General features: G+C 40.0%; 4 protein-coding genes and 3 long non-coding RNA genes across 22 annotated transcripts in view; 4 read left to right on the top strand and 3 right to left on the bottom strand.

Annotated features, from left to right (window-relative positions):
* Positions 1-10,432: 10,432 nt before the first annotated feature.
* On the bottom strand, positions 10,433-15,957 carry LOC134477131 (uncharacterized). Its single transcript, XR_010049041.1, has 2 exons — positions 15,822-15,957; positions 10,433-15,555 (listed from the first exon to the last, which is right to left on the bottom strand). It is a non-coding gene; the product is annotated as an uncharacterized LOC134477131 (long non-coding RNA).
* On the top strand, positions 10,611-61,963 carry LOC134477128 (uncharacterized). Of its 5 annotated transcripts, XR_010049036.1 has the most exons (8): positions 10,611-10,625; positions 10,792-11,229; positions 27,555-27,669; positions 28,168-28,240; positions 30,367-31,293; positions 35,156-35,208; positions 48,452-54,187; positions 60,656-61,963. It is a non-coding gene; the product is annotated as an uncharacterized LOC134477128 (long non-coding RNA). The 5 variants fall into 5 exon arrangements; XR_010049035.1 differs by lacking the exons at positions 35,156-35,208; positions 48,452-54,187; positions 60,656-61,963 and adding an exon at positions 38,577-47,772 and having other exon boundaries at positions 31,204-31,293; XR_010049033.1 differs by lacking the exons at positions 48,452-54,187; positions 60,656-61,963 and having other exon boundaries at positions 31,204-31,293; positions 35,156-47,772.
* Positions 61,964-86,816: 24,853 nt separating this feature from the next.
* On the bottom strand, positions 86,817-90,497 carry LOC134477130 (uncharacterized). The gene is made up of 2 exons (XR_010049040.1): positions 89,437-90,497; positions 86,817-87,147 (listed from the first exon to the last, which is right to left on the bottom strand). It is a non-coding gene; the product is annotated as an uncharacterized LOC134477130 (long non-coding RNA).
* Positions 90,498-96,631: 6,134 nt separating this feature from the next.
* On the top strand, positions 96,632-199,703 carry LOC101789221 (ankyrin repeat domain-containing protein 27-like). The gene is made up of 21 exons (XM_063254146.1): positions 96,632-97,008; positions 100,432-100,546; positions 100,709-100,882; positions 104,999-105,102; positions 126,283-126,355; positions 129,385-129,424; positions 129,786-129,841; positions 132,459-132,528; positions 137,113-137,141; positions 137,232-137,304; positions 139,841-139,933; positions 140,127-140,328; positions 143,766-143,880; positions 144,043-144,216; positions 153,338-153,441; positions 173,848-173,903; positions 174,679-174,714; positions 175,519-175,554; positions 177,214-194,405; positions 197,278-197,350; positions 199,593-199,703. The coding sequence occupies exons 1-19, from the start codon at positions 96,887-96,889 to the stop codon at positions 177,330-177,332; spliced, it is 1,791 nt and encodes a 596-aa protein (XP_063110216.1). The 5' UTR covers positions 96,632-96,886; the 3' UTR covers positions 177,333-194,405; positions 197,278-197,350; positions 199,593-199,703.
* LOC134477126 (zinc finger and SCAN domain-containing protein 23-like) lies at positions 109,023-111,393 on the bottom strand (the record flags this gene model as incomplete). Its single annotated transcript, XM_063254149.1, has 1 exon — positions 109,023-111,393. A coding segment is annotated over one exon (1,191 nt), but the record flags the coding sequence as incomplete, so codon positions are not given.
* On the top strand, positions 199,574-241,836 carry LOC111753926 (putative ankyrin repeat domain-containing protein 30B-like). Its single transcript, XM_063254148.1, has 16 exons — positions 199,574-199,703; positions 200,353-200,392; positions 200,754-200,797; positions 203,415-203,484; positions 208,070-208,098; positions 208,189-208,261; positions 210,800-210,892; positions 211,086-211,287; positions 214,709-214,823; positions 214,986-215,159; positions 225,183-225,292; positions 238,042-238,097; positions 238,874-238,909; positions 239,717-239,752; positions 240,566-240,601; positions 241,489-241,836. Exons 2-16 carry the CDS (start codon positions 200,365-200,367, stop codon positions 241,539-241,541), a joined length of 1,155 nt encoding a protein of 384 aa, XP_063110218.1. The 5' UTR covers positions 199,574-199,703; positions 200,353-200,364; the 3' UTR covers positions 241,542-241,836.
* A 7,513-nt stretch (positions 241,837-249,349) lies between these two features.
* LOC101787069 (ankyrin repeat domain-containing protein 26-like) overlaps positions 249,350-260,642 on the top strand; it is a 124,261-nt gene continuing 112,968 nt past the window's right edge. For 11 of the 12 annotated variants that reach the window (XR_010049021.1, XR_010049022.1, XM_063254120.1 and 8 more), the window contains exons 1-5: positions 249,350-249,510; positions 252,346-252,418; positions 255,632-255,758; positions 256,026-256,081; positions 258,770-258,863. Coding sequence is in view for 10 of the 12 variants with exons in the window: in XM_063254120.1 (XP_063110190.1) it covers positions 249,365-249,510; positions 252,346-252,418; positions 255,632-255,758; positions 256,026-256,081; positions 258,770-258,863 (496 nt within the window). In the remaining 2 variants the exon portion in view is untranslated. The remainder of the gene's footprint in view (positions 249,511-252,345; positions 252,419-255,631; positions 255,759-256,025; positions 256,082-258,769; positions 258,864-260,642) is intronic. The other variant, XM_063254115.1, reaches the window with a different exon arrangement.

Genomic DNA, 260,642 nt, shown 5'->3' with positions numbered 1-260,642 from the left:
CAAGGAGGCCACAGGACCCTGGAATGAGGACAGCTGATTCGAGTCCTGCGCCTGACAAAGGGCTGCCAGCTGGATGACCCCATGGGCTCCTGTCTGGGCCCTGGTTTCTCTCCGGGATAGGATGATTACCTTACAAACCACTGAGGTGCCGCGGTACCGACAGGTTCATGGATGTGCAAGGGCTTTGTCTAAACTCTGTAAACTGAGCCAGGTGCGGTGGCACACACCTGTTACCCTAGCACTCAGGAAAGCTGAGGCAGGAGGGTGGCAAATTCCAGCTCAGCCTGGGGAACTTGGTGACTTAGAAAGACTCATTCTAAAAATAGAAATAAAAAAATTAAGAAAGAGCTGGGGGTGAACTCAGTGGGAAGCCCTAGGTTTGAGCCTCATGCCCATGCCTGTATGCATGTGCACCCCAAAAACAAAACTTTGTAAACTGGAAAGTGGGCCACCGATACCACAGGCTTCCTCCACCCCAGGAACCAACCCCGCGGAGGCGTTTCCAAGCACAGTCCTGCGCCCTCTTCTCTGTGGCTTCGTTTTCCTGATACACTGAGTTTCCTTAAGATAAGCAATGAGTCCTGGCCCCCAGAGGGCCTCGAGCTGTGCGACCGACATCCAGTATCACCCCATCGCTGCTTGAAAGGGAGGCGCAGACGTGTTATTATCTTCAAAGTTCTCCGGACACCTATTATGCTAATCACAAGGCACGAGGGCTCCAGGAGTTTCTCACACGCGAGCTCCTTCCTCCCAGGCCTCCCCTCCTGCTAGGGGGGCACTGAATGCGTCCCCTCTGCCAGCCCTGCTGTGCTGCAGGCCCGCGTGGAGGCCTCCATGCCCAGGAGCTGCAGGCCAGGGCTGTGCCCTCCTGGGGAAGGAGGGAAAAGAAGGGGAGGACAGGGGAAGGAGGGAGGTGATCTGCTCCACACCTGTTCTGCATAAAGTGCTGTGCCAGGCCCATGAGCAAAGCAGGGGTCATTTTTCTCTGGTCTTTAAACCATAAAGGAAACTGAGGCTCTGGAGGAGGTCAAATCAGGTCACAAAGCCAATAAGAGACTGAGAGGGATTCTAAACCAAGTTCTGCCTGTGGCAAAGATCCTGCTCTTCCTGATAACACCAGGTTCTTCTTTCCTTTCTTTTCTTTCTTTCTTTCTTTCTTTCTTTCTTTCTTTCTTTCTTTCTTTCTTTCTTTTCTTTCTCTCTCTCTTTCTTTCTTTTCTTTTTCTCTTTCTCTCTTTCTTTCTTTCTTTCTTTCTTTCTTTCTTTCTTTCTTTCTTTCTTTCTTCTTCACTATGTAACCCAGGCTGGCCTCGAACTTCTAGCAATCTTCCTGCCTCAGCCTCCTGAGTGCTGGGATCACAGGTATGCACCACCAGGCCCAGCTAGAGTAGGTGCTCTATAACCATTTCTCCTCTCTCTCCCTTCTCTCTGTCTCTGTCTCTATCTCTGTCTCTCTCTGTCTCTCTCTGTCTCTGTCTCTCTCTCTCTCTCTCTCTCTCTCTCTCTCTCTCTCTCTCATTTTGAGACAGAACCACACTAAATCACCAAGTTACCCAGGCTGGGCTCAGGCTTCACATCCTCCTGTCTCAGACCCCCATAGTGCTGGGATTGGAGACCTTCATCACCACACCTGCTATTGGTTTCCTACTTTTTTCCCTCTGTTTAATTGATTGCACTGCTTCATTGTTTCTTTCTATTGTGGTTCTTGGAATTGTAGTCATTTTTGTATCTTTCTAGAATATATTTCATTACTCTTTGTAGGCTTGGTTTGGTAATCATGAATTTCTTCAGTTGTTCTTTGTCATGGAAGTATCTCCATTAATTTTGAAAGATAGTTTTTCAGGGTACATCAATCTGGGTTGAAAGTTGACGTTTTTTCCCAGGACTAAATACTTCACTCCAAGCTCTTCCCCCACCCCAAGTTCTCCTTGACTTGATGGTTTGTGTGAAGCAATCTGCCATTATTCTAAGGGGCTTCCCTTTATAGGTGATATGGGTTTTTTTTTTTCTCCAACAGTTTTTAGTATTCTGTTCTTGTGCTAAATTTCTGGAATTTTTTGTTTTAAATTTATGGAATCCTGATTATTACATGTCAGGGTGTAGATTTATTTTGGTTATGGCTAATTGGAGTTCTATATGACTCCATTATCTGAATGTCAAATTCTTTCCCTGTGCTTGGGAAATTTTCTATTACTTTTGTAAATAGTCTTTTTGTGTCATTTGTGTTGACTCCTGCTTTTTCTTTTTCTTCTTTTGACTCCTTTTTATTGGTCTTATATTGTTTTTCTTTGCACCATCTCGTAGCTTTGAGTTATTTCCTGGTTCCTTGTTATTTTTAAGAGATCTTTCTTTTTGTGATCACTAGCTGCAATCCTGTCTTTACGATCTGCAAGCCTAACTTCAGTTTTGTTCTAGTAATTTTGCCACTTTTCAATGGAATTTTCAATTTCCTGGCTATCTCTCTGAATTTGTTTCATGTATCTTATTCTTTCCTATATTACTCATTCAAAGTTTCCATAATTTTCCTATGCTCCTCTGTTTTTATCTGCATATTCTTTAGATACGTTCGGCAATTCTTTCATTATGGTTGTCATTTCTTTTTTTACTTGAGAGATTATTTCTGATCTAACTTCCTTAACAGCCTCATGGAACTGTTTTCTTACTTTAGTTGCTGTTATTACAGAAATTTCAGGGTGTAACTTCCAGTTTATTCTATATCAGTGTCTCCTGGACTTGTTCTGGGTGGGCGGAATGTCTGAGATTGCATTTTGCTCCTTCATCTTGACATTTTCTACTTCACACATTTTTATTTTGCTTTCTGTGATGATTCTTGTGAATTTTGGTGGTAGGTAGCACTCTAATATCAAGGTCTTGCTAGGAAAGGTGTATCCTTCAGGGCTATCCTCTGTGTGTAGGAGATTCTTGGTTTGTGTGTTTTCTAAGACCCTACCTTCCTAATTAATTGAGAGTAGAATGTTGACTTCTTCTTGGCTCAGGCCTCAGTCTTTCGGTATAGGGCTGTGGTGAGGTTGTTACTCTAGAGTTTCCTAATATTGTTACACAAGGGAGAACAACTGATTACAACAGATCTGATGAACTAGCTGCAGTCATACAATTAGCAATAATGACAGCAGGAAGCACAATTTAGAAACTGACACAATGTGCTAACTATTGACTTTGTACTTCGGACCATAGGAGCAAAGCCTATAGTTATATAACAGAACCAATTACATATTAGGGGTTTGTATGCAAAGCATTTCCCTTGTTAGAGTGGATTTACCATGGCTTTGTCTGGACAAGCTGGTTGCCAAGCCCTGGATGCTGCCCATGCTGGCTGCCTGTCCTGTGGTGGAGGAGAATGCCCTGGGTTCCTCCAGGCCAAAGTTTCCAGGATGGCGGAGGGGCAATGGGTAGGGTTTCTCCACTCCTGTATGGCTCACTGAGGTTCTCAGGTTGGTGAAGAGGCCCTCCTTGTATCATTTTGTAGCTGTTGGGTTGATTTTTCATGGTCCTTTGTTATTTTTAAGAAATCATTCTTTGGCCAGGGGTTTAACTCAGGCATGTGAGTGCCTGCTTGGCAAACACGAGGTCATGAGTTTGATCCCCAGCACCAAAAATAAATAAAAAAATTTAAAAATAAAAAAAAATCATTCTTCGCTGTGCATGCCTACAATCCCAGCAGTCAAGAGGCTGAGGCTAGAGGATTGTTGTGAGTTCAAGACCAGCCTGAGGGGCTGGGGATTTAGTTCAGTGGCATAAGCAACTGCCCAACAAAAGTGAGGTTGGGAGTTCAATCCCTGGTACCACCAAAACAAAAACAAAAACAAAAACAAAAACAAAAAAAAACAAAACAAAACCCTCAAGACCATCCTGGGCTACAAAGTGAGCATAAGCCTAGCCTGAAAAAGACAAAAAAAAAAAAAAAAAGAAATCTTTCTTTTCATGATCGTTAATCCCAATCCTGTCTTCTATATCAGATATTCTATTCTTATGTTGGCTCATTCTGTTGCATATACTTGCAATATAATTTTTTTGTACTGGGAATCGAACTCAGAACCTCGCACTTGCCAGATAGGCACTGCATCACTGAGTTGAAACAAAGTCCTCCACCTTCACTTCTTTTCAAAATTATAATGGTGATGCTATAATAAAAGTTCAAATTCTCTTACTAAGTTTTTGAAAAGTCCTGCTAAAAATTTGCACATTGTTGGGTTGAATTATTGACCAACTTCCAGGAGAGAGTGGAGAACTGATATTTTAACAATCCCGAGTCTTTCCATCCCTGAATTAGACATATATCTCACCACTTATACTCACTTTAATTTCTCTCAACAGTTTTTAGAACTGTTGTTTGACATATTTGTTAAATTTATCCTTATTTCTCAGGGGGACAGAGACAGACAGAGAGACAGACAGACAGACGGCAGACAGACAGAGATTCCTTATGTTCTAGAAGTTGAGCAAAAGAAAATTGGTTAATTAGAGATTACGGCTCCCTAAATCCCAGTGAAGTGAGATTTTACAGTAGTCGGCCCTCACATAAGACCTCTGATTATGTCACTTCCCCTGTCCTGGGGAGGTAATTATGGGATGTGGTCAAAGCCCCGAGGACCATCCACAAAGAGAAACCTCGGGAACAGCCCAGCGGCGCTGTGCTCTTTCTGCGCAGCCATAAAAATGGGGTGATGTGTGATGCAACTGGGGCTAGGCTCGAGCCTCGCGGGGCCAGGCTGGCGTCACGGCCCACTCGCCTTCTGACCACAGTGCTCTCTGGGTGTCAACGTTGGGCGTATGATTCTTTCAAAATGCTTCTTGTTTGTTCACATTTGCAACCCATAACGAATGCACTCATCCTGGGGAGTGGGCGCATGCCTGTGAGTTTGAGACTAGCTTGGGCTACAAAGTAGCTCAAGGCCAGCCTGAACTGCCCAGCAAAACCCTGTTCAAAAAGACAAAAAACAAACCCAAAAATAAAACATAATAACTTGTAAAGGCACCATGTGTGATCTGGGATTCTGAGGGTTGTATTTATGTATTTTGTTTCGTTTTGTTAAAATAGTTCAAATTCCATGTCAGACCTTGACCTATTATTAGCACCTCCTGAAAAAACTTTTGCTTTTAAAACACTGTTTCAAGCTAGCTGTGGTGGCACACACAGTGACAGCTGGGTCCTTATGGATTGGTGTGGTGACAACACACCCCAGGCACAGGTAACCCAGGCATGGGACATTCTGAAGGATGATGCTCACTGACTTCACAGAGTAACCCAGGCAGAAGGTGGCCCCTGGGAAGGGAGCCCCAAGGCTTCTGAGGGGTTGCTCTCTTCCTTCGTGGCGTAGGGAGCTGGCCCAGCCTGTGCCTGTTCCCTGTCCTTACCCCAGGGTCACGGTGGGGACAAAGGCTGCCCCTGCCTGCTCCTGTAGCAAGGACTCTGCTGCTATGTCGTGCCTGTACTGGGCTCCCCACTGCCTGCTTGGCACCTGGGATCCGTATGACACCCACAGGGACAGAAGTGGGTTCACCAGGGAGAAAACCAAGGCAAAGCCCCATGTCCATGCAGAAGAGTGTCAATGACAGCTTTTTTATTGCAAAGTCAGTATGCTCAAGGGGAAACGGGAAATAATGAAAGATTTAGTAGTCCTGCTGTTCATATTATTTCAGGGGGCTGGGATTCTGGGTCCCTGTTACCCTGAGTCTGAGCTTAGCCCTGACCTTGCCTCCCCCAACTGGGTCCTCTTGTGGGTACAGGTGTTAGGGAGTCCATCGGGTGCTGGATCTTTTTCATTTCAGGGTTTTTGTTGCTTTTGCCCTTGTTTGGGCCCCATTGTCTTCAAAGGGTGCAGAGTGATATGAGGTGTGATCGAAAATACAGTGACAGCTGTCACCAAGCGTCACCCATATGAAAGCAAGACTTGTAAAAACACGACACCAGCTCCTCGTCCACCTGATTCACCGGATTTGGTGCCATGTGACTTCTGGCCCTTCCCCAAAGTCACAATGACCAGGAAAGGGAGAGGTTTCGAATCCATTCAGGACATGGAGGTAGTCAGGACAGCGCAGCTAAAGACCCTCAGGAAAGAGCACTGCAGAGCTGCTGCAGGAAGCGGCCAGGACAAAGGGACAAGTATGTGCAAAGCTGGGGAGGATTCCGATGTGATTCACAAGAATGTGTCTTTTACTGTAATTAATTTTTAAAACTTAAACTTACATGGTTATTTTCCATCAAACCCCTTAGACCCCAGCCTCTTACTGGGGAGAGTCCCTTGGCAGGCACAGGAGTCGGTCCTGGGTGCAAAGGTTGTAATGCTGGGTGCCTGGCTCCCAGGCCAGCTCTGTCCCCTCCCTGCTGGACCGTGCTGTGGATGGACCACAGATGTGTGCTCCTGGGAAACCTGGGTGAAATATCCCAATCACTCCAGTGAAGGTAGACTCGTGGGTGATGCTGGCAAAGAGCAGTCCCTGTGCTACCTGAACTCGTATGGCACAGGTCACACAGCCCATCAGTCATCTCTATGTGGGACAGGACAACCCCAGCCTGGCCTCAATGGTATGGCTCCACAAGAGGGGAGAGAACAGGCCGAATTCAGGTACAGCAGACAAGAGCACCTCTGGTGATGGGGGCAACTTATGCAGGGCACCTCATTGTTCAGGCCTGGGAGTTTTATTTGTTTGTTTGTTTGTTTTTGAGACAAAGTCTCTCTATGTAGCCTAGGCTGGCCTCAGACACCCAGCGAATCTCCTGCCTCAGCCTCCCAGTGCTGGGATGACAGGAGTGCGCCGTCACACCAGGCACACAGACACAGTTCTGGATGACTCCAATGCAGACTTGTCACAAGCCTTGCGTGAGTGACTTCATGTCACAGAACCTCCAAATGGTCCCCTGCTCTGAGTTCCAACTGTGGCCACCTTCAAAGGCAGGGACAGACAGTGCTGAACACCAGTGTGAGCCACCACGGATCAAGGGCAGGTGTCCCAAGGAACCTGGGGCAAAGGAAGCTGGTTGGCAGCACGGCGGGTCCTTTCCTTAGAGGGACCTTTGTTGATGTCCACCACTGCTGTCAGCCACCACTCAAGTGGCAGCCAGGGCCTGCAATGTCACTGTGATTTGCCCCCAGGGATCAGGCACGACATGACCTGCAGGCACATACCCAGCTCACATGCAGCCTTACGAACCTTGCTACCTCTCTCTCAGGTTTTTAAAAGGATGGGATGGGATGGGATGTAGAGCTGGGTATGCTGTGTAGGCTGTAATCCCAACTGGCTGGGAGGCTGAGACAAGAGGGTCACAAATTCAAACGCAACCTTGGCAATTAATCGACTGAGCAAGAACTTGTTTCAAAATAAAAAATACAGAAGGGCTGGGGGTGTAGATCAGTGCAAAGGCCCCAGTACTGTACATGAAGAAGGGGCTGGGGAGACCAAACTCTGACAGGAAGACCTCAGGGGACTGCAGGTTGGAATTTAGACCTTCCTGTAGATCTTACTCCAGGCACAATACTGAGGAGTGCCATGTCTTTCAGGGTCACTGAGCCCTGGTCCTGTAAGGCCAAGGTGCCTCTTTCAGTGTGTCTCTGGTCCCCAGCTCAGAGGGGGAGTTGCCTGAGCACTGTCCCTTACCCTAAGGGCAGATCAGGGCACCACTTGGTGGCCTTGCACCTTCATCTCAGGGCTCAAGGTCCATCTCAAGGTTGGGGTGACCAGCACCTGCTCCCCCACTGCCTGTCCAGCTAAGTGAGCTCACCCCACCCTTGCCCAGAGAGGCCACTGGAGAGGGGGTGGGGTGGGGTGGTGGGGGAGAAGTTTTTAACCCTTGAAGGGGCGGTGCGGGTGCTCAGTCAACAGGCGATGGATGGGTGAGTGCGGCAGAAAAGGGTGCCCAACTGGGTGTGGGGGCTCCCACTTGTGATCCCAGCCCTCTGGAAGGCTGGGGCAGGGGGATTGAAAGTTTGGACCTAGTCTGGACAATTTAGTGAGACCTTATCTCAAAACTAAAAAAGAACAATTTTAAAAAGGGCAGGGGACATAGTTCAGTGGGAAGGTCCTGGGTTCAATTCCCAGGATCACAAAAACAAAAGAAAGGTAATATCAAAAATAAAAACACTCCCAGGCCCAGAGCTGTTAGTGCGGCCTTGGGTGGATGAGCAATCACCTGCCCGCACCCTCCCAGCAAGGAGGGTGCCCCCCTTTCCTTCAGGAGGACCTAAGCCTGAGCAAGGACTGCAAGATGGAAGGGGAGCCCGCTGTCATTAAGATGAGAGCCCCAGAAAGCAGTCTGTTTTCATGGGCCACCCTGCGGCTGAGGATGCAGGCTCAGGGAGGAGAATGGGGAGCTGTATGCAAAAAAGGAGCCCCCTTTTCCTGGCCTCCCCCTATCCAGCCTCCCACCTGCTGTAGGAAGAGGACAGATGGAGGCCTAGCGTGGGGACCTGGGGCCACCTGCAACCCCACCAGCCACTCATGGCAGAGCCTCGAAAGGTCTCAGGCCAGTGGAAGGGCCTGTGCATAGGGGAGGGGAGTGAGGGCACCACCCAGCCCAGCCAGTGCGCCCTGTGTCCCTGAGGCCCGGCAGCCTGTGGGCTGGGCTCTGAAGCCCGCGCAGAGCTTGTCAGCCTCCCTGCATTCCCGCCCAGCTGGTTAGAGGCCAGGAGTGAGGCTGCCCCTCAGGCTGGTCCAGCTAGCCCAGCTGGGCATAGATGTGTCCCCACCGCCACCTCCTGAGCAGGACACACAGAGCATCCACCTCTCCAGGGTTGGGTCTGGAGGGGACAGCCTAAGCAGTGTCCCTTCTCCAGAGCACATGGACTTTGTCAAGGGGTGAGAGCGAGGCCACCTGCTTCCTGCAGGGGACATCAGAGCTCCGAGTGGTGCTCTGACTCAGGAGCATCGGGGACTACCAATGCTGTCTTCAACCAACAGTAGCTGTTTGTATCCTCAGAGCCCAGAACTGGGAGATTCAAGACCAAGGTGCAGGCAGGGCTGGGTCCCTCAGGGACTCTGGCTCATCTTGCCTGGTATGGCCTGGGCTTCTGGCATCTTCAGTGTCCCTGGGCTTGGGGCTCAAGAAGTCAGTCTCTACCTGTTCTGCATGACCTCTCTGGGGGCTTCAGCTTTTGCATGACAGCTCTTTCTCCTCATGGTGGTGAATACCTGTCATCCTAGCACTCAGAAGGCTGAGGCAGGAGGATCACTCTGAGCTCAAGGCCAGCCTGGGCTACATAATGGGTTCAAGGGCAGGCTGAACTATATAGTGAGACCCTGCTCAAGACAAAAAGACAAAAAACCCATGATTGTACGGGATCAGGACTCACATCATGACCTCACTTAAGTGGATTATATCTGTAGAGACTCTGTTTCCAAATCAGGCCCTATTCACAAGAGGCTGAGGGGAGTTAGCCTCTTTTGGAGGGGACAAAAGTCAGCCCACAACAGGGGAGACACCGGGCTTTGGTAAGATGGGTCCAGAGCCAGAAACTCTGAGTCTCAGGTGTGAAACTTCTTTCAAGTCCTAAATCTTATTTATTTACTTATTTATCTATTTATTCTTGAGATAGGGTCAGGCTGGCCTCGAACTCACCACAATCCTCCTGCCTCAGTCTCTTGAGTGCTGGGATGGCAGGTGTGAGCTACCATCCCCAGCCATTTCTGAGTTTTATCAAAGGAATTTATACCCTGGTTTGGAAGATAGAAGCCAACGCTGGGTCCCATGAAGCCCACTGAGGCACGAGGATTTCCCCCGAGACTTATAGATGATAGTGATTGGCTGAAATCACACCCTCTGAGCTACAGGGACTGGACCTGAATTGTGTTTTCCTAGCTTGTGGATCAGGTTTGTCTACTGTAAGCAATGACATGGGAAGATGGCGGGGTGGGGGTAGTGGCACATACATCATACCTCTCACATCCCCAACTCTGAAGAAGAAAGATGGTTGTCTGCTGTGAACATCTGTTAGGTGAATTCTCAAACATAGATACAGATGGCTGGAAGATAGGGCTGTAGGATTTTCAGCCAAGTAAAAGGAAACCGACCAGGCCAAGTTCCCAGGCTGCACACCCAGTACCCAAGTCAGATATGCCAGGGAGAGGGATGGGGTGGGGTGTAGTCATGGTCCTGCCTCTGAGAATGACAAGGAAACCACTGTGGTTGCTTAGCTAGGCTTTCTCTTCTGTTGTGCAAGCATCACTGTCACAAATTAAAACAGCTTTGATGTCCCTGGGCCGTGTCATTTTAGGGGACAACTGTCATTTCCATGGTCTGACAGTGACTGTCACCAGGCGTTGCATGATCGCGTTTGTTGGTTCTGCCTGTAATTTTAGGGTTACTTTCTTTTCATTTTTCCGGGGTCTCACTATATAATGCAAGCTGACCTTGAATGCATGGTGATCCTCCTGTCTGTCTCCAAAGTGCTGGGATTATAGGCATGTGTCACCACTCTGGCTTTTGAAAGCAGCTTCATTTTATTTTTGTCTGAGACAAGGTCTCACTAATGCAGTTCCGGCTGGCCTTGAACTCACTCTGTAACCCAGGCTGGCCTTGAACACGCAGTGATCCTCCTGCCTCAGCCTTCCAAGTGCTGGAATTACGGGCGTGCAGTACCATGCCCAGAAGAGGTTATTTCAATGGTCGTGTAAGTGGCTTTTTTTTTTTTCTTTACAGAGAGTGTTTTGCAGCCCACATTATGGACATCTCCAGTGAAAGTATTAATGTTAAATAAATAGGGAGGCGGCCCATTGCCCTATCCCTCCACCGCTCCTGGTGCCAGCACTCACTGGCACCTACTCTGTCACCAGCAGATGTGTCAGTCACCACGTGGCGTCACCTCTACCCTAACAAGCTCGAGCACGGAGAGCCAACAACCGGAGCAAGAGGCATCCCAGAGCCTTAAACGAAGGATGGAGAACCAGGCTGTAGGAAGGCGCGGTAGGTGTGCGGGTAAGGTGTCTGTTCTGCGCATGTGCAGCAGAGCAGATGCCGCCCACCTGCCACGCCCACACCAAGCCACGCCCATCGCCTCGGTCTTCCGGCGACCACTTCCAGGCATCCACCTCCTTTAGGTGGGCGAAGCCGAGACTCCTGTTGCGGACGGGGAGCCTGCTTGGTGGCCGCCCTTCAAGGGATTGAATCGCGCCCGAGACTCAGGAATGTCACACCCACCGAGACGCCTCCTCTGCCGAGGGAAGGCCAGCTGGGCCCTCTGTTTTTGCTCCCTAGCCAGGCGCTGAACCAGGACTGTGAGTGCCCCCACCCCCCGCTGCCCCCCAGGATTTTCAGGAGGAGGGAGGCGACCAGGGTGACTCCGCGTTAGGTGGATGGGTGGGTCCCTCGCCTCGGGTTTCAGTTCCCCCTCGTCTCAGGGGAGGGGACATCAGTCGCAGTTCTGAGCTCCCTTGTGCAATGCTGGCCCAGGACAATGCGATCCTCCTTGTAATCACCAGGCAGGTATTGCTTGTTTTCTCTTCCAGAGAGGTTGAGTAACTTGATGCCACACAGCCTGGAAGTAGAGATGCCCCTGGGCTCTGCCTGGGAGGGCTTGGTGTCTGGGAGACCTACCACCTGGGACTGTAGACTGTGCCACTTCACCTAGTCCCGTAGTCCCTGGAAGCCCTGGGGCACTGGGGTCAGAGGTTATAGAGCAGCAGGGCACAGGGGTGTGGCCCTTAAAGAACCCCAACACATCTACAGAGCTGAGGCTAGTCAGGGAAGACAAGGTGGGCACCAGAAGGGCATCTGTGACCGGGGCCCACGGGGACCCTAGGTAGAGGAGAGGCCAGGAAGACAGCAGGGACCCATGCCCAAGGGCTCAAGATGTCACCCACTTCCCAGCGGATGTGTCTGTCACCTGGCACTTCCTTGGGGAGCTCCAAGCCGAGGGGGGCATCAGGGAGGCTCTGTATGGATCTGCCAGTTGCCAAGCAGCACAGGGTGCACTTGTCCCAGGTCCATGGAAGTCGACCCCAGACTTGGCGACCCTAAGGCCCAAGATCAAGAGCAGGACCCCAGCAGGCCTGTCTATCTGTCCGATGCAGAAAGCTGTATGTCCACATGGCTGGAGGTAGAAGGTGAGCCAGTCAGGCAATAAAGAAGCCTCTTTTCAAACATTTTTTTTCTGTAATAGAGATTGAATGTGGAGTCTTTGCACTCAGCTACAGCCCCAGCCCTTTTCCTTTTCTTTCTTTGACACAGATTCTTGTTGAATCACTAAATCGCCCAGGCGAGGCTGGAACTTGCAATCCTCCTGCTTCAGCCTTCCAGAGAGCTGGGATCACGGGGGTGCACCATCACATTCTTCTATACAGGCCTTCATCCCATCAGTAACAGAGGAGGCCTCTTAGCCTGATTCCCTTTAAAGGGCTCCCTCTTAACAGCACCCAAGCAGCACCCTCCCCCCCAAATTCAGAGGGGCCCCATTTGAATCCCAACAGGGCTGCTGGAGTTGGCAGGTGAACCCCAAATCCCTGTGCTGGGAACTGAATTTCCTACGTGAGGGTACCGAGGGTTGAAGAAGTGATTGGAGCTGGGGTTCTGCCCTTAAGAGGGATCGATGCTAGCACTGGGGGGTGGGGGGGCTTCCTTGCAGAACTGGCTGCTGATAACGGACAAGTTCGGCCCCTTTCTCTTGCACTTGCACATTCTGCTGCCCTCGCACACGGGACAGTGGAGCTGGAAGCCCTCACCAGAGGTGGACACCTCAATCTCAGGCTCCCAGCCTTAGGAATCAAGCCACCTCTACCCTTTTATCACTTGCACAGGGTCAGGTATCTGGTTAGAGGACCATAGGTGCGCTAAGACAGTGGTCCATCCCATTTTGTCTTTATTTATTTTTGAGAGAGGGTCTTGCTGTGTAGTGTAGGCTGGCCTTCAACTCAGTGTGTAGCCCAGGCTGGCCTCAGACTCCCAAGTGCTGGGATTACAGGCCCCACCATGCCTGGTTTAATTCACTATTGTATCCCAGGCTGGGTTCAAATTCACAGTGATTCTCTTGCCTCAGCCTCCCAAGTGCTAGGATGACAGGCAGGCTTGGTCTGCTTAGTCTTCATCTGTTTAGGCTGCTTTAACGAGATACCATAAATGGGGTGTCCGTAAACATTAGCAGCTTTTTCTTGGAGTGCAGGCGGGTCAAGGTGGCAACACTTTTGGTGTCAGCTGTGGCCTCTCTTCTTGGTTCTAAAGACCTCACCTTCATTGCATCAAGGATTATGGTTTAACATGATCGGATCAAGGATTAGGGTTCAACATAAGAACTTGGGGCACACTGGGGGCTGAGCTCAGAGGGTGGGGTATGGCCAGCTGAGGCCATTTTGGGGTGTTGGGGTGAGTATCCCAAGATCTGGCCAACACATGCAACTTTCCAGCAGTGGGGACCCCGCTACTGGCCCCCTTGTCCTGCCCTTCTCTATCCCAATTCCGTAAGGAGCCTGTCCCTTAGCCTAGAAGGCAATTGCAGGGGTCTCGGGGAGCTGCTTCACAGTACCCCCCTCCAGACCAGACCCTAGGGACCAAGGTTGCTCTGATTCTGCAGCTTGGGGTGCAGTTAGGATGAGGAAGTGTAGTGCAGGGAGATGATGTCTCTAGCCTGGCCCTCGGGTGACCATCACATTTCCTCTGGAAGTTCAGAAGGTGGCCTAGTAACCCGATTCCCAGGGTTTTCACAGCTGGACACTGAGTGTGTGGGTGTCGGAGTGGCTGCCTGGGTCCAGCACAAGTCAGCTGTCCCTGCCAGGTACTGTATGAGCCCTGGGCCTGGGTCAGCCCACTCTTACAGCCAGGTGTGTGCCCAGGACTTCCGGCTGGGTGTCTACACTGACGGCACAGCTGTGCATCACCATACCTGGTGTAAACGCTCCTTCCTCCATGAGAAATTAAGGCCACATCATTTCCTGGCTTCAAAGGACCTCAGAGAGACGTGTGCCTAAGTCCCCTGGCTAGGGGGAACCAGCAGCAGCATCTTGGGGACAGAGAGTCCTTCCCCTGATGGCCAGCACCCTGCACTCTCCAGGCCCCATCTTGTTCTTAGTGGGGAACACCCAGCTGTCTGAACCGCTGTCCCTTGGTGCCCTGGCTCAGCCCCAAGTCCCACCTGGAGTGGGTGTCAGATGGGTACGGGCTGCTGCATGTCGCCAAGAGCTCTCTGGGATGCGTGGCTGCATGATCAGCTGGCCTGGATACACTGGAAGGACAAGGAGGTCCAGTTAGCCCAGGAAAACAGGAGAGAAGGACCCTGAGACTGGACAGGGAGCCCCAGGAACCCCTATTGCTCTGAGTCCTGAGTAGCAACCTGCAAGAGTCAGAAGCAATGGACCTCACACACAGTGCACCCCTCGTGCAGGGGTCTTGGGGAGCTGCTTCACAGGGGTCCTGAGCACCGTCCTTGGGTCTGCCCTTCCCAGCACTGAAAGGGGACACAGGAACCACACTGGATCCCCAGGATGGCCTCTTGGCACCAGGTAGCCAGTACAGCACTGGGCTCTGGCCCCACCCTGCCCTGAGGTGGAAGCTGGGTCACTGTGCAGGGCTGTTTGGGCTCCAAAGAGCCATGCTGTGCCCTGCCTTGGAGGTGTTGACGGTGTGGCTGAGAAATCTAGGTCAGCAGTGGGCAAGGCCCTGCAGGTGGCAGCTGTGCCAGCAGAGCTGGGGATAGAGAAGCCACCTGATGACACATCCCACTTCCGGGCCCTCCCAGAGCCCTAGGCCCCAAGGCAGCTTGTGGGGGAGTCAGAGCTTAGGAGTCCTGGGCTGTGGCTGTGTGACTCTGGGTTGTCACCTGCTCCTCAGCTCCTCCACCTTTGACTTCAGGCAAGGTGGGGGGATCCAGACATCAGCTTCTTGGTCAAAGCTGCCCGCTCCCGCTTCCCACAGCCTCCCATGCCTTGAGCCCTCTGAGGGCCTCTATCTTCGGTGGGAACCCCCCAAAAGCCATAATGTGTACATTTAGCAGGGCTCAGCAAAGGAGGGGATGGGGCTGTGTTTGCTGAGTTCAGGAATAAACGAAAGAGGATGCCCTTGCCCATTTCCCTCACCTTTGCTAGATTAGACCCAGATCCTTTGGGACCACTGCCAGGGGCAAGGCTGACAGCCAGGTGTGGTGACGCACATCTGTCATCTCAGCAACACTCAGGAGGCTGAGGCAGGAGGAGTGCCTTGAGTTCAAAGCCAGCGTGGCCTACACAGTGAGTTCAAGGTTAGGCTGAACTAACTACATACCGAGACCCTGTCCCAAGAAAGAAAAAAAGAAAGTGCCAGGGATTTAGCTCAGTGGCTCATGTGCTTGCCTGGTAAATGTGAGGTCCCTGGTACAAAAAAACAAACCGAGACTGAAGGGGCATCCCACCCTCAGCTGATGCTACCTGCACCCCAGCTCTGGGAGTCTCGCATTTGCTGCAGTTCCCTGGGCGACCGAGCTGGGCGTCCTGCCTGCAGCCTCATCTTGCCTGGTCACTGCGGGCCCTAAGACCCTGGGCCGGAAGTCAGCGACCACCCAGAGCCACGGAGCTGCACCCGGACGCCGTCGGCCAGGCCAAGGGACCTGATTTTGCCCAGGCTGCAAGGCCAGCTCCTCCCTGGGAACAGAAAGGGGAGAGCGAGAGGGTCACCAGGCCGGGTGTCGTCATCTCATTTCAAAGAGGGGATGACCGCAGGTCAGAGGGCAGCCCTTCCATAGCCTCGCCGTCAGGACAGAACCCAGGTCCCACCCGGAGCGCAGAGAGCACTGGAGGCCGCCGGAGCAGCGTAGAGACTGCCCCCAAAGCCCTGCCCCTGCCCCTACCCGTCACCCTCCGCACCTGGCCCCTCCCTGCCCGGAAGCCAGGGACCAGCTGGGACCCACCTGGGCCGGCTTCCCGCGGCCGCCGCTCCCGCTGCTGTGTTCGCCTGTCCTCTGCCGGCAAGGTGTGGAAGCGCAGGGCAATCTCCGCCCACTGCTCTCCTCGCTGCTTGAAAGCTGGGCACGGGCGCGCGGACTGGTAACTAAAACATGTCCCGGCCTCTTACTTCGGTAAGTTCACCCTTCTAACGCCTGGAAGGCCGGGTTCAAGTGCAGAAGTCAGCTCCTGCACCGCAATTGGTAAGGCGGGGGAGCCTGTCTGCGCCCCCTCCCCGCACCATGCGTGAGGACGCAGGCAGGCGTGGACACGGGTGTGTGCACACGCCACACTGCATGCATACGCTAGTGCACACGCGTGTCCAAAATACTCCGCTGCACACATACACCTGTTCATACATGTGTGCCGTCCTGTACCCTCACAGTGGCCTAGGGACACGCACGCTGGGAAGAGCAGTGGGGGACCCGGAAGTGGGGTCGGCGCGTGCCGGTAATTCCAGCACTGGGGAGGCTGAGGCAGGAAGACTGCCAAGAGTTTGAGACCCACTCGGGCTGCACAGTGAGTTCGAGACAGCCTGCACTACATAGTGATACCTTGTATCAAAAAAAAAAAAAAAAAAAAAAAAAGAAAAAGAAAAAGAAAAAGACGCATTCTGCTTTCAGCGACGCTGAGGTGAGCGGCTTCTATCGCTGTCAGGGCTCAGATTGCGAGGCTCTGGCGGGTCCGCTGCACTCAGCCTCAGTGGCTGCAGGCCTCAGTCTCCACAGTGTGAAATCTTCCAGCCTGGAGTGGCGAGGACGGCTTTCCTGGGCTTAGATCTTTCATTCCTTTCCACGGGGACCTGCAGCTTCCCGCACTAAGGTCTCGCCCTTCTTTCCTGAGCGCTTTTGTATCTGTCCTCTCCTTTGGGTATCAAAGGCCCCATGAAAGTGGCCTGCGCCACTACGAACCATGTCCGCAGAGCCAAAGCTCTGGGGTTCATCGGGGTTTGAAACCTCAGCCCCTAAGTGGCAGTGCTGGGAGCTGAACCCTCGCCCCTCCCCAAGCCCCACCTTGGCCCCGAACTCCTTCCCTCTGCTGGGCTCTGTCTCGGAAGCTCAGGCCCTCAGCAGACACCGTGGAGGGTGAGGGTGACCGTGACGCCTGTGTGGCAGGCGCTGCAGAAAGTTCACCTGCCCCCCTACCCTCAGAGCCCCCCAGAGGAGCCTTGTTGACCCTACAAAAGCACACGCTGGGTCTGGGGGCCCTGCCCAGCTGGGAGAGAGGAGGCGAGGTCCATGGTGGAGGCAGAGTGGAGAAGAGCAAGTCCAGTGTCATGACCATCAAGTGTCATGACCACTTGTGATCAGGGTCACAGTGATGCTGCTGCTGGGCACCGTCCCACAGAAAGGCACTTCAATGACACTGTGTCCTCAACTGCCTCAGTCACGGATCTGACACCATGCAACTTCTGGCTCTTCCCGAAAGTCACAGTGACCAGGAAAGGGAGACATTTTGAATCCATTCAGGACATGGAGGCAGCCAGGACAGCACAGCAAAAGACGCTCAGGAAAGAGGACTCCGGACAGTGGGATGAGTATCTGCAAAGCCGGGGAGGATTTTGGGGGATTCCTGGCACTGTGTCTTTACTGGGATATATTTTAATTTAAATGCTGACTGTGAATTGTGACTGCACCTCATAGAGCACAGCATAGGTGGACGGGTCACCTGTCCAGGGAGCAGTGGCAGTGCCTTGACGTGCCCGCCTTTCCCAGTGGGCTCCCATCTCCCAAGCCCCATGCCCAGGGCTCCTGTCCATGTCTCGAGTGTCCAACACTCACATGCCAGCTACAGTGAAGCAGGTGGGTAACACAAGGTTAGAGGGCAACCGAGTAAAAGAGGGACTCAGGCTCAGCCTCCCATTGTTTCCCTGGCCAGGAAGGAGGAATGGAAACTCTCTGGGGCAAGAGATTTGGCCAGACTGTCTGGGTGAACTCACCCGGCTCTGCCCCTCCCTTGACCCTTAGTACTGAGGAAAAAAGATTAAATAAGGAAAGAAGTGACCACTGTGCCCTTGGACTGCCAGGGAGGTCAGGGCTTCTGGGATGTCCCCGGCCCAGCTGCTGGGGGCAGGTTAACTAACCCCTCTGGGCTCGCAGCTAGGGCTGACAGGACCAGCAGGGCCTTGGGTCCCCTTGTCATGCTCGGGGCCACCCATGCAGGTTATTTTAGCTGGGAGTTTGTTTGGTCCCCAGTGGCTACACCGGGCAGGGGTTGTTGAGAAAAAAGCAGGTCCCACCCAGGGGGCTCAGAAAGTCTCTCTCGCACCTGGTCCCCCAAGCCAGGTAGGCCGGCAAGATGGGGCAGGATTTTCCACCCCTCACCCCCAAGGCTGCCCACCCTGAACCCTGGTTGTATCAGCCAGCTGCACCCCATGATGCTGCAGAAGTACCGTCCTCCTCAGCAAGCCAAGGGTCCTGGCACTCCCCTTTATTTCTTTCTTTTTTTTTTTATTTAAAGAAAGAAAAAAATATAAAATGGGCAGAAATAGTACATACTTTCAAAGAAAAGAAATAAACAGTAATAAATCACTAGTTGATGTATACATATTATCCCCCCACAAATAGTTGTTCAAGATGCACAAGTGGAACATATAAATGGGAATTCAACCAGGGAGACTGCAAACAGTTCTGTTTAACTATCCCACAAAAACTAAGTATTATGGCTAACATACACTTAGACATGTATGCATTTATCCATATCTTCATTTATGATGAGACCTAACTAAACTTACTAGATTAACATCCTTCTGAACAAAGATTAATAATATTGCCGAATTTCACATCATAACACTCTGGAATCAGCACTGGGTACTGCAGTGCCCCTTTCTTTCCTTCAAAGTATTTGTTTATTTCATCATGTGTTATCAGATCAGTACTCATAAACTGTTTATAGGTTTTACATAAGCATGAATCTTAACATGTATTTCTATCCTTTCTGTATTAGAGGGAGAAACAGAACAAAGCAGGACAGAACTAAACATACTTCTATAGACACATAAAACTAAAGACATATGAATCTGCTGTATAAGGAGTTCTACCAGGGTCACTGTGCGGTTTCTTGTTATCAACAGAATTGGCTATATCATCAGATAAAGTATAATTGAACATATCAGTACATAACAGGATAACAGAAATACAACTTTGTAGATAGTGTAGAGCTACAAAAACAGGTAATAATCAAATCAGAATGGATATTTTAGTGAATCATTGTCATTTTCAGTATAGTGTCTATACTCCTCAACTTGATACCACCAACCTTACAGTTTTGAATAAAATCTGTCAATGATAAGCAGCAATCAAACAAGTCAGATTTAACTAAGATCAGTCATGATACAACAAGTATAAGTCATACAGGGATCCTGATTGAGTTAAAGGAAATTAAAATGACCACTGTGCTATGTCCTGATATCTTTGGGACAGCTGTCTGTGCCCCTCAGATCCAGTGCTTGTATACAAACTAGGATGGAACAAGTTCCAACCAAGCAGAGTGGTGTGAGTAATAGAGATTTTAATTCCTGATACACTATTAGCTATATCTTCTGCTGTTTTTTTGTTGAGGACTATTCCTCCCCATTACTCCCCCAGAATGAACTGTGTATTTTTGAGTCTCCCCAACACTCACAGTTTTGTATTGGGGGGGCAACCTGCTATTTACCTAAGTGTTTCTGAACTTTCTCACTCCTGGGCTGGATTTCTAGTTATATTTCTTCATTTATTAAAGCCTGTCTGTTCAACCTATCCATAAGTACTGGTCTAGTTACCCCTATTACTCTCTGGTTCCCTATCACATCGAGTTCCATTTTCTCATGTTTGATTTTGGTCCATATAACCTTCTTCAGGCTAATTATATTTCCTATAAAGAGCCTCTGGGGGACCCTATCTCTTGATCCACTCTGCCTGCAGTTCTCTCTTTCCCCCCTTAAGTTAGTGTATCTAGGCCATCTATATTAGAAATTATATCCAACCTGGGCTGGGGATTTAGCTCAGTGGCATAAGCGCCTGCCTTGCAAGCATGTGGTCGTGAGTTTGATCCCCTGTCCCAATTAAAAAAAAAAAAAGAAATTATATCCAACTTTCTTTGCCTCATTTCTGTTGAGCTCTTTTTCTGTCATTAGTTGTCGGCTTGTTTTCTTCATTTCACTTTCTGCTCCATTCATTGTGGCCTCTCTGCCACTGTTTTTGGAATCCTGGTACTTGTCTCTTTTAGAATGTCCTGCAGTATTCTCTGTAGAGTTGGATTGGTGGTTGCAAATTCCCCCAGTTACTCTTTACCGTAGAGGCACCTTGTTTCTCCATTAATTTCTAGGGAAAGTTGTGCAGGATATATCAATCTTGGTTGGAGGTTATTGTCTTTCAAAGCTTGAATTATTTTGCCCCACTCTCTTTGAGATTTGATGGTTTGTGTCGAGAAGTCTGCTGTAATTCTGATGGGAATTCCCTTGTAAGTGATCTGTTTCTTGTCTTTGATGGCTTTTAGTATTCTGTTCTTATATTGGATTTCTGGAATTTTGATTATTATATGCCTGCATGTAGTTCTGTTTGGATTGTAGGTGGCTGGGGTCCTGTATGCCTCATACATCTGAGTATCTTTACCTTTTCCTATGTTTGGGAAGTTCTCCTTGATTATTTCTGTGAATAGCCTTTGCAGTGCATTTGTTTGTATTCCTGCTTCTTCCTTTACATTCTTAATTCTTAAGTTATAGATCTTCTTATCATCTTTTAGCCTTTGTATTGTTACAGCTTATTTCCTTGTTATTTTTAAGAAGTTTTTCCTTTCATGCTCCCACGTTACAAACCTGCCCTCTAGTTCAGATAATCTATCCTTAGTTTCTTTCAAGCTATTATGCCAGCTTTCAATAGAGTTTTTAGTTTCCTGGTAATCTCTTTGAACCTGCTTCATGTATTCTATGTTTTCTCTATTTTCTCCATCAAACAATTCTCCCCCTTTTTTTTGTTCTTCCATTCTACCATCTGTTTTTTCTTGGGGGGTGCTTAGCATTTCTTTAACTATTCTACTTATGTCTTGCTTTACTTGGTTAAATACTTCACTTTTGAACTCGTCTATGAGGTCCCTCAGATATTGCTTTATGTCTATTAGTGCCGTGTCTGATATTGCATGTTTTCTGTCCTCATTCTCCTTTGCATTTACCTTTCCTGGATCAATGTTCTCAAGATTGGGGACCGAGGGCCCTTTCTTGCTGCCTCCTCTTCTCATATTTTTGTTCCTTTCATAAAGGCATATATAGAAGGCCCAGTTTCTTTCTTTGTTGGTTTCAGTTTGTCTGCGGAATGCTGACTAGGTTCCCACCCACTGAAGTGTACTAGGAGGTACAGATCCCACAGCCTATCCTGGGCCTGCCCCTCCAGGTCAACCTACAGAAGGCTTCACTGCAATAGGTTGCACTGCCAGGCACAGGAACTTGGTTTGGGCTAGCCTACTGGGCCTCAGTCTGTGGCGTCACCCAGGTCAAGCACTCCCCACCAGTCCCACTTGAGAGCGGAATATGTGACTGAAGTCACTGCAGTGCCCTGTTCTGGCCAGTCTGCCTGGTCTCAGAATGTCCTCTGTTGGAGTCTCTTTGTCTATGGGAGGGTGCCCATTCCTCTCACCCACCGCAGGTGGATGCAGGGCTCCCCTCCAGCTCTGCTCCCAATTCGATTCACCGATTCCTGCTCTCAGAGTGTTTGCATCTCTGGTGAGTTGCAACCAGCAGGCTATCCCAGCTGTGCCAATTCAGGTGTGGCAGCGGCAGGGTATTCAAGCCGTGAGTTTTTTAGGTGTTCCAATCGTAGCACTGGGATTGTATTTCCAATTGGTTTCTCTCAGCTTAGTTCGTTCCTGGGTCAGCAGGGTATATGTCCCTCTGCTTAGGACTCCCCACACTGCACCATTACTGGAATTTAAGCTGGCTACCTCAGAGAGCCTCTGTAGCTGCTGTTATCTATCTGCCATCTTTTCTCTCTTCCCCCTTTATTTATTTAAACATCCCCCGCCCCCCAGTACTGAGGATGAAACCCACAGCCTTCACAGTGAGCTGCACTCCCATTCTTTTCTTTTGAGGCAGGCTCTCACTAGGTGGCTAAATGACTTAGGATGGGCATGAATTTGCAATTCTTGTACTTCAGCCTCCAAATTCTGGGATTAAGGGTCTGTGCCACCTCATCCAGGGGGAGATGGATTTTTGTGGAGAAAATAGATTCAAATGAAACTAAAATGGATCAGCACTCTGCTCCTCCTCCTCCTAGGAAGGGACAGAGACAGGGGGCTAAGTGGGTGGCCCTATCCTGCCTGCAGCAGAAACCAGGCTCTGTCACATCTTGGGCTCTCCACCACCTTCAGCCCCTGGTTCTCTCCCCTGCAGGCCTGGTCCCCTAAACCTCAGAACCTGTGGGCTGCTCTCTGGTGCTCCCCAAGACCCCAGGGCCATGGGGGGGCCTCCCTGTTATGGGGGAATGACAGCAGGGAGCTCTGGGCCTGGGCCAGCATGGGAGAGCTAGGAAAATAAAAAAATGAAAAAATAATAAAAAAAAATAGAAATCCTGAGATCAGGTTTGATAGATCTCCTGTGTCTTTAAATCTATTTCACACTTGCCAGTGGGATCTCATTACTTTATCCTGTTTCTTGTCCCTTTCTGAAAAGTGGAATTTGGATCAAACTTGTAATTAAATTTTGCTCAAAATCCCTGTTTTAGGTACTTATCCTGTATATATTTCTTATCTAAAAGACCTGTACCCACCTTCCCTTCAGATCTTGGTGTAAGAGATGTGACCTGTATAAATCCATCTCTCTAATTTTTTTCTTTGAAAGTATGTATTATTTCTACTCATTTTCTGTTTTGTTTAGTCTTTATTTAAATAAAATTTAAAAAAGAAAGTTGCAACCACTCCTTGGTACACAGGTTGAACAAATACCATAATATTCAATGGCAAACACAACACTGGGACATTGGGATGGTGTCATCCATGAATTGGGGTGACTTGGTGCAGTGTCAAGCAGTGAAAGAACATTGAACAGGATATCTTTCTGCAAACAATATTTCTCTCCGAGACATGGTGGTGGAAACACCAATCCTGGAAAAATTGCCTGTGTAACCCAGGCCTTAGAGTTACTGCTCCACACAACAGGCAGAGCGCCTTTGCGTACAATTTTGAGGGCTCTTGTGTTCTGTTTGGAAGCACCAGAATCATTGCCACCAAGAAACAAAGTCTGTCTTTTGCTTCTTTGAAGCCTCACATCATCTATTTCTCTTTACTGACGTAGCTTCTTTCTGGCCTCCTTCCAGCACAGTCCTGTCAGCGTCAATAGACACCTTCATCTGAGTGTCACAGTGAACTCTCATGAGTCTATGGCACCTATGCGTACAGCCTCACCACTTTCCTTTTCCATTGCGAAGCTTTGCTGGAGCCTTTAATCTGTGAAGCCACCTGTGGCTGGCAGTGAATGACGCATTCTGTTCACTCTTATTTTCAAGTTTTCAGACAGGTTTTTAGCTTCTTCTCAAATAAGCATTAAGCTGAGTTAGACTCAATGCTGATGCTAATCTTGCATTTATTCAGGGAGAATTTTCTCCATGTCTCACTGTACCGTGCTTTTGTGTTTTGAATATTTTTGTTGATTTCACTGGTGCAGCAGACTTCAAATGTTCACAGTGTCATTCTTTAGAACTGTGTTGGTGGTTGAGCAATTCATGTTTTAGAATGAGCAACATTTACCATGTTTTGCCTCAGTCAAATCTCCATTATGTTCCCTTTGGTTTTTGTAGTTATTGCTTTGCACTTCCAAGAAGTTCCCTCCACATCAGCACTGCTTTTCCTTTTTCTTCTGGATGGGCTGAACTCTGAGCGCTATATTACTGTGCACGACCACACTGTATAGTAAACACACAGCAGCACAACCATGACAATGTCTGGCAGGCATGGAGCTACTTCCACAATTTGTTTTGTGAATGTTCATAATGCAGATTCATTTGTATCTGCAGAAGTGTGCAGCTCAAGTCCTTTCAGATGGGGAGTGCACACAAACAACTTGGAAAGTTCCAGGTAGTAACTACATCAGCAGATGTTAGAGGGATTAAAAGTACAGGTATCAGAAATTTTCAAGAACATTTTTCTCACTTCTGGAAAATGTACATCTTATTATATCGTGCCCATTCTGTCATCATTTTTCTTGATTGTGTAATCTGGCAGGGGCCCTGGAATTTCTTGTTAATGTGTTGAACATCTCTTATGCAACCATGACTATAGAGCCAAACAACAAGTGTGCTTTGTGTTTCAGGATCTGGATAACGGCTTTCTCTAAAATATTGATTATATTTCATGGATAATGATCAGCAAAAACACAGGAGTCCTGTGAGTGTACTGATGCAGGCTCTGAATTTAATATTTTAATAATCAAGAACAAGAAGTAGCAGTAGTGAGGAATTCAGGGTGGTGCAGATGGCTAGCAAGGTGTGACCATTTGATCTGAGTAAGTACCTTTCCAGATTCCTGCATGAACAAGTTTGTGTCTCTTCCCAGGAAGCTCGGTATTAATAGCTGAGGACAAGGAAAGCCCTAGATAGAATTCCATTCCATGGTCTTACACTGAAGAGTCAATTCCTGGCCATGGGATTGGGAAATCCATCCTCAGAGGTCATACCCAGATGGTGGCCTCTAGAAAGATAATTTTCCCTACCAGGTCTTCAGCTGAGCCAGGTTCTAGCCAGCCTGGTTTTTCCAGTGTTGTGCCCAGCTCGATTATGTTCCATAGGCATCATTTAATCTGCAAGCTGGGGTCTTCTGTTAACCTGCATGATTTAATGTGGCCATGTCTGAGTGAACTCAGCTTCCAGCCTGAAAGACTGGTTTAGAGGGCTGGACTTAAATGTTCTAGCCTGACTGCCTACTGGTTAATTCTGCAAGTCCAGCTCTCAGACACCTGGCCTTGTCTTTCCCAGATGGTACCTTTTCATGGTCTCCTGAAAACCTTCCCTTTGTATTTTGACTCATTCAGAGTGGGCACAGTTTGGTAACTTCCCCTCTATACACCTGTGGCATTTCTAGGTTTCTCATGGATATCACTGAATCCAAGGCCACAACTATGAAGCCTTGGTGTGTCTCCTCTGACTCGGGCTCACAAGCAATGCAGACATAACCATATCTGTTCTGTCCCTCATAACTCTCTACTTTGATTTTTAAAACCACATACCAATTTAAGACCCAAAGTGAGACCTGTCTGTGAATGTCTCTAGGGGTATATCACAGAGCAACGTCTAGTTCATAAGTGAGTGGGATTCCTCTGTCTCCTGATTCCTGGCTCATCGTTCACTTCCTGAAAACAGTGCTCTGCTCCTTAGGGGTTGTAGAAGAGAAGTGAACAAGTAAGAGCTCTGCTGCAGTGCTTGGAGTGGATGTTCTCATGGAGCTCAGGTCACTACCACCCATTGTCCTGTTCTGGAAGATGTCAGTTTCTTGTGGCCCTGTGTGCCCCGGATGACCACAGAGCATCACTTCAAATGAGCAAGTGAGCAGGAGCTGTGTGAGAGTTAGAACCATCCTTCCCTGGATTCTGATTGGAGGGGAGGAGCCCTGGTCAAATCAAAATGTAGGCAAGCTCTTAAAAATGAGTCAATCAGGGCTGGTGATATAGGTCAGTGGTACGGTATCTGCCTGGCAAGCACAAAATGCTGAGTTCGATTCCCGTATCAAAAGAAAAAGTAAAAGCAGTTGGGTGATGATTGCTGCATCTCTAACTTCCTTAGGCCAAGCATGTAAATCACCACCACTGCTTCTCAGCTCAAGTGGACAAAAGCAATGAGTCTGACCAAATAGCATGTCTGTCTGAAACTAGCAGGTGCTGGTATAGGTAGCTGAGTTTTAGCTTTATTCTAGCTTTACAGAGGAAGGGTACTCTGCTGAGAATGGCTGGGGTGAAACAGGAATTTCCTTGTCTCTTGTATCTCTGTTTTCCTTTCTTTCTCTTTCTCACAATAAAAAAGTTCTCATACCACCCACTTATGATCTTGCATCCCTATCTTCTTCAGAGTTTAATCTTTAAATCCTTTTCTTTGCACCAGAAAATTCACTCTGCTGTGATTTTTAGAGCCATAATGGGAACTCACCCCTGGGGACCCTGGGAAACATACTGAGTGCTGGAAGGTGGTGGTGGGGGGGAGGACTCACCCAACATTTCACCGGATTGGGGATCCCTAGCAGCTCTGTGGTTGTTTGGAATGGAGATTCTAAAGGACGCATATTGACTTTTGTCCTGACTATGAGGTTTGGTTATTAGAAGGCCCCAAGCTTAGTTATCACCCCTGGACCATCATGTGACTTTTTTGTCTCATCAGAAGAGACTGAGATACAAAATAATTGGGGCCAGGATAATAGAATGGTTTATTTTACTTGGAAGACACAGCACCTCCTGTTTCAGGCCTTATCTTAGAGAAAGTTTTTGTTGTCTAGAAAAATTCTAGTGTAATAACATTGAGAATGTAAGCACTATGTGACCCACGACTCAATAGAGCCCAGAATACTTTTCAGGTTACAACTGTAAACTTCATACATCATTTCTGAATATATAACATGAACCCTGTTTAGACATTTAAACCTCCTACTCATCAAAGGAATTACAGTGTTTCCAGCAATTCAGATCACATCTTCATGGCTTGGAGTGAGAATAGTTGGAAAAGCAGTATTATCTTGTACAAGAATAAAAGTAGAGCTTGGGCCTGCACCAATCTTTACCAAAGGTTGAGCAGTACACCCAGCCTTGCAGCGAATATCACCTTGGGTGGGAACATTTTTCCTGTGCCAGACTAGTGAACCTTACTTTGTTTGCAGCGGTATATGTGTCCTGTTGTGTCTGGCCAGCTACACTGTCACCACAGACACTGGGACAGGGCCCTTCTGTTGTGACACCAAAGGGACGCATGTTGTTAACTGACCCAAGCTGGCTGCTAGGAGCACACTGCTAGCCATGGGAGACAAATGCCCAAAACTAAACCTGATCTTTGGGTGTCTGCAAGAGCTGCTCCATCCCATCCACTCTGTCTGTTTCATAAAATGCAGCATAAGTAGCTCTATCAACAAGAGTAGCAGAGACCATACAGACACCTACACACATGTCTGTGTCATGTTGGGGCTAAGTTGGGCTCAGGGCTCTGCTCCCTGGGACCTAGAACTGGTCCATGGTGTTTGGTGCTTGTTTCTCTGGGTATGCTTCCGCTTTGAGATGCCATAACTACATTTATTCCCCTATTTCCCAAACTTCTGACTGATCTATTTGTCATTCTGTATGCAAAGGAGTGATTGGATGAATAAAACAAATAGCTTACAATAAAGTCAAAGTGTCCCTGAGAGAGTTTCTGAGCATTCTTGAAACACAAATAGCTTCTTGTTTTTCCTTTTCTTCCCATTGCTCTTCTAACTTCATTTTTCCATTCTCTCTATCATTTCTGCTTTGCTTCCATCACCACTATGATTCTTGTTTGATGAATGTCAAGGTGATCCCAAAGCATAGCTGACTGGTGATTTATAAAAAAACAAGAAGATGGAGAGGCACGTGAATAATTAGACTTTTTCATGTGTCTTTTCATCTCATGCATGTGGCCCATGTCTTGTGTCATTAGCCAAAAGTGTTTAGTACCAAAATGAGGATTTCTGCAAAGTTCAAACTATTCATGTAAATCCACCTTTGGTATCTCCTCTTGTTGTAGACTTACATCAGGACAATCTGGTTGCTGGATATAAATGGCAAGACACAGGGATGTGTGTATGTGATCTTCTGGTCTATTCCATCTCTCCTACTGAAGAAATTGCTAACACTGCCTTGTGAGTACTTTGGCTTCTCCCTTTCCCCAACTCCTGTGCTCCGTGGAAAAGCCATGCCACCTGGAAGCTCAGGGGAGGCACAGCATGTTGTGAGCTTTCTTGACTTTTCCCACCACATCTCCTCAATTGGGCTGCATAGGACAGCCATGCTAGGCCTCCGTATGCTTTACCAGACTCATCAAGTTTGTGGCATGTTGGGAGGAAGCATGAAGATGGGTGAATCTTTATGGTTATAAGAGTTAGAAATGAATTTTCCAGTTACTAGCAATCATTTTCATTCATTGCCTTAATTTTTTCTAACAAAATTGGGACCAAAATACAGCCCTGTCCACAGAGCAGAGCCTGAGGAGGAGCTGCACTTGGCTCTGGGGAGCTGAGGGCTGTAAGGGCAAAGTCTGAGCTTTAGATGCTGAAAACAAAAATTGAACCTCAGTATAGAGGGAGAAGCGGGATCAATACACCCTGCCTCCTGAGGCTCTCTGTCTTATTTTTCTGCAGAATCCTGAGCTGTGCTCTCAAGTGAGAGATGATGTGGCCACCAGGACATGAATGTGGGAGACCTGAGGGCAAGGTACTCACTGGGCTTGCTTTGGGTGGCCCTCTGAGGGCTGATGCTCCTGGGGGGGGTTTCTCCTCCTCTGCATCCATGGAGTCCACCTGTGTGTATACCTCCTCGCTGTGCAAAGCAGCCCCAGATACTGTGGCTGACATCTTGGGTCACAGCCTTGTGTATCTGTGGAGACAGGGGCTGGGCTATTCATATGGGGGGATCCCAATGCTAGAACTTGATGTAGTGACTTCCAAGTTGCCAGCGGGAAGTAATTGTCCTTTCTTAGGCAGCTTAACCCTTTCTGCCCCATCTGAGAAGACAGTGAGACCAACAATGTAGGAACAGTCTGAGTTGCTCCAGTGTGGTGCTTGCACATCAAGCTTGGTCCAAAATGATAGCTATATTGTCCCCATGGGATTCACACCATAAGACTATAGAGATGTTTCCAGAATTAAAATTCAGGCTTAGTTTGAGAATTTTTTCCCATCAATGTGGAGAAATTCAAATGTGCCTGTAGCCTGTGTTTTAGCCAAGGTAATAACAAAGAATCCTCTGTCCTAAATAGGGACCCCTCATTCCTCTGAAGCTGTGTGTGAAGAACAGGGAGACATAATGAGACTCTTGTGCAAAATTTTTCAGGGAGGTTTAGGATAAACCAAAGAGCATCACATGAGTATTTGTACCAAGAACTGAGTACTGTGGGTACAGTAATCCTGCACCCCAAGAGGAAATGTGGAAAGCTGAGTCTTAAAGGATTCCTGTTTCCACGTGTTATTCTATGAGGTTCAGGAAAGGTGACACTGTTGGCTTATGCTGAAGCCTCATGCCACCATAAGCTCTCAATTCTATGGTATTTATGGACTACTCATTAATCCTAGTGCGAACACAACTGTCTTTTAGGAATCCAGTTATGAGATATATGGTGAAATGTCAAAATAACTTCCCTCCTCTCTGAGGATGTAAAATTACAGTGGAATGGAAGTTATCTGAAGGAGCACTGATAAGTCCTGCAGATCCTAGAGAGCTATAAAAAGGGCAGTGATGCCTCATAAGTCTCTTTGCTGCTGTTCCATGACAAGGAAGTACATGTCTTCAGATTGGTTTTGAAGACATACAGCCCCTACATGCCCAAAGGGAACCAGGCATTTGCCAGGCAGGCAGAGTGCAATGCTCAGGGCTTATGAGCAGGAAGGTGGGGCCCAGGTTACTCCTTCTCCAGTCCTGACATCTAAGAGGTTGCTGGAGAATGGGGCTTGGGCTGCATCACCAACGTTGCTGTGGGTCTGTGTATGCAGAGCAGTCCAGGGCTTTATAGACCTGTGGGAGCCGGTGGGATTTCAGACTCACACTACCTGAACAGAAGTGGAGAGCAGGCCAGGAGCACCTGTCTGCAGGGGGGTGCTGCACCTGGGGCCTCTCCGTGCTCTTTCACACTTGCTGTTGTACAAGGCATTGAATAGCCCAAGATTTGTGACAGGTTGCACCAACACCTGTTTATCATCATTGAGGTCTGAGTTTTCCTCCTGAGAGTCAGACTTTCAATTTGTAGCCATGCTCTGTGGTTGACTGACTCTGGGTATGAAAAGGAAAGATCTTTGGCTTCCAACTCTGTGAAAAACACCACAATATTCAGAAGACAGGGTCCCTGAGGGGTCTAAATATCTGGCCCCATGGGGTAGGACTTAGTGTCCAGGTAGCTTGGGCCTGCCTCTCCATCTGCACTGTGGGTGTGGGAGGCTAAGGTTCTACTGTTGGTGTCTCAGGCTGACACTGACTCTGCACTGGTATCCTAAAGAGAGGCCGAGGTCTACCTGGGCCTAGAGCTTTTTGCAGCAGTGGTCTAACTTCTTCAGTCTCCTCATTGTAATAGCCTAAGTATGATTCATGGATAGACAAATCTGAACAGCACTGTGAGAGGTATTTATGTCCTAGGTAATAATATACAGTCAGTGACTTGGGACTGTACCAATTCACTGGGCAAGCATATCTGGATCTTTCTTGTTCTGTCACCTCAAATAATCACAAGAATTCAGCTTCCTTCTCTTTGGGGGCCTGTGAGTATTTGTTCATGTACCTAATGCATGTAACTGAAGGTTTCTGAGTCAGTGGTGATTCTGACTCAGCCACTTGGATTCAATTACATATAGTATGAAAATTCCACTGCAATGTTCTGGTGTGGTGACTGGGTGGATCTGCAAGGCGAGAGCTACTGCTGACACTTGGAAAGAGACTCTGATAGGACAAGAGTGCTGACTGAAGAATCACTAGATCATCCAGAACATAGCTGACCTTAAGCAGTTCTGTTTTTCTAAGACTTTATTTACTTTGTTCGCCATGTATCCAGGATATTCCTATTGTTTTAGTGTGTGGGAGTGGGAGAGTGATATTGCTATAGAAATAAGAATCTGTTTTGAATGTTCATTAATGTAGTCACATTTCCCTAGTCAAATACAAAATCTTTAACAGGATGAAGGACACTTGTAACTAGAAGTCTTTCTGTAAATTATTATGTCTGAAGTTATCTGACAGGCCCCCAACTGACAGTGGATGTCTGATTTAGAGAAAGTGCTAGGTTAGCCTTCAGGTAAGCACTGGGAGTTGGGAGGGAGGAGGAAGCTGTTACCTCCCTGCCTCTTCCAGGAAGGGTACAGAAATTTCTCTAGCTTGTGTCTCACAAAGTTGAATAAAAGCACTGAAGACACATTCATTTGCTAATTTCCACTCACATATTATCTAACAGGATAACATGAAAAAAAGACTGAAATAACATGGACAATGCCAGAATCATGAACAAGCTGTTCATTCTGATGTAGATGCTCCTGTGTTGGTCTGTAGCCCATGTGTAGGATTAAATAGGACTTTGCTTCTCAGTTCCAAATGCTATGGATTTATTTTCTAAAGAGGCCCTGGGCAGTAAGAATCAGAATGATGGTGATGACCCAAAATGTGATATTTCCCAACGTTTTTTTCCCCCCTTGGGATAGGAAACCCACAATATTATCACATGTTCAGTGCAAAATGAAAAACAGGAAGTCTCATGGAATGCTTGGAATCGAGATCTCCATGGGAATAGGGTAAGCACAGCCAAGCTCATTTACAAGTGCCGATTTCTGCTCTTTGTCAGTGCTTATGACCATAAGCTTGTGAGCCTGGGTGTACCGTGGATGGAACTGGGCTTGAGGGGTTCATCTCCTGAGCTTCCATGTTCTTTAGCAGAAATGTAGGTCTGTGGCTTAGGATCTGCACAATTATCACATCACATACATGGAGGAATCAAGCTCAACATATGGCTTCATTAGTATCCATGTTCTCTTTTTTTAAAAAATTTTTTTGTATTTAAGGAGAAAAAGAAAAAAAAACAGAAAAAGGGTACAAGTTATACAGAATTTCAGAAAAAATAAAGAGTAAGAAACCACTAGTTAATAGATAACATATTGTTATCTTAGAAATAGTTGTTCAAGTTACAAAATTAAAGCATATAAAGTGGACTTTCAAACAGTGAGACTGGAAACAGTTTTGTTCAATGATCCAACAAAACCCAGTAATATGGTTATCTATCTTATACAATTAAATATATATGTAGTTATATTCTTTAGAGCACTTTCTTTTCCTTTCTTTTGTACAATGACAATTACACATTTTGGGTTTTATTGCTTCCACAGTTCTTATTACTTTTTTTTTTGAAGAGAGTAAAACCAAATGTGACATAACAGAACAGAGTCAGTCAACTCAAAAGGATGGACATAATAGATAATGTAAAAACAAAATACTAGGTGATCAACAATGGTTACCATACTGCCTCTTGCTATCGTAAAAAGAATTGCCTATATCATCAGTTATGATAAGATTGAACAAAACAATAAAGAATAAAACCAAAACATTGGAGACATTACAGGACTTTAAAAGAAGATAATAGTCAACTGGAATGGGCATCATAATGAATCTTATTGTCTTTACAGTTATGCCTATACTTTTGAACTTGGTACTATCAAGCAAAACAGAATAGAGGAAAATCAGTCAAAACAAGATGGTGAGAGCAATACAGGGTTTCAAATCAAGTTAATAGGAAATCAAAGTGGGTTACTATAATGTATCCTGCTTTTTTTATTTTTCCCTTAGTTAAAAAGAAAAATAAAAAAGTAAATAATTTAAAAAAAGGAGACTTAGATAAAAGAGGGCATAACAACAAAACAGTGCAGGTCAAAACATAACCATTTAAGCAAAATAGTGTTTTACCACAAGATATCCTGACATAAAAGTAGTGACCATAGTGTCTCTTTCCTTGAAATCTTTGAGTATAACTTCATATACTGTAGCACCAAACATATCAAGACAATGTAAAACCATTTAAGAGAATGACAGTATTACAGGGTATTTAGAACCACCTATCAGAAAATGAACAATAGTTTCTGTATAATCTCCTTGTCTATAAAAGTTTTTGCTTATATTATCACATATAATAAAATCCAATAAGATACAACCTGCTAAGACCAGTGGAGACAGAAGAATAAAAGCTTGATGGGACTTCAAAGCAAGATGATACTAAATCAGTACTAGCTATTATGATGTCTTGTTTTCTCCAAAATAGCTGTTCCAACCATCCAATCTTCTCTGCCTCATTTCTGTTGAGCTCTTTTTCTGTTGTTTGTTGTCAGTTTGTCTTCTTCATTTCACTTTCTGCTCCATTCATTGTGGCCTCTCTGCCACTGTTTCTGAAATCTTGGTATTTTCCTTTTTTAGAATATCCTGCAGTATTTTCTGTAGAGTTGAATTGCTGGTTGCAAATTTCCCTAGTTTCTCTTTATCCTGGAAGCAACTTGTTTTTCCGTCAATTTCTAGGGACAGTTGTGCAGGATATATCAATCTTGGCTGGAGGTTATTATCTTTCAAAGCTTGAATTATTTCCCCCCACGCTCTTTGTGATTTGATGGTTTGTGCTGAGAAGTCTGCTGTAATTCTGATGGGTGTTCCCTTGTAAGTGATCTGTTTCTTGTCTCTGACTGCTTTTAGTATTCTGTTCTTATATTGGATTTCTGGAATTTTGATTATTATATACCTGGGTGTAGCTCTGTTTGTGTTGTAGGTGGCTGGGGTCCTGTATGCCTCATACATCTGAGTATCTTTATCTTTTCCTAAATTAGGGATATTCTGTTGGATTGTTTCTGTGAATAGCTTTTGTAGTCCATTTATTTGAGTCCCTACTTCTTCTTTTATGTTCTTAATTCTTAAGTTATAGATCCTCTTATCATCTTCTAGCCTTTGTAATATTGCTGTTTGTTTTTTTGTTATTTTTAAGAAGTTTTTCATTTCATGCTCCCAAATTACAAATCTGCCCTCCAATTCAGATAATCTATCCTTAGTTTCTTTCAAGCTGTTATGCCAGCTTTCGATAGAGTTTTTAGTTTCCTGGCAATCTCTTTCAACCTGCTTCACATATTCTATGTTTTCTCTATTTTCTCCATCAAACAATTCTCCCCTTTTTTCTGTTCTTCCATTCCACTGTCTGTTTTTTTCTTGGGTGGTGCTTAGCATTTCTCTAACTATTCTACTTGTATCTTGCTTCAGGTCGTTAATAACTTCATTCCTGAACTTGTCTATGAGGCTCTGGAGATAGCGCTTTATGTCTATTGGTGCCATGTCTGATATTGCATGTTTCTCAGGATTGAGGGCCGAGGACCCTTTCTTGTTGCTTCCTCTTCCCATACTTTTTGTTCCTTCCATACAAGCAAATGTAGGAGGCCCAATTTTTTTCTCTTTTTTGGTTACAGTTTGTTTGAATTGCGCTGGCTAGGTGTTCCCACCCACTGCAGTGTACTAGGGAGACAGAGACCTCTGCAGCTTATGCTGGGCCCGCCCCTCCAGGTCAACCTACCAAATTCTTCACTGCTAGGGTGCACCTCCAGGAGCTGGGACCTGGTTTGGGCTAGCCTACTGGGTCTTAGTCAGCGGCCGTCACCCAGGCCAGGCACTCCCCACCAATCCCGCTTGAGAGGGGAATATGCTACTAATGTCACTGCAGCGCCCTGTTCTGGCAAGTCTGCCCATCCCAGTATATTCTTTGCTGGAGCCTCCTACTCTATGAAAGGGTCCCCATTCTGCTTACTCACTGCAAGTCGATGTAGGGCTTCCTGTTAGTCCCATTCTCAACTCTGTTCACAGATTCCTGCTCTCAGAGCTTTTGCGTGTCTCTCTCCCTGCCCTGCAGATTTGGACACAGCAACGGCAGCAGGAAATTCAAATTGTGGCTTCCAGTGGCATGCGTTCTAGCTTCTGCACTGAGATTTTATCTGTTCCTGTTATAGCACCAGGATTGGATTTCCAGTTGGTTTCTCTTAGCTTAGTTCATTCCTGGGTCAGCAGGGTGTATCTCCCCTTGCTTAGGACTCCTCATATCGCACCATCCCTGGATTTTAAGCGGGGTATCTCAGAGAGCCTCCGTAGCTGCTGCTATCTATCCGCCATGTTCTTCTGGAAGTCTCTATCCATGTTCTCTTGACTGGCGTGATCCATTGCTTAAAGGACATCAGGAAGCTAAGAATCAGCATTCTGCATATTAAACTCTGCCAGCAGGGACTGTGGATCTACTCCTGCTTCAACCCCTGCAGAAACTAAAGTGGTCAACATTTGAGAAATGGTATTTAAGTTGTGTGACATGGCATAGTCAGAGGGCTGAAATGGGTGTAGCTTAGAAAGAACCTCTGATCCTTTCCCAGCCATCTGCAGGGAATGCTCACTCACTCTGAACCAGATGCACCCCTGAATTACAGACTGACACTTTGTGTAACTGCAGAAATCCAAGTGGTAGGGCAGCTTACACTTGGCATCCAACCTCTCTATTTCCTAACAGTTCAGAGTTAACTGGATGTGATGGAAAAGAAATGATGGAACTAAAAATGTTGAGGATCATTGAAAGGTTTCCTATCTCTTCTGTTCCAGCTTTTTATTTGATCAGTACTTCCAACGAAGGATGCAGACAAAGGAATGGAATGGTGAGAAGATGTTTCACAAAGGAAGCAGTGCCAGGACATGAGTGGTGGTGCTGATTATGTTAAAAGCTACACTGTGCCATTCTTTGTCTTTGAGTCAGTAGATTTTTGATCTCCATCTTCTCCATAAGAGTTACTGTACTGAGCTGAGTAAAATAATAAGTCCTGCTTTTCTCTATTGGGCTGTTAAGTGTCTGACATGGCAATAGATTCAGTTTCTTTAGCTTGACTCTCTAGGGCATGAGGCTTGTTTAGTGACCTTTTCCTCATAGCTTTCTAACGCTTTATTTTTTTTTTGTCTTTTTCTTTTTTATCAGTACCAGGGATCGAACTCACACCTGCCTGCTTGCAAGGCAGGTGCTTATGCTGCTGAGCTAAAACCCCAACCCATAATGCTTTATTTTTATTTAAAGAGAAAAAAAAAGATAAAAAGGGTACAAATAAAAAGAATTTCAGAAAAATAAACAGTAAGAAATCCCTAGTGATAAATTACATATTTTTATCTTAGAAATAGTTGTTCAAGTTACAAAATTAAAGCATACGAAGTGACATTCAAATAATGACACTGCAAACAGTTCTGCTCAATGATCCAACAAAAACTTAGTAATATGGTTATCAGTCCTACACACTTGTTTTTTATCTTAAAGAGGATAAGATTAAATATGTCAAAACAGAACAAAACAGTTCATAAGGAAACAATTTAAAGAAACACAGATTTCTAAGCAAGTCCACTGGAGATCTTCACTATCTATATTATTGTCTCTAGTTTTCTTCCAAATAGTTGTCCCCATCTTCACACACATTGAATATATACTGAACATTATAGAACTTATCAAATTATTACAAGATCATGAAGGCTTTTTAAGTCTTCAAGATCTGATTTTGGGAAGTCAATAATGGCTACCATAATGTCTCTCATTCTCTTCAAAATAGCTGTGTTAATCTTTATGTATGCTGAAATTGAACATAAGAGACTAGACTAATATCACTCTGAGCAGTGAATAATTGTATTGCTAGATTTTATATTATAATGCTACAGAATTAGCATTGGGTTTCTTAATGTCTCCTCTTCTTCAGAGTATCTGTTCATTACATCGTGTATTGTATAATCTGTTCCCATAAACAGTTTAGAAATTTTTTGCATGTGTGAATCTCTACACGTATAGCTATCCTTTCTGTATTTTAGGGAAAAATGGATCAAAATAAGACAACAAAACAAATTCCTAGAAAACCATGAAATGACAAAGAATATAAGACCACAATATTAGGTAATCTATAGTAGTTACTATGCTTTTTCTTGTTATTTTCAATAGAATTGTCCACATCATCAGGCATTATATAGTTAAGCATAGCATTACATAGCTATTTTTATAAAAACACATCTTGGAGACATTGTAGGACTTGAAAGCAGTTAATAATCAAAACTGGAATGGATATCTTTTACATCTTGTCATCTTCAGAGTAGTTGTCTGTACTCTTAGACTTGATACTATCAAGCATACCAAATTCAAATAAAATCAGTCAAGGCAAAATAGTGGTCTAGCAAACCAGCTTCAAATAAGATCAGTCATAGTAAGACAATGTAAGTAATACAGGGTTTCAGTTTAAGTTAATAGGAAATTAAGGATAGTTACTGTGGTATAACTTGTTATTTTTGGGTTAGCTGTCTGTGTCCTCAAATCCCATATGAGTAGACAGACCGGAACAAAATATAATCAAACTAAGCAGAGCTATGAGACTACGGTGGCTTTTAAATTCTGATACACTTATAACAATGTACTCTGCTTTCCTTTTTTAGGCAATTCCTCACCTTTCCCCTTCTCAGGATGCTTTGTATATTTTGGGTCCCACTAGCTCCTATAGTTTTTAGACTAGGGGATCAATCTGTTATCTATCTAAGTGTTGCTGAACCATTTTACCCCTGAGCTTGATCTTGAGCTGTACTCCTTTACTCACTAAAGCCACAAAGGTTTTCCTTCCTTCCAGCTGTATAGTTCTACACTGCACATAAGTGTCATAGCTTTCCAACCTATCTGCAGCTGCTGGACAAGTTGTCCCTATTTCTCTCTGGTTTCCTGTTACATATAGCTTTGCTTTTTCATCTTTGACTTTCAGTTTATTAACCCTCTTTCAGGTTGAGTGTATTTCCTATTCAGAGCCTCTCTGTGGATCCTGCCTCCTAATCTACTCTGCCTGTGTTTCTTTTTTGTTAGTGTATCAAGGCGATCTATATTAAAAATTATAGCTTACCATCTCTGCCTCATCTCTGCTATTCTGTTCTTCTGCTATTATTTGTCCACTTTACTCCTTCATTCCACTGTTTGCCCTGTTCATTGAGGCCTCTCTGCCACTGTTGCTGGAATCTTGGTATTTTTTTCCTCTCTCTCTCTCTGGAATGTCCTTCAGTATTTTTTTTAGGGTTGGGTTGGTGGCCATGAACTCCCATAGTTCCTCCTTGTCTTGGAAATATCTTGTTTCTCCATTAATTTTGAGAGTTTTTCTGGGTACATCAGCCTTGGTTGGAAGTTTTTCTTTCAAGGCTTGGATTATTTCCCCCCAGGCTCTTCTCTATTTGAGAGTTTGTGTTGATAAATCTGTCGTTATTTTGATGATTTGTCCTTTGTAGGTGATCTGCTTCTTTTCTCTGACCACTTTTAATATTCTGTTCTTGTGGTGGATTTCTGGAACCTTGATTATTATATGTCTGGGTGTAGATCTGTTTTGGTCATAGGTGGCTGAAGTTCTGTATGCCTCATTTATCTGGATACCATTTCTTTTTCCTATGCTTGGGAAGTTTTCCTTAATTATATCTGTGAACATTCTTTGTAGTTCATTTGTGATTACTCCTGCTTCTTTGTTTATATTTTTTATTCTTACGTTATAAGTCCTCTTGTCATCTTCTAGCCTTTGAATTGTTTCTTCTTGGTTCCTTGTTATTTTTAAGAGATCTTTTCTTTCACAGTCATACATCATAAATCTCTCTTCAAGTTTTGAAAGGCTAACTTTAGTTTCTGTCAAGGCATTTTTCCAACTTTCAATGGAGTTTTTAGCTTCCTGGTAACCTCTTTGGTTGCATGTATTCTAGATTTGGTTTATATTCTTCATAAAAGGTTTCTCTTCCTTTTTGGAGTTCCTCCGTTCTTCCATCTGTGTTCTCTTGGGAGGGGCTTATCATTCCTTTAATTAATCTTTTTATATCTTGCCTCACTTGGATCAGGAGTACAATTTTAAATTCGTCTATGAGGTCACAAAGGTATTTCTTTATGTCCGCTGATGCTGTGTCTAATATTGCATAATTACTGCACTGGTTCTCTTCTGTACTCAGTACTCACTGAGAGCCAATAACGCCTTCCCCCTTTGCTCCACTTTAGACTGTGCCGCGTCTTCCCATCAAGGGCCCAGGACTCATTGACTCCCGTTATCTGCAGCTGTGGCTTCAGCAGGACTTTGGATTGTCTGACTACAGGGCACACCCAGCACAGCCCAGAATGGGTCACGGAATGGGTCTCAGTGAGCGTATTGGGCTACAGCCCTCCACCCGCGCTTTTCCTTCCTCTTCCTACTTTTATTTTTCCCTTCGGTTTCCTCCTGGCTTAATAAAAATCATCCTCCAATCATCTGGCCCTCTTCATGCTGTCAAATTCTAGCATCTGACCTGCCTTCCCCACAGAGGCTCTTGATCCAGCTCTCTATCAAGCCACCATTTTCTCCTCTCCCAGTTTTCTAATTCTTCATGTGCTAGATGTGTTAGACTCATCCCACATCCCCTGAGAGAGCCTTGGCTGGTATAACTGAGTCTAAAAAGCTCCCATTTCTGAACAGGGCTCTCCAGAGGTGGTGCAGAGGACATGGAGGAAATGTAGGACACATCACAGTGCTATGGACATAGATAGTTTGTCTCATGGAGGTTCAAGTGAACCTAGCATCCTTATCTTTTTTTTTTTCAAAATCCATTTTGTTCAAGGACTAAAAGGAAAAACTACAACAAAATGTCAAGACACATCAATCAGGGGCAACAATGGTACATACATTGCACATTGTCATCCCCACATGAATCACCCAGAGCATAAGACACCTGAATTTATTTGTCCTGATGTGCCCTCACTTCTGAGGATCAACAGTGAAATTGTCACTTGGTTGAATGAGCTGCTCAGCTGGGGAGCAGAAATCTTCAGTCTTGAATAAACAAATTATAGTGTGGCTGAGTGAATCAAGAATCAGTTCAAGACAGCCGATACCTTTCAGGCATATCTGGAAGCCACATGGCACAGTATATTCAGGCCGGTTTGGTACTCATGAGAGTGCTCATTAACCAGAGTGGAAATCTGGGTGGATTCTAAGGAAATGAAATCTTTGAGATAATTGTGGAACAAGAATGAACTTGTGTCTAAACATTTTCCACATCTTGACAATATGAAATCCTGAGGAGAAATTACCTGAAGGAAGTCTGAGTTCTTCTAGAAATAAATGAATTTAAAAATACCACTCCAAGTAGAAGGTGGATAGAGGGAAATAACCCTGCTTAGTATTTCTTTAGATGGTTTTAATGTTTTAGTTGGCAGAGATGTCCCTGTCTTCCAAACCCAAGACTCAGTGGACCTAGCCAGAAAGATAGGGGTTTTCATTCACTGAGCACCAGGTCTCATGCCATGTCAGGAAGGGCCTCAGGTCCTCCTTTCCTGGTGGTCACTTCTGAGGGGCTGTGGGAGATGGGTCTGGGTTGGATCCACATTCACCCTTTGGGTCTGTGTGGCCTTTGTCTAGGACTTTCAGGAGCTGACAGTGGACTGCACATTCATTGTCTGCAGGTTAAGGGTTTAGAAACAACTGTTTGAAGGAGGGGCTTCCATGTGAGGCCTCTCCATGCTCTTAAACCACTCGCTCCTCTACAAGGCCCTGAATAAGGAGGTCAAGATTTGTGATAGGTGCTAAGATCCCATGTGTGTTGGGGATCAACACCTGTGAAAATCATGAGGGGGCAGATTGGGAAGACAGGGTTGTCTGGCCATATAATTGTCTGCTGGAGCCTTGGCCTCCCCCTCGGTGAGTTTTGAGGCTTTAGTGTCCCCATCAGGCTCATATACTTGGAGCATTATGCTCCAACGTTACAGTCAGCCCACACATTATTCTGTTTAGGATCCATGACTTTCTGTGTTCCATGCCTGGTCTGTGTCTATAAGAGAAAATGCATTGTTAGGTGGCTGAATTGTAACCTCTGAATACTTCAACTTCTGAATACAGCTAGACTTGGACAAGACCTACAGAATCCCTCAGGAAAAGTGAAGCTGAATGTGATCACAGGTGACACAGAAACAGTCATGGCACTAGGGATGGTTTCTTTCTGCAGAAATTTCATTTCCCTTGGTTGTCATTTAGCTGTTGGAACACTGGTCATGAGGGAGAGAGTCTTCCAGTGAAAGACACCTTAGTGGTGGTCACACACAGTGTTGTCCTGCTGGGCCCACTGTAATCCAGTGGTGAGGTTTCTTACCATTTTTGCCTTTGGTGAAGGTGAAGTTGTCCATTGAGTCCTGCAGGCAGGATCATGATGAAATATGGCATTTGTGTCAAGTTCTCAGGTTTTGAGCTATCGTTGCATGGATTTCTAGTGTGTAAGCACAGTGAGACATCTTTGTAAAATGCAGTTTAGCTTCCTGATCATAGACTAGAAGGATCATGGTCCATTCATCTTCTGGTAACACTCATGGGAATGAGGGATTCCCAGTTTATTCCTTGTGGAGACTTATTCATACCTCCTGTGCTCTGTATTCTGAAGAGGTAAATAGTGCAAAGTGTGGCTCACCCTGCTGGACATAGGAATGACCTGTTATGCCAATATATGTGGAAGGTGACTCATATGGATGCTCCCCTATGAAGCCTAGAGGTAGGGACAAAGATAGCAGTCATGCTGTGTATACCTCAGGCTACCCGAGAAGGAATTTGCACATTTGCCTCAGACACCACACAGTGACAGTCAGATGCTGATTAGCCACCTGTCTCATTCACTATTTCAAGCAGTCATCACCAGGGAGCAATCAAGCCAGTTTTGGGAGACACCCCCCACCTGCCTCATGGAACAGCATCTTGTGCAAAATTCTGGGAATTCTTGCTGCATATGTTTCTCTGCATCCCATGGAGTTGGAACAGGACAAAGTATCTGACATTTAAGTACAGCATTAGATTCAGTTACCCACAGGCATTTCTAGGACACACCTGCAGTGCGTGACCCTAGAGCATCTGTACTAGCCCCACCAGTGGTGTGCTTTCATGAATGGCTCCTTCTGCATCTAGGGAGTCCAGAAAGCAAATGATCTGGCCATGCACAATTTAATGTCCCACAGGAGCTTGGCACAGTTGGAAGAGAGCTCCTTATCTGTGATGACACTGATTTCTAGCAAGAACCACTGAAGGAATAAGTTTGGGTGCCTCTAACTATGCACAGTTCCCTGACCCAAAACTAGTCCCTGATCTGCCTGGACATCTCCTGCAACCTACTCTAACATCTGCTGGAGTCCAGACAAGTGCAGAATAGAACCCAAGTGTCTTGAGTTCAGTTATAGTGGTCCTCCCTGACACAGCCTTCCAGAGTCAGGAGAATAAGGGTTGATCAGGAAAAAGATCCACAGGAGTCCTGGAATTCCATCTGGAGAAGATGTACCTGATCATCACTTTTTGTCTGAAGGCAGGAGGAACAAGCCAGGAAGTGTCAGCAGCACATGGAAGGCTGGAAGCCAGGACAGATGTCCAGCAGCTGGGTTTCTTTTATAGCAGAGTATGGAGCACAGATCCAGAAGCAAGGAGAGTGTCATTGTCAGTCCAGGGAGATTTCTCACAGGGTTTCACAGTGTGTTGGGTAGAGATGCTCTTTTATGTACATGATGGTGACCAGAAGCCAGGGGCCCTGGCAGTGTTCCATTATAGCAGAGGTCAGAGTGACAATTCGAAAAGCATGATCCCCATTCTTCAAGGGCTGCAGGCAAGAAATGGAGATAAAGGAGCAGACAATTCTCATAGTCACCACAGAGGTGACTATAAGGAGTAGAGATGCAGCTTGAGGTCCAGCCCCTGGAAGACTTTCCTTAAATCAGGATGGGCCATCTCGGATGGTCAGTTAAGACCTTACTGCTCTAGGCACAGCACTACCCTGCAGGGGAAATGGAATGTTGCCTGCAGAAAGGAAAACCATAGTGCTTCCCACTTCCCTCACAATCCCTGTTTGTCCAAAGGGAACCAAGGTGTTGTTGATCCAAGTGTGTTTCTCTAGGGAGAGCTCTCCTGCGGCCCACATGCCACCCCCTGTCACTACAGGATGCTGCAGTGGCACTTCCCCTGCCTTTCTCTGGCCCTTGGTGCAATTCTAGCCAAGGAAGTCGAGAGCCCCCAGGGCAGGAACTGCTGCCCACTATCTGAGCAACTGATATGGAGAAGCAGAAGGTTCCAGGGCAGGAACCTCCCTTCCTATGTGGGGAGCCCAGAGTAGGCTTAGAGCACACACAGTCTCAGCCTGCTAGGGGGCATCTCCTCCTTGTGTACTACGATTTTGTTTGTAAGGAAGCCTTGAAGCCCTTTGCAAAGGCAAGACTAAATATTAGTTGAAGTCCAGCCAGGGTCCTTTATAGGTACCTTCGGCCTCCCTGACACACCTGGGCTTACCTCCTGTCCATTGCTCTGAGCATGCATAGACAAATCTAGTGACCACAACAAACTGGTCTCCTGGGCATTTGGACTCAGTACAGTGGTCCTTTACCTTGAAACAGTTTTTCCCAGATCTCTGTGCCTGGTTTTTCCCTGAATTCTTGGCAAATCGCCCACTGTCCTTGCACATGACCACTGATGCTTGTTGGCATTTAAGACAAGTGTCTTCCCCGAACAACTGTCAAGGGACCTGCCTTGTCATTCACACTCTTCAACCTCAAAATGAGATGAAGTTTTTTTCCAGGCTGACTTAATGCTTAGTGTTTTCCATTCCCTAATTTCCTAATGGGAATATGCATTGACTGATGTGACCCACCTCCCAGAAAAGGGTGGATTTCATCTGGTATTTTAATGTTGTCTTGAGTCAAATGTATTTTTCTTGCATCTTTCAGGAAATGCTTCTCCCAAATCTTCAGGTATGTTGTAGGTTTATTTCTGCATGAAGGCACAAAGTGAGGTGAGGATAATACCAGCACGTGATGGCCGGGTCCTTCCCTGAATTGTAGGAACCTGTAATGGGCCTAGGCTCCTGCTGACATTCTCAGGATGAGTTTAGCTCATCTTGTAGTTTTCTCTCAGTTATAAAAGTTAAGATGCCATTCAAAGAAAAAGATGCTACCTCACAGTAGTGGCCCTTGCTGGTCGAGTGCCTCTGGACTAGAACTGTGATCCAATATTGAGCCCTGTGTATAGCCTGGAGTTGTCTCCAGGTTGTATCAAATGTCAGCAGGGTTAATTTTCTGTCCCAGGTCCATTGTTGCCTAAAATGCGGAACTGGACCTGTAGCTCTAGCTAACATTCTGTGGGGAGTGTCACTGATAATGTGCAACCTGACAGGGATACTTAGCCTGGTTCTGCAAGATCCTGTGACCACAGACTCTGCATCTAGTGTCTGGATTCAGTCTTGGGCTCTGTAAGTACATGGGTTCCAGACAGTGGGAATTTGAGCAGGAGCAGACTATGAATGCATAAGACCCCTTGGATCATTCTTTTGTGAGTCAGTTCACAGCGGCATTTCTTAAATATGTTGAATGTACTGTCCTGCTCCATTGGGCCACATCAGTTATGGTTGTGTCACTTTCTACTCCCCCCATTGTAGTTGTAAATCTTCACAGGTTTTATTAGGGGCCCTGTGCAGCAGGGATAGAGGACACAATCCCATGTGTGACTGGCATAGATCACACTATGTCCTTAGTGCTGGGAATTTATATTAGAAGCTTCTGAGACAAAGTAAGCAAAGAATATTTTGAGTAAATTTTTAATGGACAGAAATAGCAGTTTGTGTACTAGCTAATATCAAGGATTTTGAGGAAAGTCATAGGAATCTCTGTCTTGAATCGAATTTGATATTTTCAAATTGGGCAGGAAGTTTCTCCAGCATCCAGAGTCTCCCATCTCTGATCCTGGTTGCTATTCACACATTCACAATCTAAATGATGTAACAGCCTCTAAATATGCCTAAATGTACATTGAGCTAATTAATTACAAATCTGTGGCTAAAATTGTCAATAGGAGGTGCTAATGGGCTGCAAATCTCTTGCAAGTTACTGTTGACATGTAGCTGCCTTCCTTGAGGCCAAGACATTTTTCTCAAAACTCATAGTCATCCAGCAAATATCTGGATCAATGTCTCTAAAGATGCTATTTCAATACATTGTCTGCAAAGACAAGCTGAAAGTCCTTAAGGCTAGCAGAAACTTCATCCTATCCAAGTTTATGGCCTCATGTGTTGCTGTAGCAATTCGGGTGACTGGGCGGTATATAACATAGGCCATACTAAGAAGACAAATATTGTATGGTGACTTTCTCAGACAAAATAAAAAGGAGAATGACTCCTAGATGCTGAAATAATCCAGAATTTTGAGCTGAGTTCATCAGGAACATAGTGGAATGAGGAGCATGCTGCTGAAGCCATTATTAAAAGTTTGTGCTAAATGATATCCTGCCCATGGTGGCAATGGTTTTGATTTCCACCACTGGTTCTCATTTCCCCACTCAGTCAGGTCAGATTATGAATCCAGTGAGGGTGCCAGCAAGTCTGCAGGTAGAATAGAGTGATCAAAAACCATCATGAATTTTTTTTTTAAAAGGACAGGTTGACTTTGCAGGATCAGAAGCCTCAAGATATAGGTGGTGTATGATTAAGATTGCTGAAGACAGCCAATACTATTTTTTTATGAGCCTGCCTTTCCACTGCATGACCATGCAGATCCCCTGGCTCCATGGAGAAGCCATGCATTCTCAGAGGAATCAGCTTGTGAGCCTTCCTGTTTTTCTGACTGTCTTCTTGGCAGACAAGGAGCAGATGTGGAGATCCAAATCCCTGAAGTTATGTCTGCAAACTTTAGTCCCAAAGCAGCCCCATGACTTTTTTGGAATCACAAGTGCAAGTACCATGTCCTGCATGTCCTATAAGCCCTCACTTGGTGTTTATACCAGCAGACACTACCCCACAGTGCCCAAGATTGTTGGTCATCTTGATTCTGAGATCTTCCTAGTCATGAAGAAGCAAGGCATGGCAAGGTTGTACACCATCAAGATCCTAAATTGTGACCTGAATGCAGTGACTTGCTTCTTGCTGTTACCCTGTAGATCTGATTCCTCTCACCCACTATTGTCAATCATGAGAAATGAGTCAAATGACACATTCAAATGACACATTCCCATATCAGCTCTCGAATGTAGTTATAGATGCCTTCACTGTTTCCAGCTGTCATTTTGGGGAATATGAAACATCCCCAATTCCTTTGTTTTCCATGAGCCAAATATTTTGTCTATGAAATTGTCAAAAAAATGTTTGCACTGTAGAGCAGACAACTTCCCAGAGCAGTGCACATTGAGATGAATGGTCTTTGTTGGCACTGAACTTCCCATCACTAACTTGTGTGGTTGTGTGACTCCTCAAATCACATAGATCCTGTAGAAATGGTGATTTGCCATTAGTTTAGACTATAACCGTTCTAAGTTGGAGAGAAGAGGGCTGCAGTTGTCAGGTCAAAGCACTCCAAAGAGATAAACAAGACCTTGGGGAGAACATGGCAGATAGATAACAGCAGCTATGGAGGCTCTCTGAGATAGCCAGCTTAGAATCCAGGAATGGTGCCGTGTGAGGACTCCTAAGCAAGGGGAGATATACCCTGCTGACCCAGGAACAAACTAAGCTGAGAGAAACCAAATGGAAATGCAATCCTGGTGCTATAACCAGAACAGATAAAATCTCAGTGCCAAAGCTGGAAGCTGCACCTCTGGAAACCGTGATTTGAATTTCTTGCTGCTGCTGTTTCAACTGAATCGGCACAATAGGGACAGAGATGCGAAAACTCGAAGAGTGGGAATTGGCGAACAGAGTTGAGAGCGGGACTGGTGAGTGCTCGACCTGTGGTGAGTGAGAGGAACGGAGACCCTTCCATAGACTAGGAGGCTCCAACAGAGGACATTCTGGGATGGGGCAGAATAGCCGAAACAGGGCGCTGCAGTGACTTCAGTCACATATTCCCCTCTCAAGCAGGATTGGTGGAGAGTGCTTGGCCTGGGTGACGCCGCATACTACGACCCCGTAGGCTAGCCCAAACCAGGTCCCAGCACCTAGTGGTGCACCCTAGCAGTGAAACCTTCAGTAGGTTGACCTGAAGGGGTGGGCCCAGCATATGCTGTGGAGGGCTGTGTCTCCCTAGTACACTGCAGTGGGCAGGAACACCTAACTGGTGGATTCAAACAAACTGTAACCCACAAAGAAAGAAACTGGGCCTTCTATATATGCCTGTATGGAAGGAACAAAAAATATGAGAAGAGGAGGAAACAAGAAAGGGTCTTCGGCCCCCAATCCTGAGAACACTGATCTAGGAAAGGTAAATGCAAAGGAGAATGAGGACAGAAAACATGCAATATCAGACCCGGCACCAATAGACATAAAGTGATATCTCTGGAGCCTCATAGACGAGTTCAAAAGTGAAGTATTTAACAAAGTAAAGCAAGATATAAGTAGAATAGTTATAGAAATCCTAAGCACCGCCCAAGAAAAACCAGATGGTGGAATGGAGGAACAGAAAAAAAGGAGAGAATCGTTTGATGGAGAAAACAGAGAAAAAAGAATACGCGAAGCAGGTTCAAAGAGATTACCAGAAAACTAAAAAGTCTATTGAAAGTTGGCCCAACAGCTTGAAAGAAACTAAGGATAGATTATCTGAATTGGAGGACAGATTTGTAATTTGGGAGCATGAAATGAAAAATTTCTTAAAAATAACAAGAAAACAAATAGCAATAATCCAAAGGCTTGAAGATGATAAGAGGATCTATAACTTAAGAATTAAGAACGTAAAAGAAGAAGTAGGGACACAAGTAAATGAACTACAAAAGCTATTCACAGAAATAATCCAGGAGAATTTCCCTAATTTAGTAAAAGGTAAAGATACTCAGATGTATGAGGCATACAGGACCCCAGCCACCTACAACCCAAACAGAGCTACACCCAGGCATATAATAATCAAAATTCCAGAAATCCAATATAAGAACAGAATATTAAAAGCCATCAGAGACAAGAAACAGATCACTTACAAGGGAACACCCATCAGAATTACAGCAGATTTCTCAGCACAAACCATCAAATCACAAAGAGCATGGGGGGAAATAATTCAAGCTTTGAAAGATAATAATCTCCAGCCAAGATTGATATATCCTGCAAAACTACCCCTAGAAATTGATGGAAAAACAAGGTGCTTCCAGGATAAAGAGGAACTAGGGGAATTTGCCACCACCAATTCAACTCTACAGAGAATACTGCAGAATACATTCTAAAACCAAAATACCAAGAAAAATACCAAGATTCCAGAAACAGTGGCAGAGAGGCCACAATGAATGGAGCAGAAAGCAAAATGAAGAAGACAAACTGACAACTAATGACAGAAAAAGAGCTCAACAGAAATGAGGCAGAGAAGGTTGGATGGTAGAAACAGCTATTTTGGAGAAAACAAGACATCATAACAGCTAGTTATGATTTAATATCATCTTGTTTTGAAGTCCCATCAAAGTTTTGTTCTTCTGTCTCCATTGGTCTTAACACGTTGTATCGTATTGGATTTGATTATATGTGACAATATAAACAAAAGCTTTTATAGACAAGGAGAATATACAGAAACCATTGTTCATTTTCTATTAGTTGATTCTAAATACCCTGTAATACTGTAATTTTCTTGAATGGTTTTACATTGTCTTGATATGTTTGATGCTACAGTATACGAAGTTATACTCAAAGATTTCAAGGAAAGAGACACTGTGGTAACTACTTTTATGTTGGGATATCTGTAGGTGAAACACTATTTTGCTTAAATGGTTATGTTTTGACCTGTGCTGTTTTGTTGTTACGTCCTTTTTTAATCTCAATCTCCTTTTTTATTATTTACTTTATCTTTTTAATTAAGGGAAAAATAAATAAAAAATAGCAGAATGTATTATAGTAACCCACTTTGATTTTCTATTAACTTGATTTGAAACCCTGTATTGCTGTCACCATCTTGTTTTGACTGATTTTCCTCTATTCTGTTTTGCTTGATAGTACCAAGTTTGAGAATATCGGCAACAACTGTGAAGACAATAAGATTCACTATGACGCCCATTCTGATTTGACTATTATCTTCTTTTGAAGTCCTGTAATGTCTCCAATGTTTTGGTTGTATTGGTTTTGTTTTGTTCAATTTTATTATAACTGATGATCTAGGCAATTCTTTTTAAGATACCAAGAGGCAGAATGGTAACCATTGTTGATCACCTTGTGTTTTGTTTTTACAGTATGTATTAGGTCTATCCTTTTGATTTGACTGACTCTGTTTTGTTATGTCACATTTGGTTTTATTCTCTTCAAAAAAAGTAATAAGAACTGTGGAAGTAATAAAACCCAAAATGTGTAATTGTCATTGTACAAAAGAGAGGAAAAGAAAGTGCTCTAAAGGATATAACTGCATGTATATTTAAATGTATAAGATAGATAACCATATTACTGAGTTTTGTTGGATCATTGAACAGAACTGTTTGCAGTCTCACTCTTTGAATGTCCACTTATATGATTTAATTATGTATACATGGGCACACACTAATGCAGTGAAGGCCCCTGAAAGTTGACTGACCTGGAGGGGAGAAGCCAACATAAGCTGCCCCTGCTTGCACCTCAATGATCAATAGCAAACTGGAGAGGGCAGAAATACCTAGGCAGTGCACTTCAGAAGAACCATAAGCAACAAGGAAAGGGCCTGGGACCTCCTCTATACACCTGTATGGAAGAAATAATTCAAGCAAAACATGACAAGAGAAAGAAATATGAAAAAGTATCCAGTCCCCAATCCTGAGAATATTGATCCAAGAGAGTTAAATACAAAAAGACTGAAGGCAGCAAACATGCATTATCATGCATGGCATCAGTGGACATGAAGAGTATCTTCAGGACCTCATAGACAAGCTCAAAAGTGAAATATTTAATCAAGTAAAGCAAGATATAAGTTTATTAATTTTTTTCTTTTTTACTTTGAAGGTAGTAAAATACAACAGAACAAGACAGAATAAAGCCAATTTAGACAGTGTACTGAAATTGGTATAGAACTTCACAGCAGATTATGGGATAACAGTAACAGGTACCACAGTATTCTTGTTATCTTCACAACAATTGTTCTTTCAATCATGCATAGCAAAATGAAATGAAATACAGAACATTATAGAACTTATCAAAACAGAATATTGAATAGAGCAATACCATTAATCAGAATAAAGCAAAACAGTGGTAAAAATATTTGCCTTCAAAGAGATGGCAGAAGGAAATCCCCCTTATTTGCTATATTGCACATGGTCAACCTCCTAAGAGATGCCCAGATCTCTGGCTCCCATTTGCTAATGGAGTGGGAGGAGAAGTGGGATGTTTGATTCAGCCCGTGTGCCAGTAGGTTCACTACCACTTAGAAAGAGGTGAGCTGGTTGCTTGGTTTCCCAGTGCTCTAAGATCCAATATGGCATGGATCTCAGGAGACGCTGTTGGTTCTCACCCTGGGGTGGCTACAGCCTGCCACACCACAGCCCCTTACCAGGGAGGTAAGCTGATTGCTTGGTTTCCCAGGGCCCTAAGTTCCAACATGGCGTGGATCTCAGGAGACACTGGTGGTTCTCCTTTTGGGGTGGCCACAACCATATAAGTGGATTAATAAAAGAAATGTTAACCACCTCTCAAGAAGACATAATAGACATAACAATGGAGGAACACAAAAGAGGAAAGAAATGTTTGATGAAGAATATAAAGAAAACCTAGAATACATGAAGCAGATTCAAAGAGATTACCAGGAAATTAAAAACTTCATTGAAACCTGGCAAAACTACTTGAAAGAAACTAATGATAGACTCTCAAAACTTGGCAGGTTTGCAATGTTAACCATGAAATGAAATATCTCTTAAAAATAACAAGGAAACAGGCAGTAGCCATACAAAGGCAAGAAGACCACAAGAGGATCTATAACTTAAGAATTAAAAATGTCAATGAAGAAACAGGGGTACATACAAAGGAAATACAAAGGCTATTCACAGAAATAACTAAGGAAAACTTCCCAAGCATAGGAAAAGGAAATGATAGTCATATGTATGAGGCATACAGAACTCCAGCCACCTACAACCAAAACAGAGCTACACCCAGACATATAATAATCAAGATCCCAGAAATTCAATAAAGAACAGAATACTAAAAGCCATCAGAGAAAAGAAGCAGATAATCTATAAAGGAAAATTCATCAAAATCACAGCAGACTTCTCAACACAGACCATCAAATCAAAAAGAGCTTGGAGTGAAGTATTCCAAACCCTGAAAGAAAATAACCTTTAGCCCAGATTGATGTTTCCTGAAAAACTGTCTCTAGAAATTAATGGATAAACAAGATGCTTCCAAGAGAAGAGGAAGTAGGGGAATTTGTGACCACCAATCCAACCCTACAGAGAATACTGATGGACATTCTAGAAAGAGAAAAAAGTACCAGGATTTCAGGAACAATGGCAGAGAGGTCTCAATAAATGGAGCAGAAAGTGGAATGAAAGAGAAAAGCAGACAACTAATGGCAGAAAAATAGAAAGAAATGAGGCAGAGAAGGTTGCTATAATCTCTTATATAGATGGCCTTGATGCACTAAAAAAAAAGAAAAGAAAAAAGAAACACAGGCATAGTAGATCAGGAGACAGGGTCCACCAAGGTGCTGTATATATATAATTAACCTGAAAAAGGGTTTACAGACCAAAAATCAAATATGAGAAAACAATGCTCTATGTGACAGGGAACCAGGGAGTAATAGGGGCAACTCAACCAGCACCTGCAGATAGGTTGGAAAGACAGGTTTTGTAGGTAAAGGAATACAACTTGAGATTAAGTCCAGGAAGGAGAATGTTCAGAAGCACTTTGGTAAATAGCAGGTTGCCCCCTCACTCTAAAAACTGAGGGATTTGGTGGGACCCCAAAATGCACAGTGCATCCTGTGGGAGTTAAAGGGGAGTAGTAATCTAAAAAAAAAGAAGGCAGAGGATATTGTTAATAGTGTATCAGGATTTAAAACCCACATTACTCACACCACTCTGTTTAGATAGATTATATTCTGTCCCAGTTTGCCTATTTGCGCTAGATCTGAGGGCCCCAGACAGCTATCCCCAAAATAGCAGAATATAGCACAGTAATCATCCTTAACTCACTATTAACTTAATCTGAAGCCCTGTGTAACTTATACTGTTTTACCATGACTGATCTTAGTTGAATCTGGTTTGTTAGATTGCTGTTTGGTATTGACGGATTTTATTCAAAACTGTTTTGATGATAGTATCAAGTCTGAGAGTATAGACAACTAGACTGAATATGACAAGATTCACTACGATACCATTCTGGTTTGATTATTACCTGCTTTTGAAGTTTTACACACTGTACAACGTTTTGTTTTTATTAACATTGTTATGTACTGCTATATTCAATTATACTATGCTTGATGATATAGACAATTCTATTGAAGATAACAATAGACAACACAGTTGGTAAAACACCTTGTACTGTAGTTTTATATGACTTTTTCATTCCATGTATTTGTAGGAATATGTTTTGTTTGTCTTGCTTTGTTTTGTTTCTCCCTCTAATACAGACAGGATAGAAATACATGTAGAGACTCATGCATGCGTAGAATCTATATGAGAACTGATTTTATAATGCATGAAGAAATGAACTACATTGAAGAAAAAGAGACACTACAGTACCCAGTGCTTATCCTGAAGTGTCATGATGTGAAATCCAGCAATACTATTATTCTTTGCTCAGAGTGATTTTAGCCTGCCTTGGTTTGTTTAATCTTAACATACATGAAGATATGGACAACTGCATGTATGTTTAAGTGTATAAGATTGTTAACCATATTAGTAAGTTTTTGTTTTATAGTTGAAGAGAACTGTTTGCAGCCTCACTGTTTGAATGTCTACTTTGTATGCTTCACTTTCATAACTTGAACAACTATTTGTAAGAGGACAATATGTAATTATCAACTAGTGATTTCTATTTATTTTTTCTTTGAAATTATGTATTATTTCTACCCTTTTTCTGTTTTATTCTTCCTTTAAATAAAATTAAAATTAAAATTAAAAAATTGTAGAAAAAAATTTATGTCTGTTACATTGCTTTCTTATGTTCTGTTTTGTTGTGTTTAATTTTATCTTCTTTAAAATAAAATAAAATCAGAAATTTTGTTCCTAAAAATCATTGAACTCATTATTACTGGCATAAAATCCCACTGCCAGATGAAAAGGCATACTTATTAGCATAGTAAATATTTATTATGCATATTAGAAATTCAAATTACAATCATGGAATTTATTAAATATGTATCAATCTTTCTTCACAAAATGCTCACTTATGTCTGATAGAACAAAAGAAGTTAGTAAATATTTGAACTAAGAAATCAATGTTCCACACTAAACCCCACCATCCAGAGAAAACCACCATGAAGATTAAATCAAACACCCACAAAATTTGAAACTCTTGGCTCAGAACACACGTAGCTTTAATCTATTCCTGCAACGTTTCATGGTCAAATCAGCCAAAATAATAGTTCTCTGAATTCTCTATGAGCAATGTGCTCAGATTATGAAGCAGACTACCTCTGACTTCTAAGCGAGTCACTTTTTCACAGACCAATCATGCTCTAATTTCTCCATCATTCATTCATTGAATGAACTCATTGGTACTCTAATAAGATGAGTGGTCCCTACCTGAAAAGAAGCAGCTGGAGATGGCCACTTTCTCCAAAGACTTGACATCAGAGTAGCCTTCAAGACTCTACTCCAGGCCTCCCAACCCAGCACAGAAACAACCTTGAGAGGATGACTAGTTTTGGTGGTCTTCAGAAAACACATCTAACACAGCTACACTGCACAGTCTTTAAAAAACCCAACCTGTAGGACTGACTGGGCATACACAGCTATAGGATTTTGTTACAGGGCTTCTATGGATGAGTGATACATGAATGTTGCATAGATGGTTCAAATAGTTTAAGAATGAATTTTTAAAAATGAACTTAACAAAATATTTGATCCATTATAATATCTCAAAATGTAAAAGGAGAAGGGAAAGTCAGACTTTTTGTTGCTGTTGCTCCTTGCTGCCATGAACTGTTTCTCTTCTGTGATGCTCCATTGCCATGCTTCCCTGCCTTGGAACTAGCTGCCTGAAACTTTTCAAACTGTGAGCTGAAATAAACCTTCCTTCCTTTAACTTGTGGGAGTTTTGTGTTGTGCCTCAGTAACAGGGAGAATGTTGTCACATTCCTTGTGTCATTTCACCCAAATACAATAAGTATCTTTCTCTCGGTTTGTACGTATTACCTGAACACTCTTATTAATTTTGAAACTCTTTCATGATTAGTCATCATTAGGTTTTAGGAACTCTCACAGCAAGTGAAAATCTTACAGAAAAGTCCAGATCCAAAATCTCCTCTAAGATTTAAGGCAAATCTTTAGCTATGATTCTCTATAAAAATGTAAAGAAAGGTAAGTATATCTAACATAAAAATGACACAAGATAAACATTTCCATTCCACAAGGTACTAATAAGGGGATAGAAAGAAATAGGGCCCAAGAAAGACCAAAATCCAGCAGAGCAAACATTAAGTTTCATATTTCTATTATAGGGTAACTCATCTAAAAGTGCCTTGCCAATTGAACATTACTGGATTCTAGGTTACTCACCTCCCATTCTGGAGTTAGATTTGAGAGTCTTCTCATCTCAAACAAAGAATTGAATGAGGTAAGCAAAAACCAGGGGTAAGGTTTATTTTTAAAAAGTAAAAGTGAAGAGTATGGGAGAAACTGGTTCTGCAGAACAAGCTTGATCTGAGTGAAAGAAGAAAAATTACGATAAAATAACACTCTGGAGAAAGCAGAGTGCGATCTCACGGGGAAAGCACAATAGCACATTTTTCTTGGCATCTGAGACATTTTATAGTGTTAAAATATCAAGTAAATCCGTGAACACTTCTACATATGGATCCTGAGAGGCAATACTAAGATCCCACATCCATGACTGATGCCAGGTCTAGGCTATCCTATTCAAAATCTGTGCAAATTCTTACAACAAGTTCAGGTGAGGGATTTGGGAACAGTGTGTGCATGTGCTCCAGGACTTTGTAATTAACAGGTCACACCCACTTCTGTAGCCAACTTTGCCACATTCTAATCTCCCATATCAGTTCCATATTCAGTATTGGGGTAATTTGTGGTAAGATGTGTGTGTTTCTAAATAGCCAACAAATACATGCTCACAGAGCATGTTCTAATACATTGTACATGCTAAACACAAATGCTAAAAACTTCTCTGAGACTTTTGGACAGTAATGATAGTTTTTAATATAATACATAAGGAAGAGATTTTTTTTCAAGTGTTAAGCAAATTTTTATCTAACCAAGCAGTATAAAAGTTAATACTCAAAAATCAATACCATTTCTGTGTACAAGTAACACATTCAATGAGAGAGAAATCAACAAACACCTTTCACAATAACATAAAGAAAAATAAAATATTTAGGAATCACTTTAATAGAGGACATAAAAGACTTTTACATTGAAAACTGTAGCACTCTGACAAAGGAGATTAATGAATTTAGGAGATTAATTTTTTCTGTTCATGAACAAACAGAAAAAATATAAGGAAAAAGTCATACTTCTATGACTGTTATCTGTTATAAAATTTAATGAATCCCAATAAAATACCAATAGCATACCTCACAGAGTGAGAGAAAATCATTCTAAACTTATTTGGAACCAGGAGAGACACAGAATATCAAAAGCAATTCTAGTAAACAAGGACAGGACAGGGAGCAACACAATTCCCAATCTGAAGTTATGCCACAAAGTTACCACCATAAAACAAACAAAACACTGCATAGTACTGGCAAACAAACAGACCCAGGAATAATGGAACAGAATAGAAGACACAGAAAACAACTCCAAATACACTCAGCCACCTTATCTTTGACAAAGAGACTGAATTGGAAAAAGCTTCTTTTTAACAAATGATGCTGAGAAAACTGGCTTCCCACTTGTCAGAGACTGAACCTCCATATATATCTCACCATGCTCCAAACTAAAATCAAAATGGATCAATGATCTACATATAAAAACAGAAACATTTAACCTGCTGAAACACAGAATAGGTAAAACTCTTGAAGACAAAGGTATAGGCAAAAACTTTATGACAAAACCCTGATCATGCTTAGAAAAGATGGCAGATAGATAACAGCAGCTACAGAAGCTCTCTGAGATAGCCAACTTAGATTCCAAAAATCATACAGTATGGGGAGTCCCAAAACAGAGGGAGAAACACCCTGCCAACCCAGGAATGAACTAAGCTGAGAGAAACCAATTAAAAATACAGTCCTGGTGCTATGATTGGAACAACTAAAGTCTCGGTGCCACCGCTTGAACTCGCAGCTTGAATATCCTGTCACCGATGCACCTGAAATGGCATAGCTGGGATAGCCCACTAGTTTCAACTCACTAGAGATGGGAACACTCTGAGAGCAGGAATTGGTGCACCAAATTGAGAGCAGAGCTGGCAGGGAACCCTGCATCGACCTGCAGTGAGTGAGGGGAATAAAAACCCTTCGATAGACAAAGAGACCCCAACAGAGGACATTCTGGGACCAGGCAGACTGGCCAGAACAAGGCACTGCAGTGACTTCAGCCAGATATGGAATATGTTCTCAAGCAGGATTGGTGGGGAGCACTTGACCTGCGTGATGCCATGCACTGAAGCCCAATAGGCTAGCCCTAACCAAGTCCTTATGCCAGACAGTGCACCCAAACGCAGTGAAGCTTTTAGTAGATTGACATAGAGGGGTGGGCCCAACATAGGCTGCCAAGTCTGTACCTCCTAGTACACTGCAGTGAGCAGGACTACCTAGTCAGTGTGCTTCAGACAAACTGAAACCAACAAAGAAAGAAACTGGGCCTCCTATATATGCCTGTATGGAAGGAAAAAAAATATGAGAAGAGGAGGCAACAAGAAAGAGTCCTCAGTCCCCAATCCTGAGAACACTGATCCAGGAAAGGTAAATGTAGTGGAGAATGAGGACAGAATACATGCAATACCAGTCATGGCACTAATAGACATAAAGCGATATCGTTGGGACCTCATAGACAAGTTCAAAAGTGAAGTATTTGACCAAGTAAAGCAAGATATAAATAGAATAAATAAAGAAATGCTAGGCACCTCCCAAGAAAAAACAGATGGAAGAATGGAAGAACAGAAAAAAAGGAGAACTGTTTGATGGAGAAAATAGAGAAAACATAGAATACATGAAGCAGGTTCAAAGAGATTACCAGAAAACTAAAAACTCTATTGAAAGCTGGCATAATAGTGTGAAAGAAACTAAGGATAGATTATCTGAACTGGAGGGCAGGTTTGTAAGTGGGAACATCAAAGGAAAAACTTCTTGAAAATAACAAGGAAACAAGCAGTAACATACAAAGGCTAGAAGATGACAAGAGGATCTATAACTTAAAAATAAAGAATGGAATGAAGAAGCAGGGGTACAAACAAAGAAACTGCAAAGGCTATTCACAGAAATAATTAAGGGAAACTTCCCAAACATAGGAAAAGGAAAGGAGCTCAGATGTATGAGGCATACAGAACTCCAGCCACCCACAATCGAAACAGAACTAAACCCAGACATAGAATAATCAAGATTCCAGAAATCCAATATAAGAAAAGAATATTAAAAGCTGTCAGAGATAAGAAACAGATCACTTACAAGGGAAAACCCATCAGAATTACAACAAACTTCTCGGCACAAACCATCAAGTCTAGAAGAATGTGGGATGAAATAATCCAAGCCTTGAAAGACAATAATGTCCAGTCAAGATTGATATCTCCTGCAAAATTGTCCCTAAAAATTAATGGAAAATTAATGGTCCTTCCAAGTTAAAGAGGAACTGGGGGAATTTGCAACCACCAATCCAACTCCAGAGAGAAAACTACAGGACATTCTAAAGAGAGAGAAAAAGCACAAGAATTTCTGGAACAATGGCAGAGAAGCCCCAACAAATGGAACAAAAAGTGAAATGAAGAAGACAGACAGACAACTAATGACAGAAAAAGAGCACAACAGAAATGCGACAGAAAAGGTAGGATATAATTTATAATATAGATGGCCTAGATACACTAACATAAGGGAAAAAAGAGAGAATCACAGACAGAGTGGATCAAGAGGTAGGGTCCACTGAGAGGCTCTTTAATAGGAAATATAATTAGCCTGAAGAAGGTTATATGGACCAAAATCAAATACGAGACAATGGAACTTGATATGATGGGGAACCAGAGAATAATAGGGGTAACCTGACCAGTATTTATGGATAGGTTGAACAAACAGGCTTTAATAAATGAAGAAATATAACTAGAAATCCAGTCCAGCAGTGAGAAAGTTCAAACACAGAGGTGAATAGCAGGTTGCCCCCCAATAAAAACCGTGAGTGTTGGGAGACCCAAAAATACACAGTTCATCCTGGGGAATTTAAAGAGGAAGCACAGTCTTTTAAAAAAGCAGCAGAAGATATAGCTAATAGTGTATCATGAATTAAAACCCTTATTACTCGCACCAATCTGCTTGGTTGGAACTTTTTCGTCCTAGTTTGTATACAAGCACTGGGTCTGAGGGCACAGACTGCTGTCCCAAAGGTATCAGGACATAGCACAGTGGTCATCTTTAATTTCCTATTAACTAAATCAGGATTCATGTATGGCTTATACTGTTATATCATGACTGATCTTAGTTAAATCTGACTTGTTTCATTGCTGCTTATTATTGACAAGATTTTATTCAAAACTGTTAGGTTGCTGGCATCAAGTTCAGTATAGACAACTATACTGAAAATGACAATGATTCACTGTGATATCCATTCTGATTTGATTACTACCTGATTTTGTAGCTCTACATTATAAACAAAGTTGTATTTCTATTAATTATGCTATGTACTGATATATTCAATTATACTTTATCTGATGATATAGCCAGTTCTGTTGATAACAAGAAACAGCACAGTGACCATGGTAGAACTCTTTATACAGCAGTTTTATATGTCTTTTTAGTTTTATGTGTTTATAGGAATATGTTTAGTTCTGTCCTGCTTTGCTCTGTTTCTCCCTCTAACATAGAAAGGACAGAAATACATGCTCAGACTCATGGTTGCATAAAACCTATAAACAGTTTATGAGAACTGTTCTTATGACACATGATGAAATGAACAAATATTCTGAAGAAAAGAAAGGGGCACTGCAGTACCCAGTGCTGATTGTGGAGTGTTACGATGTGAAATCCAGCAATATTATTAATCTTTGTTCAGAAGGACTTTAATCTAATAAATTTAGTTAGGTCTCAACACAAATGAAGTTATGGATAAATGCATACATGTCTAAGTGTATAGGATTGATAGCCATATTATTTAGTTTTTGTTGGATAGTTGAACAGAACTGTTTGCAGTCTCCCTGGTTGAATTCCCATTTATGTGTTCCACTTTTGTATCCTGAACAACTGTTTGTGGGGGTACAATATGTATACACCAACTAGTGATTTATTACTGTTTATTTCTTTTCTTTGAAAGTATGTACCCTACTATTTCTGCCCATTTTCTACTTGGTTTTGTCTTTCTCTAAATAATAATTTTAAAAAACCCTGATCATACAGGAAATGCTACAAAGAACCAACAACCCATATCACCTCTAATTATAAAACACTTGCACAAAAAAGAAAGCACCAACAGAATGAAGAGACAATCCACAGGATGGGAAAAATATTTTAACATATATTCCTCATACAATAGACTAATATCTAGAATAAAGAACTTTAAAAAATCAGATCCCCCCAAATTTAAAGATCCAATTCACAAATGGCAATCTGAAATGAACAGACATTTCTCAAATGAAGAAATGCAAGCAGCAAATAAATATATGAAAAAATATTCAACATCAGTGGTCCTTTGAGAAATTCATATTAAAACAACACTTAGATTTAATTTCACTCCAGAAAAAATAACTATCATCAACAAATGAACCAATGACAAATTCTGGTGGGACTGTGGGGGCAACGGAACATATTTCCATCACTGGCAGAAGTATAAATTGATATAACCACTATGGAAATCAGTATGGAACTTCCTCAAAACACAAAAACTAGAGATTCCATTTGACCCAGCTGTGTCCCTTCTAGGTATCCTTCTGGAAGAATTGGAAGCATCGGACCACAGTGATACATGATAGCAGTACAATTTGTATCAGCTAAATCTTGAAAACAGTCCATATGCACATCAATATATGCATAGATAAAGAAAATTTGGTATTTATATACAATGGAGTACTACTCTTCCATAAAGAAGGGTAAACAAGTCATTTTTAGGCAACTGGATGTACCTCAAGACCAAAATGTCAAGTGTAATAAATCAGATACACTTTTGAAATGTCACATTGCTTCTCTTGTGTAATAGATCTGAAGGATAACTGAGGAACAAAATATAGGGGAGATATCAAGAGGCAGGAAGAACAAGAATGGGAAGTGGAGAAAGAGAGGGGGAGGGAAGAAAGAGAAAAGTTTTTAAAAATGAATAGAAGGGAAAACCAGAAACACATATTTTGTAATTGGAGAAGGGAAGAAGGGTTGAAAAAGGGGGAGGAGAATGGAAAAAGAATTAAAATATATGAATAGGTAAAAATTTCCTATGATGAATGTGATCATTGTATATGGCCAAAATGTACTAATAAAAGTGAATAAATAAGCAAAAAATTAGAACATAGATAATAACAATACATTATTCTACATTAAGTTAATTTTCAATAATGGCATATGTCATTTCTGTTTAAAATAAAAACATTCCAACTTTCAAATAGTGCACTTTTCCCTTTCAGTTTTAAACATAAACTCAAAACAAATTACATGGATATGTATTCTTAATTTTAACACATTATTAAAATAAGTACTCTTTTATGCTTATTTTAAATGGTAAACTATTTTAGTTAACAAAAGTCAGTGGATTTTCTCTAGGTAGGAAAATCACTGAATATCATTCCTTAGTACTGAGAATTGAACCCAGGGCTTTTTGTTTCTGATCGATTGCATTGGTTTTTCTGTGTAAGTGATCATGCTGTCTGTAAAATAAAGCAGGCTTGCTTTTTTCCTTTCCATTTGGGATGCATCTTTCTTTTCTTGAGTCTTACTATCTCTTCCAGGCCAGACTTGAACTCACTATGGAGCCCAGCAGTCCTCCTGCCTCAGCCTCCCCAGTGCTGGATTGACAGGTGTGTGTCACCATGCCCGGCCAGCGGGAAATCAGATTTGCACTCAGCTTCCCGACTTAAAAGCCTGAGTCTTCCAGTGATGAACCGACTCCCCCTTCTGCCCTTGCAGGCTCAGTGCCCCATCCCAGGCTCTGGGGAGGAGCAGATTTCACTGCAGACTCCATGGCAGTCCTCAGCTCATGAGCCCAGCTCTTCATTAATCTCATGTGCTCGGTGTAATTAAAGCAACTGTTAATTGGTGCATTACTGAGGTGCCGTGGTGTGTATGACAAGCCCTAATTAGCTCGTGGTCTGGCGCTCTGCGCTCTGGGATCACAGGCACAACTCCGAGGGCCAGCACAGGCAGTGAATTCTGAGAGGCGGGGAGGAGAGAAACCATGCAGCTCTGCCCACAGGAGGAGCTCTGCGTGTCCCAGACCAGACGGGACAGGACCTAGGGACCCGGCTGCCGACATCCAGGACGAGCACAGCTCTCTCTAGCCTCAGGCTGCGATGTCCACCAGCACTGCCCGGGTGGATGGGCATGGAGGTGCAGTCTCTCATCCTAGCACTTGGGAGGCTAAGGCAGGAGGATCACTGCAGGTTTGAGGCCAATGTGGGCTACACAGCAAGACCCAAAACAGTGACAACTACAGCAATGAATGTGTGTTCCTGGTACATAATGCATACATCCACCATGGATGTGGTGCAGCTCACATTACATATCTGTCGCTTTAACAGCTCAGACCCCTCGGTATTCCCCAGTCCCCTGGGATCTCCACTGACCCTCCCAAGCACAGTGTGAAGGTCTGAGCCCCACAAGGCTCTAGGCTAAAAAAGATGCAGGAGCAGCACACAAAGCACAAGGCCCAGAGCTGCCAGGCTGTAACCCAGCCCAGCACTGATCCCACTGGAAGCCCCGAGGGCACCTCACACCCAGAGCTCCACCTTGTCACCAGCTGTGTGGGCCAGACAGGGCATTTACCAGGCCCTGCATGGGATGGGCATGTTGCACCAGATGCATCTCACATTTATGATGTATGTTACCATAGTTATTTTTGAGTTTTTGAGAAAGGTCTCATTATGTAGTCAAGTTTGGCCTTGAACTCCAGGGGATCCACCTGCCTTAGCCTCCTGAGTGCAGAGATGATGGGCATGCACCACCACACCCGGCTTGTTATTTAAAGTGAGCATATTTTGCATGTGTTCGTGAATGGATACATACATTTAATAAACTTAGCAAAACTGTGCATAAAGCAATCTATAGACTGAGCCGTGTTTTCAAGTAGTGGAGCCACCAGGACAGAGCCCAGCACTTCAGAGCCACGGTCAGAGGTTTGCTGGGTGGTGCTCAGATTAACACCAGTCGAGGGGCATGGAGGAACAAGCTTCTGGGGTAGCTACAGCTCGGGTTTCTTGGGTTTTGGTGTTGCTTTTAATTTTCTGAGACAGACTCTCACTGTGTGAACCCAGGCTGGTCTCAAACTTGCAGTGATCCTCCTGCCTCAGTCTCTTGAGTGCTGTGATGATGGGCGTGCACCACCACACCCAACTTACTCTGTGAAATCCTCCTTGGTTTCTTCCCCTGGCCAAACTCTGCTGAACTCGTAAATGAAGAGATTTTATGGAGCCTGCTTCCCATTTTGTCCAATAGTGTCAGAGAAAAAAGCATAGCGCTTGATCAAAGGGTTAAAGCCGAGTCTCCCAGTAATCTGCAGTGCTGCAAACCCAGACGAGAGAGTTCTCTAAATATAGCTCGCTGTGCAGCCTCCTGGCTCGCACAGCCTTCCTGCAATGAATGCCGTTATTGAGGGCTGTGACTGTCAGCTGCGTGCACGGAGAAAGGCGGCTCATTCACGGTGGGGCTCGGAGTGGGAATCATCTCGGCTTCTTTACTGAAGCTCAACAGGCTACAAAAAAACCACTGAACACAATAGTTCTCCGCAGGGACTCTCTACAGGGCCAGGGTTTTCTGAAATAATTCCTAATTCTGTAGGAATCTAGGGCTCCTGGGCATGGTGGTGCGTATGTGTTAAGCCAGCAGTCAGGATGCTGAGGCAGGAAGAGCTCCATGAGTTCAAGGCCACTCTGAATTATGTAGTGTGGGGAACCACCCAGGAGACTCTCCTTGATTCTTCTATCTCCATTTTGGATAAACGTGTCTCTATCGCCAAGTATTGATATGCACAGAGCCGGCTGGGCTATTCCCTTGCCACTTCAAGTTGGCTCTAAGCAATGTAAATTGCGTTAGCTGAGGGGCTGATTTGTCATCTCTGAAGCAAAGGGACAGGTCAGTGTTTCCCTGCCCAGTGACCCCCAAATACGTGGTTGAGCTGGGCAGGATGGAGAACTGTGCTCCAGAGGCTGCAACTTCTCAAGGCAAAAATGATTTTACATCAGAACTCAAGCACAGACCCCAAATGATTAGCTGTTACCTCAGCTGTGTTATGCAGATTTCTCTCTCTGCGTTTCTTGTGTTTTGCTTTTTGTATTGGGGATCCAACCTGGCACTTGCCAGGCAGGTGCTTGCCGCTGAGCTCAATCCCCAGCTGTCTCTGCGTTTTTTGTCCTCTGCTTATCGCAGAGATGATCTCAGGCCTGCTACCTAACTCCGCTCCCGGTGTGCATTCCTGCCGCTCTCACTGTCACCCACCCCCGAGCCACTCCCCTCATGGAGAATTAGGAAAACCTGTGGGCAAGGCCTTTGTTCCGGTGAACACCGTCTAGGCTGGACTTAGGACCCCTTAGCTCCCCACTACTGTGTCTCTGTCTCAGTGTCTTTATTCTCCTGTGGGTCGCACCGGAAGTGTAGGTGGGAATCAGCTTACTAGAATTCCAGTGACTTCTCCATGGGATTACAAATATAAACCTTCCTGGATCGAGATGAGGACAGCAAAGGATTCTCTATAACATGGCAGCAAAGGATTCCCTATAACATAGTGAGATCCTCTCTCAAACAACAAAAGGAAAAACAACAATGAAAAAGATGCATCACGATGCTTCGTAAGCCCCATAGCTCCATTAGGTGAGATGACGACACAGCGTGCCCGGCCCTGGGCGGGCAGGTGGCTGTAGGGGGCCTCACCTGCTCTCTGCACTGTTTTTACCTGTCTCCTCAACAGGTCTGTGTCCCTGTGGCCGGTGAGGGGGGATGAGCACCCCTTTCTGCCCTGCATAACGGTCAGTTATCTCCTGGGTGAAATGGCAGGTTCCACCTGTGACCATGCAGCTTGTCAGGGCCCCTCGGCATCCAGCACCTTGCCACGCTCAGAGGAGCCTTGCCGGGCCTGCTGGTGCACACTTGTTGTCCTGGCAGTCTGGGAGGCTGAGACAGGGAAGGTTGGTCAGGTCAAGCCCAGCCTGGGCTATTTAGTGACTGGGTTAAAAAATTTAAAAGGCTGTGGATGCAGCTTGGTGTGAAGCCCTGGATTTGATCCCACACCAGTGGAAGCAGGAGCCTGAGTGCTCTGAGCAGGCAGATGGCTTCAGCCCCCCGCCTCATCCTCGGCTCCTGGACACTGCCCTCAGCACACAGTCCATCAGCTCCTCGTGGCTGCTTCTGGCTATCCCTGTCCAAGCCATGTTTCCCATGCCCAGGCCTGACAGCCGGCAGCAGTGGTGAGCAGCTGTCAGCCAGGTGTTAGCTGGACCCTGAGGCAGGAGGACAGGACAGCTGGTGAGGCCATGGAGTAGGCTAGACAGGCATACGGACAGATGGACACACACACTTCCACGCATGCACTTGATGGACAGACCCGCACATGGGAAGCGCAGCAGTCCTGGCTTTCTAACTGGGTAGTCCTAGCGCTCCAGCAGGCCGAGGCAGGAGGGTCTCTGAGTTCAAAGTCAGCATGGGCTCAAGGCAGCCTGAACTAGTGAGACCCTGTCTCAAAAACAAAAAATAAAAATACTCATCAGCTGGAATACCACATATTCACACAGAGGCACTTAGAACCTCATTTTCCCTCCAGCCCTGAACTGGGGCTGAACCCAAGCCTTTGCACTGAGTTACCTTCCCAGCCCTTCCAATTTTTATTTTGAAACGGGATGCTTAGCAAGGATCCTCCATCCTCCTACCTCAGCTTCCCAGCATGCTGGGATGACAGATGTGCCCCACTGCACCCAGATGCATCTCAGCCCACAGACACGTGGCTTAGCCAGAGGTCGCCACATTTTTGTAGAGACCTCTACTGTGATAGAGAAGTTAAAACCGTTTGAAAAAGGATCCTGAAGCAGTCCAAAAATCCTTATCTGAATTTCAGGAATTCCAGAGCCATTGCTCACAGAAATTACAGAAGAAAATTACACAGAGGTCCTCTGGATGCCCACTGTTAATGCATGGAAAGAATCTAGGGTTGTAATATTTAATAATGGTAGATAAAAAGAAAACATCATAGAAACACTCCTACCTCACCCTGGGAAAAAACAAAACACAACACAAAAAACAGGGACCCAGGGCTTTACAGTCAGGAAAGTCAGGTGTGGCCGGGCACTTGGGAAGGCTGAGGCAGGACAGCCACACATTCAAGCCCCGCCTGGACAATGTAGTGACTTAGTGAGACTCTGCTTCAAAATTAAAAAATACAGAAAGAAGTGGGGGGTGGCGGGGTGGAGCTCCCCGGGCAGCTCTTGAGTTCCACCCATGGCTTGGTTTCCACCCATAAAATAAATAAATAAATATGAAATTCAATTCAGAGGGAAAATATTTTCCAAATAGATAGCTAAGCCCAGCCAAATTGTTAATCAAATGTAAATTAAGGGAAAAAAAACCCAGTTTGAAAGAGCTCAAGAACATTTTCTGCCTCAACCCTTTCGTCAGGGCGGCTCTGCAGAATGAATCCACCAGAGGAAGAGGAGTGGGGTGGGGGCTGGCTCGGTATTCAAGGCCCTGAGCCTGTCCCCAACTAGGAGAAGGAAGAGAGAAGTAAAAGACTTGAGATATGACAAAACTGACGCCCAGCGTGTGATGCACACCTGTGATTCCAGCACTTGGGAGGCTGAGGCAGGAGGATGACTGCAGTTCACATAGTGAAACGTTGTATCAAAAAACCAAAAGAATAAATGTGTAAATGTAGACAGCACAGGGGCTGGGGATTTAGCTCAGCAGCATAAGCGCCTGCCTTGCAAGCAGGCGGTCGTGAGTTCGATCCCTGATACCGATAAAAACGAAAAAAAAAGACCAAAAAAAAAAAAAAAATGTAGACAGCACAGCAGGGGCAGACTCACCTCCCGTTTGAAACCCCGATGGATGGATGACACAGTGGCTGCAGACACCAGCCCCTGGGAGAGCGCTCCGGGCCCCAGCACCAGGATGAGTAGTGCGTGGAGCAGGTGATGCCGTGTGGGGCTCTGAGGGCTCCGAGAAGTGAGATGTCCAGGCGCTGGTGACAGAGCCAGTCGGCTTTTTCGGGAGGGCGAATAGGATTGAGACCCGACTGACATGAAACTTTTCTTCTTGTTTTTGTCTTTTGTTGAACAGGGTCTCACTCTGTAGCCCGAGCTGGCCCCAAAATTCAAGGCAATCCTCCTGCCTCAGCCTCCTGAGTGCTGGGATGTCAGGTGTGAGTCACTACCCTCTGCTTGGTGATCAGACTTCTCATGCTCAGCAAGAAAAGTAGATTGGGCAGGATTCACAGGATTTCCTGTTTCTGCTGCTACCTGAAGGGATGGACCATCTATGTGGTTTGGGTTCCCAAAAGGCTCTGACATTGAAATTGTACCTGGTGAGGGCTTTTTGTTGTATTACTGTGCAGTAGAAAAAAAAAAAATCACAGGTCAAGACATTAACCAGGTGTGGTGGTATTCCCCCGTGATTCCAGCACTCCGGAAGCTGAAGCAAGATGATTGCCACAAGTTCAAGCCCAGCCTAGGCTCCATCGTGAAACCCTGTCTCAAAATTAAAACAAAACAAAACAAAAAAACCAGAGGAGGCGGGCACTCAGTGCAAAGACCCTGACTTCAAACCCTAGTTTGAAACAAACCAAACCAAATCAAACCAAACCAAACCAAACCTAACCAAACCAAACCAAACCAAACCAAACCAAACCAAACCCAAACCAAACCAAACCACAAGCTCCCAGGCCTGGCCAGTGAGCACTGTCCCCGAAGTGTCCTCCCCTCACCCCCTGCACCAGTGTTGCTGCCCTCTGGTGATGCCATGGGATGTGGCAGACATGATCTCAGCCAGGGCAGCACTGGACTCTGAGCCTTCGAGGGAGGAAGGCTCCTCCACACAGGGCCTTGTGTCTCCACTGGGCCCACAGTGAGCGGGCGGCCTGGGGAGGGCTGGGGCTGGATAGGGGCACAGGGTCCGGAACCAGGGCAGGGCCGGATGCGGCTAATCATGGGCATGAGGCTCACAGCTGTGCTGTCTGCAGCCCCAGCACATCTTATTTAGCATGAGCATAGCTGTGATGGGCAGGCCAGGGAGTCCTGGGTGACTCCCACCTCCCACAGCCACCCCTGTGGTCCCAGGGCTAAGGGCAGGCGGCCAGGCTTCTCTGAAGCTGACCTGTCTGCCCTCCTGCTCAGCATGGAATTGGAAAGGGAAGGTGGAGTGAGCTTGGGTGGGAAGTTTTCGTTTACTTGGTTCTTGAGAGAGAGTCCTGCTGCTCGGGCTGGCCAAGAACTCTTGGAGACCCTCCTGCCTCGGGTTCTAGAGCTCGGGGTGACAAGCATGTGCCACCAGGCCCAGCTTAGAACTTCGGTTTTAAAATTCAGGGGCTCTGCGTCTGTGTCTCCTGCTGGCCATGGCATAGTCTGGAAAGGGGCAACTCCCAGCATGGGCCCTCCTCTGCCCCTGGTTCCCTCCCGAGGGCTAGGATGGGCTCTGCAGGGGCCTGGGCCAGTGATAGCCAGAGCCCCTGCCCTCTTCACTCATGTCTGAGGTCTCAGTCTTTGCGCTTTGTCAGAAGACTTTCAGCCGGGTGTGAGGGCACACACTCAAGAGGCTGAGGCAAGAGTGTCCCCGTGAATTCGAGGCCAATCTGGGCTACATAGAAGACTTAAAAGATAAAACAGGCCTGGAGATGCAGGAGACTCAAGACGACTTGAGTCCAACCCCTCACCCAAAGGGACCCGTAACCCTTACACCTGGATATAGCACCAAGCCCGGAGGCTGCCCCTTTCTGCTTGAAATAAACCTTTATCTGTTTTCTCAAGCCAAAGATGTGCTCTCAAACAGGGAGTGCTGGTACATGTATGTAGTTCAGGCACTCAGGAGGCTGAGGCAGGAGGATCACCAGCATAAGAGGGCATCGTGAACTCCACAGTGAGACTCTGTCTCAAAAACAACTTTACACTTCTCAGGAGCCCTGAAGACCAGACTAAAGGAGGCGGTCAGGAACACAGCAGCCTCCTTGGGGCCCAGACTGGCTGGAGACACTGAGGTGGCTGGGGCAGCTCTCTGCTTGGGACTGCCTGCGGGTCCTGCGGCCGCTTGGGCCGGCTGGGGCTTGCCTGCCTGCGCCCTGGAGCGCGGGGAGATGCACAGAAGAGAAATCGCCTTCTCCAAGCCCTGCAGCCAGTCGGGGCTTCTGTGTGCCTGCTTCTCTGGGTGAATCATGGAAAAGGACAGAAAGGAGCTCTGCTGATGGCTATCGCTCCTCGCATTGCTCAAATACTTGAGGCGCTCATTGTGGCGCCATCCAAGGTGCATTACACCCTCTGCGGATCTGTCCCAGGCTCTCCGGCAAAATTAATCAGGATCCACCGTGACTGGGGGCCCGGGGCCCAGCCAGGCCAGTGTCCGAGCCCAGGCCCTGATGAACAGATTTGCCTGCACAGGGCCTATCAGCCAGGGCCACCGTGAGTCACAGCACAATAAACAAAAACACAGAGTGCAGGCCGAGGAGCAGAATTTCTTGCTAATTCCAACCTCCTATGGAGACAGATCTCTTGCCACAGCTGGCTGCGTCTCCCTAGTCTCTCTTTCCTTTCCTGCTCCTTCCCTGTGGTAGTGGCTTGACTTTGCACTGAGTTACATCCCTGGCCCTTTTGATTTTGAGACAGGCTCTTTGCTAAATCATCCAGGCTGGACTGGAACTTGTGATTCTCCCGCCTCAGTCTCTCAAGTGCTGGGATTACAGGCATGTGCCTCCATGCCCGGCTCTACTCTGGAGATTCTTTGGAGAAATGAATCCCTGAGGCTCAGAAAGTGAACTCCTGCACTGGACATAGTGCCAGGTGCCCGGGGTCACTATGGGAAGAGACGCGGGGCAATGGTGTAGCTGGCTCAGGTTTGCAGTGGGGCTGGGAGTCCACAACCTCGCAGGTGTTTGGGAACCTGGTCCCACAGGAGCTCCAGCTGCTTGGCCACACTTCGGTGTAACCCCATCAGAGTGTGATGGTGAGCACTTGTCAGCCCAGCACCCAGGCTGAGTGCACTTCTGGGGCCGACGCAGGAGCATCGTGAGTTCCAGTCCAGCCTGGATAACTGAGTGACCACAGCATAAGAGGTCAAGCGACAGAGCCAGCATGAGGCGCTGGGTTCAACCCCCAGGACCACACATACACACTCACACTCAGAGGTGTACATGTGAATCCTAATATTTTTTGTGTGTGTCTTTTTGTTTTTTATCAGTACCGGGGATCGAACTCATGACCACACACTTGCAAGACAGGCATTTATGCTGCTGAGCTAAATCCCCAGCCCCGAGTCCTAATATTTTATGTTAAAGTCAGATTGCATGTACAAATATGCATTGCTTTAAAAAATGAACTTTATGTTCATGAGATTCCATGCCGCCCTTAAGACAGTGCCAGGAACCTGAGCAGAGCACTCTTGAAAGTCAGGGCCCTGTGGGTTGGAATTCTAGCTGGGTCATTTGTCAGTTGTGTGGTTTGGGGCTGTGGTTTCCCAGGATGAAAAAGTGGCTGGGGTGCAGAAATTTCCTTTTAGTTCTACCCCACGGCTCACCCCCATGCCACAGCCCTAAGAACCAGGCCTGCAGTGCTTTGGTCTTTGGGGGCATTCAACACTCAGACTGTCGAATTTTGCCTCTAGTCCCCAGGTTGCATGTCTGAGAGTGGCCAAAGTCCCCACTGCCCTGGCGTTTGCCACAGGTCCCAGTCCACAGTCTCCTTTGAGACTCGAGGCACATTCCACTGGAAGGCTCCGTCACAGTCGACAGAAAGCCTGCGTGGCTGCCTCTGCAGGAGGACCCAGCAGCCATGGTCCAAGGAGGCCCCACAGAGCTCACACTCAGGTGGACCTTGGCATTACCTGCCCAGGGCAGGCAGGTTTCACAGGCCACCACTCTCCCATCAGAGATACAGATGTGCAAATTTGTTTCAAGGGATTTTCAGGACAGAATCTTTTCAAGGGAGAGCCCTAGGTCAGAGACTATGACTGCCACTTACCACCCGGCCTCCCAGATTTTGCTTGAAATCTCAGAGGAGCCCACTCTGTCTCTGATGGGAGGGTGGTGGCCTTGCTGATTTTTGGGATACTTTTGAGTATCTTTTCTGTTGTCCTAGCGCAAAGCACCTGGCTCCTCTTTATCAGCATGAGCCTCTGTCATGGTTTAGGCCCCACGTGTGTGAAAGGTGACAGGACTGTGGGAGTATCACAGCTTGTGTCTCGGTGTCCCCACAAAGCCTCATGTGCTCATAGGCAGGTTTTTGGGAGGTGGCTGGATCTAGAATGTGAATGTAGATTGAAGGCAAGCAATAACTACATGGGTTTAAGCACCTCATGGGGGCGTGGAGAATGGAAGCCCCACCCTGGGAGTTGGTGGCACCAACCAATAGGCTTGCAGGCTGGGTGGGATGAAAGGGAAAGGGAGGTCTGCTTGCTTCTGCTAGCTTCCTCCCACCCACCCTGCCACGGACTGCACATATATGCCCATCTGCCACAGTGCCTGGCTTTGGAGCCAGCTATGGGGTTAAACTCTGCAAACTCTGAGGTGAAATAAACCTTTACTCCTTTAACTTGTGAGTGTCCAGTATTTTGTCTCAGCAACGAGAAAAGTCACAAAGACAGGGCTCCAGGCTCATCAGCAGATCATGGGTGTCATGGGTGAGTTCAGGGCTGACTGTGCTGTTGGAAGCAGGGCCCAAGGAGGAGGTCACTGGAGTGTGACCTGGAAGAGTGCATTCTTGTCCCTGGTTCTTCCCTTGTCTCTCTGCCTCATGGCTGCCATGCTGTGAACAGCTGTCCTCTGCCGGACGCTTCAGCAATGATGTCACTGCCTAGGAGCAGCCAGCCATGGACTGAACCCTCTGAAACTGTGAGCCTCATGACTCTCTCTCTCTCTCTCTCTCTCTCTCTCTCTCTCTCTCTCTCTCTCTCTTCCTTTGCATTTCAGTGTCAGAGTTGTGTCATAGGGAAGTGACCAAGACAGCTTCTTGGGGCTCTTACTTATACTCGGCCTCCTATTCTGGCCAAGCCCCAAACATTTCACATCTTCTTGCCCTGCTCTGCACCCTGAGTCTCCTGCAACACAGACTGAAAGCAGCCAGCGATATCGGGGCACTGCCTGGGTGCCTGCCCTGCCCTGCCTCCCCCATGGGCTGTGCCAACTCCATCCCACTCCATTGCTACTCTTGGTAGCTGATTGTCCCTGCCTTGGCCTGTGGGCTTTGCCTGGGGATCTGTTAGTGCTGAGGTGGAGAGGTAATGCTTAGATATATATAGTCCTCTACAGTGGTTTGTTGATGGACTGAATGAATGCAAGTATTTAGGCTGTGTCTTGAAGCCTACTTATGGCCCAGTGGTCACTTCTGGGTGAAAAGCAATGTTCTGTTGCTATGTGGGTGACGGGGCCCAGTTAACAGTGTCCTCTGATGACCAAGGTGAGGTCTGAAAGCTTGGATTTAGAAGGTCAGCAGAGGGATGGGGTAGTTTCTTCAGCACTTGGTGAGCACTGCTGAAGCAAAAAGAAGCCTTCCTGGCTAAGCATGGTGGTACAGCCCTGTGATCCCAGCACTCTGGAGGCTGAGGCAGGAAGATCGCAAGTTCCAGCCCAGCCTGGGCAGCTCAGTGGCTTAGTGAGATCCTGACTCAACATAAAAAATAAAAAGGGCAGGGGCTGCCGCTCATGCAGAGCCCTGGTTCAATCCCCAGTGCTGGGGAAGATAGAGAAAAAAGCCGGCTTCCTGTGTGCTGCTCGCCCACACTGAAACAATTTGTTCGCATTCGCGAGTCTGCGTTTGTGTTTTCACTTCTAATTGGTTTTCTCCTTTGTGCTAGCAATGCCATCTGTGCCGGTGACAGTTTTTGGATCTGACGCCATTCACCAGGAAACTTGAGCAGCCCGGGTGTTGAGGGAGGAGGCAGCAGCCTTGCTGTGGCCCTGGCTAGTGATGCCCATGGGCCCGTGCCACCCGGGAGGGGGTACCACAAAACGGCATTCACGTACCTGTGTGTGTGTGTGTGTGTGTGTGTGTGTGTGTGTGTGTGCATGAGGACCCCGAGGATTTACCTAAGACTGTATGGAAGGGATTGCTTCAGGAGGCTGAGGCAGGAGCATCACACTCTGTAGCTCTACCTGGGCCAGTTAGTGAAATTAAGCCTCAAAATTTACAAGTAGAAAGATCTGGGGCTGCTGCTCAGTGTGAGGAGCTGGGTTCAGTCCCTGGTACTGGGGAAAGAAATGCAGAGTACCCTGTCGTCTTAACTTCCGAATGGAAGCCTACTGCTGTGACGCCGTTGTACCCTTGTAGAATGAAATCGAGGAGGGCTTGTTATTCCCATTAGGGATCAGGAAACTGAGGCAGAGACAACAGATGGACAGGCCAAGTCTCACTGACAAAAGACACAGTTCTCGGCCTCAAGAACGCAGGGCCAAGCTGCTGTGGTCTCCTTATGTTTTACTCTGAGAGAGGATCTCCGTCACTAAGTTCTCAGGCTGGGCTAGACTTGTGATCCTCCTGCCTCAGTCTCTCTGATTACTGGGAGGACAGATATGTGCTACTGGCTGACTGGTCTCCAATTTTACGATCTTGGTCTCCTTTACAGTCACTTTTGTAGGTCTGAGGGTGCTTGGTCAGGGCCCAGCTGGGGGCACTGCTTTGGGAAGGGACACCTGCTCACCCTTCCGTTTATTTTTTTGTTTTTGTTTCCTGAGGCAGAGTCTTACCAGGTGGTCTGGGCTGGCCTTGAGTACCTATAATTCCAGCCCCCGGGAAGCTGAGGCAGGAAGATCACCAGAAATCTGAGGCCAGTTTGGGCCACATAGTGAGACCCGGTCTCAAAATAAAAATTAGAAAAAGAAACAGACAGCACAGATGGCTGGGCAGAAGCCCCGGCCTCCATCCCAGTCACAGTGGAACTCGGGCCCTCATGGAGCGCGGGCAGATTCTCTTTTTCCTCCCAGATTTTGTGGTAACCCTGAAGAAGCCCATGGTTCTGTCCTGCCTCAGCCACTGGAACCTTTGTGTGCTGACCCAAAAAATTCCAACCAGCCCAGGGAGGGAGGAGAGTCTGAAGGTGACCTAGGGCCCCAAAGGTTCTCCCCGCTTCCCTGGTTAACTCTAGGAAATGGCAGCAGTTTAGACACCATCCAAAGGTGAAGTTCACTGGCAGTCCTCGCAGGTGGAATGAGGCACACCTGTGATTCGGGCTCTTAGGAGGCTGAGGCAGTAGGATCCTCAGGTCCTGGACAGCCTGGGCTCCTCACCAAATTACAAGCTGCCTGGGCTACACAGTGGGACCTTCACAGAATAAATCAATAAAAATGCATAAACAAATGAGTTTCAAGATCCTGCCATACTCCCATCTGATTCTATTGTGACTGATAGGATTATTTCCAAAAGATGAGAAGTATAAAACAAAAGAGGCCTTTATTCTGAGAACACGCAGAGAGAGCACCCCCCACTGCTGGAGTCCGGGCGACCTCTCCCGCAGCGTGGAGTGAGGCACATAAGTAGCCTTGGTTTGGGGTGGAACCTAAGGAGGGCATTAGAGATGCACAGGTAGCCCATTGGTCCTAGGTTTGGCGCCATAGGTAAATTTCCAGGGGCAGGAAGATGGCGTCACAGGTAAATTCCTAGGGGCGCGGGGGGGGGGGGGGGGAGATAGGGGCTTCCTGCTTCCGGTTGAGGCTTTCCTGGCTACAGTGTCCTGTCTGGGCCAAAACCCTTTCAGTGACCACTGAGAACAACTCATGTTCCACTGTCTGTGACACCAGGGTCTAACCGGGTGACCCAAGTGTATCTGAAATGCCAGATGCACTGGCCTCAACTTGTACTGTCCTTCATAATTTGCAAGCCTGCATCCACATGGCTGGCTCATTATTTTTCATGGCTTTATATTATTCACAGCTTGGGTACACTAGACAAGCTCTTGGGCTGTATAACCACAGGACTGTGTAGCAACAAACCCATAGGATGTTGAAAATATCAAAATTGAGCTGGGTATACTGGTACATGCCTATAATCTCAGCACTCGGGAGGTTGAGGCAGGAGAATTATTTTGAATTTGAGACCAGCCTGGGTTACAAAGTGAGCTCAAGGTCAGCCTGAACTGCATAGTGAGACCCTGCTTCAAATGACAAAAACAAAACAAAACAAAACAGGATAATATCAAGATAATATCAAGGTAAAAGATAATATCAAGGTCGAGCTAGGCATGGTGGCTCACACCTGTGATCCCAGCATTCTTGAGGCTGAGGCAGGAGGATCGCCATGAGTTCCAGGCCAGCTGGGCTACATATTGAGCTTAAGAGCAGCCTGCACTACACAGTAAAACCCTCCTGGGCAGCTCTCTTTACTCTGTGGCTGCCTAAGTATAAGCACAGAATGAAGTACAAATTTCCCCTTCAGTCCTTGTGCCTTTAGAGCTGTGTGGCCCAGGTTGACCTGGAACTCAAAGCGATTTTCTTGCCTCAGCCTCCTGAATGCTGGGATGACGGGCCTGCATCATTAGGCCTCTCTTTGAAGTTATCTAGGAAAACTGAGCTGGGTTCGGTAGTGTACACCTGTTACCCCAGCAATCAGGAGGCTGAGGCAGGAGGGTGGCAAGTGAATGCCCAGCCTGAGCAACTTGGTGGCTTAGCGAGGGCCTGTATCAAAATGAAAAATACAAAAGGACTGGGGTGTGGATCTGTGCTGAGGTGCCAAGGTGCACATCCCCTGAGGTGGGCACAAAACTCCTAGGAGCCGCCCTGGCCCCAGGTCTGGATATGCACTTTCTGATCTGTGCTCGGACATTGTGGCATCAGCTTTGTTTTTTCCAGACTTCATGAGGGGCCCAAGCCCCAGTCATGCCCTGTTTTCTAAATTTTGAAACAGGGCCTCCCTGGTTCACTGCATTACCCAGTGGCTCTTCAGTATGCAATCCTCCTGCCTCAGCCTCCCAGTGAGGCTAGAACCGTGCCTGGCTTCTTGCTACTTTTTGACCTCCATTGGCAAAGCAGGAATTAGCAGACTGAAACATTTTCTCCTAGGGCCATCTCCCCTTATTTATAAGCTTAAGGGTTACTAACCCTGCGGCTAGCCCCCACTGAGGGTTCCACTTCATCCTTAGTCCGAAGGGGATCTGGGAGGCTGTGTCTTCATGCCCTGCACTCTGAATCCACTTTGGGGCTCAGGATGGGACCTTGGCTTTGAAGCTGCCTAGATTTGTTCTGTCAGACTCTGGAAGGCTGTGGCAGGAAGATCTCAAATTCTAGCTTAGTCTGGGAAATTCAGCCACCTAGAGACTCTGTCCCTATTAAAAAAAAAAAATACATGGTGGTACATGCCTGTAATCCCAGCTTGTGGCTAGCACTTGGAAGGCTGAGGCAGAACGATCATTGCAAATTCGAGACCAACCTGGGCTACAAAGTGAGCATAAGGTCAACCTGAACTGCATAGGGAGACGTTGTCTCAAAAAGACAAAAACAAAAACAAAAGCCCCCAAAAGGGCTGGGGATGTGACTCATGTGCAGGCCCTAGTTTCAACCACAGTGTTGAATAAAACAGACTGCAGTGTGTGGTATACAGCTTTCTTGGTAAGCAGACCTGGATGCCAATCTTTCTACCTGCAAATCAGGTACCAAAGAGTATCAGTGGAGGTTTATCAGCAGAGACCTCCCCATTCACTCCAGCAGTTAGGGCTGCAGGAAGAGCAGAGAGGAGGCAGACCCACCCTCATCCTGGAAGGGGAAAGTGGCCCTTTGTCCCCTAACCAAGGACAAGCTGCTTGAAAGGCAGAAGCCTCCTGAGCCAGAGGGCTTTGCCTGGGCTACACTGTGAGTTCCAGGCAAGCCTGCACCACAAAGTGAGACCTTGTCTCAAAAAACAAACGAATGAATGAATGAACAAACGAAGAAAAAAGGAAAACCAACAAAATAAACAAGAATAATAAATTGTCCAGGTTGGGCTGGAATTTGTGATCCTCCTGCCTCAGCCATGGTTTAAAGGCGTGTGCAACCACGCTCACTCACAGGTGGGTGGGCCCTACCTAGTAGGTAAGGGAAGCCCCCTCCCACGATCTGCAGTTCAAGCGAAGCGCTGGGGCACCCAGGCTGAGATTTGCCAGTGTGAAGCCTCACTGCTCGGAAGTCTGTTGGGGCTGGCCCCAGGCAGGTCGCTTGGCCAGCCCCTAGGGCGATCCCCCGACCCACCCCTCTGGGTATTCTGATGCGCTGGAGCAATCCTTTCCTCCCTGGTATTGAAGACTGAATCCAGGGCTTTCCCCCTGAGCAACATTCCAAGCTTTTAAAATTTCATTTACTTTTTTTTTTTTTTTGTACTATGAATAGAACCCAGGACCTTGTGCTTGCCAGGCAGGCGCTCGCTGTGTGCTGCCGAGCTATATCATTGATTCTGAGTCTAAACTGCCCAGGTTGGGTTTGAAGTTGAGATCCTCTTGCCTCAACCTCGCAGAATAGTGAAATTACAGGCATGCGCCATCACATCAATCTCTGGGGGGAAATAATCTTTATTTCACCTCATTATTCCTCAAGACGGCCAAGAAAATCTGATGGAAGTGAAGATTTGGTGGCGGGCCTAGCGGGAGGCGCGATTGCAAGCCTGCAGGGGCGGGGGTGTACATTTCCCTGAAGATCCTCCCCCGCTCTGGTGCTGAATGACGATAGCTGACCTTTATCCTAATAGCGTGCTGGGCCTCTGTGATGCTTTAGGACAGCCCAACGAGGCAGCGCCTTTGCCATCGAGGAAACTGAGGCACGAGGCTTTCCTTCATGCAGGGCTCCCAACACCTCAGCGTCCAGGTGTTGCCTCCCCGCCCACACCAGCTTCCGGAGTTTCGGGTCCCTGGGAGCTGGGACAGCCGCGGCGGCGCGGGCTCCGGGACGAGGCTCCGCCGTGCGTCCGAGGTGGCCGCCCAACTCCGGCTCCGCTTTCTGCTCCGTCTCCGCGAGGTGTCGCCTTCGGCCGACGAAACCCGCGGCCGGCGCCACCCGTGTGGCCCGTACGTCTTCATGTTCAAGCGGGGACGCCCTTTCCCTGGCCGGCGAGCCCTGATCCCGTCTGGGGGTTTGGGCCTCATGAGCACGCCCTCTGCACCCCTTCTCCCCTGTCCCTTTCCTCGCGAACCCCAGCGCTCCTGGAGCGATGTGCGGCGTTTTATTCTTGCAGCGCCCAGCGGTCGCCAGGGCCGGGGAGCGCTGCCGCGTGCACTGCTTGGCGCGCAACTGGTTAGCAGCGCGCACCGGCTGCAAACCCGGGGCTCCAAAAGGGCGGGAGGAGCTCACCCGGCTCGCCAGCGTCGCAGCCTCTGCTAAGAAGAAAAGCAAGTGGCTTTTGGCGCCAAAGCCTTGGCGCCTCCCCTGATTTTTATGGAAATCGAGAGGGCGGGGTGGAGCCGCTCGCCGCCGCCTCGCCCCCTCCCCCTGGCCTGCGCCACAGCCCCCTTCTCTCCCCGCCTCCCGGGTGCGTCAGAGTTTTCAGTTAATAATATCCCCCAAGCTTCAAAGCGCAGTCAGTGACAGTCATCTGTCTGTGCGGGGGCTCCGGGGACCGCTTTGGAGTCCAGAGGGCGCAGGGCGCGCGCAGCGCAGCTCACAGATCGCGGCCCCCGAGACCCCGCGCGCGGCCTGGGAGGTAAGGATCGAAGGCGCGTGCTGCCCCCGAAGCAAAACCTTTCGGGCTCCAGGGTAGCCAGCCCGGCTCCGCGGGCACCTGGGGGAACAGACCCGCCCTAATCCTTCCCCAGCTTTGCCGGGGAGAATGCCGTGGCTCTGGCGGAAAGCGATGCGCCCGAGACCGTCCGGTTTGGAGCCGGCGGGGACTCCATGCGTTCCCATCCGAGCCGGGGCTCAAGCCCAAATGGTGGCATCGAGGAAGGGAGGGAAAAGTGGCGAGGCGAGGCGGCGCAATCTGGGTCACGCCTTGCAGGGTTCGTGGCTGTCCCCGCGCGGTTCCCAGGTCGGGGATGCGCCTCGCTCGCGCGCTCCCGGGAAGGGGTCATTGCTGGGGACCTGGGGGAGAAGGTAATGGAGTTGGAGGGATGCAAAATAAGCTGCTGGCCGGATTATCCGTGCAGGGTGGTTGCCGGAGGGCGGCCGCGTACGCAGAGTGTGTGTTTGGGGTGGGTTTGGGGGTGCCCGTTGGAAAGCTCAGTCTCTAGAGCTTCTTTGCCTTTGCAAAGTTTGCTACCCCCTTCCTGGCGTTTGCACTTTGGAGGTTGCATTTTTACAAAAGGGCAGTTATTGCAAAGTGCTTAGGTTTTAGTTTAGAAATAATAGCTCCTACAGCTTGTAGCAGCATAGAAAAGAGGGTTCTGCATGTTCACTGTGCCATGTATGTCATCTGTTTGCCACCATGGTTTTAGTCTGGAAAAGATAACAACTTTGCCCATGTTTCTAAGCTTCAGTAAATCAGTTTACTCAGCCCCTGGAGCACACCTGTGAAGTCAGGGCACTGGTTCTGTCTAGTTCTATAGTTTATAATTGACTGACAATTAGTAAGGCTGATAGATAGGTAATAGATTAGCATGTTAACAGTAAGGCCATAATTCCCATGTTTCACCACCAGGCTGCTCTGAACCACTGGTGGTACCGTGTGTGACTGTCTCATTGGGTGGCAAGGGACAGTACCAGTGGCTGGTACCAGCTGCCTGATAGGAGAGTCAAGTGGGAACCACTCGTAGTTCAAGTTGGTGGGAGTGTATTAAATGCTGTACGATTATGTTAGGAAAATATCAAGGATTAGGTAAGTTCTCGTGTATTTTGAATCTATTTGTAGTGTGAATTGAATGTTACTGAGGATGCTTTAAAAGCCATAGCTAGATTGGCGCTGGAACGGAAAACAGGTGCCCGAGGCCTTCGGTCCATTATGGTAAGTTGGCATTTTTCTGAAAACTACTGGATTATTTCTTGATCTCAGTTTTGACAATATTAAAGGGCTGTGTTTTTCTTTGGGAAATTTATTTAGAGAATCAGTGTGTGTGTGTGTGTGTGTGTGTGTGTGTTTGGTGAATGTGTGTGGTGGGCAGGAAGAGGAACAGTGGATTTTGTTTTGTTTCACAAAGATGCTTTTTGTTTGGGGTGCAGCTCAGTGGCTAAGCATATGCTATGTGCCTGTGAGGACAAGGGTTCATTTCCTAGTACCAAAAAACACAGACACAGAAGAGATTTAGCTCTGAGCTGAGTGTGTATCTGGCATGTACAATGCCTTGGTTTAATCCCTAGTACTACCTAAAAAGGGAAAAGGGAACCAGAATGTATTTGCATCAGAAGACATTCGTGCCTTCTGACAGAAAATCAGAATCACAGGAAGAATCTGAGGAGATTCTACATGGGCTTTTATTTATTGCAGTACTAGGAGTTGAACTTAGGGCATCATATGTGCTAGACAAGCTTCTGCTACAGAGATACACCCAGAACCCTTTAAAATTTTTATTTTGACATGAGTCTTGGTAAATTACCCAGGGTGGCCTTGAAGTTGCAGTCTTTTCTCAGCCTTTTCCATAGCTGGGGTTGTAAGTGGGTGCTGCCATGCTTGGGTTCTACATAGAATTCTGACTGAGCCCGAGCCCTGTCTTAAACCTGTAGAAATCCTCATTTTTATTTGTTTGAAAGTAGATTATAGATACCATGGCATTTTATCCTTGTTCTCAGTATAATATAAAGTCACTTTTTAATTTTGCTGCAGATCTTAGGAACACAGGCTTATTTTCCTGCCACTGCCCACTCTCTTTAAGTCCTCTATTTCCCAGTCTGGTTGTACAGTGAAGTACTATCTATTTACCGGCTCCTAAAGCAACCCCATGTTTTTGTTCTCTTGTAAGAATTTCACTACTGTCATTTTGTTCATCTCAGTAGGCTTCTGATCGGAACTACATGAGATTATACTCTCTCATGAGAGCCTAGAATGTATAAACATGTAAACTATATTTATTTATTTTTTTGTCTTTTTCGTTTTTACCGGTACCGGGGATTGAACTCATGACTGCCTGCTTGCAAGGCAGGCGCTTATGCCGCTGAGCTAAATCCCCAGCCCCTGTAAACTATATTTATAAGCATGCAAACTAGAAGAATGAGTAATAATAGGTGACATTTAAGTTAAATTCGATATAATCATTTTTCTTTAGAGAGAGTATAACTCGTTAAACTAAGGAATGGCAGTTGAACAGTCGCTTAGTCATAGAGTAATTCAAAAGTGCCACTAAGTAGCATCTGAGTCTCAACCTATAGTCTTTTTTTTTTTTTAAGATAGGGCCTTGCTATGTAGCCCAGATTGTCCTAAAACTGGCCGTATACTCCTGCCTCAGTCTCTCAGTTTTGGGATTACAGGTATGCATCACCAGTGTAGGCTTTTGTATATGCATATTGGCTGAAATAAGTAGAATCCAAACTGATAGTTTGTTTATAAAATAACTTCGCTGAATTTAGTTAGAAACTGTTGAAATACAAAGACTATGAAGAATTTTCATCTATTTCAATTTTCAGTTATAGAGAATTTATATTCCTTGAGTGAATGGATTTACTTGGCCGATAGAATAGAAGTATTAGGGTTAGGGATTTAGCTCAGTGGCATAAGTGCCTGCCTGGCAAGTGTGAGGTCATGAGTTCAATCTCCTGTACCAAAAAAAAGAAAAGAAAAAACCTAATCATAGGACAAAAGTATTTGGTGCCTGGGGCAGTAGTGCACACCTAAAATCCCAAATACTCAGGAGGCTGAGGCAGAAAGATAGTGATATCTAGGCAAGTCTGTGTAACTTAGCAAGCTCGTCTCAAAATAAAAAATAAAGGCGTGAGTGTTACTTAGTGATAGAGCCTCTGTTATTTAAAAAAATATTAAAATCTCTTTTCCATGTAATTCATTACTTTTTAAAATCTCTTTAGGAAAAGCTGTTATTGGAACCGAGGTTCGAAGTCCCTAACTCTGATATTATATGTGTGGAGGTTGACAAAGAAGTAGTAGAAGGAAAAAAAGAACCAGGATACATTCGGTAATGTATTTTCCACCCAGAACAGATCTAAAATTTAAGATCGTTGTTGTTTAAGTAGGCTCCTAAAAATTGCATAGTAAAATAAATGTTTTTTAAAATTGCATGGTAACCCTTATATTTGTAAAAGAAGTAAAAATTGCATGAGTTTTCTATGGAAAAATCTAATTTGGTTCATAGAATAATATTTTATGATTTGTGAAAACTTATCTTCAGAACTAGTCTCCAGCTTTTTTCCTCTAAGGAAAAAGTATCCAAAGTGACATAAAAGTAGTAAAAGTTAAGACACTAAAATTAATCTCATGAGTTTTTCTCAGTGTCTTTCATAAATACAAAATGTTGTTTCCATAGTTACTCAATAGTTTTATACCAGTCTACAGGTTCAGCACACCTACTGCTTTGCTTACCTTGTCCGGAATCAGCCTCTTTTCTCCTAAAGAGCTAATTACTTAGGCCTGGGATTTAGCTCAGTGGCCTAAGCGCCTGCCTGGCAAGCACAAGGTCATGAGTTTGATGCCTGATACCAAAAAAACCAAGAAGAGCTAATTACTTTAGGGCCAGCTACTCCAGTGCAGCTACTCAAAACTTTCTGTATAGTGCAAAAAGCAGCTATGGACAATGTGTAAATGAACAAATATGTCTTTATTCCAGGAGGTCTTTATTTACAAAAATAGATAGTAGGCTGGGTTTGGCCTGTAAGTTGTGTTCATGCCCTAACAAATCTGTTAGGGAAAATGCTGAGAAATCTGCCTGCAACTCTGTTGGGAGGTTTGTTTTCCAGATTTCACCACTAATACTTTTATTGTTAAATGTGCTCTCAGTATTTTTCTATTGTTTTGAGTCTAGAAATATGTTAACCTCCAATTTTTATTTAAAAAATGAACACTGGCTTCTCTTATTTAGGGCTCCAGCAAAAGAATCCTCTGAAGAGGAATATGACTCTGGGGTGGAGGAAGAAGGGTGGCCTCGCCAAGCAGACGCTGCAAACAGCTAAGCACTCCGATGCCTGTCTTGTATATAAAGCTCCTCCCGCTCTTGTTTAGGATCATAACTGCTTCTACAGTCTGACATTAAAGGCATTGAGTCGATCTGGAATATCTGTACATGGTCAGAAGCCGTTAGGATATGAATCAGATCATGTATACTGTTGTAACATCACACTGATTTATACAGAGGACATTATGTGGACTTTAATGACATGATGTTTAGAGATAAAATGTACATTATTTTGGTTCCGTTTTTTAAAAAATATGCTTTAACAAAATTCTTAGGAGTTCTTATAAGCAACGCAAGTGTTATAATAACTGGATTTTACAATAACGTTACTCTACAAATGGGAAAATAAAGTCTTTTCAATTGAACATTGGGATACCATTCTTTTTGGCAGGGGCAGGGTTTCACTATGCAGAGTATACTGGCCTTGAGCTCACTATAGCGTAGGTTGGCCTCAAACTGAAGTTGTTGCCTAGGCTCTTGAGTGCTGGGATTGTAGGTGTGCACCACCACACCTGGCCTAGCATGCCATTCTGTACCTATTTTCTACCCACATTCATTTCCCTAAAGTATTAGACTTTTATTTATCTTAAAAATTGGACCACGTTGTTTCCAAATAGTTTAAAATGTCATGGGAAAGTTCCATAAAGTTCTTTTGAAGATTTTTGGCACTTTGTAAAAGTACAGAGCTTGGTTTTTTGTTTTGTTGTTCAGTGCTAGACATCTAATTCTTTGACTTTATAGAACAAAGAAAATCTGCTGCTCTCAGCCAAAGGGAATATGCTCCCACTCACTTATAACTTACTAATCCTTGTTATATAGCAATATTAAAGATTGGGGGATTGACTTATCAAGTGAACATCCTATCATTTGATTCCATAAATATTAAACTATTTGGGTATTTTAAGCATTTTTGCCTTTCGTTCCATAATAATACAAATTTCTGTATTGTTCATTTCAGACTCATTTGAAATTTTTTTTTTTTTGTCTTTTTTGTTTTTATCGGTACTGGGGATCGAACTCATGACTGCCTGCTTGCAAGGCAGGCGCTTATGCCGCTGAGCTAAATCCCCAGCCCCAGACTCATTTGAAATTTTTAAAGTCAGAGTATCTTTAAGTATGTTTCCAGTTTTTCAGCTTCTAAGTCTTGATTTGTTTTACCCAGTTTTTCTTGGGAAGCAAATCTTAAACTATTAACAAATTCTAAATCCTGTTAGAAGTTGGACTATGCTAGTTATAATGAATGAGATGAAAATTACCTATTTATAGCTGGAGTAGAACCACAATTGCATTTTTAATCTTGGAACAGATACAGACTTTATGGTCCCTAGTAATGGCTCATGTTGTCCTCTTGAAGCCTTTTCATGTTACAACTTTATTCATTATCTTTCTCTGACAGCATCATTTTCCTTTTTGTAGAGTGAAAATTGGAGTACTTTTAGTATACTAAAGGAAAAATTCCAGAGACAGACTGCAAGACATTTTAGTCACGGCAACTTACGTTGGTTTTGGAAGTTGTTAACAAAGCATAATTAATGTTTCTAAATCAAACACAACTGAGTATAAGTACCATTTGTATCTTGGAACTTAAGTGTTGCCATTTGAATAAAACAGAAGGACTAAGTGAAAGCCATAGTGGTGTGTTGTGTCCATACTGCAGCAGCACAGGTGCCTGACACTGCCTAAAAGATCAGGGACGTAGAGCTGTGGGTTTTGTAGAGAGCACAGTTGTCATTTGCGCTGTGTAACCCAGGGATTAATCCACTGCACTTCCAGGTCTCTAAGTAATTTTAGTTCTGGAGATTCCACACAGTTCTGTTATAGTTTATGTTGAACAGTGTTGAAAACCCTTCCTTAAATGTTCTTCATGGAATTGGAGACCTCGAAGAAGAGGCAGCCGAACCTGCCGGCCAGGGCTGCTCCCTCGGCCTTGGTCACCTGCCTGTGGGAGGGAGGGAGGGGCAGGCAAGGTGGCCAGTCAGAGGGGCCGCAGCTCCTCACCTTTCTCCAGCTCATTTTCACACCAGCATCATGGGATTGTGACATCAGCCTCTTGGAGTTGTCAGAACTAAGAAACACGAGTGGCACTGAGTGCTTAGCGCAGTACCTGTTTCAGGCCAGGGCTCAATATGTTGTAGATGACACACTGAGGAAGGAGGCGGAACCCCGGATAGACCTGCTTGTGGCTGGAGGTACCCCATCCCAGCCTCCTTGCTCCATCACAGCACTGGCCCCTCAGGCAGGAATGAGCCCCTGTGGTGGTCCTGGCCTGAGGAAGGCAGCTGAAGGGACCACACAGGTGACTCAGGAAGCCTGCGGCAGGCAGAGCTTTTGGGACTCAAAGGGACAGCTGTCTTCCTGCCCAGGGGACAGCCAGGGAGAGCAGGGGTGATGACATTTCACATGAGCTGGGGACACAAAGAGAAGGGGCAACATCTCTTCCTGCCTGGTCCTGGCCCACTTCTTATGATGACCGGAAGGAACATCTGAGGTTGGGAAGGTTCTAGAAGCTTCTGGCCCGAATGCCATGGAATGGAAGTAGGGGAAAGAGCACATGGGCTCTTGAGAGGGAAGAAGTCTGGAGGCCAAAGCCAAAGCTGCTGGGCTGCCCCACCCACCATTCCCAGGGACAATGGCCCAGCCCAGGAGATGACAGAAGACCCCAGGGTGGGCCTTGATGGGTGCAGGCCCTGCTCCCCAGTGACAGGAGCAACAGAGGGAGGAGGTGACGGGGATCCAAGAGGCAGGGGCAGAGCATCTAACCCCCTGCCGCAGAGACACACCCCAGGGCTGTGCACGGGCAGTTTGCACCTGCCGCTGCTGCCCGAGGAAGCCACCCAGTGCGGGAACTCTGCCTTTGTCACGAGCTTCACCCTGAACTCTGTCCTTTATCCTGCTCTGCTGTAGCCTGGTGAGCTTCTCAGGGCGCGGGCATCGCTGCTCTAACACCATTCCCACCTTGTAGCTTGCAAGACACTCATGGGGCGGGTGTGGGGAAGGACGCTGACTTCAGGGCAGCTAAAACATCCAGTGCGAGTCCTGAGTCACGAAGACTGGGACAAGACCCAAGAGAGAGGGGGAAGCGTCCTGACTCATCCCTGGGGACCCAATGACACTGCCTCACTCCAGCCTTATATTCTCAGTCAGTTGCTCCCAAACCATTCTGAGACCACCCCTTTGGCAGTGAACAGGGACCTGTTGGTTATGTCTCCCTGCTGAAAACAGGCCTATTTGAAGCCTGGTATTCCAACGCCCTCTCACAGGCCCTGGGATTCCTCAGACCCTGCAGTCACTTTAATGCCACACACTCTTTCCTTGCCTCAAGATGTCATTCTCCTGGGCCCTGACTGTGGCCTGCTTTGGGAAACCACGACTCCCTTCTCCCACTGCCCACCCAGCCTGTCCTAGACCAAAGGTCCCCTCTTCTGCTAACACCAGTCACTGGAGCTTCAGAGCCTAGGAAAGCAGGGGCAAGGGGCCTGAAAGGGATGGCAGGGGGACAGGACATGGCTTCCAGGGAGAGTCCAGGAGGATTACTCATCCATCGAATGTGGCATCACAGTCTCAGCTGCCTCAGGGCCAGGAGAAGTTGGAGGGAAACCTCGGGGAACAGCAAGGCTGTGGTCAGCCAGGCTGTGGTCACAGGAAGGAGTGGGCCCTACCCCAAAACATTCCAGTTCCTGTCTTGGGCAGCTTAGCAAGACCTCATCTCAGAATAAGAACTAAAATAAAACTGATGTAGCTCACAGCAAAGGCCGTAGGTTAAATGCTTAGTATTCTCTGTCTCATGTCCAGCTGGAAGGCCTGTGTTCCTTGTCCCGACCATACTGGGCCTGGCCTAGGGGCGGTCATCCTATGATGGACACCGACTCTGTCTCTGAACTCACAGCTCTGCTGCAGCCTCCCCTCACTGGCCACGCGTGTGGGTGCCCACCCTCCAGCCGTCCATCCTCTCGGTTGTTTTTCCTCATGATGCTCTGGCTTTCCTGGAAGGTGCAGGGCTGCCTGAGGAGTGAGGCAAAGCTGCCCTCTGCTTTTCTTTTTTCATTCCCCGTAGTGGTGGTGGAACTCTGGCCCTTCCCACTGAGCTATGCCCAACCATTTTTATTTTTTGAGACATGTCTCTCTAAGTTGCTCAGGCTGGGCTCAAATTTGTGGTCCTCTCTGAAGGCGACCACCACGGCTGTCAGCGCAAGGATGGAGTAATTCCAAGCAGCCGCTGAAGAGGGACACACGGGGCAGGCTGTTGAGGACAGGACTGGCACCCCTCTAGCCCCCCAAGAATCAGCCAAGACTGGGTTCAGATCCAGCCCACGGCAGGGGCTGTACCCTGCCGAGCAGAGGAGCTCTGAGCTCTGGCTCTGGGGACTTTTGAGAAGGGAGATGCGGTCTGCTTTGGGGGAGGCAGCGCTGTAGCTGGATAACAGGGTGAGAGGGCTAGGGGCCGAGATGACTTTTGCAGTCTTCAGTTTGATCCTGTGCAGCGCAAGGAAGAGGAAGAAGGGAGGGCGGGGAAGCAGGGGTGACAGACGGGATCCAGGAGCTGTGAGCAGCTAAATTAAGAAAAAGAGGCTGATTGGACTGTAGGGTCCCCACGAGGCAGGCTGCAGCCTCTGGGCTTTGCAGTGGCTCCTCCCTTTGCTGGGAATGTTCTCCCCACATCTGCAAGACTGAGTCTTTATTAGAAGGTCCCCTTCTCAGTGGGCCCTCCCATGACTTCTCCTGCTGCACTCTGACTGGTTTCTTCTCTGTGTGATCTTACAGCATGTCATCTCTGCTCTGTGCATGTTCATCATTTACTTTATTTTCTGTCCCACCAGAACAGCACCCCTCAAGGAGATGATGTTTGTATTTTTCCCACTGTTGTAACCATCAAGTGCTGGAACAACACACAGTAGGAGCTTGCTCAGTGCAATCAGATGACTGGGTGACCCGGTGAGTGGCCACTGCCCATACCAGGGGGTGGGGTGGGGTAGGGGGTACAGTACAGCTCAGGCCCGAGGTGTGGCAAATGTGCCATTTGACTGGGGTCTGGAGACCCCACCTGGGTTTCAGCCAAATCAAGTCATTCGATGGGTAAGCATATGAAGGAACGCTCCAACTCGTTGATGACCTGAAGAATGAAAAGGGAACCAGAAGGAACTGGCACTTGGCATCTCTTAGAGGTGGGCATAGTGTGAAAGTTGGATGATGTCACCAATAGGGTGTCTGTAGCTTGGACCAATCAAGGGGGTGGGGGTGGGGCAGGCACCTAAGGAGCAAATGGTTCCAACCAGGGGTACACATTCTGTGACACAGCAGTCCTTTCCTGAGAACATGTAGTAAAGAAAGTTTCCTAAGGGGCAGACCTTATTACTGTGAAAAGTCAAAACGTGCGCACCAAAACAGCAGTGTGTGTTTTACAAGAAGACATTTCGATTGATTTGGTTAATTATTGATCATGAACCCAGGAATTGAACCCAGAGCCTTTTCCCTCAGCTGCATCCCAGCCCCTTTATTTTTTAATTTTTTATTTCAAGACAGGGTCTTGCTAAGTCACTAAGTTGCCCAGGTGGGGCTGAACCTGGTGACCCTCTTTCCTCAGGCTCTGGCACCCACAGCCCCGTTTAAGAATACCTTGTTAAAAGGACATACATTGAATGTATTAGGATAGTTGTCTGTAGGAGAAGAGGTGAAGGCAAACAGGAGATGTTTGTTGCTAAAAGTAAGGAAATAAAACAACACCAGGTAGGCTGGTACACACCTGTATCTCTAGCCCTCTTGGAGGCTGGGGCAGGAAGATTCAAAGTTTGAGCCCAAACTGAGCAACTTAGTGAGACCCTGTCTCAAGTAAATAAATAAAAATTTAAAAAGGGTTGAGGATGTACCTCTATATGAAGGCCCTGGGCTCGCTCTCCAGTATTGAAAAAAAGCAGAAAGAAAACAAAAGAAAAGAAATAAAACAGACCAGCAAGTATAAGACTCTGGGTTGAGTTTCTAACACAGCAAAAAAGTAAACCAGTAAAAGAGTGTGGAGTTGACCCAGAGTGAAAACACTCACAGGGCACTAATTAGAAAGGTCAGCAGTGAGGCGATCCCAGATTCCAGGGCCCAGCAATCTCAGCCTTTGGATACTCATGGTTTAGTGGACTACTAAACCATTAAACCTAAACTGAGAAAAAGGAGCCATGGGAGACAGAAACCAACATTAGAGCTCTCCCCAGTGCTGGATTATCACCAGTCAAAAAACAGTGATGGATTTTAGGGAACATACTTTGGCCTGAATATACCTGGGTGGGGTTTTTATACTGGAACAAGCATTCACGTGTCAGAGTGGAGATGGAAGTCTGGGGGAAAGAAAGACCTTTGTTTTAGACTTTCAAGGCCTTGGTGTCTCCTATGTATTCCCTCATTTGTAGGATATCATGGGATATCATAAGAGATGGGTTCTTTGTTCCTACTCTGGCTGACTGTCTGTTGTCATAAGCAGCTGTGATAGTCTGTCCAATTGTGATTCCTGGATTAATTAGTAACACATTATAGAAATGCTCTCTGAGGTATAACCTAATGCCTGGATTAATTAGTAACAGCCATGGGCCCCATCCCAGTGTATGCCGTCAGCCTGTGCATCTAGGGAGGAGAAAGAGGCAGTCAAGGTACCAAGCCCCGTAGCCCTGGCACACCTGATATCCCTTCCTGTGTTGTACAGGTTTCTTGTGGATCCACACGGCATGCATACAAGCAGCTGTTTTCCCATTAGCGTGGTGCTGGGGATTCAAACCCCTGGCCTTACACACTCTAGGCAAGTGCTCTACCACTGCATCTCAGCCCATCCAATTTTCATGCATTAATATTTTCTCCATGTGTATGCATTTTCAACAGGTGCATATATTGTGTACCTTTTGAGACAACAACCCAAATTTTAGACATTTTGTGAACAGAATTGGAAAAGTGTACAGAGATGCATAGCTCAGTGGTCTAGGACTTGCCATGCGTGGGGTCCTGGCTTGATCCCCAGCTGTGGGATATGCACTTTAAATATGTCTAATAATGTTATAACAAGCGCCAATCAACAACTACAAAACAAAATCACAGGGTGGCTGCAAACCCGAGCCCTTCCCAACTGATAGACACCACAGGTAATGAGGGCTTTTGTCTGACCACTTAGCCAGTTTGCTTCTAGAGGACATTACTTTATCATCTTTTTAGTATGAAACTAATCTCTGCACTTTTTTTAGATTTCATTAGTTTTCCCATTAATGTACTTTCCCTGCTCCAGAATCCTCTCCAGGCCAGGTCTGATGGTGTTCAGCCACCCTAACTTCTCCAGGTGATCCCTGCATTTGAGACATGGCTACTGGCTGTGGCCCCTGCCCAGCCCAGCGCAGGCCACCATCCCCGGGGGCAGGTGGGGACTGCTCACCTGATGCTGCACTCTGGGCCTTCTCAAGCTGCTCTTGGATACAGTGTTGATTTCTGTTGTTCTCTTTGCTGATTTCTGTTGCCTTCTTCCTGGTCCTCACCGGAGCACAAGATGACGGTCTTTGTTCCCAAGCTCTCCCCAGGAAAGTGCAGCTGAGCCCACAGAGTAGTAGCTCTGCCCTTGGCACCTCATCCCGGCCTGCCACCCTCTCTGCCACTGCAGGTGACTGACCTCTTTAGTGGGTGGCCTTTGGTGGCAGAGCAGCTCTGCCTGACCTCCAGGATCTGAAGTCACCATCGTTGTCGAGTGCCCACCCTGTGCCTCTATTTCCTAATTATCATCAATATTTAACCACAGAGCAGCGAGTCAAGGCGAATTTTATAACTGGTGCTTTTGATTAGGGAAGATTGTGGCGTCATGTGAATTCCTCAAAGGGCTATAAAATGAGACCTTTGGAGGGCAGGGCTGAGAGAGGCTGGGAAAACCGGTGAACCCCAGAGGAGGAAGCAGTCCAGGTCCACCTGGAAGGTGTACCTTCCAGGAAGCAGGAGTGGGGTGCTCCCATCTATGGTCTGTGCACCCCAAGTTCCATGACCCCTGGCTCTACATTGCCAGTGATCATTGTTACTGGGTGAGCAAGGAGGGACTCGTGTTCTTCAGATGTGGAGACAGAGGCTGAGTCAGGCTCAGATTCCTAGCCGGGTGTGGTAGCACATGCCTGAAATTCCAGCACCCAGAAGACTGAGACAGGAGGTTCCCTGAGTTCAAGGCCAGCCTTGGCTAGTCTCAGCTTTGTACAAGACAGCATTGTCCAGAAGAAAAAGAACTCAAAAGGGACCCGGCATGGAATTCTGGTTCCTCTCCATTTCATAACACTTTCATTCATTCATTCAGTAAATGTTGCTTGAGCACGTGCTGTGTGGATCCTGAAAGGATCTTGCCCTAGTATAAATTGCAGTACAGTTATGGCGGTGGTCTACTCTGGTGGAAGGCCAAAGTGGAAATGCTTATCATTTCCTGCTTCTTCAGCCCTAATTACAACTCTCCTTCCTGTTTGCATGCACGTGTACACACACACACACACACACACACACACACACACACACACAGACACAGAATTTCAATCGGTTCCTCACACATCACCAGTATCTACCCCATATGCCACTCCTGATCAGAGGTCATTTAACCCTCTGCCTCTCTGTGTCCAGTGGAAGGAGACAGCCCAACCGCCATGGGTTGTGTGCTCCTTTCTACGTCCTCAACTCAATAAACCTGTTCATTTTGTACTTTTGCTTCTCTATTGCACCAGAATACTCTATCATTATGGTGCCCATGACTTGGATGGCAGAGTGCGTTAGCTCCTGGGAGTCACTCCCAGTTCGAGCTCCCTGCCTATGAACCATCTTTTATTTATTTATTTATTTATTTAAAGATAAAAAAGAAAGCAGTAAAAGGGTACAAGTAATACAGAATTTGAAGAAAAAAATTCCTGTGTGGGCTGGAAATATTTCTTATTCTTCATTTTTCATCTTTTTAATGTATATTAGGGTATTAATATTATTACTATTTTTGGTTCTGGGGATTGAACCCAGAGCCTTCACACTACACTATATCCCGAGCTCTTTTTATTTTTTGTTTTGAGACAGGCTCTCACTAAGTCATTAAGTCACCAAGGTTGGTCTCAAACTCATGATCCTCTTGCCTCAGCCTCCCAGGCTGGACCACCAAATACTTTTATCCTGCTCCACACTGCCAAAAACCTTACCTGACAATTGTGCTGACCCTACAAACCATATCCATTCTACTCTCATATCCCCCCACCATATCCACAAAGCTCTCCTTGCTCGCCTGTGCCACCATCTTCTCCTCCGCCTCCTACCTCCCTCACTACTCCTTCATTACCATCTTCTCCTCTCCTCACCTCACCACTCCTCCCCAACTCCACTGTCATCAGTTTCTCCACCACCACACCATAGCAGATCTCACTCCTCTCTCACCACCGTCTTGCAGCTGCTTGCACTCACTGCCATCTGATGACCCTTCCTACACATTGTCTTCATTATCCCCACCCCAGCCATCTTTGACATGATGCTCACCTCACCCTCTCCCCTTTACAAAGTGAGAGGTACCAAATGCTTAATCCACATTCATGTCCCTTTTTCCCTCTCCAGTCTCTCAAATATCTTCCAGCATGTAACATCCTTTGCTGCTGACCCGTACAATGATATCATAAAAAGCTCAAATTCATCCTTCAATCCTATCTACAAGGATCTTGATGCTATTCTTGCTTCCACTCTTTGCCCTCAACAAAAGATTAAACTTCTATTTTATTTGCCAAGCAGCACCAAACATTCAGACTAAATTCAAAAAGTCAGACCTTGGTCTTCAATCCCCCTAGAGATACCTCTTAGGTATGGCTTTCCATGCCTTCAACAGTGGAGAAAACAACAAAAACAGGATGACCTTAAAAAGGATGCATTTTAGGCTAAACTCAAATGCCAATTTCTGGCCTCAGTAGCTTCAGCTACAGTGGAACTCAGGGCTCAAGATAAAACACAGGTAGAAAAAATGACTAAAAACCTGAGCCCCTCTCCACCATTCTTCAAGTGCAGCAGATAAAGGACACTGGATACAAGCCTGCCCTGACCTGTGGCCATGAATGGGAACTTGTCCCATCTACAACCAAGAGGGCCACTGGAAGTGCAACTGCCCTGTGAGAACGAGTACGTCATCACCTTCCCTACCCTCACAGGCTAAGACATTGCTGCCTTGGACTCATCACCAGCTGATCTGCCCAGCATCACCACTGAAGAGGATAGACAAGGCTTGGGGCCTGCAGGCTCCACCAAATTATCTCTCCAAGAGCCCCATGTCTCACTGGATGTCTCAAGTAAAACTGTCTCTTTTCTTGTTGACAGAGGCCACCTATGGTATTCTTCCTGAGTTTTCAGGGCAGTGTTTCTGCTCTGCAGGCTCTCTTATGGGAATTGACAGCCAGCTTACATGATCTCCCCAGACAGGACCTACTTCCTGCAGATTCCAAAACTTTTCCATTACACACAACTTCTCAGTATCCCAAACTATCCTGTACCTCTTTTTGATAATCTGCTCCAAAAACTCAGTTTCTCTTATACTCTCTGCCCATGGGGGTCAGACTCCCAAGCCAACTGTCATGTGCTGCTGAATCAGCCTCTCCCCTTCCCTCCTCCACTGTCAACCCTACAGTCTGAGACATCTCCAATCCTATTCATGCCAACACATTACTTGTAATTCACCTCAAACACCCCTCACTTTCCCCATATCCAATAGCCCCTAAACATCAACAGGGGCTCAAACCTATAATCTGCTGCTTATTATCTAATGGGTCTCCAAAAGTCACTCACTCACCCTTCAACTCCACTATTGTCCCTATCCTCACATCCAATGGCTTCTATCACGAGTCCAAGATCCTGGAGATACTAAAAATGCAATTGATAGTGTCAGTTCATCTGGTGGTGCCAAATGCTTACGCTATACTCTCATTTTTCTTTGTGTACCTTTCACTTTTCTGTATTATACCTTAATGATACATTTTTAACTATTTCCTGACACCTCAATTGCCAAGATTTCTTTGCCTTTCCATGGACAAATCCAGACACTGCAATCTACACAACTTATTTAGAGTCCTACCTCAAGGCTTCATGGACACTCCACACTTCAGCTGAGCCCCTGCTGCTGATCTCGTGGCTCTCAACCTTTTTTTTTTTGTGGCTCTCAATCTTAAACCTGACTTTCTTCTCCAATATACAGATGAGCTTCTCCTCTATTCTCCAGTCTATCCTCTAACTACATAACATCCAGCTACCTTTCTCAACTATCTCTCAAGTTTCAAACATAGGGTGTTCCCTACTAAAGCCCAAATAGCTTCACCAAAGATTAAATACCTGAGTCTCACTCTCATCCCCACCTATAACCTCAGACCACAGAGCCCATCTCCATGATCTCCAGGTGCTAACTTCAAAACAAGTTTTATCTTTTCTAGATTTAAAAACTTCTTTTATCTCTGGATCCCTTACTTTGCTACACTAGCCCAACCTTTATAAAAGCATCCACAGGTTCTTTATCAGAAGCCTCACATCCACTACTCCTATTTCTCATTTTCTAAATTAAAAGAGGCTGTTTCAAAGGCCCAAGCTCTCATTCTCCTTAGGCCAACCCAAGATTTCTACCACTCAAGATCATAATGCTGTAGGAGTTTTAGTACACACACACACACACACACACACACACACACACACCCTTCTTTCCAAGCAGTAGCCTATCTCTCAAAACAGACAACATGATACAAAGCTGACCTCCTGCCTTTCTCCACTTGCTTCAGCAGCCTCACTAAGACAAGGGGCCAAAGAGTTCACTTTAAAACAGTCAATTATTGTCCACCTACCCCATTGCTCCAGTGACCTTATTTTACACAAGATATTTCCTGCCTTAATGACGTCTCACCTACAAGTTGACTTAATTCTTATACAGGATCCTACAATCACCATCTCTGTTAATATCTCCCTGAACCAAGCCACCTTACTTCCCACCTCTGACGAGACCCCTTACACAATTATAGTGAGGTCCTGCAGATGACTCCTACTCCCTTCCCTCACATTAACAGTATTCATCTCCCTACAGCTTCTGATACACAGTTCATAGATGACAATACAGCCAACACAAACCCTCAAAAGAGGACAAAATATTCTATAATCAAAGGCTTCAAGTCATAGAGGCAAGCTCACTGCCACTCAAAACATCTTCCCAGAAAAGAAAACTAATTGCCCTCACATGGGACCTCACACTAATTACAAAATCATAAATATCTATACTGACTCCAAATATACATTCAACATACTTTACTCTCATACTATGTAACAAATATGAGATCTAAGTAATCACAAGGGACCCCTAATCACTAATACACCTCTCATTCTTAATTTGTTAGAGACAACACAACTTCCAAAACAAGTAACAATCATTCACTATAAGGGACACCAAACATCATCAGGTCTATCTGTCAGGATAGTACCTGTGTGAACACACAGGCTAAATTAACTACACAACAACAATATGTCTCTCGTCTTTCCCCCCTTATCCCAAACACATTGACTTCACTTCAATATTCATCTATACAGTGACAGTTAATTCACAAACCCACAAGTTCTTCCTCCCAGATCAATGTTTTAGACCTCATCACTAACATACATAACTGCTTTCATCTAGACAGTCAAGCCCTATATAAACTACTAAGTCTACTCACTACTCATTCCTCTCTAAAAATATTCATCAGGTCACTCACAGCTGTTTTGTGCCAAAACCTCTCCTCAGAGACATTTATCTGCTTTCCCAACCTATCAACTTTGTGAACACACTCCAAATAAAGACTAATAGATTTTACACATGTGCCTCATCATAAGACCTACACACCTCCACCTCACCCGTTCATAGCCCAGTGTTCTGTTACTCTCTTTACTTCCTTGGCATTTTTTACTGCTGGTCCTCATACTGCTGCTGTCATACTTCAATCTCTCCCTACAACACCAAAACTTTTATTGTTCACTAAAATTTTAGATTCAAACACCTTACACTGCCTAAAACAAAGCCTTCGGTCTTACTTCCTCTTCCACTACTCCTATTCATTCTCCTTCTAGGACACACGGCCTTACTGACAGTCTACTGCACAGTTTTCAACCTCACTATTCCTTTCTCCCACATAAATCCCAGCCTAAAATCTCAAGTTCAAATAAAAATTCTCCAATATTACAACACACAACAAATAACCCCAGCTCAAACCCAGCATCTCCCTACCTTTTCCATAATGCCCACATCTTCACCCCAACATCTCCAAATCTGAAAACAAAACCTGTATGATGATTAACTACCTGGCCATCCCCAGGCTAGCACAAACCCATGGGCCAGCATACTAGGAAGACCTGGTGAGCATGCGCAGAACCTACAGAGACATGCATTGCAGAGAAGGTTAGGTTCCTTGCTCGGGGGCCGTGCACGTGCAGAAGCGGTTAGGCTGCTTGCCCGGGGGCCCGTGCACGTGCAGAAGCGGTTAGGCTGCTTGCCCGGGGGCCCGTGCACGTGCAGAAGCGGTTAGGCTGCTTGCCCGGGGGCCCGTGCACGTGCAGAAGCGGTTAGGCTGCTTGCCCGGGGGCCCGTGCACGTGCAGAAGCGGTTAGGCTGCTTGCCCGGGGGCCCGTGCACGTGCAGAAGCGGTTAGGCTGCTTGCCCGGGGGCCCGTGCACGTGCAGAAGCGGTTAGGCTGCTTGCCCGGGGGCCCGTGCACGTGCAGAAGCGGTTAGGCTGCTTGCCCGGGGGCCCGTGCACGTGCAGAAGCGGTTAGGCTGCTTGCCCGGGGGCCCGTGCACGTGCAGAAGCGGTTAGGCTGCTTGCCCGGGGGCCCGTGCACGTGCAGAAGCGGTTAGGCTGCTTGCCCGGGGGCCCGTGCACGTGCAGAAGCGGTTAGGCTGCTTGCCCGGGGGCCCGTGCACGTGCAGAAGCGGTTAGGCTGCTTGCCCGGGGGCCCGTGCACGTGCAGAAGCGGTTAGGCTGCTTGCCCGGGGGCCCGTGCACGTGCAGAAGCGGTTAGGCTGCTTGCCCGGGGGCCCGTGCACGTGCAGAAGCGGTTAGGCTGCTTGCCCGGGGGCCCGTGCACGTGCAGAAGCGGTTAGGCTGCTTGCCCGGGGGCCCGTGCACGTGCAGAAGCGGTTAGGCTGCTTGCCCGGGGGCCCGTGCACGTGCAGAAGCGGTTAGGCTGCTTGCCCGGGGGCCCGTGCACGTGCAGAAGCGGTTAGGCTGCTTGCCCGGGGGCCCGTGCACGTGCAGAAGCGGTTAGGCTGCTTGCCCGGGGGCCCGTGCACGTGCAGAAGCGGTTAGGCTGCTTGCCCGGGGGCCCGTGCACGTGCAGAAGCGGTTAGGCTGCTTGCCCGGGGGCCCGTGCACGTGCAGAAGCGGTTAGGCTGCTTGCCCGGGGGCCCGTGCACGTGCAGAAGCGGTTAGGCTGCTTGCCCGGGGGCCCGTGCACGTGCAGAAGCGGTTAGGCTGCTTGCCGGGGGCCCGTGCACGTGCAGAAGCGGTTAGGCTGCTTGCCCGGGGGCCCGTGCACGTGCAGAAGCGGTTAGGCTGCTTGCCCGGGGGCCCGTGCACGTGCAGAAGCGGTTAGGCTGCTTGCCCGGGGGCCGTGCACGGGCCGTGCACGTGCAGAAGCGGTTAGGCTTCTTACTCAGAAGCGGAGCGGGTGAGGTGGTTGCGATTCTTGCTCAGGACTTGTGCAAATGCGCATGTACAGGGCCATTAGAGCCTAGACATTGGATAAAAGAGGTTGCTTGGCGTTCATTGAAAGTCAGAGAGGTCAAAGGGGCCTGAGATTCTGCCCGGTGAGGACCGGAAACCGGACGGTCGGAGGAGTCACAGGGCTGCCATGCCAGGCATCTTTGGCAGCTCAGTGCCCAAGCTCCACAAGGCTGCCCGCAAGGGCGACAAGGCCAAGGTGGAGCGTCTCCTCCAGAAATGGAACACGGTTTACAGAGACAGCAAGCAAAGGTAATGGGGCTGCAGGCCCAGGGGCTGTGAGTGGGGCCAGGATGATGCGGGAGAGGAAGAAGTGGGTGAAGCGGGGGCAGGGGGATTCCCACCACCCTGGGAGGCAAAGCTGGCCAGAGAGTCGATCCTCAGGTGGTGTCCATAAGCTGCAAAATAAAAACCAAACATTCACTGGTTTTTAGTGGACTTATACTTCCTGTGTAGACTACATTATTGACTGCAGAAAAGCTATTTAAACATGGTAACACGTGTATAGAGTTTTATTCTTAGTATCACATTAAGAGATGTACTGTTGTACATATTATTTAAAAAGGGAACTATGACATGTTTCCTGTAATCTACAAACTTAGGGTGGAAACTTAACCTGATGAAAATCTAGTGTCCATTTACTATCAGTGTACACCTGTGCATGTATGTTCTTTACTAAGGAACCTTATAAGAAAACTGAGATGGGAAGGTGACGGCATGTTCTTGACTAGAAAGTTCTGTTAGTCTCAAAATGTGAGCTTTCTGTGTATCAGCTTTATAGAAGCTAAATAAAAAAATCGCATAAGACTTGAGTGTCCGTAGCCTCTTTCGCTATGGGGTCACTAAGAAAATGTAGTGAAAGCCCACCTTCGTAGGTATCACGGTAAGTCATTTTCACAAATTAATTGTTTTCCAACAGCCCAAAAGATAAATAAATGAATGTAACTTAGTAGAAAACCTGGAAACATTCAAATATCTGTCAGATTTTAGAAGTTGAAAAATTGGAATGACTCATGAATGAAATGCCTGTAAAGTGTTTCCAAAAAACCTGGATTTTTATGTCACAAAAGTTTCTGGTGGTGTATTGATTAAAAATTTTATATCATACAAAATGAGAAAAGTGGCAAAGGAAAACACATAGCCTATTTGAGCCTTCCTAAGAATGACACCAACAATGAACATTCATTTTTTTGTGTTGGGGGTTGCTCCTAGAACATGGTGCATGCGAAACACACTACCACTCAGCCATCCCCTTCCCCACCTGCATTCTGAAGGTTGACTACCAAAAGAAAAATTAAATTCTCATTTATATTGGAAAATCATTAACAAAATGAAAAACATACTTGTGAGACATTTATAACAAGGGCCTGGGATATTAACTCAGTGGCACAGTGCCCACATGAAAATGTGAGGTCAGGAGTTAGATTTGCAGTGCCAAAAAAATAAAATAAAATAATAAAATAAAATAAAATAAAGGAGAGATAAATAGATACATCATAAAATACATCATACATCAGATGAAACAAAATCATACATACATACAGCAGATAAAAAAATGTATCTTAAACTTACAGGGTAATTTTTTAAAAATCATCAAAGAAAAATATTGAATACTAATTTACTTCCATGCTAGATAGCAACACTGTGAGCCTCATATCCTGGGCTGTACTGCTGAGCTATATTTAACTCTAAATTATGTGGTTGGTTTGACAAGTGACCTGTAAACATAAAAAGAAATGTTTAATGTCCCTGATAAGGGGAATTTAATTTTACAAAGGAATCAAATGTTTTCCAGTTACAGAGTGTGAGAATGAAGAAAAGTTTATTCTGCTGCTTAAAACTGGAGATGGCTTATGACTTTTTCAAATAGGAAATTTGATATAAGTACTATACCACAGTTTAGGAAAGCATGTCTCCACCAATCAGCTCTCTTCTAGAATATCTTTAGGACATACAGAGACGCATTTAATGTGCATTTCTTCAGTATTGCTTAAAATAGTGATGGATTCACAGAAGAGATTGTATCAGTTGCAGTGCATTCATAGGATGGAGTGATATATAATCACTGAAATTGGCATCACATCAATATATTCTTAACAGGGAAAGATGTACTTTCATATATCCACTGAGCAAAGAGTCAGTTTAATTTTGCATACACACAGATAGGCTGCAGTCTTGTTTTAGACAGAAAATGTATACAAATTGTGGCAAAATTTGTTATTTTCAGGCATTTGACATTTTCTGTTCTTTTTTATTATCGAGAAGTTCATTCTAGTTGTAATATTTAGGAGTTTATTAAATTTTTTCATTCTAACAGTTTCATTGGCCCAGAAACAATGCTGAGTATTCTATATTTTGACATTTTTGTGCCTTGCATTTTGCATGTTATGATTAGTATTGGCAACGGTACTGTGTGCTCTTCTTTCCTTTCTCTTATCCTTGATTTCTATAATAGATATGAAACTCTAGTGAAAGTTGATTATTAATAAAATAATCCTTGAGAAAAACAGAAATATTAGTTAAGCACAGATAATTTTCATTTTTATGTGTGTGTATTGGTATTTCTGATAACTTTTTACTTCTTCTGAAATAAAGAAATTATCTGTATGTATAGATTTTACTATGAATCATGTGATGATGCCTTACGAAGAAACCTTTTTAAAAGCCACTGCTGTGGGATTTTCACATGGAGAGGCAGGGCACTCCAGCTGCCCAAGTAGGCAGCTTCATTGGTGCTGACACTAACTCAGCAGATTCATGATTAACATGGTATAGTTGCCCCCTTTTATACAATTTTTGTCTTTTCATCTCCCTTATATGGGCACATGCAAGGATTTTCCAGTCTGGCCGGTATACCTTAACATTCTATAGGCTGGTTTATGTTATAGTGTTATATCAGTAGCATACACAGAGGCTGATGTTAAAAAAAAGCCCCCCATACTCCAAAGGTCAGGAGGGGCCCTCCCACACCACCAGTTATAGTTACACAAGACCTGTTGTCTTCTGAGCTGTATGTGGCTTTCCAATGACAGAGGTGTTAAAATATGAGAAAAAGTGTCTGGAGGCTTATTGAAATAATTCTAACCCCACAAGGTAGGTCCATTTGAATTATTTTATTTTACTTAATTGAAATATTGCCTTTGTTAAGTAGTAATAGGAGACATTATAGTATCAGACAATTATTGAGCTGTTACTTGTTTGAGAAGTTATTCGAAAAATTTTGTGTGGATTCTTACTTAACCATCACAGTGGTGTCTTGTGAGAGAACTGCTTTCAGTCCTCATTTTGTAGGTAACAATCCCGAGGCACAGAAAGGCTAAGGGATGGCTAGAAAGTAAGAACTTAGAGTAGGAATTAAATTCCAATTGAGCTAAATCCAAGGCCTGCTCTTTCTATTCCAGTGGGTTGCACTAGGCTGGGAGGTAGCGCAGTGCAGGGATCTTGTTTAGTATGTGCAAGACAGCAGCTTCCATCCCCCGCACCACACACAAACGCAGCATCACCCACTTGCTCTTCCATTCACAGGTGAGTAATAAGAGATGCTAAGCATTCTATGTTTTCAAAGATAATTAAATACTTATTGTGAAAGGTATTTAATGTTCACAATTCCATGAATAATTATGAATTTTGAAATGGAGTGCTGTAATTTCCTAATAATCTTTCTGACTGTCCCAGGACTGCTCTGCATTATGCCAGTGCCTATGGCCATCCAGAAGTGGTGAGACTCCTGATACAGAAAAAGTTTGACCTTAATGCCTGGGACAGTGACCATGACACCGCTCTGATTAAGGTAAATAGCAGCCAACAATTTCAGCATGGGAGGGATTGTATTTAAATGCTGAAAATCAAAGTCAGTTGATGTAATTTGAATATAACTCCTTGGCCAGGCATGTGGAAAGTGTGTTTGGAGTTTCTTGAGTTGATGGTGTCTCCTCTGTTACAATACCCACAGGCTGTAAAATGCTACGAGGAAGACTGTGTTAGTATTCTCTTGGAACATGGTGCAAATCCAAATATTGCCAATACCAAGGGCGACACTGCTCTGCATTATGCAGTTTACAGTTCAAAGTCTTCACTAACAGCAAAACTGCTTTCGCATGGTGCCGATGCTGAGGCAAAAAACAAGGTATAGAGCACTGAATTTTCTTTCCAAAGTTTCTGAAATACTTTCCTGTTCACAGTGACATATTGGTTGGTCAGTTCTCCATATTTAGAAGGTCAAGTGTTTCATGGATGGAAATACACTGTTTTAAATAACTTAATAGTTAATGTTTTCACTTTCAATGTTGATAGTTTTAATGAAATGCTAGAGGATGTGAGTTTCTATTATGCACTTACAGCAAGCATTTGTGAAGACACTGAAATTTAAAAAGTAAATCATTTTTCTGTTATTTTTTCCAAATGGTTATATTTTCTTTCTTTTTTTTTTTTGCACTAGTGTAAAACAACACAGGACAGCAAAATTAGCCTCAGAAATAGGTATTATTTTAAAACTTAAACAGAACAACAGTATTTTACAATAAGTGGTAATTTTGTTGCTGTTGACAGCTCATAAAAATGATCCATTTTTGATTTGACTTAAATGGGAAAAATGAGAAGGAAAAATAATTAGAAATAATGCAGGCCCATAGAGTTTGCTTTGTTGGTTGGCTGTTTTTGAAAAAATATTTTTTCTGGTTCATGTGCATAGATAAGATCAATTTTTAGGAAAAATACTTTTTTTTCTATTCAGTACTGGAAATTGAACACAGAATATTCATACTGAGCTGCATCTCCTGCTCTTTTGTGTTATGTTTTACTTTGAGGTAGAGTTTCAAATTAGTTGCCTAATTTGAATTTAAACTTGCAATCTGCCTACCTCAGCATTCCATAGTGCAGATAATCTGGTTGTACTCAATTTGGGAATAAAAATTCTTTATTTTTTTCTTTTCTTTTTTCTTTCTTTTTTTCAATACTAGGAATCAAACTCTGGACCTTGCACTTACCAGGCAGGCATGGTGCTGCTGAGCTATATTCCTGTCCTCTTAAAAATTTTTAAATAGTAAAGAGAATGATATAAACCTGAAATTTTAGGAGAACTGGATCAATCCAGTTTTTCACTGGATGCATGGTGATTAAGTGGGAAACAAGGGAAATGAATGAATAATAAAGAGAAGTCCTCTCCTTTTCAGTCAGAAACCGCAACTAAGATAAGAATCTGAATTGTCCTTTCAAACATATGATGTCTTGCTGGGAGCTGGGAGTTAAGGAGCTTGTATGATGAGATCAGTTGTATTTTGAATGTACTAGTCCCTGTTCTGCCCTGTGCCAAGAGGATTAAATGGAGCTTCCATGGAGTACCTGTCTCTCACCTTCCCTCCTTTTGTCTAAATTCTCAACTAGTAAAAAGTAGTGGCTGTGTAGATGAGAGATGAGACTGATGTCATCTTCTAGGTTCTCTAGTCCTCATCTAGACTTGTGCGTTTCTGTGGTCAGGAGAAAGGTTTGAAACAGTTGAGGCTCTGTCCTGGAGATTTGGGTTCAGTAAATGTCTTAAGCCCTGACATGGATATTTCAAAACATTTCCTCAAGATTCTGACGTAGCTCAGAAGCATTTAATGGACAGGCATGTTTAATGGTGAATTCCTAATTCTCAGAAACTGAAGAAATCTCTAGATGAGTTGGATTAAATACCACTTCCTTCTAATCTCTCCTTTCCAATAAAATCAGGCCAACTTTCATTTGTCTTTCTCTACCTCTGTCCATGGGAAGTGAAAAGGAGTATCATCAGTGAAACCTCTTATTTTGCAGAATCCCACCACTTTCCCTCCCATCTGCAGTCATTCACTGCCACTGTGAAGCTCTGTAGAAATTCTCTGATGGTTGAGATTGAATCTTGAAGAATGTCACATCTCTTTATCATCATTAGTGCCTCTCTTTATTATCATTAATGGCCCAGTGTTGACAAATGGTGATTTGCAGGAGTTTGAACAATATCCATCTTGAGCCTGTATTTAGTTGAAGGCATGTGATAGACTATTTCAATGTATTAAGTGACCCCCCTGGTGAAAATCCTTGAAATTGTAAGAACATAGGTGGGAATGTTTTATACATTTTTATTGCTTATTTTTATTTTGTGTGTGTGTGTGTGTGTGTTACTAATGATTGATCCTAGGACTTTTCCATTGAGCTGCATCCCCAGCACTCATCACTCATCACTTTTAAAAATTTGAGACAGTGTCTCACTAAGTTGCAGAGACAGAAATCAAATCTGAACTTGGATCCCTCTTCTTAGCCTCCCAGAATGATAAGATTACAGATGTTCCTGTCCCCTGTCCCGCTGGGAATAGTTTTGATAATTTCCTTTTGGCACTCCTTTTTACCTGCTTAACAGTCAGGGAGAACTGCATACACATGGAGGAAAAGTATGCGTGCTGGAAAAATTATTAAAATAGGTATAATCTTTTTTATTTCATAGCAGGACCTCTCTTTTTGGTAAAACATGATGTTAAGGGAAGAATTTTACATTGTACACAACCATTTGGAAGCACATGCACAGCAAAGATATAAGCAGAACACTATGGACTAAATGTGCCTTTTAGCTCTATGCAATTTGCTTCCATCAACTGAATTCACAATGAAATTTCAGAAAACATCTCCATAATTTGAAGTTGGAGATGCTCACAAAGAAGAGGCTGTGCTGTCTTCAGAGCCCCTGTGACTGTGAGGGTGTGCCCCCTGTACAGGAAGCTCCCATGGCTTATCCAGTTTGCTATTGGCTCAATTCTGTACTTCTTCCTGCCCACTACTGTGCTTCTGTGAGAGTTTCCAGTTCTTAAATGATGGTATATTTTAATGTAGTCAGGAATTTCAGAATATCTTATATTCATTTATAAGGATGTAATCTAGATTTTAGAATGAATATTTTAAAATGGAATGAAGTTTAGAGATTCTTTAAAAAAGGTTTCCCATATACTATAAGTAACCATGTTCCTATTAGAATGCCTGAAGGTATTATTAATTATAATCACAACTGGATAGTTTGTGCATGTTACCAAGAATTTTGTATCTTCTTTTTCAGCCTTATCCCTTAAAAATATAAGCGACTTAGTGAGTTTCATTATGATACAATTTTCATATTGAGAAAATTCATATTGAGAAAATTCTGAGAAAATTTTCATATTATGCAGTGTTAGAATTTGTTCATTATGAGAAAATCCATCTTGAGCAGTATTAGAATTTATTTATTATGGGAAAATGCAAATTAAGCAGTATTAGAATCTTTATTGATGAACTATATTTTACCTCTGATTTCTATAACATTAGTAATTAAAATGGAAACAGAATATAACTTATTAAAAACAATAGCTATGCTGCGTGGGGATCTTAGCATTATCAGCATAAATGACAATTGAAATTTTGTACTGATCTTTTCCACTTTCATCTAGTAATAGGACAGAACCCCATGGATTGTGTAGTAATAAGGGATCCATGTTCACTTGGATCATGTCCTCAGGGACTCCTTGAAAGCTGGAATGGTTAAGAATTGTATTTGGATCCTTACACTAGGTGGAGAATCCAACAAGTTTCTTGCCTAACTCAGAAAAAATTTCCATAGTACTAGAAAGCTCTCAGCTCTGTATCCCTGAAACTGTTAATTCCTCATGTTGATATTTGTCAGAAGAAAAGTAATGTTAAATAGGAGTAAAGCAAAGGTAAAGAGATTTTAATACTGAGGAAATAATGCAGTTTTATAATTTCTCAAACATGATTATCAAATCTGTTGAGACATAGAAGTCATGGAAAATTATTCTTTGGAAGATAGGCTGAGAATTCCTGCCCTAGGGATGATGATTTAACTCATTAATTTAATCCAAATCCTTCAATCATTTTTGACTGTGCATTATGGTTGGAGCTACTGAGAAAAAAGATACAGCCCCTGCCCTGAAGGTGCATTTGATTGAAGCAGGAGATGTTACATAACTCTGAGTACCATGATAAAGGCTGTGATGGAAAGACCCTTGGAACCAGTGACTGGAGCGAGTTGTGACCCTGGGGTTTCTGTAGCCACTGTGGGCAGAGAGCATGCACTGCAGAGGGTATGGCAGGGCAGCACGTGTGGAAGCACTGGGAGTGAGAAGGAAGAGACTGCTGTGTGTTGTTATCTATATCAGGTTAACAGTCAGGGTCCTTCACAAGCTGTTCAGTTCAGCTGAGAAGCAGGCAGTTGTGTGGGTTTTAAATTGTTTCTGCTTCTCCACAGGAAGGCCTCACACCACTTATGCTTGCTCTAAGGGAAAACAGAATGGAAGCGGCAGCATTGTTAAAAAAGACAGAAACAAAGAATGTGGTGAATGAGCCGGAAAGGTATGGTTGTTCTTTTTTTAAACAAGAGTTCAGCAGTGTTGTGGAGTGGTAATAAGTCAAATAAGTCAGTAGCTGAAAGACTACCTTAGTGACTGGTGTATAATGAAAAAGATCAACACAAACCATCAGATAGAAAAATTATTTGGATTGGGCAACATAAGGAATACTGTGCAGTACAAGTCATGTGCTATTATTGAGTAATTTTGACTGATGTCTGCTTTTTAATGAGAAGAATAACTTTTGTAGTAAAACAATAAGGAAAAACACTGTGTATTGCTATGTTCATGGAACTTCCTCAGAGTACAAAACATAAGCCTAAATGCTTCATATAAAAAGGAAAAAGTGTAAATGTTTCTTTTCAGTGATTGAAAATGAGCTAGTAATATAAACAAGTTGGCACATAAAATATTTAGAGAAGCAAAATATGCAATTTGGAGAAGTATGCTCATATAAGAGAAACCAGAAAATATTTGAACTTGTGTTTCAGACTTATTTCAAAGAACTTTATATCCTCAAGTTGCATTCATTTATCTATGAGTTCCTCAAGGTTATCTTTCTTTTTCATAGTGCAGTATTCCATTGTGTATAATTGCCATTTTCCTTGTACATTATTCTCTTAATGGATGTACACACTATTTTAGAGATGTAGCTGTTAGAAATTGTGCTGCTGTAAACATAGATATATATATATATCCCTGTATGTATGATTTTAACTATTTTGGAAGATTTCTGCAAGGGGACGTAGCTGTCTCAAGTGGATTTCTATTTTCAGTTTTTTGCGGAAACACCACACTCTTTCCTGTAGTGTTCATACTGGTTTATATTCGCACCACCGTTGTAGAAAAATCCTTCATTCTCATCACCATTTATCATTAGATTTTTTTCATGGAAATCTTTCTAAGATAAAATGCTATCTTTGTGTATTTTTAATTTGCATTTATGTAATTTCCAGAAGCAATGATGAGTTTTCCATGTTTTTATTGGCCATTTGTACTTCTAACAAGTATCATTTCATTTCATTTGTCTGTTCTTTTGAGTTTTCTTTGGTAGGTCTATACTTTGATGCTTGTCCTCTGCCTGTGGAGTGGCTAATGAAAGTATTTTTTTTTTCCAATCTGAAGATTGTCTCCTCATTCTGTTGGTTGTTTCCTTTGCAATGGAGAAGCTTTTTAATTTCATGAGACTCCATTTGTTGCTTGTCTATATTGTATTTTGTGCCATTAGGGTTTTGTTCAGAAAGTCCTTGCATGCCTGTGTCTTTGAGTACTGCCCATTTTGTCTTCCAGAAGATTGCTTCTGTTTTAACATTTAGTTCTTTGGCCCATTTTGGTTATAGTTTAGTACATGGTGAGATATGTGGATCTAGTCTCAATCTGTTGCACGTAGGTATCCAATTTTCCCAGCACCATCCCTGAAAGAATATCTTTACTCTGGTATGTTTTTGACTCCTTTGTCAAAGATCACCCAGCGCTCTGGCTCTGTGTGCTTTGAGTTGTCTCTGTTGTGCTCTCTTCAACTGATGCACATGCCTGTTTCTATGTCAGTACCATGTGGGTTTCATCACTGTAACTTTATAGTGTAGCTCTGAGCTTGGGATTATGATGCCACCTGCTTTGCTTTTGTTACTCAGGATTGCTTTTGGTAGTCTGAGTCTCTTCTAATTTCCCCCAATTTTAGGATTGTTCCATTAGCTCTGTGATAATTGACTTTGGTATTTAGCTTGGGGTTGCACCAAGTATGTTTACCAATATTGAAAGTCAGGCCATTTTGACAGTATCGATTCTGTCTATCCAGAAATGAGGACTATTTTTTCATTTTGTGATATTTTCAGGTGCCTAGTTTTGAGTGGTGTAATTTTCACTATACAATGCTTTGCTTTCTTAAGCTAACACCTATCTATTTAAGTTTTTTTAAATGTTGTCATCAATGATATTATTTTTCTAATTGCTTTTTCAGTGGGTTCTTCAATTTTTTTAATTAAAGAGAAAAAAGAAAGGAAATAAAATAAACAAAGCAGTAAAAGGGTACAAATAATACAGAATTTCAAGAATAAAATACAGTAAGATATCACTAGTTAATAGGTTATATATTGTCATCTTTGAAATAGTTGTCCAAATTATAAAATTAAAGCATGTACAGTGAACATTTATAGAATGAGTTTGCAGAATGTGCCGATCAATGATTGAACAAAAGTTCAGTAATATGGATTTCCATCCTATACACTCAAACATACATGCAGCTATATCCCTTAGACCACCTTCCTTTCCTCTCTTTTTAATAACAATTACACTTTTTGGGTTTTTTTACTCCCACAATTCTTATTATTTTTTTGAAGAGAATAAAACCTAACGTGGCTAAACAAAGCAGAGTCGGTTAGAACAAAAGGTTGGGCATAGTACATGATGTAAAAATAAAATATCAGGTGATGTAAAATGCTTACCATTGTGCCTCTGCTATGTTTTTAAAAAGTTGCCTATATCATCAGATATAATAGAATTGATCAAAACAGTACAGAACAAGACTAATAAAACCTACACTGGAGACCTCAGAGGATTTCAAAAGAAGATAATAATCAAACCATAATGGGCATCTTAGTGAATCTTATTGCCTTGAAATTGGTTGCCTATACCCTCAAACTTGATACTATCAACAAAATAGAATATAGTAAAATCTGACAGAACAAGATGGGGAGAGCAATACTGGGCATCATATCAGGTTAATAAGAAAACAAAAATGTTACTGTAATATATACCTCTATTGGGTTCTTCAATATTGTATAACAATGCTATTGATTTTATCTGTGTGTGTGTGTGTTGTATCCTGGTATCCTGATAATGTTGGTTAACAGTTCTAGAATTGTGTGATGGAGGGTTTTGTGTCTTGGAAGTAGAGGATCATGTTATCTGCACATAAAGGTCTTCTGACTCCGTTCTTCCCTACATGTATCCCTTTTATTTCTTACTCTTAAATAATTGTTCAGGCTATTACGTGAATGACCACATTGAACAGCAATGGTGATAAAAACAACTTCTTTGTCTTGTTCCTGATTTTAGAGAGAAGGCTTTCAATGTTTGCCCATGGCATGTGTATTAGCAGTAGATTGGTCATAAATGGCTTTTATCATGTTGAGATGAAGACCTTCTGAACTTACTTTCTTCAGGGTTTTAATCAAGAATGAGTGTTGCATTTTATCACAGGCTTTTTCTGAACCTATTTAAATGATCATGTGGCTTTGGGCCTTGATTCTATGAAGATGAGGAATTTTGTGTTTGTGTTTATTGAGCCATCTTTGTATTCAGGGGCTGAAACCTGTTTGGTAGGGTGCATGATCTTTTTGATAATTTGTTGTATTTGGTTTACTAGTGTCTTAAAGATTTTTGCATCTATGTTCATTAAACAAATTGTCCTTTAATTGTCTTTTATGGTTGTATTCTTTTCTTCTTTGGTGGTGAGGATAATGATAGCTTCCCAGAATGATTTTTGAAGTCCTACCTTTATTTTTATTGCAGAGTTTGCAGAGTATTATTATTAGATGTTCACTGATGTTCTTAAAGAATTTCATTTTGAGCCCGTCAGGTTCTGGTTTTTCTTTTTAAATTTTTTTATTTAAAGAGAAAACAAGAAAAAACAAAACTGAAGGAGGGAAGAAATAATGATTAAAACATAATTTAAAATTAAAAATTAAGAAATCACTAGTTGATAAATCACATATTGTCCTCTTAGAAATAGTTGTTCAAATTACAGAAGTAAATCATACAAAGTAGACATTCAAACAGTGAGACTGCAAACAATTGTGTTCAGTGATCCAACAAAACTTAGTAATATGGTAATTAATCTTACATACTTACCCATGCATGCATTTATATCCGTTAGAGCATCTTCTTTTCTCCTCTTTTTCTTTTTCTTTTTCTTTTTTTTTTTTTTTTTTTTAAAGGCAAGGGAAAGAAACTTTAATTTTGTATGTATGACCTTGCTGGTAATCAACAACAAAGAGTTCCAAGAAATGTGGATGTTAAGGAGGCTAGCAACGTAGCTCTGTGGTAGAGTAGTTCATCTAGCACTGGGTTCACCCCCAGCACTGCAGACAGAAGCAATCAACATGCACGATGGACCACACTTTTCTCTCTACTCTTGGAAAGCTGAGACTTTTGAAACAAAAGATTGAACAGTGGCTGGAGATACTGCCTTGTGGTACAATATCTGCCTACCATGCACCAGGCCCTGAGTTCATCCCTATAACCACTGCCAAAAAAGAAAGGAAAGAAAAAAGCTGGTGCTGGAGATTTAGCTCTGCAGCACAAGTGCCTGCCTTGCAAGTGCGTGGTCGTGAGTTCGATCCCTGGTACCGGTTAAAAAAAAAAAAAAAAAGAAAAAGAAAAAAGAAAGCAAAAGGCAAAAACTAACCATTTTTATTATGTTACAGGAAAAATGCAAGGAAACTAAAGTTTTTAAAATAACGATCTGAAATAGCCTATTTTTAGTGAAGTATCCTGGTCGCTGTGCAGATCTGTCTTCCCATCACTGCTGCCTGGGAGCAGTCACTGAGCTGCCAGTAATGAGGCTGCTCCATGTCCTCGTTCCTGACCGAAGGCTGAGTAGAAATCAACAAGGAGAGGTTTTATACATTTGCATGGGAGGCACCATGTGCCTCCTTCTGTAGGTTAAAATGCAAATCATATGTACATGGAAAAAAAGTCAGCTCACGTAAATTTTACTGTGATTTTAAAATTAATTTGTAATACTCAGTAAATTACCTTTGATATAATTTTGAACTCGGGTTGCATATGTTTTTAAACTTTTTTAAAAAAAATTAGAAAGATGTAGTGTTCCTGAATCCAGAAACTTCTTGCACATGTACGTAGATCGAAGCATGTATTATGATGAAGAACTAAGATTTGCCATTGCAAAGCTGTGGCTGTCATTGACATGGAGACCTTGACAGATGCACTTAATTACGCTTTCTTTTAGCCTAAAATTAAAGGAATTTCTCCTGGTATTCCCTGTACTTTTCTATTCAGCCTCACTACCTGAAATTATGATTGTTCTCTCAGGGGCCAAGCAAGGAACCGTGCCCTTGCGACCTTGCCTTGGGGTCTGGGCTCAGAGATTTTGCCCTGCCTGCTCCAAGGAGCCCACGGGCTCAGCTCCAGTGTGGATTTTCTGATGCTGGACAAGGTTGCAGTGGTAAAAGAAGCTCTTGCCACATTCTCCACATTGATAAGGTCTCTCTCCAGTGTGAATTCTCTGATGCTTCACAAGGACAGAGCGGCGGCTAAAACTCTTCCTGCACTGGCTGCACTGGAAAGGTTTCTCTCCAGTGTGGACGCGGAGGTGGTGGAACAGCCCGGCGTTCTGGCTGAAGGCTTTGCCGCACACGCGGCACTGGTAGTGCTTCTCCCCAGTATGCAGCCTCTGGTGCTGGAAGAGGCCGGAGCGCTGGCTGAAGGCGCGCCCGCAGACACCGCACACATAGGGCCTCTCACCCGTGTGCCGCCTCTGGTGCTCCACGAGAATGGAGTTCTGTGTGAAGCTTTTCCCACACTCCCTGCAGACGTGAGGCCTCTCCGCCACTGAGGAGCTTACCCGGTTCCTGCCCAGTCTGCCCTCTGGGCCACAAGCATCTCCGCATTCAGGCACCTGAGTGGTACCACTGCTGAGAGTTCCAGGTCCTTCCACAGGAAATTTTATTTCTTTAGAGCCCTCCTCCACTGGTGCGAACTCAACATTCCGAGTCCCAGCCTCGCTACCGCTCTCCTGCACTGGGCGCGCCTCTGGCATGTGACACTGCAGCTGCTCTTCTGAGCACGGGAACTGGCTGCATGGGGATACCTGGGCTGTTCCTTGAGTTGCCTTCTGCCTCACGACCTCTTCTTGCTCGTAAGTAGGACTTGGGACCTGCTCTCCTGGCTCGTCCAGCTCCCTCTCCAAGTCCTCCAGCACAGTCACCACCTCATCCCCGCTCTCTGGATGCTGTGCGTGCACCCAGGCCTGCAGCTCTGCAGGCAGGATGGCCAGGAACTGCTCCAGCACCAGCAGCTCCAGGATCTGCTCCTTGCTGTGGGTCTCGGGCCGCAGCCACTGGTGGCAGAGCTCTCGGAGCCGGTGCAGCGCCTCCCGGGGTCCCGGGGTCTCCTGATAGCAGAACTCCCTGAAGTGTTTTCGGAAGATCTCCCTGCTTTCAAAGGTCTTCCTTGACCTGTCAGATTCTTGACCACAGGCATGGTTCTTCTCCTCTTTCACGCTCACTTCCAAAAGTCCTCGTGGAGCCCCTGTAGCCTGCAGGGCCAAGGCTCATGACTAGATGAGCCACTTTGGCACCATGATGGCTTCCTCAACAGTCGCTGCTTTCCCTTATCCCCACGTCTGTAATCTCTTCCGGTATCAAGACAGAGCACCGGACTCAAATAGAAGCAACTTCCCGGGTCGGGCTGTGAAGCTCATCCTGAGACGGCGCGGGACGCTTGCAGCGGTTTTCAGAGAGCGACCCCTGGGGCAGACTGTGGGATGCGAACCCTGGAAACGCGGGTGCATTTTCTTCTTGGCTGTCACAAAAAACGGCAGAGGCGGGGTTGGGGTGGCGTCTACATGACAGCGCTGATCGCCTGAACTTGTGAGAAGCAACCTTTGAGAAGCGCTTGGAACAGAGCTCCCGGGCGCGCTGGGCCGCGGAAACGTTCGTCCAAGAACAGCGCCGGGAGCCAGCAGGAGCAGGCCGGACGGCCGCAGCACAGGCCCCACGCGGATGCCGCCCGCCGCGCCTCCCCGGGGCTCCGGCGCAGCTCACCGAGGCGCCGGCCCCCGGAGGCGCAGCCGGCCAGACGCGTTACCTCGGACTTTTTCTCCTCTTTTTCACAACAGCAATTACACATTTAGGGTTATGTTACTCCTACATTTCTTATTACTTTTTACACTAGAGAGACAATGTCATATTTATAAATATGATTCTTATTTATTTCACTAGTGAGGACAGTCTCAAGTTGTCTCCATTTACCTATGAAGGCCTCAAGATCATCCTGTTTTATAGCTGAGTAATGTTACATTGTATAAAAACCCACATCTTTTTCATCCACTCTGCAGTTGATGTGCATCTTGGTTGTTTCCAAGATTTAGCTATTACAAATTGTGTTGGTATGAACTTGAGTGCACATACATGACTTTGGCATGACCTTTTCAGGTTTTCTGGGAAAATATTCAGGAAGGAAATAGCTGAATTGAATCGAACTTCCAATCCTAGTTTTCTGAGAAATCTCCATACTGATTTCCATAGTGGTTGCACCATTCTACACTCCCACCAACAGTGGAGCAGTGTTCCTTTTTCCCAACAGCCTCACCAGCATTTGTTATCAGTTGATTTCTTGATGGCCACTATTCTTTTCAGAGTGAGATGAAATCTCGATGCTGTTTAAATTTGCATTTCTCGAATGACCAGTGATGGTGAACATTTCTTTATGTAATTATTTGCCATTTGTGTATCTTCATCTGAGAAATGTGTGTTCATCTCAGATGTCCATTTTTGGAGAGGGTCTTTGAATTTGGGGGCTTGATGTTTTTCCGTTCTTTACATGTTCTGGATATAAGCCCTTTGAGGAGTTGTTGGCTAAAATTGTTTCCCATTCTGTGGGTTTTCTTTTCACTCTGTTGGTGATTTCTCTTGATGTGCAGAAACTTTTGAATAACATGAGATCCCAGTTGTTGATTCTTTGACGTGTTTCCCATGCAGTTTGCATTTTGTTCATGAATTCTCTGCCTACCCCTATGTCTCCAAGTCTTCTGCCTACCTGGTCTTCCAGTAGATTTAAGGTTTCTGTATTAATATTTAGGTCTTTGGTCCATTTAGACTTTAATTTTGTGCATAGTGATAGGCATGGATCTAGCTTCAGTCTTCAGCATGTGGAGAGCCAATTTCTCCAGCCCCATTTATTAAAGAGTGAACATGTTTAGCCCCATTTTCAAATATCAGGTGGTTGATTGTCTTTGTAGTTGTGCTTGCATCTTGTAATCTGTTCCACTGATCCTCAGGTCTATTTCTTTGCCAGTACCATGCTGATTTTATCACTGTGCCTTCGTAGTATAGTTTCAGGCCAGGAATTGAGATGCCTCCTACGTTGCCTTGCTTGCTCAGAATTGCCTTTGCTATTGTAGGTTTCTTCTTTTTCCACGTGAGTTTCAGGAGTGTTTTCTCTAGATCCGTGAGGCATGTTATTGGTATTCTGATTGGGGTTGCATGAAATGTGTAGAACAGTTTTGGGTGTATGGCCGTTTTCATAATGTTGGTTCTTCCTAACGAAGAATAAGGAATTTCCTTTGATTTTCTAATATCCTCTTTAATCTCCTTTTTTAGCATAGCATAATTTTCAGCATATAGGTCTTTTACATTCTTAGTTAGGTTGATTCCTAAATATTTCATTTTTTAGATGCAGTTGTGAAAGGCTATCTTTCCATAATTTCTCTCTCAGTGAGTTTTTGTTTGTGTACAGGAATGCTATTGAGTTTTGAGCATTGACTTTGTATCCAGCTACACTGTTGAATTTGTTTATTACTTCCAGTAATCTTTTCATGGTGTTTTTGGGTCTTCCAAATAGAGTATCATGTTATCTGCAAATAATGATAATTTAACTTCTTCCTTTCCTATCTTTATTCATTTTATTTCTCTCTCTTGTCTGAATACCCTAGCTAGTGTTTCCAGAACTATGTTGAATAGAAGTGGTGATTGTAGACATCCTTGTCTTATTCCTGATTTTAAAGTGAAAGCTTTCAGTATAGTATTGCCATTTAGTATAATGTTGGCTATAGGTTTGTCATAGATGGCCTTTATAAGATTGATGCAGACACTGCGTAGTCTGAGTTTTTGAAGGGTTTTTAATCATGAACACGTGTTGGACTTTATCAGAAGTTCTGCATCTATTGAAATGACCATGTGGTTTTTGTTTCTGATCTGTTGATGGGATGTATTACATTTATTGATTTGCATATGTTAACCATTCCTGCATTCCTAGAATGAATCCCACTAGGTCATGATGTATAATCTTATTGATGATTTGCTGCATTCTCTTTGCCGGTATTTTATTGAGAATCTTTGCATCAATATTCATTAGAGAGATTGGGCTATAGTTCTCCTTTTTGGTTGGGTCTTTCTCTGGTTTTGGTATGAGAGTTATACTTGCCTCCAGGAATGATTTAGGGAGGATTGCTTCCTTTTCATTTTTTTTGAAGAATTTAAGGAGTATTTGCATGAAATCTTCTCTAAATTTGTTATAGAATTCTGCCACGAATCCCTCAGAACTTGGCCTTTTCTTTTTGGTAAATTTTAAATTATAGTTTCAATTTCAATAGCTGATACTGGGTTATTTTAAAATGCTACATCTTCTTGGTTGAGTTTGGTCGTTCATATGTTTCTAGAAATCTGTCCATTTCCTCTGTGTTTTCCACTCTATATGACTAGAGACCTGTAAAGTAGGTATTCATGATGTTTTCAATTTCCATGGAATCTGTAGTTATTTCCCCCTTCTCAGACCTTATTGCATGAATTTGAGTTTGTCTTTCTTTTTCTTTATGAGGTTAGCTAGAGGCTTGTCCGTTTTGTTTATTCTCTCAAAAACACAAGCTTTTTGATTCATTCTTTGCATTTTTTTGTTTCAATTGCATTGATTTCTGCTCTAATCTTTAGAATTTTCTCTCCTATGAGTTTTGGGTTTAACTTGCTCTTTTTTTTCTAGAAGCTTGAGATGAAGGATTATATTGTTTATTTGAGCTTGTTCTGTTTTCTTGATATGACAATTTATTGCTATATATTTCTCTCTTTAGACTGCTTTCATTTGATCCCACAGATTACAGTATGTTGTTTCTGCATTTTCATTGATGTGTAGGTACTGCTTTATTTCTTCTGTAATTTCATCTGTAACCCACTGGTTGTTCAAAAAGTTGTTATTTAATTTCCATGTATTTATGCAGGTTTTGCAATTTTTTGCCATTAATTTGCGATTTCAGTGTGCTACAGTTAGATAGTAGGCATGGGATAATTTCAGTACCTTTGAAGTTACTTTAAGAATATTTTATGGGATACTATATGGTCTATTCCGGAGACTGTCCCATGCACAGCTGAGAAGAATCTGTATTCTGACATGCTTGGGTGGAACACTGCAAACATCTACCAAGTCCAGTTGCTCACAGGTATATTTCAGTTCTATTATTTCTTTTTTTATTTTTTATTTTAAAGAGATAAAGACCAAAAAGGACAGAACAAAGAACATCAGAACAGAACAATGTAAGCAACACAGTACTTCACCACAAGACAACCCAATATTAATAGTAGCTACCTTAATGTCTCTTTCTTTGAAATAGTTGAGTGTATTAACGTACAATAGTATCAAACATAACAAAATAGTATAACACCATACAAGAGAATGAAAGTATTATAGGGTCCTCAGAACCAAATAACAGAAAACAAATAATGGCTACTATATTGTCTCCTTTTCCATAAAAAATTTGTGTATACTATCACACATATTAAAATCCAATAAGATACAACATGATAGAATCAACGGAAACAGAAGAACAAAAGCATAGTAGGACTTCAAAGCAAGATCAAATTAAATCAGCAATGGCTGCCAAAATGTCTTTTTTTCTTCAAAATAGCTGTTCATATCATCACACATAATGAAATCAAGCAAATCATTAAAACTATCCCAATTAATGAATGAAAACATCATAAGACTTCAAAGCAATGTAATGGGCAATCATGATTACCATAAAATTTTATGTACACTTATCGTTTCTTACACCAGGGAGACTATACAGTATTCATACATGTGAGTTTGATTTGTTTCACTTATGAGTATGGCCTCAAGTTGCATCCACTTATTTATAAATATCCCAATGTGATCATTCTTTATAGCTGAGTAGTACTCCATTGTATAACACTATCACAACCCTTTTATCCATTCCTCAGTTGATGGACACTTAGGTTGTTTCCAAGATCTGGCTATTGCAATTTGTGCTGCTATAAACATGGGTCCACATATATCATTGTGGTATGATGTTTTTAGTTCTTCTGGAAATATGCTAGGTCAAATGGGACTTCCAATCCCAGGTTTTGAGGAATCTCCAGACTAACCTTCACAGTGGTTGCCCCAATCTATTCTCCTACCAACAGTGTACAAGAGTTTGTTTTTTCCTACAGCCTCTCTAGCATTTGTTGTTGGTAGTTTTCTTGATTTTGGCCATTCTTTCTGGAGTGAGATGGAATCTCAGTGTTGATTTAATTTGCATTTCTTTAATGACTAATGATGATGAACATTTTTTTCGTGTATGTATTTGCCATTTTTATCTCTTCATCTGAGAACTGTGTAATCATCTTGGATGCCCATTTTTGGATTGCATGTTTGAATTTCAGGGCTGTGATTTTAAAAATTCTTTGTATGTTTTAAAGAGAAGTCCTTTGTCTGAGAGACAGTTCACTAAGATTTTTTTTCCCAGCTTGTCGGTTTTCTACTCACTACGTTGGTGATTTTCTTTTGACATGCAGAAACTTTTTAATATGTCGTGATCCCAGTTATTGATTCTGGGAAGTATTTTCTGTGCATTTTGACTCCTGTTCATAAATTCTCTACATACCACTATGTCTTCAAGATTTTTACCTAATTTATCTTCCAGCAGATTTAGTGTTTCTGCTTTAATATTCAGATCCTTGATCCATTATATCTTAGTTTAGTACATGGTAATAGGCATGGGTCTAGTTTTAGTTTTTGGCATGTGGAGAGCTATTTTTCTAGCACCATTTATTAAAGAGACTGTTGTTCTTTCAGTGAATATATTTGGCCCCTTTATCAAAGATAAGGTGGTTGAGTGTGTTTGTAGTTGTGGTTATATCTTCTAATCTATTCCATTGATCTTCAGATCTGTTTTTATTCCAGGACCATGTTGATTTTATTATAATAGCTTTGTAGTATAACTTCAAACCAGAGATTGTTACGCTTCCTGCCTTGCCTTTGCTGATTAGAATTGCCTTTGTTATTCTAGGTCTCTTCTGGTTCCAGATGAATTTTAGGAGTCATTTCTCTAGATCTGGAAGTCGGTTGATGGTATTTTCATGAGGTTGCAGTGAATCTGTATAACAGTTTTGGGAGAAGGACCATTTGGAAAATATTTATTCTTCATATCCCCGAATAAAGGATGTCTTTCCATTTTCTGAGATCCTCTTCAATTTATTTTTCAGGGTATTATAATTTTCCCTGTATAGATCATTTACTTGTTTTGTGAGATCAATTCCTAAGTAGTTCTTTTGGATGCTACTGTGAAGGGTGTGGCTTCTCTTATTTCTCTCTCAGTGATTTTGTTTTTAGTATATAGGAATGCAATTGAGTTTGAGTATTGATTTTGTATCCAGCTACATTGCTGAATTTATTTATTATATCTAGGAGTCTTTCAATGGAGTTTTGGGGGTCTTCTATGTAGAGTATCATGTCATCTGCATATACTATTTTAACTTCTTCTTTTCTTAACTTTAGCCCTTCATTTCTCTCTGTTGTCTAATTGCTCTGGCTAGTGTTTCCAGTACTATGTTGAATAGGAGTGGTGATAATGGCATCCTTGTCTTGTGCTTGATTTTAAGGTAAAGGCCTTGAGTTTCTGGCCATTCAATATGATCCTGTCTGTGGGTTTGTCATAGATGTCCTTTATCGTACTGAGGTAAAGACCATCTACTCCCATTTTCTGTAAGTTTCTTATCATGAATGAATGTTGGACCTTACCAAAAGCTTTTTTCTGCATCTATAGAAATGATCATGTGATTCTTACTTTTGGCTCTATTGATATGGTGGATTACACTGATGGATTTACGTATGTTGAACCATTCCTGCATGGCTGGTATGATTCCCCTTGGTGTGGCGTATAATCTTCATGATGATTTGCTGCATCCTGTTTGCCAATATTTTGTTGAGAATTTTTGCATCTGTGTTCATTAGGGAGATTGGTCCATAGTTGTCTTTTTAGTTGGGTCTTTCTCAGGTTTTGGTATTAGTCTAATATTTCCTTCCAGAAATGACTTGGGAAGAGATACTTCCCTATTGATTTCATTGAAGAGTTTGAGGAGTGTCAGCATTAAGTCTTTTTTAAAATTGTATTTAAGGAGAAAAACAAAAAAAACCAGAAATTGGGAAGTTTTTTTATTTCTTGTAGAATTCCACAGTGAATCCGTGTGGGCCTGGGTTCTTGTTTGTAGGTAAGAACTTAATTATATTTTCAATTTCACTAATAGAAATTGGGTTATTCAGCAGTTTCACAAAAGACCCAGCTTTTGTAGGTCATATGTTTCTAGGAATCGGTCCCCTTCTTCAGTGTTATGAACCCTATGAGACTACAGGTTTTTGAAACAGGTATCGATGATTTTCTGTATTTCCACAGAGTCTATAGTGATTTCACCGTTTTCATTCCTTATTGCATGAATTTGAGCTCTAACTTTTATTTGTTTTCTTTCTTTCTTTATTCATTTATTCTTTCAAAGAACCAACTCTTTCACTCATTGATTCTTTGTAATGTTTTCTTAGTCTCTATTGCGTTAATTCGTGCTCTGATTTTTACAATTTCCTCCCTTCTTATGCCTTTGGGCTTGACTTACTCTTCTTTTTCTAGATATTTGAGGTATAGCATCAGGTTGTTTATTTGTGTTCATTCTGTTTTCCTGATGTGGGAACTCAGTGTAATAAATTTTTCTCTGAGGGCCACTTTCATTGCATCCCACAGATCCTGGTAACTTGTATTTGTATTTTCATTTGCTTGAAGGCATTGTTTAATTTCTTCTTATTTTCCTCTGTGACCCACTGATTGCTCAAGAGTGTATTATTCAACTTCCATGTGTTCGTGGAGTTTTTGCAGTGCCTTTTATCATTAGTTTCTGATTTTATAGTGTTATGATCTGATAACATGCATGGGATAATTTTCCTTGTTTTGCATTTACTTAAATATGTTCTTTGGGCTAGTATATGGTCTATTTTAGAGAATGTCCCATGTGCTGCTGAGAAGAATGTATATTCTGATGTTTTTGGATGGAACACTCTGTATATCAAGTCCATGTGTTCGCAGGTGTAATTCAGTCCTGTTATTTCTTTGCTGATTTTCTGTCTGGTTGATCCGTCCCTTAGTGCCAATGGTGTGTTAAGGTCTCCAATTATAATTGTGTTGTTGCTTATTTGATTTTTCATTTCTATTAATACTTGCTTTGTATAGCTGGGTGCTCTGGAATTTGGTGCATATATATTTAAGATTGTTATCTCTTCCTCTTGAAGTTTCCCCCTAAATAGTATGTAGTTTATGTAGTATGTAGTTCTTTATCTCTTCGTATCATTCTTCATTGCAGTTCACACTGTGTGTGAACAGAATGGCTACCCCCACTTTTTTTTTGTTTTGTTGCATGAAGTATTGTTTTCCACCCTTTGAGTTTCCATCTATGAGTTTCCTTTTGGGTTAGATGTATTTCTGGTAGACAGCATATGGTTAAATATCATCTCTTGATCTATTCTGCCAGTTTCTTGCTTTTAATTGGTGAATTGAGACCATTTACATTAATGGGTATAAGTGTTATACTTTGGCTTATTGTTGACATGTTATCTTTCTGCTGTTACATTTTTACCTTTCCATTCTGTTTGTCTGCCTTGCTTCGAGGATTTTTGGATGTGTATCTAGAATGTCTTTTTATTCTTTGTAGGGTTGGTTTGGTGGTCATGAAGTTCTTCATCTCTTCTTTGTCATGGAAGTGTCTTATTTCTGCATCCATTTTGAAAGGACAGTTTTGCATGGTGCATCAGTTTAGATTGGAAGTCGTTTTCCTTTAGGATCTGAAATACTTCACTTCATGGTCTTCTTGACGTCATTGTTTGTGTTGAGAAGTCTCTTGTGATTTGGATTGGTTTTCCTTTATAGGTGATCTGTCTTTCTCTCTAACACCTTTTAATATTCTATTATGTTGGATTTCTCAGATGGTGATTATTATTTGTTTGGGTGTAGTTTTATTTTAGTTATGGCTATTTGGAGCTCAATATACTTCAATAATGCATATGTCAGTTTTCATTCTCGTGTTTGGGAAATTTTCAGCTATTACTTCTTGATATCATTTGTGTTGTAACCCCTTCTTCATTTATCCCTGTGAATCTTATGTTGTTTTTCTTTGAATCATGTTGCAGTGGTTGAATTGTTATTTCCTGATTCCTTATTATTTTTAAAAGATCTCTCCTTTCCTATTCACTAGCTGGAATCTTGTGTTCAAGGTCTGAAAATCTATCTTCACTTTTATTGAGGCAGTTTTGACAACTTTCAATGGAATTTTTTGATTTCCCGTTATCCCTTTGAATCTTCATGTATTCTGTTTGTTTCTTACATTGTTCTTCTAGGGATTCTATGTTTTTGCATTGTTCCCTTAATTTTCTAACTGTGTCTTCTTTAGATGTGTTCAGCATTTCTTTCATTTCTTTTTTCATTTCTTCTTTTACCTGAGAGATTATTTGTAATTTGAATTCTTTTAAGGCTTCCTGGAGTTGCTTTTTTATTTCAGGTATTTCAGGTGTATGGCTTATATTTCTTGGTATATACATGGCTCCTAAGCTTTCTTGGGATGGGCTAAAGGTTTGAAATTGCATTTTGGTGTTTTGTCTTGTCATTATCCTCTATTTCCGTGTTTCAAGTGAGGTTCCAAAGCTTCTTTTGGCTGTGTTGGAAATCACCTCCAATGCTCAGCTCTTGGGTCTGAATGGAAGTTGCTGAGCATCATCCAGTCAGGCCCCCAGGACCTCCCGTGCTAACTCCAGTGTTCTGAGAAGCCTGGTGGGCTCCTAACCACTGCTGGTGATGGTCCACAGGTCTCCCTGGGCAAGCACATATGCACTGGAAATCACTTCACATGCCCTCAGCTCTCCTGATTGAATAAGGTTGCTGGGTGTGGTCCAATGCAGCCTGGGAAGCCTCCCAAGGCTAATCTAGTTTGGATGAAAGCTGGGTGGGCACTTAACTTCTGGGAACAAGATCTTAAACCCTCCCCAGGCCAGTGCTGCTGTGCTGGAACTCACCTCAGGCAGCCCCAGTTCCCAGGATTTAAAGAATGTCGCTCGGTGTGGCCTAGCCAGTCTGTGAAACCTGCAGAGCACAGTCTAATGTGGCTGGAAGCTGGGTGGGCACTTAACCACTGGGAGCAATGATCTTAAACTCTCCCTGTGCAGGTGCTAGTGTGAGTTTTGTATTATTATGGTTTTACTGACTTTTTGTCTAGTTGATCTATCTCTTTGTGGCAATGGGCTATTAAAGTCCCCTCTTAGAATTGTGTTCTTGGGTATTTGGTTTTTCATGTCCATTAATATCTGTCTTATATAGTTGGATGCTCCTGAATTTGGTGCATATATATTTTCAATTGTTAGTTCTTACTCTTGAAATTTTCCAGTAATGAGTATGTAGTGATGTTCTGTATCTCTTTTAATCTTTTTAGGTTTGAAGTTCACATGGTCTGCAAATAGAACTGTTACCCCTGCTTTTTTCTGACTTCCTGTTTCATGGAATACTGTTTTCCATCCTTTGACTTTTAATCTATGAGTTTCCTTTAAGGTCAGATGTGTTTCTTGTATACAGCATATTGTGGGGTCATGTTTCTTGATCCATTCTGTCAACCTACTTCTTTTGATATGTGAATTCAAGCTGTTTACATTTATGGATATCACTGATATATACTGGCTTGACTTTGCCATGTTATGTTCCAATTTTTTGATTTCTGCTTTTCCCTCTTGTTTAATTGCATGTCCTACCTAGTGGTTTCTTTCTGTTGTTATTCTGGGGATTGTGTTAATTTTAATCTCTTATCTAGTATGTCTTCAACATTCCATCTAGGGTTGACTTGGTGGACACCAATTTCTTCAGTTTTGCTTTGTCATTGAAGTATCTTGTTTCTCCATTATTTTTGAATGAAAGTTTTGCTAGGTACATCAGTCTGGATAGAAAGTTGTTTACTTTCAGGCTTAAAATACCTCATTCCAAGCTTTTCTTGACTTGAGATTTTGTGCTGAAAAGTCTGCTGTGATTCTTTTTTTAAATTTTATTTGAAGAAAGACTAAACAAAACAGAAAATGGGTAGAAATAATACATACATTCAGAGAAAAACAAAGTAAGAACTCACTAGTTAATGTTTACATACTGTACTTTTACAAATAGTTGTTCAAGATACAAAAGTGGAACAGGGGCTGGGGATTTAGCTCAGCGGCATAAGCACCTGCCTTGCAAGCAGGCGGTTGTGAGTTCGATCCCTGGTACCGATAAAAACGAAAAAGACAAAAAAAAAAAAAAAAAAAAAAACCAAAAAAAAAAAAAAAAAACAAAAGTGGAACATATAAAATGGGAATTCACACAGCGAGATTGCAAACAGTTCTGTTCAACTACCCAACAAAAAGTTAGTAATATGGTTATCAATCCTGTACACTTAAAGATACATGCAGTTATCCATATCTTCAGTTAGGCTGAGATTAAACAAAGTAAAGCAGGCTAAATCATTCTGAACAAAGCATAATAGTATTGCTGGATTTCACATCATGACACTCTGGGATCAGCACTGGGTACTGTAGTGTCTTCTTTAAAAATTTTATGTAAAGAAAGACTAAACAAAACAAAACAGGTAGAAATAATACATACTTTCAAAGAAAAAATACAGTAAGAAATCACTAGTTGATGATTACATATTTTCCTCTTACAAATAGTTGTTCAAGATACTAAAGTGGAGCATATAAAGTGGGGATTCAAACAGTGAGGCTGTAACCAGTTCTGTTCAGCTATCCAACAAAAACTTAGAAATATGGTTATCCTATACATTTACACATACATGTAGTTATCCATATCTTCAATTATTTTGAGATTGAGCAAACCCAAGCAGGCTAATATCACTCTGAACAAAGATTAGTACTATTGCTGAGTGTCACATTATGACAGTCCAGGATCAGCACTGGGTACTTGAGTGACTCTTTTTCTTCAAAGTATTTGTTCATTTCATCATGTGTCATAAGATCAGTTCTCGTAAACTGTTTATAGATTCTACACATGCATGAATCTTAACATGTACTTCTATCCTTTCTGTATTAGAGGGAGAAACAAAACAAAGCAAGACAAAACAAAACATATTCCTATAAACACATGAAACAAAAAAGACATATAAGGCTGTTTTACAAGGAGTTCTACCATAGTTCCTGTTTTGTCTCTTGTTATCTTCAATAGAATTAGCTATGTCATCAGACATAGTATAATTGAATGTATCTGTACATAACAGTATTAATAAAGACACAACTTTGTATATAGTATAAAACTTCAAAAGCAGGCAGTTATCAAACCAGAATGTGTATTGTAGAGTCTTGTCATCTTCAGTGTAGTTGCCTATACTCTCAGACTTGATACTATCAATCGTATCAGTTTTGAATAAAATGTGTTGATACCAAACAGCAATGAAACAGACCAGATACAACTAAGATGAGTCATGATAAAACAGTGGAAGTCATACAGGGCTCCAGATTAAGATAATAGGAAATTAAAGATGATTACTGTGCTATATCCTGATGTTTTTGGGATAGCTGTCTGTGCCCTCAAATCTAATGCAAGTAGACAAACTGGGACAGAATAAAATCTATCAAAAAAAATAAAAAGAATAAAATGTATCTTAAGCAGAGTGGTGCGAGTAATGTGGGTTTTAAATCCTGATACACTATTAACAGTATCTTCTGCCATCTTTAAGACTCTCCCTCCTTTTTCACTTCTCCAGGGTACACTGTGCATTTTTGGGTCTGACCAAGATCCTTGGTTTTAAATTGGGGGTGGGGGCAACCTGCTATTTACCTAAGTGGTTCCGAACCTTCGGTCCCCTGGACTTGATCTCTAATTGTATTCCTTTGCCTATTAAAGCCTGTCTTTCCAGCCTATCCACAAATACTGATCTAGTTGCCCCTATTACTCTCTGGTTCTCTTTCACGTAGAGCATTGTTTCCTCATACTTGATTTTCAGTCTATGTACTCTTTTTTTCATGTTAATTATATTTCCTATAAATAGCATCTCGGTGGACCCTGCCTCCTGATCTACTCCACCTATGGTTCTTTTTTTAAAATTTAGTGTATCAAGGCCATCTATATTAGAGATTATAGCCAACCTTCTCTGCCTCATTTCTGTTATGCTCTTTTTTGCCATCAATTGTCTGCTTATCTTCTTCATTCTGTTTCTGCTCCATTCTTTGAAGCTTGTCTGCCAGTGTTTCTGAAACCCTAGTGCTTTTCTCTCTCTCCCTAGAATGCCCTGCAATATTCTCTGTAGAGTTGGATTGGTGGTTGCGAACTTCCCAATTTCCTCTTTGTCTTGGAAGCATCTTGTTTCTCCATTAATTTCTAGAGAGAGTTTAGCAGGGTATATCAATCTGGGTTGAAGGTTATTTTCTTTCAGGGGTTGTAATATTTCGCTCCAGGCCTTCTTGACTTGATGGTTTGTGTTGAGAAGTCTGCCGTTATTCTGATGGGCCTTCCTTTATAAGTGATCTGTTTCTTGTCTCTAATAGGATTTAATATTCTGTTCTTATATTGAATTTCTGGGATCTTGATTATTATATGCCTGGATGTAGCTCTGTTTTGGTTGCAGGTGGCTGGAGTTCTGTATGCCTCATACATCTGAATATCCTTTTCCTTTGTTTGGAAAGTTTTCCTTAATTGTTTCTGTGAATAGCCTTTGTAGTTCCTTTGTAGGCCTGCTTCTTCATTCACATTCCTTATTCTCAAGTTGTTGATCCTCTTGTCATCTTCTAGGCTTGTATTTGTTATTGGTTGTTTCTTTGTTATTTTAAAAATGTTTTCCCTTTCATAATCCCACATTGCAAACCTGTCCTCCAGTTTGGATAATCTATCCATAGTTTCTTTCAAGCAGTTTTGCCGTCTTTCCATAGAGGTTTTAATTTCCTGGTAATCTCTTTGAATCTGCTTCATGTATTCTATATTTGCTTTATATTCTTCATCAAGTGTTTCTCTCCTTTGTTCGAGTTCCTCCCTGCTTCTGTCTGTGTCTGCTTGAGGGGTGCTTAGCCTCTCTATTATTAATCTTCTTATATTTTGCTTTACTTGGCTAAATATTTCACTTTTCAACTCATCTATGAGGTCCCGGAGACATCTCTTTATGTCCACTGGTGCTGTGTCTGATATTGCATGTTTGCTGTCCTCATTCTTCTTTGTATGTACCTGTCCTGGGTCATTGTTCTCAGGGTTGGGACCTGGGAACCCTGGAGGCGTTTTCTTGTTGCTTCGTGTTCCCATCTTTTTTGTTTCTTCCAGGAGGCCCCAGTTTCTTTCTTTCTTGGTTACAATCCTTCTGAAGCACACTGGCTAGGTGATCCACTGCAGTGTGCTAGTGAGTTGCAAACAGGGGCAGGGTATGCTGGCCCCTCCCCTCAAATCAGTCAAGCTGCTGAGTCCTCCACTGTATTACTGTGTGCTACCTCCCTGCTGGGTCAGTGAAACTTCTGACTTCACTGCGTTACCGTGCGCTGCCACCACAGTTAATTGATTTTGGATAACCTATTGGTTCTCAGCCCGGTCATGTGACCCAAGCCAAGCTCACTCCACTAATCCCGTTGGGGAAGGGAACAACTGGTTGAAGTCACTGCTGCCCTTTGTACTTGCCAGTCCTGCCCGGTCCCAGAATGTTGTCCACTGGAGCCCCCTTTTCTGTGGAATGGCTCCACTCCTGTCACTCACCACAGGTTAATGCAGGCTCCCTTCCAGCTTAGCTCGCCATTCGGTTTGCCGACCCTCAACCACAGTGTGACTGCGCCTCCTGTGAGTTGATGCAGTGGGACCTGGGACTGCTCAGCAAATAGCTGCCGTGTGGTTGGGCACTGCCGGGAGCACTGAACCTATAGCTGTTCCAATAGTAACACTGGACTGTATGTTTGATTGGTTCTTCTCATCTTAGTTGCTTCTTAGGGTGAGAGAATTCATCTCCCTCTGTTTGGGACTCCCCACATTCTATTATGTTGAATTTTAAATTGAGTATCTCAGGGAGACTCTGTAGTCAGCTGTTATCTATCTGCCATTTTTGATCTCTTCCAACTGTCATTTGATATACAGATAGCCAAGCTTTCACCAGGTTTTAAGGACAAAATTGATCCACTGTTGTTGTGTGTTTTTGCTCCCCAGCTCTTGCAGCAAACCCAGTCCTGTTAATTACCAGGCTACATCAGGTGACACTGCTTTCCCTCTGGATAACAAGGTAAGTCTCTTTTGTAAAGTTAATTTTGTTTTTCTTAGTTTTGCATTGTATTGCACTTAGTCTTCAAATTTAACAGTGGTGTAGCTACCATAAATTTATATGGAACATTGATCAGGGAAGATCACTTTGGAGAACTATGCCTAGTTAAAAAGAATTTCCACCCCTTTGGTAAATAACTGGTACATATTTTGAAGTATTTGAGACTGAAAATAATAATGGGTTAGAAAACACACAGTGACAGGAAAATTGTATCTGTCAAACCTTTGCCATGATGACGGAAATACAAAATTTGGTCAAGGATCATTTGGATAAGTGGATCTTGCCATGGCTTGAAAATCTTACTACCAAGACCTTCATAGCACTCATACCTATATAAATCTTTTATGGATCTTATTAGTCCTACAATAATCAGGGAAGTTTGGTGCCTTCATTTGAACAACTTACCGTGTATAAAACAATTTTTCCTTTAAGTAATCTTTATTTTGCTATCATCAGTTTTTATGAGAGCTCTTCTGTTTCTGTTATTGGTTCTGTTGTTAGACTAGAATAATACCGGAAACTGTGACAACTTAGAAATTTAAAATGTGTTTCATCAGGGATGTATGACTACGGAATTACAGGATCTTCATTGTTATTGTTTTGTTTTTTTGTTTCTGGAAGGTGATCACAGGGCCTGTGCAGGAAGCTGTATCCCTTGCCCTCTTTTTTTAGTTAATTGAATTTGTTTTTGAGTCCGGTCTGGAATTTGGGATGTTTAGCCTCACCTCCAGTGCTGGATTGAATGTATACTACACCTTCCTGCACTGTGTTTTCTATGTGATTCCTCCATAAAGGGGATACCACTTTTAAAACATTTTATCTTATAGAAGACTACCTGTTTTCAAAATAATAAGCAGTAGTAGAACTAGATGGTCTACAAAAGCAAGTGGTAATGATGTAAGTAATTGTAAGCTTTATAGCTTTAAAAATATACAGTGGTAGTCTCTGTATCTGATTCTGACATTTCAAGTTTCACAAGTTTTTGTACTTCCAAAAATTCATTTAAAACTCCGCAGTACAATGAGATTCTGGAGATTAGAAAGATTTTTGTGTGAATTCTGAAGACCTGCAGTGAGGTGTTTGGTATTAAGAAGCATTTTAATACCAGTTGAATGCCAATAAATGGATTTCTACCTAGTAGAATTTTTCAAGTAATGTGTGCATAATTTATGTAATAAATAAGTGCATTCAGTTTCTAAAAATATGCCATAAAATGTATACTGTGCTTAAGATATATATTTTCAGGTGACTTATGTTTAATGTCATGTCAAGTAAGAAAACAAATCTGAGGAATGAATAGGTATGAAAGACACAGTACATTCTAGTATCCTTTAACTCTGAACATAGGTTAAAATGTCATCTTAAAATTTCTTATGCTTTTGTTTTAGTCAGCTCCATGTTTATTCGGTGCACCTTTTCAAAGTGTAATTTTTCTGTAGAATCCTAATTAGCAGTCATTTCTCTGAATGGAAAATTGGGAAATTATTGTGTTTCCTTTCTCTCTACCGGAAATGCTTCAGTTCTCAGGTAGTGGTAAATAGCACACAACTTTTCTTCCATTTGTAACTGTCATTGCATGTAGAAAACTAGAAGTATTGGCATATGCCATTTATTGGGGGAATAGGAATTTTCAAATAAGGCCTTACATTTCTCCCTCACGTTGTAGTAGCATTTAAAAATACCTCTTTCGGTAAATCATCACCATTTCTCTTCTACAATTTATAATATGTTTCCCTTTATGAGAATGGACCTGGTTATATTCACCAGTTGGATTTCTGACTCCTGGCTTCAGGGACCATCCCGCCTGAGCTGCCCTATAAGCACAGACCACAGGTGCACATCAGCAGGCCTGGATTTCATTAAATCCTGGAAGATTTTTCTTTGAACAGGAATTTTTTTCAAAATCTTCAATGGGTATCTTGGTATTAAATCTTATGATTAAATTTTAAAATTCACATTTGCGTACTGTCTCAGAAGTTAGTATTTGCATATATCAGTTAAAGTTTGTTTATAGCTTCAACACAAATGTTAATGTATATAATTGAAAAATGGCATCTCCTGTAATTCCCCCCTCATGATTTCATCTGATGAATTTCAGAACTGTGCATAGATTAGCATTACTGCCTCCGTTTTCTGTATTCTACAAAAAGTTACTTACCTTTTGAGCCAATATCATTTCCTGAGTGAGGTCATCATCTCCCCTCCTCCAAATGTGTCTCCTCCATCCCAGGCCTCCAGTTAGATGTATTTCCTGCAGGCCTTGACTGTGGTCTTTCTGTGATGATATTGGATGGCACCAGATCTCTGAAGCTGAGAATTCCTGGCCCCAGCTACCCTTCTGGTGACTATCAAATTTGCTTACTTCCTACATTCTGAGAACTATTTTTCATTTCTGGACTCATTTTCTCACTCATCATTTAAAAACAATATTCTTTGATGCTGTGCTTCCCATTATTCTCTGGCATCGATCTTACAATATCAGAGAATGTACAGATTTGCATTTCACAAGGGAAGTTCCCATTCCAGCCTGAAATTAGTGTGATGCTCCTGTTCACCTGTCTGTGCCCTTCCAGGAACTGTATTCCAGCTGTGTCACATCCCTTGGGCAGCCCTCTTTTGTGTATTGTTTCATGCCCCATCCTTTTGTTTCTGGTGTCCTTTCTTGAATGCCCTTGACACCCTTCCTTGGTGCTTTCTCACCTGTTCACAAGAAATGGCTTTTCCTGAGCTTTCCAGATAGAACTGATCGTATTTGCTTTAGAAGCCTGTCTTTGGACCCCATTTGTAGAATGAATGAAATGCATTTCACTGTTTTCATGTATCTGCGTCTGCTTCCATGCAAGCAGAATGTGCTTTCAGCTTTTTGCAGAGTAATCCGTGTGATTTGATAGATTTTTTCGGTGATTGTTTCCATTGTGTTTCCATTACACTGAGTGGGTGGCTGGGCAATTGCCTGCTTTGTAATACTGTTTTTTTCTTTTCTTCAATAGAAACAAGCAGAAATGTCAAAAGTTACAGCGCGGAAAAAGGGTAAGCCTTTTGTTGTAAAAGCACTGGATGAGAAATCAGTTAACAATGTGACTAATGTGGATGAGGAGAAGAAAACTCATCAAACTGGTAAATTAGTGACTGTGAAAGTTGTTTTTGATTATATGCTATTATTTTCAAATGTGTGTAGATCTAAAAAATGATATTCATTTCTTTTAAAATTTTACTTGTCTTAATTTCCTTCTACCAACAGGTTTTGGAAACTGATTCAAACTTCTGAAATTCTTTTCACATTGACTCATATCTCATTGAAATCTTCATGAATGTAGATATATTTGTATCTATAAGCAAATTTTACAGCAGTGAATATTCTCACTAATGTGTCTCTGACTACATTTTATAGATACGGTGTTTGCACCAGGAGTACAGAAAGCTGGTGAATTGCCTTGGGATTCTGAGGTACTGCCTATCATTTGTAATTATGTTTGAAATAAGTATTGGTTGAGGTTTTAATATAAATGGGACAATTTGTCTGTACTTTCTCATGTCTTCATATACCTGTAAGAAATCATTTGCTTAGTTTTCAACCACAGTTCCTAATTTTGTGACCAGCTTAGCTGATTAATAAGAATCTGTCTCAAAAAGTTAAAAACACAGGGTTCCTAGCTCAATACAAATACCTTGTGTTGAATCCCTTGTACTGCAGGTGAAGGAATAAATGGATGGAGTGCTAAGCACACCTTTGCTACCTGTGTAAGATTCATTCAAGGAAGCCAGTGCAGTCAAAAACTAGGAGCTAGATTTCATAAGCAATCGGCTTAGATTCTGGAATTAAGTTGAACAAAAACTGAAGAATTTTCCCTGCTCAGCCTCTGGCCAATGGCTGAAAATTCTGCTGAGATTCAGACAAAATGTTTGGATATAATTTTTAGAGGTTTTAACTTGACAAAATAATGAGTGAGAATCACAATTGTTAATCTATTTTGGTTGCTTAGTGTCAATCTGCATGACATAATTCAAAAGAAGAAAGGACTCAAGATATAAATACAGGGCTTTATAATCACAGATCCATTTTACATTATTTCAAAAAACAGAACCCAAAGTTGAATGTGGATGCATTGAGTGTCTCTATGGCAGTCATGCTTGTAGTGATAAAGATGTAAATATTGACAAATTGTTTTAGAGTGAGCACTTAGGAAAAGGCCTAATGTGTTCGGTCCAAGCAGCTCCTGCATTGTGGTACCAGGGTAGTGGTGGAAGCACAAAACCAGTTAGTATTCTGGTTTTGTCAGTTAGTGACTGCTGGTTTTGGAAAAATCATTTAATGTATTTGGATTTTGTGACTTATTATACCATGAAGATAACACATGATCTGCTTTTTAGCTATATATATGGACAAATGTGATAAAAATTGTAAAAATACTTTGAAAATTATACAAAGTTCTAGTTGGTTTGCAGTACCTAAATAAATATTGAAGATTTTTTCCTAAACCTGAGAACAACAAAACAATAGTGTGAAGAAGACAATAAGAAAGTTGAGAGGGGCATATAGATTGCTACTTTGTAAATGGTAACACTGTTGGTAAACTGTTGATGGAATCAGCATATAGGAAGAGAGTAGCTTGGTGCTTGAGGTTTCCCTGAGGAGGCTTTAAATGTGAACTTGAATAAATCTCTGTTATTCTGTACCCACTGTGCACTAGGTAGTGGGACACTGAATACATCAGATGAGGACTTGTGCTATCATGATAGAGTATTCAGACAAACAAGAGCACTGTTTGTTTCATTACTTTGAATCCATCCTGTGGCCTTCACCTGGCACTAGCTCGCCAGGCCTTTTAATACTTGAGATAAGGGTCTTTCTAAGTCACCACATTCTCCAGACTGGGCTTGAACTAGTGCTTCTGATGTCTCAAACCTCCAGAAGTTTGGAATTACAGGTGTGCACTGCCAGGCCTGCATAGGTTAGAGAATTCCAAGGGAGTTTGAGGTAAGGATGGGAATGAGCGTGAAGTGCTGCTAATTTAAGAGTGAGAAAGAGCCAACCCAGTAAAGTCTCGAGGACACTGTGGGCAGAGAGCAGGGAGCCATGAGCCATGTCTGGCTATCATTGTAGCACCCTACAGTGACCTGAAAGCAGGAAGTGCATCAACTTTCATCACAGTTATTTACAGTTTTGCAACAGACAGAAAAGAAAACATGCAAATCAGTATGAGCAAGTTTTGGGCACTTAATAAATTAAAAAAGGTTTTATGCTGCAGCTCTTTTTATACTTTTAAAAAGTTCTCCCTTAATTGGGAAATAGTTGTATATAGTGTCCAATATTTGTGTGCTCTTACTTGAATATAACATGAAGTTATTAGTATATTTTAAGTTTCAAACATCTTTTCAAGCAGTAAAAGTTTTACTCATAATTGTTTTTCTTCTAAGCCCTTGTTTACACAAGTGGAGCAGTGCCTGCGATGTTCTTTGTACTCAGCGTGGCTCTCTGAAGCTTCTTAGCTGGCCAATTATTTTAACAGTGACGTGGCTTTTGTGATTAGAAATGCTTAGTGGTGAATGGTAACAAGTATATTTATAAGAATTTGTTTATTCAGGGAAGGGAAAGTGATGTTAGGGTGTAAAGGGAACCAAGGCAATGAAGAAATGATAACGAATGTAGCAGTTCCCCAAAACAAATGTAATTGTTGTATATCACAAACATACTCTCATAAAAACTTCTTCATTTAAATCTGTGTGTTTCAATGTTCCATTCGTTGGAGAGTGCAGAGCACTTTGTCTCCTCCGACGTTAGGATGAAATATGTTTATCAGCTGGAATTTTGTCTCTGAATCCCTCCTGTGGCTTTCCATGCCTGCTTTACAAAGTCAGCACCCATGTGGAGACCGAAGCTGGGCTTCTCATAAGGCTCTCATTGGAGACATTTTGGTCCTCAGTACGTGATTCCCATTATTAAACCTGCGTGCCTTAAGATGGTAAAACTCAGATAAGTTCTTGGGAAATGAGTAGGTAATGGTTGTGCAACTCATTACTGCTATATGAATTTTCTCAGAGTATCTCTGTGAATTTTCCACAGAAGCCTGTCGATCCTTTTTCTGGGAAAGCAGATGATGGAGGAAAACAGGCAGGAAATAGAAAAAGAAAAGGTAAGAAATATGTATAAATGTGTGATATTTTAAGAAAGTCATTTGACAGCATGTTTATTTCACAGTGGAGCATGGCTGAGTTCTGAATCCCCCAAAACTACTTATTAATGACAAAGTAAGAAAAAAGAGAAGTAACACAGCAATAAGTTTCATGTACCCTGACATATCAGCCACAGGCAAATTTGAGAGTCACTGAAGGAGCTACCTTCTTAGCTCCGTTTCAAGGCATTCTAATGTCTGAGGGATGTTAGAAAATTAAGAGGAGAGGAGGGAGTGAGGGAAAAGAGAGAGCCACAATACAGGGAGTAGGCAAAGGCAAGAGAAAGTATGGGTGTGGGAAAATGACGTAATCATTTAGAAAAAGGAAGAGCCATTAGGAAGAATTATAGGAATTATATCAATTGAGCACCGAGTAACAAAACTTGCAGAGAGGTTGGGCAGAAGTTTTCGTCTTTCCCCGTCTTCTCACGATTGGAAAGGTATTGAGGATTGAAGTAGTGAATTACACAGAGCTCTACTTCATTTACTACAGATCAAAGTAAACGAGCATTGTTCGCTGTACGTGTAGTTTCACTGGTACCTTGGTTCACGCTCTTACTTCTTCCCGCGATGCTGGTTGCAGAGTTCCATTTAAAAGTTTACCACTTAAAAACGTTGCTATTTCAGCAAGTAGTACATCCAGAATGCGACAGTCAAAAACTAGAAAGAAAGGAATGATTAGTCATTGAGTTCAGGAAAGCCATAGTCTCAGTTAAAAGTCCATTAGAACGGGGATGGCCTGTTATGCATTTTCAATTTAGTTGACAGGATGAGGAGGAAGTTGGTGCTAGATTCCAAAAATGGAAGGAAGGGAAGGGAAGTGGATTTGGAAGCGATTAGGTTTGTGGCCTGGAGCTTTAGTTATGAAATGAAGCCCCTGTGGGGGAACATGTTACACCACACATCTGAGTCAGCAGGACTAAGGTGGTGTGTTTCTAAGAAGGTCTCCAGGGATGCTCATGTCACTCATCCTCAGACCACTGAAGATGGGCCAGTATCAAGTTCCCTGTAGAGAAATCTGGACGAGAGTCATTGGATAAGAACTAGTTCAAGACATAACAAGGTCAAGGGAGAACCATTTCGTGCCTGTTTTCCTGTTTGTATTTCTGAAAATAGTTCTAGTCACAGGGGAGAGAGTAAAGCAATGAACAGAGAAGAAATAGAAGTTGTAATTCTAAGATATTACTGCCATTTCTGCCAACTAAAGAAAGTAGTGGTAGGAATAATCCGCAAAAAGCCGTAAATGGAAACACTCAAGACCATAGAACTAGGTCAGTTTGGAAGGGAACAGGGACTTATTAGGGGAGGAGGATAGGGAAGAACAAAGCTAGACAGTAACTTTGGAATGAATGATGCAAACTGAGAGGACTGCCTCCCCACAGCTTTCGAGTATGTGTTTGCAAGTGACAGAGTAGACTGTGGCTGTTCAGGGATGATTCAGAGCAGGGAGGAGTGCTAGCCTTGGCTTACACTGCAGGTACTTCCCTCCTTTCCCGCCTAGTCATCAGGCATCAGAGCTTTCTGTGAAATTGATCATTGTTCACGTGAGATTAGCTTGCACATAGAAGCACTGACCCTTTTAAGATAAGTAAGTTTTGATAAAATAGCTTTTCCACACAAATCCTTTAAAAATGAACCAAGAGACATTGTTCAGTTCATTCCTTGAAGGCCAAAATTGTTACCTGTTAGTAAATATTGTGCTGATTTTAAATGTAAAAGTTTCCTAGTATCTAACAATTCCCTGACTATTCAGCTTTTTGCATTTTGATAACTATTTCAATGTTGAAAACTGATGTAGCATTATGTCTCAGATATGGTTTATGTTCCATTCATGAGGGATTCAACAAATTTCAAGATGTGGCCAAACTAGTTTTGAGGATACAAGAAATGTAGGCATAGCCATGGCCCACAAGGACATAGAAAACATGACTGGGTTTATTAATTATTATGCTGAACATGTATGGCTAACTGTTTTGTGAGAATACAAAGTTTAAATTCCTCTTGATGATGACCAAACTTATGTACCAGTTGCAGTGCAGGAGAAATGCAAAACCACAGATACTTGGAGTGCAATGGTGTACAAATGGGTGATGTACTATGTTCGATTTATATGCTATTCCCCTCTCCTGTCAGCTCTGACACTCAGCCTCTCAGGGTCATGACTTGCTAAGATTACTTTTTCTCAGCAGTCAGCATGTAAAGCTCACTTCCTGTTTTAGTTATGGTCCTTGCAAGTATAATGTCACATTGGAAATCATGGTTGATGTATATTCTAGTTTTTCTGTCATATTGTTCTAACCAATGGCGAACGTTGTGTGTGTTTATAGTAAAACAGAAAATTTAAATTTATTGCATCAAATTCATTGTATTGGTACATTTTAGATACCCATAAGGATCCCCTTCATTAGAGGGAGATTCTGCCTCTATATGATACTTCTTGATTCTTTTTTCTCCAATCTCTTCTCCCTTAAAGGTCTCCCCTTACCCTGTTTATTTACAAAAGCTTTTTTTCTATTTTGTTCTCTCTGTTGTTTTTTTCTTTTCCTTTTCCTTTACTTCTTCTCCCTCTTACCCTCCCACCCTGTTCCCATTCCTATTGGAATATTTTCCAGTGTCTTTGTACAGTTTTGTTCTCATTTACACTTTTCAGTTTCTCTCACTAGAAAAACAGTACGATGTTGAAATGTGTGTGTTAGATTCATTTTATTTAAGAAATGCAGTCTTTCCCCCCTTTCTTTCCATTGGCTTTGCCCCTTCTTTAGTTCCCCTCTCCTTTAAACAATTTTGCCCTGCTTCACAATACCTTTTTCACTATTTGCTCTTTATTTACACATTTGATATCTAATAACAATGAAATAAAATTCACAGTCCTAAAGACTTAACAATCGATAGTCCTGGAAATTAAAGGTAAATCGGGATAATACTATTAAGTTAAAACAGAAGAATGAGAGATGATGGTGCGAATGAAAGTCAGCTGAGTGAGTGGCCAGCACAGATGCTATGGAGCACAGTAAGGCTGAGGCATTATTGTACTGTGGGGCAGAGAAACACAGGAGACTGCTTCTGAGGAATGGATTTGTACAATCGATATCTGCGTAGTATCGTTGTATCCTCATAAATCAAACTTTATATTTAGATTCCCACTTGAGTTTGCATCAGACTAATAAGACTTTTGAGAGATCATAGAATTTGAAGTTTGTTGATATATGTCCCCTTGCAACACCCTCAGTGATGCAGATTCTATCCCTCTTCCTGGAATCTAGTGAGTCAACCACAATGGGTAAATACTGATGAGTATTGGAGCTGTGTTTCTGTTGGGCAGTCGTACTCACCTTGTTGCATGATTCATGCCAACCAGAAAACAGCATAAGGGAAGTAATAAAGTAGCAGAGTTAATTCAACTTGTAGCACCTGTGCGTGGTTTTCTACTATAGTAATTATGCTTTTTCAGAAATCTTTTGGTGGTAGAATCTGCTCTGTGTTGTACACCTCCAATGCAGCTGCCAACCAAACAGTGTCTATCCACAAGGCAGTCATGGTCTTTGTCTTACCAAAGCATGGTAAAAATTATGAAGAAGATCAGAAGGAAGACTAATTTTATTTAGGCGAGTGTTTAGCATACATTTGAGAGAGAGTGTCAATAGACTTAGAGCTTCTGGGTGGAAAGAAAGACTAGGGAGAGATCTACAGATTGCTACTCAGATGCAACTTCTTTCTTTTAGTGCTAATTGCTCTGAATTCACAAGAATTATGTGTTTGTCACTATGTGCAGGACATATCCCCAAAGATGCTTCCAAAACCACATATTAATGATTTCTTACAATTTCTTTCAGTTTGTATGGATTGATTCTCACTGGATCAGTGGAAATCACTGAGAATTTACTGGGCAGCTTCTCCTTAGACATGTCCCCAACTTTCACACAAAATGGTTGTGTACAGAGTACTGATATTTAAAAGAAATACATGAAAATGTTGCCAGGTGTTGTGCATATCCTTTGAGTTCAAGCTATTTGAAAACTTGAGGCAGAGGGATCGTTCATGTCCAGAAATTGAAGGGCACCATGGATAGCGGAGCACAATCTCACCTTTTAAAATAACAATATTAGGAACACACCATTTGTGCACTCTGCCGTGGTGGACATCTCGAGAGCACCTACATGTATGCAACGGTGTACCAATGGATGATGTGCTTTGTTCAGTTTATATGCTGTTCCCTTCTCCTGTCAGCTTTGATAGTCAGCCCCTCAGGATCATGACATCCCAAGATCACTGTTTTGCAGCAGTTCACATGTACAGATTGGAATATGCTCACTTCCTATTTTAGTTATGATCTTTGGCAGTATGGTGGCACATTGGAAATCATGTTTGACCTGTGTTCTAATTTTTCTGTCATATTGTTCTCACCAGTCGGAAAGGAGCTGAAACCTGAGGTAATCATTTCCCAAGCATAGCATGAAGATTCGGCTGTGTCCTAAGTCTTCATGAATGTATGCTTGGTTTTCTCATATTGCTGTCTAAAGTTTATTTTCCCTTTTTCCTCTTTAGAATCACCTGACACACATCTTCCCTTGAAGGTAAGGACTGTATATTTGTATTTTGAACGAACTGCCTATTTTAGGAGGTATGCAGTGTGTAGTAATCACTTTACTTTAAATCCCATTCAGCCTGCTGTGGAAACAAAAGATTCTGATGGGAAGAAAGCAGTAAGAGTGAAGGATGCACTGCCACCTCAACCAGGTACATGTCACAATACAGATTCCTCTGTAATGAAGTACAGTACCCTAAATTGTTTGATATGCCTGCAGTCATCTCCATTTTGTCTCCAAATGTTGGCAAGGCTTTGCCATAAATACTGCCGGTGTAATTATTGGTGTGCATATTTGCAAATAAGGTGCTAATAAGCTCAAGAGAAAATAATATTTAATGAATTGTTTACGTATGTTTTAATATCCAATGTTTTCAGCTTGGATCCTTATACTTCACAGGGATCCACAAAACTTACTATAAAATTCCACGATCTTTTCAAAGTGTGTGGGTGCTTCCCAGAGAGCTGGCTCCTCTGGGCATCCCAGAGTCCCGGTTACTCAGGCGATAGTGGCAAGTGGCTCACTGATACCCATGATTTAGTTCACTACCGCTAGCAAATATGCTTACAGTGATTCTGATGTTTGTCTAGAGTAAAGCTCTCCTTAGTAATATGCCCACTGTGTGTCCACTTTATTTCATCTCAGCCTTGGTATATTCATGATTGCAAGCAGATAGATTTTCTCGAAAGCAGACTGTGTGAGTGTGTATATATGGTGTCTCATACATTTGATTATTAAGTGTGCAGACGTAATCATTCTTAGTGACTGTTCGATACAATTCTTCACAACAAAGATTCTCAAACTTTAGCTGGAATTCCTTTTAGAGTCGTAAAAGATCTTACATAATCTACAGAGGTTTCTTATTAAAGTATGTTGAATCTATTGACACTCTAGTAGAGACTAAATCTGAAAGATGGAGAATAGTGGGGCGGGAGATTTAACTCAGCAACAGAAGTGTCGGCCTGGCTAATGCAGCTCGTGAGTTTGATCCCCAGTACTAAAACAAAGAAACAAACAACAAGAACAAAAAGCTGTAAGATACCAGCATGCAGTCACATATGCCAATATCCATTAGAGCTGTGATTCGTGAATCATTGGAACTATGACAGATGAGACGTTACATTTCTGAAAACTCCAGTCAGTCTGCTAGGCCCCATCAAGATAGGGAATGAGTGTGGAATTGCACTTAACCTTTGGAATTATTTGTCCTCTTAGAACCTTGAGCTTCAGGGATTCTAATTCACTGTTAAACCACCATTTCAACAATAAGTATTGTCCATGAACGCCAAGTGACAAAGAGCTTCTTCACAGCGAACTGCCATTTAAACTCTCTATCTCCTGTTTTCTTTCAGTTGTCTTTAATTTTATAAGTGTGACAATTTTGTTTATAAAGAAAAACGGCATTGTGTCATTGTGCTTTCCTTTCTTGTCTCCAGCCATTCGCTGGGACTAATGTGTGTCTTGGTTGGAGACAGTGAGCCTTCTAGGGCTTTCAGTGATAGCAAAGAGCCCACTGTGGAGCATGTGCCAAAGGTTCACTACGAGTGACCTGGACTAAACTAGTTCGTACATGGGCACAATAAGGTCCCGGAGAGCCGGCACTTTTCTTATGAATTTGTGATGTTATCAAAATTTATAAAGTGAATTCTATGTAACAGCAATGGCACATGGAAGTATGTATGTCATTGTAGTTTTCAGAATTTAAAGTAATATATTGATTAACATCCATGTCTTTGAGTCTTGGAAACAATATTGTGTGTGTTTATAGTACAATAGACAATTTTCATTTTTGTTTTTCCATTTGATTATACTGGTGCATTTTAGATATCCATAAGGATAACATTCATTAGAGTAAGCTTCTACTGTATAAGATATTTCTTGATTGCTTTATCCCCAGTCCCTCCCTCTCCCTTCAAGTGATCACCTTAACCTGCTTATTTACAAAAGCCTTGTCTCTATTTTCTCCTGTCCGTTTTTTTGGGGGAGTGCGGGCACCAGGGATTGAACTCATGGCCTTACATTTGCAGAGCAGGCACTTTTGCTGTTGAGCTAAATCCCCAGCACTGTCTGTTCTTTTCCTTTTTCTTTATTTCCTCTCCCTCTCACGCAGCACCCTGTTCCCCTTCCTATTTGAATATTTTCCAGTATCCTTGCACAGTTTAGTGCTGATTTACAATTTTGAGTTTCTCCCTCTAGAAAAACAATATGATATTGATACGTGTATGTCTGATTCATTTCTTTTAAGAAATGGATCCCTTTTCTCTTTCCATTGGCCCGCCCCTTCCCTAGTTCCACTGTCCTTGAAACAGTTTCTCCCTAATTCACACTCTGTTTTATGCAATTTGCTCATTATTTACACATTTGACATCTCATAGCAGTGAAATGAAATTTGTTTCCCTAAAGAATTAAATCAACTGTCCTAGAAATTAATGTATGTAAAAGAGATTGCTGGGTAAATCATAATACTTCAAGTAAGTGAAAACAGAAGAATGAGAAATGGTGGTGATAATGAAACTCCGCTGAGTGATTGGCAAGCACAGAAGCTGTGTAGCACAGTAAGCCTGAGGCATTATTGTACTGTGGAGCAGAGAAACACGGGAGACTGCTTCTGAGGAATGGGTTTGTACATTAGTTATGGTTGTAGTACTATTACATTCCAAAATATCAAACTTTCTATTTTGATTCAGATTGGTGTTTGGCCTCATGTTATGAGACTGCTGAGAAATCAGAGAATTTGAAATCTGATGATAAACAACCACTTGCAACATTACCAGAATCTGGTGAGTTCACATTAATGGGGATAGTTAGGCTTTTTGCTCAGCACCTGTGCACGATAGGCTGCTTGCTCCAGAGCTGTGGAGATGTGCATGTGCAGAGGCCATTAGAGCCTAGGGGTTGAATGAGGGGTTGCTTGGCTTTCACTGAAAGGCAGTGAGAGGTCCAGGGTCCCTGAGGTGCTTGCACTCTCTATAGATTGTGCCCAGAAGAACTTGTCCAGTGGGGACCCGGGACCATCAAGGCCTGTGGGCCTTCTGAAAAACTGCAAGGTTGCATTGCAAAGCATCTTTGGTGAGCCAATGCCCAAGATTCACAAGGCTGCCCGTAAGGGCAACAAGGACCGGGTGCAGTTTCTCATCACAGCAGGCCATGTCCATGACAGAGACAGGGAACGCAGGTAATGGGGCTGCATGACCAGGGGCGGCGAGTGGGGCTGGGATGATGCAGGAGAGCGAGGGTCTCAGGCTCAGGAGGGAGGAGTGGGTGAGGAGGGTGCAGGGGGATTCCCAACACCCAGGGAAGCAAAGCTGGCCAGAGGGTCAATCCTCAGGCAGTGCTCATAAGCTGCAACATAAAAACAAACCTCCCACTGGTTTATAATGGACTTGTACTTCCTGTTGTAGGCCACTTCATTGACTACTGAAAAGCTATTTAACATTGGTATGATGTGTGTGTAGTGTTTTGTTCTTAGTATCACATTAAGAGAATTGTACATATTATAAAAAAGGGAACTGTGGCATGTTTCTTGTAATCTACAAATTTAGGGCTGAAACTTAAGCTTCTAAAAACCTAGTGTCCATTTACTATCAGTGTCCATCTGTGCATGTATGTTCTGTACTAAGGACCTTTATAAGGAAACTGAATTGGGAAGGCAGCTCTATGTTCTGCCTTGGCTAACATCTTGGCTAGAAAGTTCCATTAGTCCCCAAATGTGAGCTTTTTGTGTATCTGCTTATGCAATGAAAAAAATGTGCAACACTTGAGTTTCCCTTTGTTGTTTTGCCATTGGGGTCACTAAGAAAATATAGTGGAAGACCCACCTTCGTAGATATCAAGGTAAGTTATTTTCACAAATTAATTATTTTCTAACAGCCCAAAAGATAGACAAATGAATGTAACTTAATAGAAAATCTGGAAACATTCAAATATCTGTCAGAATTTAGAAATTGATCCTCACATATTTTAGTTGAAAAACTGGAATGATACATGAATGAAATGTAAACCATTTCAAAAAATGTAGATTTTATGTCACAAAAGTTTCCAGTGGCATAGAAATAAAAATTTTAGATCATACAAAATGAGAAAATTAGCAAAAACAAACACATTTGCATATTCCTAGAAGTGACCGTCACAATGAGCATTTTTTTTTTGTGTTGGGGGTTGCTGCTAGGTCCTGGTGCATGTGAAACACACTACCACTCAGCCATCCCCTTCCTGACCTGCATTATGAAGATTAACTCTCAAAAGAAAAATTAAATGTTCCTTTATATTAGGAAAACATTGACCAAATGAAATACAACATATTTGTAAGACATTTACAACAATGACCTGGGATATAGGTCAGTGGCACTGTGCCTGTCTGAAAAGTGTGAGGTCCTGAGTCAGATTTCTAGTACCAAAAACTAAACTAAAATAAAATAAAATAGAGACAGATATATCATAAACCATATATCAGATGAAATATACATCATAGATACATCAGATGAAAACTGTATCTTTATCTTTCAAGGTGATTGTTTGAAAATCATCAAAAAATTGAATACTAATTTACTTTAAAGGTAGATAGCACACACTGTGAGCGTCAAATCCTACTGTACCACTGAGCTATATCAAACTCTAAATTAGGTGGTTGGTTTGACAAATGACCTGTAAACATAAAAAGAAATGTTTAGTGTTCCTGATAAGGAGAATTTAATTTTACAATGGAGTGAAATATTTTTCAGCTACAGAGTTTGTGAGGATGAAGAGCAGTTTATCCTGCTGCTTAAAATTGGAGATGGCTTATGACCTTTTCAAATAGGAAATTTGATTCAAGTACTGTACCACAGTTTAGGAAAGCGTATGTCCACTCATCAGTTCCTTTCTAGAATACCTTCAGAACATACAGACACGTTAAATGTGCTTTTCTTCATTGTTGCTTAACATAGTGATGGATCCACAGAAAGATTGTATCAGTTGCAGTGCATTGCAGGATGGAGTGATATATAATCACTGAAATTGGCATCACATGAATGTATTTTTAACAGGGAAAGATGCACTTTGATATATCCACTGAGACGAGAGTCAGTTTACTTTTGCCTACACACAAATAGGCTGCAGTCTTGTGTTAGTCAGAAAATGTATACAAGTTGTGGCAAAATTTGTTATTTTTAGGCATTTGAACGAGAGGTGAAATTTTCTGTTCTTTTTTATTATCTAGAAAGTCATTCTACTCATAATATTTAAGAGTTTCTCATTAATTTTTTCACTCTAACAGAGTTTCATTGGCACCAGAAACAATGTTGAATATTCTGTATTTTTACATTTTTGTGCCTTTCATTTTGTACTATCTCATGATTAGTAATGGCAATAATGGTTCTGTGTGCCCTTCTTTCCTTTCTCTCATCCTTGATTTCTACAATAAATAAATATAAAATTCTAGTGAAAGTTGTCTATTAATAAAATAATTCTTGGGAAAAACACAAACATTAGTTAAGCACAGATAGTTTTCATTTTTTCTGTGTGTGTATTGGTATTTCTGACAACTTTTTGCTTCTTCAAAAATAAAGATATAAAGAAATTGTCTGTACTTAGAGATTTTACTATGAATCATGTGATGATGCCATATGAAGAAAACTTTTTAAAGCCACTGCAGGATACTGAAGCCTTTTGCCCAGGAAGCAGCTTCATTGCTGCTCAGACTAACTCAGCAGATTCATGCCTAGTATCGCATGTTAGCCCCTTTTTATTCAATTTTTGTCTTTTCATCACCCTTATATGGGCACATGCAAGGATTTTCCAGTCTGGTCGGTATACCTTAACATTTTACAGGCTGGTTTTTGTTACAGAGTCACATCAGTAGCATACACAGTGTTTGATCCTACGCAGTAAAAAGCCCCCATACTCCAAAGGTCAGGAGGGGACCTTCCACACTACCAGGTATAGTTACACAAGAGCTTTTGTCTTCTGAGCTTTGTGTGCCTTTCCAATGACAGAGGTGTTAAAATATGAGAAAAAGTGTCTGGAGGCTTATTGAAATAATCCTAACCCCACAAAGAATGTCCATCTTAATTATTTTATTTTACTTAATTGAAATATTGTCTTTGTTAAGTAGTAATAGTAGACATTATAGTATCTGACAATTATTGAGCTGTTATTTGTTCTACAAGTTGTTCTAAATATTTTGTGTGGATTCTTATTTAACCATCTCAGTGGTGTCTTCTGAGAGAACTGAGAACTTCAGTTCTCATTTAGTAGGTGAGAATCCCGAGGCACAGAAGGGCCAAAGGATGGCTAGAAAGTAAGAACTTAGGGTAGAAATTAAATTCCAATTGAGCTGAATCTGAGGCCTGTTCTTACTAATTCCAGTGGGTTGCACTAGGCTGGGAGGTAGCGCAGTGCAGGGACCTTGTTTAGTTATGTGCAAGACAGCAGCTTCCATCCCCCACACTAAGCGTTACCCACTTGCACTTCCATTCACAGGTGAGCAGTAAGAGCTGTGAAGCATTCTATGTTTTCAAAGACAATTAAATACTTCTTGTTAAAGATATTTAATTTTCATAATAATTCCATAAATAATTTTGCATTTTGAAATGGAGCGCTGTAATTTCCTAATAATCTTCTTGACTGTCCCAGGACTGCTCTGCATTATGCCAGTGCCTATGGCCATCCAGAAGTGGTGACTCTCTTGGTAAAGAGCAAGTGTGATATTAATGCCTGTGACAGTGACTATGACACCGCTCTGATTAAGGTAAATAGCAGCCAACAATTTCAGCATGGGAGGGATTGTATTTAAATGCTGAAAATCAAAGTCAGTCAGTGTAATTTGAATATAACTCCTTGGCCAGGCATGTGGAAAGTGTGTTTGGAGTTTCTTGAGCTGATGGTGTCTCCTTTATTACAATACCCACAGGCTGTAAAATGCTACGAGGAAGGCTGTGCTAGTATTCTCTTGGAGCATGGTGCAAATCTAAATATTGCCAATGCCAAGGGCGACACTGCTCTGCATCTTTCGGTATTTCATCCAAAGTCTTCACTAACAGCAAAACTGCTTTCGCATGGTGCCGATGCTGAGGCAAAAAACAAGGTATAGAGCACTGAATTTTCTTTCCAAAGTTTCTGAAATACTTTCCTGTTCACAGTGACATATTGGTTGGTCAGTTTTCCACATGTAGAAACTCAAGTGTTTCATGAATACACTGTTTGAAATAACTTAATAGTTAATGTTTTCACTTTCAATGTTGATAGTTTTAATGAAATGCTAGAGGATGTGAGTTTCTTTTATGCACTTACAGTATTTGTGAACACACTGAATTTTAAAATGTAAAATTTTTGTTTCAAAAGGTTTCTTTCTTTCTTTTTTGCAGTAGTGTAAAACAGCACAAGATAGCAAAATTAACCTCAGAATTTGGTTTTATTTTAAAACTTAAGCAGAGCAATAGTGTTTTTTTATTTAAAAGAAACAACAGGAAAATGGTAGAAATAGCACATAATTTCAAAAATAATTAACAGTAAGAAATCACTAGTTGATAAATCACATACTGTTCTTTTAGATATAGTTCAAGTTACAAAAGTAAAGCACACAAAGTGGCTGGTCAAACGGCAATACTGCAAACTGTTCTTTTCAGCTCTCCAAGAAAAATTTACTAATAGGGTTATCAAATCTACTGTCACACATACGTGCAGTTGTAGCCTTTAGATCAGTTTTTTGTCCTCTCTTTTTCACAACAGCAATTACACATTTTGTGTTTGACTACTCCTACATTTCTTATTACATTTCACACTAGAGACACACTGTGATATTTATAAATATGATTATTTATTTCATTAGTGAGAAGAGCCTCAAATTGTCTCCATTTGTCTATGAAAGCCTCAACAGCAACCTTTTTATAGCTGAGTAATATTCTATTGTATAAAAATATCACATCTTTTTCATCCACTCTGCAGTTCATGGGCATCTTGGTTTTTTTCAAGTTTTAGCTATTACAAATTGTGCTGCTATGAACATGGCTGCACATATCTCACAGGTATATGACATTTTCCATTTTTCTAGGAAAATACCAATGAGGGAACTCACTGGACCGAATGGAACTTCCAATCCTAGTCTTCTGCAAATTTTCCATACTGATTTCCATAGTGCCTGTGTCAGTCTACCCTGCCAGCAATCGTGGAGCATTGTTCCCCCCCACCCCCGACAGCCTCGCCAGCATTTGTTATCAGTTGATTTCTTGATTGCAGCTATTCTTTTCGGAGTGAGAATCTTGATGATGTTTAAATTTGCATTTCTCGAATGACCAATGATGGTGAACATTTCTTTCACCATCATTGTAATTATTTGCCATTTGTATATCTTCATCTGAGAAATGTGTGTTCATCTCAGATGTTCATTTTTGGAGAGGGTCTCTGAATTTGGGCTTGATGTTTTTCAATACTTTACACGTTCTGGATATAAGTCCTTTGTCTGAGGAGTTGTTGGCTAAAATTGTTTCCCATTCTGTGGGTTTTCTTTTCACTCTGTTAGTGATTTCTCTTGAAGTGCAGAAACTTTTGAATAATATGAGATCCCAGGTGTTGATTCTTTGACGTGTTTCCCATGCAGTTTACATTTTGTTCATGAAATCTCTGCCTACCTCTGTCTCCAAGTCTTCTGCCTACCTGGTCTTCCAGTAGATTTAAGGTTTCTGTATTAATGTTTAGGTCTTTGGTTCATTTAGACTTATAGTTTTGTGCTTGGTGTGATAGGCATGGGTCTATGTTCAGTCTTCAGCATGCAGAGAGCCAGTTTTTCCAGCCCCATTTATTAAAGAGTGAACATGGTTAGCCCCATTGTCAAATATCAGGTGGTTGATTGTTTTTGTAGTTGTGCTTGCATCTTCTAATCTGTTCCATTGTTCCCCAGGTGTATTTCTTTGCCAATACCCTGCTCATTTTATCATTGTGCCTTTGTAATAGAGTTTCAGGTCAGGAATTGAGATGCTTCCTCCCTTACCTTGGTTTCTCAGAATTGCCTTTGCTATTCTAGGTTTCTTCTGTTTCCAAATGAATTTCAGGAGTGTCTTCTCTAGCTCTGTGAGGCACGTTAATGGTATTCTGATTGCAATTGCATGAAATCTGTAGAACAGTTTTGGGAGTATGGCCATTTTCACAATATTGAGTCTTCCTAGCCAAGAACAAGGAATACTCTTCCATTTTGTAATATCCTCTTCAATCTCCCTCTGTAGTGTAGCATAATTTTCAGCAAATAGGTCTTTTACATTCTTAGTTAGCTTGGTTCCTAAGTATTTCATTATTTTAGATGCTATTGTGAAAGGTGATATTTCCATAAATTCTCTCTCGGTGAGTTTTTTTTGGTTGAGTACAGGAATGCTATTTGTTTTTGAGTTTTGACTTTGGATCCAGTTACACTACTCAATTTTTTAATTATTTCTAACAGTCTTCTAATGGAAATTTTTGGGTCTTCTACATAGAGTATCATGTCACTTGTAAATAGTGATAATTTAACTTCTTCCTTTCCTATATTTATTCATTTTATTTCTCTCTCTTGTGTGATTACCCTGGCTGGTGTTTCCAGAACGTATTTGAATAGGAATGGTGAAAGTGGACATCCTTGTCTTGTTTCTGATTTTAAAGTAAAAGCTTTCAGCTTTTGTCCATTTAGTATAATGTTGGCTATTGATTTGTCATAGATTGGCTTCATAAGATTGAGGTAGACACCACGTGTTCTGAGTATCTGAAAGGTTTTTATCATGAACATGTGTTGGGCTTTATCAAAAGCTTTTTGTGCATCTGTGAAGACGACCATGCGGTTTTTGTTTTTGGCTCTGTTGATGGATTGTATTACATTTATTGATTTGCATATGTTAAAGTATTCCTGCCTTCCTGGAGTGAACCCCACTTGGTCATTATGTATAATCTCTTGATTCTTTGCTGCATTCTATTCTTGCCAGTATTTTATTGGGAATCTTTGCATGACTGTTGATTAGTGAGATTGGCCTATAGTTCTCCTTTTTGGTTGGGTCTTTCTCTGGTTTTGGTATGAGAGTTATACTTGCCTCCAGGAATGATTTAGGGAGGATTGCTTCCTTTTCATTTTCATTGAAGTGTTTAAGCAGTTTAAGGAGAAGTTCTCTAAATTTTTTGTAGAATTTAGCCATGAATCCGCAGGATGTGGGCTTTTCTTTGTTGGTAAGTTTTTAATTATAATTTTAATTGCAATAGTTGATACCGGATTATTTAAATTTGCTGTATCTTCTTGGTTGAGCTTTGATAGTTCATATGGTTCTGGAAATCTGTCCATTTCCTCTGTATTTCCCACGCTATGTGAGTAGAGATTTTCAAAGTAGGTATTCATGATGTTTTGAATTTGCATGGGATCTGTAGTAATTTCCCCCTTTTTGGTCTTTATTGCCTGAATTTAGGCTTTTTCTTAATAAGGTTAGCTAGAAGCTTGTCAATTTTGTTTAGTCTCTCAAAAAACCAGTTTTTTGTTCCATTAATTCTTTGTACTGTTTTTTAAATTTCCATTGCATTGATTTCTGCTCTAATCTTTACAGTTTCCTCTCTTGTATGAGCTTTGGGTTTAACTTACTCTTCTTTTTCTAGAAGCTTGTGATGAAGCATTAGGTTGTTTATTTGTTGTCGTTCTTTTTTTTTGATATAACAATTTATTGATATATATTTCCTTCTTAAGTCTGCTTTCATTGCGTCCCATAGATTACAGTATGTTGTGTCTGCATTTCATTGATTTGTAGCTATTGCTTTATTTCTTCTTTATCTGTGGCCCACTGGTTCTTCAAAGGGTTGTGATTTAATTTCCATGTAATTATACAGGTTTCACAATTATTCTGCCATTAATTTCTAATTTCAGTGTGGTCAGATGTGTTTCTTGTATACAGCATACTGTGGGATCATGTTTCTTGATCCATTCTTTCAACCTATTTCTTTTGATATGTGAATTGAGACCGTTTACATTTATGCATATCAGTGGTATGTACTGGCTTGACTTTGCCATGTTGTGTTCCAGTTCTTTGATTTCTGCTTGTCCTACCAGGTGGTTTTTTTTCTGTTGTAGAACAACAGTATTTTAGAATAAGTGGAAATGTTGTTGCTGTTGACAGTTCATAAAAATGATCCATTTTTGGTGACTTGACTTAAATGGGAAAAATGACAAGGAAAAATGATTAGAAATAATGCAAGCCAATAGTGTTTGGTTGTTGATTAGTTGCTACTGAAGGAATATAGTTTCTGGTTCATGTGCATAGATAAGATGCTCTTCAATTTTAGGAATAAAATTTGTTTTTTTCTACTTATTACTGGAAATTGAACACAGACCCTTCACACAGAGCTGTGTCTCTTGTTCAACTGTGCTATGTTTTATTTTTGGTAGGATATGAAGTTGTCTTATTTGAGATTGAACATGCGATGTGCCTGCCTCATATTCCCATAGTGCAGTGATTACTGGCTGTACCTAGCTTGAGAATAAAAACTCTTTATTCTGTTTTTTTTTTTTTTATTTTTCTTTTTACATGCTTTTTTCAATAGTGGCAGTCAAACTCTGAATCTTGCACCTACCAGCCAGGCACTGTGTGATGCTGAGCTACATTTCCATCCTCTTAAAAATTCTTAGTAGAAAAGAAAACCATATAATTGTTTTTTTTAAATTTTATTTAAAAGGAAAAAGAGAAAAACCAAAACAAAACAAAGCAGTTTAAGAGTACAAGTAATAAAGAACTACAAAAAAAAAAAACACTAAGAAATCACCAGTTAATAGATTACACATTATCATCCTAGAGATATCTGCTCAAGTCAGAGTATCAAAGCATACAAAGTGAACATTCAAACAGAGAGACTGCAAACAGTTGTGTTCAATGATCCAACCAAAAACATTAATATGGTCAGCTATTTAACACCCCTAAACACACTTGCAGTTATATCCTGTAGAGCACTTTTTTTCCCTCTCTTTTTTACAACAAAATTATATATTTTGGGTTTTATTACTCCTTAGTTCTTATTACTGTTTTTTTGGGAAGAGAATAAAGTCAAATATGGGAAAACAAAGCTGTCAGTCAAAACCAAGGATAGACACAGTACATGATGTAATAACAGAGTACAAGGTTATCAACAATGGTTACCATAATGCCTCTTGCTTCCTTAAAAAGAATTGTCTATCTCATTAGGTATTATAAAGTTGAACAAAACAGTAGAGAACAAGACCAATAAAACCTAAACATTGTAAACATTACAGCACTTCCAAAGGAGATAATAGTCAAACCAGAATGGGCATCTTAGTGAATCTTATTGCCTTCAAAGTAGTTGCCTATACTCTTGATACTATCATACAGAACGGAACAGAGTCTAATCAGTTAAAACAAGATCGTGGGAGTATTACAGGGCTTCAAAACAAGTTAACAGGAAATCAAAAAAAGTTACTATAATATATCCTGCTAATTTTTAAAAATTTTCCCCTTAATTAAAAAAACCATAAAAAATAACTAAATAATCTTTTTAATGAATAAGGGAGAGATTGAGATAAAAGAGGACATAACAACATAACAATACAGGTCAAAGCATGACAATTTCAGCAACCTAGTGCTTCACCACCAAATAACCCGACTTACTTGCAGTTAACATAGTGTCTGTCTTTTTCCTTGAAATATTTGAATATAACTTCATATACTATAGCTTCAAATATTTCCATATCAAGAAGCCCAGAATAAAGCCTTTCCAAGTTAATAAGTGAAAACTTTATAAGGCTTCAAGGCCACATAATGGGGAAATCATGATTACCACATACTTTTATATATTTGAATCGTTACTTACATTAGGGAAACTATTCGGTATTCACACATGCGAGATAGATTTATTTCACTTATGAGTATGGTCTCAAGCTGCGCCCATTTATTGAGAATCATATATTGTAAACCTGAAATTTTAGGAGAACTCCAGCAATCCAGTTTGGCATGCATGAATGGTAATTAATTAAGAAACAAGGGAAATGAAAGAATAATTAAGAAAGATCCTCTCCTTTTCAGTCAGAAACCGCAACTAAGATAAGAATCTGAATTGTCCTTTCAAACATATGATGTCTTGCTGGGAGCTGGGAGTTAAGGAGCTTGTATGATGAGATCAGTTGTATTTTGAATGTACTAGTCCCTGTTCTGCCCTGAGCCAAGAGGATTAAATGGAGCTTCCATGGAGTACCTGTCTCTCACCTTCCCTCCTTTTGTCTAAATTCTCAACTAGTAAAAAGTAGTGGCTGTGTAGATGAGAGATGAGACTGATGTCATCTTCTAGGTTCTCTAGTCCTCATCTAGACTTGTGCGTTTCTGTGGTCAGGAGAAAGGTTTGAAACAGTTGAGGCTCTGCCCTGGAGATTTGGGTTCAGTAAATGTCTTAAGCCCTGACATGGATATTTCAAAATATTTCCTCAAGATTCTGACGTAGCTCAGAAGCATTTAATGGACAGGCATGTTTAATGGTGAATTCCTAATTCTCAGAAACTGAAGAAATCTCTAGATGAGTTGGATTAAATACCACTTCCTTCTAATCTCTCCTTTCCAACAAAATCAGGCCAAGTTCCTTTTGTCTTTCTCTACAACTGTCAATGGGAAGTGAAAAGGAGTATCATCAGTGTAACCTATTGTTGTGCAGAATCCACCACTTTCCTTCCCCCCTGTGGTCATTCAGTGCCACTGGTAAGCTCTGTATTAATTCACTAATGGTTAAGGCTTAATCTTGATGAATTCCACATCTCTTTGTTATCATTACTGGCTCTCATTATAATCACTAGTGGCACAAAGCTGACAAATGTAGATTTTCAGGAATTTGAACAATGTCCACCTTGAATCTGTATTTAGTTGAGGCATGTGACAGACTATGTCACTGTATTCAGTTAAGAAAGCCCTGGCAGAAATCAATGAAATTGTAAGAACAGAGATGGGAATGCTTTTTAAATTCGTATTGCTTATTTCTTAGTGTGTGTGTGTGTTGGGGGGGTAATGGAGGATTGCACCTAGGACCTTCTCACTGAGCTGCATCCCCACCATTCATCACTGCTCACCCCCTGTTAAATTTGAGACAGTGTTTCACTAAGTTTCAGAGGCAGAAATCAGACATGAACTTGGATCCCTCTTCCTAGCCTCACAGAGTGATAAGCTTATGGGGTTGTACCACCCTATGCAGCTGGGAATTGTTGTGGTAATTTCTTTTCAGCGCTCCTTTGAAACTGTTTAACAGCAGGGAGACCTGCATACAAATGGAGGATAAGTATAAGTGTTGAAAAATTATTGAAATAGTTATAATGCTTTTTATTTCATGGTAGGACCTCACTTTTTTGGTAAAACATGATGTTAATGCAAGAATTTTACACAGAAATGCTTGCTTTGTACACAACCATTTGGCAGCCCATGCATACCATAGGTAAAAGCAAAACTCTGTGACTTAAACGTGGCTCTTAGCTCTATGCAGTTTTCCTTCATCAATTGAACTCACAAGGAGGTTTCAGAACCCTGCTCCAAATTTGAAGTTGAAGATGCTCAGAGAGAAGGGACTGTCCTGTCTTCAGAGCCTGTGTGACCATGCAAGTGCCCTTTTACAGACCCACCTCTGTGTTTCCCTGTGCACACTACTGATTGTGCCTCTGTGAGAGTTTGCAGCTCTTAAAAGATGGTATATTTTAATAAAGATTCTGGAATTTCAGAATATCTTTTATTCATTTATAAGAATGTAATCTAAGTGCTGGGGTTTTATCTCAGCGGCATAAGCGCCTGCCTTGCAAGTGAGTGCTCATGAGGTTGATCCCTGGTACTGATAAAAAAGGAAAAAGACAAAAAAAAATGTAATCTATATTTAAGAATAAATATTTAGAAATGGAATGGAATTTAGAAATTGTTTAAAATTGTTCCCATATGCTATAAATAATCATGTTCCTATCAGAATGCCTGTAGACATTAATAATTATAATCACAACTGAATAATTTATGCTTGTTACCACGAATTTTGTATCTTTCATTTCAGTCTTGCCCCTTAAAAATATGTGTCTTACTGAGTTTCATTGTGATACAATTTTCATATTTAGTGGTATGAAAATTTTCATATTATGCAGTATTAGAATTTATTCATTATGAGAAAATCCATCCTGAGCAGTGTTATAATTTATTTATTATGTTAAAATCCAAATTGAGCAGTATTAGAATCTTTATTGATGAACCATATTTTACATTTGATTTGTATAACATTGGTAATTGAAATGGAACCAGAATAAAACTTATTAAAAGCAATAGTTATGCATGGGGATCCCAGGATTGCTGTTATATATGAGAAGTGAAGTTTTGTACTCATCTTTCTAACAGCTGAGATAATATTTTCATCTAATAATAGGACAGAAAGCCGTAACTGGTTTAATAAGAAGTGATCCAAGTTCACTTGGGGCTGATCTCACAATTGAGTGACCATGTAATGGGGGTACTCCTTGAAAGCTGGAATGGTTAAGAATTATAGTTGGATCCTGTCACCAGGTGGAGAATTCAGCAAGTTTCCTGCCTAACTGCTTTGCATGGTACCCAAACTGTTAAGTCCCTGTTAATTCCCTGAAACTGTTAATTCCTCAGGTGTTGATATTTGGCAGAAGACAAGTAGTGTTGAATACGAGTAAAGCAAAGGTAAAGAGATTTTAATACTGAAGAAATAATACAGTTTTATAATTTCTCAAACAGATGATTATCAAATCTGTTGAGACATAGAAGTCATGGAAAATGATTCTTTGGAAGATAGGCTGAGAATTTCTGCCTAGGGATGATAATTTAACTCATTAATTTAATCCAAATCCTTCAATCATTTTTGACTGTGCATTATGGTTGAAGTTACTGAGAAAAAAGATACAGCCCCTGCCCTCAAGGTGCATTTGATTGAAGCGAGAGATGTTACATAACTCTGAGTACCATGATAAAGGCTGTGATGGAAAGACCCTTGGAACCAGTGACTGGAGCGAGTTGTGACCCTGGGGTTTCTGTAGCCACTGTGGGCAGAGAGCATGCACTGCAGAGGGTATGGCAGGGCAGCACGTGTGGAAGCACTGGGAGTGAGAAGGAAGAGACTGCTGTGTGTTGTTATCTATATCAGGTTAACAGTCAGGGTCCTTCACAAGCTGTTCAGTTCAGCTGAGAAGCAGGCAGTTGTGTGGGTTTTAAATTGTTTCTGCTTCTCCACAGGAAGGCCTCACACCACTTATGCTTGCTCTAAGGGAAAACAGAATGGAAGCAGCAGCATTGTTAAAAAAGACAGAAACAAAGAATGTGGTGAATGAGCCGGAAAGGTATGGTTGTTCTTTTTTTAAACAAGAGTTCAGCAGTGTTGTGGAGTGGTAATAAGTCAAATAAGTCAGTAGCTGAAAGACTACCTTAGTGACTGGTGTATAATGAAAAAGATCAACACAAACCATCAGATAGAAAAATTATTTGGATTGGGCAACATAAGGAATACTGTGCAGTACAAGTCATGCGCTATTATTGAGTAATTTTGACTGATGTCTGCTTTTTAATGAGAAGAATAACTTTTGTAGTAAAACAATAAGGAAAAACACTGTGTATTGCTATGTTCATGGAACTTCCTCAGAGTACAAAACATAAGCCTAAATGCTTCATATAAAAAGGAAAAAGTGTAAATGTTTCTTTTCAGTGATTGAAAATGAGCTAGTAACATAAATGAAATAAATTGGCATATAAAATATTTGGAAAAGCAAAGTATGCAATTTGGAGAAGTATGCTCATATAAGAGAAACCAGAAAATATTTGAACTTGTGTTTCAGACTTATTTCAAAGAACTTTATATCCTCAAGTTGCATTCATTTATCTATGAGTTCCTCAAGGTTAGCTGTCTTTATCACAGTGCAGTGTTCCATTGTGTATGGATACTATTTTCCTTATACATTCTTCTGCTGATGTATGTATACACTATTTTACAGATGTGGCTGTTCAAATTGTGCTGCTGTAAACATAGGTACCTATGTATTCGTGTAGCATGATTTTAATTATTTTGGAAGATTTCTACAAGGGTCATAGCTCAGGTGGATTTGTATTTTTAGTTTTTTAGGAATCACCACTCCGATTACCATAGTGTTCATAACGGTTTACATTACCTTTATCAGTGTAGAAAAATCTCTCCACCTTTTTCATTACCATTTATAATTAGGGTTTTTTTGGTAACCATTCTTTCTAAGATAAAATGCTATCTGGGTTTAGTATTAATTTGTATTTATCTGATTTTCAGAAGCAATGATGAGTTCCATGCTTTTATTGGCCATTTGTACTTATAAGAAGTATCATTTCATTTCAGTTGCCAGTTCATTGAGTGAGTTTTCTTGGGTAGGTCTGTACTCTTGATGCTTGTCCTCTGCCTGTGGAGTGGCTGAGCATGTTTGGCTTGCATTTTAAAGGTTGTCTCTTCATTGTTTTCTTAAAATTTATTTTATATTACTTTAAAGAGATTAAGAGAAAACAGTACAGTACAAAGAACATCAGAACAGAACAATGTAAGCAACACAGCAGATCAGTAGCAGACAACTGGATATTAGCAGTAGCAACCATAATGTCTCTTACTTTGAAATAGTTAATCATACTTTCACATATAATAGTATCAAGCACAACCAAATAGTCTAAAACTATTGACGAGAAGGAAAGTATTATAAGGCATTCAGAACCAAATAACAGAAAATGAACAGTGGCTACTGTATTATCTCATTTTCCATAAAAATTTGTTTATACTATCACACATATCAAAATGCAATAGAACACAACATGATAGAACCAATGGAAACCGAAGAACAAAAGCATCGTAGGGCTTCAAAACAAGATATTACATCAGCAATGGCTACCATAATGTCTTGTTTTCTTCAAAATAACTGTTCATCCCATCATACATAATAAAATCTAACAAAACAGAATAAAACCATACCAACTAATGAATGAAAACATTACAAGGCTTCAAAGCCATATAATGGGGAATCATGACTACTATAAAATCTTATATACACTTACCATTTCTTACTCTAGGGAGACTACACAGGATTTATAGATGTGAGTTTGATTTATTTCACTTATGAGTATGGTCTCAAGTTGCATCCATTTATTTATAAATATCTCAATGTGATCATTCTTTATAGCTGAGTACTATTCCATTGTATAAAAATACCACATCTTTTTTATCCATTCCTTAGTTGACAGACACTTAGGTTATTTCCAAGATCTGGCTATTACAAACTGTGCTGCTATACACATGGGTACACACATATCACTGTGTTATGATGTTTTAGTTCTGGGAATATGCTTAGAAGTGGTACAGCTGGGTCAAATGGGAGTTAAAATTCCAGCCTTTTGAGAAATCTCCAGACTGACCTCCTCAGTGGTTGCCCCAATCTATACTCCCATCAACAGTGCAGATGAGTGCCTTTTTCCCCACAGCCTCTCCAGCATTTGTTGTTGGTAGTTTTCTTGATCGTGACCATTCTTTCTGGAGTGAGATGGAATCTCAGTGTGTTTTTAATTTGCATTTCTTTAATGACTAATGATGATAAACATTTTTTCATGTGTTTATTTCCCATTTTTATTTCTTCATCTGAGAACTGTGTAATCATCTTGGATGCCCATTTTTGGATTGGATGTTTGAATTTTGGGCGTCTGATTTTTAAAAATTCTTTAAATGTTTTAGACAGAAGTCCTTTGCCTGAGGGACAGTTCACTAAGAACCCCAAGTTTGTGGGTTTTCTTTTCACTATGCTGGAGATTTCTTTTGACATGCAGGAACTTTTAAAATCAGACATGATATTCATTATTATTCATTCTAGGAATATTTCCTGTGAGGTTTGATTCCTGTTCATGAATTCTCTACCTACCCCTATGTCTTGGAGATTTTTAACCAATTTGTCTTCCAACAGATTTAGTGTTTCTGTTTTAGTATTCAGATCTCTGATCCATTTAGATTTTAGTTTAGGAAGTGGTGATATGCACGGTTCTAGTTTTAGTTTTTGCCACATGGAGAGCCAATTTTTTCCAGCACCATGTATTAAAGCGACTGATGTTCTTTCAGTGAACATATTTGGCCCCTTTATCTAAAGTAAGGTGGTTGAGTGTGTTGGTAGCTGTGGTTGTATTTTCTAATCTATTCCATTAATCTTCAGATCTGTTTTTATTCTAGCACCATGTTGATTTTATTACAGTAGCTTTATACTATAACTTCAAGTGAGGGATTTTGATGCCCCCTGCCTTGCCTTGGCTGTTTAGAATTGCCTTTCCTGTTTAGAATTGCTTTTGCTATTCTAGGTCACTTCTGGTTCCAGATGAATTTTAGGAGTGATTTCTTTAGATCTATGAGGTTTTTTCATGGTATTTTCATTGGGATTACACTGAATCTGTATAACAGTTTTGGGAGAATGGTGACTTTCACAATATTTATTCTCCTATCTATGAAAAAGAGATGTCTTTCCATTTTCTTAGATCCTTTTTGATTTCTTTTTTCAGCATATTATAATTTTCCCTGTATAGATGTTTTACTTCTTTTGTGATATTAATTCCAAAGTATTTCATTTTTTGGATGCTAGTGTGAAGGACGTGGCTTCTCTTATTTCTCTCTAAGTGATTTTGTTGTTAGTGTATAGGAATGCTATTGATTTTTGAGTATTGACTTTGTATATAGCTACATTGCTCAATTTATTATATCTAGGAGTCTTTCAATGGAGTTTTGGGGGTCTTCTGTATAGAGTATCATATCGTCTGCAAATAATGATAATTTAACTTCCTCTTTTCCTATCTTACTCCTTTTATTTCTTTCTATTATCTAATTGTTGTGGCTACTATTTCCATTACTAAGTTGAATAGGAGCAGTTATAAGGGTCATCCTTGTCTTGTGTGCCTGATTTTCAGAAAGGCTTTCAGTTTTTGGCCATGTAGTATGATGTTGACTGTTGGTTTTTCATAGATGTCCTTTATCATATTGAAGTAAAAACCATCTATTCCAATTTTCTGTAAGGTTCTTATCATGAATGAGGGTTGGACTTTATCAAAAGCACTTTTTGCATCTATATAAATCATCATGTGATTCTTAGGTTTGGATCTATTGATATGGTGGATTACAATTATTGATTTGTGTACATTGAACAATCCCTGCGTGCCTTGGATCAATTGGTTGTGGTGTTTATTCTTCTTGACGATTTGCTGCATCCTGTTTGCCAATATTTTATTGAGAATTTTTGCATGTACATTCATTAGGGAGATTGACCTGTAGTTCTCTGTTTTAGTTGGGTCTTTCTCAGGTTTTGGTACTAGAGTAATATTTGCTTCCAGGAACTACTTAGGAAGAATTACATCCCTTTTGATTTCATTGAAGAGTTTGAGGAGTATGGGCATTAAGTCGTCTCCGTATTTCTTGTAGAATTTCAAAATGAATCCATCTGGGCCTGGGCTCTTCTTTGTAGGTAACGCCTTAATTATATTTTCAGTTCCATTAATAGAAATTGGGTTATTAAGCATATTTATAGCTTCTTGATCCAGCTTTGGTAGTTCATATGTTTCTTGGAATCTGTGCATTTCTTCTGTGTTATAGAACCTATGAGAGTAGAGGTTTTTGAAATAGGTGTTGATGATCTTCTGTATTTCTACAGAGTCTGTAGTGATTTCACATTTTTCACTCCTTGTTGCATGAATTTCAGCTTGTTTCCTTTTTAAAATAAGATTGGCTAAGGGCTTATCAGTTTTATTTATTCTTTCAAAGGACCAACTCTTTCATTCATTTATTCTTTGTATTGTTTTCTTACTCTATTGCATTGATTTCTGCTCTGATTTTATAATTTTCTCCCTCCTTTGGCTTTGGGCTTGACTTGCTTTTCTTTTTCTAGATGTTTGAGGTGTAACATCAGGTTATTTATTTGTATTCATTCTGTTTTTCTGATGTGGGAACTCAGTGCAATAAATTTTCTTCTGAGGATGGCTTTCATTGCATCCCACAGATTCTAGTAAGTTGCATTTGTATTTTCATTTACTTGTAGGTATTGTTTAATTTCTTCTTTAATTTCCTCTGTGACCCACTGATTGCTCAAGAGTGTATTATTCAATTTCCATATGTTTGTAGAGTTTTTGGAGTTTCTTTTATCATTAGTTTCTAGTTTCAAGGCTCTAAGATCCGATAACATGTGTGGGATAATTTCAATTCTTTTACATTTACTTAAATATTTTCTGTGGGCTACTATATGGTCTTTTTTAGAGTGTGTACCATGTACTGCTTAGAATAATGTATATTATGATGTTGTTGGATGGAACACAGTGTATATGGTTATGAAGTCCATTTGTTCCCAGTTTTGATTCAGTTCTGTTATCTCATTGCTGATTTTCTGTCTGGTTGATCTGTCCCTTGGTGTCAATGGTGTGTTAAAGTCTCCCATTATAATTGTATTACTGCTAATTTGATTTTTCACTTTTGTTAATACTTGTTTATATAGCAGGGTGCTCTGGAATTTGGTGCATATATATTTAAGATTGTTATCTCTTCCTCTTGAAGTTTTACCCTAATATGTAGTGACCTTCTTTATCTTTGCATCATTCTTGATTTGCAGTTCACATTGTCTGCAAACAGAATAACTACCTCCACTATTTTTTTTGGACCTGTTGCATAAAATATTGTTCTCCAATCATTGACTTTCAGTCTATGAATTTCCTTTTGGGTTAGATGGGTTTCTTGTAGACAGCATACAGTTGGATTTGTTTCCTTATCCATTCTGCCAGTCTGTTTCTTTTAATTGGTATGTTGAGACCATTTACATTAATATAAATTAATGTAAATTAACTGTTATATATTGGTTTATTGTTGACATTATCTTTCTGCTGTTGCCTCTTTACCTTTCCATTCTGTTTAAGTGTCTTCCTTGCTTAGTGGTTTTTTCCTATAATGTCTTTCAGTATTCTTTGCAGGCTTGATTTGGTGATCATGATGTTCTTCAGCTATTCTTTGTCATGGAGGATCTTATTTCTCCATCCATTTTGAAGGACAGTTTGGCAAGGTACATCAGTTTGGGTTTGAAGCCATTTCCTTTAGGATCTGAAATACTTCGTCTCACGCTCTTCTTTACTCCATTGTTTGTGTTGAAAAGTTTCCTGTGATTTTGGTTGGTTTTCCTTTAAATGTCTTTTCTAACAGCTTTTAATATTCTGTTATTACTTTGGGCTCAACTTTGACACTTCTTTGTCAATATAATTTTGTTTAGTTGAAGAGTTTGTGATAATGGTTTATGGAGATTCCCAACTAAAAATTGTATTGATGTTTATTTACATTTTGTCATTAGTTTTTTTTTACATAGTTGAGTCACTGTGGCTTGGTGTGTTATCTCTTTCTATTGACTAAACACATTAACTAATGTAACATTTGTTTTTCTTCTTTCTTTCTGTTTTTGTGTGTGCATGTCTCCTTTGAGTAGCTTTGCCTTGAAAATAGGATTACCCGTCCTGCTTGTTTTGCATGGAATATGGTTTTGCACACCTTGAGTTTTAATCCATGGAATTGTTGTATGAATGTCTTTGTTTGTTGGTTTGTTTATTTGTTGTTGCAGAGTCTCACTATGTATCACAGGCTGCCCTTAAACTTGTTTATGTAGCTCAGGAAGGTCTTGAACTCACAGTGATCTTCCTGTCTCAATGTGGCTTTACAGGCACGTGTATTTCTTGCATACAGCATACTTTTGAATTTTATTTCTTAGTCCACACTACTAATCCAGGACTTTTGATTGATTAGTCTAGTTACATGACAGTTATGACTGATAGGTATTGATCTATTCTTGTCCTTGTAGTAATTTCATGTTGCTTCCTTTTCATTCTACTTAATTGTTACCCTACATGGTGTATTTTTTTTTTTTAAATTCTATTTAAAAGGAAAAAGAGAAAAACTGAAAACAAAACAAAGCAGTGTAAGGGTACATGTAATACAGAACTACAAAAAACAAAAAAAGTAAGAAATCACCTGTTAATAGATTACATGTTATCATCTTAGAAATAGTTGCTCAAATCACAGTATCAAAGAATACAAAGTGGACATTCAAACAGAGAGACTGCAAACAGCTGTGTTCAATGATCCAAAAACATTAATATAGTCAGCTATTTAACACCCCTAAACACACTTGCTGTTATATCTGTTAGAGCTCTTTAATTTCCCCTCTCTTTTTTACAACAAAATTTACACATTTTGGATTTTATTACTCCTTAGTTCTTATTACTTTTTTGGGGGGGAGAGAATAAAGTCAAATTTGGCAAAACAAAGCTGTCAGTCAAAACCAAGGATAGACATAGCACATGATGTAAAACAGAGTACAAGGTTATCAACAGTGGTTATCAACGATGTCTCTTGTTTCCTTAAAAAGAATTGTCTATCTCATTAGATATTATAAAGTTGGACAAAACAGTAGAGAACAAGACCAATAAAACTTAGGCATTGTAAACATTACAGGACTTCCAAAGGAGATAATAGTCAAACCAGAATGGGCATCTTAGTGAATCTTATTGCCTTCAAAGTAGTTGCCTATACCCTCAAACTTGATACTATCATACAGAATGGAACAGAGTCTAATCAGTCAAAACAAGATCATTACAGGACTTCAAAACAAGTTAATAGGAAATCAAAAAGAGTTACTATTATATATCCTGCTAATTTTTTATAAATTTTCCCCTTAATTAAAACAAACATAAGAAACAACTAAATAATTTTTTTAAAGAATAAGGGAGAGATTGAGATAAAACAGGACATAACAATATAACAATAGAGGTCAAAGCATGACTGTTTCAGCAACCTAGTGCTTTACCACCAAATAACCCGACTTAATAGTAGTTACCATAGTGTCTTTTTCCTTGAAATATTTGTATAAAACTTCATATACTATAGCTTCAAATATTTCCATATCAAGAAGCCCAGAATAAAGCCATTCCAATTAATAAGTGAAAACTATATAACGCCTCAAGGACATATAATGGGGAATCATGATTAACCACATATTTTCATATATTTGAATCATTACTTACATTAGGGAAACTATTCAGTATTCACACATGCGAGATTGATTTATTTCACTTATGAGTATGGTCTCAAGCTGCGCCCATTTATTGATAAATATCTCAATGTGATCCTTCTTTATAGCTGAATAATACTCCATTGTATAGAAATACCACAACTTTTTTATCCATTCCTCAGTTGATGGACACTTGGGTTGTTTCCAAGATCTGGCGATTACAAATTGTGCTGCTATAAAAAAAGGTGCACATATATCACTGTGGTATGTTGCTTTCAGTTCTTCTGGGAATATGCCTAGAAGTGGAATAGCTGGAACAAATGGGACTTCCAATCCCAACTTTTTGAGAAATCTCCAGACAGACCTCCACAAAGGCTGTACCAGTCTACACTCCCACCAACAGTGCAGGAGAGTTCGTTTTTCCCCACAGCCTCTCCAGCATTTGTTGTTGTTGGTTTTCTTGATCCTGGCCATTCTTTCAGGAGTGAGATGGTATCTCAGTGTGGTTTTAATTTGCATTTCTCTAATGACCAATGATGATGAATATTTTTTCATGTATTTATTTGCCATTTACATTTCTTCATCTGAGAATTGCGTATTCATCTCGGATGCCCATTTTTGGATTGGATCTTTGAATTTTGGAGGTCTGAGTTTTTTTAATTCTTTATATGTTTTAGACAAGAGTCCCTTGTCTGAGAGAGAGTTCACTAAAATCTTTTCCCAGTTTGTGGGTTTTCTTTTCACTATGCTGGAGATTTCTTTTGACATGCAGAAACTTTTTAATAAGAAGTGGTCCCAGTTATTGATTCTGGGAAGTATTTCCCGTGCGGTTTGAGTCCTGTTCATGAATTCTTTACCTACTCCTATGTCTCCAAGGTTTCTACCCAATTTGTCTTCCAATAGATTTAGTGTTTCTGTTTTAATATTCAGATCTTTGACCTATTTAGATTTTAATTTAGTACATGGTGATAGACATGGGTCTAGCTTTAGTTTTCGGCAAATGGAGAGCCAGTTTTTCCAGCACCATTTATTAAAGAGACTGTCATTCTTCCAATGAAACTGCTTGGCTCCTTTATCAAAGATAAGGTGGTTGAGTGTGTTTGTAGTTGTGGTTGTATCTTCTAATCTATTCCATTGATCTTCGGCTCTGTTTTGATTCCAATACCATGTTGATTTTACTACCATTGCTTTGTAGTATACCTTCAAGTCAGGGATTGTGATGCCTCCTGCTTTGTCTTTGCTGCTTAGAATTGCTTTCGTGATTCTAGGTCTCTTCTGGTTCCAGATGAAATTTAGGAGTGATTTCTCTAGATCTATAAGGTATGTTGATGGTATTTCTATTGGGATTGCATTGAATCTGTATAACAGTTTTGGGAGAATGGCCATCTTCACAATGCTTGTTCTTCCTATCCAAGAGCAAGGGATGTCTTTCCATTTTCTGAGATCATCTTCAATTTCCTTTTTCAGTGTATTATAATTTTCACTGTATAAGTCTTTCACTTCTTTCGTAAGAGTAATTCCTAAATATTTCATTTTTGCTTGCTAATGTGAGTAGTCCAGTTTCTCTTATTTCCCTCTCTGTGATTTTGTTGTTCGTGTATAGGAATGCTATTGATTTCTGAGTATTGATTTTGTATCCAGCTACATTACTGAATTTATTTATTGTATCTAAGAATCTTTCAATGGAGTTTAGGGGGTCTTCTATGTAGAGTATCATGTCATCTAAACAATGATAATTTAACTTCTTCTTTTCTTATCTTTACCCCTTTTATTTCTCTTTCTTGCCTAATTGCTCTTCCAGTACTATATTAAATAGGAGTGGTGATAAAGAACATCTTTGTCTTGTGCCTGATTTTAAAGTAAAGGCTTTCAATTTTTGGCCACTTAGTATGATGCTGGCTGTTAGTTTGTCATAAATGGCCTTTATTATATTGAGGTAAAGACCATCTATTCCAATTTTCTGTAAAGTTCTTATCATGAATAAATGTTGGACCTTATTGAAGGCTTTTTCTGCATCTATAGAAATGATCATGTGATTCTTATTTTTGGCTTTATTGATATGGTGGATTACATTTATTGATTTGCATATGTTGAACCATCCTTGCATTCCTGGGATGAATCCCACTTGGTCATGGTGTATAATCTTCTTGATGATTTGCTGAATCCTATTTGCCAATATTTTATTGAGGATTTTGCATCTGTGTTCATTAGGGAGATCGGTCTATAGTTCTCTTTTTTAGTTGGGTCTTTCTCAGGTTTTGGTACTAGAGTAATATTTGCTTCTAGGAATGACTTAGGAAGGATTGCTTCCCTTTCAATTTCATTGAATAGTTTGAGGAGTGTCGGCATTAGGTCTTCTTTGTATTTCTTGTAGAATTCTGCAGTGAATCCATCTGGGCCTGGGCTCTTCTTGGTGGGTAAGGACTTAATTACATTTTCCATTTCATTAACAGAGATTGGGTTATTCAACAGTTTTACCTCCTCTTGATCTAGCTTTGGTACTTCATATGCTTCTAAGAATCTGTCTATTTCTTCTGTGTTATCAAACTTTTGAGAGTAGAGGTTTCGAAATAGGTGTTGATCTTTTGTATTTCTATTGGGTCTGTAGTGATTTCACCTTTTTCTTTTCTTATTGCATGAATTTGAGCTTTTTCTTCCTTTTTAAAATAAGGTTGGCTAGGGGCTTATCGATTTTATTTATTCTTTCAAAGAACCAACTCTTTGATTCGTTTATTCTTTGGATTGTTTTCTTAGTCTCTATTGCATTGATTTCTGCTCTGATTTTTATAATTTCCTCTCTTCTTTTGGCTTTGGGCTTGACTTGCTCTTCTTTTTCTAGCTGTTTGAGGTGTAGCATCAAGTTATTTATTTGTCTTCGTTCTGTTTTCCTGATGTGGGAACTCAGTGCAATAAATTTTCCTCTCAGGACGGCTTTCATTGCATCCCACAGATTCCGGTAAGTTGTATCTGCATTTTCATTTTCTTTTAGGTATTGTTTAATTTCTTCTTTAATTTCTTCTGTGACCCCCTGATTACTCAAGAGTGTGTTATTCAGTTTCCATGTGTTTGCGGGATTTTTGCAGTATCTTTTATCATTAATTTCTAATTTTAGAGCGCTATGATCTGATAACATGCAAGGGATGATTTCAACTCTTTTGCATTTGTTTAAATATGTTCTGTGAGCTAATATATGGTCTATTTTAGAGAATGATCCATGTACTGCTGAGAAGAATGTGTATTCTGATGTTGTTGGGTGGAACATTCTGTATATGTCTATCAAACCCATTTGTTCACAGGTGTGATTCAGTTCTGTTATTTCTTTGCTCATTTTCTGTCTGGTTGATCTGTCCCTTGGTGTCAATGGCGTATTAAGGTCTCCTGTTACAATTGTGTTACTGATAATTTGAGTTTTCATTTCTGTTAATAATTGTTTTATATAACTGGGTGCTCTGGAGTTTGGTGCGTATATATTTGAGATAGTTATCTCTTCCTCTTGGAGTTTTCCCCTTATGAGTATGTAGTGACCTTCTTTGTCCTTTAATGTCATTGTTGGTTTAAAGTTCACATTGTCTGCAAACAGAATGGCTACTCCTGCCTCTTTTTGGATTCCTGCTGCATGAAGAATTGTTTTCCATCCTTTGACTTTCAGTCTGTGAGTATCCTTCAGGGTTAGATGGGTTTCCTGTAAACAGCATATGGTTGGATTTTGTTTCTTGATCCATTCTGCTAGTCTGTTTCTTTTGATTGGTGCATTGAGACCATTTACATTAATGGTTATTACTGTCAAATGCTGGTTTATTGTAGGAATGTTATCTCTCTGCTGTTGCATCTTTATCTTTCTGTTCTGTTTAATTATTTGCTTTGCTTAGTGGTTTTTTCCTTTGTGTATCTAAACTGTCTTTCAATATTTTTTGCAGGGTTGGTTTGGTGTTCATGAAGTTCTTCAGCTGTTCTTTGTCATGGAAGTATCGTATTTCACCATCTATTCTGAATGATAGTTTTGCAGCATATATCAGTCTAGGTTGGAAATCATTTTGCTTTAGGATCTGGAATACTTCACTCCATGCTCTTCTTGACTTTATTGTTTGTGATGAGAAGTCTGCTGTGATTCTGATAGGTTTTCCTTTATAAGTGATCTGTCTTTTCTCTCTGACAGCTTTTAATAATCTATTCTTCTGTTGGATTTCTGGGATGGTGATTATTATATGTCTGGGTGTAGTTTTATTTTGGTTATGACTATTTGGAGTTCTATATGCTTCACTGATCCTGATGTCAGTTTCTGATCTCATGCTTGGGAAATTTTCAGCTACTACTTCTCTAAATATCCTCTTGACATCCTTTATGTTGTCTCCTTCTTTTTCATTAATCCCTATCATTCTTATGTTATTCTTTGCATCGTCTTGCAGTTGTTGAATTGTTGTTTCCTGATTCCTTGTTATTTTTAAAAGATCTTTCCTTTCCTGTTCACTAGCTGCAATCCTGTCTTCAAGGTCTGAAATTCTATCTTCACTTTCATTAAGGCAGTTTTTACAACTTGCAGTGGAGTTTTTTATTTCCTGTATATCTCTGTGCATCTGCATTATGTATTCTGTTTGTTTCTTATATTGCTCGTCTAGGGATTCTATCTTTTTGTTTAGTTCCTCCAATTTTTTATCTGTGTTTTCTTTAGATATATTTAGAATCTCTTTCATCTTTTCTTCTTTTATCTGGGAGATTATTTCGAGTTTGAATTTCTTTAAAGCTTCCTGGAGTTGCTTGTTAATTTCAGTAGCTATTGTGTCCAATATTTGAGGCGCATGGCATATATTTTCTTCTATATATATTGCTCCTAGGTTTTCTTGAGATGGGCTGGAGGTTTGAGGTTGTAATTTGGTCTTTCATTTTGTCATTTTCCTATATTTCTGTGTTTCAAGTGTTATTTGAAAGCTTCCTCAGGATCTGTTGAAAATCCCCTTGTATGTTGGCAGCTACTGAGACTCTGGCACCACGCTACCCCAAGCCACTGGGCCTGCAGAACCAATGGCCCTCCTCTGCCTGCTCAGAACTCTGCAGTTCCAGACAAGCTGGGCCTCAGGGACACTGTGCACCCACCTGCCCCTTGGAAGCTCCACAGCTCTCCAATCGCAGCCGGGTTAGGGTACTCACCACAGGCCACGGTGCCTCAGGAACCTTCAATCCCTCCCTGCTTGCAGAGATATCCACAGTCCTCCAGACACACGGAGAGGCTGATGCAGGTGCCCCAGATCTGCCCAGCCCCTCCTCTGCACACTGATGGCTAGGCATGGCAGGCTGGGCTCGGGGGATAGTGTGGGCCCGCCCACCCATCGGAAGCTCAGCAGTTCTCCAAGTGCAGCCGGGATGGGGAGGCAGATGTAGAGGCCTCAAACCCACTACTCCACTTCACTGCACCCGGAACCCTGGAGGGTCCGGAACAGTCTGAGATTTGGGCAGAGTGTGCTGAGCACTCACCACAGGCCGCGGTGCCTCAGGAACTTGCGATCCCTCCCTGCTCGCAGAGATATCCACAGTCCTCCAAACACACGGAGAAGACGATGCAGGCACCCCAGATCCGCCCAGCCCCTCCTCTGCCTGTATATTGTTTTTTTATGAAAAGGAAACAAAAGAATACATGGAGATTAAAAGAGGGTAGAAATAATACAAACTTACAGAAAAACAAATGGTAAGAAATTGCTGGTTGATAAGTTACACATTGTCATTTTAGAAATAGCTGTTCATGTTATAGAATTAAAGTATTTAGAATGACATTCATAAAGTGACCCTACAAACCCTTCTGCTCTATGATCGAACAAGAGCTCAGTAATATGGTTGTCAGTCCTACACATTTGTTTTACATCTCAAAGAGGGTAAGATTAAACATCTCAAAACAGAACAAAGCAGTTAAAAAAACAATTTAAAGAAATACAGATTTCACAGCAAGCTCACTGCAGATCTTCATTGTCTATCTAATTGTCTCTAGTTTCTTACAAATAGTTGTTCCCATCTTCACCCACCTTATATACTTATTGTATATTATAGAAATAATCAAATCATTGGAGGCTTTTTAGGTCCTCAAGTTCCAAATTAGGGAAGATAATAGTAACCACCATCTCATCTCTCATTCTCTTTGTGATAGCTGTCCCCATCTCTACATATGCTGAAATTGAACTCAAGAAACCAGTCCAATGTCATTCTAATCAGTGAACAATAGTATTGCTAGTATTTCTATCATAATGCTACAAAATTAGCCTCGGGTTTCTTAGTGTCTCTTCCTCAGAGTATCTGTTCATTACATCTTGCATTATATAATCTGTTCCCATAAATAATTAAAAAGAAGAAAAAAAACCCATGTGTGAATTTCTACATATATATCTATCCTCTCTGTATTATAGGGAATACCAAGTCATAGCAAGACAGCAAAACAGTTTCCCAGCAAAACATGCAATGGATAAGACATATAAGACCACAATATAGATGATCTTCCATAGTTACTATGTTTTCTCTTGTTATTTTCAATAGATTTGACTACCACACTGGCTTATTATAGTTAAATATAGTATCACCTATTTTTATAAAAACTTAACTTTGACAGCATTGTAGGATTTGAGAGCTGTTACTAATTAATACCAGTATGGATATCCTTTACATCTTGTCATCCTCAGAGTAGTTGCCTCTACTTTTAGTGTTGATACTAACAAGCATACCAATTTCAAATAAAATCAGCCATGGCCAACCCATAGTCTTATGATTCAGATTCAATTAAGATCAGTCACAGTAAGACAATGTAAGTATTGTAGGATTTCAGTTTAAGTTAATAGGAAAGTAAGGATAGTTACCATGGTATAACCTGCTATTTTTGGGTCAAGATGTCTGTGCCCTCAAATTTGACATGAGTGGACAGACCAGTATATATTAAATTCAAACTAAATATGTCAATAAGACTACTATGTCTTTTAAATCCTTATACACCATTAACAATGACCTCTGCCTTTTTCTTTTTTTAAATAGAGTTTCAGAGCTGTCTATACTAAAGACGATAGCTTACCGTCTCTGCCTCATGTCTGCTACTCCACTTTTCTGCTATAATTTGTCCACCTTATTCCCTCATTCCACTGTCTGCCCTGTTCATTGAGGCCTCTCTGCCACTGTTGCTGGAATCCTGGTATCTCTTCCTCTCTTTCTCTGTAATGTCCTTCAGCACCCTCTGTAGGGTTGGATTGGTGGCCATGAACTCCCACAGTTCCTCCTTGTCTTGAAAATATCTTATTTCTCCATTAATTTTGAGAGAGAGTTTTGACGGGTATATGAGCTTCGGTTGCATATCATTTTCTTTCAGGACTTGGAATATTTCTCTCCACTCCCTTCTTGACTTAAGAGTTTGTGTTGATAGGTCTGCTGTTATTTTGATAGTTTTCCCATTGTAGGTAATCTGCATCTTTTCTTTGGCTGCTTTTAATATTCTGTTCTTTTGGTGGATTTCTGGAATCTTTATTATTATATGTCTAGGCGTAGATCTGTTTTGGTTGTAGGTAGCTGGTGTTCTGTATGCCTCTTTTATCTGTATATCATTTCTTTTTGCTAAATATGGGAAATTTTGCTTTAATATATCTGTGAATATTCTTTGTATTTCATTATTGGTTGCTCCTGCTTCCTCACTCACATTCTTTATTCTTAAGTTATATATCTTTTTGTCATCTTCTAGTTTTTGAATTGCTTCTTTCTGGTTCCTTGTTATTTTTAAGAGGCTTTTTCTTTCACAATCATATGCCATAAATCTCTCTTCAAGTTTCAGAAGGCTGTCTTTAGTTTCTGTCAAGGTATTTTGCCAGTGTTCAATGGAGTTTTTAGTTTCCTGGTATTATTCTCTTTGAATCTGTTTCATGCATTCTAAGTTATGTTTAAATTCTTCTTCAGAAGTTTCTCTTTCTTTTCTGATTTCCTCAGTTCTTCCATCTGTGTTCTCTTGGGCGGGGCTTGTCATTTCTTTAATTAATCTCTTTATATCTTGTCTCACTTGAATCAGGAGTACACTTTAAATTCTTCTATGAGATCATGAAGGTACTTTTTAATTTCGGCTGATGCTGTGTCGAGCAATGGATGGTTACTGTGCTTGTTCTCTTCGGTGTTTACTTCTCCTGGGCTTATTTTCTCATGTTGGGCAGCTGGAGATTTTTTTAAATTTTTATCTCTTGTCATGTTTCTGGTTTCTTTCAGAATGTCCTGGGGTTCTATGGCCCTCTCCGAATTGCTTAGGGCCTTTCAGAAGCGTGCTGACTTGAGTTTTTGCTGTCCTCCCCAATTTGCTGTTATCTGGGGTAGGCTGGGGTGCAGGGGTGGTACAGGCTAGTCTCCAGCCTCTGCACCATAAATTAGGCTGTACTTTCTGGATGTCACTGAGTTGTGACTATTTTGTATCTGCTTGTTGAGCCCCAAGCAGAGGCTTGGTTTAGCCCCAGTAGCTCCTGCTGGTTCTCTTTGTACCAGAAGCAGCTGACTAATGTCACTATGGCACAGGGTCCTGCCCAAATCCCAGCTGTTCTCTTCCAGACCTCTCTGTGACAGGAGCACCAGAACAGCAGAACTGCCCAAATTCAAGATGTCTCCCACTAGTTCTCTGTATGACACTGAAGCCAACACGTACTCAGGCTCTGCCCAATTTCAAGATGCCTTCCACCAGCCCTCCCTACAGGGGGACTCAGTGATGCCACCGAGCTGTAGGTTCTGCCCAACTGTAAGATGGCTGCCACCAGACTCTGTGATATTGATGTCCTTGTGGTGGCGGGCACTGCCCAGTTCCAAGACATTCTCTGGTCAACCCCAGCAGCCGCGGGGCCCCCAGTACTCACCAGGGTCCATGCCGCCCACCTTTCCCACACTCCCAGCATAGTGCGGAGTGGTCAGGAATCCACGCTGCGTGCACTCCCGGCATGGCGCGGAACGGTCAGGAATTTCTTTATTATGGAAGTATCTTATTCATCAATTTTGAGAGATAATTTTAGTCAAGGTTAGAAGTTGTTTCCCTTTAGAGCTTGAAACACTGACTTCCATGCTGTCCTTGCCTTTAAGTTTTGTGCTGAGAAATCTATTATAATTCCCGGCCACTGATGTGTTACATTGGCTGTTGTAATAAATTCAACAACAACAACGGAATCAAATTTCAAGTGGATACTCACAAATCCTAGAAACCACTCATGATCAGCCCTTCACCAAAACAAGGAAGACTATCTTTTAAGTGAGTTATACTTACTGTAGTAGTTCATGCCACTAAGTTTTGATGGATATAAGTGGCATAGTGCATACATGCACTATGTATGCCCTCTTTAGAAGTGGCCCTCTAACTGTTACTTCCACCAAACCTGGTCTCCCACAAGAGAATGCTGCCTCCATGATCTTCCTGTTTAAAACCCATACCTCCCAGTTGACCCCAGGAGATCTGTATTTAGCTCTCACCCTATCTATCCTGTCTCCAAAGGATCTTGCCTGTTCTCTGAGGTAGACTGTCAGTTCAGTGTTGGACTGAAACTTTCTGGGCATTACTCTCTTCCTAGTGCAGGTGGATCTGTTGGTTTTCACCTTTGTGGCCCTGTGCTGTGGGGAACCCAGGACTGGGGGATGGTGTGCTCAGGTCTGGGATCTCCTTACCCAGTGTGGGTCCCAGGCAGGCATCTATGTCAGCTGGGGATACAATGCTGAATTCCTGGGTTATCATCAAACTCTGCTTTGGGACAGGGGCATTGGCTTTGTCTGGGAGTGGGGCTCTCAGACTGAGGTTTGCTATTTGTGCTCTGGTTTTGCTGGTCGTTTGATCTTCCACTAGCTAAAGAAGTTTAACATAGGTTCATAAAGCACAAAAGCAGGGATTTAACTGAGAGCTTCACACATGTGAGGCATGTGTCATAGCACTGAGATACACCCCAGACTCTTGGGAATTGAGGATCATTATCCTTAGCGATCCCATGTAATTGCTAATACAATTCTCCATGGTGTACAAGTAGTGTCACATTTTTGATTTTTCTAATTAACCACTTGGGTCCTGACATGTCTAAGTTAGCAGAAAATCTTGTTACTTTCCTGTGGGAGCTCCTAAACCCTCCTCCATGAATTTTCCAAAAATCCAAGAGATTGCTTAAAACTGAGGAATTCAGTTCTCTTTCACAAGTCAAATGTGCTTTCGTGATTTGTGTTGCTATTAAATATCTCTCAGTGTAGTGGTGATTAAGCTTTGGTCCTAGGTTGTCATTACTGATTCAGATCTCTGAGCCTTCATGGAAATACACACTTAATTGCAGCCTATTTTACTTACTGATTTAGTATTTGTGCTTTTATATTCAGTTTCTATCCCTGAACTAGCAGCACTTTACTTTGGTGGCTGAACCTCATAGATTTGCCCCAAGCATAGGAAGCAAAATGACTATACCTACTCCTTCAGAATCCTACATGGATCCTGCATGTTGGTGGAGACCTTCACCGTGGCTCATGCTTTGAGACCTTCATTAGTCTTCTGCCAGAAAATAAGAGTTGGGATCATTGTAAAGTCTTGGAGGGCTCAAGTAATGTTTAAGAAAGAGATCAAAGTTCCTTTTTTCTTTGTTACCAGATCTTTACCCAGAAGTCTCTTTATACAGAGTAGCACCTTTAAATAAGTTCTGAAAGGTCCTGAAATAAGCCTTGAATTGGCAACAACTTCTGATTGGCTTCTGAAACTGTTTAGTACTGAAAATTTACTTTTGTTTTGGAACCAAGACTCTAGAATATTTACAGATTTTGTCTCATACAGAAGCCATTAAATGACACTCTCTGAATTCATAGTAGATTAGTTGCATTTAAAGAGAACTAAGCCCCAGCATGACACAATATGTCCCACATATAAGAGTGTTTTGCCTTTCATTTCAGTTGGAGACAGACAGAAATTGAACCAGAAGATCTTTATTAGAATCACACTCAGAGTTTTGTTGTGTAGAGGAAGAATATTAGTCCATTCCAGGTCATTAAAAGAACTAACTTTTAACTTCATTAGTTCTCTGTATTATCTTCTTAGTGTCAGTTGCATTAATTTCTGCACTGATCTTTTTTTTTTTCAATTTTATTTAAGGGGAAAAAGAAAAAAAGCAGAAAAAGGGTACACGTTTTTCAGAAAAAAAATAAACAGTAGGAAATCACTAGTTAGTGGATTACATATTGTCATCTTAGAAATATTTGTTCAAATTACAAAATTAAAGCTTATGTATTGGACATTCAAACAGTGAGACCAAACAGTTCTGTTCAATGATCCAACAAAACTCAGTAATATCACTGTCTATCTTATACACTGATCTTTATAACTTCCTCCTTTATATGGGTTTTAGTCTTCCCTTTCTCCTCTTTACCTAGAAACTTGAGATGCAACATTAAGTTGTTGCTCCTTCTGTTTTTCTGATGTGAGACTTCACTATTACAAATTTCCCATAGGACTACTTTCATTGCATTCCAAAGGTTTCAGGAAGTTGTATCTGCATTTTCATTTAATTGTAGACATTGTTTAATTTCTTTTTAAATTTCATCTGTGACCCATTGGTTGTTCAGGAGTATGTTATTTATTTCCATGTGTTTATGGAATTTTTGCGGTTTCTTTTGGTGTTAATTTCCAGTTTCACTGGGATGTCATCAGGAAATATGCCTGGGATAAGTTCAGTTCCTTAGTACTTACTTAAGCATATTCTGTGGGCCAGTATATGGTCTAGAGAATGTCCCATTTGCAGCTGAGAAGAACATGTATCCTAATGTTGTTCGGTGGAATGTTGTAAACACTTACCAAGTCCACTTGTTCACAGGTTTTATTCAGTTCTGATATTTGTTTGCTGATTTTTGTCTACTTGGTTTATGTCTTTGTGACAATGGGGAATTAAACAGCTCCATCACAATTGTATTAATTCTTATTTGATTTTCCCTGTCTGGTCGTGTTTGTCTGATACAGTTATGTGTTCTGCTTGAAGTTTTATTCCAGGTCCTGATATCTGTTACTTTTCTGCCATTGGCATAACTAGTTCAGTAGTAGAGGACAAATATGTTGTCCAATTTAATGAGATATTTATAAATAGACTTAGTTATAAATTATTTAAAAGTTGATATACCATGAATTATAAGCCACAGAGAAGAGAAGAGCTCATAGTCCAAATTAAGACCCATTATTTTCTGGTAACTACAGCACTTGAATACTACAATCTGAAAATACACACGTTGGGTTGTAGTTGGAATTCCAAATTAGGTGAGCATTTAGGAACTACTCACCCCTTACTTTATTATTTCTGAGAGCAGGTTTCTATGTTACCTCATCAAACCTTCATGGGATTCTGGTAAACTAAATTAGCCAAGTCCTTACAGTTTATAAGACTTTGAGTCTAAGGGAAATGACTTATGCAAAAAGAAACAGCTGTTGGTTTTCAAGCCGGAGCTTGTGATTTCAAGACAGTTTCTCTTAAATTGTGCTAATCCAGCTAATGCTTGGAGCTGTCTTGCCTTTCTTGATTGATGCCTGCCTCACTTTACTTACTGTTTTTTCTTCCTTAATTACAGGTGTAATAAAGTTTTGTAGACACGACAGATTTGAAGTATTGGAGTAAAGTTTTCATATTAGATCTAACATTGTCTGAAATATGCTTAGTAATTTAATATGTTTTATATCAATTTTAAATCACTTTTTTTGCATAGAAAAAATTCTCAATGTGAAAAAAAGGAATCTTCAAATTCTGACAATAGCCCTGCAGGTAAGACTTCTCATAGTGAATTACACTTGGTGGCCCTGTCTTGATTTTCAAAGACAAAAGGATGAGTGTGAAGGCACAAACCTGTAACCCCAGCACTGGCGAGGCTGAGGCAGGAGTACCTTCTTGTGTTGAAGGCAATCCTGCACTACATAGTGAGACCCTGTCTCAAAGAACAAAAAACAAAAGACAAAAACAACAAAAAAGGAAAAGAGTAAGAAAAAATTTTGAACACAGAGGAGTTAAAACATTCACTGTGTCAATTAAATTTATATTTCCTTAATTTTTTTAATAATTCAGAACTCAGAATTATTTAAGAAATGAATTACAAGAAAGACCTAATCTAAAACATTCCATTTATTTAATTTTTACTTCTAAAATTCTAAACACAAAAAAGAATTTTAAACCAGTGTGGCTACTTTCTGTGCACTAACATTAGAGTAAACTTTTAATTTTTAAGTAATGGATTAGACTTAGTAAAGGAATATTACTCCATGATTTTATTACTGAAAAGTGATTTTTGTGACTAAAAATAGCATGCTAAGTCACTTTTATCCGTTATTTTCCATCCTAAGTATGTCATTTATATGGATCTGTATAATTTGTTACTCCTCAGTTCAGGAGATAATATCTATCACTGCTACTTTGATCTTGGAATTATTTCCAATTGTATACCGAGTTTCTGTAACATGGTAATGGTAGATTCAGTAACTATGTTCAATTAATAGTGTTTTCTCTTTGTTTCTTTTCTTTATCTCTTCTGTTCTCTTATTTGTAGTGGTTGCAAGTGAATCTGAGACTTCTTTAACACCAGGCAAGTACCCCTCCACTCAGGTGTATCTTTTGCTCCAAGAAGTTTGTTTTTTATATCAGGTTTTAGTTCACAGCAAAATTAAGAGGATATCCAAAAATTTCTGGTTTATTATGTGCCTCTCACACATGGGTTGCTTTCCTCAGGGGCCAGAGGCCTCCACTACATTAGAATGCTTGTTATAGACTATGATTTACAGGGGTCCATCATTACCATCCGAAGTGTCACTTTTAGTGTTCTGTATCAGATGGCTGTTTTAAAATGTGTAGCATATTTACTGTTGCATCTATGTTTATTCTTTATTTTTTCTTAACACTGCAGAATTCAGAAGTATTTAAGAAATTAAGTATAGGAAATTTAGAATCTAAAATACTCCATTTATTTAATTTTTACTTCAGAAATCCCATACACGAAAAAGAGTTCTAAATCAGTATGGCTAATTTATACACACTAACACTAAAGTTTTAATTTAAGTAAATTTGTTAGACTTAGTGAAAGAATATTATAATATGGTTATATCACTAAAAAGTGAGTTTTTGACTAGAACTATTACATTAAGTCACTTTTCTCAATTATTTTCACTTAGATGTGCAGTTTATATTTTTCTGGATATTTTCCTGTTCTTCACTTAAGAGATTATACCTATACTGTGGTGCTTTGATCTTGAAATTATGTGAATTTGTATACTGAGTTTCTGTAACATGATACTAGTAGATTTAGTAACTATTTTCATTTAATAGCTTTTACCCTATGTTTCTTTCTTTTCTCCTGTATGCTTTTCTTTCCTTTTGTCTTCTTTTTTTGCAGAGGTTGCAATTAAAATGGAGGCTCCATCCATGCCAGGTAAGTGCTCTATCAGTGAGCTGTACCCTTTGCACTAAGACTTTTTTAAAATCAGGATTAATTTTGCAGCAAAGTTGAGAGCAAGATCCAGAGATTTTTGGTTGATCACATGCCTCTTGCACATGAGTTGCCTCCATCCACAGCCAGTGGCCTCCTCTAAAGTAGTACAGTTGGTGTAGACAATGACTTTACACTGGCCCATTATTACCAAGCAAAGTCGGCAGTCAGTGTTAGGATTCACTGTTAGAGTTCCCCATCTCATGGGTCTATTGTAATGTGAAGTGTATTTACAGTTCAATTTATATTTGTGTTTAATTTTTGTTAATACTCCATATTTAGAAGAATTTAGAAAGTGAATTACAAGAAATTTATAACCTAAAATACTTCATTCATTTAATTTTCCTTGAATTTGTATACATGAAAAAGTTTTAAATCACTATGGCTACCTTGTATGAATTAAGATTAAACATTTAATGTTTTAAATAAACATGTTGGACTTAGTAAAAGAATATTACTACAAGAGTGTATTACTGAAAAGTGATTTTTGTGACTAAAATTAAAATGTTGTCACTCTTATGAATTATTTTCCCACTTAAGTATTTAATTTATATGGCTTTGTATAATATTCCTGGATATTTTCTGGATACTGGATATTTTCTGATACTAATAGTGTGCTACTTTGATCTTGGAATTATCTCCTATTGTACATTGAGTTTCTATAACATGGTAATAGTTTCAGTACCTGTCTTTAATTAATAGCTTTTCTTCTTTGTTTCTTCTCTTCTGTTTTCTTTTCGGTTCCATTCTTTTCTTTTTTGCAGTGGTTGCCAAAAAACCTGAGATTCCATTCGTATCCGGCAAGTGCTGTACCATGGAGTTGTACCCTTTGCACTATAAACTGTTTTTTTAAATTTCAGGCTTAAGTTCACAGCAAAATTGAAAGGAAGATCCAGAGATTTGCAGTTGATCATGTACCTCTCACACATAAGTTGCCTCCCTCTATGGCCAGTGCCCTCCCTTAGACTAGAACACTTGTTATGGAGAGTGACTTAAACCGGTCCATTATTATAATCCAAATCTGCAGTTAATATTAGTTTCACTGTTAGTGTTCTCCATCTGATGGGTCTATTCAAATGTGTAGTGTATTTGCTGTTGCATTTATATTTGTTCTTAATTTTGTGTTAAATTCCAGAATTCATAAGTATTTAAGACATGAAGTATAGGAAATTATGATTTAAAATATTCCTTTTATTTAATTTTCAATTTTGTAATCTTGTACATGATAAAGTATTTTAAATCAGTAGGTCTAGTATCTGTGCACTAACATTATAGTGAAGTTTTAATATTTTAATAAATGCATTAGACCTAGTAAAACCATTTTACTACATGATTGTATCACTAAGAAGTGATTGTTGTGAATAAAAATAAAATGTTAAGTCACCTATCAATTATTTTCTTGCCTAGGTATGTGACTTATATTGTTCTATATATTTTCCTATTGTTTGGTTTAGGAGATGATACCTATTCTGTGCTACTTTGATCTTGTAATTATCTCCAGGTATATACTGAGTTTCTGTAACATGGTAGTAGTAGTTTCGGTAACTACATTTAATTAACAGCTTTTTCCTGTGTTGTTTTCTTTTGTCTTCCCTTTTGCAGAGCCTCAACCTATTCTTGTGGCTCCATTCAGGCCAGGCAAGTGCGCTATCACTGAGGTGTATCCTTTACACTACGAAGTTTGCTTTTTTATATCAGGTTTAAGTTCACTGCAAAATTGAAAGGAAGCTCCAGAGATTTGCAGTTGATCATGTGCCTCTCACACATAAGTTGCCTCCTTCCATGGCCAGTGCTCTCCCCTAGAGTAGTACACTTGTGATAGATGATGACTTACCATGAGTCTACCCTTATCCTTAAAATCTGAATCTGCGGTTAATGTTAGGGTTCACTGTTAGTGTTCTCCATCTGATGGGTCTAACAAATGTGTAGGGTATTTACTGTTGCATTTATGTTTGTTCTTAATTGTTTGTTAATACTCCATATTCAGAAGAATTTAGGAGATGATTATAGGAAATTTTTAATCCAAATGTTACACTTCTTTAATTTCTACTTCTGAAATCCTATACATGAAAAATAGTTTTAAATTAGTATGGTTACTTTGTGTGTACTAACATTAGAGTAAACTTTTAATTTTTTAAGTAAATGTGTTAGACTTAGTAAAAGAATATTACTACATGGTTGTATTACTGAAAAGTGATTTTTGTGACTAAAAATAAAATTTTAAGTCACTTAACAATTATTATCTTCCCACTAAAGTATGTAATTTGTATTGTTCTGTATAATGTCCTACTCTGGTTTAGGAGGTGATATCTACACACTGTTACTGTGTTTTTGAATTATCTCCAATTGTATACTAAATTTCTGTATCATGGTATTAGTAGATTCATTAACTTTCTTTAAATAATACCTTTTTCTTTGTTTCTTTGTTTATTCTCTTTTTTTTTCTGTTTCATTGTCTTCCTTTTTGCAGTGGTTGCCACTCAACCCGAGACTCCACTCAAGTCAGGCAAGTGCTCTACCACAGAGGTGCACCCTTTTCACTAAGAACTTTGTTTTTTATGTCTGGCTTAGGTTCACAGCAAAGTTGAAAGGAGGATCCAGAGGGCTTTGATTGATCATGTCCCTCTCACACAAAGTGTTTTGCTTCCCTCCATGGCCAGTGCCCGCCCCTAGAGGAGTACCCTTGTTACAGATGATGACTTACAGTGGTCCATCGTTATCATCTAATGTTGGCAGTTAACATTAGGGCAAACTGTTGGCGTTCTCCATCTGATGGGTCTACTCAAATGTGTAGTATATTTACTGCTGCATTTATATTTGTTCTTGTTTTTTTCTTAATACCGCAGAATTCAGAAGTATTTAAGAAATTAACTGTAGGAAAATTTTATTCCAAAACACTCCATTTATTAATTTTTACTTCTGAAATCCTATACATGAAAAGAGTTTTAAATCACTATGTTTAGTGTCTGTGTAATAACATATAGTGAAGGTTTAATATGTTAATAAATGCATTAGACTTAGTAAAAACCATATTACTGTATGATTGTATCACTGAGAAGAGTTTTTTGTGACTAAAAATAAAATGTTAAGTCACTTATACATTATTTTCCCCCCCAAGATTTTAACTTACGTTGTTCTCCATATTTTCCTATTCTTCAGTTTAGGAGATGATATCTAGTCTGTGCTACTTTGATCTTGTAATTATCTCCAGGGGTATACTGAGTTTCTGTATCTTCTGCAGTAGTGGGTTCAGTAACTATCTTTAATTAACAGCTGTGTTTCTTCTCTTTTATTTTTTATGTGTTCTCTTTTCCAGGGATTGGTAGACCTGGCACTCCACTCATGCAAGGCAAGTGCCCCTCCACTGAACTGTACCCTTTGCACTATGAACATTTATAAACATCAGGATTAAGTTCACGGCAAAATTGAAAGGAAGATCCAGAGATTTCCAGTAGACTGTGTGCCTCTCACACATGAGTTGCCTCCCTCCACAGGCAGTGCCCTCCTCTAAAGTAGTACACTTAGTGTAGACAATGACTTACACTGGCCCATCATTACCAAGCGAAGTCTGCAGTCAGTGTTAGGATTCACTGTTTGTGTTCCCCTTCTCATGGTTCTATTGTAATGTGAAGTGTATTTACAGTTCAATTTATATTTGTGTTTAATTTTTTGTTAATACTCCATATTTAGAAGAATTTAGGAAATGAATTATAGGAAATTTATAACCTAAAATACTTCATTCATTTAATTTTCCTTGAATTCCTGTACATGAAAATGTTTTAAATCACTATGGCTACTTTGTGTGAATTAAGATTAAACTTTTAACATTTTAAACAAATGTGTTTGACTTAAAATGTTGCCCCTCTTATGAATTATTTTCCCACTTAAGTATTTAATTTATATGGCTTTGTATAATATTCCACTCTTTGGTTTAGGAGATGATAGTAATAGTGTGCTACTTTGATCTTGGAATTACCTCCTATTGTACATTGAGTTTCTATAACATGGTAATAGTTTCAGTACCTGTCTTTAATTAATAGCTTTTCTTCTTTGTTTCTTCTCTTCTGTTTTCTTTTCGGTTCCATTCTTTTCTTTTTTGCAGTGGTTGCCAAAAAACCTGAGATTCCATTCGTATCCGGCAAGTGCTGTACCATGGAGTTGTACCCTTTGCACTATAAACTGTTTTTTTAAATTTCAGGCTTAAGTTCACAGCAAAATTGAAAGGAAGATCCAGAGATTTGCAGTTGATCATGTACCTCTCACACATAAGTTGCCTCCCTCTATGGCCAGTGCCCTCCCTTAGACTAGAACACTTGTTATGGAGAGTGACTTAAACCGGTCCATTATTATAATCCAAATCTGCAGTTAATATTAGTTTCACTGTTAGTGTTCTCCATCTGATGGGTCTATTCAAATGTGTAGTGTATTTGCTGTTGCATTTATATTTGTTCTTAATTTTGTGTTAAATTCCAGAATTCATAAGTATTTAAGACATGAAGTATAGGAAATTATGATTTAAAATATTCCTTTTATTTAATTTTCAATTTTGTAATCTTGTACATGATAAAGTATTTTAAATCAGTAGGTCTAGTATCTGTGCACTAACATTATAGTGAAGTTTTAATATTTTAATAAATGCATTAGACCTAGTAAAACCATTTTACTACATGATTGTATCACTAAGAAGTGATTGTTGTGAATAAAAATAAAATGTTAAGTCACCTATCAATTATTTTCTTGCCTAAGTATGTGACTTATATTGTTCTATATATTTTCCTATTCTTTGGTTTAGGAGATGATACCTATTCTGTACTACTTTGATCTTGTAATTATCTCCAGGTATATACTGAGTTTCTGTAACATGGTAGTAGTAGTTTCGGTAACTACATTTAATTAACAGCTTTTTCCTGTGTTGTTTTCTTTTGTCTTCCCTTTTGCAGAGCCTCAACCTATTCTTGTGGCTCCATTCAGGCCAGGCAAGTGCGCTATCACTGAGGTGTATCCTTTACACTACGAAGTTTGCTTTTTTATATCAGGTTTAAGTTCACTGCAAAATTGAAAGGAAGCTCCAGAGATTTGCAGTTGATCATGTGCCTCTCACACATAAGTTGCCTCCTTCCATGGCCAGTGCTCTCCCCTAGAGTAGTACACTTGTGATAGATGATGACTTACCATGAGTCTACCCTTATCCTTAAAATCTGAATCTGCGGTTAATGTTAGGGTTCACTGTTAGTGTTCTCCATCTGATGGGTCTAACAAATGTGTAGGGTATTTACTGTTGCATTTATGTTTGTTCTTAATTGTTTGTTAATACTCCATATTCAGAAGAATTTAGGAGATGATTATAGGAAATTTTTAATCCAAATGTTACACTTCTTTAATTTCTACTTCTGAAATCCTATACATGAAAAATAGTTTTAAATTAGTATGGTTACTTTGTGTGTACTAACATTAGAGTAAACTTTTAATTTTTTAAGTAAATGTGTTAGACTTAGTAAAAGAATATTACTACATGGTTGTATTACTGAAAAGTGATTTTTGTGACTAAAAATAAAATTTTAAGTCACTTAACAATTATTATCTTCCCACTAAAGTATGTAATTTGTATTGTTCTGTATAATGTCCTACTCTGGTTTAGGAGGTGATATCTACACACTGTTACTGTGTTTTTGAATTATCTCCAATTGTATACTAAATTTCTGTATCATGGTATTAGTAGATTCATTAACTTTCTTTAAATAATACCTTTTTCTTTGTTTCTTTGTTTATTCTCTTTTTTTTTCTGTTTCATTGTCTTCCTTTTTGCAGTGGTTGCCACTCAACCCGAGACTCCACTCAAGTCAGGCAAGTGCTCTACCACAGAGGTGCACCCTTTTCACTAAGAACTTTGTTTTTTATGTCTGGCTTAGGTTCACAGCAAAGTTGAAAGGAGGATCCAGAGGGCTTTGATTGATCATGTCCCTCTCACACAAAGTGTTTTGCTTCCCTCCATGGCCAGTGCCCGCCCCTAGAGGAGTACCCTTGTTACAGATGATGACTTACAGTGGTCCTTTGTTACGTTATCATCTAACGTTGGCAGTTAACATTAGGGCAAACTGTTGGTGTTCTAGATCTGATGGGTCTACTCAAATGTGTAGTATATTTACTGCTGCATTTATATTTGTTCTTGTTTTTTTCTTAATACCTCAGGATTCAGAAGTATTTAAGAAATTAACTGTAGGAAAATTTTATTCCAAAACACTCCATTTATTAATTTTTACTTCTGAAATCCTATACATGAAAAGAGTTTTAAATCACTATGTTTAGTGTCTGTGTAATAACATATAGTGAAGGTTTAATATGTTAATAAATGCATTAGACTTAGTAAAAACCATATTACTGTATGATTGTATCACTGAGAAGAGTTTTTTGTGACTAAAAATAAAATGTTAAGTCACTTATACATTATTTTCCCCCCCAAGATTTTAACTTACGTTGTTCTCCATATTTTCCTATTCTTCAGTTTAGGAGATGATATCTAGTCTGTGCTACTTTGATCTTGTAATTATCTCCAGGGGTATACTGAGTTTCTGTATCTTCTGCAGTAGTGGGTTCAGTAACTATCTTTAATTAACAGCTGTGTTTCTTCTCTTTTATTTTTTATGTGTTCTCTTTTCCAGGGATTGGTAGACCTGGCACTCCACTCACGCAAGGCAAGTGCCCCTCCACTGAACTGTACCCTTTGCACTATGAACATTTATAAACATCAGGATTAAGTTCACGGCAAAATTGAAAGGAAGATCCAGAGATTTCCAGTAGACTGTGTGCCTCTCACACATGAGTTGCCTCCCTCCACAGGCAGTGCCCTCCTCTAAAGTAGTACACTTAGTGTAGACAATGACTTACACTGGCCCATCATTACCAAGCGAAGTCTGCAGTCAGTGTTAGGATTCACTGTTTGTGTTCCCCTTCTCATGGTTCTATTGTAATGTGAAGTGTATTTACAGTTCAATTTATATTTGTGTTTAATTTTTTGTTAATACTCCATATTTAGAAGAATTTAGGAAATGAATTATAGGAAATTTATAACCTAAAATACTTCATTCATTTAATTTTCCTTGAATTCCTGTACATGAAAATGTTTTAAATCACTATGGCTACTTTGTGTGAATTAAGATTAAACTTTTAACATTTTAAACAAATGTGTTTGACTTAAAATGTTGCCCCTCTTATGAATTATTTTCCCACTTAAGTATTTAATTTATATGGCTTTGTATAATATTCCACTCTTTGGTTTAGGAGATGATAGTAATAGTGTGCTACTTTGATCTTGGAATTACCTCCTATTGTACATTGAGTTTCTATAACATGGTAATAGTTTCAGTACCTGTCTTTAATTAATAGCTTTTCTTCTTTGTTTCTTCTCTTCTGTTTTCTTTTCGGTTCCATTCTTTTCTTTTTTGCAGTGGTTGCCAAAAAACCTGAGATTCCATTCGTATCCGGCAAGTGCTGTACCATGGAGTTGTACCCTTTGCACTATAAACTGTTTTTTTAAATTTCAGGCTTAAGTTCACAGCAAAATTGAAAGGAAGATCCAGAGATTTGCAGTTGATCATGTACCTCTCACACATAAGTTGCCTCCCTCTATGGCCAGTGCCCTCCCTTAGACTAGAACACTTGCTATGGAGAGTGACTTAAACCGGTCCATTATTATAATCCAAATCTGCAGTTAATATTAGTTTCACTGTTAGTGTTCTCCATCTGATGGGTCTATTCAAATGTGTAGTGTATTTGCTGTTGCATTTATATTTGTTCTTAATTTTGTGTTAAATTCCAGAATTCATAAGTATTTAAGACATGAAGTATAGGAAATTATGATTTAAAATATTCCTTTTATTTAATTTTCAATTTTGTAATTTTGTACATGATAAAGTATTTTAAATCAGTAGGTCTAGTATCTGTGCACTAACATTATAGTGAAGTTTTAATATTTTAATAAATGCATTAGACCTAGTAAAACCATTTTACTACATGATTGTATCACTAAGAAGTGATTGTTGTGAATAAAAATAAAATGTTAAGTCACCTATCAATTATTTTCTTGCCTAAGTATGTGACTTATATTGTTCTATATATTTTCCTATTCTTTGGTTTAGGAGATGATACCTATTCTGTACTACTTTGATCTTGTAATTATCTCCAGGTATATACTGAGTTTCTGTAACATGGTAGTAGTAGTTTCGGTAACTACATTTAATTAACAGCTTTTTCCTGTGTTGTTTTCTTTTGTCTTCCCTTTTGCAGAGCCTCAACCTATTCTTGTGGCTCCATTCAGGCCAGGCAAGTGCGCTATCACTGAGGTGTATCCTTTACACTACGAAGTTTGCTTTTTTATATCAGGTTTAAGTTCACTGCAAAATTGAAAGGAAGCTCCAGAGATTTGCAGTTGATCATGTGCCTCTCACACATAAGTTGCCTCCTTCCATGGCCAGTGCTCTCCCCTAGAGTAGTACACTTGTGATAGATGATGACTTACCATGAGTCTACCCTTATCCTTAAAATCTGAATCTGCGGTTAATGTTAGGGTTCACTGTTAGTGTTCTCCATCTGATGGGTCTAACAAATGTGTAGGGTATTTACTGTTGCATTTATGTTTGTTCTTAATTGTTTGTTAATACTCCATATTCAGAAGAATTTAGGAGATGATTATAGGAAATTTTTAATCCAAATGTTACACTTCTTTAATTTCTACTTCTGAAATCCTATACATGAAAAATAGTTTTAAATTAGTATGGTTACTTTGTGTGTACTAACATTAGAGTAAACTTTTAATTTTTTAAGTAAATGTGTTAGACTTAGTAAAAGAATATTACTACATGGTTGTATTACTGAAAAGTGATTTTTGTGACTAAAAATAAAATTTTAAGTCACTTAACAATTATTATCTTCCCACTAAAGTATGTAATTTGTATTGTTCTGTATAATGTCCTACTCTGGTTTAGGAGGTGATATCTATACACTGTTACTGAGTTTTTGAATTATCTCCAATTGTATACTAAATTTCTGTATCATGGTATTAGTAGATTCATTAACTTTCTTTAAATAATACCTTTTTCTTTGTTTCTTTGTTTATTCTCTTTTTTTTCTGTTTCATTGTCTTCCTTTTTGCAGTGGTTGCCACTCAACCCGAGACTCCACTCAAGTCAGGCAAGTGCTCTACCACAGAGCTGCACCCTTTTCACTAAGAACTTTGTTTTTTATGTCTGGCTTAGGTTCACAGCAAAGTTGAAAGGAGGATCCAGAGGGCTTTGATTGATCATGTCCCTCTCACACAAAGTGTTTTGCTTCCCTCCATGGCCAGTGCCCGCCCCTAGAGGAGTACCCTTGTTACAGATGATGACTTACAGTGGTCCATCGTTATCATCTAATGTTGGCAGTTAACATTAGGGCAAACTGTTGGCGTTCTCCATCTGATGGGTCTACTCAAATGTGTAGTATATTTACTGCTGCATTTATATTTGTTCTTGTTTTTTTCTTAATACCGCAGAATTCAGAAGTATTTAAGAAATTAACTGTAGGAAAATTTTATTCCAAAACACTCCATTTATTAATTTTTACTTCTGAAATCCTATACATGAAAAGAGTTTTAAATCACTATGTTTAGTGTCTGTGTAATAACATATAGTGAAGGTTTAATATGTTAATAAATGCATTAGACTTAGTAAAAACCATATTACTGTATGATTGTATCACTGAGAAGAGTTTTTTGTGACTAAAAATAAAATGTTAAGTCACTTATACATTATTTTCCCCCCCAAGATTTTAACTTACGTTGTTCTCCATATTTTCCTATTCTTCAGTTTAGGAGATGATATCTAGTCTGTGCTACTTTGATCTTGTAATTATCTCCAGGGGTATACTGAGTTTCTGTATCTTCTGCAGTAGTGGGTTCAGTAACTATCTTTAATTAACAGCTGTGTTTCTTCTCTTTTATTTTTTATGTGTTCTCTTTTCCAGGGATTGGTAGACCTGGCACTCCACTCACGCAAGGCAAGTGCCCCTCCACTGAACTGTACCCTTTGCACTATGAACATTTATAAACATCAGGATTAAGTTCACGGCAAAATTGAAAGGAAGATCCAGAGATTTCCAGTAGACTGTGTGCCTCTCACACATGAGTTGCCTCCCTCCACAGGCAGTGCCCTCCTCTAAAGTAGTACACTTAGTGTAGACAATGACTTACACTGGCCCATCATTACCAAGCGAAGTCTGCAGTCAGTGTTAGGATTCACTGTTTGTGTTCCCCTTCTCATGGTTCTATTGTAATGTGAAGTGTATTTACAGTTCAATTTATATTTGTGTTTAATTTTTTGTTAATACTCCATATTTAGAAGAATTTAGGAAATGAATTATAGGAAATTTATAACCTAAAATACTTCATTCATTTAATTTTCCTTGAATTCCTGTACATGAAAATGTTTTAAATCACTATGGCTACTTTGTGTGAATTAAGATTAAACTTTTAACATTTTAAACAAATGTGTTTGACTTAAAATGTTGCCCCTCTTATGAATTATTTTCCCACTTAAGTATTTAATTTATATGGCTTTGTATAATATTCCACTCTTTGGTTTAGGAGATGATAGTAATAGTGTGCTACTTTGATCTTGGAATTACCTCCTATTGTACATTGAGTTTCTATAACATGGTAATAGTTTCAGTACCTGTCTTTAATTAATAGCTTTTCTTCTTTGTTTCTTCTCTTCTGTTTTCTTTTCGGTTCCATTCTTTTCTTTTTTGCAGTGGTTGCCAAAAAACCTGAGATTCCATTCGTATCCGGCAAGTGCTGTACCATGGAGTTGTACCCTTTGCACTATAAACTGTTTTTTTAAATTTCAGGCTTAAGTTCACAGCAAAATTGAAAGGAAGATCCAGAGATTTGCAGTTGATCATGTACCTCTCACACATAAGTTGCCTCCCTCTATGGCCAGTGCCCTCCCTTAGACTAGAACACTTGCTATGGAGAGTGACTTAAACCGGTCCATTATTATAATCCAAATCTGCAGTTAATATTAGTTTCACTGTTAGTGTTCTCCATCTGATGGGTCTATTCAAATGTGTAGTGTATTTGCTGTTGCATTTATATTTGTTCTTAATTTTGTGTTAAATTCCAGAATTCATAAGTATTTAAGACATGAAGTATAGGAAATTATGATTTAAAATATTCCTTTTATTTAATTTTCAATTTTGTAATTTTGTACATGATAAAGTATTTTAAATCAGTAGGTCTAGTATCTGTGCACTAACATTATAGTGAAGTTTTAATATTTTAATAAATGCATTAGACCTAGTAAAACCATTTTACTACATGATTGTATCACTAAGAAGTGATTGTTGTGAATAAAAATAAAATGTTAAGTCACCTATCAATTATTTTCTTGCCTAAGTATGTGACTTATATTGTTCTATATATTTTCCTATTCTTTGGTTTAGGAGATGATACCTATTCTGTACTACTTTGATCTTGTAATTATCTCCAGGTATATACTGAGTTTCTGTAACATGGTAGTAGTAGTTTCGGTAACTACATTTAATTAACAGCTTTTTCCTGTGTTGTTTTCTTTTGTCTTCCCTTTTGCAGAGCCTCAACCTATTCTTGTGGCTCCATTCAGGCCAGGCAAGTGCGCTATCACTGAGGTGTATCCTTTACACTACGAAGTTTGCTTTTTTATATCAGGTTTAAGTTCACTGCAAAATTGAAAGGAAGCTCCAGAGATTTGCAGTTGATCATGTGCCTCTCACACATAAGTTGCCTCCTTCCATGGCCAGTGCTCTCCCCTAGAGTAGTACACTTGTGATAGATGATGACTTACCATGAGTCTACCCTTATCCTTAAAATCTGAATCTGCGGTTAATGTTAGGGTTCACTGTTAGTGTTCTCCATCTGATGGGTCTAACAAATGTGTAGGGTATTTACTGTTGCATTTATGTTTGTTCTTAATTGTTTGTTAATACTCCATATTCAGAAGAATTTAGGAGATGATTATAGGAAATTTTTAATCCAAATGTTACACTTCTTTAATTTCTACTTCTGAAATCCTATACATGAAAAATAGTTTTAAATTAGTATGGTTACTTTGTGTGTACTAACATTAGAGTAAACTTTTAATTTTTTAAGTAAATGTGTTAGACTTAGTAAAAGAATATTACTACATGGTTGTATTACTGAAAAGTGATTTTTGTGACTAAAAATAAAATTTTAAGTCACTTAACAATTATTATCTTCCCACTAAAGTATGTAATTTGTATTGTTCTGTATAATGTCCTACTCTGGTTTAGGAGGTGATATCTATACACTGTTACTGAGTTTTTGAATTATCTCCAATTGTATACTAAATTTCTGTATCATGGTATTAGTAGATTCATTAACTTTCTTTAAATAATACCTTTTTCTTTGTTTCTTTGTTTATTCTCTTTTTTTTCTGTTTCATTGTCTTCCTTTTTGCAGTGGTTGCCACTCAACCCGAGACTCCACTCAAGTCAGGCAAGTGCTCTACCACAGAGCTGCACCCTTTTCACTAAGAACTTTGTTTTTTATGTCTGGCTTAGGTTCACAGCAAAGTTGAAAGGAGGATCCAGAGGGCTTTGATTGATCATGTCCCTCTCACACAAAGTGTTTTGCTTCCCTCCATGGCCAGTGCCCGCCCCTAGAGGAGTACCCTTGTTACAGATGATGACTTACAGTGGTCCATCGTTATCATCTAATGTTGGCAGTTAACATTAGGGCAAACTGTTGGCGTTCTCCATCTGATGGGTCTACTCAAATGTGTAGTATATTTACTGCTGCATTTATATTTGTTCTTGTTTTTTTCTTAATACCGCAGAATTCAGAAGTATTTAAGAAATTAACTGTAGGAAAATTTTATTCCAAAACACTCCATTTATTAATTTTTACTTCTGAAATCCTATACATGAAAAGAGTTTTAAATCACTATGTTTAGTGTCTGTGTAATAACATATAGTGAAGGTTTAATATGTTAATAAATGCATTAGACTTAGTAAAAACCATATTACTGTATGATTGTATCACTGAGAAGAGTTTTTTGTGACTAAAAATAAAATGTTAAGTCACTTATACATTATTTTCCCCCCCAAGATTTTAACTTACGTTGTTCTCCATATTTTCCTATTCTTCAGTTTAGGAGATGATATCTAGTCTGTGCTACTTTGATCTTGTAATTATCTCCAGGGGTATACTGAGTTTCTGTATCTTCTGCAGTAGTGGGTTCAGTAACTATCTTTAATTAACAGCTGTGTTTCTTCTCTTTTATTTTTTATGTGTTCTCTTTTCCAGGGATTGGTAGACCTGGCACTCCACTCACGCAAGGCAAGTGCCCCTCCACTGAACTGTACCCTTTGCACTATGAACATTTATAAACATCAGGATTAAGTTCACGGCAAAATTGAAAGGAAGATCCAGAGATTTCCAGTAGACTGTGTGCCTCTCACACATGAGTTGCCTCCCTCCACAGGCAGTGCCCTCCTCTAAAGTAGTACACTTAGTGTAGACAATGACTTACACTGGCCCATCATTACCAAGCGAAGTCTGCAGTCAGTGTTAGGATTCACTGTTTGTGTTCCCCTTCTCATGGTTCTATTGTAATGTGAAGTGTATTTACAGTTCAATTTATATTTGTGTTTAATTTTTTGTTAATACTCCATATTTAGAAGAATTTAGGAAATGAATTATAGGAAATTTATAACCTAAAATACTTCATTCATTTAATTTTCCTTGAATTCCTGTACATGAAAATGTTTTAAATCACTATGGCTACTTTGTGTGAATTAAGATTAAACTTTTAACATTTTAAACAAATGTGTTTGACTTAAAATGTTGCCCCTCTTATGAATTATTTTCCCACTTAAGTATTTAATTTATATGGCTTTGTATAATATTCCACTCTTTGGTTTAGGAGATGATAGTAATAGTGTGCTACTTTGATCTTGGAATTACCTCCTATTGTACATTGAGTTTCTATAACATGGTAATAGTTTCAGTACCTGTCTTTAATTAATAGCTTTTCTTCTTTGTTTCTTCTCTTCTGTTTTCTTTTCGGTTCCATTCTTTTCTTTTTTGCAGTGGTTGCCAAAAAACCTGAGATTCCATTCGTATCCGGCAAGTGCTGTACCATGGAGTTGTACCCTTTGCACTATAAACTGTTTTTTTAAATTTCAGGCTTAAGTTCACAGCAAAATTGAAAGGAAGATCCAGAGATTTGCAGTTGATCATGTACCTCTCACACATAAGTTGCCTCCCTCTATGGCCAGTGCCCTCCCTTAGACTAGAACACTTGCTATGGAGAGTGACTTAAACCGGTCCATTATTATAATCCAAATCTGCAGTTAATATTAGTTTCACTGTTAGTGTTCTCCATCTGATGGGTCTATTCAAATGTGTAGTGTATTTGCTGTTGCATTTATATTTGTTCTTAATTTTGTGTTAAATTCCAGAATTCATAAGTATTTAAGACATGAAGTATAGGAAATTATGATTTAAAATATTCCTTTTATTTAATTTTCAATTTTGTAATCTTGTACATGATAAAGTATTTTAAATCAGTAGGTCTAGTATCTGTGCACTAACATTATAGTGAAGTTTTAATATTTTAATAAATGCATTAGACCTAGTAAAACCATTTTACTACATGATTGTATCACTAAGAAGTGATTGTTGTGAATAAAAATAAAATGTTAAGTCACCTATCAATTATTTTCTTGCCTAAGTATGTGACTTATATTGTTCTATATATTTTCCTATTCTTTGGTTTAGGAGATGATACCTATTCTGTACTACTTTGATCTTGTAATTATCTCCAGGTATATACTGAGTTTCTGTAACATGGTAGTAGTAGTTTCGGTAACTACATTTAATTAACAGCTTTTTCCTGTGTTGTTTTCTTTTGTCTTCCCTTTTGCAGAGCCTCAACCTATTCTTGTGGCTCCATTCAGGCCAGGCAAGTGCGCTATCACTGAGGTGTATCCTTTACACTACGAAGTTTGCTTTTTTATATCAGGTTTAAGTTCACTGCAAAATTGAAAGGAAGCTCCAGAGATTTGCAGTTGATCATGTGCCTCTCACACATAAGTTGCCTCCTTCCATGGCCAGTGCTCTCCCCTAGAGTAGTACACTTGTGATAGATGATGACTTACCATGAGTCTACCCTTATCCTTAAAATCTGAATCTGCGGTTAATGTTAGGGTTCACTGTTAGTGTTCTCCATCTGATGGGTCTAACAAATGTGTAGGGTATTTACTGTTGCATTTATGTTTGTTCTTAATTGTTTGTTAATACTCCATATTCAGAAGAATTTAGGAGATGATTATAGGAAATTTTTAATCCAAATGTTACACTTCTTTAATTTCTACTTCTGAAATCCTATACATGAAAAATAGTTTTAAATTAGTATGGTTACTTTGTGTGTACTAACATTAGAGTAAACTTTTAATTTTTTAAGTAAATGTGTTAGACTTAGTAAAAGAATATTACTACATGGTTGTATTACTGAAAAGTGATTTTTGTGACTAAAAATAAAATTTTAAGTCACTTAACAATTATTATCTTCCCACTAAAGTATGTAATTTGTATTGTTCTGTATAATGTCCTACTCTGGTTTAGGAGGTGATATCTATACACTGTTACTGAGTTTTTGAATTATCTCCAATTGTATACTAAATTTCTGTATCATGGTATTAGTAGATTCATTAACTTTCTTTAAATAATACCTTTTTCTTTGTTTCTTTGTTTATTCTCTTTTTTTTCTGTTTCATTGTCTTCCTTTTTGCAGTGGTTGCCACTCAACCCGAGACTCCACTCAAGTCAGGCAAGTGCTCTACCACAGAGCTGCACCCTTTTCACTAAGAACTTTGTTTTTTATGTCTGGCTTAGGTTCACAGCAAAGTTGAAAGGAGGATCCAGAGGGCTTTGATTGATCATGTCCCTCTCACACAAAGTGTTTTGCTTCCCTCCATGGCCAGTGCCCGCCCCTAGAGGAGTACCCTTGTTACAGATGATGACTTACAGTGGTCCATCGTTACGTTGTCATCTAACGTTGGCAGTTAACATTAGGGCAAACTGTTGGTGTTCTCCATCTGATGGGTCTATTCAGATGTGTAGTATATTTACTGCTGCATTTATATTTGTTCTTGTTTTTTTCTTAATACTGCAGAATTCAGAAGTATTTAAGAAATTAAGTATAGGAAAATTTTTATTTCAAAATACTCCATTTATTAATTTTTACTTCTGAAATCCTATACATGAAAAGAGTTTTAAAGCACTATGTTTACTGTCTGTGTAATAACATATAATAAAGTTTTAATATGTCAATAAATGCATTAGACTTAGTAAATAACATATTACTACATGACCTTGTCACTGAGAAGTGATTTTTGTGACTAAAAATAAAATTTTAAGTCACTTATACATTATTTTCCCACCCAAGTTTGTAACTTATGTTGTTCTCCGTATTTTCCTATTCTTTAGTTTAGGCGATGATATCTAGTCTGTGCTACTTTGATCTTGTAATTATCTCCAGGGGTATACTGACTTTCCGTATCTTCTGCAGTACTGGGTTTAGTAACTATCTTTAATGAATAGCTTTGTTTCTTCTCTTTTATTTTCTATGCGTTCTTTTTTGCAGTGATTGGTAGACCTCGGACTCCATTCATGCAAGGCAAGTGCCCCTCCACTGAACTGTACCCTTTGCACTATGAACATTTTAAAATATCAGGCTTAAGTTCACAGCAAAATTGAAAGAAAGCTCCAGAGATTTCCAGTAGACTGTGTGCCTCTCACACGAGTTGCCTCCCTCCATGGCCAGTGCTGTCCTCTAGAGTAGTACACTTGTTATAGACGATGACTTACACTGGTCCTTGGTTCCCATCCAAAGTCTGCATTTAACACTAAGTTTCACTGTTAGCATTCTTCATGTGATGGTGGATTGGAATTTGTTGTGTGTTTCCTTTAGCAGTGTCATGCCTCAGACAGCTCCTTTGTGCTATTTGTTCATTGCCTCCCTGGCCCTGCACCACCCCACCAATACTGCAACCACTGAACTTTTCATTTTCCTGGCAGTGATCATTTTAGCAGATCTGCTCCTTCATTGAAATGATACAGTGGATAATTTTTGAAGATTAAAAGCAGTAACTGTTCAAGCTAACTGAATGTAGCCAATAAAGCTGTTACTTGAACTGCCTTTTTTCCTCTTATTGGGGATGTTGCTAGGGACCGAAGCCAGTGCTTTGGCCATTCCAGGTCAATGATTTACCATGGAGCTATACCTCCAGCCTTAGTTTTTGTGTTTTTCATGCTTGTATGAATATGCGCTGATGGCATGTGCTCCACATGCTGAGCTGGCCTGCTTTCTATGTGGATTCCTCATCATGAGGAGGGTTGCCAAAAGTGACATCATGCTGAACTTCAGAGCACGAACTGCACCACCTTGTTCTGTTGGGTCCAGACAGAACCTTTGAGAATGGAGGCAGACACTGGCGAGTGCTGTGCTTCTCAAAGTGCCTCAGGGCTTTCATTCTTACCTGGAGATGGGAAGTAAGATGAGGGAGTAATGAAAGCTATAGGTGAGTCAAAATGCTCCTCTTCCTTTGAGTGCAAGTCATGTTAAGTTAGTAAAACATGACCGATTTTATCATTATTATTATTGGTCCTCACTCCTTCAGTACTAGGGACTCAGTGGTCTTGTGCGTGCTGTGTACACATGTTTACCACTGAGTCCAACCCCAGCCCTGACTTTGTATGAATAGGTTCTCTGTCACGGGAAATCAGAGGCTTTTGGTTCTTTGTGTTGTTTTGTTTTTTTCCCAAAGTTTACATGACGTAAAATTTTGTCTTTCACTTGTCACATTCTGAGAGGCTCAGTGAGTTAGTGGTTTCATTTGTATGTTTTCATTATTCCATGTAAGATAGTGCTCCCTGGCAGCTGGTTGCAACCTCCCCGGTGCTGGCTTTTAAGCTTTTCAGACTGGACCAGCTTGTAAGGGCTTGAGCTCTGAAGTGGTTCTTTCCATGGGAAGTAAGATAGCAGATGAACTTGAGCCCTGTTTGCATCACACATATGACAGAGAAACCAGGGAGAACTAAGGGAGCTCCTTAGCATCTTCCCTAGGAGAGGAATAGCAAGAGTAAGTGCACAGACTTCTCCTGAGCTCTTCTCCACTGAGAGCTGGAAATCATTGCAATGGTGCTTGTTTCAGGTGTGCTTCCCATATTTTGCCATGCTGCAAATTAGAATGCCCTTTACAGCTTCCTTGAGCTAAAGTATTTCCTCTTCAAACTCTACAGTTCCAACTGAATGCTACAGCAGCTGCCTTGTGTCTTAAGAAAATAAGTGTATCTTTTATGATCGTTCCTAGTGCCACTACTCTAGGAAAGTCATGCTCTTTGTTTGCCATGTCAGCTTATGCCAGCGATACTGCTAATGGTACCATTTCTGTCAATATAATACCTTCAGGTAGGATGTGATTGTGCACAGCACTATTGCTCATTTAGCTATCAAATGTAGATAAATTCTCTTCTTCCCTGCATTTCTTAAAAATAGGAAGTGAGATTTCTTAATGCATTGCATATCAATAGCATAATTAATACTGATTATAGAATGGGCTACAGATGTAGCCCAAAAGACTATTTTGTGTCAAAACATCAGAGTTATACTTTTAATAGTTTATATTTTTGTTAATTCAAAATGTATTTTACCTTTTTCTTGAATAGTGTGTGATATTTCTGATGATGACTCTCTAATCAGGTAAGAATATATAGATTTTTAAATATCGTACAGTGACTAATTAGTGAATGCAGAAAAGAAACCAATTGTTTTAGTGTTCTGTTCCAGGCCAGACAAAGTACCTGTGCTGTTTTAATCCAGTTTTATTAATTTGGCTGCTTTTATGAATGGAGGTTATTTAAATGGTCCATGGTCTCATAATTAAGAAGTAACTGACCCATGTGTTGACTGTTAGCCTGCCTGGCTCCCAGATGCCTTCCATTGCCCTCTGCAGTGCTGGGATCCAAATGCAGGTCATTTAAGATCAATGTAGAAAGTCACCATAAGGGACATGTCAAGTCTGCTTAGTTTTCCTGAGAAGTTGGTGAGTTTATTCTAAAGATAATGATTGAATTGATAGCCAGTTTCTTGTTTTTACCACTATAGAACTTAGGGGAGATGTGGTAGTTAAGACTATCTTTATGTAAATCATCTTATATTATTTATGTTGAGGGTTTATTGCAATGACATTTTTAATGCATGTGTCTATTCACCAATTTCCCAGTTTGGTTTTCCTTTCAGGCTATTACTACTGCCTAGTTCTATGATTTTTTTCCTCTTAAGTAAAATATTTTCTTGACTTTTAAAAAAATTTTTCTTCTACTTGGTATTTTTTTTTTTATTTCTGCTGCCTTAGTGGTTTTTTTTTAGTACCAGAAATCAAATCTCACGACTGCATTCTTGCAAGGCAAGTGCTTATGCTGCTTAGTATTTCTTATTGTTGTTTAGACAGAGTCAAAAACAAGTAAACTTTCAGGTTCTAAGAAATCTAAGAGACCAATAAAAATATCCTCTAGTGCTCAACCTGTTTAACATTCTAGCCATATGGTTGAATCCTAGAGAATTTGACATACAATGATATTAAAGTGACTTATCTGAATATAGTTCATGACAAAATGAGGTTGTATTCAGGTTTTATATTTGCTGTGTCTGGTACTCTTTGTCATGTCTCCTTCTGTGAGAGTTTCCATAATAGAAGAGAGGAGGAAGTCCAGCATGTCCAGTGGGAGATCATGAGAGTGGAATTCACAGGGGAAGGGCATGTTGGAAGGACAACATTGGGTGGGGCAAGACTGAGGTCTTACAAATCAGAATATTGAGGTTTGTCACAAGTCTGATAAAGATAATACAGAAAATGAAGCCCCAGAATACTGAGAATTATCCTGACAAATGTATTAAAAGTGTGGATTCAAAGGAGTTCTGAAGAGATTTTTGCTTTTTTGTTCAGTCGGAGGAACAGCGAAACTTAAAAATTGGTATTAGATTAGTTAGGGTAATCTGAGCCACCTGGAAGTCTCTAGAGCATGAAGGAATATCCCATGCCCTCCTTCCTACTCAGTTCATGGAGGGTGGCTTAGGCCTCTCACTCCACTGGGGACCAGAAGCAGCTGAACTTCATGGGCCTGTTACCCAGGACAGGTGTCCCTCATTTCCACCTCTTATGTAAGGTAGGCCTGCAAGGCAGATGTGTCCTCTTGATAGGTGGTACCTTGCTTCTGCTGAGGGCAGGTGATTGTGACACAAATACTTCTTTTCAGGAGCAGCTGCTCTTGGTTATTTGAGCACATCCTTTTTTTTAGGAATCTGTGCCTTCTTAGGCTGAAGATTTAAGTGAACACTGATGTGGAGCCCCACCATGAGAAACCCAGAAGGAAGAGCACTTACAAAACGACATTAGACTAGATTTATAATAACAGAGGAGCAGCTACCAGGGTTGATTTTCCAGCCAGCTCCTACTTGAATGTCAGAGTGTCTGTGAAAGTTTCACCACTTTATGTGTAGGTGAAAAAAGCAAAGGCATACAAGAAAAACAATTGGGTTTTATCATTTTAATAGTTTAATTTCCCAGGGAAGAAATTGACCAACACACACACACACACACACACACACACACACACACACACACCACACACACCCACCCACATTTTTCTTTGATTTTTGTACTTTTAACCTTCAAATATTTTACAGTTGCAGAGGACTCTGTGTTGATTTATGCTAAATGATACTAACAGAGTTGTCTCAGTGTAAGGGGCTTCCATACAGAAAACAAAGACTGCCATTCCTGACTTACTCGGCATCTTACTGACTTTCAGTAACTTTGGCATTAATGGGGCAAAATGCTCAACCCTAACAATTTAAAGGAGGAAAGATTCATTCTGACTCAGGTAAGAGGCTCCAAGGCAGAAACCACTTGGCAGGGAGACAAGGTGGAGGAAAGCTCCTTAACACACAGGCAGGGAGCAGTGAGAGGGCTGAAGAACCAGGGGTGAGAATTTACCCTTGCAGGTCAGAACCCAGTGGCCTTCCTCAGAGCAGACCTCCCACCTAAGAGCACAGTGAGCTACTGAACTTGCAGATGGATGAGGACATGCTGAAGATAGGGTTCCCATGGTCCAAACACCTTCCACACACAGGATAATGAAAGGGGACACTAGATTAGAACCATCACATCCAGCTTAGTCATTGAACCAGAGACAGAGCAGGGAAAGGGGACGGTGTATTTTTCCACCTTGAGGTTACCAGGCTTGTTTGAGTCCAGGTAACAACTTTTGTTTGCTATTATTGCATTTTTCACTTCAGCCTTCAGAGCAGGCAATTTGTAAAGAGAAATGATTTTTAGACTGTGCTGGTCTCTTGGCTGTCATGCTTTGGGAGTGAAAGTGAGACTATGCTGAGTGTTTCCGAGATTGGAAGAAGTGAAGACAGAAGGAAGCATCTAAAATATTTCAAAACTGGAAGTCAACTTTTAATTGTGTCAACCACGAACCATCATTTGATACACAGATAGCCAAGCTTTCACCAGTTTTTAAAGAATGAAACTCACCCACTGCTATTGTGTGTTTTTGCTCCCCAGCTCTTCCAGCAAACACAGTCTTGTTAATTTCTGGCCTAAATCAGATGACACTGACTTTCTTCTGGATAACAAGGTAAGTGTCTTTCGTAATGTTAATTTTCTTCCTCTTAGTTTTGCATTGTATTGCCCTTAGTCTTCAAATTTAACAGTGGTGTAGCTACCATAAATTTATATGGAACATTGATCAGGGAAGATCACTTTGGAGAACTATGCCTAGTTAAAAAGAATTTCCACCCCTTTGGTAAATAACTGGTACATATTTTGAAGTATTTGAGACTGAAAATAATAATGGGTTAGAAAACACAGTGACAGGAAAATTGTATCTGTCAAACCTTTGCCATGATGGCGGAAATACAAAATTTGGTCAAGGATCATTTGGATAAGTGGACCTTGCCATGGCTTGAAAATCTTACTACCAAGACCTTCATAGCACTCATACCTATATAAATCTTTTATGGATCTTATTAGTCCTACAATAATCAGGGAAGTTTGGTGCCTTCATTTGAACAACTTACCGTGTATAAAACAATTTTTCCTTTAAGTAATCTTTATTTTGCTATCATCAGTTTTTATGAGAGCTCCTCTGCTTCTGTTATTGGTTCTGTTGTTAGACTAGAATAATACCGGAAACTGTGACAACTTAGAAATTTAAAATGTGTTTCATCAGGGATGTATGACTACGGAATTACAGGATCTTCATTGTTATTGTTTTGTTTTTTTGTTTCTGGAAGGTGATCACAGGGCCTGTGCAGGAAGCTGTATCCCTTGCCCTCTTTTTTTAGTTAATTGAATTTGTTTTTGAGTCCGGTCTGGAATTTGGGATGTTTAGCCTCACCTCCAGTGCTGGATTGAATGTATACTACACCTTCCTGCACTGTGTTTTCTATGTGATTCCTCCATAAAGGGGATACCACTTTTAAAACATTTTATCTTATAGAAGACTACCTGTTTTCAAAATAATAAGCAGTGGTAGAACTAGATGGTCTACAAAGCAAGTGGTAATTGTAAGCTTTATAGCTTTAAAAATATACAGTGGTACTCTCTGTATCACATTCTGACATTTCAAGTTTCACAAGTTTTTGTACTTCCAAAAATTCATTTAAAACTCCGCAGTACAATGAGATTCTGGAGATTAGAAAGATTTTTGTGTGAATTCTGAAGACTTTCAGTGAGGTGTTTGGTATTAAGAAGCATTTTAATACCAGTTGAATGCCAATAAATGGATTTCTACCTAGTAGAATTTTTCAAGTAATGTGTGCATAATTTATGTAATAAATAAGTGCATTCAGTTTGCCCTAAAATGTATACTGTGCTTAGGATATATACTTTCAGGTGACTTATGTTTAATGTTATGTCAAATAAGAAAACAAATCAGAGGAATGAAAGACACAGTACATTCTAGTATCCTTTAACTTTGAACATAGGTTAGAATGTCATCTTAAAATCTCTTAAGCTTTTCTTTTAGTCAGCTCCATGTTTATTAGGTGCATCTTTTCAAAGTGTAATTTTTCTGTAGAATCGTGATTAGCAGTTTCACTGAATGCAAAATTGTGGAAATTATTGTGTTTCCTTTCTCTCTACCGGAAATGCTTCAGTTCTCAGGTAGTGGTAAATAGCCCACAACCTTTCTTCCATTTGTAACTGTCATTGCATATGGCAATAAATAGAAAACTAGAAGTATTGGCATATACCATTTATTGGGGGAATAGGAATTTTCAAATAAGGCCTTCCATTTCTCCCTCACATTGTAGTAGCATTTAAAAATACTACTTTCTGTAAATCATCACCATTTCTCTTCTACAATTTACAATATGTTTCCCTTTATGAGAATGGACCTGGTTATATTCACCAGTTGGATTTCTGACTCCTGGCTTCAGGGACCATCCCGCCTGAGCTGCCCTATAAGCACAGACCACAGGTGCACATCAGCAGGCCTGGATTTCATTAAATCCTGGAAGATTTTTCTTTGAACAGGAATCTTTTTCAAAATCTTCAATGGGTATCTTAGTATTAAATCTTATGATTAAATTTTAAAATTCACATTTGCGTACTGTCTCAGAAGTTAGTATTTGCATATATCAGTTAAAGTTTGTTTATAGCTTCAACACAAATGTTAATGTATATAATTGAAAAATGGCATCTCCTGTAATTCCCCCCTCATGATTTCATCTGATGAATTTCAGAACTGTGCATAGATTAGCATTACTGCCTCCGTTTTCTGTATTCTACAAAAAGTTACTTACCTTTTGAGCCAATATCATTTCCTGAGTGAGGTCATCATCTCCCCTCCTCCAAATGTGTCTCCTCCATCCCAGGCCTCCAGTTAGATGTATTTCCTGCAGGCCTTGACTGTGGTCTTTCTGTGATGATATTGGATGGCACCAGATCTCTGAAGCTGAGAATTCCTGGCCCCAGCTACCCTTCTGGTGACTATCAAATTTGCTTACTTCCTACATTCTGAGAACTATTTTTCATTTCTGGACTCATTTTCTCACTCATCATTTAAAAACAATATTCTTTGATGCTGTGCTTCCCATTATTCTCTGGCATCGATCTTACAATATCAGAGAATGTACAGATTTGCATTTCACAAGGGAAGTTCCCATTCCAGCCTGAAATTAGTGTGATGCTCCTGTTCACCTGTCTGTGCCCTTCCAGGAACTGTATTCCAGCTGTGTCACATCCCTTGGGCAGCCCTCTTTTGCTGTATTGTTTCATGCCCATCCTTTTGTTTCTGGTGTCCTTTCTTGAATGCCCTTGACACCCTTCCTTGGTGCTTTCTCACCTGTTCACAAGAAATGGCTTTTCCTGAGCTTTCCAGATAGAACTGATCGTATTTGCTTTAGAAGCCTGTCTTTGGACCCCATTTGTAGAATGAATGAAATGCATTTCACTGTTTTCATGTATCTGCGTCTGCTTCCATGCAAGCAGAATGTGCTTTCAGCTTTTTGCAGAGTAATCCGTGTGATTTGATAGATTTTTTCGGTGATTGTTTCCATTGTGTTTCCATTACACTGAGTGGGTGGCTGGGCAATTGCCTGCTTTGTAATACTGTTTTTTTCTTTTCTTCAATAGAAACAAGCAGAAATGTCAAAAGTTACAGCGTGGAAAAAGGGTAAGCCTTTTGTTGTAAAAGCACTGGATGAGATATCAGTTAACAATATGACTAATGTGGATGAGGAGAAGAAAACTCATCAAACTGGTAAATTAGTGACTGTGAAAGTTGTTTTTAATTATATGCTATTATTTTCAAATGTGTGTAGATCTAAAAAATGATATTCATTTCTTTTAAAATTTTACTTGTCTTAATTTCCTTCTACCAACAGGTTTTGGAAACTGATTCAAACTTCTGAAATTCTTTTAACATTGACTCATATCTCATTGAAATCTTCATGAATGTAGATATATTTATATCTATAAGCAAATTTTACAGCAGTGAATATTCTCACTAATGTGTCTCTGACTACATTTTATAGATACGGTGTTTGCACCAGGAGTACGGATGGCTTGGGATTCTGAGGTACTGCCTATCATTTGTAATTATGTTTGAAATAAGTATTGGTTGAGATTTTAATATAAATGGGACAATTTGTCTGTACTTTCTCATGTCTTCATATACCTGTAAGAAATCATTTGCTTAGTTTTCAACCACAGTTCCTAATTTTGTGACCAGCTTAGCTGATTAATAAGAATCTGTCTCAAAAAGTTAAAAACACAGGGTTCCTAGCTCAATACAAATACCTTGTGTTGAATCCCTTGTACTGCAGGTGAAGGAATAAATGGATGGAGTGCTAAGCACACCTTTGCTACCTGTGTAAAATTCATTCAAGCAAGCCAGTGCAGTCAAAAACTAGGAGCTAGATTTCATAAGCAATCGGCTTAGATTCTGGAATTAAGTTGAACAAAAACTGAAGAATTTTCCCTGCTCAGCCTCTGGCCACTGGCTGAAAATTCTGCTGAGATTCAGACAAAATGTTTGGATATAATTTTTAGAGGTTTTAACTTGACAAAATAATGAGTGAGAATCACAATTGTTAATCTATTTTGGTTGCTTAGTGTCAATCTGCATGACATAATTCAAAAGAAGAAAGGACTCAAGATATAAATACAGGGCTTTATAATCACAGATCCATTTTACATTATTTCAAAAAACAGAACCCAAAGTTGAATGTGGATGCATTGAGTGTCTCTATGGCAGTCATGCTTGTAGTGATAAAGATGTAAATATTGACAAATTGTTTTAGAGTGAGCACTTAGGAAAAGGCCTAATGTGTTCGGTCCAAGCAGCTCCTGCATTGTGGTACCAGGGTAGTGGTGGAAGCACAAAACCAGTTAGTATTCTGGTTTTGTCAGTTAGTGACTGCTGGTTTTGGAAAAATCATTTAATGTATTTGGATTTTGTGACTTATTATACCATGAAGATAACACATGATCTGCTTTTTAGCTATATATATGGACAAATGTGATAAAAATTGTAAAAATACTTTGAAAATTATACAAAGTTCTAGTTGGTTTGCAGTACCTGAATAAATATTGAAGATTTTTTCCTAAACCTGAGAACAACAAAACAATAGTGTGAAGAAGACAATAAGAAAGTTGAGAGGGGCATATAGATTGCTACTTTGTAAATGGTAACACTGTTGGTAAACTGTTGATGGAGTCAGCATATAGGAAGAGAGTAGCTTGGTGCTTGAGGTTTCCCTGAGGAGGCTTTAAATGTGAACTTGAATAAATCTCTGTTATTCTGTACCCACTGTGCACTAGGTAGTGGGACACTGAATACATCAGATGAGGACTTGTGCTATCATGATAGAGTATTCAGACAAACAAGAGCACTGTTTGTTTCATTACTTTGAATCCATCCTGTGGCCTTCACCTGGCACTAGCTCGCCAGGCCTTTTAATACTTGAGATAAGGGTCTTTCTAAGTCACCACATTCTCCAGACTGGGCTTGAACTAGTGCTTCTGATGTCTCAAACCTCCAGAAGTTTGGAATTACAGGTGTGCACTGCCAGGCCTGCATAGGTTAGAGAATTCCAAGGGAGTTTGAGGTAAGGATGGGAATGAGTGTGAAGTGCTGCTAATTTAAGAGTGAGAAAGAGCCAGCCCAGTCAAGTCTCGAGGACACTGTGGGCAGAGAGCAGGGAGCCATGAGCCATGTCTGGCTATCATTGTAGCACCCTACAGTGACCTGAAAGCAGGAAGTGCATCAACTTTCATCACAGTTATTTACAGTTTTGCGACAGACAGAAAAGAAAACATGCAAATCAGTATGAGCAAGTTTTGGGCACTTAATAAATTAAAAAAGGTTTTATGCTGCAGCTCTTTTTATACTTTTAAAAAGTTCTCCCTTAATTGGGAAATAGTTGTATATAGTGTCCAATATTTGTGTGCTCTTACTTGAATATAACATGAAGTTATTAGTATATTTTAAGTTTCAAACATCTTTTCAAGCAGTAAAAGTTTTACTCATAATTGTTTTTCTTCTAAGCCCTTGTTTACACAAGTGGAGCAGTGCCTGCGATGTTCTTTGTACTCAGCATGGCTCTCTGAAGCTTCTTAGCTGGCCAATTATTTTAACAGTGACGTGGCTTTTGTGATTAGAAATGCTTAGTGGTGAATGGTAACAAGTATATTTATAAGAATTTGTTTATTCAGGGAAGGGAAAGTGATGTTAGGGTGTAAAGGGAACCAAGGCAATGAAGAAATGATAACGAATGTAGCAGTTCCCCAAAACAAATGTAATTGTTGTATATCACAAACATACTCTCATAAAAACTTCTTCATTTAAATCTGTGTGTTTCAATGTTCCATTCATTGGAGAGTGCAGAGTACTTTGTCTCCTCCGACGTTAGGATGAAATATGTTTATCAGCTGGAATTTTGTCTCTGAATCCCTCCTGTGGCTTTCCATGCCTGCTTTACAAAGTCAGCACCCATGTGGAGACCGAAGCTGGGCTTCTCATAAGGCTCTCATTGGAGACATTTTGGTCCTCAGTACGTGATTCCCATTATTAAACCTGCCTGCCTTAAGATGGTAAAAATCAGATAACTTCTTGGGAAATGAGTAGGTAATGGTTGTGCAACTCATTACTGCTATATGAATTTTCTCAGAGTATCTCTGTGAATTTTCCACAGAAGCCTGTCGATCCTTTTTCTGGGAAAGCAGATGATGGAGGAAAACAGGCAGGAAATAGAAAAAGAAAAGGTAAGAAATATGTATAAATGTGTGATATTTTAAGAAAGTCATTTGACAGCATGTTTATTTCACAGTGGAGCATGGCTGAGTTCTGAATCCCCCAAAACTACTTATTAATGACAAAGTAAGAAAAAAGAGAAGTAACACAGCAATAAGTTTCATGTACCCTGACGTATCAGCCACAGGCAAATTTGAGAGTCACTGAAGGAGCTACCTTCTTAGCTCCGTTTCAAGGCATTCTAATGTCTGAGGGATGTTAGAAAATTAAGAGGAGAGGAGGGAGTGAGGGAAAAGAGAGAGCCACAATACAGGGAGTAGGCAAAGGCAAGAGAAAGTATGGGTGTGGGAAAATGACGTAATCATTTAGAAAAAGGAAGAGCCATTAGGAAGAATTATAGGAATTATATCAATTGAGCACCGAGTAACAAAACTTGCAGAGAGGTTGGGCAGAAGTTTTCGTCTTTCCCCGTCTTCTCACGATTGGAAAGGTATTGAGGATTGAAGTAGTGAATTACACAGAGCTCTACTTCATTTACTACAGATCAAAGTAAACGAGCATTGTTCGCTGTACGTGTAGTTTCACTGGTACCTTGGTTCACGCTCTTACTTCTTCCCGCAATGCTGGTTGCAGAGTTCCATTTAAAAGTTTACCACTTAAAAACGTTGCTATTTCAGCAAGTAGTACATCCAGAATGCGACAGTCAAAAACTAGAAAGAAAGGAATGATTAGTCATTGAGTTCAGGAAAGCCATAGTCTCAGTTAAAAGTCCATTAGAACGGGGATGGCCTGTTATGCATTTTCAATTTAGTTGACAGGATGAGGAGGAAGTTGGTGCTAGATTCCAAAAATGGAAGGAAGGGAAGGGAAGTGGATTTGGAAGCGATTAGGTTTGTGGCCTGGAGCTTTAGTTATGAAATGAAGCCCCTGTGGGGGAACATGTTACACCACACATCTGAGTCAGCAGGACTAAGGTGGTGTGTTTCTAAGAAGGTCTCCAGGGATGCTCATGTCACTCATCCTCAGACCACTGAAGATGGGCCAGTATCAAGTTCCCTGTAGAGAAATCTGGACGAGAGTCATTGGATAAGAACTAGTTCAAGACATAACAAGGTCAAGAGAGAACCATTTCGTGCCTGTTTTCCTGTTTGTATTTCTGAAAATAGTTCTAGTCACAGGGGAGAGAGTAAAGCAATGAACAGAGAAGAAATAGAAGTTGTAATTCTAAGATATTACTGCCATTTCTGCCAACTAAAGAAAGTGGTGGTAGGAATAATCCGCAAAAAGCCGTAAATGGAAACACTCAAGACCATAGAACTAGGTCAGTTTGGAAGGGAACAGGGACTTATTAGGGGAGGAGGATAGGGAAGAACAAAGCTAGACAGTAACTTTGGAATGAATGATGCAAACTGAGAGGACTCCCTCCCCACAGCTTTCGAGTATGTGTTTGCAAGTGACAGAGTAGACTGTGGCTGTTCAGGGATGATTCAGAGCAGGGAGGAGTGCTAGCCTTGGCTTACACTGCAGGTAGTTTCCTCCTTTCCCGCCTAGTCATCAGGCATCAGAGCTTTCTGTGAAATTGATCATTGTTCACGTGAGATTAGCTTGCACATAGAAGCACTGACTCCTTTTAAGATAAGTAAGTTTTGATAAAATAGCTTTTCCACACAAATCCTTTAAAAATGAACCAAGAGACATTGTTCAGTTCATTCCTTGAAGGCCAAAATTGTTACCTGTTAGTAAATATTGTGCTGATTTTAAATGTAAAAGTTTCCTAGTATCTAACAATTCCCTGACTATTCAGCTTTTTGCATTTTGATAACTATTTCAATGTTGAAAACTGATGTAGCATTATGTCTCAGATATGGTTTATGTTCCATTCATGAGGGATTCAACAAATTTCAAGATGTGGCCAAACTAGTTTTGAGGATACAAGAAATGTAGGCATAGCCATGGCCCACAAGGACATAGAAAACATGACTGGGTTTATTAATTATTATGCTGAACATGTATGGCTAACTGTTTTGTGAGAACACAAAGTTTAAATTCCTCTTGATGATGACCAAACTTATGTACCAGTTGCAGTGCAGGAGAAATGCAAAACCACAGATACTTGGAGTGCAATGGTGTACAAATGGGTGATGTACTATGTTCGATTTATATGCTATTCCCCTCTCCTGTCAGCTCTGACACTCAGCCTCTCAGGGTCATGACTTGCTAAGATTACTTTTTCTCAGCAGTCAGCATGTAAAGCTCACTTCCTGTTTTAGTTATGGTCCTTGCAAGTATAATGTCACATTGGAAATCATGGTTGATGTATATTCTAGTTTTTCTGTCATATTGTTCTAACCAATGGCGAACGTTGTGTGTGTTTATAGTAAAACAGAAAATTTAAATTTATTGCATCAAATTCATTGTATTGGTACATTTTAGATACCCATAAGGATCCCCTTCATTAGAGGGAGATTCTGCCTCTATATGATACTTCTTGATTCTTTTTTCTCCAATCTCTTCTCCCTTAAAGGTCTCCCCTTACCCTGTTTATTTACAAAAGCTTTTTTTCTATTTTGTTCTCTCTGTTGTTTTTTTCTTTTCCTTTTCCTTTACTTCTTCTCCCTCTTACCCTCCCACCCTGTTCCCATTCCTATTGGAATATTTTCCAGTGTCTTTGTACAGTTTTGTTCTCATTTACACTTTTCAGTTTCTCTCACTAGAAAAACAGTACGATGTTGAAATGTGTGTGTTAGATTCATTTTATTTAAGAAATGCAGTCTTTCCCCCCTTTCTTTCCATTGGCTTTGCCCCTTCTTTAGTTCCCCTCTCCTTTAAACAATTTTGCCCTGCTTCACAATACCTTTTTCACTATTTGCTCTTTATTTACACATTTGATATCTAATAACAATGAAATAAAATTCACAGTCCTAAAGACTTAACAATCGATAGTCCTGGAAATTAAAGGTAAATCGGGATAATACTATTAAGTTAAAACAGAAGAATGAGAGATGATGGTGCGAATGAAAGTCAGCTGAGTGAGTGGCCAGCACAGATGCTATGGAGCACAGTAAGGCTGAGGCATTATTGTACTGTGGGGCAGAGAAACACAGGAGACTGCTTCTGAGGAATGGATTTGTACAATCGATATCTGCGTAGTATCGTTGTATCCTCATAAATCAAACTTTATATTTAGATTCCCACTTGAGTTTGCATCAGACTAATAAGACTTTTGAGAGATCATAGAATTTGAAGTTTGTTGATATATGTCCCCTTGCAACACCCTCAGTGATGCAGATTCTATCCCTCTTCCTGGAATCTAGTGAGTCAACCACAATGGGTAAATACTGATGAGTATTGGAGCTGTGTTTCTGTTGGGCAGTCGTACTCACCTTGTTGCATGATTCATGCCAACCAGAAAACAGCATAAGGGAAGTAATAAAGTAGCAGAGTTAATTCAACTTGTAGCACCTGTGCGTGGTTTTCTACTATAGTAATTATGCTTTTTCAGAAATCTTTTGGTGGTAGAATCTGCTCTGTGTTGTACACCTCCAATGCAGCTGCCAACCAAACAGTGTCTATCCACAAGGCAGTCATGGTCTTTGTCTTACCAAAGCATGGTAAAAATTATGAAGAAGATCAGAAGGAAGACTAATTTTATTTAGGCGAGTGTTTAGCATACATTTGAGAGAGAGTGTCAATAGACTTAGAGCTTCTGGGTGGAAAGAAAGACTAGGGAGAGATCTACAGATTGCTACTCAGATGCAACTTCTTTCTTTTAGTGCTAATTGCTCTGAATTCACAAGAATTATGTGTTTGTCATTATGTGCAGGACATATCCCCAAAGATGCTTCCAAAACCACATATTAATGATTTCTTACAATTTCTTTCAGTTTGTATGGATTGATTCTCACTGGATCAGTGGAAATCACTGAGAATTTACTGGGCAGCTTCTCCTTAGACATGTCCCCAACTTTCACACAAAATGGTTGTGTACAGAGTACTGATATTTAAAAGAAATACATGAAAATGTTGCCAGGTGTTGTGCATATCCTTTGAGTTCAAGCTATTTGAAAACTTGAGGCAGAGGGATCGTTCATGTCCAGAAATTGAAGGGCACCATGGATAGCGGAGCACAATCTCACCTTTTAAAATAACAATATTAGGAACACACCATTTGTGCGCTCTGCCGTGGTGGACATCTCGAGAGCACCTACATGTATGCAACGGTGTACCAATGGATGATGTGCTTTGTTCAGTTTATATGCTGTTCCCTTCTCCTGTCAGCTTTGATAGTCAGCCCCTCAGGATCATGACATCCCAAGATCACTGTTTTGCAGCAGTTCACATGTACAGATTGGAATATGCTCACTTCCTATTTTAGTTATGATCTTTGGCAGTATGGTGGCACATTGGAAATCATGTTTGACCTGTGTTCTAATTTTTCTGTCATATTGTTCTCACCAGTCGGAAAGGAGCTGAAACCTGAGGTAATCATTTCCCAAGCATAGCATGAAGATTCGGCTGTGTCCTAAGTCTTCATGAATGTATGCTTGGTTTTCTCATATTGCTGTCTAAAGTTTATTTTCCCTTTTTCCTCTTTAGAATCACCTGACACACATCTTCCCTTGAAGGTAAGGACTGTATATTTGTATTTTGAACGAACTGCCTATTTTAGGAGGTATGCAGTGTGTAGTAATCACTTTACTTTAAATCCCATTCAGCCTGCTGTGGAAACAAAAGATTCTGATGGGAAGAAAGCAGTAAGAGTGAAGGATGCACTGCCACCTCAACCAGGTACATGTCACAATACAGATTCCTCTGTAATGAAGTACAGTACCCTAAATTGTTTGATATGCCTGCAGTCATCTCCATTTTGTCTCCAAATGTTGGCAAGGCTTTGCCATAAATACTGCCGGTGTAATTATTGGTGTGCATATTTGCAAATAAGGTGCTAATAAGCTCAAGAGAAAATAATATTTAATGAATTGTTTACGTATGTTTTAATATCCAATGTTTTCAGCTTGGATCCTTATACTTCACAGGGATCCACAAAACTTACTATAAAATTCCACGATCTTTTCAAAGTGTGTGGGTGCTTCCCAGAGAGCTGGCTCCTCTGGGCATCCCAGAGTCCCGGTTACTCAGGCGATAGTGGCAAGTGGCTCACTGATACCCATGATTTAGTTCACTACCGCTAGCAAATATGCTTACAGTGATTCTGATGTTTGTCTAGAGTAAAGCTCTCCTTAGTAATATGCCCACTGTGTGTCCACTTTATTTCATCTCAGCCTTGGTATATTCATGATTGCAAGCAGATAGATTTTCTCGAAAGCAGACTGTGTGAGTGTGTATATATGGTGTCTCATACGTTTGATTATTAAGTGTGCAGACGTAATCATTCTTAGTGACTGTTTGATACAATTCTTCACAACAAAGATTCTCAAACTTTAGCTGGAATTCCTTTTAGAGTCGTAAAAGATCTTACATAATCTACAGAGGTTTCTTATTAAAGTATGTTGAATCTATTGACACTCTAGTAGAGACTAAATCTGAAAGATGGAGAATAGTGGGGCGGGAGATTTAACTCAGCAACAGAAGTGTCGGCCTGGCTAATGCAGCTCATGAGTTTGATCCCCAGTACTAAAACAAAGAAACAAACAACAAGAACAAAAAGCTGTAAGATACCAGCATGCAGTCACATATGCCAATATCCATTAGAGCTGTGATTCGTGAATCATTGGAACTATGACAGATGAGACGTTACATTTCTGAAAACTTCAGTCTGCTAGGCCCCATCAAGATAGGGAATGAGTGTGGAATTGCACTTAACCTTTGGAATTATTTGTCCTCTTAGAACCTTGAGCTTCAGGGATTCTAATTCACTGTTAAACCACCATTTCAACAATAAGTATTGTCCATGAACGCCAAATGACAAAGAGCTTCTTCACAGCGAACTGCTATTTAAACTCTCTATCTCCTGTTTTCTTTCAGTTGTCTTTAATTTTATAAGTCTGACAATTTTGTTTATAAAGAAAAACGGCATTGTGTCATTGTGCTTTCCTTTCTTGTCTCCAGCCATTCGCTGGGACTAATGTGTGTCTTGGTTGGAGACAGTGAGCCTTCTAGGGCTTTCAGTGATAGCAAAGAGCCCACTGTGGAGCATGTGCCAAAGGTTCACTACGAGTGACCTGGACTAAACTAGTTCGTACATGGGCACAATAAGGTCCCGGAGAGCCGGCACTTTTCTTATGAATTTGTGATGTTATCAAAATTTATAAAGTGAATTCTATGTAACAGCAATGGCACATGGAAGTATGTATGTCATTGTAGTTTTCAGAATTTAAAGTAATATATTGATTAACATCCATGTCTTTGAGTCTTGGAAACAATATTGTGTGTGTTTATAGTACAATAGACAATTTTCATTTTTGTTTTTCCATTTGATTATACTGGTGCATTTTAGATATCCATAAGGATAACATTCATTAGAGTAAGCTTCTACTGTATAAGATATTTCTTGATTGCTTTATCCCCAGTCCCTCCCTCTCCCTTCAAGTGATCACCTTAACCTGCTTATTTACAAAAGCCTTGTCTCTATTTTCTCCTGTCCGTTGTTTTGGGGGAGTGCGGGCACCAGGGATTGAACTCATGGCCTTACATTTGCAGAGCAGGCACTTTTGCTGTTGAGCTAAATCCCCAGCACTGTCTGTTCTTTTCCTTTTTCTTTATTTCCTCTCCCTCTCACGCAGCACCCTGTTCCCCTTCCTATTTGAATATTTTCCAGTATCCTTGCACAGTTTAGTGCTGATTTACAATTTTGAGTTTCTCCCTCTAGAAAAACAATATGATATTGATATGTGTATGTCTGATTCATTTCTTTTAAGAAATGGATCCTTTTTCTCTTTCTTTCCATTGGCCCCCCCCCCTTCCCTAGTTCCACTGTCCTCGAAACAGCTTCTTCCTAATTCACACTCTGTTTTATGCAATTTGCTCATTATTTACACATTTGACATCTCATAGCAGTGAAATGAAATTTGTTTCCCTAAAGAATTAAATCAACTGTCCTAGAAATTAATGTATGTAAAAGAGATTGCTGGGTAAATCATAATACTTCAAGTAAGTGAAAACAGAAGAATGAGAAATGGTGGTGATAATGAAACTCCGCTGAGTGATTGGCAAGCACAGAAGCTGTGTAGCACAGTAAGCCTGAGGCATTATTGTACTGTGGAGCAGAGAAACACGGGAGACTGCTTCTGAGGAATGGGTTTGTACATTAGTTATGGTTGTAGTACTATTACATTCCAAAATATCAAACTTTCTATTTTGATTCAGATTGGTGTTTGGCCTCCTGTTATGAGACTGCTGAGAAATCAGAGAATTTGAAATCTGATGATAAACAATCACTTGCAACATTACTAGAATCTGGTGAGTCCACATTAATGGGGATAGTTAGGCTTTTTGCTCAGCACCTGTGCACGATAGGCTGCTTGCTCCAGAGCTGTGGAGATGTGCATGTGCAGAGGCCATTAGAGCCTAGGGGTTGAATGAGGGGTTGCTTGGCTTTCACTGAAAGGCAGTGAGAGGTCCAGGGTCCCTGAGGTGCTTGCACTCTCTATAGACTGTGCCCAGAAGAACTTGTCCAGTGGGGACCCGGGACCATCGAGGCCTGTGGGCCTTCTGAAAAACTGCAAGGTTGCATTGCAAAGCATCTTTGGTGAGCCAATGCCCAAGATTCACAAGGCTGCCCGTAAGGGCAACAAGGACCAGGTGCAGTTTCTCATCACAGCAGGCCATGTCCATGACAGAGACAGAGAACGCAGGTAATGGGGCTGCATGACCAGGGGCGGCGAGTGGGGCTGGGATGATGCAGGAGAGCGAGGGTCTCAGGCTCAGGAGGGAGGAGTGGGTGAGGAGGGTGCAGGGGGATTCCCAACACCCAGGGAAGCAAAGCTGGCCAGAGGGTCGATCCTCAGGCAGTGCTCATAAGCTGCAACATAAAAACAAACCTCCCACTGGTTTATAATGGACTTGTACTTCCTGTTGTAGGCCACTTCATTGACTACTGAAAAGCTATTTAACATTGGTATGATGTGTGTGTAGTGTTTTGTTCTTAGTATCACATTAAGAGAATTGTACATATTATAAAAAAGGGAACTGTGGCATGTTTCTTATAATCTACAAATTTAGGGCCGAAACTTAAGCTTATAAAAACCTAGTGTCCATTTACTATCAGTGTCCATCTGTGCATGTATGTTCTGTACTAAGGACCTTTATAAGGAAACTGAATTGGGAAGGCAGCTCTATGTTCTTGGCTAGAAAGTTCCATTAGTCCCCAAATGTGAGCTTTTTGTGTATCTGCTTATGCAACGAAAAAAATGTGCAACACTTGAGTTTCCCTTTGTTGTTTTGCCATTGGGGTCACTAAGAAAATATAGTGAAGACCCACCTTCGTAGATATCAAGGTAAGTTATTTTCACAAATTAATTATTTTCTAACAGCCCAAAAGATAGACAAATGAATGTAACTTAATAGAAAATCTGGAAACATTCAAATATCTGTCAGAATTTAGAAATTGATCCTCACATATTTTAGTTGAAAAACTGGAATGATACATGAATGAAATGTAAACCATTTCAAAAAATGTAGATTTTATGTCACAAAAGTTTCCAGTGGCATAGAAATAAAAATTTTAGATCATACAAAATGAGAAAATTAGCAAAAGCAAACACATTTGCATATTCCTAGAAGTGACCGTCACAATGAGCATTCGTTTTTTTGTGTTGGGGGTTGCTGCTAGGTCCTGGTGCATGTGAAACACACTACCACTCAGCCATCCCCTTCCTGACCTGCATTATGAAGATTAACTCTCAAAAGAAAAATTAAATGTTCCTTTATATTAGGAAAACATTGACCAAATGAAATACAACATATTTGTAAGACATTTACAACAATGACCTGGGATATAGGTCAGTGGCACTGTGCCTGTCTGAAAAGTGTGAGGTCCTGAGTCAGATTTCTAGTACCAAAAACTAAACTAAACTAAAATAAAATAGAGACAGATATATCATAAACCATATATCAGATGAAATATACATCATAGATACATCAGATGAAAACTGTATCTTTATCTTTCAAGGTGATTGTTTGAAAATCATCAAAAAATTGAATACTAATTTACTTTAAAGGTAGATAGCACACACTGTGAGCGTCAAATCCTACTGTACCACTGAGCTATATCAAACTCTAAATTAGGTGGTTGGTTTGACAAATGACCTGTAAACATAAAAAGAAATGTTTAGTGTTCCTGATAAGGAGAATTTAATTTTACAATGGAGTGAAATATTTTTCAGCTACAGAGTTTGTGAGGATGAAGAGCAGTTTATCCTGCTGCTTAAAATTGGAGATGGCTTATGACTTTTTCAAATAGGAAATTTGATTCAAGTACTGTACCACAGTTTAGGAAAGCGTATGTCCACTCATCAGTTCCTTTCTAGAATACCTTCAGAACATACAGACACGTTAAATGTGCTTTTCTTCATTGTTGCTTAACATAGTGATGGATCCACAGAAAGATTGTATCAGTTGCAGTGCATTGCAGGATGGAGTGATATATAATCACTGAAATTGGCATCACATGAATGTATTTTTAACAGGGAAAGATGCACTTTGATATATCCACTGAGACGAGAGTCAGTTTACTTTTGCCTACACACAAATAGGCTGCAGTCTTGTGTTAGTCAGAAAATGTATACAAGTTGTGGCAAAATTTGTTATTTTTAGGCATTTGAACGAGAGGTGAAATTTTCTGTTCTTTTTTATTATCTAGAAAGTCATTCTACTCATAATATTTAAGAGTTTCTCATTAATTTTTTCACTCTAACAGAGTTTCATTGGCACCAGAAACAATGTTGAATATTCTGTATTTTTACATTTTTGTGCCTTTCATTTTGTACTATCTCATGATTAGTAATGGCAATAATGGTTCTGTGTGCCCTTCTTTCCTTTCTCTCATCCTTGATTTCTACAATAAATAAATATAAAATTCTAGTGAAAGTTGTCTATTAATAAAATAATTCTTGGGAAAAACACAAACATTAGTTAAGCACAGATAGTTTTCATTTTTTCTGTGTGTGTATTGGTATTTCTGACAACTTTTTGCTTCTTCAAAAATAAAGATATAAAGAAATTATCTGTACTTAGAGATTTTACTATGAATCATGTGATGATGCCATATGAAGAAAACTTTTTAAAGCCACTGCAGGATACTGAAGCCTTTTGCCCAGGAAGCAGCTTCATTGCTGCTCAGACTAACTCAGCAGATTCATGCCTAGTATCGCATGTTAGCCCCTTTTTATTCAATTTTTGTCTTTTCATCACCCTTATATGGGCACATGCAAGGATTTTCCAGTCTGGTCGGTATACCTTAACATTTTACAGGCTGGTTTTTGTTACAGAGTCACATCAGTAGCATACACAGTGTTTGATCCTACGCAGTAAAAAGCCCCCATACTCCAAAGGTCAGGAGGGGACCTTCCACACTACCAGGTATAGTTACACAAGAGCTTTTGTCTTCTGAGCTTTGTGTGCCTTTCCAATGACAGAGGTGTTAAAATATGAGAAAAAGTGTCTGGAGGCTTATTGAAATAATCCTAACCCCACAAAGAATGTCCATCTTAATTATTTTATTTTACTTAATTGAAATATTGTCTTTGTTAAGTAGTAATAGTAGACATTATAGTATCTGACAATTATTGAGCTGTTATTTGTTCTACAAGTTGTTCTAAATATTTTGTGTGGATTCTTATTTAACCATCTCAGTGGTGTCTTCTGAGAGAACTGAGAACTTCAGTTCTCATTTAGTAGGTGAGAATCCCGAGGCACAGAAGGGCCAAAGGATGGCTAGAAAGTAAGAACTTAGGGTAGAAATTAAATTCCAATTGAGCTGAATCTGAGGCCTGTTCTTACTAATTCCAGTGGGTTGCACTAGGCTGGGAGGTAGCGCAGTGCAGGGACCTTGTTTAGTTATGTGCAAGACAGCAGCTTCCATCCCCCACACTAAGCGTTACCCACTTGCACTTCCATTCACAGGTGAGCAGTAAGAGCTGTGAAGCATTCTATGTTTTCAAAGACAATTAAATACTTCTTGTTAAAGATATTTAATTTTCATAATAATTCCATAAATAATTTTGCATTTTGAAATGGAGCGCTGTAATTTCCTAATAATCTTCTTGACTGTCCCAGGACTGCTCTGCATTATGCCAGTGCCTATGGCCATCCAGAAGTGGTGACTCTCTTGGTAAAGAGCAAGTGTGATATTAATGCCTGTGACAGTGACTATGACACCGCTCTGATTAAGGTAAATAGCAGCCAACAATTTCAGCATGGGAGGGATTGTATTTAAATGCTGAAAATCAAAGTCAGTCAGTGTAATTTGAATATAACTCCTTGGCCAGGCATGTGGAAAGTGTGTTTGGAGTTTCTTGAGCTGATGGTGTCTCCTTTATTACAATACCCACAGGCTGTAAAATGCTACGAGGAAGGCTGTGCTAGGATTCTCTTGGAGCATGGTGCAAATCTAAATATTGCCAATGCCAAGGGCGACACTGCTCTGCATCTTTCGGTATTTCATCCAAGGTCTTCACTAACAGCAAAACTGCTTTCGCATGGTGCCGATGCTGAGGCAAAAAACAAGGTATAGAGCACTGAATTTTCTTTCCAAAGTTTCTGAAATACTTTCCTGTTCACAGTGACATATTGGTTGGTCAGTTTTCCACATGTAGAAACTCAAGTGTTTCATGAATACACTGTTTGAAATAACTTAATAGTTAATGTTTTCACTTTCAATGTTGATAGTTTTAATGAAATGCTAGAGGATGTGAGTTTCTTTTATGCACTTACAGTATTTGTGAACACACTGAATTTTAAAATGTAAAATTTTTGTTTCAAAAGGTTTCTTTCTTTCTTTTTTGCAGTAGTGTAAAACAGCACAAGATAGCAAAATTAACCTCAGAATTTGGTTTTATTTTAAAACTTAAGCAGAGCAATAGTGTTTTTTTATTTAAAAGAAACAACAGGAAAATGGTAGAAATAGCACATAATTTCAAAAATAATTAACAGTAAGAAATCACTAGTTGATAAATCACATACTGTTCTTTTAGATATAGTTCAAGTTACAAAAGTAAAGCACACAAAGTGGCTGGTCAAACAGCAATACTGCAAACTGTTCTTTTCAGCTCTCCAAGAAAAATTTACTAATAGGGTTATCAAATGTACTGTCACACATACGTGCAGTTGTAGCCTTTAGATCAGTTTTTTGTCCTCTCTTTTTCACAACAGCAATTACACATTTTGTGTTTGACTACTCCTACATTTCTTATTACATTTCACACTAGAGACACACTGTGATATTTATAAATATGATTATTTATTTATTTCATTAGTGAGAAGAGCCTCAAATTGTCTCCATTTGTCTATGAAAGCCTCAACAGCAACCTTTTTATAGCTGAGTAATATTCTATTGTATAAAAATATCACATCTTTTTCATCCACTCTGCAGTTCATGGGCATCTTGGTTTTTTTCAAGTTTTAGCTATTACAAATTGTGCTGCTATGAACATGGCTGCACATATCTCACAGGTATATGACATTTTCCATTTTTCTAGGAAAATACCAATGAGGGAACTCACTGGACCGAATGGAACTTCCAATCCTAGTCTTCTGCAAATTTTCCATACTGATTTCCATAGTGCCTGTGTCAGTCTACCCTGCCAGCAATCGTGGAGCATTGTTCCTCCCCCCCCCCGCCCCCCCCCCCCCGACAGCCTCGCCAGCATTTGTTATCAGTTGATTTCTTGATTGCAGCTATTCTTTTCGGAGTGAGAATCTCGATGATGTTTAAATTTGCATTTCTCGAATGACCAATGATGGTGAACATTTCTTTCACCATCATTGTAATTATTTGCCATTTGTATATCTTCATCTGAGAAATGTGTGTTCATCTCAGATGTTCATTTTTGGAGAGGGTCTCTGAATTTGGGCTTGATGTTTTTCAATACTTTACACGTTCTGGATATAAGTCCTTTGTCTGAGGAGTTGTTGGCTAAAATTGTTTCCCATTCTGTGGGTTTTCTTTTCACTCTGTTAGTGATTTCTCTTGAAGTGCAGAAACTTTTGAATAATATGAGATCCCAGGTGTTGATTCTTTGACGTGTTTCCCATGCAGTTTACATTTTGTTCATGAAATCTCTGCCTACCTCTGTCTCCAAGTCTTCTGCCTACCTGGTCTTCCAGTAGATTTAAGGTTTCTGTATTAATGTTTAGGTCTTTGGTTCATTTAGACTTATAGTTTTGTGCTTGGTGATAGGCATGGGTCTATGTTCAGTCTTCAGCATGCAGAGAGCCAGTTTTTCCAGCCCCATTTATTAAAGAGTGAACATGGTTAGCCCCATTGTCAAATATCAGGTGGTTGATTGTTTTTGTAGTTGTGCTTGCATCTTCTAATCTGTTCCATTGTTCCCCCAGGTGTATTTCTTTGCCAATACCCTGCTCATTTTATCATTGTGCCTTTGTAATAGAGTTTCAGGTCAGGAATTGAGATGCTTCCTCCCTTACCTTGGTTTCTCAGAATTGCCTTTGCTATTCTAGGTTTCTTCTGTTTCCAAATGAATTTCAGGAGTGTCTTCTCTAGCTCTGTGAGGCACGTTAATGGTATTCTGATTGCAATTGCATGAAATCTGTAGAACAGTTTTGGGAGTATGGCCATTTTCACAATATTGAGTCTTCCTAGCCAAGAACAAGGAATACTCTTCCATTTTGTAATATCCTCTTCAATCTCCCTCTGTAGTGTAGCATAATTTTCAGCAAATAGGTCTTTTACATTCTTAGTTAGCTTGGTTCCTAAGTATTTCATTATTTTAGATGCTATTGTGAAAGGTGATATTTCCATAAATTCTCTCTCGGTGAGTTTTTTTTGGTTGAGTACAGGAATGCTATTTGTTTTTGAGTTTTGACTTTGGATCCAGTTACACTACTCAATTTTTTTATTATTTCTAACAGTCTTCTAATGGAAATTTTTGGGTCTTCTACATAGAGTATCATGTCACTTGTAAATAGTGATAATTTAACTTCTTCCTTTCCTATATTTATTCATTTTATTTCTCTCTCTTGTGTGATTACCCTGGCTGGTGTTTCCAGAACGTATTTGAATAGGAATGGTGAAAGTGGACATCCTTGTCTTGTTTCTGATTTTAAAGTAAAAGCTTTCAGCTTTTGTCCATTTAGTATAATGTTGGCTATTGATTTGTCATAGATTGGCTTCATAAGATTGAGGTAGACACCATGTGTTCTGAGTATCTGAAAGGTTTTTATCATGAACATGTGTTGGGCTTTATCAAAAGCTTTTTGTGCATCTGTGAAGACGACCATGCGGTTTTTGTTTTTGGCTCTGTTGATGGATTGTATTACATTTATTGATTTGCATATGTTAAAGTATTCCTGCCTTCCTGGAGTGAACCCCACTTGGTCATTATGTATAATCTCTTGATTCTTTGCTGCATTCTATTCTTGCCAGTATTTTATTGGGAATCTTTGCATGACTGTTGATTAGTGAGATTGGCCTATAGTTCTCCTTTTTGGTTGGGTCTTTCTCTGGTTTTGGTATGAGAGTTATACTTGCCTCCAGGAATGATTTAGGGAGGATTGCTTCCTTTTCATTTTCATTGAAGTGTTTAAGCAGTTTAAGGAGAAGTTCTCTAAATTTTTTGTAGAATTTAGCCATGAATCCACAGGATGTGGGCTTTTCTTTGTTGGTAAGTTTTTAATTATAATTTTAATTGCAATAGTTGATACCGGATTATTTAAATTTGCTGTATCTTCTTGGTTGAGCTTTGATAGTTCATATGGTTCTGGAAATCTGTCCATTTCCTCTGTATTTCCCATGCTATGTGAGTAGAGATTTTCAAAGTAGGTATTCATGATGTTTTGAATTTGCATGGGATCTGTAGTAATTTCCCCCTTTTTGGTCTTTATTGCCTGAATTTAGGCTTTTTCTTAATAAGGTTAGCTAGAAGCTTGTCAATTTTGTTTAGTCTCTCAAAAAACCAGTTTTTTGTTCCATTAATTCTTTGTACTGTTTTTTAAATTTCCATTGCATTGATTTCTGCTTTAATCTTTACAGTTTCCTCTCTTGTATGAGCTTTGGGTTTAACTTACTCTTCTTTTTCTAGAAGCTTGTGATGAAGCATTAGGTTGTTTATTTGTTGTCGTTCTTTTTTTTTGATATAACAATTTATTGATATATATTTCCTTCTTAAGTCTGCTTTCATTGCGTCCCATAGATTACAGTATGTTGTGTCTGCATTTCATTGATTTGTAGCTATTGCTTTATTTCTTCTTTATCTGTGGCCCACTGGTTCTTCAAAGGGTTGTGATTTAATTTCCATGTAATTATACAGGTTTCACAATTATTCTGCCATTAATTTCTAATTTCAGTGTGGTCAGATGTGTTTCTTGTATACAGCATACTGTGGGATCATGTTTCTTGATCCATTCTTTCAACCTATTTCTTTTGATATGTGAATTGAGACCGTTTACATTTATGCATATCAGTGGTATGTACTGGCTTGACTTTGCCATGTTGTGTTCCAGTTCTTTGATTTCTGCTTGTCCTACCAGGTGGTTTTTTTTTCTGTTGTAGAACAACAGTATTTTAGAATAAGTGGAAATGTTGTTGCTGTTGACAGTTCATAAAAATGATCCATTTTTGGTGACTTGACTTAAATGGGAAAAATGACAAGGAAAAATGATTAGAAATAATGCAAGCCAATAGTGTTTGGTTGTTGATTAGTTGCTACTGAAGGAATATAGTTTCTGGTTCATGTGCATAGATAAGATGCTCTTCAATTTTAGGAATAAAATTTGTTTTTTTCTACTTATTACTGGAAATTGAACACAGACCCTTCACACAGAGCTGTGTCTCCTGTTCAACTGTGCTATGTTTTATTTTTGGTAGGATATGAAGTTGTCTTATTTGAGATTGAACATGTGATATGCCTGCCTCATATTCCCATAGTGCAGTGATTACTGGCTGTACCTAGCTTGAGAATAAAAACTCTTTATTCTGTTTTTTTTTTATTTTTCTTTTTACATGCTTTTTTCAATAGTGGCACTCAAACTCTGAATCTTGCACCTACCAGCCAGGCACTGTGTGATGCTGAGCTACATTTCCATCCTCTTAAAAATTCTTAGTAGAAAAGAAAACCATATAATTGTTTTTTTTAAATTTTATTTAAAAGGAAAAAGAGAAAAACCAAAACAAAACAAAGCAGTTTAAGAGTACAAGTAATAAAGAACTACAAAAAAAAAAAAAAAAAAAAACACTAAGAAATCACCAGTTAATAGATTACACATTATCATCCTAGAGATAGTTGCTCAAGTCAGAGTATCAAAGCATACAAAGTGAACATTCAAACAGAGAGACTGCACACAGTTGTGTTCAATGATCCAACCAAAAACATTAATATGGTCAGCTATTTAACACCCCTAAACACACTTGCAGTTATATCCTGTAGAGCACTTTTTTTCCCTCTCTTTTTTACAACAAAATTATATATTTTGGGTTTTATTACTCCTTAGTTCTTATTACTGTTTTTTTGGGAAGAGAATAAAGTCAAATATGGGAAAACAAAGCTGTCAGTCAAAACCAAGGATAGACACAGTACATGATGTAATAACAGAGTACAAGGTTATCAACAATGGTTACCATAATGCCTCTTGCTTCCTTAAAAAGAATTGTCTATCTCATTAGGTATTATAAAGTTGAACAAAACAGTAGAGAACAAGACCAATAAAACCTAAACATTGTAAACATTACAGCACTTCCAAAGGAGATAATAGTCAAACCAGAATGGGCATCTTAGTGAATCTTATTGCCTTCAAAGTAGTTGCCTATACTCTTGATACTATCATACAGAACGGAACAGAGTCTAATCAGTTAAAACAAGATCGTGGGAGTATTACAGGGCTTCAAAACAAGTTAACAGGAAATCAAAAAAAGTTACTATAATATATCCTGCTAATTTTTAAAATTTTTCCCCTTAATTAAAAAAACCATAAAAAATAACTAAATAATCTTTTTAATGAATAAGGGAGAGATTGAGATAAAAGAGGACATAACAACATAACAATACAGGTCAAAGCATGACAATTTCAGCAACCTAGTGCTTCACCACCAAATAACCCGACTTACTTGCAGTTAACATAGTGTCTGTCTTTTTCCTTGAAATATTTGAATATAACTTCATATACTATAGCTTCAAATATTTCCATATCAAGAAGCCCAGAATAAAGCCTTTCCAAGTTAATAAGTGAAAACTTTATAAGGCTTCAAGGCCACATAATGGGGAAATCATGATTACCACATACTTTTATATATTTGAATCGTTACTTACATTAGGGAAACTATTCGGTATTCACACATGCGAGATAGATTTATTTCACTTATGAGTATGGTCTCAAGCTGCGCCCATTTATTGAGAATCATATATTGTAAACCTAAAATTTTAGGAGAACTCCAGCAATCCAGTTTGGCATGCATGAATGGTAATTAATTAAGAAACAAGGGAAATGAAAGAATAATTAAGAAAGATCCTCTCCTTTTCAGTCAGAAACCGCAACTAAGATAAGAATCTGAATTGTCCTTTCAAACATATGATGTCTTGCTGGGAGCTGGGAGTTAAGGAGCTTGTATGATGAGATCAGTTGTATTTTGAATGTACTAGTCCCTGTTCTGCCCTGAGCCAAGAGGATTAAATGGAGCTTCCATGGAGTACCTGTCTCTCACCTTCCCTCCTTTTGTCTAAATTCTCAACTAGTAAAAAGTAGTGGCTGTGTAGATGAGAGATGAGACTGATGTCATCTTCTAGGTTCTCTAGTCCTCATCTAGACTTGTGCGTTTCTGTGGTCAGGAGAAAGGTTTGAAACAGTTGAGGCTCTGCCCTGGAGATTTGGGTTCAGTAAATGTCTTAAGCCCTGACATGGATATTTCAAAACATTTCCTCAAGATTCTGACGTAGCTCAGAAGCATTTAATGGACAGGCATGTTTAATGGTGAATTCCTAATTCTCAGAAACTGAAGAAATCTCTAGATGAGTTGGATTAAATACCACTTCCTTCTAATCTCTCCTTTCCAACAAAATCAGGCCAAGTTCCATTTGTCTTTCTCTACAACTGTCAATAGGAAGTGAAAAGGAGTATCATCAGTGTAACCTATTGTTGTGCAGAATCCACCACTTTCCTTCCCCCCTGTGGTCATTCAGTGCCACTGGTAAGCTCTGTATTAATTCACTAATGGTTAAGGCTTAATCTTGATGAATTCCACATCTCTTTGTTATCATTACTGGCTCTCATTATAATCACTAGTGGCACAAAGCTGACAAATGTAGATTTTCAGGAATTTGAACAATGTCCACCTTGAATCTGTATTTAGTTGAGGCATGTGACAGACTATGTCACTGTATTCAGTTAAGAAAGCCCTGGCAGAAATCAATGAAATTGTAAGAACAGAGATGGGAATGCTTTTTAAATTCGTATTGCTTATTTCTTAGTGTGTGTGTGTGTTGGGGGGGTAATGGAGGATTGCACCTAGGACCTTCTCACTGAGCTGCATCCCCACCATTCATCACTGCTCACCCCCTGTTAAATTTGAGACAGTGTTTCACTAAGTTTCAGAGGCAGAAATCAGACATGAACTTGGATCCCTCTTCCTAGCCTCACAGAGTGATAAGCTTACAGGGTTGTACCACCCTATGCAGCTGGGAATTGTTGTGGTAATTTCTTTTCAGCGCTCCTTTTGAAACCGTTTAACAGCAGGGAGACCTGCATACAAATGGAGGATAAGTATAAGTGTTGAAAAATTATTGAAATAGTTATAATGCTTTTCATTTCATGGTAGGACCTCACTTTTTTGGTAAAACATGATGTTAAGGGAAGAGTTTTACACAGAAATGCTTGCTTTGTACACAACCATTTGGCAGCCCATGCATACCAAAGGTAAAAGCAAAACTCTGTGACTTAAACGTGGCTCTTAGCTCTATGCAGTTTTCCTGCATCAATTGAACTCACAAGGAGGTTTCAGAACCCTGCTCCAAATTTGAAGTTGAAGATGCTCAGAGAGAAGGGACTGTCCTGTCTTCAGAGCCTGTGTGACCATGCAAGTGCCCTTTTACAGACCCACCTCTGTGTTTCCCTGTGCACACTACTGATTGTGCCTCTGTGAGAGTTTGCAGCTCTTAAAAGATGGTATATTTTAATAAAGATTCTGGAATTTCAGAATATCTTTTATTCATTTATAAGAATGTAATCTAAGTGCTGGGGTTTTATCTCAGCAGCATAAGCGCCTGCCTTGCAAGTGTGTGCTCATGAGGTTGATCCCTGGTACTGATAAAAAAGGAAAAAGACAAAAAAAATAAAATAAAATGTCATCTAGATTTAAGAATAAATATTTAGAAATGGAATGGAATTTAGAAATTGTTTAAAATTGTTCCCATATGCTATAAATAATCATGTTCCTATCAGAATGCCTGTAGACATTAATAATTATAATCACAACTGAATAATTTATGCTTGTTACCAAGAATTTTGTATCTTTCATTTCAGCCTTGCCCCTTAAAAATATGTGTCTTACTGAGTTTCATTGTGATACAATTTTCATATTTAGTGGTATGAAAATTTTCATATTATGCAGTATTAGAATTTGTTCATTATGAGAAAATCCATCCTGAGCAGTGTTATAATTTATTTATTATGTTAAAATCCAAATTGAGCAGTATTAGAATCTTTATTGATGAACCATATTTTACATTTGATTTGTATAACATTGGTAATTGAAATGGAACCAGAATAAAACTTATTAAAAGCAATAGTTATGCATGGGGATCCCAGGATTGCTGTTATATATGAGAAGTGAAGTTTTGTACTCATCTTTCTAACAGCTGAGATAATATTTTCATCTAATAATAGGACATAAAGAGCCATAACTGGTTTAATAAGAAGTGATCCAAGTTCACTTGGGGCTGATCTCACAATTGAGTGACCATGTAATGGGGGTACTCCTTAAAAGCTGGAATGGTTAAGAATTGTAGTTGGATCCTGTCACCAGGTGGAGAATTCAGCAAGTTTCCTGCCTAACTGCTTTGCATGGTACCGAAACTGTTAATTCCCTGAAACTGTTAATTCCTCAGGTGTTGATATTTGGCAGAAGACAAGTAGTGTTGAATATGAGTAAAGCAAAGGTAAAGAGATTTTAATACTGAGGAAATAATGCAGTTTTATAATTTCTCAAACATGATTATCAAATCTGTTGAGACATAGAAGTCATGGAAAATTATTCTTTGGAAGATAGGCTGAGAATTCCTGCCCTAGGGATGATGATTTAACTCATTAATTTAATCCAAATCCTTCAATCATTTTTGACTGTGCATTATGGTTGGAGCTACTGAGAAAAAAGATACAGCCCCTGCCCTGAAGGTGCATTTGATTGAAGCGGGAGATGTTACATAACTCTGAGTACCATGATAAAGGTTGTGATGGAAATTTATCCATTGCATGTTTTTCTAGGAAATTGTTTTGCTGGCTTGCTATGACTTGGTATTCCCTATAACACAGAGAGGATAGATATATATGTAGAAATTCACACATGGGTTCTTTTTTTCTTTTTAATTATTTATGGGAACAGATTATATAATGTAAGATGTAATGAACAGATACTCTGAGGAAGAGACACTAGGAAACTCGAGGCTAATTTAGTAGCATTATGATAGAAATTCTAGCAATACTAATGTTTGCTGATTAGAATGACATTGGACTGGTTTCTTGAGTTCAATTTCAGCATATGTAGAGATGGGGACAGCTATCACAAAGAGAAGGAGAGATGAGTTGGTAGTTACTATTGTCTTCCCTAATTTGGTACTTGAGGACCTAAAAAGTCTTCAATGATTTGATTGTTCTATAATATACACTAAGTATACAAGGTGGATGAAGAAGGGGACAACTATTTGTAAAAAACTAGAGACAGTTAGATAGACAATCAAGATCTCCAGTGGGCTTCCTATGAAATCTGTATTTCTTTAAATTGTTTTTTAAACTGCTATGTTCTGTTTTGATATGTTTAATCTTACCCTCTTTGAGAAGTAAAACAAATGTGTAGGAGTGATAACCACGTTACTGAGCTCTTGTTCGATCATAGAGCAGAAGGGTTTGTAGTGTCACTTTATGAATGTCATTCTAAATGCTTTAATTCCATAACATGAACAGCTACTTCTAAGATGACAATGTGTAACTTATCAACCAGCAATTTCTTACCGTTTTTCTGTAAGTTTGTATCATTTCTACCCTTTTTTAAAATCTCCATGTATTCTTTTGTTTCCTTTTCTTTAAATAAAAAATTAAAAAAAAAAAAAAAAAAAAAAGAAAGACCCTTGGAACCAGTGACTGGAGCGAGTTGTGACCCTGGGGTTTCTGTAGCCACTGTGGGCAGAGAGCATGCACTGCAGAGGGTATGGCAGGGCAGCACGTGTGGAAGCACTGGGAGTGAGAAGGAAGAGACTGCTGTGTGTTGTTATCTATATCAGGTTAACAGTCAGGGTCCTTCACAAGCTGTTCAGTTCAGCTGAGAAGCAGGCAGTTGTGTGGGTTTTAAATTGTTTCTGCTTCTCCACAGGAAGGCCTCACACCACTTATGCTTGCTCTAAGGGAAAACAGAATGGACGCGGCAGCAGCATTGTTAAAATTTAAGACAGAAACAAAGTATGTGGTGAATGAGCCAGAAAGGTATGGTTGTTCTTTTTTTAAACAAGAGTTCAGTAGTGTTGTGGAGTGGTAATAAGTCAAATAAGTCAGTAGCTGAAAGACTACCTTAGTGATTGGTGTATAATGAAAAAGATCAACACAAACCATCAGATAGAAAAATTATTTGGATTGGGCAACATAAGGAATACTGTGCAGTACAAGTCATGCTCTATTATTGAGTAATTTTGACTGATGTCTGCTTTTTAATGAGAAGAATAACTTTTGTAGTAAAACAATAAGGAAGAACACTGTATTGCTATGTTCATGGAACTTCCTCAGAGTACAAAACATAAACCTAAATGCTTCATAGAAAAAGGAAAAAGTGTAAATGTTTCTTTTCAGTGATTGAAAATGAGCTAGTAATATAAACAAGTTGGCATATAAAAATATTTGGAGAAGCAAAATATGCAATTTGGAAAAGTATGCTCATATAAGAGAAACCAGAAAATATTTGAATTTCTGTGTCAGACTTATTTAAAAGAACTTTATATCCTCAAGTTGCATTCATTTATCTATGAGTTCCTCAAGGTTATCTTTCTTTTTCATAGTGCAGTATTCCATTGTGTATAGTTGCCATTTTCCTTGTACATTATTCTCTTAATGGATGTACACACTATCTTAGAGATGTAGCTGTTAGAAATTGTGCTGCTGTAAACATAGATATCTATATATCCCTGTATGTATGATTTTAACTATTTTGGAAGATTTCTGCAAGGGGACATAGCTGTGTCAAGTGGATTTCTATTTTTAGTTTTTTGTGGAATCACCACACTGTTTGCTGTAGTGTTCATACTGGTTTACATTTGCACCACTGGTGTAGAAAAACTCATCAGCATTTATCATTAGACTTTTTTTCATGGAAATCTTTGTAAGATAAAATGCTATCTTGGTGTATATTTAATTTGCATTTATGTAATTTCCAGAAGCAATGATGAGTTTTCCATGTTTTTATTGGCCATTTGTACTTATAACAAGTATCATTTCATTTTATTTTTCTGTTCTTTGAGCTTTCTTTACTAGGTCTATACTTTGATGCTTGTCCTCTGCCTGTGGAGTGACTAATAAGGGTTTTTTTTTTTTTTTTTTTTTTTTGTATTCTGAAGGTTGTCTCTTTCTGTTGGTTGTTTCCTTTGCAATAGAGAATCTTTTTAATTTCACGAGACTCCATTTGTTGATTCTCTATATTGTATTTTGTGCCATTAGGGTTTTGTTCAGAAAGTCCTTGCCTATGCCTGTGTCTTTGAGTACTGCCTATTTTGTCTTCCAGAAGATTGCTTCTGTTTTAACATTTAGTTCTTTGGCCCATTTTGGTTATAGTTTAGTACATGGTGAGATATGTGGATCTAGACTCAATCTGTTGCACGTAGGTATCCAATTTTCCCAGCACCATCCCTTGAAAGAATATCTTTACTCCGGTGTATGTTTTTGACTCCTTTGTCAAAGATCACACAGCGCTCTGGCTCTGTGTGCTTTGAGTTGTCTCTGTTTGTTGTGCTCTCTTCAACTGATGCACATGCCTGTTTCTATGTCAGTACCATGTGGGTTTCATCACTGTAACTTTATAGTGTAGCTCTGAGCTTGGGATTATGATTCTGATGCCACCTGCGTTGCTTTTGTCACTTTTGAGTCTCTTCTAATTCCACCAAATTTTAGGATAATGTTTCTTTAGCTCTGTGAGAATTGACTTTGGTATTTAACTTGGGGTTGCATGAAGTCTGTTTACCAATATTGAAAGTCAGGCCATTTTGACAGTATCAGTTTTGCCTATCCAGAAATGAGGAATATCTTTTCATTTTCTGATATTTTAGTTGCCTTTTTCTGATTTGTGTAATTTCCACTGTACAACTCTTTGCTTTCTTAGGTTAACATCTACCCATTTAAGTTTTTTTGATGCAATCGTGAATGATACTGTTTTCCTAATTGCTTTTTCAGTGAGTTCTTCAATATTGTAAAACATTGCTATTGATTTTCATCTCTGTATGTGTGTGTGTGTGTTTTATCCTTGTATCTTATTAACCTTGGCTAACAGTTCTAGAATTGTGTGATGGACAGTTTAGCATTTTGTAAGCAGAGGGTCATGTCATGTGCAAATAAAGGCCTTGAATGACTATATTGATCAGGAATGGTGATAAGAAGCCTCCTTGTCTTGTTCCTGTTTTTAGAGAGAAGGCTTTTAGTGTTTCCCCGTTGCATGTGATGTAAGCACGAGGATGGTCATAAATGACTTTTATCATGTTGAGATGAAAACATTCGGTACTTATTTTCTTCAGGATTTTGAGAATGAGTGTTGCATTTTATCACAGCCATTTTGCATTTTATCATAGCCGTTTTCTCAGCCTGTTTAGATGATCGTGTGGTTTTGGGTCTTGCTTCTTTGTAGATGAGGAATTAGAATTATCATTTGTGTTTATTGAGCCTCTTTGTATTCAGGGGCCTGAAACCTGTTTGGTACAGTGCATGATGGTTTTGATAATTTATTGCTTTTGGTTTACCAGTATCTTATTAAGGATTTTTACATCCATGTTCATTAAACAAATTGTTCTCTAATTGCCTTTCGTGGTTGTATTATTTTCTAGTTTTGTGATGAGGATAATGATAGCTTCCAAGAATGACTTTTGAAGTCCTACTTTTATTTTTACTGCAGAGTTTTTTGTGTTAGATATTCACAGAAGTTGTTATAGAGTTTCATTGTGAACCCATCAGGTTCTGGGCTTTCTTAGCTGGTATTTTTTTTTTTTTTAAGTTCTCAAATTTCCTTGCCTGATGCTAGAAGATTCAGGATTTTCATATCTTTTTGTTCTTTTTTGGTAATCCATATATATCTAAGAATCTCTCCATCTTTTCTGAACAAAGGCTTAGCATATACTTTCATGAAATAGTTGCTAATAACTTCTTGAAGTTTGACAATGTCTATTGTGATTCCACTTTTTTATTTCTAATTGTAGTATTTTATATGTTTTGGCTTTCGATAAAATTGGCTTATGTTTGATTTACTTTGTTTATTTTTTCAAAAGCTCTTCAATTCAGTGGTTCTTTTTTTCCCTCTAGTTTCTATTCATTGATTTCTGTAATGAGGTTGATAGTGTTTTTATTTTTACTAGCTGTGTGCTTGAATTGTTCTTATTTTTCAGTGACCTTGCGATGCATCATTATGTTTTTGAGCTCATCCTATTTTGTAAAAATGAAAATATTCACTTCTCTATACTTCCTATATTGAACTAGTTTCATTGTATCTCATAAATATTGGTGCACAACTAACTCTAGGAACTGTCTTATTTCTTCCTTAATTTTCTCTATGACTCAGTGATTGTCTTTAATATCCATCTGTTTGCACAATTTCTGTAGTTTCTTTTGCTATTGATATCTACTTGCATCGCACTGTAATCTGATAGTATGCATAGTAAAATTTTTATTCTTTTGCATTTACTTAGTTGTGCTTTATTAACCAGAATATGGTCTGTCTCCAAGAAAGTACTATATGAGACTAAAGAATGTATCTTCTGTTGTCTTTTGGAACACTGTATACAGTACATCTCCAAGTGACAAACATTCAAGTTGCAAAGTTTCAGAGATGCAAATGGGACCTCACATTACAAAAAATTGTAGATGCAAAGAAATCAGAAAGGTTGCTTGTGTGTCTACCAGACACTGCTACAGTTGTGCTATTGTGTGCTTACAGTATGTACAGCTTTACAGAGCTACATCAGAACCTGGGATGTCTGGAAGCAAGCAGAAAAGCAGCAGTGATATGGATGTTGCTGCTAAGAAGTGCAAAGCAATAACCATGGAAACAAAAGTGAAAATAATTAATTGCATTGTGTCTTAGTTACTTTTCTTTCTTTGCTGACACAAAATACCCAACACTGAAAATTAAGGAAGGAAAGATTTCTTTAGCTTACAGTTTGTGGAAGTTTCTTTCCATAATCAGGTGGCTCCAGGGCAGGATGGCATGGCACCAGGGCAACACATTGACAGCAGCAGCTTGCAAAAGCATCCAGAGCAATAAGGAGGAAGAGAAAGCCTCTTTCCCACCCTTATACTCTACACAGCTCAATCCAGAGCAGGTGTAACACTCCCCAAATGTCTGTCCTCCTCTTTCACAGTATGAGAAAATTTACAAAGAAGGATCCTGGATCCCTGTTGAGTCTCTCGTAAAAGGTGTAAAGTTCTCAAGTTGACACAGTGTATCAACCACAACAGATAGAGGTAAAAAAAAATAGTACACATGGCTGGTTTTTATAACATGAATCATGCAACCATGTCCACAGTTATGAAGAAAAGGAACAATATATTGAAATGTGTGTGGTCCACTGTGCCAATGAAGCCATTTTGCTGGACTTACAGAGAAATCTGACTTCCAAAATTCTCCCTGAATAGAACTCATTAATAAGTCAGGGAAATTACTGTATATATAGTAAGTCCATTTGTTTAATGTTTGGTTCAACTTTTACATTTCTTTGTTAATGTAATTTTGTTTAGTTGAAGAATTTTTGATAATGGTGTGTGTAGATCTTTTACTAAAATTGTATTGATATTTATTATATAATTTTCATTAGGTTTTTTGGGTCAAGGTTAGTCACTGTTGCTTGGCATGTTTATAAGTATTATCTCTTTCTATTGAATAAACACATTAATGTAACATTTGTTTTGCTTTCTTTTCTTTCTTTCTCTCTCTCTCTCTCTCTCTCTCTCTCTCTCTCTCTCTCTTTCTTTCTGTTTTTTTTGTGTGTGCATGTCTCCTTTGAATAGTTTTGCCTTGAAAACAGGATTACCCCTCCTGCTTGTTTTGGGTTCTCTTCGTGTTGAATATGGTTTTGCAAACTTTGATTTTTTAATCCATGGAATTTTTATTGTATGAATATCTTTGTTTGTTTGTTGCTGCAGGGTCTCACTATGTATTACAGGCTGTCCTTGAACTTGTTTATATAGCTCAGGAAGGCCTTGAACTCACAGTGATCTCCTTATCTCAGTGTGGCTTTACAGGCATGTGTATTTCTTGCATAGAGCATACTTTTGGATTATGTTTCTTGGTCCATTCTACTAACGCAGGCCTTTTGATTAATGAGTCCATTTACATGGCAGTTATGACTGGTAAGTACTGATCTGTTCCTGTATAGTAATTTCATGTTGTTTTCTTTTCATTCTACTTGTTACCCTACATGATGTATTTGTTTGATTACATCTTTGACATTTTTAGCTTCATTTTGTCCTAAGATATACTTGAAAAGTTTTTGGAATATTTGTTAGGTGGACATAAGTATCTTTAGGATTTATTATGGAAGTATCTTATTCATCAATTTTGAGAGATAATTTTAGTCAAGGTTGGAAGTTGCTTTCCTTAAGAGCTTGAAACACTGACTTCCATGCTGCCCTTATCTTTAAGTTTTGTGCTGAGACATCCATTATAATTCTGCTGGCTTTTCCTTAATAGGCAATTCATTGCTTTGCATCAGTAACTTTTAAGATTTTGTACTTGTGCTACATGTCATTTTTAAGTATGTGGCATGGAGTAGTTTTTTCTGATCAAGGCTACTGTGATCATACTTTACCTGCTTGTATGATTTCTGCTACTTGCCTCAACAGGCTTTCTATGTCCATTCTGCTGTCTTCTGATTTTCCACTAATTACCATTCTTCTTGTATTAGTGCTCTTTGAATTTTCTAGGAGATGTCAGGTCCATTTTTCTTATCCCTCTGTACCTCTAAGGTACCTCTCAGTAAGTGATCATTGACCTCAGCCTGTCTTCTAGATTTTCAGTGTTTACATTAAATATTTTTTGAATTCCAATTGTTTTCTATTCTAGATATTCATATTTTGTAATTCTTTATATAGTTCTAAAAGCTATTTCTTATATTTTCTTTAATCTTGTTGATCATCTGTTTCAGGAGGGTCAATATTTGATTAGTTGTATGTTGTGAAATTTGCCAGTTGCCTGTGGAAGTGTTTTATCTGGATACCCTTTCAGAAATGTCTGCTGTGTGGTTTATGATTTCCTCCCTAGGGCCCTCCAAACTGGTTGCAGGGGGGTGGGGCGGTATTGGGAGGTTGTGAAGGCATTTTGTTGCCTTATCTTTTCATGTTTCACTTTCTCTGTTTGTTTTTCATGATTGAGTTTACAAATTTTATGGACTGGCGTCCTGTTTTGGGGGGAGTGAATCAGTATTGTTTTTGACATCCCCACCCCAAGGTGTGTACCTGGTGGCATAGAGAGAAATCTAATGTAACTCTGATATGTTACACTGGCTGTTGTAATAAATTCAACAACAATGGAATCACATTGCAAGTGAATATTCACAAATCCTAGACACGAGTCATGAACAGCCCTTAACCAAAACAAGGAGGACTATCACTTAAGTGAGTTATACTACCCTGTAGTAGTTCAGGCCACTAAATTCTGCTGGATGTAAGTGGTACAGTGCAAACATACAGCTACAGTATATGCCTTCTTTAGAAGTGGCCCTCTAACTATTACTTCCACCAAACTTGGCCTTCCAGAAGAGAATACGGGCCCCATGATCTTCCTGTTCACAGCCCATACTTCCCAGGTGACCACAGGAGATCCATATTTAGCTCTCACCATGTGTAGCCTATCTCCCAAAGTTCTCACTTATTCTCTGAGGAAGGCTATCAGTTCAGTGTTGTACTGAAACTCTCTCTGGGCATTGGTCACTTCCTGGCACAGGTCGTTCTGTTGGTTTTTACCTTTGTGGCCCTGTGCTGAGGGGAACCCAGTGCTGGAGGATAGTGTGTTCAGGTCTGGGTACTCCTTACCCTCTTTAGATGTCAGGCAGGCATCTATGTCAGCTCGGAATGCAATGCTTACTTACTGGGTTGTCCTCCAACTCTGCTTTGGGACAGGGGGCATTGGCTTTATCTGAGGGTGGGGCACTCAGCCTGAGGTTTGCTGTGTGTGCTCTGATTTTGCTGGTCATTTGACCATCCGTTAACTAGAGAAGTTTGACATCTTTTCATAAAGCACAGAAGTTGGGACTGAATTGAGAGCTTCACAGATGTGAAGCATCTGTCATAGCACTGAAATACAACCCCAGACCCTATCTTGGGACTTGAGAATCATTACCCATAGGGATCCCATGTAATTGCTAGTACAGTTCTCTATGGTGTACAAGTAGTGTCACAGTTTTGATTTTTCTAATTAACCACTTGGGTCTTGACATGTCTAGTTTAGCATAAAATCTTTGTTACTTTGCTGTGGGAGCTCTCTCCTACACCCTCGTCCCTGAATTTTCCAAAAATCCAAGACATTGCTTAAGACTGAAGAATTCAGTCCTCTTTCATGAGTCAAGTGTACTTTTGTGGTTTGTGTTATTATTAAGTATCTCTCAGTGTAGTGGTGATTAACTTTTAGTCCCAGGTTGTCATTACTGACCCAGATCCCTGAGCCTTCATGGTAATACACACTTACACTTAAATTGCAGCTTGTTTTATTGTTTTTTTTTTTTTTTTTTTTTTTTTTTTTTTTTTTTTTTAGTATGTGTGCTTTTTTGCTCAGTTTTTGTCCCTGAACTGGAAGCACTTTACTTTGGTGGCTGAACCTCGTAGATTCGCCCCATGCATGGTAAACAAAATGACTCTTCCCACCTCCTCAGAATCCTACACGGATCCTACACATTGGTGGAGACCTTCACGGTGGCTCATGCTCTGAGACCTTCATTAGTCTTCTGCCAGAAAATAAGAGCAAGGATCATTGTAAAGTACTGAAAAGACCCAAATAATGTTTCCAAAAGAGATCAATGTTTGTTTTTTCTTTGTCACCAGGTCTTTACCGAGAAGTCTCTTTATACCAAGTAGCACCATTACATAAGTTGTAAAAGGTCCCGAATTAAGCCTTAAATTGGCAGCAACTTCTGTTTGGCCTCTGAAATTGTTTACTACTGAAAATCTATTTTTGTCTTGGAATCAGGACTCTAGAATATTTACAGATTTTTGTCTCATACAGAAGCAATTAAATGAAACTCTCTGAATTCATAGTAAAGAAAACTAAGCCCCAGCATGATGCAATATGTCCTGCACACAAGAGGGTTTTGCCTTCCATGTCAGTTGGAGACAGACAGAAATTGAACCAGCCAATCTTTGTTAGAATCACACTCAGAGTTTTGTTGTGTAGAGGAAGAATATTAGTCCATTCCAGGTCTTTAAAAGAACTAACTCTTCACTTCATTAGTTCTCCGTATTATCTTCTTAGTGTCAGTTGCATTAATTTCTGCTCTGATCTTTATAACTTCCTCCTTTATATGGGTTTTAGTCTTGCCTTCCGCCTCTTTACCTATAAACTTGAGATGCAACATACAGTTTTTGCTCTTTCTTTTTTTTTCTTTTAAATTTTATTTAAGGAGAAAAAAAAAGAGAAAGGGTATAAGTTATACAGATTTACAGAAAAAAAATAAACAGTAGGACATCACTAGTTAATGGATTACATATTGTCATCTTAGAGATAATTGTTCAAGTGACAAAATTAAAGCTTGTAAAGTGGACATTCCAACAATGATACTGCAAACAGTTCTGTTCAATGATCCAATAAAACTCAGTGATATCATTTTCTATCTTATACACTTAAATATACATGCAGTTATATTATTCAGAGCACTTTCTTTTCCTCTCTTTTGTACAATGACTATTACACATTTTGGGTTTTATTGCTCCCATGGATCTCATTACTTTTTTGGAAGAGAGTGAAACCAAATGTGACATAACAGAGCAGAGTCGGTCAAATCAAAAGGGTGGACAAAATAGATAATGTAAAAGCATAATACAAGGTGATCAACAATGGTTACCATAATGCCTCCCGCTATCTCTAATAGAATTGCCTATATCATCAGTTATAATAAAATTGAACAAAACAGTAAGGAATAAAACCGACAAAACCAAAACATTGGAGACATTGTAGGTCTTCAAAAGTAGATAAAAATCATCGAGAATGGGCGTCATAATGAATCTCACTATCTTCACAGCTGTTGCCTAAACTTTCGAACCTGGTACTATCCAGCAAAACACAATAGGGGGACATCAGTCAAAAACAAGATGGTGAGAGTAATACAGGGCTTTAAATCAAGATAATGGAAAGTCAAAGTGGGTTACTATAATATATCCTGCTATTTTTATTTATGTTTTCCTTAATTAAAAGGATAAAAATTAAAAAGTAAATAATGGAGTGGAGATTGAGATAAAAGAGGGCATAACAGCAAAACAGCACAGATCAAAACATAACCATTTAAGCAGAATATTGTTTCACCACCAGATAATCCTGACATAAAAGTAGTTACCATATTGTCTCTTTCCTTGAAATCCTTGAGTACAACTTCGTATACTGTAGCATTAAATATATCAAAACAATGTAAAACCATTTAAGAGAATGACAGCATTACAGGGTATTTAGAATCAACTAACAGAAAATGAACAATGGTTTCTGTATAATCTCCTTGTCTTTAAAAGTTTTTACTTATACTATCGTACATAATAAAATCCAACAAGATCCAACCTGTTTAGACCAATGGAGACAGAAGAACAAAAGCTTGATGAGACTTCAAAACAAGATGATACTAAATCAGTATTACCTATTAAGACATCATTTTCTCCAAAATAGCTGTTCCTATCATCCAATCTTCTCTGCCTCATTTCTGTTGAGTTCTTTTTCTGTCATTAGTTGTCAGTTTGTCTTCTTCATTTTGTTTTCTGCTCCATTCATTGTGGCCTCTCTGCCGCTACTTCTGGATTTTTTGTATTTTTCTTTTTTAGAATATCTTGCAGTATTCTCTGTAGAGTTGAATTGGTGGTTGCAATTTCCCCCAGTTCCTCTTTATCCTGGAAGCACCTTGTTTTTCCATCAATTTCCAGGGACAGTTGTGCAGGATATCTCAATCTTGGCTGAAGATTATTATCTTTCAAAGCTTCAATTATTTCCCCCCACGCTCTTCGTGACTTGATGGTTTATACAGAGAAATCTGCTGTAATTCTGATGGGTGTTCCCTTGTAAGTGGTCTGTTTCTTGTCTCTGACAGTTTTTAATATTCTGTTCTTGTATTGAATTTCTGGAATTTTTATTATTATATGCCTGGGTGTTGTTCTGTTTGGGTTGTAGGTGGCTGGGGTCCTGTACATCTGAGTATCTTTACCTTTTGCTAAATTAGGAAAATTCTCCTGGATTATTTCTGTGAGTAGCTTTTGTAGTTCATTTGTTTGTGTCCCTACTTCTTCTTTTATGTTCTTAATTCTTAAGTTATGGATCATCTTATCATCTTCTAGTCTTTGTATTATTGCTGTTTGTTTCTTTGTTACTTTTAAGAAGTTTTTCATTTCATTCTCCCATATTACAAATCTGCCCTCCAGTTCAGATAGTCTGTCCTTAGTTTCTTTCAAGCTGTTATGCCAGTTTTCGATAGACTTTTTAGTTTCCTGGTAGTCCCTTTGAACCTGCTTCACGTATTCTATGCTTTCTCTATTTTCTCCATCAAACAATTCTCCCCTCTTTTTCTGTTCTTGCATTCCACCATCCGTTTTTTCTTGGGTGGTGCTTAGCATTTCTCTAACTATTCTGCTTACTTCTAGCTTCAGGTCATTAATAACTTCATTCCTGAACTGATCTATGAGGCTCTCTAGATGGCGCTTTATGTCTATTGGTGCGGTGTCCGCTCTTGCCTGTTTCTCAGGATTAGGGGCTCCCTCTTCCCATATTCTTTGTTCCTTATATATGCAAGCTTATATAGGAGGCCCAGCTTCCCCCCCTATCAGCCACAACCTGATCGAATTGCGCCGGCTAGGTGTTCCCACCCGCCACAGCACACCAGGAAGTTGCAGACCAGGCAGCCTACACGGGGCCCACCCCTCCAGGCCACCCTCAGGCTCTGGGATCTGGGTTGTGCTAGCCTACTGGGTCTCGGCCAGCAGCGTCACATAGGCTAGGCACTTCTCACCAATCCCGCCTGAGAGGGGCATATGTGGCTGAAGTCGCCACAGCGCCCTGCTCCCGCAAATCTGCCCAGTCCCAGAATGCTTTCCACTGGAGTCAAACTGTGGTAGAGTGTCAGTTTCTCTTACTCACCTCACCACAAGTCAGTGCATGGCTCCCGTCCATCCTGTTTTCAACTCCGTTCACCAATTCCCGTTCTCAGAACTTCTGCACATCTCTCTCCCTGCCGAGCCGATGCAGATGCAGTCACTGCATGGTGGAAAACCCAAATCGCGGCTTCCAATGGCGCGGGGTCCAGCCTCCAGGCTGAGGCTTTTCTGTTCCTGTTCTAGCACCAGGACTGCATTCCAAGTTGGTTTCTCTCAGCCCAGTTCGTTCCTGGGTCAGTAGAGCATATCTCCACTGGTTTATTTCTCCTTACTCCACACCATTCCTGACTTCTGAGCCAAGTCTTAGAAGCAGCCTCCATAGCTGCTGTTATCTGTCCGCTATGTTCTCCTGGAAGTCCCAGTTTTTGCTCTTTCTGTTTTTCTGGTGTGAGACTTCACTATTACAAATTTCCCATAGGACTACTTTCATTGCATTCCAAAGGTTTCAGGAAGTTGTATCTGCATTTTCATTTAATTGTAGACATTGTTTAATTTCTTTTTTAATTTCATCTGTGACCCATTGGTTGTTCAAGAGTATGTTATTTATTTCCATGTGTTTATGGAATTTTTGCGGTTTCTTTTGGTGTTAATTTCCAGTTTCACTGGGATGTCATCAGGAAATATGCCTGGGATAAGTTCAGTTCCTTAGTACTTACTTAAGCATATTCTGTGGGCCAGTATATGGTCTAGAGAATGTCCCATTTGCAGCTGAGAAGAACATGTATCCTAATGTTGTTCGGTGGAATGTTGTAAACACTTACCAAGTCCACTTGTTCACAGGTTTTATTCAGTTCTGATATTTGTTTGCTGATTTTTGTCTACTTGGTTTATGTCTTTGTGACAATGGGGAATTAAACAGCTCCATCACAATTGTATTAATTCTTATTTGATTTTCCCTGTCCGGTCATGTTTGTCTGATACAGTTTATGTGTTCTGCTTGAAGTTTTATTCCAGGTCTTGATATCTGTTACTTTTCTGCCATTGGCATAACTAGTTCAGTAGTAGAAGACAAATGTATTGTCCAATTTAATGAGATATTTATAAATAGACTTAGTTATAAATTATTTAAAAGTTGATATGCCATGAATTACAAACCACAGAGAAGAGAAGAGCTCATAGTCCAAATTAAGACCCATTATTTTCTGGTAACTACAGCACTTGAATACTACAATCTGAAAATACACACGTTGGGTTGTAGTTGGAATTCCAAATTAGGTGAGCATTTAGGAACTACTCACCCCTTACTTTATTATTTCTGAGAGCAGGTTTCTATGTTACCTCATCAAACCTTCATGGGATTCTGGTAAACTAAATTAGCCAAGTCCTTACAGTTTATAAGACTTTGAGTCTAAGGGAAATGACTTATGCAAAAAGAAACAGCTGTTGGTTTTCGAGCCGGAGCTTGTGATTTCAAGACAGTTTCTCTTAAATTGTGCTAATCCAGCTAATGCTTGGAGCTGTCTTGCCTTTCTTGATTGATGCCTGCCTCACTTTACTTACTGTTTTTTCTTCCTTAATTACAGGTGTAATAAAGTTTTGTAGACATGACAGATTTAAAGTATTGGAGTAAAGTTTTCATATTAGATCTGACATTGTCTGAAATACGCTTAGTAATTTAATATGTTTTATATCAATTTTAAATCACTTTTTTTGCATAGAAAAAATTCTCAATGTGAAAAAAAGGAATCTTCAAATTCTGACAATAGCCCTGCAGGTAAGACTTCTCATAGTGAATTACACTTGGTGGCCCTGTCTTGATTTTCAAAGACAAAAGGATGAGTGTGAAGGCACAAACCTGTAACCCCAGCACTGGCGAGGCTGAGGCAGGAGTACCTTCTTGTGTTGAAGGCAATCCTGCACTACATAGTGAGACCCTGTCTCAAAGAACAAAAAACAAAAGACAAAAACAACAAAAAAGGAAAAGAGTAAGAAAAAACTTTGAACACAGAGGAGTTAAAACATTCACTGTGTCAATTAAATTTATATTTCCTTAATTTTTTTAATAATTCAGAACTCAGAATTATTTAAGAAATGAATTACAAGAAAGACCTAATCTAAAACATTCCATTTATTTAATTTTTACTTCTAAAATTCTAAACACAAAAAAGAATTTTAAACCAGTGTGGCTACTTTCTGTGCACTAACATTAGAGTAAACTTTTAATATTTTAAGTAATGGATTAGACTTAGTAAAGGAATATTACTCCATGATTTTATTACTGAAAAGTGATTTTTGTGACTAAAAATAGCATGCTAAGTCACTTTTATCAGTTATTTTCCATCCTAAGTATGTCATTTATATGGATCTGTATAATTTGTTACTCCTCAGTTCAGGAGATAATATCTATCACTGCTACTTTGATCTTGGAATTATCTCCAATTGTATACCGAGTTTCTGTAACATGGTAATGGTAGATTCAGTAACTATGTTCAATTAATAGTGTTTTCTCTTTGTTTCTTTTCTTTATCTCTTCTGTTCTCTTATTTGTAGTGGTTGCAAGTGAATCTGAGACTTTTTTAACACCAGGCAAGTACCCCTCCACTCAGGTGTATCTTTTGCTCCAAGAAGTTTGTTTTTTATATCAGGTTTTAGTTCACAGCAAAATTAAGAGGATATCCAAAAATTTCTGGTTTATTATGTGCCTCTCACACATGGGTTGCTTTCCTCAGGGGCCAGAGGCCTCCACTACATTAGAATGCTTGTTATAGACTATGATTTACAGGGGTCCATCGTTACCATTCAAAGTATCACTTTTAGTGTTCTCTATCAGATGGCTGTTTTGAAATGTGTAACATATTTATTGTTGCATCTATGTTTACTCTTCATTTTTTTCTTAACACTGCAGAATTCAGAAGTATTTAAGAAATTCAGTATAGGAAATTAATGATCTAAATACTCCATTTATTTAATTTTTACTTCAGAAATCCCATACATGAAAAAGAGTTCTAAATCAGTATGGCTGATTTATACACACTAACATTAAAGTTTTAATTTTTTAAGTAAATGTGTTAGACTTAGTGAAAGAAAATTATAATATGGTTATATCACTAAAAAGTGAATTTTTGACTAGAACTAATATGTTAAGTCACTTTTCTCAATTATTTTCACTTAGTTGTATAATTTATATTTTTCTGGATATTTTCCCGTTCTTTGCTTTAGGAGATTGTACCTATACTGTGGTGCTTTGATCTTGGAATTATGTGAATTTGTATACTGAGCTTCTGTAACATGATACTAGTAGATTTAGTAACTATTTTCATTTAATAGCTTTTAACCTATGTTTCTTTATTTTCTCCTGTATGCTTTTCTTTTCTTTTGTCTTCTTTTTTGCAGTGGTTGCAATTAAAATTGAGGCTCCATCCATGCCAGGTAAGTGCTCTATCAGTGAGCTGTACCCTTTGCACTAAGATTTTTTTTTAAATCAGGTTTAATTTTGCAGCAAAATTGAAAGCAAGATCCAGAGATTTTTGTTAGATCACGTGCCACTTGCACATGGGTTGCCTCCCTCCACGGCCAGTGCCCTCCGCTAAAGTAGTACACTTGGTGTAGACAATGACTTACACTGGCCCATCATTACCAAGCAAAGTCGGCAGTCAGTGTTAGGATTCACTGTTAGTGTTCCCCATCTCATGGGTGTACTGTAAGGTGAAGTGTATATTTGCAGTTCAATTTATATTTGTGTTTAATTTTTTGTTAATATTCCATATTTAGAAGAATTTAGGAAATGAATTATAGGAAATTTATAACCTAAAATACTTCATTCATTTAATTTTGCTTGAATTCGTATACATGAAAAAGTTTTAAATCACTATGGCTACTTTGTGTGAATTACGATTAAACTTCTAATATTTTGAATAAATATGTTTGACTTAGTAAAAGAATATTACTACAAGAGTGTATTACTGAAAAGTGATTTTTGTGACTAAAATTAAAATGTTGTCACTCTTATGAATTATTTTCCCACTTAAGTATTTAATTTATATGGCTTTGTATAATATTCCACACTTTGGTTTAGGAGATGATACTAATAGTGTGCTACTTTGATCTTGGAATTATCTCCTATTGTACACTGAGTTTCTATAACATGGTTATACTTTCAATACCTATCTTTAATTAATAGCTTTTCTTCTTTGTTTCTTCTCTTCTGTTTTCTTTTCGGTTCCATTCTTTTCTTTTTTGCAGTGGTTGCCAAAAAACCCGAGATTCCATTCGTACCAGGCAAGTGCTGTACCATGGAGTTGTACCCTTTGCACTATAAACTGTTTTTTTTTTTTAATTTTAGGCTTAAGTTCACAGCAAAATTGAAAGGAAGATCCAGAGATTTGCAGTTGATCATGTACCTCTCACGCATAAGTTGCCTCCCTCTATGGCCAGTGCCATCTCTTAGACTAGAACACTTGTTATAGACAGTGACTTAAACCGGTCCATTATTATAATCCAAATCTGCAGGTAATATTAGTTTCACTGTTAGTGTTCTCCATCTGATGGGTCTACTCAGCTGTGTAGTGCATTTAGTGTTGAACTTATGTTTGTTCTTAATTTTTTAATACTGCAAAATTCAGAAGTATTTAAGAAATGCAGTATAGAAAATTTTTATCTGAAATACTCCATTTATTTAAGTTTTACTTCTGAAATCCTAAACATGAAAAAGAGTTACAAATTCGTATGGCTACTTTCTATGTACTAATATTTTAGCAAAGTGTTAATATATTAATAAATGCATTAATCTTTGTGAAAGCGTATTATTACACAGTTGTATCAGAAGTGATTTTTGTTACTAAAAAAAGTGTTAAGTCACTTCTCAGTTATTTTTTCACCCAAGTTTATAACTTATATTGTTCTCCATATTTTCCTACTCATTTATGAGACGTTACCTATACTGTGCTAGTTTGATTTTGGAATCATCTCTAATTGTATACTGAGTTTCTGTAACATGGTAGTAGTGGATTCAGTAACTACCTGTAATTAATAGTTTTTTGTCTTTCTTTCTCTCTTTTTCTCTCTCTGTCTTTCTTTCTTTCTATCTTTCTTTCTTTCTGTCTTTCTTTCTTTCTTTCTTATTTTCTTTCTTTCTTTCTTAATGTTTTTACTTTTCATTTTTGCAGATATAACCTTACCTGGGACTCCATCCTTGCCAGGCAAGTTCTCTACAACTTAGCTGTGTCCTTTGCACTAAGAACTTTGTTTTTTAAATTAGGATTAAGTTCAAAGAAAAGTTGAGAGGAAGATCCAGACATTTCGGGTGATCATGTGCCTCTCAAAGATGGGTTCCCTCCCTTCACAGGCAGTGTGCTCCCTTCGAGTAGTACACTCCTTATTGATAATGACTTACCCTGGTCCATCGTTGCCATCCAAAGTCTGCAATTAACACTAAGGTTCACTGTTAGTGTTCTCCATCTGATGGATCTATTCAAATGTGTAGTGTATTTGCTGTTGCATTTATATTTGTTCTTAATTTTGTGTTAAATTCCACAATTCATAAGTATTTAAGACATGAAGTGTAGGAAATTATAATTCAAAATATGCCTTTTATTGAATTTTAACTTCTGTAATCCTGTACATGAAAAGGTGTTTTAAATCAGTCGGTCTAGTATCTGTGCACTAACATTATAGTGAAGTTTTAATATTTTAATAAATGCATTAGACCTAGTAAAACCATTTTACTACATGATTGTATCACTAAGAAGTGATTGTTGTGAATAAAAATAAAATGTTAAGTCACCTATCAATTATTTTCTTGCCTAAGTATGTGACTTATATTGTTCTATATATTTTCCTATTCTTTGGTTTAGGAGATGATACCTATTCTGTGCTACTTTGATCTTGTAATTATCTCCAGGTATATACTGAGTTTCTGTAACATGGTAGTAGTAGTTTCGGTAACTACATTTAATTAACAGCTTTTTCCTGTGTTGTTTTCTTTTGTCTTCCCTTTTGCAGAGCCTCAACCTTTTCCTGTGGCTCCATTCAGGCCAGGCAAGTGCGCTATCACTGAGGTGTATCCTTTACACTAAGAAGTTTGCTTTTTTATATCAGGTTTAAGTTCACTGCAAAATTGAAAGGAAGCTCCAGAGATTTGCAGTTGATCATGTGTCTCTCACACATAAGTTGCCTCCTTCCATGGCCAGTGCTCTCCCCTAGAGTAGTACACTTGTGATAGACGATGAGTTACCACGAGTCTACCCTTATCCTTAAAATCTGAATCTGCAGTTAATGTTAGGGTTCACTGTTAGTGTTCTCCATCTGATGGGTCTATTCAAATGTGTAGGGTATTTACTGTTGCGTTTTTGTTAGTTCTTAATTTTTTGTTAATACTCCATATTCAGAAGTATTTAGGAGATGAATTATAGGAAATTTATAATCCAAATGTTACACTTCTTTAATTTCTACTTCTGAAATCCTATACATGAAAAATAGTTTTAAATTAGTATGGTTACTTTGTGTGTACTAACATTAGAGTAAACTTTTAATTTTTTAAGTAAATGTGTTAGACTTAGTAAAAGAATATTACTACATGGTTGTATTACTGAAAAGTGATTTTTGTGACTAAAAATAAAATTTGAAGTCACTTAAAAATTATTATCTTCCCACTAAAGTATGTAATTTGTATTGTTCTGTATAATGTCCTACTCTGGTTTAGGAGGTGATATCTATACAATGTTACTGTGTTTTTCAATTATCTCCAATTGTATACTAAATTTCTGTATCATGGTATTAGTAGATTCATTAACTTTCTTTAAATAATACCTTTTTCTTTGTTTCTTTGTTTATTCTCTTTTTTTTTTCTGTTTCATTGTCTTCCTTTTTGCAGTGGTTGCCACTCAACCCGAGACTCCACTCAAGTCAGGCAAGTGCTCTACCACAGAGCTGCACCCTTTTCACTAAGAACTTTGTTTTTTATGTCTGGCTTAGGTTCACAGCAAAGTTGAAAGAAAGATCCAGAGGGCTTTGATTGATCATGTCCCTCTCACACAAAGTGTTTTGCTTCCCTCCATGGCCAGTGCCCGCCCCTAGAGGAGTACCCTTGTTACAGATGATGACTTACAGTGGTCCTTTGTTACGTTATCATCTAACGTTGGCAGTTAACATTAGGGCAAACTGTTGGTGTTCTAGATCTGATGGGTCTACTCAAATGTGTAGTATATTTACTGCTGCATTTATATTTGTTCTTGTTTTTTTCTTAATACCGCAGGATTCAGAAGTATTTAAGAAATTAACTGTAGGAAAATTTTATTCCAAAACACTCCATTTATTAATTTTTACTTCTGAAATCCTATACATGAAAAGAGTTTTAAATCACTATGTTTAGTGTCTGTGTAATAACATATAGTGAAGGTTTAATATGTTAATAAATGCATTAGACTTAGTAAAAACCATATTACTGTATGATTGTATCACTGAGAAGAGTTTTTTGTGACTAAAAATAAAATGTTAAGTCACTTATACATTATTTTCCCTCCCAAGATTTTAACTTACGTTGTTCTCCATATTTTCCTATTCTTCAGTTTAGGAGATGATATCTAGTCTGTGCTACTTTGATCTTGTAATTATCTCCAGGGGTATACTGAGTTTCTGTATCTTCTGCAGTAGTGGGTTCAGTAACTATCTTTAATTAACAGCTGTGTTTCTTCTCTTTTATTTTTTATGTGTTCTCTTTTCCAGGGATTGGTAGACCTGGCACTCCACTCACGCAAGGCAAGTGCCCCTCCACTGAACTGTACCCTTTGCACTATGAACATTTATAAACATCAGGATTAAGTTCACGGCAAAATTGAAAGGAAGATCCAGAGATTTCCAGTAGACTGTGTGCCTCTCACACATGAGTTGCCTCCCTCCACAGGCAGTGCCCTCCTCTAAAGTAGTACACTTAGTGTAGACAATGACTTACACTGGCCCATCATTACCAAGCGAAGTCTGCAGTCAGTGTTAGGATTCACTGTTTGTGTTCCCCTTCTCATGGTTCTATTGTAATGTGAAGTGTATTTACAGTTCAATTTATATTTGTGTTTAATTTTTTGTTAATACTCCATATTTAGAAGAATTTAGGAAATGAATTATAGGAAATTTATAACCTAAAATACTTCATTCATTTAATTTTCCTTGAATTCCTGTACATGAAAATGTTTTAAATCACTATGGCTACTTTGTGTGAATTAAGATTAAACTTTTAACATTTTAAACAAATGTGTTTGACTTAAAATGTTGCCCCTCTTATGAATTATTTTCCCACTTAAGTATTTAATTTATATGGCTTTGTATAATATTCCACTCTTTGGTTTAGGAGATGATAGTAATAGTGTGCTACTTTGATCTTGGAATTACCTCCTATTGTACATTGAGTTTCTATAACATGGTAATAGTTTCAGTACCTGTCTTTAATTAATAGCTTTTCTTCTTTGTTTCTTCTCTTCTGTTTTCTTTTCGGTTCCATTCTTTTCTTTTTTGCAGTGGTTGCCAAAAAACCTGAGATTCCATTCGTATCCGGCAAGTGCTGTACCATGGAGTTGTACCCTTTGCACTATAAACTGTTTTTTTAAATTTCAGGCTTAAGTTCACAGCAAAATTGAAAGGAAGATCCAGAGATTTGCAGTTGATCATGTACCTCTCACACATAAGTTGCCTCCCTCTATGGCCAGTGCCCTCCCTTAGACTAGAACACTTGTTATGGAGAGTGACTTAAACCGGTCCATTATTATAATCCAAATCTGCAGTTAATATTAGTTTCACTGTTAGTGTTCTCCATCTGATGGGTCTATTCAAATGTGTAGTGTATTTGCTGTTGCATTTATATTTGTTCTTAATTTTGTGTTAAATTCCAGAATTCATAAATATTTAAGACATGAAGTATAGGAAATTATGATTTAAAATATTCCTTTTATTTAATTTTCAATTTTGTAATCTTGTACATGATAAAGTATTTTAAATCAGTATGTCCAGTATCTGTGCACTAACATTATAGTGAAGTTTTAATATTTTAATAAATGCATTAGACCTAGTAAAACCATTTTACTACATGATTGTATCACTAAGAAGTGATTGTTGTAAATAAAAATAAAATGTTAAGTCACCTATCAATTATTTTCTTGCCTAGGTATGTGACTTATATTGTTCTATATATTTTCCTATTCTTTGGATTAGGAGATGATACCTATTCTGTGCTACTTTGATCTTGTAATTATCTCCAGGTATATACTGAGTTTCTGTAACATGGTAGTAGTAGTTTCGGTAACTACATTTAATTAACAGCTTTTTCCTGTGTTGTTTTCTTTTGTCTTCCCTTTTGCAGAGCCTCAACCTTTTCTTGTGGCTCCATTCAGGCCAGGCAAGTGCGCTATCACTGAGGTGTATCCTTTACACTACGAAGTTTGCTTTTTTATATCAGGTTTAAGTTCACTGCAAAATTGAAAGGAAGCTCCAGAGATTTGCAGTTGATCATGTGCCTCTCACACATAAGTTGCCTCCTTCCATGGCCAGTGCTCTCCCCTAGAGTAGTACACTTGTGATAGATGATGACTTACCATGAGTCTACCCTTATCCTTAAAATCTGAATCTGCGGTTAATGTTAGGGTTCACTGTTAGTGTTCTCCATCTGATGGGTCTAACAAATGTGTAGGGTATTTACTGTTGCATTTATGTTTGTTCTTAATTGTTTGTTAATACTCCATATTCAGAAGAATTTAGGAGATGATTATAGGAAATTTTTAATCCAAATGTTACACTTCTTTAATTTCTACTTCTGAAATCCTATACATGAAAAATAGTTTTAAATTAGTATGGTTACTTTGTGTGTACTAACATTAGAGTAAACTTTTAATTTTTTAAGTAAATGTGTTAGACTTAGTAAAAGAATATTACTACATGGTTGTATTACTGAAAAGTGATTTTTGTGACTAAAAATAAAATTTGAAGTCACTTAACAATTATTATCTTCCCACTAAAGTATGTAATTTGTATTGTTCTGTATAATGTCCTACTCTGGTTTAGGAGGTGATATCTATACACTGTTACTGAGTTTTTGAATTATCTCCAATTGTATACTAAATTTCTGTATCATGGTATTAGTAGATTCATTAACTTTCTTTAAATAATACCTTTTTCTTTGTTTCTTTGTTTATTCTCTTTTTTTTCTGTTTCATTGTCTTCCTTTTTGCAGTGGTTGCCACTCAACCCGAGACTCCACTCAAGTCAGGCAAGTGCTCTACCACAGAGCTGCACCCTTTTCACTAAGAACTTTGTTTTTTATGTCTGGCTTAGGTTCACAGCAAAGTTGAAAGGAGGATCCAGAGGGCTTTGATTGATCATGTCCCTCTCACACAAAGTGTTTTGCTTCCCTCCATGGCCAGTGCCCGCCCCTAGAGGAGTACCCTTGTTACAGATGATGACTTACAGTGGTCCTTTGTTACGTTATCATCTAACGTTGGCAGTTAACATTAGGGCAAACTGTTGGCGTTCTCCATCTGATGGGTCTATTCAAATGTGTAGTATATTTACTGCTGCATTTATATTTGTTCTTGTTTTTTTCTTAATACTGCTGAATTCAGAAGTATTTAAGAAATTAAGTATAGGAAAATTTTTATTTCAAAATACTCCATTTATTAATTTTTACTTCTGAAATCCTATACATGAAAAGAGTTTTAAAGCACTATGTTTACTGTCTGTGTAATAACATATAATAAAGTTTTAATATGTCAATAAATGCATTAGACTTAGTAAATAACATATTACTACATGACCTTATCACTGAGAAGTGATTTTTGTGACTAAAAATAAAATTTTAAGTCACTTATACATTATTTTCCCACCCAAGTTTGTAACTTATGTTGTTCTCTGTATTTTCCTATTCTTTAGTTTAGGAGATGATATCTAGTCTGTGCTACTTTGATCTTGTAATTATCTCCAGGGGTATACTGACTTTCCGTATCTTCTGCAGTACTGGGTTTAGTAACTATCTTTAATGAATAGCTTTGTTTCTTCTCTTTTATTTTCTATGCGTTCTTTTTTGCAGTGATTGGTAGACCTCGGACTCCATTCATGCAAGGCAAGTGCCCCTCCACTGAACTGTACCCTTTGCACTATGAACATTTTAAAATATCAGGCTTAAGTTCACAGCAAAATTGAAAGAAAGCTCCAGAGATTTCCAGTAGACTGTGTGCCTCTCACACGAGTTGCCTCCCTCCATGGCCAGTGCTGTCCTCTAGAGTAGTACACTTGTTATAGACGATGACTTACACTGGTCCTTGGTTCCCATCCAAAGTCTGCATTTAACACTAAGTTTCACTGTTAGCATTCTTCATGTGATGGTGGATTGGAATTTGTTGTGTGTTTCCTTTAGCAGTGTCATGCCTCAGACAGCTCCTTTGTGCTATTTGTTCATTGCCTCCCTGGCCCTGCACCACCCCACCAATACTGCAACCACTGAACTTTTCATTTTCCTGGCAGTGATCATTTTAGCAGATCTGCTCCTTCATTGAAATGATACAGTGGATAATTTTTGAAGATTAAAAGCAATAACTGTTCAAGCTAACTGAATGTAGCCAATAAAGCTGTTACTTGAACTGCCTTTCTTCCTCTTATTGGGGATGTTGCTAGGGACCGAAGCCAGTGCTTTGGCCATTCCAGGTCAATGATTTACCATGGAGCTATACCTCCAGCCTTAGTTTTTGTGTTTTTCATGCTTGTATGAATATGCGCTGATGGCATGTGCTCCACATGCTGAGCTGGCCTGCTTTCTATGTGGATTCCTCATCATGAGGAGGGTTGCCAAAAGTGACATCATGCTGAACTTCAGAGCACGAACTGCACCACCTTGTTCTGTTGGGTCCAGACAGAACCTTTGAGAATGGAGGCAGACACTGGCGAGTGCTGTGCTTCTCAAAGTGCCTCAGGGCTTTCATTCTTACCTGGAGATGGGAAGTAAGATGAGGGAGTAATGAAAGCTATAGGTGAGTCAAAATGCTCCTCTTCCTTTGAGTGCAAGTCATGTTAAGTTAGTAAAACATGACCGATTTTATCATTATTATTATTGGTCCTCACTCCTTCAGTACTAGGGACTCAGTGGTCTTGTGCGTGCTGTGCACACATGTTTACCACTGAGTCCAACCCCAGCCCTGACTTTGTATGAATAGGTTCTCTGTCACGGGAAATCAGAGGCTTTTGGTTCTTTGTGTTGTTTTGTTTTTTTCCCAAAGTTTACATGACGTAAAATTTTGTCTTTCACTTGTCACATTCTGAGAGGCTCAGTGAGTTAGTGGTTTCATTTGTATGTTTTCATTATTCCATGTAAGATAGTGCTCCCTGGCAGCTGGTTGCAACCTCCCCGGTGCTGGCTTTTAAGCTTTTCAGACTGGACCAGCTTGTAAGGGCTTGAGCTCTGAAGTGGTTCTTTCCATGGGAAGTAAGATAGCAGATGAACTTGAGCCCTGTTTCCATCACACATATGACAGAGAAACCAGGGAGAACTAAGGGAGCTCCTTAGCATCTTCCCTAGGAGAGGAATAGCAAGAGTAAGTGCACAGACTTCTCCTGAGCTCTTCTCCACTGAGAGCTGGAAATCATTGCAATGGTGCTTGTTTCAGGTGTGCTTCCCATATTTTGCCATGCTGCAAATTAGAATGCCCTTTACAGCTTCCTTGAGCTAAAGTATTTCCTCTTCAAACTCTACAGTTCCAACTGAATGCTACAGCAGCTGCCTTGTGTCTTAAGAAAATAAGTGTATCTTTTATGATCGTTCCTAGTGCCACTACTCTAGGAAAGTCATGCTCTTTGTTTGCCATGTCAGCTTATGCCAGCGATACTGCTAATGGTACCATTTCTGTCAATATAATACCTTTAGGTAGGATGTGATTGTGCACAGCACTATTGCTCATTTAGCTATCAAATGTAGGTAAATTCTCTTCTTCCCTGCATTTCTTAAATAAAAAATAGGAAGTGAGATTTCTTATTGCATTGCATATCAATAGCATAATTAATACTGATTGTAGAATGGGCTACAGATGTAGCCCAAAAGACTATTTTGTGTCAAAACATCAGAGTTATACTTTAATAGTTTATATTTTTGTTAATTCAAAATATATTTTACCTTTTTCTTTAATAGCACCTGCTATTTCTGAAGATGAATCTCTAACCAGGTAAGAATTTACAGGTTTTTAAATATCATACAGTGACTAATTAGTGAGTGCAGAAAAAGAAAATAATGTTTTTTAGTGTTCTGTTCCAGGCCAGACAAAGTACCTGTACTGTTTTAATCCAGTTTTATTAATTTGGCTGCTGTTATGAATGGGGGTTATTTAAATGGTCCATGGTCTCATAATTAAGAAGTAACTGACCCATGTGTTGACTGTTAGCCTGCCTGGCTCCCAGATGCCTTCCATTGCCCTCTGCAGTGCTGGGATCCAAATGCAGGTCATTTAAGATCAATGTAGAAAGTCACCATAAGGGACATGTCAAGTCTGCTTAGTTTTCCTGAGAAGTTGGTGAGTTTATTCTAAAGATAATGATTGAATTGATAGCCAGTTTCTTGTTTTTACCACTATAGAACTTAGGGGAGATGTGGTAGTTAAGACTATCTTTATGTAAATCATCTTATATTATTTATGTTGAGGGTTTATTGCAATGACATTTTTAATGCATGTGTCTATTCACCAATTTCCCAGTTTGGTTTTCCTTTCAGGCTATTACTATTGCCTAGTTCTATGATTTTTTTTCCTCTTAAGTAAAATATTTTCTTGACTTTTTAAAAAATTTTTCTTCTACTTGGTATTTTTTTTTATTTCTGCTGCCTTAGTATTTTTTTTTTTAGTACCAGAAATCAAATCTCACGACTGCATGCTTGCAAGGCAAGTGCTTATGCTGCTTAGTATTTCTTATTGTTCCTTAAGCAGAGTAAAAAATAAGTAGACTTTCAGGTTCTAAGGAATCTAAGAGACCAATAAAAATACCTTCTATTGCCTCAACCTGCTTAACATTCTAGCCACATGGTTGTATCCTAGAGAATTTGAAGCACAATGATATTAAAGTGACTTATCTGAATATAGTTCATGGTAAAAATGAAATTGAAATCAGGTTCTATCGTTGCTGAGACTAATACACTTCCTCATGTCTCCTTCTGTGAGAGTTTCCATAGCAGAAGAGAGGAGCAGGTCTAGCATGCCCAGTGGGAGAGCATGACAGTAGAATTCATGAGGGAAGGCAAGTTTGAAGAGCAGCGTCGAATTGGGCAAGACTTGGGTATTAGAAATCAGAAAGTTGAGGTTTGTCACAAGTTTAATAAAGATAATACAGAAATTGAAGCCCAAATTAGTGAGCATTGTTTCAAAAGGCATATTAAAAGTGAAGGTTTAAAGATACCTGAAAAGATTGTTGCCCTTTTGTTCAGTTGGAGAAACTGAGAAACTTGAAGATTGGTGTTGGATTGCTTAGGGTAATGTGAGCCATTGGGAAGTCTCTAGAGCAGGGAGGAATGTCCCATGGCCACCTTCCTTCTCAGTTCATGTAGGGTGGCTCAGGCCCCAAAGTCCACTGGGAACCATAAGTTGCTGAACTTCATGGGCCTGTGACCCAGGACAGATGTCTCTCACCTCCACCTCTTTACTCCATTGGCTGATGTGCTTCCTGTAGATGGAAGGTAGGCCTGGAAGTCAGACGTGCCCATTTGATTATCAGTACCTTGCTTCTGCTGAGGGTAGGTGATTGTGACACAAATAGCTTTCTTTTCAGGAACAGCTACTGTTGCTTACTTGAGTTCATCCTTGTTGCAGGAATCTATGTCTTCATAGACTGAAAAGTTTAGGTGAAGACTCTTGTGGAGCCCTCCATTGAGCAGCCCAGGAGTAGGAGCCCTTTCAGAAGGACTTTAGATTAGACTTAGGATAACAGAGGAGCAGCTACCAGGGCTGATTTTCCAGCTAGATCCTGCTTGAATGTCAGTGTGTCTGTGAAAGTTTCACCAATTTATGTGTAGGTGAAAAAAGCAAAGCCATACAGGAAAAATAATTGGATTTTATAATTTTTAATAGTTTAATTTCCCTGGGAAGAGATTTATCAACTCACATACACATTTTTTTCTTTGATTTCCATACTTTTAACCTTCAGATATTTTTATAGTTCAATGTCCTGTTTTTATGGTAAAGGGAAGAAACAGAGTTGTCTTACTGTAAGGGGCTTTGATAGTAGAAAAAGACTGCCATTCCAGAGTTACTTAGCATCATACTGACTTTCACTAACTTTTGCATTAATGGGGGAAATTGCTCAACCCCAGTGTTTTAAAGGAGGAAAGATTTATTTTGACTCAGTTCAGGCTCCAAGGAAGAAATTCCTTAGCAGGGAGACAAGGTAGAGGAAAGCTCCTGCAGGCAGGAGCAGTGAGAGGGCTGAAGAACCAGGGGTGAGAATTCACCCATCCAGGTCAGGACCCAGTGGTCTGCCTCAGAGCAGACCCAACCTGCTAAGGGCACAGTGAGCTACTGAACTTGCAGATGGATGAGGGCATGCTGAGTATAGGGTCCCCATGGTCCAAACACCTTCCCACTAAAGGGGACACTTTAAACCAAAACCATCACAACCAGATTAGTCATTGAAACAGAGACAGACCAGGGAAAGGGGACGGTGAATCTTTTCACCTTGAGGTTACCAGGCATTTTTGAGTCCAGGTAACAACTTTTGTTGGCCATTGATTGCATTTTCACGTCAGCCTTCAGAGGAGGCAATTTGTAAAGAGAAATGACTTTTAGACTGTGCTGGTCTCTTGGCTGTCACACTTTGGGAGTGAAAGTGAGACTATGCTGAGTGTTTCGTAGATTGGAATAAGTGAAGACAGAAGGAAACATCTAAAATATTTCAAAACTACAAGTCAAATTTTAGTTGTGTCAACCACGAACCATCATTTGATACACAGATAGCCAAGCTTTCACCAGTTTTTAAAGAATGAAACTCACCCACTGCTATTGTGTGTTTTTGCTCCCCAGCTCTTCCAGCAAACACAGTCTTGTTAATTTCTGGCCTAAATCAGATGACACTGACTTTCTTCTGGATAACAAGGTAAGTCTCTTTCGTAATGTTAGTTTTCTTCCTCTTAGTTTTGCATTGTATTGCACTTAGTCTTCAAATTTAACAGTGGTGTAGCTACCCTGAATTTATATGGAACATTGATCCGCGAAGTTCATTTTAGAGAACTATGCCTAGTCAAAAAGAATTTCCACCCCTTTGGTAAATAACTGGTACATACTTTGAAGTATTTGTGACTGAAAAAACTAATGGGTTAGAAAACATACAGTGACAGGAAAATTGTGTCTGTCAAACCTTTGCCATGATGGCGGAAATACAAAATTTGGTCAAGGATCATTTGGATAAGTGAACCTTGCCATGGCTTGAAAATCTTACTACCAAGATCTTCATAGCACTCATACCTATATAAATATTTTATGATCTTATTAGTCCTTTCAATAATCAGGGAACTTTGGTGCCTTCATTTGAGCAACTTAGAGATAAAACATTTTTTCCTTTAAGTATATTTTATTTTACTGTCATACAGTTTTTATGAGAGCTTTTCTGTTGCCTTTATTGGTTCTGTTGTTGGACTAAAATAATATTGGAAACTGTGACAGCTTAGAAATTTAAAATGTTTCATCAAAGTTATCTGTATCTGTGTCTTCAAACTTTAGAAGTGCAGGATTTTCATTGTTGCTATTTTATTTCTTTTGTTCCTGGGAGTTGATCACAGGGCCTGTGCAAGAAGGTCTACCCCTGGTCCTCATTTTTTTTAATTAATTGAATTTGTTTTTTAATCAGGACTGGAATTTGGGATCTTTAGCTTCACCTTCAGTGCTGGGTTGAATGTGCTACTACACCTGCCTGCACCTTGTTTTCTAAGTGATTCCTCCATTAAGAGGATAACATTTTTAAAATTTTTCATCTTTTTGAAGAATACTTGTTGTGGTCAAAATAATGACCAGTCCTAGAGCTAGATGGTCTAAAAAAGCAAGTGGTAATGATTAAGTAATTGTAAGCATTATAGTTTTTAAAATATACAGTTGAAGTGTCCAAATCTCATTCTGACATTTCAAGTTTCAGAAGTTTTTGTACTTCCAAATATTCATTTAAAACTCCCGCAGTACTGTGAGTTTCTGGAGATTAGAAAGATGTTGTGTGAATTCTGAAGACCTGCAGTGCGGTGTTTTGTATTAAGAGGCATTTTAATACCATTTGAATGTTAATGAATGGATTTCTACCTAGTAGAATTTTTCAAGTAATGTATGCATGATTTATGTAATAAATAAGTACATTGAGTTTCTAAAAATATGCCCTAAAGTGTATATTTCCTTACTGTGCTTAGGATATATAATTTCAGGTTATGTTTAATGTTATGTCAAATAAGGAAACAAATCAGAGGAATGAATAGGTATGATACACACAGTACATTGTAGTATCCTTTAACTCTGAACATAGGTTAGAATGTCATCTTAAAATTTATTAATCTTTTCTTTTAGCCAGCTCCATGTTTACTAGGTGCATCTTTTCAAAGTGTAATTTTTCTATAGAATCCTGATTAGCAGTTGTTTCTCTGAATGAAAAACTCATGGAACATACTGTGTTTTCTTCTCTCTCTACTATAAATGCTTCAGTTCTCAGGTAGTGGTAAATAGCATGCAACCTTTCTTCCATTTGTAACTGTCATTGCATATGGTATAAATAGAAAATTAGAAGTATTGGGATATGCCATTTATTGGGAGAATAGGAATTTTTAAATAAGGTTTTACATTTCTCCCTCATGTTATAGTAGTATGCAAAAATACCTTATTCTGTAAATATATCACCATTTCCCTTCTATAATTTACAATATGTTTCCCTTTTTGAGAATGGACCTGGTTATACTTATCAGTTGGGCTTCTAACTCCTGGCTTCAGGAACCATCGTACCTCAGCTGCCCTATTAGCACAGGACACAGGTGCACATCAGCAGGCCTCCATTTCATTAAATCCTGGAAGATTTTTCTTTGAACAGGAATCTTTGGCAAAATCTTCAATGGATATTTTAGTGTTAAATCTTATGATTAAATTTTAAAATCATATTTATGTAGTGTCCCAGAAGTCAGCATTTACATATATCAATAAAAGTTTATGCTCATTTCCTGAAAAAAAGTTAGTGTATATCATTGAAAAATGGCATCTCCTTGATTTCATTTGAGGAATTTCAGAACCATGGATAGCATAGTTAGCATTACTACCTCAGTTTGCTGTATTCTACAAATACTTCACCTTTTGAACTGATATGATTTCCTGAGTGAGGTCATCTTCTCCCCTCCTCCTACAATGTGTCTGCAGTCCCAGGCCTCCAGCTTGATGTCTTTCTGCAGGCCTTGACTGTGACCTTTCCGTGATGATATTGGATGGCTCCAGACCTCTGAAGCTGAGAATTCCTGGCCCCAGCCACTCTTCTGATGACTATCGAGTCTTTCTTACTCTTTACATTCTGAGAACTGTTTTTCATTTCTAGACTCATTTTCTCACCCATCATGTAGACATTATATTCTTTTATGTTCTGCTGCCCATTAAACTCTGGCATTGATCTTACACTGCTGCCAAGAATCTGCAGATTCCCTTTTCACAAAGGAAAAGTTCCCATTCCAGCCTGAGATGAGTCTTGTGTGGTTCCCCTTGCTGCTCCTTTTTATCTGTTTGTGCCCTTCTGGAAACTATTCTAGTTGTATCATCTTCCTTGGGCAGCCCTCTTTTGCTGCATTGTTTCATGCCTCATCCTTTTGTTTCTGGTGTCCCTTTTTGAATTCTGAGGTATTTCATTTGTTCTTTAAATGAAATGGTATTCTTGAATTTGGAGGTGTTGCCTATCACTTGTAATTATTTTTGAAATAAGTATTGGTTGAGGTTTAAATGTAAATGTGATAATTTGACTTCCCTAGACAGCCTTCCTGTGTGCTTTCTCTCCCTTTCAAAAGAAATGGCCTTTCCTGAGCTTCCCAGATAGAACTGATTGTACTTGATTTGGATGTGTATCTTTGTACCTCATTTGTAGAATAAATGAAACACATTTCACTGTTTTCATTTGTGTTCATGTATCTGCATCTACTTCCATGCAGAGCAGAATGTGCTTTCTGTTTTCAGCTTTTCCCCAGAGTAGTCACTGTGATTTGATAAATTTTTTCCCGCGATTGTTTCCATTATGCTGAGTGGGTCACTGGGCAATTGCATGCTTTGTAATGCTATTTTTGTTTTTGTTCTGCCTTTTTTTTGTTAGAAAGAAGCAGAAAGGCCAAAAATTATATGGCTGGAAAACGGTAAGTTTGTTCTTGTAAAAACACAAGAAGAGCAAACAGCCAAAAATGTGACTAATGTGGATGAAGAGAAGAAAACTCCTCAAACTGGTAAGTTAGTGACTAGCTATGAAAATCGTTCTTGTTCATATGCTATTATTTTCAAATGTGTGTAGATCCAAAACATAATATCCATTTCTTTTAAAATTTTATTGTCTTATTTTTCTTCCACCAACATATTTCTGAACCTGTTTCTGAAATTCTTTTCACATTGACTTGTATCTTAGTGAAATATTCATGAATGCAGATGGATTTGCATACATGAGTAAAATTTATTGTAGTGAATATAACTAATGTGTCTGTGACTACATTTTATAGATACTGTGTTGCCACTGGAAGCACAGACAGATGATGAATCTCCTTGGGATTCTGAGGTATTGCCTGTAATTATTTTTGAAATAAATATTGGTTGAGGTTGAAATATAATGGGAAAATTTGACTATACTTTCTCACCTGTTCATATACCTGTAAGAAATTTTTCCTTACAGTTTTTAACCACAGTTCCTAATTTCCTGTGTGGCTTAGCTGTTTAGTATGATTATGTCTCAAAGAGTTAATGCCACTGGGTTCATAGATGAATGCAATTGCCCTGTGCTGAATCCTTTGTACTGCAGGTGAAGGAATAAATGAATGGAGTCTGAGCACACCTTTGCTACCTGTGTAAGATTCATTTAAGGAAGCCAGTGCAGTTAAAAACTAGGAGCAACATGTCATAAGCAATCAGCTTGGATTCTGAAACTAAGCTGAGCAAAAACTGAGGAATTCTTCCCAGTCAGTCTATGGCCAATGGGTGAAAATTCTGCTGAGATTCAGACAAAATGTTTGGATCATAATTTTTACAGTTTTTTACTTGACAGAGTAATAAATGATAATTGCAATAGTTAATATGTTTGGGTTTCCTGGTGTCGATCTGAACGTAGTAATTCAATAGAATCAAGGACTCAAGATGTCAATACATGGTGTTATACTCACAGTTTGGTGTTATATTATTTGAAAAAACAGAAACCAATTTTGAATGTGGAATGCAGTGAGTCTCTTTATGGCAGCCATGCTTGTACTGATAAAAATGTAAATAATGACAAATTGTGTTAGAGTGAACATTTTGATTTTTTGTTTGTTCTGTTTTGTTTTTCGGTTACTGGGGTTCAAACTCACAACCTTGTGCTTGCCAGAGAGGCACTTCAGCCACTGAGCTAAATCCCTGGCCCTAGAGTGAGCATTTTGGGAAAGGGCTAATGTCTTTGTTCCATGCAGCTCCTGCATTGTGGTACCAGGATGGTGGTTGAAGTCACAAGATGTGTTAGTATTCTGTCTGTTAGTAACTGCTAAATCTTGGAAACATAATTTAATGAATTTGGCTTTTGGTGACCTTATTATACCATGAAGATGGCACATGATCTACTACTTATGTGATGCTTTCTATATGTCATAGGAAATTTGTGATAAAAATTATAAAAATACTTTGAAAGTATAAAAGGTTTTACCTGAATAAATATTGAAGATTTTTTCCTAAACATGAGATCAGCAAAATAATAATGTGAAGAAAAGAGTAAGAAAGATGAGAGAGGCATGTAGATTGCTGATTTGTAAATGGTAAAACTCTTAGTAAAACTGTTGATGGAGACAGCATATAGGAAGAGAGTGGCTTGGTGCTTGAGGCTTCCCTGATGAGATTTTAAATGTGAACTTGAATAAATCTCTGTTTTAGAGTACCACTGTGTACCAAGTAGTGAGATACTGAATATCTTAGGTGAAGACTTATGTTATCATGATAGAGCAGTCAAATGAACAAGAAGCACTTTTTATTTCATTAATTTGAATCCATCCTGTGGCCTTCCCATGGCACTACACCACCAGCCATATTAGACTTGAGACAGGGTCTTTCTATGTAACCACATTCCCAAGACTGGGCTTGAACTGGTGCTTGTCATGCCTTACCCTTCCAAAAGTTTGGAATTACAGGTGTGCACCACTAGCCCTGCAAATGTTAAAGAATTTTCGAGGGGGGTTTCAGTACAGATGGGAATGAGAGTGAACTGCTGCTAATATAAGAGTGAACAGGAGCCAGCACAGTAAAGTCCAGGAGGACACTGTGGGCAGGACCATGAGCCCTGTCTGTCCATCACTGCAGCACCCTACAGTGACCAGGAAGCAGGAAGTGCAGTTACTTCCTCACAGTTATTTACAGTTTTGTAACAGATAGAAAAGAAAATGTGTAAGTCGGTATGTTGTAAATTGGGGGCACTTTGTAAAAAAAGTTTTTATGTTGCAGTCTTTTTTCATACTTTTTCAAAGTTTTTCTTAATTGGGAAAGAGTTGTATATAACATCTCATATTCATGTGCTATTTCTTGAATATAACATGAAGTTATCAGTATATTTTTATTTTCAAACATTTTTCTATCAGTAAAAATATTATCTCAGAATTGCTTTTCTTTCAAATCCTTGTTTACATAAGTGAAGTAGTGCCTGCAATGATGTTTTTACTCAGCATGGCTCTCTGAAGTTTCTTACTGGCCGAGTATCTTAACAGTGACATGACTTCTGTGAATAGAATGCTTAATGCTGAATAATAACAAGTATATTTATAAGAATTTGTTTATTCAGGGAAGGGAAAGTGATATTAGGGTGTAAAGGGAACCAAGGTAATCAAGAAATGATAACTCATGTAGCAGTTCCCCAAAACAAGTGTAATTGTTACATATCACAAACATGCACTCATAAAAATGGCTTCATGTAAATCTGTATGTTTCAATGTTACATTCATTGGAGAGTGCAGCGTACTGTTGACTCTTGTGAAGCTAGGATGAAATAGGTTTGTCAGACAGAATTTTGTCTCTGAATCCTTCCTGTAGCATTCCATGCCTGCTTTACAAAGTCAGCACCCATATGGAGACAGCAGCTGGGCTTGTCATAAGGTTCACATGGGAGACATTTTGGTTCTCAGTATATGCTTCCCATTATTAAACCTGCTTGCCTTAAGATGGTAAAAATCAGATAGTTTCTTTGGAAATGAGTAAGAAATGCTTCTGTAACTCATTACTGCTATATGAATTTTCACAGAGTATCTCTGAGAATCTTCCACAGCAGCCTGTCGATCCTTTTCCTGGGGATGCAGATGATGGAGGAAAACATGCAGGAAATACACAAACAAAAGGTAGGAAATATGTGTAATTTATTTAGAGAAGTTATTTGATAGTTATTTAGCTAAAAGTAGAGCATTGCTGGATTATAATAGTCAAAAAACTACCCATGAGTTGGATAGTAAGAAAAAAGAAGTAAATCAGTAGTAAGTTTTATATACTTTGAAGTTTAAGTAATAGGTTAATTTGAGGGTCACTGAGGGAGCTACCTTGTTAGCACCATTTCAAGGCATTCTAATGTCTGAGGGAAGTTAGAAAATTAATAGGAAAGAAAGGAGTGAAGAATGCGAAAGCAATAATACAGGGAGTAAACAAAGAAAACAAAGTATGGAGTGTGGAAAAATGAAGTAATTCTTTTTTTTTTTTTTGGTCTTTTTCCTTTTTTATTGGTACCAGGGATCGAACTCACGACTGCCTGCTTGCAAGGCAGGCACTTATGCCACTGAGCTAAATCCCCAGCCCCTGAAATGAAGTAATTCTTAAGAGAAGGAAGATCAAGGTAGCAGAAGTGTAGAAATTGTATCAATTGAGCATTGAGTAGCAAAACTTGATAGAGAAGTAGAGCAGAAGTTTTTCACTTTCCCTGTCTTCTTACCACTGGAAAGGCATCAAGGACTGAAGTACTAGATTATGCAGAGCTCTTCTTTATTCACTACAGATCAGAATAAACAAGCAAGGTCAGCTATATGCATAGTTTCACTGGTACCTTGGTTCATGCACTTACTTCTCCCACAATGCTGGTTGCAGAATTCCATTTACAGTTTTACCACTTAAAAAGAGTTGCTGTTTCATCATGTAGTGTATCCAGAATGAGACAGTAAAAAAATAGAAAGAAAGGAATGCTTTTTGAGATCAGCAAAGTCATAGTCTCAGTAAAAAGTCCATAAGAAAGTGGTTGACATTCGTGCATTTTCAATTTGGGTGACATGATGAGGAGGAAGTCAGCACCACTTTCCAAAACGGGAAAAAAGGGAAGGGAAGAGGATTTGAAAGAGACTCAGGGAAGGGAAGAGGATTTGGAAGAGAATGTGTGTGCCAGATCTTTTGTGAAGAAATGAAGCCCCTGTTGGGGAACATGTTACACCACATATTTGATTCACAAGGACTGAGGAAGTGTATTGGTAGTAAGTTCTCTGGAAAGGCTGACACCGCTCATCCTCAGACCACTGGAGGTGGCCCAATATCAAGTTTCCTGTAGAGAAATCTGGAGAAGAACCATAAGTTGAGAACTAGATCAAGACATAACAGGGTCAAGGGGGAGCATAAATCTTTTTTTCTTAATTTTATTTTAAACAGAGTAAAATTAAGCATAAAAAAAGATAACAAAACAAAACATAAGAAAGCAGTGTAAGAGACACATTTCAAAGCAAGACATCAGTAGATCTTCACTACCTGTTATACTTTCTCTTGTTTTCTTCCAAATACTTGTCCATATCTTCACATACAGTGAATTTATACAAAACAACATAGTATAAAACTGATCCAAACAGGATGGTGAAGGCATTTTACGTCTTCAAGACCAGACAATAAGGAAATCGACAATGGCTGTCATAGTGTTCCTCATTCTCTTCAAAATCACTGTCCATTCCTTCATGCATTTTGAAATTAAACAAAACAGACTAAAATCCCTTGGAATAAAGAATAATAATTTGCTGGATTTCACATCATGATGCTACAGAATCAGAACTGGGTCCCTTAGTGTCTCTTTTTCTTCAAAGTAGTTGTTCATTTTATTGTGCATTATATAATCAGTTCTCATAAACTGTTTAGAAGTTCTACACATGCACGAGTCT

This window comes from Cavia porcellus, unplaced genomic scaffold (assembly GCF_034190915.1).
Source record: "Cavia porcellus strain 051 isolate PalLab524CR breed Dunkin Hartley unplaced genomic scaffold, mCavPor4.1 scaffold_8, whole genome shotgun sequence".
NCBI lineage: Eukaryota > Metazoa > Chordata > Mammalia > Rodentia > Caviidae > Cavia > Cavia porcellus.
The sequence above is the reverse complement of the archived record's forward strand: the minus strand, read 5'-3'. Positions and strand labels throughout refer to the sequence as shown.

What these genes read in the sequence shown, in the direction of transcription:
- LOC101789221 (XM_063254146.1), top strand. Translation starts at nt 96,887, where the DNA reads ATGCCAGGCATCTTTGGCAGCTCAGTGCCCAAGCTCCACAAGGCTGCC. An exon ending in GTGGTGAATGAGCCGGAAAG is followed by an intron (nt 105,103 to 126,282) that starts GTATGGTTGTTC and finishes TTTGCTCCCCAG; the next exon opens with CTCTTGCAGCAAACCCAGTC. An exon ending in CTTTCCCTCTGGATAACAAG is followed by an intron (nt 126,356 to 129,384) that starts GTAAGTCTCTTT and finishes TTTCTTCAATAG; the next exon opens with AAACAAGCAGAAATGTCAAA.
- LOC111753926 (XM_063254148.1), top strand. Translation starts at nt 200,365, where the DNA reads ATGTCAAAAGTTACAGCGTGGAAAAAGG. An exon ending in AGGAAATAGAAAAAGAAAAG is followed by an intron (nt 203,485 to 208,069) that starts GTAAGAAATATG and finishes TTTCCTCTTTAG; the next exon opens with AATCACCTGACACACATCTT. An exon ending in TGAGACTTTTTTAACACCAG is followed by an intron (nt 238,910 to 239,716) that starts GCAAGTACCCCT and finishes TCTTTTTTGCAG; the next exon opens with TGGTTGCAATTAAAATTGAG.